Raw genomic sequence first — 244,353 nt, 5'->3', positions numbered from 1 at the left:
CAGAAGCCCTAAACTTGTGTGCTGGAGATTCAAGGGCTTAATGAATTACTAATTTTTGACTTAGTAATAGCTTTGGTGGAGAAGCCAGTCGGTAACTATCAGTGGGGAGAGCAGTTAACAATGTGTGTGGTCATCATTACTCACAGCTGTTGAGCCAGGTGGTCTACAAGGCACTGGACTGGGAGACTTGGAGACCCTAAGAATTTATAAAGGAACAGGTCCCAGCTTAGGAAGTGTGTCACCCTCTACCTGAAATGGTAACTTGTGCTTGTGTTAAATGCCAGGGTGTTAGAATAGTAGTAACTACATGTTAGTAGTAACTAACATGTTCTGAAGAGATGATGTCAGCCTGGCTTCAGTGGCAGGAAAAACCTTTCTAGAGGGTACACTAGACCTTAAAACCTAGGTAGGATTTTGTAGGGCCCGTGGGGAAAACATAGTTTCTCAGAGTGATTTTTGCAGTGACCTTACAGCACAGGTGGCCTAGTAGGAAACATGTAGCCTTGAGATATATTCCGCATGTGTGGAAATCAGTAATACGTAACCTTGATGTATAGTTCACATGCACAACATACTTGTGTAAAGTAGGCCTAAACTTGGCCCTATGCTGGCTTTGTCTATAAAGCATATAAAAGTTAACAGGGCTTCTGGGACCTGGGAAATGGGCTTTCAAGGCCTCTTATGGCTACGCACACTGGGCTTGGGGCTTCTGCTGCAGCCAAAGCCCACGGCATTTGCCACAGCTGGATGCTATTGCTGTTGCCACTGCTGCTGCTACCAGGGCTAAGAGGTCTGTGGGGAGCCCAGGGGACCAAGAGAACCTGAGGGGCCTAAGGAGTCAGCAACCACTGAGGCCATTACGGGGCTGCTGCTGCCCAAGCCACTGGCCAGGCTCCTCCAACCAGGCCAGAAGGACAGATCATGCTGTTGCTACATGTGCCTGCTTGTTGCTGTAATAAAGATTTGTTCCAGGTGTCACAAATGGGCTTTGTAGCCCTGTTTTTCTTGTCTGCTGCCATTGAGACCCAGGAAAGCTTGTAACTGAGGCCCTGCAGATTTATAAGAGTAAACAAAGGGGCTGAAGTGTTCCGGGGTGGATTTGGGGGAGGGGAGGAACAGCATAAGGAAGGGGACATAGGTGGGAGATGCTGTGTTACCTTAGGAGTCTAATTTATAGATTGTTAGCCAGAGTATTAATTTTCTTAGAGTGAGTTTTTTAAAGAAGTATTTTGGGGTCAAAATTTTGGAGCTTTTTGAATGTTGGGTAAAGGAGTTTGTATTTTACCTGTGAAACACTTTGACAAAGTTGTATGAGCAATCTGGCAGCAATGTGGCATGTGTATTATAGAGAAAGCGCCAGAGATGGCAGGTGCCATCTCTCCAGGTGCCATCAGCTGTTAAGAATAAAAGCCTGACATTTGTTGTTGCTTGTTTTTTTGATATGTGCCATTCTTACTGGTGTAAGGTGGTATCTCAATGTGGTTTTGATTTGCATTTCCCTGATTACAAGTGATGAACATTTTTTCATATGCCTGTTGGCCATTTGCTTTTCCTCTTTGGCGAAATGTCTTTTAAGTTCTTCTGCCCATTTCTTGACTGGATTGTTTACTTTGATTTTGTTGAGTCGTGAGTTCTTTGTATATCTTTGTTGGTGAGGATGTGGTGAAAAAGGGACTCTCCTACATTTCTGGTGGGAGTGCACACTGGTCCAACCATTGTGGAAAACTGTCTGGAGGTTTCCTCACGGTTCTGAAAATGGAGCTACCATATGACCCAGCAATTCCACTCCTGGGGATCTACCCAAAGGACACAAAAACATTGATTCAAAAGGCTACCTGTACCCCTATGTTTATTGCAGCACTATTTATAATAGGTAAAACCTGGAAACAACCCAAATGCCCAAAAATAGAGGACTGGATCAAGAAGATGTGATATATATACACAATGGAATACTATTCAGCAATCAAAAAAGGCGCTGGAAGGGATCATGCTCAGCGAAATAAGCCAAAAAGAAAAAGAAAAATACCGGATGGTCTCACTCATAGCAGGAATCTAGAAAACTTAAATAAGGGACCAGGAAAATGAATAACTATAAGAAAGTGAAAATCAAAATCAACAAAAAACTATGAACCAGAGACACTTTTAGGGGGGCGGGGGCGGGAGGGGAGGGATTGGGGTCAGAATGGGGGGGCTGCAATTGTATGGGGAATATAGCAATAAAATTTATAAAAAATAAATAAATAAATAAATTAAAAAAAAAAGATAAACTCATGACATTTGCAGCAATGTGGATGGAGCTAGAAGGAATTATGCTCAATGAAATCAGTCAGAAAGAAAAATAAAAATATGGGATGGTTTCACTTATAGCAGGAATATAGGGAAACCAAATAAGACAGTAGGGGGGAAATAATAATAATACAAAACAAAACAAAAACAAACAGACAATTATAAACCAGAGACATCCTGCAGGGGGGCAGGAAGGACTATACCTGAGGGGGTGGGGGAAAGCAGATATTGTTTAAAATGAACAATGGTGTGAAAAATAAAAAAATTAATTAAAAAAAAGATTTTATAAAAAAAAGAATAAAAGCCTGACATAGTCCTCTTTTTTCTACTCTACATAAAACAAAACAAAAAACGAATATTCTGTTCAAAAGCTCACACCTACTTAAAAATCTTTATACCTTTATGTCCTCAGGAAAAAGTTCTGATGCCTTAACCTATCCCCAAGCCACCCATCATTAATTTCTGTTACTGACCCATGATGGAACTCAGAGTTCTTATCCAGTTTATATTCCATGTAACATGCTAATTATTCTATAGTTTTGTGAGTGATATTTCCTATTCTCTACATCTTGAATGCCCACTCCTGTGATTCATTGATTCATATTATCCTTATCCTTCATTGACCCCTACTGGAAAGCATCACATTTCTTGCACTCAAAACCACTCTAGGAAGCAGCATCTTTTCCACTTGGATATCCATCATAATTTGAATAGTGACAATCTCATTGCAAAAGGGTTCTCCAGTTTCATAATATAAATCTAATGCAGAAAATACAGAGGAGTCATCTCTGCATATCACCTTTAAATTATACCTTTGGTAATCCAGAAGTTGAATAAATCTTGCATAAGTCAGGGCTTGCAAGAAATAGAATGACATATGCTTTGACCCCATATGTTAGGTTTTAGTACTCAACAGGAACTCCCAAACAGAGCAACCAGAATTATCTTATCATTTAAATCAGATTGTTTAAAATCCTTTTTTTAAAAAAAAGATTTATTTATTTATTTATACAAGCACTGGGTACAGTCAGAAGCGCAGGAGGGTGAGAGAATTCACCAGAGCCAGAGTGGGGAACAGAACAGGCAGACCGACGAAATACACTGCCTAGGGGAAGCAGCGGGCCCGGCAGGAGAGGTCTGTCATGCCATGTGGGACCCTCGCTGGTGGCCAGGGATCCAGCCAGCGCTGCAGAGGCTGCGGGCAGCTTCGCAGCCCAGCGCTCAACTGCTGCGCCACCAGGGGAGGCCCTCTTTCTTTTTTTTTTTTTTAATATTTATTTATTCATTAATACAAGAACTGGGATACAGGCCAGATGGGTGGGAGGGTGAGAGGATTCACCAGAGACAGAGCGGAGAACAGAACAGGCAGACTGAATGAAATACACTGCTGAGAGGGGTAGCGGGCAAGATAGGAGAGGTCTGGTGTGCCATATGGGACCCTCCCTGGGAGGCCAGAATCGAACCTGCACTGCAGAGACTGTGGACAGCTTCACAGGGCAGCGCTCAACTGCCTGCGCCACCAGGGGAGGCCGATGTTTAAAATCTTTATTTGGTATCCATTAATGACTTCTGATTCATTGTGACTAATTCTAAAAATAGTCCTTCAGGTATTAATGACTTGGCCTCTGCTTTCCTCTTTGAGTTTCATTTTGTACTTCTTATGTCCCAGATACACTGCCTTTTTTCAGTTTGTTGGGTAAGTCAAGCTCTTTCCAATACTAGCACTTTTGCCTGGACCTCTCTTTACTGCAATATTTTAAATAAAAAGCATTGTAAAATATCTTAGCCCCACAAAAATGAAGAAAGAATAAAATTAGATATGCCCATGTACCCTCTAACTAACCTAATTTTATCCGGATAAACTCAATTTATTAAGTCAGTTTGGCCATTTATTCACATGTTGGCAAAAATTCGTCCTTCCGTCTAGTCCATTTAGGACAACTTTTTCTTCTTCAAGGATAACCTGAAGAAATGTATTTAGTGAATATCTATTAGTGGCAAATGTCTTCAGATTTTACTAGGATGGAAATTTATTTTATCTCATATTAATTCTTCTAATTTTTTTCCCACCACCATCCCTTATGTCCCCTTGAACATTTCTCTTAGTCTTAGAACCCTCATTTCATTTGTTTGCATGCCTTAGTTTTTATAAGTACTTTGTTTTGTTGAATAGTCCACTATGTAAATGTTCAATTTTGACTTTGTCATTCTGACTTGTTTTTCTAATATACCTTATCTCCTTGATCCAGTCCTCTATCAGTGGGCACCTAGATTGCTTCCATGTCCTAGCTATTGTAAATAATGTAAACATTGTAGAGCATCTAGTTTTTTTAAGTTGGTTTCATGTTATTTGGTAGATGTCCATAAGTGGAATTGCTAGGTCATATGGTATTTTGATTTTTAGTTTTTTAAGGTAAATACACATCACTTTCCAAAATTAACATTCTTACCAACCTCTTTGCAATCTTTCCAGCACTTGTTATTGAGAGGCCTTTTAATGTGTGCCATTTTCATGATAGATCATTGTGGTTTTGAACTGCATCTACCTTACTAAAAAGCAATGATAAATACGTCTCCATATATCTATTGGCCCTATGAATATCCTCTTTGGTGAACTGTCTATTTATATCTGTTGTTGTTGTTAAATTAAACGTGTTTTAGTATATATGTTAGATATTAACTTCTTGTCAGTCATGTAATGTGTGAATATTTTCTCCTATTCAGTCTTTTATCTACTGGTATTTTCTTTTTCTGTATAAAAGCAAATAAAAATAAAATTAATTTGATATAATCCCAATAGTTTAGTTTTGCTTTTATTTACCTTGCCGTAGGGGTCAATCTCCAATCATTGATATCATATAGCATATTGCCATTGTTTTCTTCTATATATTTTATTGTTTCAGGTCTTACATCTAAGTCTTTAATCTATTTTGAATTTTTTCTGTGCATGGGGTTCATGATCCAAGTTCTTTTATACGTGAGCATTGATTTTTCCCAGCCCCATTTGTTAAAGATTTTCTTTGCTTTTCCCATGGAATGGTTGTGGCTCTTTTATCATAAATTAAATGTTGATAGATGCATGAATTTATTTTTTAATTCTGTTTTTAATTCTGTTCCATTGATCCATGTATCTCTTTTTATTCAATGCCAATTGTTTTAATTACTATTGCTTTATATTATAGTTTAAAGTCAAGTAACATCATACCTTTGTCAATATTTTTTCTCAGGGTTGCTTTAGCTTATTTGAGGCTTTCTATGGTTCCCTAAAATTTTAAATATTTTAAGTTTGATGTCATTAAAATAGCATTGGTATTTCAATGGAGATTGCATTAAATCCATATATTGTTTTTAATAGAATAGTCATTTCAATTTCTTTAATTCTTCTCATCCATGAGCATATACTGTCTTTCCATCTCCCTGTCTTATGATCCATTGATGATGACTTGTAGGAAGATTTGGTCAACAATGACAACAGAGAGAATAATCTCCCAGGAAAACAATCTGAAAATTATCCCATAGCAGCACTGTACCCAGAGGGTCCCATGGCTTAGGGTAAAGCTGGAATACCTATTGGATATTGGAAACCAGCACAGATTGCTTGAAGAGATTCATACTTCATTCAGCAAGAAGTGGGTGGAGATAAATGCCTATAAATTGTGGTCCAAAGTGGCAGGCTGTCTTGCAAACAATGGTTCTGCCACCTGGCCAGCAGCTCTGCGGAAGGGAGAACTCAATGCTGTGGAGACACACACTATTGACATAGGAACAATATGTGCAGAACAGCTGGGGTGCTCCCAGGTAGGCTGGGTCCCTGGAAAAGGAATAGGAACTACGTCTAGGCTCATTCCCCTCACCCATCCCTCAGGACTGCTATGACATGTGGAACTCAATGAAAGTGGACAGTCTGCAGAGACAAAGTCCCGAAACCCTAGAAAGGAGGGATATTGGCTTTGTCACAGGCATGAACCAATTTCCTGCTACTGTTCCCACAAGCATCTGGACCCTTCAGGCTCCTCCCCACCCTTGATATAGCAGCTGCAAAATCAGGTCTTACATGAAGCCAGTGAAGGTCAAACATCTAAAATCATTTAAAGCTGGGAAAAGCTTAAACACACACACACACACACACACACACAAACTACCGCTTCTGGAAAAGTAAAAGTACTGTAAATTTCTAAGCTACTGCTATAATAACTTATAAAAAAAGTGAGTCCAAAGTAGCTAACAAGTGGATAGAAAAATACAACACATGGCACTGTGGCACCACCAACCTTCCAGAATCTGACCACAAAGATATAGAATTCTTTATCAGATACAGAATTCAAAATTTCCATGGTAAAAACATTCAAAGAACTGGAAGTAAACTCAGAAAAGCAATAAATGACTTGAGAAATTAAATTAATGAATAGAAAATAGAAATTGAACCTTTAAATAGGAAAATAAAAGAGATGCAGGATGTATAAAGATCAATAGAGAAAACTAAAATTATGGCGAAAGCTATGAAAGCATAATAGACATAATGGAAAATTAAATCAGTGAACATGAATATAATAATGCACAAAGGGCATCAGAGGAAGCTGAAAGAGAAATAAAAAAATGAAGAAATACTTTAAGAATGACCCAACTTCTTTAGGAAAGACAACACAAGAATAATGGGTATCCATGAGCCTCCCCAGTGGTGCAGGGGTTGAGCGCTGGGCTGTGAAGCTGCCCACAGTCTCTGCAGCGCCAGTTCAATCCCCAGCCACCAGTGAGGGTCCCACATGGTGCGCAGACCTCTCGTGCCCCATCCGCTGCTCCCCTCAGCAGTGTACTTTGTCAGTCTACCTGTTCTGTTCCCCTCTCTGGCTCTGGTGGATTCTTTCACCCTCCCGCGCTTCTGACTGTACCCAGTGCTTGTATAAATAAATAAATAAATAAATATATAAAAAACTTAAAAAAAAAATAATGGGTATCCCATAAGGTGAAAAGAAAGAGAAGGGAAAAGAGATCTTATTCAAAGAATAAATAGAGGAGAACTTCCCTTACCTGGGGAAGGAACTAAATCTACAAGTCCACAAAGTTAAAAAAATACCCGGTTATCTAAATGTAAAGAGACCTACAGCAAGACACCTTGTCATCAACTTCCAAAATTTCAAGACAAAGAAAGAATATTGAAAGTGGCTAGAGGGAAGAAACAGATAATCTGTAAAGCTACTCCCATAAAAATTACATCGATTTCTGTGAGGCAACTCCTTATAAGCAAGGGGAGAATGGAATGACATATTCAAAACAAAGTACTATATCCTGCAAGACTCCCCTTGGGATACAAGGGGAAAATAAAGACTTTTCCACAAAAATAGTAGCTGAAGGAGTTTGCAAACACTAGACATTCCCTATAAGAAATGTTGAAAAGAAGCTCTTCTACGTTATTTGAAGAGGAGAACATCCACAAAAAACTGAGCAAGGAAATATATAGAACCAGAAAACTCAAGAAAAAAATGGAAGTAACACATCCTTGTATATCATAAGCACTGTAAACAAAAAATGGGCTATACTTCCCAATTAAAATGTACAGAGTGGCTGACCAATTCGATGAGAAAATAAAATCCAACTTTCTACAGATTACAGAAGACCCATCTGAACTCCAAAGATTGACATAGGCTTAAAGTAAAAAGTTGGAAAAAATTCTACGAACAAATGGGATACCCAAAAAGGCAGGGAAAACCACACTTAGATCAGATAAAATAGATTAAAATAGATTTACAACTAAAAAGGGTAACAAGATACACAGTGATCATTATATAGTGGTTAAGGGAACCATACATCAAGAAGACATACTGATCACCAAAATGCACCCAAGGAGTATCAAAATTTATAAGACAACTATTAACAAACTGAAAACAGACATTAGCAATAACACAATAGCAGGCAGGGGCTTCAACACTCCACTCTCATCAATGGAAAGATCAACAAGGCAGAAAATGTATAAGAAAACAATAGCCTTAAATGAGGAAATAGACTACATGGGTTTGATAGACTTTTATAGGACACTTCATGCCCAAAAAGCTGAGTACACATACTTCTAAAGTTTACATGGAGCATTGTCCAGAATATTGTTAGTCACAAGTGTCCATAAACTCATGATAATTGAATCATGTCAAGTATTTATCAGATCAAGATGATATCAAATTAAAAAGCAACAGAAAAAAAAGAAAGTAGAAAAAAATCCATTAATATGTGGAGATTCAACAACAGAGGGGAAGGAGATTTATCTCGTTTGGAACTTGTGGAGTGGGATGAAAAAGGATTACTCAGAGTCCATATGCAGAGCAATGAGAAGCCTAGAGGGACTACACCAAGAAGTTGCAGCCCAGTTCTAAGAGCAGTATCATTTTTATTTAGAACCAAGTAGAAGATTAAAAAAAAAAATTCAAAGAAGCAATCAGGCAAACAGGGAATGCAGAAGTATGGGGGAATGCCTAACCATTTGGCTCAGTCATGGCTGGGAAATCAGGGAGAAAGTCAGGGGTAACCTCAGTGTTTTTGCTATGATAAGCATAACATTTATTGCTGTTTTCAGCACATGCTGTGTTGAGCATGTATAGATCCTCATACCAGGACTTTTGCACTGAGAATTTCCTTATCTCAAACTTATCCTGTTCGTACTCCTGGTGTAAAGCACAGAAAAGTCAAGACACAGAATAATCAAGGCAAAGACACAGAATAGTTAAGGAACAGAATAATCTAAGCAGGGATTATATTATTAGATTATAATCTGTCCACAGAGACAGTGGACAGATAGGATCCTTGTAACATTGCTCTTCTCAGGAATACTGAGGATAAGCACCCAAAGGGAGCAGTCACACCTAGAATGGAGCTGTGGAAGTGAGAATCAATATCTCAGGAAGAACAGCCAGAAACAATTGGAAAGGAAAGAAAGACTGAGAAACAGCAAGTCAGAACCAGTGCTAGTTCACTGGAGAGACTTGTGGCCCTTTAACCTCAAATCTCCAAGGCTCTGCAACTGACCTAGAGAGGATAGAGCACAATTCAACAAGGTTTAGTGTCCTTGTTTTACAGTTCAACAAGTGACACCAGGTGATCAGGGACTGAGTTCAGCAGTGGAGAGAACCAAATTGTCATTGTCAATGTGGTATATAGGCCCCCAGGAGTGTTACTGCCCTGGGGAGCCCAAGAAGTCACTTACCCCTCCCCCTGACACACACAAGCTCCAATCTACACTGATAGGAAATGGTTATGGGAGGCCACAATGAACTTGGTTGGCTTAGTGCCTTGCTTAGGGACACCATGTTTGATGCATAGACTTTCCTTCAGTGGGCTTCTTGACAACTCACTTCCTAGAGACTGGGGTCATACCCACTATACCACCCGCCCTCGCCTGCTCAAACCCTGCCTGAACTCACAAAGAAATTGTTTGCATGGGAACTTATCCATTTTTGGAATTGTTGGCAAAAGCACAGCATTTCCAGGCTTTTTGTGTGCTTAGATTTTTCTGGAGGGGCTTCCAGACAACAGGCTTACCAGAGACTGGGGGCATGCTCACTGCTCCTCCTCCTGCCAACCATTAACTCTGCACTGTGCTCACAAAGAATTTGCAATCAGGGACCTGGTCTACCCCCAGGATAGGGGAAAGGGCAGCCTTATGGCCATCATAGAATTTTCAGCAGGGGGCTTCTGGACATAAGACTTCAGAAAGACTGAGGAAACACCCACTCTTCCCTCCTTCAGGAACCCTGGACTTTTGTCCAGAGTGCGTAGTGAAAAACTACAGATAATAACAGGGAACAGAACCTGCAAACAAAGGGTATCCTGGTTGCTGGTAGTCACAGTGGGGTGGTAGGTGTTGCGTCGGTCAACACCACACTGACAAAGACATGGGAGTCGTGGAGCAGGCTGCACAAGGCAGGATGCTGCTGAGAGCAAGATCCTGGCCATTTTTATTGATAGAATAATCATAGAGCATCAGCTACATGCGTTAGGAGGACAAGGAGAAAGGATGGGTGAAACTCAGGAATGTTATCTAGGGCTTGGGGGACACGAGTCTGCTGACCATGTTATCTGCTTGATGACCAAGTGTTGTAATCGAAACTGGACCCCAGACCCCTGGCCATGGTTCTAATCTTATCAACAAGTCATTCCATTGATCAGCTCTGGGGTTCCTTGTCATACATCGGTCCTTGGCCCCCCAGGCGTTCCCGGTCATACTTCATGATGTATGAGTTGGGAGTAAGTATACGCACTGGTCCTCAGCCCCCCGAGTGTTCCCGGTCATACCTCTTGATGCATACCCTTCCCAGGGTGATCAAGCTTTCTGCGCTTGATTGATATGAAAGACACCTTGTAAGGTTTGGCTCATATGACTGTGACCAGACAGTTCTGATCTTTGTATAGGAATGCAGAACTGCAGGTAACCATAATGGTGGCTGAACAGGCCGTTTAAGTCTAACAGACCCACAGTAGGATCCCAACACACTCTCTTGGGCTCCCCTGGGGCTTTCATTTTGTACTGCTGGAGAGAACAGAATTCCAGGGGAGAAGATCTAATGAAACAAAATGGGCAGACAAAAAACACAATACAAGGGAACTTGAGCCTCCAAGGGAACATGTCACTATAAGGAAGAATCAGCTCTCTAGAACCCAACTACAAAGATATGGAAGATCTTGTCCTCCTATTAGACATAGAACTCAAAATTGCTTTGATAAAGAAATTTAAAGAAATGGAAGAAAATGAAGAAACAAAGAGAATGACTTGAAAAATATAATTAATGAACAGAAAATAGAAAGGAGAAAATGGAGTGACATGTTGAAAACACTTAATCAGAAACACTTAATCAGAAAAATTGCCAGCCTAGAATACTCTATCCTGCAAGACTCTCTTTCAGATATGAAGAAGAACTCAAGGTCTTCAAGACAAATAGAAATGGAGGGAATTTACAAACTCCACACATCCCTTCCAAAAAATATTGAAAGAGGCTCTCCCATCTAAAATCAAAGAGGAAATTACACACACATACACACAGCCCCTCACTCTCACCATTGCTTTGTCAGTATAATACTGGAAGTCCTAGTCAGAGAAATAAGTCAAGAGGAAGACATAAAAGGAATCCAAATAGGGAAAGAAGTAAAACTATCTCTATTTGTAGATGATATGATAATATGCATAGAGAACCCTGAAAACTACAAAAAATTGATTACAATAATCAACCAGTTTAGTAAAGTAGCAGGATACAAAATCAACACACAAAAATTAGTAGCCTTTCTATAAACAATCAGTCTGAAGAAGAAATTAAAAAAAATTCCATTTAGAATTGTACTGAAAAAATATCAAATACCTGGGAATAAACCTAACAAAGGAGATGAAGGATCTATTCAAAGAAAATTATAAAACATTGTTAACAGAAATAGCCCCTGCTCATGGATAGGAAGAATTAACATTATCAAAATGGCCATTCTACCAAAAGCAATTTACAGATTCAACAAAATCCCAATAAAAATCTCAATGACATTCTTCAAAGAAATAGAACAAATATTGTTGAAATTCAAATGGAGCCACAATAAAAACATATACTTACCAAATGAAAGATAGTCAAAAACCAAAAAGCCAAGAATAGCCAAAACTCTCCTGACTAAAAAGAAGGAGAATGGCGGTATCACACCAAGACTTCAAACTATACTACAAAGCCACAATAATTAAAACAGTATGGCAATGGAACAAAAACAGAAATGTACACCAAAGGAATCAAATTGAAAACCCTCAAATAAAGCTACACATATGTGGACAACTAATCTATGACAAAGGAGCAATGGAATATTCACTATCGCAAGGATAATCTGTTCAATAAGTTGTGCTGGGGAAAATGGGCATGCAAAAGAATGAAACTAGACTACTACCTCATACCATGCACAAAAACCAACTCAAAATGGATAAAAGACTTGAACATAAGACCTAAAATCATAAAATATATAGAAGAAAACAGGTAAAACACTGCATGACATAAATCTCAGTAAAAGCTGTAAAGACTCATCCCCACAGCAAAGAAAGTGAAGTAAAAATAAACAGCTGGGATTACATCAAACTGAAAAGTTTCTATACAAGCAAAACACACAGTAACTAAAACAAAGAGTCACCCAACTGATTGAGGAAAGTATTTGTACTCCACACAACAGATAAGGGACTGATTTCAAAGATCTACAAAGAGCTTATACAATTCAACAAAACCAAAATAAACAATCCAGTCAAGAAATGGGCAGAAGAGCTAAAAATCACTTCTACAAAGAGGAAATGAAAATGGCCAAAAGGTTTATGAAAAAATGCTCAATATCATTTATAATCAGGGAAATGAAAATCAAAATCACAGTGAGATATAACTTCACACCAGTGAGAATGGCACATATTAAAAAACACATATTAAGCAGCAATGGTAACAATGTAACAACAAATGCTGGTGAGGATGTGAAGAAAAAGGAACTCTCTTACACTGCTGGTGGGAATAAAAACTCGTCCAACCACTATGGAAAACTCTGTGGAGGACCCTCAAATTACCAAAAATGCAGCTACCATATGACCCAGCAATTCCACTCCTAGGAATCTACCCAAAGGAAGGCCACGAAAATATTAATTTGAAAGGTAACCTGCACTCCTATGTTTATTGTAGTACTATTTATAAGAGGTAACATATGGAAACCTAAATGCCCCAAAACAGATGACTGGATCAGAAGATGTGGTATATATGCACAATGGAATACTATTAATCAATCAAAAAGATAAACTCATGCCATTTGCAGCAATATGCTTGGACTGGAGGGGATTAGATTTAATAAAATAGGCCAGAAGGAAAAAGAAAAATATTGGATGGTTTTACTTAATAGAGGAGTATTGGGGAACCAAATAAGAGATCTGGGGAAAAAAGGACAAAACTAGCAGGCAAGAATAAAGAAACATTCAGCATGGGAGGGGAGAAAGAGGGATTAAAATAGGGGCAGGAAGAGAGCACGAGTCTATGGTAATGACTCATGGGTGACTTGGTGGTAGAAATTTTATGGGTACTACACCTGAGAGAAGAAAGGAAACTACAAAAATGAATACTGATGTAATATATATATATATAATAGAAAAAGCAATAAAATCATAAAGTTAAGATGCAGTAAACTTTCATGTTACATAAAAAATAAAATAAAGGTGTTTCTGAGATGTCAAAAAATAAAGAAAGTAATGGAGAAATCTCAAATAATTGGATCAAAAATGAAAGAGAAGAAATTATAACAGATGCTGTAGAAATTTGGAGGATAATTAGTTATAACCAAAGAAATTATAACTTACAAATATGATAACCTAAAAGAGATTGTCATATTGTTACAATATGTGGGGAACTTGGATTATTCTGTGTCTTGACTATTCTGTGCTTTACACCCAGTGTATGAACAGGGAAAGTTTGAGATAAGGAAACTCTCAGTGCAAAAGTTTAGGTATGAGGATCTATACATGCTGAACACAACATGTGCTGAAAATAGCAATAGATGTTATGCTTAGGGTAGCAAAAACACTGAGACTTCCACTGAATCCCTGATTTCCCAGCCTTGGCTGGGACCAGATTGTTATGTGTCCCCCATACACTTAGGCATTCCCTGTTTGCCTGCTTGCTTCTTTGATTTATTTTTATTTCTTCTGCTTGGTTCTAAATAAAAATGAGACTGCCCTTGGAGCTGGGCTGCACCTTCTTGGTGTAGTCCCTCTAGGCTTCTCATTGCTTCGCATATGGACTCTGAGTAATCTTTTTCATCTTGTGCCACAAGTTGTAATGAGGCAAGAATATACTATCATCTGAGACTGAATAGGGGAGAAATAGAAATCCTAAACATATTAATCACAAGCAAGCTATTAAATCAATAATAAAAGCTCTTCCAAAAAAAGACTAAAGTTCAGGACCAGTAGCCTTCATAAGTGAATTCTAGCAAACCTTCAAAAATCATCTAGTAGCTATCCTGCTCAAACTCTTCCAGAAAATTGAGAGAGAAGGGATATTTCTAAACATATTTCATATGTCAAACATTGCTTTAATACCAAAAATAAGCAAAGACAACACACACAAAAAACTACAGACCAATTTCCCTAATGAATACAGAAGCAAAACTCCTCAAGAAAATCTCAGCAAACTGAATCTGAGAATGCATTAAAAGATCAAACACCATGACCAAGTGGAATTTAGATCAGGGACTCAAGTATGGTTGGACATAAAAAAAATCAATAGATGTAATTCATTACATCAAGAAAGAGAAAAACAAAACATTTATGATCGTAGCAATAGATGCTGCAGAAGCATTTGATAAGATCTAAATTCCATTTGTGAGGAGAGCTCTTGAAAAATTGGGGATAAATGGAACATACCTCAACATAATAAAAGACACTTACCCCAACACCCCCAGCTAATATCATCCTCAGTGGTAAAAATCTGAAAGTTTTCCGCTAAGATTTGGTACAAGGATGTTCACTCTCAACAGTATGTTGTATATTGAAAAATGCTATTCGACATAGAATTTGAATTCCTAGCTAGAGCAATTAGACAAGAGATATATAAAAAAGGAATTCAAACAGGGAAAGAAGAATTAATACAATCATTACTTGCAGGTGACATCATAATATATGCAGCCTTCAAGACTCCATGGAAAAACTACTGTAACAATTTGTTTAGCAAAGTGGCAGGTTATCAAATCAACACACACAAATCAGTTGCCTTCTTATATACAAACAATGAGATAGAAGTTAATAAATCCATCCCTTTATAATCACATAAAAATTAAATACCTAAGAATAAACTTAACAAAGTAAGTAAAGGTTCTATAAGAAGAAAAGTATAAGACATTGTTAAAAGAAATATAAGTAGACAAAGAAATGGAAAAATACTCCCTGCTCATGGATTGGAAGAATCAACATGAATCAACTTTGTCAAAGTGGCCATCCTACCCAAAGCAATATACAGATTCAACATATCCCCAATAAAAATATTAGTGGGCATTTTTCAAATAACTGGCACTGAAATCATATAAAAATCACACACAAAAAAAAACCCAAAGAGCCAAAGCAATCCTGACAAAAAGAAAGAGTGAAAGTATCACAATTCCAGACTTTGAACTGTATTATCAAGCCATAATAATTAAAACAGCCTGGTACTGGAACAAAATAGACATTCAGACCAGTGGAGTATAATTCAAAGTCCAGAAATAAACCTACATCTATATGGACAGTTAAATATGATAAAGGAAACAAGCATATACACTGGAACAAAGATAGCCTTTTCAATAAATGGTGAAATGGGGTTGAGAAAACTGGACAGTCATATCCAAAAGATGAAAGTAGACCACTATCTCACACCATACACAAAAAGACACAAAAATCAACTTGTATAAAAGACCTGAATCCTAAACATACATGGACGAAAGCATAGGCAAACACTTCATGAAAACCTCTAGTGTTGTCTTTAGGGATTCATTCTCAACACATGAAAGCAAAAGAGAAGATCAAAAACCGGGGATTTTATCAAACTAAAAAGCTTCTGCACATCAAAAACAACTGCAACTGAAGTGAAAACACATACTACTGAATGGGAGAAAATATTTGCACATCATACATCTGAAAGGGGCTGCTATTCAAGGTCTACAAAGAACTCATACAACTCATCAAAAAGAAAACAAATAACCCAATGAAAACAATGGGCAGAAAAAACTAAATAGGCACTTCTCCAAAGAAAACATGTAGACTGAAAAAGGCACATGAAAAATGTTCATGATCACTTATCATCAGGGAAATGAAAATCAAGACCACAATGAGATACAATCTGACATCTGTGAGAATGGCTTATATTGAAAAAAACAAAAACAAGTGCTGGGAAGATGTGAGGAAAGGGAATCATCCTGCATTGCTGGTAAAAATGCAGACTGGCCAAGTCCTTATGGAAAGCAATAGAGAGGTGTCTCAAAACATTAAAAATGGATCTACCATATGACCCAGTAACTCCACTCTTAGGCATCTACCCCCAAAATACAAAAACATTAATTCAGAAGGAAAATTGTGCTCCTATGTTTATTGCACTACAATTTACAATAGCCAAATTATGGAAGAAATCTAAGTGCCTCAAGAAGATGTGGTATATATATATATGCAATGGAATATTACTCAGCAATCAAAAAAGATAAACGCATGTTATTTGTGGCAACTTGGATGGAACTGGAAGGGACAATGCTAAGCAAAATAAGTCAGAAGGAGAAAGATAAATACCAGATAATGCCACTAATATGTAGAACATAGAAAAGCCAAAGTAAGGGTTAGATAAAGACAAACTTGAGAAGTAATTCTTGAAAGTTGACTATAGAACTGAAGCATCCAGAGTGGGCAGGGGATGTGGGCATGGTAAGAACAAAGAGGGAGGGAAGCACAGTGGATTGTGGAGTTGAACTTTGGTTGACTTGGTGGTGGGTGTACTAGAGAAGCAATACCTGATGTAAGTATCCTAATATTACCTCAATTAAAAAGGAAAATGAAACAAAAGATTCGGCTTTGTTGTTGATGGTGGTGGATGTTTGCCAGAGTGAGGGGAAGTAGAGTGCAATAGAAACATGAGAGCCCAGTAATTTGGATGTACAGGTTTATTAACCTTGGTTTACCTTTACATGTATGTCTTCACATGTACACTTGGTGTAGTGCCATTTTAGACTACAGATATATGAAGAGATAGATATTCCAGAATGCTATTTATTAGACAATGGATTTATTTTTTAAAAGGTTATTTTGACTTTGATAAAACACTGGATTAATATTTTTCTTCTAGACTCACTAAAATTATCAGGTTGTAGTTGATATGATTTATTATACAATGATCATAGTCTTGTACACAGTATGTGCTCATAGTAAATGTAGTAGTAAATGCTCAAGTTGGTGTCAGAACACAAGATGGCAGTAGGGAGAACATACCATTGGTCTCAAAATACAGTAGATGGCGCCAGGATCTTAACAAATAGTATTTGCAGTTAGGTACCTCCTTTAGTTTTCATAAGTAGTTTTCAACTTCCCCACTGTTTTGCCTCTGACTTCTAGATCCTGTCCTTCTGTCCTAGAAGAGGTGTGTGGGAAAAAGGTCTAAACTGTCTTCTGTAATGTATTCCAGAGGCAGCAGAAAAGCCAACACTTTTAGAAAATGACTCTAGTTTTTATCCTTAAAAATTATAAGCAGGAAAGATACTGAACCCCATTCCTCCTTTAAAATGGGGTAACAAAAGCCCAAAACTACTCTGACATTCTTGGGTAAGACTAGAGTCCCAGTTTTCTGATTCCCAGACCATGCTTCTGCAATTACTACACCGATCGACTTCCATGTCCACTTCCAAAAACTCCACTTGGGAATAATAAAAGAGACGGGCCATACAGCCATAAAACTTTAGATAAATAAGAGGATACAATTGTTGTTTCAGGTCTCTTGGGGGGCCTTTTGTAGAGATAAGCAAATTCAACCTTATTGGTATGAAGAATTAGGGGATAGAATGCAGGCTGCAATGTCCTTTCATGAGCAACAGCCTGAGGAAATGTGTCCCTAGGACCCAGGGTACACTGAGTCAGGGTGCTGGCATTTGCTGCGCTGTTTCCCATGCTCTCTTCAGGACTCACATGTGAATGGGGGGAATTCTCCAGCTGCATTTGTCACAGACAGAAAAGTGACAACCCTCCTGACTGATCTTATGGGGGCACTGGACACAACAACTTGGTACTTCTCGCCTGCTGACTTGGAGTTACGGCCTTTGTTGTTGTTAACTCTTGGAGAGGTTTTGGGGATGCAAAGGCCCAAGTGCCAGAGTTTCTGATTCAGGAGGTCAGAAAAGCACAGGCTGGTGCGCTTACCACTGGTGCCTCACACTGCCCATGTAGCTGGTGTGAGGCTCACACTGAGTATAGTCTTGCATGGCTGAAGCTGACAGATAGTCTCGCATGGCTGAAGCTTCTTATAACCGCCTCAGTGACTCACACACATTTCTGTAGTTCCTTCCATTCCTAGAGACACATTCACTGCTGTTTACATCAAATGTTCTTCTTTTGGAAGCATAATGCTACCGGTACCAAGAGAAAAACATCACCCATATTATCAGTGATTTTTGTTTGTTTGTACTTGAGGCAAACTACTCTGATTAGGAAATCTCCAGAAGGTAGCCAATCCAACCCTAGGCTCTGTGGTGAGACAGATGAAGGGAAGTGCAATTGGGGTTGACTTTTAATGGAAAAACATGGCTGTTGTTTCAGACTCCAATAGTCACTATTGTGCAAGCTGTGCTGTTGGATGTGAGAAATTCCTGCCCAAGGTGTTTCCTCAGGGCCCAGTACAGTCATCTGCCCAGGTGGTAGGCACACACCTGCAGCCACTGCTCCCCACCTTCCCAACTCTGAGTTGCCTTTATCCCATGTGCAAAAACGCTCCATCCCTTCTCTCCAGTATTGTAAAATAATAAAAACATTTCATGCAAAACTTAAGAAGTAGTCACTTTGGTCTTCTATTGCCTGGCGGTGCTATTTTATGACTACCTTTACATCTAACTTCCATCCTTACCTGCCCTGCTCTAGTCAGAGAGGCAAATAAATGCAGTCCATGGCCCCTGGTTATGCTTTTAATTGATATGGCATCAGTTTTGATGAAGCCCTGAAGGGCCAGATGAAGGAATAAGGGAAGGAGTGTTTGTGCTCGCTGTGCTGAAGGGGGATGTAAGAACTAAGGAGCCCACCGCTGAGGTCACCACGTGACGTGCTTACCACTTAGTTCTCATGGGGAAGGTGAAATCCCAACACCTCTTCTTTCTGGAGGTTTTCCTCTTCCCTCCTCCCACCCCTTCACCTTTCTTTTTAAAGGCCAACAAAAGTCAGATCTGAATTAATGGTTTTCTGAAAACCAACACACTCACTCCTAGAGTCACTGGTCTATCCCATTTGGTGAAGACAATATATTAAATGCCATATTTCACCATTGCTTTTATATGTGAAGCTTCTCACAAATCCCCAAAGATCCTTTAAAATTGCCCCACCAGGAATCAGATGGTGTATCCCACTGGCACCAACCACTTGCCTCAGTCCTTTGTCACTGTCCAGTTATGTTCTCCTTATTGGTCTTTGATTGTTTCACATGGGTGGGCCTCGTTTCTAGAAGTAGATTGCATTTTCCTAAAGAGGCATTCCATGTTACCCCTGCAGTGTGCTATTGATACTCTCCCTGTTGGTGGGTGAGGAAGATGGTGGTGACATGTGGAGTGGAGAGGTAGGCAGAGGTGTGTCATGTTCAAATATTGTCAGATTTGCTAACGCTGCATTTTATTCAGCAGGGAAAAGACATTATCCATCTGCTTTCTCTTATGTTGTGGGGATCATTTGGTAGTGATGGGAGAAGGGCTTCAGTTGTTATTCTTTTTTTTTTTTTTTTAAGATTTATTTATTTATTTTTACAAGCACTGGGTATAGTCAGAAGTGCGGGAGGGTGAGAGAATTCACCAGAGCCAGAGCAGGGAGTAGAGCAGGCAGAAGGACCAAAGTACACTGCTGAGGGGAGCAGCGGGCGGCAGGAGAGGTCTTCACGTCATGTGGGACCCTCCTCTGGTGGCCGGGGAGCAGCCGGGAATTGAACCAGTGCTGCAGAGGCTGCGGGCAGCTTCACAACCCAGCGCTCAACCGCAGCACCACTGGGGAGGCCCTGTTGTTATTCTTAATTCCAGAACAAGGAGTTCTTATACTCATAGACTAGGGATTCTCCTACCTAGGTTATTGCCAACTAAGGAGATGATGAGGGAAATTACCTGCACAGACAGAGGCAGGCAGAGCAGCAGGAAGGCACAAAGTGGGCAGACATGGCTCTATGGACTCTTGTTACCTGTGTGAACTTGGAGAAAAAGAAAAAAGACCCTGAGCCTTTTTCCCTCCTGTAAAATGGGCGTGACAGTAGTCTCTGTCTTATGTAGCTGTTCACAGGCTTCCTTGGCCAGAGATCTCCAGTGCTTGACACAAGAGGGATCTAACAAGCACATGACCAACAAGGGAAGCTCATTGACACCTGATTTGCTCAGTGCTATTGTTTAATAGCACAGCGAGCACAAACACTCTCCATCAATAAGGAATTTTGAATAGGAGTTCAGTGGGGTCATGGAAACACTCCATACCAGGAGGCATATAAACTCAGTTCTACCCCTGATTATCTGTGTGACTTTGGGCAAATCAGTATCTTTGAGATCAGTTCTTCTCATCTGTAAAATGCCCACATCATTTCTCGGGCTTTATTATGAAAGTCAAATATGAAAGAACCATGTAAACAGTCCCCTGTTAACAAAGGTGAGGTATTAGTGCTATTCCTAAGTGACATTGACCTCCCCTGTTCTGGGTGATGTTAATGAGTGGAAAGAATGTGGGGCTGTGGCCAGGGGCCATATGTGTGTAAGGTGAATAGTGTGATGGAAACTGTGCAGATTTCTCATTTGATTGTTTCCTAAGACCTCATGGCCAGACCACATCAGCATTCCCTCTACAGGAGTAAGATGTGGAAAATGAGTTATCCCTCATCCACAGTTTTACCAGCTCTGCACTTAAAAAAAGTTAACTGAATTATGTCTTGGAGGTGGGACCTGGTGAAGTCATGAGCATCCTGGAGAAGCCAGCTGCGGTGCCTTGTGACCCAGGCCTAACATCTTAGAGTCTTTGCTTCATTCCCACAAAATGGAGGATGGTGGTAATCCCATTTCCCCCATATAATTTACTCTAAGGCTATAAAACAAAATAGAATTTAAGAATTGTGTAAGGCCAAATACTGGAGGTTTTATTTTTTAAGTTAATATATAAAAAATTACTATGGAAAATATTCTTAGAGCATATGCTCTACTCAAGCACAAATGACAGAAATAAATTTTGTGTTTCATAGACATCAATCCCTGGTTTATGAGAGACAGAGTCACATAGAGGTAACGAGCACAGTTCTCGGAGTCAGATTGATTGGATCAGACTCCTGGCCCTGCCACTTGAAGCAAATGATGTGTGTGCCTGGGGATGAACTTAGCCTTTCTTGGTCTTGGTTTTCCTATCTGTAAAATGGGATCATATTAATATACCTCTTTCCTATGGTGGTTGTGAGGATTAAATAAGTTAACATATATGAAAGTGCTTAGACCCACGTCTGGCACTAAATAAAGCACCACAAGCAGTGTAATTCTTTGCACAATGTAGGGCCTTTTGAACTGTGTTCTGCTATGTGGCTTCCTTCTTTTCCTCTTCCTTTTCCTTTTCATCCTCCTCCTCATGCTACTCTCTTTTTCCTGTTCCTTTCTCATGTGGCTCTTCCTCTCCTGCTGCAGGGGCCTTTGCTGCCCCAGCCAGATAAGACACTGGCAAGCAGCTAAGAAAAAGGGCCTCACACCATGGGGCCGAAGCTCAAAGAGCCTCACACCATGGGGCTGAAGATTTAACATCCCTTCGTTTTTTGTTCTTGGTCATAAAAAGAGAAAAATTTCTCAGAAAGTACATTAAGCAATAAATTATATGTATCAGCATACTGTAGTAAATGGCACAGAAAATTATCTGTTTAGAAATTAGTTATTAAACAATTTGGCCCACTTGACAATGGGAGACAATTTATTGTACATATCTGACAAGCAATCCAGCACAACTATTATAGTAAGTCCTTCTTTTGCTTTTTTAGAAGTTACCTTTTTTTTTAAAGAAGTTTCTTAGGAAAGTTTTTAAATGAAGTTAACTGTGTTAAGAAGTTTCTAGGTAGAAAAAGTTCTGATAGCTGAGAAGCAGCTGGCCTCCGGCTGAAGGCCGTATGAATAAAAGAGTCTTTTGATGTTTAGGCTTTAGCTAATAGGGGTGTACTGGCAGCTATCAACTGTCTTAGGTAATTGTCTAGCTGAAATAATAAGTTTTAGTGTAAGGTTTGGTTTTTTTATCTATTAACCTTGAAGGCTACCCTCTAGCTGAGACCCGTAGGAGCCAGTAGTCCATGGGAATAAAATACACTAATTATTTCTGCTTTGCACATGATGATGTAATTTCTCTGCTTGCTAAAAATGAATAAATAAAGACCTGCTGAGTCCCTCAGTAGGAGATACCTGTACCAAAAAGAAGAGTGCGTGTCTGCCTCATTCCCTTCCTTTTAGCCCTTAGCGGTGTCGCCTAGGCTGTCTCATCCTTTCAGGAACCCCTGACGGGACATTTTTGCCAAGGCTGGCCCTCGGCACTCTCTCTCCTTCTTCCTCCTCCTCCTCTCCTTTTTCTTTTCTTCTCTTTCTTCTTTGAGTTGTTTTTCTTTTTAATTTTTGAGGTATTAATTTTTATTAGAATAGAGAGAAAAACAGAATTCCTACACACCCCTTGTTGTTATACATGCATACTCTATCTTCCCTGTTATCAACATCACTCACCAGAATGGTACTTTTATTTATTTTTTGAGCACTAATATAATCTACATTTACACAAAATTGTCATCTGGGTTGATAATTTGCTTAAGGATTCACTCTTGGTATTGGACAAATGTAGAGTGATACAGATCCATCGTTATGATTATCATTATCATTATTGCTCACTCAGGTCACTGTGTGACCTTGGATATGTTTTACTTCAGAAAAGTCATTTCTGAGTTTAACAGAAAGCTGTGATAATGATTATAATGAGAATGATGTTGATAATAAGAGTCACCAATTATTGAGTGGATACTGTGTGCCATGCTCTGTACTTAACTTTTTTATGTGTATTAACTCTTCCAGTCTTCACAGGAATCCTATTAGGTGAGATAATATTCATTACCATTTTTCAGATGAGCAAACTGAAGCACAGCGTCTTTTGCATGAAACTTCACAGCTTATAAATGAAAGCAACCCATTCCCCCTGAGTAATGAAGAAGATACCCCAGCATCTGGGAGCTTGGTCATAATATTCCCAATTATGCATGAATAGTTTTCATGGATTCTAAATAAGATACAAATATGTCCACTCTGTGGCCAAGGGGAACAGAATGGAAAGAACCTAGAAATGTCTGAACCTAGAAAAAGACAAGGATGTTGTGAAATTAGAAATAACTAAGTATCCCTTTCTCCAGTTACTGAGTTTTTTTTAAATCTACATTAGTTTTACACTTCCTTAATTTTTCAGCTTCCCAGATAAAAATTACCAAAACACTCCACTACCAATTTCCTCTTGCTTCCTGATGGCAACCAATGGAAAATTGGCTCTTGTTACTCTAGACCCTCCTATGGATGTCCCAGAACAAGCATCCTACGTAAACCCCTCTGAACTCCACCTTACCATGTCCCAAGGTTGTTTTTATGTGCTCTTCCCTCTGGAGAAACAAGTAACTGAACCTAGCTGTGTCTAGTCACAGGTGTGTTCCTGATGGGCTTTGGTAGGTAGGTTTTGACAAAGGCCCAAGTGGTCTGACCTAGTGGCCTGTTCCTATCAGTGTAACCAGAAGTCCAGAGTTCAGGCTACCTGTCACCACAAATGCCAATGAAGTAAAGACAGGAATTGAATCTTTAAGGTGTGCTTCAGTCAGACAGCTGTCAATCTGGAAGATGGGAGGTTAACACTAAATAAACTGCCTTAATGTTTCATTTCCAGCTGGTTTTTTATTGTGAGACAGTTCAGCAGTAAGCAGGTCTTCACTGCTGTCAGGAGCTTGTGATGGCCAGTCCCTAGAGCTACTCATCATCCTCCTGGACTATAGGTAACCTTATGCGTGTCCCATTGTCTTGAATCTGGTCTTCATATAGCACTGCTCCCCACGCTCCTCCAGATGTGTCCTCGGGCTAGAAAGTTAACTCAGAGTAGACACCCATAAACAATGTGTGTGTGCAGATTTCTTACTCTACCACGCATAGTGTCCTACTGGAACCCCCATTTCCTAGCCCTTATCATCAGCACTATGACAAAAGCCTTTCATGATGGTATTCTATGCCAATTCATCACAAGTGTGCAGTGGTATCACATAGACATGCCCCTTCCCCACCTCTAAGGGGGGACAGAGACAGGGAAATCAAGGAGAAGGGAGTTTCTGGAATATTCTTATCAGATGCTGCAAGAGACCAAGTGTGATGGGGACTGTGAGGGGATCAGAAAATCATGAGAACAGTCTCTGTGAAGCAAAAAGATCTCAAGGCATTCAGGACAAGGGAAGCAGAAGCAGTAAAGGAGACAGCTTTCTAAATGAAGTTTGAGACTGAAGAGAAGAGACATCACTTTTGTGTGCTCAATCTTCAAATTGTAATTGGCACTAGAGACAGCTAACTATTGCATGGGTCAAACGACTGACATACCTCCAGCCTGATCTCAGCACATTTGCGAATGTGTTACTTTTTTGATGAGCATTGAGAATTTACTATTTGTCTAAAACTAAACTAAATTTCATGAGGAATGTAAGGGATCTATAGGTCTTGATCCCTACTACTCTAGGAGATGAATAAATCTGTTTCTCACTCCTCTTAAAGGAAAGCATGTATAGTTGTTTTCCCTGGAATTGCCTATAGTAGAATTTTTTTTTAAAGATTTAATTTATTTATGCATATAAGAACTGGGGTACAGGCCAGAGATGTGAGGAGAGAGGAGGAGCTCACATGAAGCAGAAAGGGAGATTTGAGAAGAATCCAGAGGGATGAGGAAACCTTCCTCTCTGCCCCTACAAATCCTCTCCCCCTCAAGTAACTCTTCTTTTGTTTAGATATGGTACTAGGTAGTGGACTTGTGACTTTTTTTTAATTCTCAGGTATTCCAAATTTTTGAAAATGAGTCACAATTTTAGAATTAAAATAAAACAAGGGTTGTTTAAGAAAGCAAACTTTCTATAAATCCAGACTCATCTTTATCTCTGAGTTAGTTGGCTGCACAAATCAGATTTAATTTAACAGTTTTCTAAAACGTATATAGGTCTTTGTGGATCAATGAAGCAGTCCCTTCAAAAAATACCCTCTTATATGGGATATTTTTGCCTTCTTCAGTCTACAACTTAATAAAGCTACTTGATACATCTCATTTCTGCGATCCTTAGTTCCTTTTGTTACAGGGAAGGGAGGGGGTACCCCCAAATCCCCAAACCTGCCCGCTCTAAATAGGTTCTGCCATCTGTCACATCATGACAAAACATATAAGACCTTTAATGGAAAGAAACTCTAATATAATTAGTGTGCAACAAAGGAAAGGGGAAGAATATAGTTTCCAAATCAAGTATCTGAAGTTACCTACCCATCCCTTTGTGGGTAAATGGGCAGCCAAGCAGGGTTGGCCCAAAGCAGGGCCACTGAGGCCCAAAAGCCTGCCACAAGTCTAAGGCACCTTGTAGTGGGGGCCTATAGGAAAGGGGCAGAAAGGGGCAGAAAGGACCCAGCACTTCTCGGAAAAAAGGAGCAAAATCAAGATAAAAGTTGCCATTGTTAACCATCCCATGGGTCTCTCACTCACATCTGTTTCAACCAGTTCTGGACCAAGAATCAAGCGCAGTTTCTTCACAGCTCTCTCTGCTCCATGAGCCTTCTCCAGGTCTCCCTCTTACTCTCCATTCTTCTCACTTCCTTCTTCAGTCTCTTCTCCAGCTTCTCCTCCCTGCTCAGCTCCACCCTCCCTTGGGCGGGGAAGGAAACCTGGGACTCGCTCCCCCTTTCCTGGGGACCACTCTGTTATACTTTTACAAATATTTGAGTATTGAATTTTTTGAAGAGTAGGTATGTATGAATGCCAATGTTATTCCAGATAGGGTCCTGATGTGAAGACTTCTACTTCAATTTTTTCCCTTTCAAACTTAATCCAACCCCAAGTTAAATCTCTTACAGCATAGTGCTTTATTTATAGCCTCTCCCACTGACTCTGGCTGGACTAAAAGCTGCCAACTGTCATAGCCAAGAGTGTGGGGACATCTTGGCAGGAAATGGTGAGGATAAATGACTCTCAGTTGAAGTTTAGAAGGTGTTAGTCACCTTGCCGGAACTGGAGTGGGGAGGCTTTGACAATGCTGCTTGGAAAGGTTTCCAGTTCATTGAAACTGCTGTTGTGAGATCAGTTTAATTAATAAGCATATGAAAACCATACTGCAAAATAGAGGTTAACATCCTTGAAGAGAGCAACACATTATTGTAATGTAAATGTACACACACCACACAATGCACATCACAATCTGTTTACATGAAGTTACAGTGATTCCCCCAACTTTTCCATGCTTCTAAATGGGACCTCTGGGAAAATGACAGTGTATGTAGCCCTCAATCTCTCATTTCCATTTTAGAGATACTTATACAAGTGCAGAATGGAGGAGGGGGGAAGGGTAGGCCACTGAATGGAAAATATTTCACCAGATGTCATTTTCCTGTTGTTAATCAGTCTGCTCTAGGTGTGCAGCTGCTGAAAGATCATTCTTTCATAGAAATCCCAACTCCAATATGGGAGCAGAGACTCAAGGTGCAGAGCTGGTGAGGGAAAGTTCAGAAAGCAAATCCCACATTTTCAGACCTTTCATAGCAAAGTAAAATCACTGGAAGAAGATAAAGAATTGAAATGACATATCATTTTCTTATATCTTATGCTTGACATGCTATAAAGCCTTGGATTAATTAGACTACCACAATTAGACCTGATTGTATAAAATATATTTTATTTAAAAATAAGGTCTCTCTGGGGCTGTCAAGATGGTGGTGCCACACACAAGTCAACATATGTTAGAAGAATACTTTTCAATTGCTTGACAAAAAAAAATACCACTCTTTTAAACCATAGGGATTCTCTAGTGATGTTGAATCCAAATGGAAACCTATTTTGGGTTGGCTGGACATTTGCAGTTTGGATATGGACTGCAGCTCAGGATTGAAAGAGTTGCTGGTGGGAGTGGAAGACGATCTGGGAGGGAAAGAGAAGTTCAGATGGTAGGAGGGAGGAATTAAAGGAGGAGTCAGGGGGATAGAGGGTAGCCAGGTGGTGAGAATGTTAAGAAGGATGTTATGAGTCATAATCGAGGTCATCTGTGAAGCCATGGAGTAAAGCTGTCATCTCTTCCATATCTTGAAAGCCTTTAGCTGACTTAGCCTTTTTTTTTTTTTTTTGAGCAAGGTAAGTATGAAAATATCTTAAAAAATATTGGTTCTATGGGAATTCTCAAAATCTCAGTGAGGTCACTGGATTGTTACTAGGGTGTGGATAGCTAAGTGATTTTACATATAGCTTAAGGATCAGAGGGAAGCTAGCAGATGTCCAGATTACCCACACTATTTAACACGAATGAGCTCTATATACATATAAATACACGTCTTTCCTACACCATTATCTTGACATTCATATGTTTTGAAATATGGATATGGAGATGAAAATCATATAGAAACAGTCAAATTTCTGCTTTGAATATAAAACATCAGTAAGTATCTTTCAGACAATTTTCTTGCTTGTATTCTGGTGATGTCCCTACTGAAGCTGTCTCTGGGCTGGTGGCCAGAGGATCAAGAAACATCTCCAATGAGCAGCTGGGAGGCTGAGGAAGTCAGGTGGTCTTAAGTATACATGTTCTTGTCCCACCAGCCTGCAGAGGCAGGAAAAAAGGCATTAGAAATGGAGAGGCTGGGCCTCCCAGGTGGCGCAGCGGTTGAGCGCCGGGTTGCAAAGCTGCCCACAGCTTCTGCAGCGCTGGTTTGATCCCCGGCTGCTCCCCGGCTGCTCCCTGGCCACCGGAGGAGGGTCCCACATGGCGCGCAGACCTCTCCTGCCACCCACTGCCCCCCTCAGCAGTGTACTTCAGTCCTTCTGCCTGCTCTGCTCCCCGCTCTGGCTCTGGTGAATTCTCTCATCCTCCCGCGCTTCTGACTGTACCCAGTGCTTTTATAAATAAATAAATAAATAAATCTTTAAGAAAAAAAAGAAATGGAGAGGCTGTTGAAGTAGAGAATAGGGCTTCAAAATCACAATATTACTTACTCCCTGGGTACCGTCTGATGAAAAGTTTTCGCATCTCATCATACACCCAAATCAGGATGGCGTGTGGCACAGCCACAAACCAATACTGAGGCCTGGAACCAGAAAGGGGGACATGAGACTCAGTGCAGCCCCAGAGAGAGCCTGGTTGCTGCCACTGGGAAGGGGATTTCTCTTTCACTTTCCTTGCCTCGCTGGAGAGAACAGCAAATTCACTAGGTCACAAAATATAACACTGGAAAGCTTCTTATTGAATCTGGACTGTGAAGTCTAGAAGAGGCTTTGGATGAGGGTAGAGATGGGATGGTAAGGTTTTGAAAGCCTGTTTCCTCTCCTGGAAAACCTAGCAGCTCAAAGCCTTTAATTTACATTGGAAGGTATTTTGTTTTCTCTCTTGAAAGACTTGAGGGGAAAGAACTACCAGAACCCTAGTGTTTAATTTAGCTGGTACAGTTCAGAAAGGGGGTGGCTCTTTCCCTCCACTGTTGAAGTGTTGCTCACCGGATCATAGTGAAATTCAGGGCTGTGACGCTTCCCAGGCCATAGGAGATGATTAGCGCAATGATGATCTGTGAGGCAATTCCCACCCAGATGACTTTATTTCTACAAGACACAACAAAGCAAAGATATTCTAAGCTCCCAGGGCCCCAGGACCCTTGCTCAACAGAGTGAGCACCTCACTTGATGCCACCACTCTGGGTTGAGCCCTCAGGTCAGATGTGGATAGTACCTGAAGAGGCCCTGCTGTAAAACGGAATTCCTCCGGGTTTTCCTGATGATCAGATCTGCTATTTGCTGGACCATGATGGCAACAAAGAAAGCTGTGTAGCTAGTCCATTCCAAGTATCGCCTCTGGTACCTGGTCTGTCAACAAAGAAAGCAGGGGAGAGAATGGGAAACTTCAGGGAAATTCCCTTCTGTAAAGTTTCACTCTCTCCCCACCTTACACCTTACCAGGGTTGAGAACTGATCACCTTGTGTTTGGAAAGAAACATGTTTTTCCCTTTTAACCGGGTGGAGGTTGTAGGTGCTAATTTAATTGATTTGGCTGAGCAGTGGGCAACGTTGAACTGGGCATTCTTCCATGACTTCCATAGTGAGTGTGAAAAACAGTCTAAGTATCTAACTAGTGAAAGGAGCCTGCACCCTGGCAAGGGCCAAACCAATATAACCAGAGTCCCAGGGTCCTCTTCACTGAAACGAGGTTCCCCTTCCCTGTCTCATGAAGACCTCCAGAGCGAAGAGGGTTCAGCATCACCCTGGCAAGGCAGTGACAGGAAGGGAAAAGTTGGGATGTGATGGCAGCGCCCCCTTACCCATTCCTGCCCATAGCTGTCCTCCAAGTCATTCATGGCGTCGTCTTCCCACTTCACCCGCAGGTGTAGGAGAGTGCTGGGGCGGAAACCCTCCTGGGCGTACACAGTGAAATATACCACAAAGCCTCCCAGGGCCTGCATGAGACCTGAAAAATAAAAGAGACTAGGGTCCAGCTTCACAATGGGCCTGTCTTCATGCTCCCCTGGGTTCCTCCATCACCTGTACCCCGCAAGGAAACAGTGTTACGTGTGACAGGAATGGACTCTGGGAGGTTCCTTATGTGACATGTGGGAAATGCCCCCATCGTACCAATGTGCAGGTAGGCGTATGTGACAAGCTGCTGGTTCACCAGTCTGTCCTTCTTTTTGTGGCGAGGCTTCCTATTCATGATGTCGCTTTCTGCTTTCTCATAAGCCAAGGCAATGGAGGGAATCTGAGAGGGAGAGAGCCCGTAAAGTTCACCCTGCATACAACACTGTGGGCGGTGTGAAAGGAGCAAGTGGGCAGGCTGGGGATGGATTGGTGGTGGGCAGGGGGCATGGGCACTGGAGATGCACTGTCTGGACAGAACTAAAGAACATTTGGCTTTAAAAGTCAAGCTGTCTTGCATCATCACCATGCGCATGGTTCTAAACCAAGACATTTGTCCCCTATAGGGGATCTCGTCACCCTCGCCCCTCAGGCACACCACAGAACCACAGTGCTTCTCTCACAGGTTCCCCACCTGGAGAACACTAAGTCAACCTGCAGACATTCTGATCCCCAAGGTTTGGGGCTGAGGCCAAAGAACCTGCATTTCTAACTAGTGTTCAGAGAGTGCCTAATCACCATTGGGGTAAGAAAATGAGTACATCTAAAGGGCCTGGAAACAATGTAACTGTCAGCTATGGGGACATCAGATCTGCTCAGGGGTAAACCAGAGGTTCGAGTCTGCCTGAGATGTGGGGATCACTGCCTATTGCATTGAAAGGGAGCGGGGGGCAGCAATGCAGTTGAACTTCTCCCTATGAACCAAGTTTGCTCTCTGGTGCCTTCTCCTTTCGCTGGTACAACCCAAAGCCATGTGATGATGAGTGTTATGGAGGTTTCTTAAATGGACACACACAGGACAAGGGAGATTTAGGTGGCATTACTGTCGTTCTGTGTGAGGCCTTGGAGTGTTCATGAACTGCTACTTCAGACTGTTCAGGTGAGGGGATTCCAGATCACAGATTCTTTCACTCAACAAGGGAAGCTGTGGGTTATGATTTTAACCACTGGGCCCTCAGTACACAAGGACAATGTTGGTGAGAACATGGACCAATGGAGGTGCGGACCAACGACCTATATGTTTTTGGAAGGTGACTTCTGTTTTAAAAAGCTCTTCTACGGAAGGTCATGGTTTTATGAGCCAGACATTGGACATATCTTTTGTCCTCTGGTTTGAAGTGTGGATGGTAGCTGAGCAGAATTGGCAGCACCTAATTGCTGGGTAGAAGTGCAGAACTTTAGGCCCCTCCATCAAAGTCTGAGAGGCACTGATTAGGTCCATCTCTTGGCCCTGAAAGGGAATGACTCAGAAATCTACATTACTGAGGTGGTTAACGGATCCTATTCCCTTTAGTGCTACTTACTATGTCTGTGCCCAAGTCAATAAAAAGGGTGGTGATGGTGCCAATGGGCAGGGGCAGCCCGGCCATAATGTAGATCAGGAAGGGGCACAGTTCGGCGGTATTCTTGGTTAGGGTGTATGCGATGGTCTTCTTTAGGTTGTCAAAGATCAGACGACCTAAGCAAAGAGATTTTTCCTTACAAAGCTTGATCCAGGTGACTCTAGTCCTGGGTGAGACCACCTTTACCCTCACTCACCTTCCTCTACCCCTGTGACAATGGATGCAAAGTTGTCATCCAGCAAAACCATGTCGGCTGCATTTTTGGCTGCATCTGAGCCCGCTATGCCCATGGCGATCCCTATATCTGCCTTCTTCAGAGCTGGTGAGTCATTCACTCCATCCCCTGTCACAGCGACAACTGCATCCTATGGTGACACAGTGAGCAAAGGGGAGTAAGCAGGTTCCAGGGGAGCTAAAGATTTGGCTGGGGGATGACTGGGGCTGAACCAAGAGCCCATTATAGGGAAAAGAAAAAGACAAGATGTCCCAGAAGCAAAAACAAGTAACTTCAAACCAGACATGTTCCCATAACTAAAACCCACGAATGTAGCAAGTAAACATGGGTATTTTGTATCTTATGTTTTTACATTTTTGGTTTGGTATCTTAAATCTTTGAATCTTCCTGTCCCCACATCTCCTGCAGTAACAACTGCCTCACTGTCAGAAAACTCTCTGGGGAGTGTGCAGGCTTTCAGAGGAGGGCACAATCATCCCCTGAGATGGAGATGTGAAGGGGTGGGGATAGCAGAGAGCAGTCTCTGGAGAAGTTAAAAAAGTGCCCCACACCCAATACCAATGCAGCCTCTGCCCTGCCTTCTGCTGGGTACAGGTCACTCCCACCTGTCTCTGACAGCCCTCCACAATGATCAGCTTCTGCTGAGGTGATGTCCGGGCAAAGACGATCTCTGAGTAGTTGGTCAGGAGAGCATCTAGCTGCTCTGGGCTCATGTCCTTCAGCTCCATGCCTGTTACCACGGCGGCTTTGGCATCCCTACAAGGGCCAGAGTGACCTGGGTGAGGCCAAAGGCTCAGGGACTCAGGTCAGAATACTCTCTGGCCAGGATTGAGCCCAATGTTCTTGACACCCCAAACCCTAGAGGGTGGCAGGGTTAGGGAGACTAGGGATGCTCTGAGCTCCATCTCAGAATAAAGAGGGTAAAAGTTTCCTGCTATCATATAACAATAGGAATGATTCAAATAACCTTCTCCTTCCAAGTACTTCCTGGGTGTTGTTTTACTTCACAAGTAAAAGAAGGGTTAAAAAGAAAAAAATACCCTGTTTATGTTTTGGTTCTTAGAATAAAGCTTATGCCAAAACACACAGGTAATAATTCTTTGCTATTTTCAGACTTACAGAAAATTATGCTAGGAGTTATGAAACATTTATGGAGGTTTACTTTGAGGAAAACCGTTATCTGCTAACTCTAATAATAAGGCTCTCAAGGCTTTTGAGTACGCAGATATATTGTGCTGTGTCTGCTACAGCCATCCAAAAAGATTACACTATGCTCAAGGGCCCACAGCTTGCTCTGCAAGTGCAGCCAAGTTTTGCCTCCTTTGGTTCCCCTCTAGCCCACTGTAACCCTCTGCTCTGCACCCTCTGTAATGCCCCCTCCCAAGCCCTATACAGACCTGCCCTTTGCCAGGAATGAGCATCTCTGGCTTCCATATTTAAGCCTCAAATCTCAGTTTACACACCCTCAGTACCAAACACTATGTGCCTGTTTTCCTTTACACATTTTTTTTTTAATTTCAAGATTTTATTTTTAGGTCATTTTTCAAAAACTCCTGTATTAAATATTGTAATTCTAGCCTTTGACAAACTGCAGGTCTTCCTAATGTTCTGGTAAGAAAATATAGAAGTAAGATAAGATGGACAGGGTGTTTCCTGGCCCTCTCCTCCCAACTGCAGAAGTACAGTTATTACACAATCAAGAAGCTAGAACTGAAAAAGAAGGTAACCGAAAATATTCATAAAAGAACCCGGTTTAGTCCTAGTATTTTGAAATCAAGATAAGTAAACAAATGATCCAAACCCATCTGGACAGATGAATGTTATTTGTACAAAGGAATGCCGTAAGACTCTCAGGAGTCCAGTTATTTTTCTTTTTCCCAGAGGCAGTGACTGGGTGGTTGTTTTCCCTGGTAATTTGTTGCCTGGTTATAATTTATCATCTGATAGCTCTGTATCTCTGAAGGGGATATGCTGGGGGAACTGAGAAGATGTTCTTCTTCTTACCCCATATACATGAAAGTATAATAAACCCAATGACATTTATTTTCACACTGATACTGTGGCGTCTTGGACTCATTTAAAATAACAACAGTTAAGGTTCCGCTCCTCGGATCCAGGTCCCTTGTGCCATGTGCGTCACTTGATTGTACTTATCACATCACAATTCTTTACTTTTTGGCTGGTCTGGCTAGATGGAAAGCCCCCCAAGACTGGGAGATAGTATTCAGTCTGTTCCTACCACAGTTCTGCATCTCTCTCAGGGCCTGGGGCATAGTTGGCACTCAACAATTAATTGCTGAAAGAAGTAAGATATGAATAAGTGGACAGATAAATGGATTAAAGGATGAACATGATGAAAAGAACTAGGGGACACAGGAAATACCGAGTCTTCCCTTAGGAAGTTAATATTTTATTTATTACCACATAAAAAAGAAGAGTTTGTTTACTAGCTGGGTATCATGAAGTCCACTGAATAGACAATACTCAAAATTGGCAGTAAGGGTCTATACATGCAAAACCTAAAGGGTCTTAACATTTCTGATCACACAGCTGAATCAATGGAAGCAGTTTCATGCAAACTCTTTGTTTCAGCTTTTCTTACTCTAAGTTGGACATTTAAGTTTTCAGCTCTAATTCTGGGTTTTGAACTTCTATACAAGGAATACATGAAAGGTAGTTGTTCGTGTTGTTGACACAGTGTCTGACACAGTGTTTCTGAGTGAATGAATAGATAGATATATGAATTACAGAGTGAACCAGCATAGCATTACTCTGAGAGAGTGTCTAGCAAAAATAGGAATTTGCTCCAAATAGCATAGATTTTTAGGTCCATCAGGGGGCAATGGATAATAACTTGGGGACTTACTGTTTGTTAACTTGCTCCACAGCAATATTGAGGCGTTTTGCAATGTCTTCCACTGTCTCGCTGTTGGCTGAAATGATACCTACACTCTTGGCAATGGCTTTGGCTGTTATTGGATGATCACCTGTGACCATAATAACCTAGAGGACAAACAATGAGAAAGGGATGCAGACAACGAGGAAGCTGGCTGGCCAGGGCAGGGTCAGTTCAGTATTGCTTTCTCTGCCGTGACCTGTGAGAATGTGGTTAGTGATTGATCACCTTATGGGAAGTTCTTGATTCTTATATCAAAGATAAAATCATCTTTTGAACACTACTGGGATTTTTGTCTTTTATTGGTTTGCAAAATGTAGCCCATAGCAAATCTGAGCTGGCTTTCTCGTGAATTTGTTCTTTTTATTCCTACCTTGTTTTCCAGAACTGATCAAGTTGCAGCTGTTTTGCTCTCTAACTTCCCTCTTCAGTTTCAGCGAAAATAAACTACTTCCTGACTTCAAAAAAAAAAAAAAAAAAGATACAATAATCTTTGAAGGACACTGTAATCCCATTGGATCTCTCCTTGGTCCTAAGCTTCTGACATTGAAGGAGTCCTTTTCCCTTGCTGTTGCTATATTCATGAAAGGGCTGGTAGATATCTACTTGAGACAGCCTCCTGCTGCTTCAGCAGTCTTGACATTAAAATGTAATGGAAGTCAGGGCCTCCCTGGTGCTGTAAGGGTTTAAGCACTGCACTATGAAGCAATCTGCAGTCTCTTCAGCATGAATTTGATCCCCGGTTGGCCAGGGAGCAACCCACATGGTGCAGCAGACCTCTCCTGTCTCGCCCACTGCTGCTCCCCTCAGCAGTGTGTTTCAGTCAGTCTACCTGTTCTGTTCCCCACTCTGTCTCTGGTGAATCCTCTCACCCCCTGCATCTCTGGCCTATACCCCAGCTCTTGTGTGCATAAATAGATAAATCTTAAAAAAAAAACTTAAAAAATGTAATGGAAGTATATTTTGGCATTGTCAAAAAAACCAAATAGATTATGGATATTGTATCTCAAGATCAAGCACTAAATCCTTTTATTGTCTATCATAGTCTCGGGCAAGACACGGCCAGTTCATGGCACAAGGAAAGAACTCTCATAGTAATTTCACACAGACACAATCATGTTGTTTATATGGTACAGTTACTGAAATCTTACTATAGTGGAAATAGAGTTTAAAAAAAAAAAGGAATTATAGGGCCTCCCTTGGTGGCGCAGGAGGGTGAGCGTAGCACTGTGGAGTTGTCCACAGCCTCTGCAGCGCGGGTTGGATCCTGGCCGGCCGCGGAGATACGTGCATGGAGCAGCAGACCTTTCCTCTCTTAGCCACTGCTCCCCTCAGCAGTGTATTTCTGGCAGTCTGTATGTTCTGTTCCCCACTCTGTCTCTGGTGGGTCCTCTTACCCTCCTGCGCATCTGGCCTGTACCCTGGTTGTTGTATGCATGAATAAATAAATCTTAAAATAAAAAAGGAATTATGATATTTACTTGAAGAAACCTAAATATTTGTCATAGGAGATCTTCTGTGACAAACATCCTTAGGACACAACATAAATGGAGGATTTCTTAATTGAGAAAAGTAAGTCCCACCTTAATCCCTGCACTCCGGCACTTGGTGACTGCATCAGGTACTGTGGACCGAGGGGGGTCAATCATTGACATGAGTCCCACAAAACAGAGGTTGGATGTGGGAAAATTCATGTTATCAACATCAAATGAATAGGTTTCTGGAAACTCATCTGCTGGCAGGTAGAGATGGCAAAAACCTGGAATGGGGAGGAATTTGAGAGCCAATGAAAATAAGATAAGAGGGGACAGGAGACAGGAGGGTCATTTTCAAACATTCTCAGTACACTATTTTATCAATACTCTAGGGTATCCCAGAACTACCTAATTCTTTTAGTCCCATAATGTCTGTTATTGTTAGGAAAGACATTTCATCCAAAAACAATGTACTTTATGACCATTAAGTTCTCTATTACGTTCAAGGTATAGAAAGTCCAACAGTGCGCAGTCTTCACCTTCTGGAGATGTCCCAGCTTATTGGGGGACAGAGACATTAATAGCACAGTGAGGATTATGGGGAGAGATATGCTTCAGCACCTGGGACTCAGCAAAGACTTCCCCAAGCAGGTCACATGCAAGCTGATTCTTGAGAAAGGAGTTAGATGTTTTCCAGAGAAAGAAGGGAGGGTTGGAGGTGGGAAGGTTGTTTCAGGCAGAGGAAGTATCACATGTGCTACTAACACAAAATGAGGAAAGAACCTGGAAGATGTGGCACAGAGGTCAACTTCTAAATCAAGGGAAATATGAGAGAATGGTCACAGGAATGGAGAAGGACCTTCATCCCTCAGAAGGTACCTGCTCTCACAGGCTGAGGGAGATGGGATTGCAGTGTGGGGTGGGACTTCTGAGATCATGTGACTTTTTCATCAGTTTTTATACCAAATTATTGAGAGCCAAATTAGAGTCTAGATTCCTAGATGGCTCTAGTAGATGGGGAACAATCTTGCACCGAGTCCTGCAGGTTATGGGTCATTTAAAGCCTACTTAGAGCATTATCAAATAATTTATCTCTCTTATCTACTTTAGAAACTTGAATATCTTTTAGAAACACATACTTGACAGATTCCAGTTCTATTGGCAAGATCTTTTATAAGATTAAATGAGCCTTATCATAAACCATGACCTTCTGTTACCTGAATTCACCCTTCTGTGTTTCTGAGGTACAGTTTTGTCAATCCACAATTGTTACAACAGGACTTGTCCTGTGATACCTTTAAGTCACCACCACCAGATTTTTGGCATTGTTGGTGTATCTCTTAGGCTACTTCCACTTCTGCAATCCCCTGTCTCAGTTGCTGGCAGCATTTTCCCTTAATCATGAAGTGGATAGCTTCATTACTTTTTTTAAACTTACTTTCCTCCTCTAACTAGTTGGTCAGTCTTACCAATCCAGCCTCCATAGAGTACCTTTTATCTGATGCCTCTTTCATGTCCCCAGTGCCTTGGATCAAACTCTCACCCTCTTTCCTCTGAATGAGGCAGTCCCCTCTTGCTGAGACCCAGGTATCTACTCTCAGGCTGCTGCTGAGAATTATTACACTTCAGAAAACACTGCAATGGATCACTTCCTTCACTTTAGCAGCTTCTCAGTAACTGCAGAGTGAAACTGCAGCTCCTCACACTCGTAAGTGCTCCATGTCCTGATTTCCTGTCTGTTTTTCTAGCTCTGTTTCCACAACTGTCGCCTCATCCACCTGTTCCACTGCTCACAGACTGCCTTTCATACCAGGTACGTGAATGCCCACTTACTTCCACATCCGAGCTCGGCCTAGGTGGTTCCTGACACTGTGACTACTTCCCACCTTCCTTCAAATACTCTGCCATTCAAGGCCCTGTTCACAAGGAAGCTCATTCCCTGATAAAATCTTCCCCGATATTCCTTATCTGGAAGTGGCCTGGTCCCTGGTGCAGTCACATAGCATCTCTGATGTGCTTGCCACGGAGTCTACCTTATTTTTTATGATGCAGTGTATATCACAGCTACTCTACTAGAGATAAGCTGTCTAAGTTGTGCCCTGAGCCAGCACTGAACCTCCCTGATGGTGATGGCAAGGGTCTGCTGCAAGGACTCACCCAGCACACGCTCCCCAAGGCCCCCCAGCTCCATATAGGCCGTGTGGAAGGCCTCAGTGGTGTTCCTGTCCAGAGGCTGTTCCTGGCCATTGATCATGATGGTGCTGCACTTCTCTAAGATCCGCTCAGGGGCCCCTTTCATCACCAGGAGGAAGCGCTGGTCATTGGGATCGTCAGTCTCGTGGATGGAGAGCTGGAGGGAGGTGGTGAACACATCACTATAGCCTGCCACAAAGCGACAGCATCCTCACCACAAAGATTTGAGCTGGTCAGATCTTTCAATTAGCAGCATGACAAGAAGATGAAAATATCCCCTTCTCTCACTGGGTCATATGACCATGAAGTATGAAGAGGAGTGTTTTCTGCAGGTGAGATCTAGACTCTGTATTTTGTGGTCAAGTGGAGATTACCTTTCACACAGAAACTGGTTGCTGCAGGCAGGCGGATGTGCCTGTCAACCTCTGAAATCTCATGCCTTGATCATAATCTCTGGTACCTCTGGGGTCAGGGGCTGCAATTTGCATGTCATCTCCCCTCTGTCCCTCGCTATTTTGAGCAGTAGTCTCTCAGACCCAAGTGATTCTGAGCTCAGTCAGCATGAAGGCAATAGGACTCTCTGAGTCTCTTTACCTTCACCTTCATGGAGTCTGAACATTTGGGCAGGAAGAAGTGGAAGGGTGTGAGACAGTGGACAACTCACGCACAGGCTCAGAAGGGCAGCTAAGAAATAGGTATCATAATTTGAACATTAATACCCTTAACTTGGCAATTTCACCTTAATGAAAACTGGAAAAAATGTGAGTATATGAAAAATAATAAAATAATAAAATTGATAACTCTTATGAGGTTAGCTCTTATGTGGCCTCTATTATATATCAAATATTCTTCTAAGACCGATAAAAGAATATCAGAAGGTTGGATTGTGGGAGAGAATGAGTAATCTGCAAAGAAAAATTCTAGTATGTGGGGTCTATCAGTTGATTCTAAATCAGAGATGAATACAATAAACTAAAAAGTAAATAACACTTTACAGCCAAGTGAAGACATTAAAAACCAACTAACCAAACCACCAAAACTAAAATAAAACTAAACCAAAACAAAAACTTCCATTAATTATCACTAGAATTTTCTTAAAGATGGATGTATTAACATTTTAAAAGTAGAAATAATAATAAACATGTACATAGTGTGTTTCTAAGTACTTCCCACAGCGATTCATTTAATCTAATTTAGAGTTCCTTGCTAAGACTTTGAGTACTATTACTATAACCTTTTAAAGGGAAGGAAAAGTGGTGAAAGGGCTGTGTGGGTTGCACACTAATGTAGCTGATCTGGGCTGGAACTCAAGCCTGCAGGCTCCAGAGAGAGAGGCATGGGAACTGCTTATGCCTTAATCATGGAAGGCATAAAGGACAATCTTTTCAGTTAAATGCATTCCTCTTTATTTTTTTTAAACATTTATTTATTCATGCATACAAAGTTGAAGTGTAGGCCAGAGATGCGTGGGGTGAGAGGATTCACCAGAGACAGAGCAGAGAGCAGAACAGGCACATCTACTGAAATACACTGCTGAGGGGAGCAGCAGGTGAGACAGGAGAGGCCTGCTGCGCCATGTGGGTCAGCTACCTGGCCGGGGATCAAACTTGTGCTGCAGTGGCTGTGGATAGCTTCATAGTGCTGTGTATTAACCTCTTGCACCACCAGCGAGGCCCAAATGCATTTCTCTTTATATAAAATGTTAGAAAATATTGTGCTAATTTCCCAATTTGCTATGAACTATGAAAAAATTTTCCATGGACCAGTCTTGGAATTTTGGGGAATTGCTATTCTAAGGGAATTGCTATTCCTAAGATCAATAAGACTAAGACTTTCTGCTTTGTTTCCTGTGGTTGAGGGATACCCAGAGGCCTTCCAAGGTCATGATACCCTACATATCTCTTGTCTTTGGGGCTAAGTGTTGCTTATCTGGGATCTAAATGGTACTAACAGCCCCCCAAGGGTCTTCTGAGCTCTAGCAGGATATGCATAGCACCCTCTCTCCTTTCCATTCCCAACTCTATGTAGCCTACTTTCTCCCTCAACTTTGTACATGATGCTTTAGGGAACCTGCTTTTTCTTATACCTCAAATTCAGTAAAGGAAAGTCTCCACTGGAGTACATGGAGCCCCAACAGGACTCTGAGCCTGTCCTCGATGGGAAGTTCCTCACACCTCTTCTATGTGCATAGACTCCTTGGGTCTGTGTGGGCTCTGTTCTGGCCTCATTCACTGTGTGATGATGCCTGGACTTGTTTCCTCATTCTTTACCTACTTAGAATTGAGTGGTTTAATACATATGGAAATTAGTACAGAATAGGTATCATTATACTGTCATTTTAGAATTGTTACTCATCCTATTTCCACTTATGTAGAACAAGAGATCTGGTTTCCTGGCTTTCATATTTTATACCATATGTTTTTGTTAATTGTCTAACTAAGATTCTTTATTGGTCTTTTAGCCACATAGATGTTAGCAACAGAAACAATTCTTTTCTAATCACCAGGAACTTCCACACAATGTGTAATCCTGTTTATAGACTTGACTGTCATGCAAAGACTGAGTAGTGACGGCTCCCTCTCAGCCTGAGAGTTTTAGGGAAACCCTTCCTTGGGTTTCACTGTCATTAGTCTTATCGTGAGGAAAATGGAAATGGCTTATCATGGTCACTCCAGGAATGAGGTAAAATGAGAGATAGTCATCTCTTTCTGAGTGGAAAGGAGAGCCCTGCTATTGTACATGGCTGTTCATTGAGAGACTGCTGATTGTCTTCACAGGCAAAGCCTTCTTCACAGAGCTTTAAATGAACTGCTTGGCTTCTGTATTGTGGTAGAGAAAGTAAAGACTTGGGAGTCAAACAGATGTGTGAAAATCCTTGTACCACTTAGATTCCTGTGTAATTCTGGTCATGTCTATACCTTCTAAGGGCTTGTTTCCTCACCTATATATTGAGATGAATCTATCCTAAACTCATAGTCTCATTGTGAGTCCTAAACAAGATAATGGATGAAGAAAGTACCTGATAAGACTAACGGGGCAGAAAATGTCATTTCTCCTCTCTCCCCACCTGTCACTTACCCTTGTGGAGCACCTGTCCTCTCACTTGTGCAAATGTTACCAGTGAGGATTGGGAAGGCTGGGGTGGTGTGTGTGTGTGTGTGTGTGTGTGTGTGTATGTGTGTGAGAGAGAGAGAGAGATTGTGGCCCTGCCTACCTTTCTCTTTTTCTCTACCTTCTTCAGGTAAAGGAAAGACCCAGCAAAGGAAATCTATTCTGTGTTTGCCAGAATCCCAGACCCTGTGGCTGAGTTCTATTTTTGAGTTGAGTATAATTCAAAATACAAACTAACCAAGAGACGTGCAGGTAAGAAGTGTGTTTCTAGTGATAACAGGATTTACTTGTGAGAAAACACTCACCTGAAATTTGTTGGTTGAGTTAAAAGGGATCTCAGCTACTTTGCGATTTCTTTTTCGAATTTCCATCACATCTCCCAAAATGACCTCTGAGAATTTCAAGAGAGCAGTTTCTGAGGCATCTCCAACCACAACTTTCTACAAATCAAAGGAAACAAAAAAAAAAAAACATTTGTGAGGCATAATCTGTTTCTTTTGTGACTATTTTCAGGGGCCCAATACCTCTCTTGTCTAAGCTTAGCATGTATTCAGAGAGGGAAACTATACCACAACTGGGGAAGGGTTGTGACCATGGTAAAAGTGTTAAACTTAATGGTTCCACTAGCTTTAGGCAAGTTCATAAAAAAAATCGGACTAGGAGAGCTGAGGTTTCATAAAAAAGCAGCTATGAACCAAATCTGGAAAAACAGTGGATTATTGATACATGGCAAGCAGAAGAACACCTTCTAGAACCAGTGTGCTATGGAGGAAGCATGAAATAAAACAGTTCTGCTGAAAGTCCTAGAGGCACAGTGGATGTGGGGGCGAGAAACAAGGCCCTGTAAGATAGTCTGAAGAGGCTAGACTCAAGAAGCAGAAGACAGAGAAGTATGGAACAATTTTGAGCTAAGTTAGATAAAGTGCTTCATCTAATGCAGTATTTAAGAAAAAAAACATTAGCATACAAAAAATACTGGGGGAGGGTTAAACTGGAATTGTGGAGGCCAATTAAGAGGTTGGTAGTTATTTAGATGCAAGATGTTGGTGATAACAAAAATGTAAAATTACAGATTTCTTTTTAATTGAATGACAAGGAGGACACCAGTTTCCAGAATGTATGGGCTGCAGCAAAAGCAGTAATAAGTGGAAAATATATAGCAATGCAGGCTTACATCAAGAAACAAGAAAGAACTCAGAGAAACAACCTAATCTCACATCTCAAAGAGCTAGAAAAAGAACAACAACAACAAAAAAAAAAACAACAACCCTAAAGCCAGTAGAAGAAAGGAAAGAATAAAAATCAAAGCAGAAATAAACAAAATGGAAATTAAAAAAAACAACTCAAAAGATCAATGAAACCAAAAGTTGGTTCTTTGAAAAAGTAAGCAAAATAGACAAAACTCTAGCCACGCTCACAAAGGAAAAAATGGGAGAAAACACATATAAATAGGATTATAACTGAAAGAGGAGAAATCACAACAGACTCAGTAGAAATCAAAAGAATAATCAGAGATTACTATGAACACTTACATGCAAACAAATCCAATAAGCTTGAAGAGATTGACAAATTCCTAAAATGATATAATCACCCAAAGCTGGACAAAGAAGAAATAGAACACCTAAACAGACCAATTACAAGCAGCGAAATTGAGCACTCCCCCAAAACAAAAGCCCAGGTCCACTGATGGATTTACAAATGAATTCTACCAAACATTCAGAGATGAATTAGTGCCTATCCTTCACAAACTCTTCCAAAAAATTGAGAAGGAAGGGACAATACCAAACACATTCTATGAAGCCAACATCACACTAATACCAAAACCAAACAAGGACAACACAAAAAAGGAAAACTACAGGCCAATCTCCCTAATGAACACTGATGCAAAAATCCTCAACAAAATTTTAGCTATCAGAATCCAACAATGTATCCATAAGATAATTCACCACGACCAAGTAGGATTCATTCCAGGGACACAAGGATGGTTCAACATCCGAAAATCAATCAACGTTATCCAACACATCAACAAAAAGAAATATAAAAACCATATGATAATATCAATAGATGCTGAGAAAGCTTTCGACAAAGGCCAACACCCATTCATGATAAAAGCCCTTGAAATTCTTGGGATACAAGGAACATACCTCAACATCATAAAGGCCATATATGACAAGCCAACAGCCAGTATCATTCTCAATGGTGAAAAGCTGAAAGCACTTCCATTAAAATCTGGAACAAGACAAGGATGTCCACTCTCACCACTGCTTTGCAATATAATACTGGAAGTCCTAGCCAGAGCAATAAGACAAGAGAAAGACATACAAGGAATCCAAATAGGAAAAGAAGAAGTCAAACTATCACTATTTGCAGATGATATGATAATATACATAGAGAACCCCAAAAACTCCACAGAAAAACTAATTCAACTCATCAATCAGTTCAGCAAAGTGGCAGGATACAAAATCAACACGCAAAAGTCAGTAGCTTTCCTATACACAAACAATAAATCTGAAGAAGAAATTAAAAAAAAAATCCCTTTTATTATTGAAACCAAAAAAATCAAATATTTGGGAATAAATCTAACAAAAGAGGTAAAGGACCTATACAAAGAAAACTATAAAACACTGTTAAAAGAAATAGAAGAAGACACAAAGAAATGGAAAGACATCCCCTGCTCATGGATTGGAAGAATAAACATTATTAAAATGGCCATCCTACCAAAAGCAATATACAGATTCAATGCTATTCCAATCAAAATTTCAATGTCATTCTTCAAAGAAATAGAACAACTAGTGATGAAATTCATATGGAATCACAAAAAACCCCGAATAGCCAAAGCTCTCCTGAAAAAAAAAGGAGGGAATGGAGGCATCACACTCCCAGACTTCAAACTCTACTACAAAGCCATAATCATCAAAACTGCATGGTATTGGAACAAGAGCAGACATACAGACCAATGGAATCGAATAGAAAATCCAGAAATAAACCCACAGATTTATGGTCAACTAATCTTTGACAAAGGAGCAAAGACTATGCATTGGAGCAAAGAAAGTTTGTTCAATAAATGGTGCTGGGAAAACTGGGTTGCTACATGCAAAAGAATGAAGCTTGACCACTACCTCACACCATACACAAAAATCAACTCAAAATGGATTAAAGAACTAGACATAAGACCTGAAACCATAAAATATATAGAAGGAAATATAGGCGAAACACTACATGACATGCACATCAAAGACATCTTTACAGACACATCACCCAAAGCAGTGATAGTGAAGGCAAAGATAAACAGCTGGGACTACATCAAATTAAAGAGCTTCTGCACAGCAAAAGAGACAATAACAAAAACAAAGAGAAACCCCACCAACTGGGAGAACATTTTTGCACCCAACACTAATGATAAAGGACTGATCACAAAAATCTGCAAAGAGCTGATGAGCCTCAGCACCAACAAAGAAAATAATCCAGTCAAAAAATGGGCAGAAGAGCTAAAAAGAAACTTCTCTGAAGAGGAAATGCAAATGGCCAACAGGCATATGAAAAAATGTTCAACATCACTTGTCATCAGGGAAATGCAAATCAAAACTACCATGAGATACCATCTTGCACCAGTGAGAATGGCATATATTAAGAAAACTAGCAACTACAAATGTTGGCGAGTGTGTGGAAAAAAAGGAACTCTCCTGCACTGCTGGTGGGAGTGCAAACTGGTCCAACCACTATGGAGAGCTGTGTGGAGATTTCTGGACCTACTAAACATAGAGCTTCCATATGACCCAGCAATTCCACTCCTAGGTATTTACCCAAAGGACACAGAAACATCAATTCCAAAGAACACCTGCACCCCTATGTTTATAGCAACACTGTTTACAATAGCTAAGCTTTGGAAACAGCCCAAATGCCCAAAAATAGATGACTGGAGCAAGAAGATGTGGTACATATACACCATGGATTATTATTCAGCATTCAAAAAAGATAAACACATGCAATTTTCAGCAATATGGATGGCGCTGGAAGGGATCATGCTCAGCGAAATAAGCCAGAAAGAGAAAGAAAAATACCGGATGGTCTCACTCATAGCAGGAATCTAGAAAACTTAAATAAGGGACCAGGAAAATGAATAACTATAAGAAAGTGAAAATCAAAATCAACAAACAACTATGAACCAGAGACACTTTTTGGGGGGTGAGGTGTGGGAGGGGAGGGATTGGGGTCAAAATGGGGGGGTTGCAATTGTATGGGGAATATAAAAATAAAATTTATTATTTAAAAAAAAATCAATTAGCTCCTTCCATTTTCAGTAAATTTGAGTATATAGATAATTTGATTAAAGTGTATTAATCTCACTCTCAAAGCAGTCTCAATAATGCATTCAAAAATATATTTAAAAAGTAATAAAATTTCATAAAAAAAAAAAAAAGCCCAGGTCCAGATGGCCTCACAAATGAATTCTATCAAATGTTCAGCAGTGAATTAGTGCCTATCCTACACAAACTCTTTCAAAAAATTGAAGAAGGAATACCACCAAATACGTTCTACAAAGCCAACATTACACTAATACCAAAACCAAACAAAGACAGCACAGAAACAGAAAATTAGAGGCCAATCTCCCTAATGAACACGGATGCAAAAATCCTCAACAAAACCCTTGCCAACAGAATCCAACAATGCATCAATGGGATAATATACCACGACCAAAGTGGGATTCATCCCAGGGGCACAAGTGTGGTTCAACATACGAAACTCGATCAGTGTAATCCAACACATCAACAAAAAGAAAAATAAAAACCATATGATTATATCAACAGATGCTGAGAATGCATTTGACAAGTCCAACATCCATTTATGATGAAAGCCCTTGAAATTCTTGGGATAGAAGGAACATACCTTAACATGATAAAAGCTATATATGACAGGGCCTCCCCTGGTGGCGAAGCGGTTGAACACTGGACTGTGAAGCTGCCTACAGCCTCTGCAGTGCTGGTTCGATCCCTGGCCACCAGCAAGGGTCCCACATGGCGTGACAGACCTCTTCTGCTACATCCGCTACTCCCCTCAGCAGTGTATTTCGTCAGTCTGCCTGTTCTGTTCCCTGCTCTGGCTCTGGTGGATTCTCTCACCCTCCCGCACTTCTGACTGTACCCAGTGTTTGCATAAATAAATAAATAAATCTTTAAAAAAAAAAAAGCTATATATGACAAACCCACAGCCAATATTATTCTCAATGGCGAAAAGCTGAAGGCCTTTTCTTTAAGATCAGGGACAAGACAAGGGTGTCCTCTCTTACCACTGCTCTTCAATATAATACTGGAGTTCCTAACCAGGGCAATAAGAAAAGAGAAAGACATACAAGGAATCAAGATAGGGAAAGAAGAAGTACAACTATCACTATTTGCATATGATATGATAATATACATAGAGAACCCTAAAAACTCCACAGAAAAACTACTCAAAATAATCAACCAGTTTAGTAAAGTAGCAGGATACAAAATCAACATACAAAAGTCAGTAGCCTTCCTATACACAAACAATCTGAAGAAGAAGAAATCAAGAACCATCCCTTTTATAACTGAAACCAAAAAAATCAATTATTTGGGAATAATCCTAACAAAAGAGGTGAAAGACCTATACAAAGAAAATTATAAAACACTGTTCAAAGAAGAAGACACAAAGAAATGGAAAGACATCCACTGCTCATGGATTGGAAGAATTAACATTATCAAAATGGCTATGCTACCAAAAGCAATACAGATTCAACACTATTCCAATAAAAATCTCAATGACATTCTTCAAAGAAATACAACAAATATTGATGATATTCATATGGGACCACAAAAAACCAAGAATAGCCAAAGCCCTACTTATGAAAATAAAGGAGAAATAAAGGAGAAAGGACACTTCCAAACTTCAAGCTATACTACAAAGCCATAATAATTAAAACAGTTTGGTATCGGAACAAAAACAGACCCACAGACCAATGGAACTGAATAGACAGCCCAGAAATAAAACCACAGTTATATGGACAACTGATCTTTGACAAAGGGGCAAAGAATATGCTTGGACAAAGGAGCAAAGAATGGAACATGGACAGTGTGTTCGATAAATGATGCTGGGAAAACTGGACCACCACATGCAAAAAATGAAACTATACTACTACCTTTCACCGTGCACAAAAATCAACTCAAAATGGATAAAAAAAACTGGACATAAGACCTGAAACCAAAAAAAAATATAGATATTTTGAAGCAAGGATGACAGGACTTGGTGACTCACCAGATATAAGGAAAGGAGAAAGTTTTGGTCTGGGGTGACAAGTAAAATAGAAAAATAGAATATTTGGGACAAGATACTGATTTGAAGTCAGGTTGGGTACAGATGGAAGGAGACAAGTATAAGTTGTTGAGAGTCTAACATGGCAAAACTTCCAAGTAGAAACACAAACTGGCTAGAGGTCCATGGAGTGTGGTTAAAAATAAAATCTGGAAATAAGAATTTGAAGATACTGACAAAGAAGTACTTGGTCAACAAAAGAATGATGAGTCATCTTATAAAGAAAGAATAACAAACAACAAATATATAAAAGAAAAAGTGTCAATATCGGACATAGGACAGATAGACAAGTCCGTGGAACTGAGCCACTGACTAAGGGAGAAGAAGAGGGACAGAGATGGAAAGGAAGAGAAAAAGAGATGAATAAATAGAGGGAAGGTGAGAAAAAGAGGGAAGGTAAGGGAAATTATTTATTGCATATTCAAACATTTAGGATCTCTTAGAATTCCATTTGCTGCCAGGAGAATATGTCCTAAGATCAGCCCAATGTCCATTCAATTATATTTTAAACTTCAGTGAATAGTTTTTATGAAATAATGAAATTTTACTATATACACTTATCTGGTAAAGAAGTTAGGAAAGTCACTTATTATCTTCTGGAATGTGTTGGAATTTTCCAAAGACCTAAATGAATATTCTGAGAACATTTAGCTTCTCTGTGATCTGTTAAAGCTGGGGAGAGTGAAGAAAGTTTTCTGCCGGTCTTACTGTCAAACCTATTCTTATTCACTTTTATTTGGTTGTAGAGATTAAATCACTCACCAAATCAGAGCAGAGAATATGACCTCTGAGTGGCCATGATTGAGACCCAGGTTGCTGGATTATTACCTTCATGATGGGGACACTCTCCTGTCCTGGCTTGAATTCAGCTCGGTTACACAACGTTATGATCTTCGATAAGCAGTCCCAGGTTCCAGAACTTTGATCAAAGACTTGATCTGGAAAAAAGGAAGGCCAGTGGGTGCCCTGAGGACAGGGTCTGCTCTCAAGGAATCTGCCATCCATAGATACGAAAATGCAGACCCACGAGGCATGTTGAGTTTAGTCCCCTCTGCTCCTATCCCTGGCATTAGGTCAGCGGGCATATTCCAAAAGACTCACTTGAATGGTCCTCACTGGTGTCAGCCATGAAGATCTGATTATCAAACCACAGATGGGCCACGGTCATCCTGTTCTGGGTCAGAGTGCCAGTCTTGTCTGAGCAAATGATGGAGGTGGACCCCAGGGTCTCCACTGCCTCCAGGTTCTTTACTAGGCAGTTCTTCTTAGCCATCCTTTTTGCTGTCAGTGACAGAGTGACCTGGACAACAGAGAAAGAGAGTGAGAGAAGCTATGGGAAGAATAATCTCTGGGAACTCCAGTTAAATGACATAGAAATAGCTAAGGTCACCCATGATGGATTTTCTGGAGAGCTGCTCTGGGGTCAGGACAGAGCTGCAGTCACAAAAGTTTTGCTAAACTGATTCAGCAGATGAAACTACTATGAAGCCCAATGTATTACACACAGGACACCTTTTTTGTCCCTTTACCCCTTGATGAACCTGATTCTGAGAACCCCTGGGTGGCAAAGTCACCAGCTGTGAATGTGGTACTCAGAGGAAATTGTAAAGGGAGCTGTGGCTGCCAGCTCAAGTCACTCACAGCATGTGCTAAAGAACCTGTCCCAAATTCTGCTCTTGGGGGATCAAGAGGCATTTGTATTTCATTTTAGGAGCTCAGTATTTAAAGATTCTTAACTCTGTCTTTTAAAACCCCAGATCCCATAGCATTCTTTTGGCTTTAATTTCTTCAGATGACTGCCTACTGGAGTCAAAGACCTCTCTTCCCTTTGCACAGGACACAGCAGGCTGATGACTACATGGGCCCTTTATATGTAATGCAAACATAGCCCTCTTCTCCTACCCACAGGCCCCATAGGAGAGATGGGGGTGGGGCCTTCTGTTTCAGAATGATTCAGATAGGTCCTTACAAAGGGAAGCCAAAAAGGTTAATTTAGGGGTCAGGGCTGAGAAGGGTTAATTGTTTTGCAGAAAAGAGCAGGAGGAATTTGTGCAGGTGTGTCTGAGGGGGGGAGGGGAGGGAAGTGAACTATGTCCTAGGTTCTTCAATTGTAGAAAGTGCTGTGGAAGTTGGTTTTCTTTGTTTTTCATTTTCAGAAATGTGGAAATGTGGGAAAGGCATCAGGCTTCTAGAAAACCTGGAATTGAGGGTAGAGTCTACCTAAGGGTCACAGCCTCATACATGCCTTGCAAATGGAACTCCTGAAAACCAAAATGAAATTTTTCAAGGATAATACAGTCAAGTGTTAACAATGTCACAAATCCTTTTGTTCCCTTAGGGAACAGTCTATTTGGAATATCCCAGGGTTGTCTGAGATGGGGAGATGCTGTGGCTCTGCAGAAGGAGGGACATACTGTGGGGGAGCTCACTAGGTGGAGCAGGATGGACTGTGCTAACAGGGTCAGGGAACAGGCCACCTAGCAGCCTGACTCACAGTGACAGTGGCCAGAAGACCTTCGGGCACATTGGCTACGATGATGCCAACGAGAAAGATGATAGATTGCAGGACCCCATACTTCATGGACACCGCAATGATGAAAAAAATGACACCAATGGCGACAGCCACTCCTGCCACAATATGGACAAAGTGCTCGATCTCGATGGCAATGGGTGTCTTCTCGTTTCCAACACCAGAAGCCAGGGAGGCAATCTGACCGATGATGGTGTGGTCACCCGTGTTGATGACCATTCCGGTTGCAGTGCCTGCAGGAGAAGCAGACATGTTCCTCCAGGTCCTCAGCCAGAGGACCACAGCTACTTACGGGCCTTCCTTGGGTGGTGACAACACTGTCAGCATATTACATTAAAGTCCAAGCATTAGTTCCCTGCTTGCTCTGGGAGAAGCTCTGGGATAGCTCTGTGAGATGCAAAGAGTCAAATCCACAGGCCAGAGGAGGGGAAAGTGACCTGGATGGGCACAGGCCCTGGCAACAGCCAGACTCACCTTCCAGACAGGTTGTGGAATAGAAGCCAATGTTCTTGGTCTCCAAAGGATTATCGTGGGTGAACTCACAGCAGCGGGATTGGGGCTCAGATTCGCCGGTGAGAGAGGAGTTATCCACCTGGAAGGAATGTTGGGAACAGTTCAGGATCAGGTCCTGTGGTCTGTGCCCCAAAGCACTGAGATTGGGAGACGAGATTGGGAGACACACAGAAAGGCAGTGAGTATGAGCACATTGGGGGAACCCGAGACCTCACCTTACACCCCTGAGCAGACAGAAGCCTGATGTCAGCTGGGATTCGGTCCCCTCCTTTGATCTCTACTATGTCCCCCACCACCAGCTGTTCAGCTGGGATGGTCTTCTTCTCTGAATCTCGGATGACCAGAGCTTGCTGGGAAAGAAAATGTGAGCATGACTCAGTTCTGGGATGATGCCAAATGACAGGAATGGGGGCCCCACAGCCCACAGCTGCCATTTGGCAAAGAGTGGAACCAAAGATCCTCACCCGGGGCCCAAAGACCCTAATGACAGTTTTTTCTTGAGATGGAGCTCAGAGAGATGTTTTTGAAGTAGAAAATGCTGCCTGGGGCAGATGGAACAAATGAAAGCTCAAGTCTGACAGGAAGGAGCTGATGAAGGATGAGCAACCCTGGCTGGGGGTCCAATCCTCAGGGAGGGCTAGGCCAAAGGCAGAATCATCTTGCTCAGGTTGGAGGGGGAGAAAGCTCTCCTACATCTCAGCACACAAGGAGGCCTCCTTCACCCCTTCCAGCTGGAACTCAGTGGTAGGGACTATGTGCCTGATCTCCCTAGAGGACACCTAACACCCTGAGAAGAGGAGAGCAGGTCCCCTGCCCTGAGAACAGGCCACCTCAGGGAACCTCAGGGAAGCAAAAATTGTCACAGATAAGAATCAGAATTTGGGCTCTTCAGTGCAGTGAGCACCCTTAAACTTCTATTTTATTCCCAGGACCTCCTGACTCACTTCTGCCAAGTTCCCCATGAGATGTGTTCCTAGCACTTCTTCCCCTTTGCATGATTCTAAACTAAGCATTTCTCTGAATCTTCACTTGCTGATGAGAGAGATGAGGTCACTTGTCCCAGACTTCTTGGACAGCAAGGGCAGGAAGGGTAGAGAGCAGGACCTCTGCCCCAGTCTGCCCTCCTACGTGAATTCATACAGAGACTTCCTCACCTGAAGTCACAGAGAGACCAGAGGGAGTGGACTACTCACTTGTGGAATCATTTTGCTGAAGCTGGCCATAATGTTGGTGCTTTTTGCCTCTTGGTAGTAAGCAAAGATTCCTGTTAAAATAACAACCAGGACCAGCACAGCGCCCAAGTACACCTGGTAAGGAGAGCAGGATCAAAAAACAGGCATTAGGAGGAGCCAGATCAGGGATGAAGCTACAGGAATTGAAGAGAGAGAGCACTGTGTCCTGGTGGAATTTGCAAATTCCACATTCACTCATGGAAAGTAAAAAAGTCAATGATTTTTAGTTACACAGATGTATAGCAATCCCCCAAATGCAGTTTTAGGACAACTTCCTCATCCCAGCAGACCCATCTCCCATCATCACTCACCCCGCCCTGTGCCTGTCCCATCCCTGTGGTTCTATTGCTGGGTTGTGGTGTTCTGTTGAGCACAGCACATGGCCTCTGGCATTTGCCTTCTTCTCTTAATGTCATGTCAGCCAATTTGGTTCTCAGTGGGCAGAGATGCTCACCATGATAAAGCAACAGAAATAGGTTTGGGGAGAGCCCCAAAATGCTTCACATATGTCTATTTTGTTGTTTCTAGCTAGGAAACAACAGAGTGTTTCTCTCTCTCCAGCTCTCTCTTTAAAATGTATGTTCACACTGCTTGTGGCACATCACTGAGACACACTTCTTTTTTACAGCTGGGATGATTACTGCTCTTGCTGAGCTCCATAGTGATGTTCAGCAGCAGATTCCTACACTAAGCCCAGGCATTGCCTACTAAGGGCCATACTTTATGGTCTATTTTCTCCTACCACGATTTCAGCAAATCAGGAAGCAGGTCCTAGGGTCTTACATTGTCAAAGGATGTGGATGGGTCTTGGGAGTACTGAATCCCAAAGGCGCTCCAGCACAGGACGGCACCTATCCACAGGAGGATGGAGAAGCCCCCCATCATTTGCTTCAGGAACTTGACGATCTCTGAGGTTTTCTTGGGAGGTGTGAGAATGTTGGGCCCATTCTTAGCAAGGCGCTCAGCAGCTTGGGTGCTGGAGAGACCCTGAGAAAGAGTTCATTAATGCAAAGCCCTATCACTTATTTTACTGAAAAAGTCCCTTTCCTAACCTATAGCTGCTGCCCTATTTCAGTCTTGGATCCCCCATTCCTCCAGGTACTGCCATACACCAAAACTGCCTTTGGAAAACCAATTTTATCAAATCACTGTCAGAACTCATCACTTTCTCAGTGCATAGTTTACATCTCTTGTTCCCCACCTTAGTGCACAGGGAAGATGCTGTGACACTTGCTTACACATCACCACCCTTCAGAACTGTCACTTCTGAATAGCAGAGATGACTGCTCTTCCTTAACCCTCTCGTGACTAGCTCAGTATGTAGCACACAGTAGATAATTTTGTTGTCTTGAAAGATGTCTCTGCCTCTCTTCAGGTCAAGACACCAACACTTGTGAAATTTAGTTTGCATTTGAATTAACAGAAGTAACACTTCCCTGGTGGGGAAGTTTTGAGAACTGAGAGGGCACAGCCAGTCCTGAGCCCCTCCTGTCTGAGGAAGGTGATACACAGTGTCTTCATAGTCTCTCCACAACCCTGTGTTTTAGGCCTGTTTTTTTTTTTTTTTTTTTTGTATTCTTTGATGGTCCATTATACCTCTGGCCATGGCAGTGAGAAAAGATCTGAACACTTCTGGGGACATCAAAGCTTTCCTTGTGTCATGGGCAAAATAATTATTTACTACAGCAGTTGCTCAGCCCAGGGGCTTCTCTGGGGCCTTGGCTGAGACAAGCTAGCTCCCAGCCCGCTCTCCCAGGCTAGGCATATGGATGACAGTTGCTACAGGTCAATATTACTTCTAAGGTGCTGAACGCACAGCAACTTTTCCACACCTCTGAGCACACAGGCTGCTCCTCTGTGTAGATAAGGGCTTTTCTTCCCACACGCTAGTTCCCAGTCTCTTACCATAATGATGTTTGTACTGTATTTCTTTTCCAATTCCTTGTTGCTGAGTTTGTGGTCATCCTGAAATCCATAAAAGGAAGAATTGAGTGAATTTAGTCATCCCAACACTGGCCAGGCTGTGAAGGGGGGAGTGGCAGTGAGGAAGGGAGAATGGTTGGGAGAAGAGGAAGGAGTGGAGAAGAAAGACACCATTGGGCCTGGTGCTGTTGCGGGGAGGGAAGAGAGTCTTGTTGCAGGAGAGACTTGTTTCGATTCACAGACCAGGGGATTTCTGGCCATCCCTGAAGAGTTCAGATTTAACAATTCATTTACTGCACAGCTTTCCGTAGTTTTTATGGACAAAGCAATGCATTTTTCTTCAGTCTCACCTCTGCCTCATAAACCTGAGCACACCTGCTATCTAGGTAGTTGCTGCCAAGACACTTCCTGCTCAAAACTGAATTCTGGAATGCATGGAGGGTGAGAAGCAAAACCACACCAGAGCCATTTCTCATGTTTTGACAACTCTTCTGACATGTAGCTTTGTTGGATGGGTGGCCTCTGAGAGAGAAGCAGACCTGCCCTTATTCTAATTCTTGAGGCAAAGCAGCTTACTGGTTAGAGAAGCCCTGAAGGTTAAAAACCTGCCAAATGCACACCAGTGTAGCCACACTCACTAATTTTGCCACAGAATCATTAGACTTTAGCAGAGTGGCATTATTATTTTGGTCAATAACTCTTTGTTATGGGGGCTTCCACCCATTAGATGGGCCCATTAGCACCCTCCTTGGGGTGGAGGTAACTGGAAACATCTCTAGGCATTGTTAAATCATCATCTCCTCTCCCTTTGAGAGCTTCTGGAATAAAGGACAAGAAGCCTCTTCCTGTGGCAGAAAATCCAGACCAAGACTTATTTACCTCATTCCACTCAGGATTCTTTAAGCTCTAATTGTCAGAAATAGAGATGTGTTTATACTGTGCTTGGTACAAGAGCCATGTCTTTTCTTAACTATAGGTAAGAAAGCTGCATGTTGCATTAAGAGATTGGATTTTTCAAATTTTTTTTTGGCTCCCTTCTAGGCCAGTCTGTTTTGCGCATTTATGATTGCACCATTCCCAACTGACTGTGATATTGCTGGAGATTCAAATAGTTAGGACACAGTTATGTACACAGCAGTCTTAGTTCTGGGCAGCTACAAATCACAGATGGTTGCAGCCATCTTCGCATGAACTGATATCAGACTTTCAGGGCCGATACCGTGAAACAGAATCCGGTCCTGCCTTTATTCCTGGCTTTGGAGAGCATGGGGCAGGAGCAGAGGAGCCGGGGGCTCTGGAGCGCACTCTGCTGGCCCGCACTGGAATAACATAGGTAATCGTTATGCGGCATCATCCCCTTCTTTATTCAGAGATACTTTAATTCTCAACAAGGTTATAATTTGCTGGAGAGGTCAGGATGCAGGAGAACCCAAATGCACTGTCACAAATTGTGAGAAAGTTAGGGGAAAACAGGGAAAGAAAGATGTTCCTTTCTCAGCAGGGAAACTTTGGCTGATCCTTGGAAATTACTTAGAAGTATCCATCTTCAAATCTTATGATAATAAACAGGCATTGATAAATGGATATATAGTCATGTTGTAAGTAGCAATTCCAGAAGACTATATGTGTCTTTGATTCTCAATGCTAGAGCTACACAGGAGATAAGAATGGCTGTTGTGTGGAGTTGTGCTAAGTCTTTCTCTTACTTCACCTCATTTAACCCTCCTAACTCTAAGAGGTAGGCACCATTTTTCCTGTTTTTCAAAATAGGAAACACAACTTCAGTCAAACTGGGATTGATTCAGGTTACTCCAATTTCCAGGCTGTTGTAGAATGTGTATATCAGAACATACATGGGCAAAATGCTTAGAGGTGTTCTCTCAACTTGTACCTATCTCTCCAGAAAAAAAGAAAAGCTCTTATTGGCCGCATTTGTTGATTTAAAGCATTTGCTGTCTATGATAGCCAATGTTAAGCTACTAACAGGATGTCAATTAGCTTGTCAAATTCCTGAATATTTAACAATATACAAGTATGGTCTCTAGGTCAAATGAACTCACACTCCTATCCTCTGCTCAAATAATCACAGAGTTTTAAAGTCTGCATTGAACCACAGGAAAATTCAGCAAAATCTGCAGCTCAGTATGAAAGTTCCCCTTTTGCATTCCTGAGATCAACCTGTCACATTCAGATTGATGCCTTTCTGTCCCACAGGCAGCCTCTGCACCAAGGTTCTGCCTTAATAGTAATTACAATATGCTTCCATAAGGCACTGTCAGCTACAAAGTACTCTCTTTCTTGTCTCCTTCTTTTCCCTCACAGACCCATGCAAATTGCTTATTTTCCATTTTCCATGAAGAAAATGGCACTTCAGTGAAGACAGATCATTTGCCCCAGTGAGAGATCAATCCTTGGAGAAGAGCTTCAACTGAGCCTCTGGGTCCTGAGTCCCAGTCCAAAATTCTCACCATGAAACTATTAGTTCCCAGAGCACATCTACCCAGAAACCCAGCAATTTTTAGTGGTCGTGGTCCTCCTTTGTGGCAGCTCTGGCTCAAATGATTTACCAAGTCAGCTAAAAACTGACAAGTGGGCACTTCTATGTCTGAAGCACCAGGAAGGAGTGAGGTCTGGGCCATACCAGTTGGGGACTGGAACTGACTCTTCCCTGAGTTCTACCTGAAAGCGCCTACAACCAGAACCAGGCATCCAGCAGAGACCTGACCCCTGGGCAGATGTTATCACAATGAAAAAAAAAACAAAACATAACAAAAAACAAAACAAAAGATAAGGAATGAAATCCCCAGGGATGTTCAAATCATTGAGACTGATTTTCCTTTTGTAGGAGGTAGGTTAGAAGGGCAAACTCTCAGGGAAGGCAGTCTCTATCACTTAAGGACTAAATGGACTGACCAGATCGAGTTCTTTCTTGAGTTCTTCTTTTGGGTGATTCTTTCCGCGTTCCTGGCAGTTGTTCTTCAGGCCCTTGTACTTCTCCTTGCCACCCCCCTTGTCTGCATTCTCCATGGCATTATTTCCATTGACCTCCACAGAGTAAATTTCTAGTGTTTTCTGAAAGAGAAGTAGAGGTGCAATATTGGCCAAGATGGGTTTTCTGCAGAGAAGTGGAGAACTCTTTCTGCAGGCCAGACCTCCCTCCCCATGCCCTGCTTTAGAGACAGGAAGGCAAGGGGGCTGGAGTGAGGCTCCCTTCCACCTTCACTGAGCAACTCCAGCCCTTTCTTCCCTCCCCTGCCAAAGTAGGACTGGGTGGGCACAAGCCTGCAGGTGTCTCCTCAGGGTGACACCCACCGGGGAAGGTGGAAAATTATGTTACCTAATTTGAGACAAGATCCCGCCCAGGAGCCGAGGTATCCCACTGGTATCTTGTCCCCCACAGGGCACAGCAGTGGTGTGCCCCACTTCCTGGATAGGGGGTGCCCACTGAACTATGAACTCACTTTAGTGCAGGTGGGCTTTATGCATTAGAACACATTCTTGGAAGCCCCAGTCTGGCGCCAAACTCCAAATCCCAGCAGGTCTAGGACCCATGGATCCTTTCCCATGCATTTGAATTTGCGTCTACATGCCACCCTGCCACCCAGTCACCCAGGACCTAGCCAGCCAGGAGCTCCCACCACGGGCACCCTGCAGCCCACAAGGGAGAGGAGCCTAGCAGCGGCCGGGGCGCGCGGAATAAAAGTGGCTCCCTCTTTCGCCCCCCGTGGGACTGTCGGGGCGTGGGGCGCACGCACCTGACGCATGGCGAGGCTGTGGCGCCGCGGGGGTTGCTCGGGTCCGGGGCAGTGGCGCGGGCTGGTCCCGTCGGGCGGCGGCGGCGTTGGCCCGGCGGGAACCTCTGGCTGCAGAGCTGCAGCCGCTGCCCGAAGAGGCGCCGCCACTTTAAACACCGCGCCCCGCCCCCGCCCAGGCGGGGAGGCGGGAGGCGGCGGCGCGCACCCCAGAGAGGGCCCTGGGCGGGAGGTACAGTACCGGCGCGTCTAGCCCCCCACCCGAGGGAGGGCGAACACAGACCTGCTTTTTTATTTTTTAAGCTTAAAACAGGCTCTCCAATAAAGGCGCCTATGCAAATACATAAGCAGAGCAAATACAAGTTGCAGTCCCCAGCAACCTCTAAGTCGTCCTGACCAGAAACGGGGCTCTCTCCATTTCCAGAAACAGGGTCCAACGGTAAATATTGGGTCTCAAACTAGATTGAGGAGTAACCCAGCAAGCTTCCTAGGAGAGGTTTAAGGACTTCGCAGGGTCCAAAGAGGAATTCCTGGGAGGGAGATGGACAGGGGAGGCGGGAGGGTAGACAGGGTAGACAGCGCACACCCAGGGGGCTGTGAGGTCAGAGTCCGCTAGGAAGAGGCTGCGTGGAAGCTGCGGACTGAGCCCAAAAATTCCCCACTCCATCCCTGGTCGTCCTGGAGAGTCCCTTCTCCCAAGAATGCTGGCCTTGGTGCCCTCTCTCGCAGCCCCTCCTGGTGGCTTTACTTTTTGAAAGAGCATAATTGAAGTCCAAGGCACCGTCCCTTTGTAGAGCAAGGGCAACACCAGTGAATTGCTCCTAACTAAACTAAACCTCACAAGACAGGAAGACGCCATCTGGTTTACTAGTACTCATCACACGACCTCTAGAAGTGGAGGGGACAGCTCCGGCCCTGGTGCACTTCCAAGAAGGTCTCTGAGTATCCTTCCAAGGGGTCTCTGTGTCCTTCTCCCTGAGCATTGCTCTACAAGGGAAAGATTTGAAGATGGGGAAGAAGATACAAACTTTGCCTGAATATACCAGCCCCACTGTTTGCTGGACCCCCAGAGAAGGGTTTGCAGGCACAGGGGCTGCTGCACACCTTCACCTGGTCTGGCTCCTTCTCTCTTTGTGGACAGATACAGAGCAGAGAAGCAGGATGCCTCAAGAGATGCCCCTAAACTCATCTGTTTCAATCTTTAGAGCAAAGTCAGATCCACAGGACCTGATGGATGGACGGGAGTGGGAGGGAAGGAGCAAGGGGCTGGTGGAGGGTGAAGGCAGAGAGGGTCTGGTGTTCCTATTGTAACCGCTCCCCTCGGAGAAGAGTGCTATTGGTCCTTGCTGGTGTCAGGTTTGGAAAAGGGTCCGTTGCTACCAAATGGGAGAAAGATTTTCCATCGTCAAGTTCTACAGCACTTCTCTGTCCTGGGAGTTCCTGGCTTCTGCCATGTGCCAGTCTCTGCCATGGCTGCTGTGGCCCAAGTGGGAGTCTCTGATGCCATCAGGCATTTGGCGTGTGGCCTCTACCAGACAGAACAGTGTCAGCCTAACTCCAGAGTTCTTCCTATGCTGCACCTGACCTGTTCAGCATCCACTGGCTGGCATGACACAGATATCCCATCATCCTTGGGGAGAAGTCTTGTAGGTATCTGTGCCGTGGGTTGTACTGTCTGGTCAGCCAGACAGTTGGGTTTTCTCTGTAATGCGAATGCCAGGCAAGCTTTGATGGCAGGGGCCTCCATTCCCAAGAGGGCATCTGCTCAGAGAGGGCATTTCAACATGCTCATTAGTTGTACCATTAGTGTGTGCCAGGTCCTTGCCTCCCATTGAGACTCCTTTTTTTTTTTTTTTAGAGATCTCAGTTGAATCTCTATAAATGACCATAAGTACCACTGATTTTCAGCTTCCCATACTTTAGGTTCCCACTGATATTCACTATTAAAGAGTGAGCCCTGGAAACCCCCAGATCCCAATAAAAGTAGGACACCAAGCCTGAGAGCTTGCTGTCCTCAGGTATGCTGGGTAATTCCAGGGCTTGTCAATTATAAACTTTTATTTTCTTCAGAGTTTCTCAATGCTGTTGTTGAGGGTACCTTGCAATTATAAGAGCCCTGGTCATCAGTTGGCTGTGACCCGAATAGCACCAGTCCTCACCAAGCAGTTCTAGGGACTGGATTTCCCCTGAGAAGCATAGCCACAACTCTTTGGTACCAGGGCTGATGTGGGCAACTGACCTTGACCACCAGCTAATTCTGTGACCTTCTGGGCTGACCACAGGCCAGGGTACATCCTGGGACACCTGCTTAGCTTGCGGCTGGGTTTTCCTACCTTTCAGAAGAAGCCCATCCATGCCTGGAGTCTCTTCCAGGACAGTTCTGATTGATAAACGGTACATACTTGGGACAGTGGTCATGATACATAACATTCCTTGCTCATTTTAATCATTTAATACACTTAGTGTATTTGATTTGGACTACACAGATCAGGTACTTGGAGAAATGGTACTAAAATGTGTCATTCTTGGCCCACAAGGAAATCACACTTAGTTGCAGAGGCTACATTAATGAATACCTGACAGACAATGAGCAGAGGCAGGATGGAATCTAAGTCTAAATGGCACGGACAAAGAGCTTGAAATAGTTAAAGGAAAGATGGGGAAGAGGGTATGATTTTTATTACTTAGAACAGTTTTTTTGGGATTTTTCTATCCCTTTGCATCCTCCATGAGGGTTGGGAGAGAGATTGAAGGAGCTCTGATTTAGGGGTTGTGTTTGTCAGTCATTCTATAAGACTCCCTCCCAGTGAAGGGGTGTCTGCCAGCTGGCTGGTGAGTGTGAATGTGAGGATTCAAGAACAGGGAAGAGAAGCCAGGTGATGCTGGAAGAGGAAGGCTCACTTCCTGCCACAAGTCTGGATGAGCCAGTGTGGCTGCTCCCACTCCCCTCCTCTCCTGAATTCCTCTCCCACATGTGACCATCCCCACACCTGTACCCGCCCGGTGTGCCAGGCAGTGACTGACCGCGGGAAACGAGAATGAAACAACAAACAAAACCTCAGCCCAGCACACTTCATTGCTTCCTTGTTTCTTCATTAATAAGAAACCCCAAGACTGATGCATGAACATCCCACAGAAAGGAACACGCTCAGCAATCAGTCAGCATGGGTGCTACAGAAAGGCCCTTACTGGTGCAGGGACTGGGCTGGGAAAATGCCTGCAGAGGCCCAGGGGCCATGCCACAGGGCACATTTCCCCTCTTGTGCACAGAGGTCCCCCAAATGTCAGGTTGCTACCACATTCTCTCTGTGACTTATTTTGGGTAATAAGATCCTTTTCCAGAAAGCACTATTTTCCTTTTCACAGGCAATTGAAAAAATTTGACTGCATTGAAATTTTCTCATTTTTGTGTTTTAACCCTAGGGTAAAAATAGTTTTTGTCTCCATGCCAATCACCCTCACCTTTATTGTGGGTGTTATATGTACATATGTCACAAAGGCCATTTCTCACAGAAACATGTCCACGTAACTTGGCAGGAATGGGTTCCTTCTGATGACAGGCCACGTGATCCTGTCACCAGCTCCCTCCCACTCTCTGCAGAGTTAGGGAGCCAAAAGCAGACACTGCAATTGTTATTCATTCCTGAAATATTTTTTGGAGGCTGTGACATATGTGTAGCACTATCCATCCAGGCCCTTTCTCCAAAAGAGCTTCCAGCCTGGTTAAGGAGATAAGATCCATCACCCCAGGGTTGAATGTTAACATCAGACATGTCAAAGGTCCAACAAGGTCCAGCTCTGGGTGTGGGGAGTGGAGGTGGGGAGCAGGGTTCCTGAGGAGCTGAGAAAGAGGGAGCTCTGTGCAATGGCAAGATGGGCACATGTTGAAGTGGGTCAAGTGAAGAGCATTTTAAAGACTAAGTAACATGACCCAGTTGGGAGGAGGAGGGCAGCAGTGCTGTGGGAGAGGAGAGTCAGGCACTGGCTCATGCAAAGATGTGGCTCAGAGGTGGGACTAGAAGGGGGTGTTTCAGGGAGAGGAGAGAAAGGGTTCTCTCAGGGAGCAGCAGGAGGTCGGGCTGTGGAGAGATTGGACTTTAGCCTTATGCCTGGGAGAGTGTTGAGATGAGAGTAACATGGTGAGAGCCCTCCTGACTCCAGATATATACTCAACAGTGGAATAGCTGAGCCATATGGTATTTATTCTTAATTCTTTGAGGAATGTCCTTACTGTTTTTCATAATGACTGCACCAATTTACATTCCCACCAAAGGTGTGTAAGGGCTCCCTTCTCTCTCTTCACACTCTCGACAACACTTGCTTCTTGTCTTTGGACGACAGCTATTTCATAAGTATGAAGTTATATCTTGTTGCTTTTATTTGCATTTCTCTAACAAGTAGAGATAATGAACAGCTGACGTGCTTTAAATGATTGTATCTGATAAACAATCATTCAAGTCACGTGCGGTGAGTTAATCTAATTCTGAACATATCTGTCCTGGGATCAGTATTTTAAAATAACAAACATTGAAGCAAATGGGAAAAGAAGGAATGGCATGGCATGGTTACATCCACACCAGGGCGCCAGTTGATCCACAGAGGCACACAGGAAGGGGGTCATGCCCATCCAGTGAGAATTCAAAGCCTCGCTGGAGAATTCAGGTACTCTGTACACAAACCTGAGAAAATAAAACACAAGTAAAGGAAATGAGAAAATGTTTTCATGGAACAATTGGGAGAAAACTGGAAGCTGCTTGGCTGCAAATTGTTCTGGGATGTTCCACTAATAAATGAGTGGTAGTTGAGTTTCTGAAGTTCTGTCCTCTGTCAAGCAGCCAAGGATCATGCCAACTCCTAAAATGCACCTGGAGCCTGGGGAGGCAGAAGCTGAACTGTAGAACACCCTTGCCAGGTCCATGCAAGAAGGGGTGCTTGGTATATTTGTAGGTGATATTATTGAGACTGCCTAAGCATCCCCTTAGGAGATAAAGCCACTGGCTGCAGTGTCAATTAACACGTGACCAGTAGTAGGATCACAGCCTGGGAAACCGGCAAAGTCAGAAAACAAGTTGAGCTGCATTTAGTTAATCAGCACATGTGCAGAGTAGGTCTACCTCTGTCCAGTCAGAGGGAGAGGATAAATGAAAAGGGTTTCAGTGGGACTAGTTATCATCTCAGGCCTAATGTCTCAATGTCACTGACTGCAGCCACTTCCCCCCCCCCCCGGGGCCTTATTGTCTATGCGCCTTCATAGATTCTGTACCAATCTTACTCCTCCTCTCAGACTCTCTTCTCTTGTAGAGTTGCAAGAAAAAATGTTAGTTACATTTCAGATAAACAATTTTTAGTAGGTGTAGGGACAAGAAGACTATAGTGCAGGTTTTCTATGCTCCAGCAGAGCCGGTAAAGGAAGAGTCAGAGTCCTCAGTGGTTTTGCAGGTTTTTGCTCGGATTACCAGGTACACGGCAGGCAGGGGCGCTGGGGGGCCGGTAGGCTGGCAGACCTCCCAGCCCCCAGTAGGTCTTCACTCTGGGCTTTCTGGCCTTCTCTCAGCTTCCGCTTCTCTTGCTTCTCTCTTGGCTTCTGCTGCTTTTGCTTCTCTTTTGGCTTCTGCTGGTGTCCCCGTGATGCCACCCTTATAAGCACAGTCTTAGCCCAGGTGAATCCCATCTACCTATGCCCACACCCTATTCCAGGTGCCCGCCATCAGGCATGCATTCAGGACCGCAAGGATCCATCATCTATCCTGATGGCGGGAGGGCAGAAAAGCCTGACATTTTTCCTTACCCTACAGTAGGTCTCAAATATGGCATGGGATATACTCTTACTAAACAAAAAGATTTGTTGTTTAGCCAAAATACTAATTGAACTGGATGTTATTGTTTGTAACCCTGCATGCCTACTCCCACAGTGCCTTAGGGGTGGGTCCTGAGTGCTCATCCACAGATACACCTTCTGGTCTTTTCATTGCTGGGTCAAACAAAGTAAAAACACTTCCAAATTTCCTCTTTATGTCAGGCCAGTCCCCCCCAAGAGCCCAAGTGAGTGGAATTGTCTTAAGATAGCCAACTTGAATGATTGTAGGTGTAAGGTTTTTTGTTTTAAATCAATCTTTTGAGCAGGAAAGACTGAGGATACTTCCTCTAAGCTGAGGAGAGCACTGTGGGATTCAGTGCTCTCAAAACCAAGGTGCACTTTGAGAGCTGACCAGGCAGAGGCTGCACATCGGGGCCCAGAACCCAGGATGAGATAGCCACCCACCAGACCACCTGGAATTTACTAGACACCTGTATGCTTCACTGCTGCTTGCAGAACACTTCACTTCTAAATTGGCAAAGGGTGGCTTAGAGGGAAGAAGAAGAAAAAAAAAAGCAGAATAAGAAAGAGCAAGACAGATAAAAAAACAAAATGAACTACAGGTTCTGAGGAAAATCCAATTGTGAGTGTTTCGTTCCTGCGAGGATGGCGTGGGACAGGGAAACACTGGGTTCAGCCTTTTAGGGCTTGCTTCTCCCTGAAGCAAACTGAGCAGCACCCCCTTCACACTCAGCACCCCCAACACCCGATTATAGTAGTTCTGGCCTCACAGCCCCAGTTGCTGCTCTCCTTCCTTCCTTCTGAGAAGTATGCTCTTTGATGCCCTATCTTATACTTTCTCTAGGTTTCAAAGACATGGCTAGGCACTGTAGTAGTTATCTCCATTTCTCAGTACTCTGGAGAAAAGAAAGAATAGTTTTAAAATATTTTAAAAGGAGATCTCACACTCTCCCTTCATAACTCTTCATTTTAGTGATTGGCTCTTGCATTTAAGAAAGTCTTCCTTATAAACCACTGAAAAGACTAATTTTACAGCTGGAGTTTATTTCCAGATGTGAATGGTTCCAATGGAGCAGTTTTGTTTTTTTTTTAATCTAAAATATAAAGCAGAGGTATTTTTTTCCTGATTGACGCAGTTGATAATTTATTAAATAATGCTGTTGCATTGATGGTCTGTAGACCTGAAGTCAAGTCCAAGCTTTCTTGTTACTACTTGTATTTGCTGGGACATACACTGGACATTTCTGTGTCCTCAGAGAATCAGAGGATCCCAAAGCTGACTGGCCACAGAATCTCCAGGAGATTTAGAACTCCCCTGGATCTCATACTCTAATAGTTTTGGGATAGGCTCTGGCAGTTTATGTCTATATAGTTCCCTTGGATATAGTTCCACTGGTTCTTATGAACCAGTGAACTTGAAAACCATTGGATCAGGTCCTCACTGTGCACATCGAATTCACAGAGTCACTCAGGGTCAGATGTGGGCAGAATGTCTATGTGTAGCTGAGGTCAAGGGCCTAGACTAGATGCCATTTAATAGTCCTCTGATTTAGACCTTTACCAAGATTTACATGCCTTTATAAGTATTAATGTGGCAGTTTATTGCATTCAATGAAAACTTTGATCTTTTATCTGTGGACTAAATGACAAATGTCTCATAGCTACCCCCTGGCAAGGAACCACTCTTATTCATAGACAGTGGGGATGCAGGAGTGTGGGGGAATCAATACAAGCCAGCTATATCACCACAAAGACAAGAGAAAGTGCTTATTCACCAATGGCAAGTGGCATGGCTCAGCTGTGTGCTGGCTTTTGGTGAAGTATGGGTATCACCGACATTTGTATAGCTTTTCATAAACAGGGATGTAGATTCATTCTGCACACAAGCATATTCCACTGCAATGACCATGAGTAACCCACACTTCAAATTATTTATGTATTTTTTAAAGGCACCTGCTTGTCTTTTTACACAATTGCAGAGTGGTTTTACACATTGCAATTACAATTACAATTGCAGAGTGTTTTTACACATTGCAGCATGACAGGACTTCAGAGTGAGTCTACTGTGTCCACCACTAGAACACATGTAGTACATCTGAGTACCTGATGAGCTAGACAAAAGGAAGTAGCCAGGTGGGAGTACCTCCTTGCAGTGAAGAAGAAACAAGGTCTGCAAGGATTCAGAACAGAGGTCCAGAATAGAACCTCAGAATAGAACCTCACTGGTAGGATACATCAACATGTCCTCATTCCCCTTTGTCCCAAGGCCCTCCTTATGGACTCAACTCAGGCCAGAGAAAGAGAGAGGACTGACATGAATGTATGAAGTCTGTGTCACAGTCCTCTGTAAGTGCTGAGATTTTGTCCCCTGCAGGGCCTGTGCATGGACAGAGGTCACGCTTTGTGGAGATTGAGCTTCAGCAGGAGCTTGAGGGAAGTTGTGATGATTCTTGATGTCTCATAGGCGTGGAGAGAGTTTGCTGTGAAGGGTGAACAGAACTGGTGTGGAGGGTAGGATGGAGATGCTGTAGATGGCCCTTTCTGGGATCCCGGGTAGCTGGAGGACCTGCATAAACAGCTGGGGCAAGGGCCATCAGGACACAGCTCACATCCATGTTGTCAGTTTCCAATTCCTAGAGACCCCTTCAAGGATGTGAGCCCTCTGACTTCTTCAGATTTTCCAGTTCAGTTCAGTCGATGCTAGGCCTTGGTGATTGCTCTCTATACTCTGTGATGAGTTATTTGGTCTGCGTGTTATCATCAGAAGTATATAGGAGCTGGTGAGAATGGTACTGATCCAGTAGGGTGGACTGGACGTCTTATAGGTCTAGGTGATTATAGGCTGTTCAGATCTCCAAAACAACCACTGCCTCTCACCAGAGGACCGGCAAATCCGACATAGTGACTTACAAACCTTTCTCTTTCCCTTACTCTCCTCCTTTTATGGCAGGCAAGACTGGCTGGAGTTGAATTTGGACTGGAGGAGCAGACTCTGGGCTGTGCCTCTACCCATCCGAGACACTGGCCTGATGCTGTAACAGGAGTCTTGTCTGCTCCATGTCAGCAAATGATGGAAGCATATCACTTGGAAATGAAAATCTGGTCAGTTTTTTCTCTCCATCTTACTCCTGATGCATCCTTTCAGTTCCTAGACACTCTGCCTGATGCTGGGATGGTTAATTTTCTGTGTCACTTGGTTGAATCATGGTTTCTAGCTGTTGATCAAACACTAGCCTAGCATCTGCTAGATGGGGATTTTTGGATATTAATAACAGTTAAATTAATAGAATTTGAATAAAGCAGATCCTCTGCATGTGAGTGAGTCTCATTCAGTCAGTTGAAGGATTTAAGAGATAAGAGGCTGAGAAGGGAATTCTGCCTCCAGACTGTCTTGGGATTTGAGTGCCACCCCAGGTGTTCCCTAGGAACAGTCTGCTGGCCTGCACTGAAGATTGTGGACTTGCCAACCCCTGTCAGTTATATGAGCCAGTTTCTTAAAAATCAACCTTTAAACATCCTATTGTTTCTGTGTCACTGGAGAGTTCTGAACTAATCCAAGGTCCTTCATTTTATCAGCTAGCAAGCCACAGAGAGAATGTCCAGTCCACGGAAAAGAAGTTAAATGTCAAAGGCAGTTTTCAGTCATTTGTCTGCAGCCTCCTGAAACCCTGTATGGTCAACCACCTCTAGCTTAGGCTTATGTGAAAAAGCTTTTGGTGTTATCATAATCAGATGCTGTCATTAACTGCTGCATTCTCATAAACACATTTTTTAAAAAGATTTATTTATTTATGCATACAAGAGCTGTGGTACAGGCCAGAGGTGGGGTGGGGGGGTGGTAGGAGGATTCACCAGAGTCAGAGTGGGGAGCAGAACAGGCAGATTGACTGAAATACACTGCCAAGGGGAGCAGTGGGCAAGACAGGAGAGGTCTGCTGTGCCATGTGGGTTGCTCCCTGGCCGGGGATCGAACTTATGTTGCAGAGGCTGCGGATAGCTTCATGGGTTGTGTCTTAACCCCTTGTGCCACCAGGGAGGCCCTCATAAATACAATTTAAAAAAAATATTTATTTTCTTATATCATTGTTCATTTTTTAACAGTATTTTATTTTTCCCCTCAGGTGTCGTCCCCGTAGCTTCCCCACCACCATAGGAGCTATGTGCCATCTCCACAGTCCCTTTTTCCTTTCCCTCCCCCCTTTTGGCCCTTCTCCCTTCCTCCCGCACTGCTGTAGGCTTCAGATCTGCGGTCAACTTGCAAGTTTTGTCTTTTTCCTAAGCCCTTTGTTCAGTTTTTCTATATTCCACATATAAGTGAAACCATCTGATACTCATCTTTTTCCTTCTGACTTATTTAGCTGAACATAATCCCTTCCAGCTCCATCCATGTTGCTGCAAGTGACATGAATCTTTTTGGTTCCTGAGTAGTATTCTATTGTGTATGCTCACTCATGCACATAAACACAATTTTACAACTGCATTTCCTTGTAGTTTGTTCTGAAGTCAATGACTGACCCTGGGAGGTCTGAGCAGCAGTGGGTGAGGCAGACAGTTAAGAGTCAGCCCCGAGTAAGAGAAGCCAGGAACACAAACTTGATTCTGAATTGAGAGCCTGAAATGCAGTGATTTTAGTTTCCCCAGAAATTCAGAAAGGTCAATTTACTCCTGCTAAACTTCATTTTACTTATAAGCTCTCTTAATCTTGTCTTCATACAGCATGTAACCTGAAACACAAAGTAAAAGCCAATCGGGCCTTCAGCAACTATTGGGGGATTTGATCAATGTAGACACACGTCTGCAGCTCACAGTATCTCCTGATTAAGACCTTCAGGAACTGGAAAGAGCCTAGCAGTGGCCTTGCTTGTTTTCTTGGCCTCTTTGGTCTCAGCCACATACAATTATTATTGAATAACTATTGAACTTTGATTTTTAAAACTGAGGTGGTAAAACAGAAAGGTGATATCTTAAGGAACTTCTTTATCTTATTGGTTGTGCCTCAAATGTGTGGCATTGATCTTAGTCCTACAACATGGTCTTAAGAACAAATGCATCTACAGCAACATGGAGGGCGCTGGAAGGAATCATGCTCAGCGAAATAAGCCAAAAAGAAAAAGAAAAATACCGGATGGTCTCACTCATAGCAGGAATCTAGAAAACTTAAATAAGGGACCAGGAAAATGAATAACTATAAGAAAGTGAAAATCAAAATCAACAAAAAACTATGAACCAGAGACACTTTTAGGGGGGCGGGGGCGGGAGGGGAGGGATTGGGGTCAGAATGGGGGGGCTGCAATTGTATGGGGAATATAACAATAAAATTTATAAAAAAAAAAAAAAAAGCAAGGGCAGAATCCTACCTGGAAAAAAAAAAAAAAAAAAGAACAAATGCATCTAACACTATTTCAGACTCTGCCTTTCCTTTTGTTCTTGCCACACTACTCACACTCCAAAGGTGCTAAGACCCCATCATCCTCCCTCGAACGGGTAACTGGAACAGGAAACCTGCCCTAGAAGATCACTGATTTTATAAGGTCAGGTTAAATCAGAAGAAAGACGTTATTAGTTCAAGAACAGTAACCGAAGGTAGGTGAAACACCATCAGCATATGTTAGGAAAATGATTCCTTTCTTCCAAGCCGCCAAACCTCTCACACTTCCTGTATATTCCAGGTCTCTGGGAGACCTGGTGCTGCATGCAAGCAGGGAGGGAGAGGTGAGCCCTCATCTCCTCTGCTGGGTGCCAGGCAGGGGGTTTGAAGTGCAGAGTCTACAATGGGTTTGCTGTTTTGCAGGATACACGAAGTAGGAGGAATGGATCTTATTCTCATGCAGTTTTTGATCTAGCTGAAAATTTGATGCATAAATTTGAAGTGTTAAGAAAGCTTTACTTGGTGAATGGTGTCTATTACTCTGAGTAGTTTATGCAGGAGGAATAAAGGGTAGTGCCTTATTATGTGGGAAAAGATACTTTCTTTTTTTTAGGCCAATAATTATTTATAATATGCTACTGCATACTGATCCACAGTGTAATTCTTAATGCTTAAAGAAATTCTGTATTTGTAAATATATATGCCTATTATTATTTAAATATAAAACCTTTTTATTTTCTTATGTTGTTGGTAATTCTTGTATAGTAATTGGTTTCTTCTACCACCTTATCACCTGTGAACCATCACCATATTCCCCTGTGTTCTTTTGTCCCCTGTTTTGACTTCCTCCCCTCTCCTCTCTTGCTGCATGCCTCAGATCTATGGTTAGCTTGCTAGTTTTGTCTTGGGAAAGGATGCTTTCTGACAATTAAGGGGATGGGATGTGTTTTTAAGGTCAACACATATTTTAGAAAAAGACCCATTCCAATGGTGGCACAGCTTTAGGATAACAAATGTTATTTTGGGCCTCCCTGACCCACATGGCTCAGCAGACCTCTCCTGACTTGCCCACTGCTCCCCTCAGCAGTGCATTTCAGTCAATCCACCTGTTCTGTTCCCCACTCTGTCTCTGGTGAATCCTCTCACCCCCCACACTTCTGGCCTGTACCCCAGTTCTTGTATGCATAAATAAATAAATATTTAAAAAAATGTTATTTTGGTGCATTATGAACTGGCCCAGTTGGTCTGTAAAGCAATCCAATTGTACATAACAGTGATTCCAAGGTTGTTCAAATCTTTTGACCCAGAAATAACACAGCACAATGATTAAAAACTTAAAAAAATGCATAAATATCTTCACAGCAGTGCTTTTTAAATGGCAAACACCTGTAATTATTCAAATGTGACTTAAAATTATAGCAAATAACATGAATTAATGCATGAATTATTTAGAAAAATGACAAATACAAAGAAAATATCAAAAAAGGACATGCCTAAATTAAAAAAAAGTTAGGTGAAAGTACCATGAAATAAAACATGTGTATCCTGATTACACCTATGTGGAATTAGATGTGTGTACATTAGCAACTATGTGGTGCATTAGAATGAGGTTGGCCAATTAGAATTTAATGTTCATTGGGTTCTTTTCATATAACTGTTAATGTTTCTAAAAGATCAACTTTAAAATGTCACCTCTAAGTGTGAGAAGTGAGTGCTGGGGGGTTGGCAAGGACAGGCATTCAGGTGAGGACCAGGGCAATGGGTTCATTTGGTGAAGCTGAAGTCTCAGCTATTCCATCAGACACTCACCTGAGTCTTGTGAGGTGTTGAAATGTGACTAAGGTCCATACTTAGTTGGTGTTAGGCAGGGAGACTATCCAGAAAAGTCTGGGTATGCCCAATCCAGAAGGATGAATGTACTCCTCTGCAACCACTCCCTAAAGTTCAGATATCTAGCTTTCCCTCCTGACTGCTTCAGACTTGCCTCCCCAGTCCCACAATTCCATAAGCCAAATTATATTTTTAAACGTTTTGGAAAAAAAAAAATCTCTCCTCTTTTTCATTTGTTCCCTCCACCGAACAATCATGTCCATACTCTGTCTGCCTCTCTCTCCGATCCCATCCACCCTTCCCTTATTCACTCTGGTAAACATCTTCCTTTTTGCCAAGTTCAAATTTTATTGCTTCTGTTCTTTACATTCTGTATAAATGTTTTTTTGGTATTTATATTCCACAGATGAGTGAAACCATCTTATGTGGTTTTAAAAAAAATTAAATTTTGCTTTTAAAAAAAATTTAAAAGCTTTAAAAAAAAAGCTTTTAAAAATTTATTTGTGCATACAAGAAGTGGGGTGTAGGCCAGAGGTGTGGGGGGCGTTGTGTGTGTGTGAGAGACAATTTATGAGAAACAGTGGGGAGCAGAACAGGCAGATCTACTGAAATACACTGCTGAGGGGAGCAGCAGGCGAGGCAGGAGAGGTCTGCTATAAGATAGCTCCCTGACTGGGGATCCAACTCGTGCCACCTGTGATATCTTGATAGCCCTAAGACTTTAACCCCTGCATCACCAGGGAGGCCCTTATCTTTTGGTTTTTGATTAATTTCATTCAATTTAATCACAGCAAGTTCCATCCATTTTGCCACCATTTCATCTTTCTTCATAGCTGTGTATTACTCCATTGAATATATGTTCCATAATTTCTATATCCATTCATCTGTTGAAGGGCACTTAGGTCAGTTCCATGATTTCGGTGATATTTTGTAGGTATTGCACTTGATCTATAAAACGATTTGGGAAATATGGACAATTTAGTGATGTTGATGATTCTAATCCATGACAATGGGATATCTTTCCAGTTCTTGGTATCTTCTTTTATTTATTTTAAGAGAATTTTATAATTTTCATTGTACAGGTCCTCCACCTCCTTTGTTAAGTTTATTACCTGGTTTTCATTCCTTTGGAAATGTTTGTAAATGGAATTGTATTTCTTTTCCCTTTCTTCTGTTACACATAGAAATGCCACTGATTTTTGTGTATTGATCTTATATCCTATAAATTTACTGTATTCATTTATTATACCTAGAAGTTTTTTGGTAGAATCTTTTGGTTAATCTAACTATATTAGCAGGTCATCTGTAAATAGTGACAGTTTCACTTCTTTTCCAAGTTGAATTCCTTTAATTCGTTTTCTTGCCTAATTGATTCATCTCTACTCTGTTTTCTCTTCAAATCATATAAATCTTTTCTCCCTGTTTATTGCTTTGGCAAGGACTTTCAACACTATGTTGAATAACAGTGGTGATAGTGGACATCCCAGTCTTGTTCCGATTAGTTGGAATGCTTTGAACATTTTATCACTGAATGTGATGTTGTTCGTGGGTTTGCCATCTATGACTTTTACAATATATAAATAGGTTCTATTTATTTCCATTTTTGGGTGAGTGTTTATGATAAATGGATGTTGCATCTTGTTGAATGCCTTTTTGGCATCTATTGAGATGAGTGTGTGGTTTTTGTCTTTCTTTTTGTTGATGTGATGAAGACATTGATTTATTTGCATATGTTGAACAAGTCTTGCATCCCTGGGATGAAGTTTACTTGATCATGGTGGACAATCTGTTCATATATTGCTGTGTTAACTGTGTTCATATGGGTTTTATTCATAGGATTTTTGCATCAATTTTCATCAGAGATACCAGTCTATAATTTTCTCCTTTTTTTGGTACTATCTGGTTTTGGGATCATGGTAATGTAAGGTAAGTGTTGGAGAGTCTGCCTTCTCTTTGATATTTTTGAAGAGTTTGAGTAGGATACATATTAGATCTTCTTTATAGCCTTAGCAGAATTTACTGGAGAAGCCATCAGGTCCTGGGCTTTTGTTTTGGGGGAGACATTTTATTACTCTTTCAATTTCAGCACTTGTGATTGGACTTTTTAAGCTATTTTATCCTTTTTCAATCTTGAGGAATTGTTTGAGTTCTAAGAATTGTTCCATTTCCTCTAGGCTGTGTGATCTATTTGCGTAGGGTCTTTAAAATACGTGCTTATGATCGTATGATTTCTGCAGTACTTGTAATTTTGCCTCTTTCATTTATGATTCTATTGATTTGGGTTTTCTCCTTTTTATCATAAGCATAACTATGTCAATTTTGTTGACTTTTTTTTCTACATTCTTTTTTTTTTTGAAGATCACACTGAACCTTTTTATTATTTTTATTTTAATTTTTTTAAATAATAATTTTATTTTTATATTCCCCCATACAATTGCAAACCCCCCATTCTGACACCAATCCCTCCCCTCCCGCCCCCCCACCCCCCAAAAAGTGTCTCTGGTTCATAGTTTTTTGTTGATTTTGATTTTCACTTTCTTATAGTTATTCATTTTCCTGGTCTCTTATTTAATTTTTCTAGATTCCTGCTATGAGTGAGACCATCCGGTATCTTTCTTTTTCTTTCTGGCTTATTTCGCTGAGCATGATCCCTTCCAGCGCCATCCATGTTGCTGCAAATTGCATGTGTTTATCTTTTTTGAATGCTGAGTAATATTCCATGGTATATATGTACCACATCTTCTTGATCCAGTCATCTATTTTTGGGCATTTGGGCTGTTTCCAAAGCTTAGCTATTGTAAATAGTGCTGCTATAAACATAGGGGTGCAGGTGTTCTTTGGAATTGATGTTTCTGTGTCCTTTGGGTAAATACCTAGGAGTGGAATTGCTGGATCATATAGAAGCTCTATGTTTAGTAGGTCCAGAAATCTCCACACAGCTCTCCATAGTGGTTGGACCAGTTTGATGAAAAAGACATACAAGGAATCCAAATAGGAAAAGAAGAAGTCAAACTATCACTATTTGCAGATTATATGATAATATACACAGAGAACCCCAAAAACTCCACAGAAAAACTAATTCAACTCATCAATCAATTCAGTAAAGTGGCAGGATACAAAATCAACACGCAAAAGTCAGTAGCCTTCCTATACACAAACAATAAATCTGAAGAAGAAGAAATAAAAAAAAAATCCCTTTTATTATCGAAACAAAAAAAATCAAATATTTGGGAATAAATCTAATAAAAGAGGTAAAGGACCTATACAAAGAAAACTATAAAACACTGTTAAAAGAAATAGAAGAAGACACAAAGAAATGGAAAGACATCCCCTGCTCATGGATTGGAAGAATAAACATTATTAAAATGGCCATCCTACCAAAAGCAATATACAGATTCAATGCTATTCCAATCAAAATTTCAATGTCATTCTTCAAAGAAATAGAACAATTATTGATGAAATTCATATGGAATCACCAAAAACCCCGAATAGCCAAAGCTCTACTGAAAAAAAAAAGAAGGAAATGGAGGCATCACACTCCCAGACTTCAAACTCTACTACAAAGCCATAATCATCAAAACTGCATGGTATTGGAACAAGAGCAGACATACAGACCAATGGAATCGAATAGAAAATCCAGAAATAAACCCACAGATTTATGGTCAACTAATCTTTGACAAAGGAGCAAAGACTATGCATTGGAGCAAAGAAAGTTTGTTCAATAAATGGTGCTGGGAAAACTGGGTCGCTACATGCAAAAGAATGAAGCTTGACCACTACCTCACACCATACACAAAAATCAACTCAAAATGGATTAAAGAACTTGACATAAGACCTGAAACCATAAAATACATAGAAGGAAATATAGGCGAAACACTACATGACATGCACATCAAAGACATCTTTACAGACACATCACCCAAAGCAGTGATAGTGAAGGCAAAGATAAACAGCTGGGACTACATCAAATTAAAGAGCTTCTGCACAGCAAAAGAGACAATAACAAAAACAAAGAGAAACCCCACCAACTGGGAGAACATTTTTGCACACAACACTAATGATAAAGGACTGATCACAAAAATCTGCAAAGGGCTGCTGAGACTCAGCAACAACAAAGAAAATAATCCAGTCAAAAAATGGGCAGAAGAGCTAAAAAGAAACTTCTCTGAAGAGGAAATGCAAATGGCCAACAGACATATGAAAAAATGTTCAACATCACTTGTAATCAGGGAAATGCAAATCAAAACTACCATGAGATACCATCTTACACCAGTGAGAATGGCACATATTAAAAAAACTAGCAACAGCAAATGTTGGCGAGGTTGTGGAGAAAAAGGAACTCTTCTACACTGTTGGTGGGAATTTTGTTGACTTTTTTAAAGAACTAACTCTTGGTTTCACTGACCTTTTGGACTACCTGTTTGTTTTCTATTTCATTCTTAATTTTAAATTATTTCTTGCCTTCTTTTGGTTTTTGGGTGCTTCAACTGTAGAATTAGGTTGTTAAATTGAGATCTCTCTCTTTTTTTTTTATGTGAATCTGTATTGCCATAATCTTCCTGTACAGTACTGTTTTTAATGTAGCTTCCAAGATCTGGCAGCTTGTCTCTCCATTTTCATTAGTCTGTAGATATCTTTTGATGTCTTCTTTTATTTTTAAAGATTTATATATTTATGCATACCAGAACTGGGGTATAAGCCAGAAGTGTGGGGTGGTGAGAAGATTCACCAGAGTGGGCAGCAGAACATGCAGAATGACTGAAATACACTGCTGAGGGGAGCAGCTGGCCAAACAGGAGAGGTCTGCTGTGCTGGCCTGGGATGGAACTCACACTACAGCAGCTGCAGGTAGCTTCGTAGTTTGCGTCTTAACCCCTTGCACCACCAGGGAGGCCCCTTGATATCTTTTTTGATGATTCTTTGATCCAAGGGTTGTTCAGAAGATTTTCTTTAGCCTTCACATATTTTGGTTTGTTCCAGGATTCCTTTATGGTTAATTTCTAGCTTTATTGCTCTGTGGTCTGTGAAGATGCTTGATAAAATTTCTGTATTTGCATATTTTCTGAGGCTTCTTTTACATTCTAGTGTATGATATATTCTTGAAAATGTCCCTTGTGCACTAGAGAAGAGGTGGATTCATTACTTTTAGGATAGAAAGCTTTATAAATGCCCAGGAAATCCATCTGATCTAACACTTAAGATCTTTATTTTTTTGTTAATTTTCTGACTGGATGGTCTATTCCTTTGTGTCTGTGGTGTGTTGAAGTCTCCAATTGTGCTTATATGTTTGTTGATATGTTGTTTTAGGTCTGTTAATAGTTGCTTTATATAACTTGGTACTTCTATAGTTGGAGCATAAATATTAGTAATATTTATCTTCCTGGTGAATTGTTTCCTTAATCATTATATAGTGTCCATATTTGTCCCTAATTAAATTATTCTTTAGTTGAAAGTCTAGCTTATCAGATAGGAAAATAGTTATTCCTGCTTTACTCTTTGAGTTATTAGCTTGTGTGACATATTCCAGCCTATTATTTATCGGTTGTTTTTTTTTTGTGTGTGTGTGTGTGTTTTGATTTTAAATGGGTCTCTTATAAACAAAGTATTGATGACTGAAATTTTTTCATCTGCATTGTTAGCCTGTTTTTTTATTGGTCAATTCAGACCGTTCACTTTTAGGATGATTAGTGATATGAATTGTTTGTTACCAGTCATATTGTTTTTGATTTTTTATTTTTCTATTGCATTTCCCCCTTTGTTTCTATTCACTCTTTCTGGATGACTTTCCTTAGTATTTCTATCAAATTTTTTCATCTTTGTCTATAGGTATCTTATTCTGTATTTTTAGTAAGTGGGTGCCACGGGGACTTTATTTAAATTCCTATGTTTTAGGTTTTTTTATGAGCTTGTATCTCCTCTCTGACATTTAACTAAACAGGTTCTGTCCATTTCTTCCTCTCCCTTAGTGTTTTATAGTTAACTAATAGTATTCTTGCTCATGCTTTTGTTGTTGCGTTGCTATTATCATTTTGTTGAGCGGTTTTGTTTTAGTTTTCATTTTGTACAAGAAATCCGTTCAGTATTACTTGAAGATCAGGTCTTGTGGTGACAAACTATTAGTTTCTGTTTGTTTGAAAAAACTTTTATTACACCTTTATACTTAAATGTTAATTGTGCAGGTTAGAGAATTCTTGGCTCGTAGTTCTTGTCTTTTAGAATTTCAAATATTTCCTTTTGCTCTCTTCTTGCCTGGAACATGTAGACTAAAACCAATGGAAATTCTGATTTAGGAACCCTTGTAAATTATTACTTTTTTTCTCCTATTTTCCGGAAATTTTTTCCCTTTATCTTTGATTTTTTTTTTAATTTTTTTTTTTATAGAGGCATGCTTTATTTATTTATTTTACTTGTTTGTTTGTTTATACATGCACTGGGTACAGTCAGAAGCACGGGAGCGTGAGAGAATTCACCAGAGCCAGAGCGGGGAGCAGAGCAGGCAGAAGGACCGAAGTACACTGCTGAGGGGAGCAGCGGGCGGCAGGAGAGGTCTGCGCGCCATGTGGGACCCTCCTCCGGTGGCCGGGGAGCAGCCGGGGATCGAACCGGCGCTGCAGAGGTCACGGGCAGCTTCGCAACCCAGCGCTCAACCGCTGCGCCACCGGGGAGGCCCCTTTATCTTTGATTTTTGATATTTTGATGATGATATCTCTGGGTATAGGTCTTTTTGCATTTAAGAATTTAGGTGTTTTTTCTGCTTGCTGGACTGTCATATTTAATTCATTCTGTAAGTTTGGGAAGACCTCAATTGTTTATTTTTTTGTTTTGGAACAATGTTTCTGTTCTTATTTCTTTTTCTTCCCCTTCTAGTATCCCAGTCATTCCAGGTTTCCTCTTCTAATTGATACTGATATTTCTTAAGGAATTTCCTCCTTTTACATGTGTCTTGAATCTCTCCTTCTAAACTTATAATTTGTTCACATAAGTCTTCTAAAACTGAGATTCTTTTTTTGCCATTTAATTCTAATTAATGCTCTTTCTAAATGTGTCACATTTCATTCAGAATCTCTTTTTGTGACCTTTTTATATATTCAACATCTCTGGTAAAGTGCTCTCTTTGCTCCCAGATCTCCTTTCTGACATCCGAGGGCTCTGTCTCCCAGCTTTTGGCTGACCTTCCAGTATCTCATTTAACATTTTTAATATTTTTGTTCTGATGTCATTGTCAGTTATTTTATCTATTTTCCTCCTTTACATTTGTTTTATCTTTTGTCCTCCATCTTGCATAGAGGTGTTCCTTGCATCCTAGGCATGTATATTGCCTTATTTATATCTATTTATGTATGTGTATAGTTGGGGATTTAGCTTTGTTTGTTTCTCTTCTTAGTTTCTCTTAGCATGGATGGAGGTAGGAGGGGATTAATACTCAATCTCCTTTTGAGGAGTGACAGTTCATTAGTTACATCTACCTGTTTTTTTTGTTCCACAGAAAGCTGTATCTGTGCTCAGGTTATCTATGCTTCCCACTTGCCTTCCTGCTTTTCCTTTCTTCTGAAGGCCCTGATCTATGGAGATCATGTCTCCTAGTGGGAAGAGCAAAGTCTGGGCCACCAGGCTCACATTCTGTGATTAATTTCCACTTGGCCCACAGACATTGTTTGTGTGTGTAGTGGGCACATGTGCTAATTTAACACTATCTCTCCCTCCCCCCCCCACCCTTAACTGCAGCTACTGTAAGGGTGGGACTATAGGCACCCTCAGTTTACTTTTCTCTGTACTGTTGGGCTTTTAATGGAATCTGGCATGACTTTGTCTGGCTTCTCTTTGATCTTTCTATGGAGGTGAGAGTAGTGGGAGCTTTTGGTGACCAAGTGGTTCCAATTGTGGGCTTCCCAATTTCCTGGGTTGGGGTCTGCAGAATTCCCAATGCTTGTGTTGGTTCTGAACCCACTCTCATGTCAGCAAAATTACTCTAGCAATTTCATAATGCCTTGAATTACCCCCACGGGGCTTGGGAAGTTTACACCTAGCCTGTACATGTTCCTTTTCTCTTTCTCCTAGTCTTTCCCCTCAGCAGCCACCAACCTTAATTCTTGAACTCCTTGGGAAAGTCTTGGGGCTAAATAGCCAGGACAAAGTGTCTGTGTCTTCCTAAGCAAATATTCTTCTTTTTTTTCTAGTTGTTTTTAAGGGAGAGGGTGATTCCAGCCTCTCTATCTGCCATTAATAGATGGAGTCCTCCATAGGCCAATTCTTTGCAATTTCACTATTTCCTACTATTTGTGTTTCTCTGGTTTAGCTGAGACTGATATAGTGGCTGCAAGCACCTTATGGATGGGAATTTTCTATGGGATGAGTCCATGGGATGAGTGGTTTTCACAGCAAGTGAGTGATAATGCAGGGCCAGAATAAATCCTGGAGTGATCTTGACATGCAACGTTGGCTTCGTTTTTCTGACCCTGGGCAGAAGAGAAGGGAGGATTGGTTGAATGTTCTTTGTGAAGTTCCAGAGAAGAATTTGTGAGAACTGATAGAAGCCAGAAGCCTTCTTTTGAGATGCTGAAGATGATTTACCAGAACTCCCCCTTCTCCATATTCTCAGGAGAAGAGACTCTTTAGACTGGCACTTCACTGCCACTCACCTGTAGAGGCTGGGATATGGAAGCTGAAGACATGTGCAGGAGCCACACTGTCATGAGGGGCATGGGAGATTTCACTGGCAATGTCCCAAGAAGTGGTGGTAAAAGGGATTCCCAGGTGCTCTGGTAATTATAGCAGAATAACTTAAGTTCCATCTCATAGTCACAAGGAAGTTCAAACTCGTGGTCAAATCTTACACTGCATGGTAGTCCTTTCTGGTCCTTTTGATATGTGTCATTTTCATGGATGTGAGGTGGTTGTGATTAGTATCTCATTGTGGTTTTGATTTTCTCTTTCTGATGAGCATTATTTCATGTGTTTGTTGGCCATCTGCATCTCTACTTGGGGAAGTGTATATTTAGCACATCTGCCCATTTTTGGGTCAGGTTATAATTGCCAGCTGTTGAGTTGTATGAATTCTTGGTAGATTTTGCATATTAGTGTCTGGTCAGATTGTGAAGTGCAACCATTTTCTTCCTTTCTTAGGGTGTCTTTTCATTTTTTAAAAAGATTTATTTATTTATTTATATAAGCGCTGGGTACAGTCAGAAGCGTGGGAGGATGAGAGAATTCACCAGAGCTAGAGAGGGGAGCAGAGCAGGCAGAAGGTCTGAAGCACATTGCTGAGGGGAGCAGTGGGCGGCAGGAGAGGTCTGCATGCCATGTGGGACCCTCCTCTAGTGGCCGGGGAGCAGCCAGGAATTGAACCAGTGCTGCAGAGGCTGTGGGCAGCTTCGCAACCCAGCGCTCAACCGCAGCACCACCGGGGAGGGCCTGTCTTTTCATTTTAATTATAGTTTCTCTGTGCAGAAACTTTTTGTTCTTTTATTTTTGTTTTGCTCTTTTTCTTTTGTTATTTTTCTTTTATTTCCCTTGCTGTTGGAGTAGAGTCCCTAAAGCCATCCCTGAAGCTGGCTTTGTGGAGTGTTTTACCTATGTTTTCCTTTATGTAGTTTATATTTTCAGATCTTGTATCTAACTCTTAAATCCACTTTCCATTGATATTTTTGTTGCATGGTATGAAGTTGCAGTCTAGTTCCATTCTTTTGCATGCACCTCACCAGTTTGCCCAACATCTTTTGTTGAAGAGACTTTCCTTCCTTTCTCCATTGTATATACTTGGCTCCTTTGTCATAAATTACCTGTTATAAATTAACTTTCTCATAAATTAACCAATAGTAGTGTGGGTTTATTTCTGGGTTCTCTAATATGCCATTGTGTTTATTTTTATTCCAACACCATACTGCTTTTATTACTATGGGTTTATAGTATAGCTTGAAGCCTTGGAGTGTGATATTGTCATTTTTTTCTGTCAATGCTTTGACTACTTGAGTTTTCTTTTTGTGGTTCCAACAAATTTCACTAATGTTTGCTCTGTTTCCTTGAAAAAAATGCCATCAAAACTTTGATAGAGGTTATTGCCTTGAATATATATAATGCTTTGGGTAAGATGGCCGCTATTATAATGTTAGTTCTTCCAACTCATGAGCAGGGAATATCTTTCCATTTCTTTGTTTCTTCTATCACTTTCAATAATGCCTTACAGTGTTTGTTATGTTTGTCTTGCAGCTGCTCTTTAAAGTTTATTGCTAGTTATTTAATTCTTTTTGATGTGATAATTAAAGGGGTTGTTTCTTTCATTTCTTTCTCCTCTGTTTTTTTTTTCTTTTGCATAAGGAATGCAACTGATTTTTGTGTATTGATTTTGTAGATTAATTATATTGTCTTCAAATAATGGTAGTTCTGCTTTTCCAATTTGGATTCCTTTAACATCTTTCTCTTGTCAAAATGCTCTAGCAAGTTTTCCAGTACTATATTGAATAGTAGTAGTGAAAGAGCACATTTTGGTCTTGTACCCGATCTTAGAGGAAAGGGCTTTCAGTTATTTTTTTTTTTTTCACCATTGACTATAATGTTAGCTGTGGGTTTTTATTATGTTCAGGTATGTGTATTCTATCCCCATTTTATTGAGAGTTTCTGTTATAAATGGAGTTGACATATGTCAATATGATCATATTGTTTTTGTCTTTTTTGTTGTTTTTGTTGACTTGGTGAATTACATTGAATTTCATATGTTGAAACATCCTTGCATCCTGGAATAAATCCTACTTGGTCATGATGTATGATCCTTTTAAAGTATTGTTGAACTCGGTTTGAGGAATTTTGCATTTCTGTTCATCAGGGATATTGTTCTAGTTTTCTTTTTTTGTTATGTCTTTGTCAGCTTTTAGATCTAAGTAATGTTTACTGGGCCTCCCTGGTAGTGCAAGGGTTAAAGTCAGTGCTATCAAGCTATTGGCAGCTACTGCAGCAGGAATTCGATTCCCCAGCTAGAGAACTAACCCTCATGGTGCAGCAGACCTCTCCTGTTTCACCCTCTGCTTCCCTCAGCAGTGTATTTTAGTAGATCTGTGTGTTCTGCTCCCCACTCTGTCTCTGGTGAATCCTCTCATCCCCTGCACCTCTGGCCTACACCCCAGTTCTTGTATGCATAAATAAAAAAGTAATTTTTGCCTCATACAATATGTTTGGAAGCATTCCCTTTACTTCAAATTTTGGAGAGAGTTTTAGAAGCATAGGTATTAGTTGGTCTTTGAAGATTTTGTAGGGCTCATTATTGAGGTCTACCATTTCATTCTGGATGGCTACTTTATCCAGACTTGCACTGCTTCACTTTCACTCTTCTGATTTTCTAATTTTTCCTGTTTCAGTCTGGAAGGTTGTGTGCTTCTGAAAATTTGACTATATCTTCTTGGTTGTCTGGTGTATTGGCATAAATATGTTCATTGTAATTTCATATGATCCTCTGTATTTCTGAAATGTCTCTTACAAAATCTCTCTTTATTCTGATTCTGTTTATTAGAGTTTTCTCTTTATTTTTAGTGAGCCTATTTATAGATTTTTGTTTGGTTTATCTTTTCAAATAATCAGTTATTGGTTTCTCTGACCTTCTGTACCATCTTTTTGACTTCTGATTTATTTCCACTCTAATTTTAATTACCTATTTCCCTTTTCTGCCTCTTTGGTTTTATTTATTGTTCTTTATCCAGTTTCGTAAAGTAAACGGATAGTATTGTATTTTTTTTTATATCTTTCTTGTTTCTTGATATAGCCCTTTTTATAGGGCTATATATTATATATTAGGACTGCTTTGATATGTTCTCCTATGAATTCCTCATTAACCCATAGTAATATAGCATGCTGTTTAATTTCCACATATTTCATGTCTTTCTTGATTTCTTTTTATTGTTTATTTGTAGGTTGAACCATTGTGACAAGAAAACTACTTTAGGGCCTCCCTGGTGGCACAAGGGGTTAAGACACAACTGATGAAGCTATCTGCAGCCACTGCAGCATGAGATTGATTCCCGGCCAGGGAACAACCCACATGGCTTAGCAGACCTCTCCTGACTCACCCACTGCTCCCCTCAGCAGTGTATTTCACTCAATCTGCCTGTTCTGCTCCCCACTGTGTCTCTGGTGAATCCTCTCACCCCCCACGCCTCTGGCCTGTACCCTGGTTCTTGTATGAATAAATAAATAAATCTTTAAAAAAATAGAAAATTACTTTATACAATTTCAAGCATCTCTCATATATATATAGCTATTCATAGCTATTCTTTTTAAGGTTTTTTTTTTTTTTTAAATTGTAGGATTGCTTTCCAACCTTTCACTTTAAGCTTATATTTATCTTTGGAGCTCAAATGGATCTCCCAAAGACAGCAGAATCTTAGGTCTTGTTTTTTTTTCTAACCATCCACTTTGTGCCTTTTGATTGATGAATTCATCTCATTTGCATTAAAGGTCTTTGTTGACATATGAGGACTTTCTACTGCTTTTTGTCTTTAGTTTTCTGGTTCCATTTAAGTATTTCCTTGTTCAATATTTTGGTGAACTTTCTTTTCTTCAATTTTATTGGAGGGCTTCTTTCAACATTTCTTGTAGGGGAGTTCAAACAGATCTTGTTTTGGCAACATCTTTCAGGGTTTTTTTTTTCATTTTTAAAAAAAGATTTATTTATTTATGCATACAAGAGCTGGGATACAGGTCAGAGATGCGGGGGGTGAAGGATTCACCAGAGAAAGAGTGGGAAACAGAACAGGCAGACTGCTGAGGGGAGCAACGGGTGAGACAGGAGAGGTCTGCTGCAACATGTGGTTTGCTCCCTGGCTGGCCAGGGATAGAACTTGTGCTGCAGAGGCTGCAGATTGCTTCATAGTGCGGTGCTTTTCCCCTTGTGCCACCAGGGAGGCCCAGTTTTTATTTTTCTTGGAATGCTTTTATTTCTCACTTGTATCTGAAAGACACTTTTGCAGGATATAGTATTCTTTACTGACAGTTCTTTTTTATTGTTAAGACAAATACCTTTTAGTTATTTAATCCTCAGACTGACCTCAAGATGGACATTTTACCATCATTTAATAGTTGGGGGAAATATAGGGTTTAGGAAAAATAATAGACTCACCACAAAATTGAGCTTGTATTTTAACAAAGATCTACCTGGTTGAAAAATGTAATACCGTTGGGCCTCCCTGATGGCCTAGGGGTTAAGTCTCAGCACTATCACTGCTGCAGCCTGAGTTCAATCACTACCATTACTCACATATGGCACAGCATCCCTCTCCTGTCTCACCCGCTGCTCCCCTAAGCAGTGCATTTTAGTAACAGCTGCCTGTTTTGCTTCCCCCTTTGTCTCTAGTGAATCCTTTCACCCCTCCCCTCCACCCGCCCCACACCTCTGCCCTATGCCATAGGTATTCCACACAAGAAAAATAAACATTAAAAAAAATGTAACAACTACTTTACACTGATGTTCTTACCAGTAGTGTATAATTCAATAACCTGGAGATATTTTAAAAATGAAACTTATTTAAATACAATTAAAAAATTGTCTCAATTTTATAGAGGTGACATTGGTTTATAACACTGTATATGCTTTAGGGATATAGGTTCAAACTTCTTCAGATGGATGGTAAGGAATATGTATATGTAGGAATATGTACATATAGCTAAGAAAAATTCAATAATGCTGTTAGAAAATCAACAGTCCTTTCTTCCTTTTCTCTACCTATCCCTGATTTTCTTTATTTGGAGAAAACCGCTTTTAATACTTACCTGTTTCTTATCGCACATTTTTCTAAATAATATTTATACTGTTTTTGACTTTTGTGTATTAGAGCTTGACTGATTCTCCCCCATTAAACAGACAGCTCTCCAATCCACCCCAAAGTCACAAGATAATTGCTTGTCATATCTCTATTCAGATTTTATAGAATTATGACTGACTTTATATAACCTGTATTATTCAAAATTTAATTATGCAGTACAATTCTTGAAAATGATTCATTTTTCCTGGGGTTCACCATTGCCCCAGTTTTGTGTCCTTAATTAAAAAAGCTACATACCACTAATTAATCATTCATTTTCAGACTTTCTGAAACACCAAAAACCTCTTGACTTTACATCTAAGCACACCAGATACTGTATCAATTTTTCTTTTTTGAGATATTCCACCTTAACTCTCCATCTTTAGATATTTCTTGTTCATGCCATTCTCCCCCTATACTCTTTTCTCTTTAATATAGTTAAATTACAATTTTAGCATGGCTACTGATTAATAAAATGTCTCCCATCCATCAACAACAAACTGTATGTCTTATCTTCACTTTGTAAGGACACGACTGCCATTCCATTTACCTTCCCCTGCCTCCTTAACATCCTACTGGTAAAGTGTATTTTTATACTTTTTAGTAGTCTTCCTTATTTTTATAATACATTTTGCTTGTTTTGATACTGTTTTATAGATTGACATCTTCTTAAATATTGTCATGTACTTAATTGAAGATCTTCATTCTTGGAACCATGTATTTCCCCTTGCTATTCAGGGCAGGCTGTCCACAGCATTCAAGGAGCTAATTTAAGAACAGAGTGCAGCCATCAAGAGCACTCTTCTGAGACAGTGGAGCTCTTCACTCACAGATCCATTTAGCTACCAGGTATCCTGGAAGTCTGCCAGAGTACTGGCCCAGAATACTGTCAGTTTAATCACTGCTTTACAGGTATACCTGCAAGACTTTGAAGATCATATAACCCATGATGTAGAAGTCTAGGTATTTCATCTGCAGCTTCCAGGCCAACACCAAGAAAGTGAGCAGGCTGTGGGTCCCTTGTAGAAGATCCTGTATAGACTGGGGACCATATCTGGATTCCAGGCCCTGAAGACCAAGGAAGATAGAGCCAGTATGTTGGCAATGGACTCAGTAGTGCCCTTGCTGAGTGCTTAGAGCAGAGAATCACTGCAGAATCTGCGGAACATATAGTGATGATGGGGAGTGATAGGGCTAAATGGCAGTTGGGTTCAAACTTATGCCTTCTACTGCTGTGCTTTCTTTCCAGCAGCATTGAAACCTCATCAGCCCTTTGGCTGGAAGTTTTGATATTTGAGTATTTTAGATATGTCGTTCCATTCTCTCCTAGTCTGTGGAGTTTCTGCCAAAAGTCTTATGTAAACCTGATAGGTATTTTTTTGCATTCCCCCCAGCTACCTTCAATATTTTTTTCTGCGTTTCCCCCAGCTACCTTCAATATTCTTTCTTTGTCTTGAACCCTTGGAATTTTTGCTACTGTGTTTCTTGTTGTTTATCTCATTCCATGTAAATAACTACATGTTATTTTAGCTTCATGGATTTGTGTATATATATATTAATTAATATCTTTTTTATTTAAAGATTTATTTATTTACACAAGAACTGGGGTACAGGCCAGAGGTGCAGGAGGCTGAGAGAATTCACCAGAGACAGAGTGGGGAGCAGAACAGGCAGACAGACCAAAAATACTGCTGAGGGGAGCAGTAGGCAAGACAGGAGAGGTCTGCCACACCATGTGGGTATCTCCCTGGCCAGCCTGGAATTGAACCCACGCTGCAGAGACTGTGGACAGCTTCACAGCACTGCGCTCAACCCACTGTGCCACCGAGGAAGCTCTGGATTTTTGTATATTTAGTTCTTTTCCCAAGTCTGGGAAGTTTTCATCTATTATTTCTTTGAATAAATGTTCTCTTCCCACCTCAGTCTCATATCCTTCTGGGATACCCATTGTCTGTATTGCTTTTCTTAAAGGAATTGAGTATTTTTTGTAATGATTTTTTTATAGCTTATTTCTCTTATTTTACCTCTGTATTACTATCATTGAGGTAATTGATTTGTTCCTTCATTTGGTTTATTCTGCTTCTCTGATGTTACCTTGAGTTCTTGATCTCATTTACTGATCCATTAACATCTTGCATGTTTTCTTATTTGAAGTTTCAATTTCTACCTTCTATTCACAATTTTATTTTTGAGCTCATTCATTTGCTTTTCTGAATGTAGTTGCATTTTCTTTTGATTAGCTTTTCTGAGTTCTCTTGCATTATGACTTGGTCTTTGTTCTACATCTTCTATTCTTTGAGTTTATTATGAAAATTTAGAATTCTCTGTCTGATATGGCGATATAATCATCCTTGTCTTTGTGTTGGATCCCAGAGAGTTGTTATCTCCTTGTCAAATAACATTCCCTTAAGGTCTTGAGAGTTGCCATGCATTTTATTTTGTATGCCCATTTTGCTATGTTAAATGTCCCTATTCTCTTAAAAATATTTGTAGGAATAACTATAGAGAGATGAACTAACTTTATCTTTCCCAAAGATATATTTATATATATTTTTTGATTTTATATATTTTTTGCTTTTGCTGGCTTCCATAGGTACTGAGATCTCTTTTTTGCAGTGTGTGTCAACAGGTGGGGAAGGGGACACGTGAGGTTCTCCCACTTGTGCAAATGTGCTGGGGATGAGGAGGTACCTGGATCATGTTTGTGGTACTTCCAATATCCCTCTTCTGTGGAGTTCTAGATATAAAACTTGGCAGTCTATATTTTATTAGTGCTCTTCACAAGGTCAGTACCAGTCCCAAGTGGGAGAAGATGTGTAGTGTACAGTGATTTCTCTGTTCTTCTTGGATCTCTATCCTGTGTATAGCACCCCAACACCTCCATATGTGTCTTTCCTCTTTCAAGGCTGTGTGCCTTCATGCTGTTTATGCTCTCTTTTTATCCATGGTCCCTGCCTAAGTTGTCAGACCTGCTGTCTATATTCCCCCATCCAGCACCACAGCCTCCAGGGATTTCTCTACCCTCCTTCTCTTCAATGAAACATGACTCCCGAGCTTCCTAGTTTATGTTGGTCTCCGTGGTATTTCATCTGCAGCTTCCAGGCCAACACCAAGAAAGTGAGCAGGCTGTGGGTCTTTCATTTTTACCCAAGCCTTGGGACTCTTACTCTCTTGATAGCATGTCTCTCTAGCGAGCTGTCATGGGTTGCTCTTAGGAGAGAAGCAAGGAAACTCTTCTGTTACCATCTTGATAACTGTATCTCTAGTACATCTCTTTCTATCAACTCATTTTCAAATCCTGTGTGCAGTTTACCTCTTAAGATTTGTCTCTTGTGAGTAACATATGGGTGTTAGTTGCTGATGTTTAGATGAACTAAATCCATATATACTTATTTCATTTATTCTCATACCTTCTTATTTGGTTGCACTTCATCCTGTACCAGCTGAGGTTCTGACACTAAGAGCTGTGCTAGTAGAGACTCATCTTTCCCATAGTGAGAATGAAGAAAGAAACAGAAATGCAGCAGCTTCCCCACCAGCCTCTAGATAAGTGACCTTTTTTCCTGGATAGAGTTTGGGGATATAAGAATCTCTCTCTCAATAGTATGTTTGTACCTATTCAATCAGACACAATTGCCCAAGGGAAGTTTGATATAATGAAGAGCACTGGAGGGGAACCAGAAAACTTATACTCTTCTGTCAATCAGCAACTTTCATGACTTACACCCACTATGCCCAGTTCACAGCATTGTTGTGAGGATCACAAGACATCGTGAATGATGGACACACTCCTTGTCCCCACAGCTGACTGCCCAGCACAGTTATCACCCAGTCTTTGGTTTCCCTCCTGCTTTTCTCTTTTATGACAGAATCTCATACAGAATATTGAAGAGCCAGGAAGTTGAGGAGCAGCACATGTCTATTCACTCTGCTGTACAGAAGAATAATCCTGGGAATGGGCTGATGGGGGAGGTGGGTAGGGAAGCTTTTTATGAAAATCACTGAGAGTTTCCTAGAGTTCAATACCTTTATGCCCTAATTGAACTACTCTTTGCCAAGACCATACAGTAAATTTAGTAGTTTCTGTTTGTAGGGTCACTGCACAGCCATTACTGCCACCCCCAGACTGGCCATATATTCTGGAATAAGAAAAAGGTGTCAAATTTTGTAGATTCATGTGATTGGGCATGAATAGTCTAAAATGTTTCCTGAGCTGTTAGTACTCATGTGGTGTGGCTTGGGGAAAAGTGGCCAGGTCCCCCATATGTCTAACATCCATGAAGGGTATGAAATTTTTGACCATTATAGTTTCCTCCTTGTGGATCTCAAAGTATTTTTGTATGGGTGTGTGATGAATAGATTTCACAGAATTCATTAAAAATCTGAAGAAAACATGTAAAAGGCTTCACAAAACCATTTGAATGTTCACTTGAAATACAAATGGACAAGACCAGGCATGTATATAAACTCTGGAAAAAAAGTAATTATAAGGATCCAACCTCAAATATTCATTATGGAAATTAATGATAGATGGAATAGAAAAATACTTCTAGATTATAAACTGATGTTTGTAAAAAAATTAAACATAAAGACAAAATTTCGTATCACTGGATAAGGAAGCATAGTTTAACTATGTTGTGTAGGAGAAAATCAAAGAAACTTCCGCTTTCATTTCAAATACAAAATAAATTCCAAATGGATGAAAGGACTACATGTTTTGAAAAAATTGGAGAGAACTATTAAATTTAGTTGTTCTTAACCAGGGGTGATTTTGGTCTCCCAGGGTAAACTTGGCAGTTTCTGGACCCATTTTTTGTTGTTACAATTAAAAGAGGAGGTGCTATTGTCATCTAGTGGCTTGACATCTAACAAGGGGAAGCTGCTGAACATGACACTATGCACATGGAACCTGGCATAGACTTTCTGATTTCTAAGAGGTTAAATTAAAAATTACACATCCTATTAAAAAATAAAAAATAAATAAAAATTATACACTCTGTAGCCTTCCTCAGTGAGTCAAGTTAGAAGGATGTCAGTCAGCTGTAGGCAGAACAGGTCAGGGATGGTGAAGGTTGGTTGATGGGGCACAAAAGTGGGGAAAACAAGAAGATAAACTTTGGAGACTTTGCATTTTTTTGAAGGCTGCCTTATATCATCTCTTAGGTTACATCATGGAAAGTACTTCCCAGGCTGTCAACACAAAAGAGCACTGAGTTGGTGGGTGGCATGCAGGAGCAGACTGGTTGAATGTCCAGAGATTCTTGGAGCCTGGAAGGCATGGGAGGTTCCAAAGAAGCCTTGCCTTTATGTCTGCTTTTGTCAGAGCAAAATTTTGCTCTAACATTTTATATCACTGGCTAAGGAAGCATAGTTTAACAATCTATGTTGCATAGGAAAAAATCAAAGAAACTTCCGCTTTCATTTCAAATACAAAATAAATTCCAAATGGATGAAAGGACTACATGTTTTAAAAAAAAATTGGAGAGAACTATTAAACTTAGTTGTTCTTAACCAGGGGTGATTTTGGTCTCCCAGCTGCCCATGTAGATGCATGTATGAGCAGGTTCTTTTTCCACAGCAGAGAGCAAATGTCTTGGGAGATATACAAATGGTGGACATGATTCTAGACACTTCCCATAGTACCACAGGCATAACTGTCTCCTTAGATATGGATCTGTGTCCTTATGTTGTTCCAGGAAGATAGTGTCAAAGGTGAGCACAAAGACCAGCTCAGTTCCACCAAGCTTCTATTTTTCACTGACATTGTGACTGATTCCTTATGGTCCTACAGTGGCCCTTGTTAAGATCTGATGAGCAGTGTGGAGGGGTTTTTGGAAACAAATCCCCTGGGAAGATGCCCCTATGTCTGCTCAGTGGCTTAAGGTGTGGGATGAAAACCTGGCACCACTTCTAGTTCTCACTAATCTCAGCCTGCATCACCCTGGCTCAAGAAAGCTGTGGAACTGGTTTAAAGAGGCAATACCAGAATAGTGAGCATGATTCCACTTTCAGGTATGTGCATGGAGTAGAAGGTGGGTGAAAGGTCTAGGGACACCCATGAAATGCACAACTTCAGGAAGGTCCGTTCTGCTGATCTGAGTCCCAACAGTCCAGCTCATCTGGCCAGAAGCACCGAGAAAAGGGTTGTCTCAGGGCTTTTACCTCTATCTTTAGCTCTCCTCTCATTTTTCTTTAATGTATGTTTGCTTGTTTTTTTCAGTTTAAACAATTTTCTTGCCCTTCATTTTCAATCTTCTTGTTTCACTTTCTTGTTATTTTTCTTGAATGGTGGGAGCATTAACTCATTGTGTATATTCTAAAAGCTGCTTGTCTACATTCTGGAACCAACTTGTGCTTTAGGCAGGGAAATTTTATCTGGATTGATCCATCAGTGCATGCTCATTGAACTGAAACCCCTGCCAGAAGATACTGGTTAGAATTCAGATGTGATGATATATTTGCCTTTGCAAAATACATATTAAACTCTTTGTTGGACCTTATTGTGTTTTGATAAATTTATGGTCTATCCCAGTGGTGGACATAGGAAAATGGAAAATTCCATAGCCCACCAAAGGCTTCCAAGTGAGGCCAGCCATGGGTTTCTTGAATAGCAAGACCTAACGTCTAGAACTTAAAGTTTGCAGCTGTGGAGATGAAGGGATCCTGTGGGAAGAGCTTCATTGGAATATGTATTCATTCAACCAATTGACAGTTAGTTGAGTGTCTGATAAGGCTAGGGCTATGATAGATAATTTGTGGATCACTGGAGAACTCTAAACAATCCTTTACTATATTGATAGGGCAAGAAAGCAGTAGGTAAGGGTAGACCTGAAAATAAGAAGACCAATATAAGAGAAGATTGCTTTTTCTTTCTTAGTGCTTCTTGGGTGCATGCTCATTAACAAGGGCCCCTCCATTATCAGTTGTTGCCAGCCAGAGGTAGATTGGGATACTTCTATCTTAAATGTGGGTCTCAGGTTGTCTTGGAGATAATTCTAATTCTGTCCATTGGAAAGGAAGGTGTACTAAAATGCAGGTAAGGGAGTTTTCTATGGATCAGGCTTAGAGGTAGCACCTGTACCTTCCATTCATATTTGCTGGTAGAATTTTGTCACATGTTCATGTCTGAGAGCATTAGAGAAATGAGTTAAGCTGTGTGCAATGAATCAAAAACAATGAATTTTGCAATGAATTTTGACTGCTCACAGGGAGTGTGTGTTGCCTCAGTTTAAGAATGGGTTGTTTTCTATAGCAAAACAATGAATGATATAAATGAACTTCTTTACATTTTCCAATATTTTTCAAACTGTATTACTATATGTTTTATTTTTATAATCAGCAAAAAACCAGTAAATCTCCTTTCAAAAAATGTAATCTAGGTGTTTAGCACTTGAACCATTATTATTTTTTTTTTCCATATAAACATTTGAAATTGCTGTTTCTACCCCCAGGACAGGTTATAAAATCCTACATAAGCCACAGAGTAGTTGAAAACTTAATTATTAACTCTCCAGGTTTCTCAAAGGCATTTACATCTAACCATGAAGCCAGCCTTAATTGCACTCCAGGAGCAGGTGGGTAAGGTAGGAGCTAGAGAGTAAGTGATAGACACAGAAGGAGGAGGACCTGTCCCATTCCAGAGATGGCTGTGGTGATAGTGTGGAAATAGGACTTCCTGTTCCCTTTCTTTGGCTACTGCTCCCCCTGTGACTTGAGCTTCTTGTGGTAGCTACACACTTTCTTTTTTTCTTTTCTTTTCTTTTCTTTTTTTTTTGTGGGACCCTCGCCGGTGGCCAGGGATCGAACTGGTATGCCATCAGGGGAGGCCCGCTACACACTTTCTAACATAATCTCTGCTCCAATCTCTCTTCTGCTCTCTTTGTTATTGTTTAAGGGGTACTGGGAAAATGTTACTTGAATTAATCCAGAGACAGGCAGAGAGAGAAAGAGATAAAGAAGAGAGAGAGAGAGCCAGAGAGAGAGAGAGAGAGAAAGACAGAGAAACAACTACTTTAATTTCTCAGAGTATCCACACTTTTCAAGAAATTTATTAAAAGAAATGCCTCTATGTCAGTAGCACTATAGGCAGAGTAACCTATTTAGGATCTTCAGATAGTATTGGGGTGGATATTTGGTGAGACGTCCCATCCCAGACTCACATGGGAGTCTTTCTTCTAAACAATTTTTCAAGATTTGTTTCCTGCCTTTATAACATCATATTGCCTCTATTTCTTTTTTTTTACATTTTTTAATTAATTATTTTACTTTATATAATTCTTACATCATTTTTCATTTTTGCATAATGTATGCATTTTCATTTTGGTTATATTTGCCATATAATTCCCACCCCCCTTATTCTGACCCTAAACCCTCTTCTCCTACCTCCCCCCCCCACCATAGTATGTCTCTTGTCTATAGTTGCTTGTTGATTTTGATTTTTACTTTATTACAATTAGTGTTTTTCCTGGTCCCTTATTTAAGTTTTCTAAATTCCTGCTATTAGTGAGACCATTCAGTATTTTTCTTTTTCTTTCTGGCTTATTTCTTAAAGTTGCAAATTCATCATAGGGCTCGACGCTTCCTGGCCTTGTTTCCAGTTATGTTGGGGCCATGTGAGAAGTTGTGACTACTGGGTAGGAGTAGAAGAGTATGGGTCATTCTGGGCAATAGTGGGTAAAAGCAAGTATGAGCCTTTAGCACACATTCTTCCTTTCTTCTGGTGATGTAAGTGAAGACCTCGGAGGGCAAATTTGCCAAGGAGAAAATTCTGAATCAAGTGCAGTGTGAGAAATTCATTGATTGTTTTGCACCACTAAGGTTTTGGGATTCACTTGTTACTGCATAGCCTATCTTGTCCCAACTAATACAGGCTCACAGGTCATGGAAGTTGGCAGGAGGTGGGGAGCGTCTATTGGAGGTGGAGGAATGGAAAAGGAAAGGGTTTTGTAGACCTATATTCCAAAATCTCCTGACAAGACATCCTTATTGTGACTATTGAGTGAGGAAGACGTGTGATGTCACTCTAGAGAGAGCTCTTGAGGACGACATCACCATTGTTATCACAGGTGTGTGAGCAGATGAACAGTGTGGGCAGATTTCTTTAGATTTGAAGGAATGGATGCCTAAGAGGGAAGAAAATAGAGCAGGGAGATCAGTTAAAGGCATTTCTCTGACTTCAAGTGGTTAACTAATAGTCAGCATTGTTAACATTATTACTCTTACCATATATAATACAAGATAGTATACAAATATTAAATTTGTGATACAGGACACAATATACTTGGAAACAGATTATTATAGTCTGGGAGACAAGTAAAGAAGGAAATCTTCACAGAAGAATGGGAATATGAAAGGACCTTCTAAAGGAGGCCAAATTTAGAAATATAGGAAGAAGAGAAATGTGTCTTCTGGTGGGAGGACTGATATACATAAAGGTTTTGAGGCCAGAAAACCATGTTAGACTATTTGTCTGTAGTGTATTATTTAGGGAAAAATATATAACCAGGAGAAGAGACTTCAAAGACAGATGGAGGACACATTGTAGAGAACTCAAATGCCATTGAAAACCTTTCAACTCTATCTTGAAAGATTGCTGTTGCAACAGCCCAAATGTCCATCAATCAGGAAATAGTTAAATAAGTTGTGATGCCGTCACACTATGCATGATATTTAGCAGTTGCCAGGATTTAGTTGGCCCTACATGTTCTCATGGAAAAATGCTCAAGACTGTGTTGAGTAAAAACATTGAGGATAAGTAATATCATTGTGTGATGCAGGCACACATCCATACCTGCAGTGCTTCATGTTCTGAGGTGTGTGATGCCTCCTGCCTAGCTCTAGAAGGAACACATAAATCGACACAAGGGGTTATGCCTGGGCAAATGGCTTGGGACTGGCTTCAATCCTGCCTGCTCTGAGCCTTGTCCTTGGAGAATTTTTGAAGGGAGGGAACATAACCAGATTATTCTTGGTCACCTGAACCTGCTTCTTTCCCAGGCCTAGCTTGATCTGGATTCCAACCTTGGTTATCACTTAGGTGAACCAGACTGGACTTGCTTTCCTTCTCATCATTAAAATGCATCATTAAAATGCATCCTTCTATGAAGGTAGTAAATATCCTTGCTAAGGAGGGTTCCCTTTTACCTAAATTATTAGACTGACACTCTTTGAAAGTGATATTTTTAAATTTTCTTGTATGAGAAATTCTTTAATACTTTGATTGGAGTAAAACGCAAAAACATATTTTGCCTACTTTCAAGAAAGACCTGAAAAGACATTAATAGTAAGCCATTTACTAAAACCAACCATAAATAATTAAAATATGTAAAAAAGAAATATGCACATGACATATTCACCAAAGATAGAGTAAAATGTAACTATAGAATAAACCATATTTTGGTTCTCACCTTACACTATATACCCAAAGAAATTTCAGATGTATCAAAATCATCAAAATACCCAACAAAAAGGCAAGTGAAAGTAAATCCTTATTATATTTAAAAATATGAACAGGGTCTCCTTGGTGGCGCAGTGGTTGAGCGCTGGGTTGCGAAGCTGCCCGCAGCCTCTACAGAGCCGGTTGGATCCCTGGCCACCGGGCGAGGGTCCCACATGGCACACAGACCTCTCCTGCCACCTGCTGCTCCCCTCAGCAGTGCAGTTCGTCAGGCTGCCTGTTCTGCTCCCTGCTCTGGCTCTGGTGAATCCTCTCACCCTCCCGTGCTTCTGACTGTACCCAGTGCTTGAATAAATAAACAAATAAATCTTAAAAAAAAATAAAAATATGAACAATTGCTTTTCATCCCAGGATTGCAGAGATGATTCAATGTCTGAAGAGTGGGAGTATGAGAGGACCTTCAAAAGGGGGCCTGTTTAACTCATCACATTGGCAAGTTAAGGGAGAAAAATATTGTATTTTTCCATATTTATGTATTGTATTTCTACTTCCACATTGTTATTATCAATAGAGATATAAAATGTACTCAAATATCTAAATTTTGCTCATATAAGTGCTCTTTAATCTGTTTGTTAAAAGGTATTTCCTCAAAAATACAGCAAGTATCAAACTGAATGATGAAATCTTAGAAGAGTCTAATTAACCTATGACATTCCTGTTCTCTAGAACTGAACACTGCACTGGAGATTCTAGCCAGTGTAAAATTTGTACTATCAGCAAAATCATTGCATATAGAGAAAATCCAAGAGAAACCTGATTATGAACATAACTAGTAATAAGTAATTTCAAGCATTTGTTGAACAGATCATTTCTAAATTTAATAAAAGAAAGATATTTATCAAATCACAAAATATTTTGAAATCAAGTGATATGTTTCTAAATAACATCGCAAAGGAAATTAGGAAACATTTTGAACTAACAAGAAAAAAATATTAAAATATATCATCTGTGAGATGCAGCATAGTTAGAGGGAGATTTGTAACTTTAATGTTGTGATGCTTAATGTAAATGTTGGTGGTAGGAAAGAAAATCAATAAAAAATGAATAAATCTAGGGGCCTCCGTGGTGGCACAGGGGTTAAAGACACAGCATTATCAAGCTATCACCAGCCATGCAGCACAAGCTCAATCCCCAAATGGCAGGGAGCTAACTCACATGGCACAACAGACCTTTCCTATCTCACCTGCTGCTCCCCTCAGCAGTGTATTTTAGTAGATCTGCATGTTCTGCTTCCCACTCTCTCTCTGGTGAATCCTCTCACCATCCCACCCCTGCACCTCTGACCTACACCCCAGTTCTTTATGCATAAATAAATAAATCTTTAAAAAAATGAATACATCTAGTAAAATTGGTCAAGAAAATAAAAGATGATGAGCATGATCCTAGTGGTATTATTGGGCAATAAAAGATATTCAAATTAAATAATTTTGAAAACTTCAATACAGTTTTGAAGTATTTTGAAATTTACAGAGTAAATTTGAAAGTTTCAAATCACTGAAGATTCAACTTGCCAACTGTTAGTAAATATGTGGAGCAAGTAGATGCATCACAGATGGAAATATAAAATAGTATTGATTTGGAAAACAGTTTCACAGCTTTTTAATAAGTTAAGCATATACTTATTGCTAACCGAGCATCTCAACTTCTAGTTATTTTGTAAAGCGAAAGAAAATGTATGTTTTCATACATTTCATACATTTACTTAAAATAGCCCCAAACTGAAAACAACCCAAATGTCCCCAACTGGTAAATAGGCACATAATTTATGTTACAAACATACGATGGAAGTAGTACAAAAATATTAACTACTGGGTACACATGTCCTGGAAGTGTTTTAAATAAGTTGAGCAAAGGAGGTCAGACATAAGAGACTATGTGTTATGTTACTCCATTTGCATAAAACTCTAAGAAAGACAAATTTGAATTTACAGTGTTACAAAGCGGATCAGTGACTGTGGTGCTTGGATAGAGACTGGGAGCCATTTGGGGTGATGGAACATTCTTTATTGTGAATGATATATTGGCTACATGAATGTATATGTTTGTCAAACCTCAGCTAACCCTTCAATTATAATGTGTGTATTTTATTTTATGTGAATTATACTGAGTGAAGTGTCTTTAAAAACTGATAACATCTTAATGCCATCATCAACTAGAAAATGTGATAAAAAAGACAACAGCAACATATTACAAGACATTTCAAAATAAAAGGAATGAAAATGTGCAAGGACTTTATTGATAAACTATAAATATTGAAAATTATGGAAGGTCAAAATTAGTAGAGAAATATACCAGGCTTTGTGAGTGTAGAGATCAGTATCAAAGATATATAAACTCTGCATAAAATTATTTTTACATCCAATGCACTCCCAATAAAAATTCTAACAATATTTTTTTTGGTGACGTGTTAAATTTTTTTTTAAATTCTTATGTAAAAAATCCAAGAATTGCTAAAATATTTCTGAAAGAATTAGGAAGAACTTGCATTATTTGACATAACAAATTATCTTAAAGGTATTATATTTAAAACATGTAAACATTCTTTATGTGAAAAAAATAGACAAATTTTTTAGCAGAAATCAAAAATAGATCAATGGAAAAGAAAACAGTATGAGGACACGATGTAAGGTAGTAGACGTAGTATAAATTTGTGGAGAAGTAATATTATGTATAAAGTAATGAAATTAAATTCCTAATTCCTACCACATAAAAAGTAACAAGAAAAAGGGAAATGTATCTAATCCTGAGATAGGGAAGGATGGAAAAGCAAAGAAAGAAAACACAAATGTAAAGATCAATATATATTTGTTTATAAACATTAAAAAATTTCTAGTATATTTGAAAAAATCAATAAAATAGACAAACCCCTAGCCAGGCTCACAAAGGAAAAAAGGGAGAAAGCACAAATAAACAGGATCATCAATGAAAGAGGAGAAATCACAACGGACACAGCAGAAATCAAAAGAATAATCAGTAACTACTATGAACAGTTATATGGAAACAAGTTCAACAATCTAGAGGAGATGGACAAATTCCTACAACTCTACAATCACCCAAAGCTAGATAAAGAAGAAATAGAACACCTAAACAGACCAATTACAATTAGCGAAATTGAAATGGTAATAAAAAACCTCCCCAAAAACAAAAGCCCAGGACCTGATGGATTTACAAATGAATTCTACCAAACATTCAGAGACGAATTAGTGCCTATCCTTCACAAACTCTTCCAAAAAATTGAGAAGGAAGGGACAATACCAAACACGTTTTATGAAGCCAACATTACACTAATACCAAAACCGAACAAGGACAACACAAAAAAGGAAAACTACAGGCCAATCTCCCTAATGAACACTGATGCAAAAATCCTCAATAAAATTTTAGCTATCAGAATCCAACAATGTATCCATAAGATAATTCACCACGACCAAGTTGGATTCATTCCAGGGGCACAAGGATGGTTTAACATCCGAAAATCAATCAACGTTATACAACACATCAACAAAAAGAAATATAAAAACCATATGATAATATCAATAGATGCTGAAAAAGCTTTCGACAAAGTGCAACACCCATTCATGATAAAAGCCCTTGAAATTCTTGGGATACAAGGAACATACCTCAACATCATAAAGGCCATCTATGACAAGCCAACAGCCAGTATCATTCTCAATGGTGAAAAGCTGAAAGCAATTCCATTAAGATCTGGAACAAGACAAGGATGTCCACTCTCACCATTGCTTTTCAATATAATACTGGAAGTCCTAGCCAGGGCAATAAGACAAGAGAAAGACATCCAAGGAATCCAAATAGGAAAAGAAGAAGTCAAACTATCACTATTTGCAGACGATATGATATTATATATAGAGAACCCCAAAAACTCCACAGAAAAGCTAATTCAACTCATCAATCAGTTCAGTAAAGTGGCAGGATACAAAATCAACACGCAAAAGTCAGTAGCCTTCCTATACACAAACAATAAATCTGAAGAAGAAGAAATCAAAAAGACCATCCCTTTTGTTATTGAAACAAAAAAAATCAAATATTTGGGAATAAATCTAACAAAAGAGGTAAAGGACCTATACAAAGAAAACTATAAAACACTGTTAAAAGAAATAGAAGAAGACACAAAGAAATGGAGAGACATCCCCTGCTCATGGATTGGAAGAATAAACATTATTAAAATGGCCATCCTTCCAAAAGCAATATACAGATTCAATGCTATTCCAATCAAAATTTCAATGTCATTCTTCAAAGAAATAGAACAATTATTGATGAAATTCATATGGAATCACAAAAAACCCCGAATAGCCAAAGCTCTCCTGAAAAAAAAAGAAGGGAATGGAGGCATCAGACTCCCAGACTTCAAACTATACTACAAAGCCATAATCATCAAAACTGCATGGTATTGGAACAAGAACAGACATACAGACCAATGGAATCGAATAGAAAATCCAGAAATAAACCCACAGATTTATGGTCAACTAATCTTTGACAAAGGAGCAAAGAATATGCATTGGAGCAAAGAAAGTTTGTTCAATAAATGGTGCTGGGAAAACTGGGTCGCTACATGCAAAAGAATGAAGCTTGACCACCACCTCACACCATACACAAAAATCAACTCAAAATGGATTAAAGAACTAGACATAAGACCTGAAACCATAAAATATATAGAAGGAAATATAGGCGAAACACTACGTGATTTGCACATCAAAGACATCTTTACAGACACATCACCCAAAGCAGTGATAGTGAAGGCAAAGATAAACAGCTGGGACTACATCAAATTAAAGAGCTTTTGCACAGCAAAAGAGACAATAACAAAAACAAAGAGAAACCCCACCAACTGGGAGAACATTTTTGCACCCAACACTAATGATAAAGGACTGATCACAAAAATCTGCAAAGAGCTGATGAGACTCAACAACAACAAAGAAAATAATCCAGTCAAAAAATGGGCAGAAGAGCTTAAAAGAAACTTCTCTGAAGAGGAAATGCAAATGGCCAACAGGCATATGAAAAAATGTTCAACATCACTTGTCATCAGGGAAATGCAAATCAAAACTACCATGAGATACCATCTTACACCAGTGAGAATGGCACATATTAAAAAAACTAGCAACAACAAATGTTGGCGAGGGTGTGGAGAAAAAGGAACTCTTCTGCACTGTTGGTGGGAGTGCAAACTGGTCCAACCACTGTGGAAAGCTGTGTGGAGATTTCTGGACCTACTAAACATAGAGCTTCCATATGATCCAGCAATTCCACTCCTAGGTATTTACCCAAAGGACACAGAAACATCAATTCCAAAGAACACCTGCACCCCTATGTTTATAGCAGCACTGTTTACAATAGCTAAGCTTTGGAAACAACCCAAATGCCCAAAAATAGATGACTGGATCAAGAAGATGTGGTACATATATACCATGGAATATTACTCAGCATTCAAAAAAGATAAACACATGCAATTTGCAGCAACATGGATGGTGCTGGAAGGGATCATGCTCAGCGAAATAAGCCAAAAAGAAAAAGAAAAATACCGGATGGTCTCACTCATAGCAGGAATCTAGAAAACTTAAATAAGGGACCAGGAAAATGAATAACTATAAGATAGTGAAAATCAAAATCAACAAAAAACTATGAACCAGAGACACTTTTAGGGGGGCGGGAGGGGAGGGATTGGGGTCAGAATGGGGGGGCTGCAATTGTATGGGGAATATAACAATAAAATTTATTTAAAAAAAAAATAAAAAAAAAAAAATTTCTAGTATCAACCAAATGAAAATGCATAATATTGAAAAAGATGCAAAATGTTGAAAGAGAAAGGATTAAAATTATCAACAGCTAAAGAACTCTGAAGTCAATGAAATGAATTTAAACACTTCAACATAGGAAAAAGGCAATCATAATAGAAAAGATATAAATTGGAAATTAAAATGGAAAACTTGTTAAATTAATGTTTGAATTCATGCAAATTAAATTATTTATTTATTTATAATGCTATTGTTTATTTATTTGTTTATTTAAAGATTTATTTATTCATGCATACAAGAACCGGGGTAAAGACCAGATGCACTGGAGGATGAGAGGATTCACCAGAGACAGAGGGGGGAAAAGAACAGGCAGACTGACTGAAACACACTGCTGAGGGGAGGAGCAGGCGAGACAGGAGAAGTCTGCCACGCCAGGTGGGATTCTTCCCTACTGGCCGGGATCCAACTGGGGCTGCAGAGGCTGCGGACAGCTTCTTAGTACTGTGCTCCACTGCCTACGCCACCAGGGGAGGCCCTAGATGCTACATATTTTGAAGATTTATTTGTTTATGTTTACAAGAACTGGGGTACAGGCCAGAAGTGGGTGTGTGTGAAAGGATTCACCAGAGAAAGAGTGGGGGGCAGTACAGGTAGACTGACGAAATACACTGCTGAGTAGAGCAGCGGGCAATCAGTAAAGGTCTGCTGCCCCATGTGTGTGGCTCCATGGGTGGGGATCCAACTCTTGCTGCAGTGGCTGCAGGTAGCTTCATAGGTTGCATCTTAACCCCTTGTGCCACCAGGGAGGCCCATATACTATTTTTTAATTACCAAATTACTTAGTTAAAAATAGAAGAACCTACATTATTCAATGCTGGTGAGGGTATGTTGAGATAGAAATTCTTATCCAGTGCTGGTGAGAGTGTACCCTAGCAAATATTTCTGGAAAGCAATTATGTATCAAGATTTAGAAAATTTTACCTATTACATTGTGATTTATAATAGCTAAAATTGAAAAAATTAAATCTAACAATAATTAAATCAATGTAAATATATACTTATACACTACTATGCAACTAGTGGAAGTCAAGTTTAAAAGATATATTTAGTTGACATAGGAGAAATATTCAATATTAATATTTCTTGCAAAATTTTAGCCTACAAGTTTATATAAAATATAATTCTGATTTTTAAGGCAATCCCAATATAGGCATATTATAAGAACAAGATTGGAAATAAATATAACAAAATGCTAGTGGTTATCTTTGCTAAAATTATCATATATTTTCTTTTCTATGTTTTCTTAAAATTCCAACTTTTCTGCAATAAGCATACATTAATTTTGTAAGCAGAAAAAATATACATAAACAACAGAAAGAATAAAGAGACTATAGCAATCAAAACAATATGGTATGGGCTTCAAAACAGACACATAGTCAGTGGACAGAACAGAGAGCTCAGAAATAAGCCCATACATATACAGTCAATAAATTTATGATAAATGAACCAAGAACATAAAATGAGGGAACAGACAGTCTCTTCAATTAATAGTGATGGGGAAAGTAAACAACAAAAGTATGAAAGACATTATTTTATACCATACACAAAACTGAACTCAAAGTGAATTCAAGTTTTGAAAGTAAGATTTGAATCCATGTTGTTGGGGGAAGAATTCATCCTGAATGAACTCCACCCACTGATGTTTTATGAACTCCATCACCAACTCCATGCCAAAGAGATCCCAAGTTCTGAGGATTACAAATACCATTGTGCCATGAATCTACCATGACTTGATTTCCTAAAGGGGGAATCGCTGGGAACTGAGTTAAGTAGCTGGTGGAGTTCAGTAGCCATACTTGGTATATAATCAAAGACACGTGAACCCAACTCTTGGTTTGCCTGCCTTCAGCATGCTCTTGGGGTTCCCAGCTCAGGCAGTGTTAGCAGTAGGACACATTGACCAACTAATCTCTCTCTCCTTCTCTAGAGTCCCCTCTTTTTATTTCCTTTTGTAAATAAATCTTTTAATAACCTTTCTATGTGAGCCTGCACTTGGGTCTTGTTATAAGTTTTTTCAAACACATGGGTGAGGACTGACACCCAGGCAATCCCATTTCTTTTTGTGGTTGCCCTGTAACAAAATAACTCCTAGAAGAATGTATCATTGGTAAGCAGCTTGATACCAGTCTTGGCAATTTTTTTTTTTTTTTTTGGATCTGACTCCAAAAGCAAAGGCACATTAAAAAAATAAACAACCAAAAAACAAAAAAACTTTGCATAGTGAAAGAAACAATCAACAAAATGAAAATGTTAGTGGGCAGACTGATGGGACACCATTGGACCCCCAAACCTTGCATGCTCTAAATGGGTTCTGCCATCCACTGAGTAAAGACAAAACATACTCTTAGTGCATAAAACCTTCAATAGAAAATAACATTGATAAAAATTAGTGTGCAAAAGAGAAAGAGGGAGAGAGAGACAGAAAGAGAGGAAGAAAGGGTAACAGTTTCCCAGTTAAACACCCAAAGTTACATATTTCCTCATGAGTAAATATCCAGTCAAACAAGTTGGGCCCAAAACAGGGCCACTGAGGCCTGAAAGCTCTCTGCAATCTAAGGCACCTTCTGGTGGGGACTCATAGAAGGAGCAAAATCAAAGTACAAATCAAGGTAAAGCCTGCCATTGTCAGCCTCTCTTACCCACTTCTCTTCCAAGTGCCTCCTTCCATGTTCCAAGTCCCTAGTGCAAGTCCAAGGCCAAAAAGCAAGCAAGTCTTCTCTTCACATGTCTCTCTGTTACACAAATCTCTGCTAAGTCTTCTCTTTCCAAATTCCTTTCTAGCCCCCAACCCTCCTCCCACCTTTTTATACTGTCGAAAAAAGACTGACGAGAAGAAAATATTTGGAAATCATGTATTTGATTAGGGGGTTATATTTAAAACATATAAAGAACTGATACGACTCAAGAGCAATAATATAAACAATCTGATTAAAAAGTGGGCAGAATTATGTGTGACAGAATCACACACATCAACCATAAAATGGTTTCTTCCATAAAAATGAAAGAAATCTTGCCATCTCTTTTGTTAGGGGTGTCATTACTAAGGTTAAAAACTTAGCCCCCACTCATTGTCCAGTAGACAAGAACGGGAGACTTGAATAGATAAGGGAAATCAATAAAGTTGCCATGGGAACTGGGTCTAAGACCATCACCTTGACTACGACTTGCAGAACTCCAGGAATGTGGAAGCAGAGTCAGGATACATTCTGTATCAAAGTTCAACATGCAGGGCCAGACATCCCAGCAGATAAGTGGCACAAACTAGCAACCAAGAGAGTATGAAAGAGAACCTTAAGCCCTTCCTTGGACACAGATGATATCTCCCATCTTGCCCACTACTTCCTTTCAGGATACATTAATAAATCTGCCTTTTCTGTTCTCTACTCTGTCTCTGGTGAGTTCTTTCATTCTGGGGCCTCCCACCTACACCTCAATGTTCCTCAAAACATGTTTCAACGTGGATGGACTTTGAGGGCATCATAATAAGGGAAATAAGTCAGAGAAAGGCAAATACCATATAATTGCATTTATGTTTGGAATCTAAAAAAAAAAAAAAAGAAAAGAAAAAGCCCAAACCTAAATCACAGTTACAGAGAACAGATTGGTGGTTGTTAGAGATGGAGAGGTGGGGGTAGGTGAAATGGATGAAGGTAGTCAAAAGAAACTAACTTCCAGTTATAAGATAAACAAGTTATGGGATGTCTGTTTAGAATGGGGATTCTAGTTAATATAATATGGATTGTATATTTGAAAATTGATATGTTAAAAGTTCTCATCATGAGAAAAATTTGCAACTATGTGATAATCACCTCACAATGTATACAAATGTTGCACATCTGAAACAAATGTTATATGCCAATTAGATCTTCATAGAAAATAAAAACACCATGCTAATATTAAAAAAAAATAAAAAAAAACATGTACAGGACATCTCAAATAAATTACATATTGAGTAAAACTAACTATGGATCTGAAATTCAAAGCAAAAGTAAAACATATCAGGTTATATATAGTCTCTATTGTCATGGTTAAAAAACAATCAGCAATTTGGTGTGGAGCAACAAAGTTACGTGTTGCAAACTTTAGTGCTGTTAGTATTCATTACTCATTACATATTATTAGGAGGAATTACTTAATGATAGAAGGAAGAGTTCCCTGGCTAGTAAGTTGGGATAATAAAAGTAAAATAATTTCTTACTTTTTGGAAATCTTAGATTAGTTAAGTGTCTGAAATGCCATTATTCTCAGTTGTAAAGTAATAGCATGGTTTAGATTCTGAACTGTAGGCACTGGAATAAACATTATGATTTGTAAATCTAGGAGCCTAATGTTTGTTTTGATCTGAATATAAGCATTATCAGAGTGCTTATGTAGAGGGTCGAATTCCTCATTAAAAACTTAGAATGTTTGACCCAGACTCTAGAGTTCTGTACTGAGTCTGTAAATATTAGGATTAATGTTACCAATGTAACTCTTTATCCATAATCATATAAAAATCTAGCCCCTGAGACAGATCAGATTTTGTTCAGTATCTTGATGTGAGACAGGGCCACCCTAAGGGGAAATGGGTGATTTGGGTGTGAGTCCTCACACACACTTAAGAACTCAGGACAAACTCAAGGCACACAGGGAAAAGTTAATAAGAAGGTTTATTTACAAGGGAAATGAGAAAAGGGAGAACAGAGAGAGATTAATTGGTTCATACATCCTACAAGCAATGTCTGAGCTGGGACCCCAGGGGCACACTGAAGGCAGGCAAAGCCAAGGGAGCCCAAGGTCACATGTGTTCCGTTTTATACAAAACATGGCTTCCCAGCAAACCCCCGCCCCCACACCCTGCAGGAAGTCAAGAGTCATGATAGATTCATGGCAAGATAGGGGTTGTAGTCCTTGGTGCCTGGGATCTCTTTGGCATGGAGGTGAGGATGGAGTCAATAAACATCAGTGGGTGGAGTTCACTCAGGACAGACTTCCTCCAGCAAAATGTCAGGTCACATGATAATTTCCATTTTTAATAGTATGGACCTTTAAATAGACTTCTCATGGTCTGAATTTGTGCTCCACAAACATCTTTTGATATCACACTATTATCAGTAAAAATTTTGTACACAGATTGTCAATGTATTTACTAGCTAATGTGACAAGGCAACAATGCATGGATACAGTTCATTGTTAAGGATAGAAAGCCATGTTTGACATAATCGTAAGTAACTTACATTTTTTGTTTTCATTTCTTGATTAATCTCAATAGGATTATCATTGTTTTGACTTCATAGTTGGACTTGCTGAGAACTTACTCTGGAAGCTAGAAGTAGAATTACCAGCTTGACCATTTTTTAATCTTTATTTTTCTGCTTGCATTATTAGTATTATCTACAATTCAGGATTCTCATTGGAACTTTTAAAGCCACTTGTAACTACACCAATGTTACTTGTTTTTTTATTTTATTTTATTTTATGTTTTTTACATCATTTTTCATTTTTGCACAATGTATGCATTTTCATCTTGGTTATATTCCCCATACAATTTCATACAATGTTAGTCTTTTTAAAAAGCAAATGACTCTGGGAGAACACATTTCAATCCTTAATTCCAGCATGGATTTGTAAGAAATAGTAAGCTTAACACCTTCAAGGCCCAAGAAAATAGGTATTTGAAGGGTAGAATGCTTTGTATCCTTATCAGTGCTTAACAGAGCACCTATTTTAAACCCTTGAGTTTTTAATTGAATCAGTAGGCATGAAATCAGTAGGCATGAAACTTTGATAATGAAAAGTTTGGAACTGGGTTAGTCAGAGGGCAAAGGATTCAATTTAAATGAGGTAGGTATGCGTGCATGTGTGTGCATATGTGTGCATGCATGCACAGGTATACATGTGCAGAGGCAGGCACAGAGAGGCAGGAAGGCAGTGGGCTGCTGGTGGGGGAGGTAACTCCATGGGAAAGAAGGAAAAAGTAAACATTAAAAATTCAAAAGTGAGACAGTGCTAATTTCTAGGAAATGCTCCCTCCCTGAAAAAGTCTAGAATGTTATTAGAGCAATTCAAATTTTTGTTTTGTTTTGAGAATACAGAGACCAGGCACAAAGAGCAAGCACTGGTTATGTTAAGAAAGTTAAGTCAGAATAAGGCTACCTCTCTCTTTGGTTGAGTTGGAGGAGGTGTACCTTACATATGCACAGCATTCTTTAATCTCTGGTAGGAAAAGATGGCAAAATGTGCATAAGGATCATCTCCGTGGATTTGAAATTGTTACTGTTTGTGCCAAATGATGAGTGCCTAGAAGAAAATCTGCCCTGATGGTCAGTCTGAAGAATGGAAGTGCTGTGAAGACACAACCTTGAGGCCAGCCTTTGCCCTCCTGGCGAGGCAATGGCAAGCCTGTCAGTTGACTGTGGTGGGTGGGGGACCTCCCTCCCACCTATAGGGTGGATGGATTGTACTCAGGGTTGATATTAAAAATATGTAGCAGTATAGACAAGGTGCCAACCAACCACAGGGGTCGGGGAAACAGCAGCTATGCCAACAGCAAATCCCACTAAGTGACAGGCCAGGACTGGATGCTACTCTGGTGGCTAAAGACATGTGTTTGCAAAGGGACTATCTGTAGCATACTCTATCTTGTGTAGTTCCCAACTGCTGAGTGGTGGCCTTCAGAGTTAACTAGCCACTTTATAGGAATTCACTGGTTTAGGCACAGGAAGAGCCCACATCACAAACAGCCCACAGAGCTAGGAGCCACTTTTGGCACAACCAGACCGATTCCCAAACATACACCAGCTAATCCAAAGAGGCACCTATCAGATGTCCCGCCTCTTCTTCCCATTGCCAGGCCTTTACCTCTAGCTGACACTTGTACCTCGCTTCCCCGTACCACCTTTTGCAGGGCTCAGGAGAGAAAACATTTGCATAGTGTTCAAAAGTTCTTTTTTATTTTGAAGATTTATTTATTTATTTATTTATGCATACAAAAACTGGAATGTAGGCCAGAGGTGTGGGGGTGAGAGGACTCATCAAAGACAGAGTGGGGAGCAGAATAGGCGGATCTACTGAAATACACTGCTGAGGGGAGCAGCGGGCTAGACAGGGGAAGTCTGCTGTGCCATGTGGGGCAGCTCCCTGGGCTGGGATCTCTAACTCAGCTACCAGCTGGCTCTGGCTGGCGATAGATTGATAGTGCTGAGACTTAATCTCTACACCACCAGGGAAGGCCCATGTCCAAAAGTTCGTATTTTTGGGCATTTGGGTTGTTTCCAAAGCTTAGCTATTGTAAATAGTGCTGCTATAAACATAGGGGTGCGGGTGCTCTTTGGAATTAATGTTTCTGTGTCCTTTGGGTAAATACCTAGGAGTGGAATTACTGGGTCATATGGAAGCTCTATCTTTAGTAGGTTGAGGAATCTCCACACAGCTCTCCATAGTGGTTGGACCAGTTTGCACTCCCACCAGCAGTGCAGGAGAGTTCCTTTTTCTCCATATCCTCGCCAACATTTGTTGTTGCTAGTTTTTTTAATATGTGCCATTCTCACTGGTGTAAGATGGTATCTCATGGTAGTTTTGATTTGCATTTCCTGATTACAAGTGATGCTGAAAATTTTTTCATATGCCTGTTTATAGCAGCACTATTTACAATAACTAAGTTTTGGAAACAACCCAAATGCCCAAAAATAGATGACTGGATCAAGAAGATGTGGTATAGGGCCTCCCCGGTGGCGCAGCGGTTGAGCTCTGGGTTGTGAAGCTGCCCGCAGCCTCTGCAGCACCGGTTCAATCCCCGGCTGCTCCCCAGCCACCGGAGGAGGGTCCCACATAGCGCGCAGACCTCTCCTTCTGCCCGCTGCTCCCCTCAGCAGTGTACTTCAGTCCTTCTGTCTGCTCTGCTCCCTGCTCTGGCTCTGGTGAATTATCTCACCCACCCGCGCTTCTGACTGTACCCAGTGCTTGTACAAATAAATAAATAAATAAATAAATAAATAAATAAATAAATAAATCTTAAAAAAAAAAAAGAAGATGTGGTACATATACACAATGGAATATTACTCAGCAATCAAAAAGATAAATTCACGCAATTTGCAACAACATGGATGGGGCTGGAAGGGATCATGCTCAGCGAAATAAGCCAGAAAGAAAAAGAAAAATACTGGATGGTTTCACTCATAGCAGGAATCTAGAAAACCTAAATAAGGGACAAGGAAAAAGAACAACTGTAAGAAAGAAAAAATCAAAATCAACAAACAACTATGAGCCAGAGACACACTATGGGGGGGCACCAGGAAAGGAGAGATTGGGGTGAAAATAAGGGGGGTGCAATTGTATGAGAAATATAAAAATAAATAAAAAAATTATAAAAAAATAAATAAATAATAAATTAATAAAAAAAGGTTCTTATTCACCAACAATGTTTTTCCTCTCCAGCTTTTACCCACTTGATTCACAATAGAAAATAATTTTTTGTGAAGTGCACTACTTTCAATTTTTACAAAGATAGTTCAAAATCCAGAGTGGTCATTGAATAGAAAACTAATTTATGGTTCAGCATAGCCTGCTGACAGATTGACCCAGATTACTATGCAAAGCTCCCAGCAGGGGAGGGTCAGGCTGATGAGTCTTTTGTTCCATTTAATAAGTGTGTAATTATCTTTGTTAGGTGAACAGAATAGAACCAGTAGATTTTCCCAGAAGGGTTACAGGGCTCCCTGGCCCACCATTTTAGGTTTCACCTAAGCAGTAGTTATCTGTTTTGAATGTTTTCTTCTTGAGAGTTCTGAAACACAGTCCTGCCAGGCTGCACATGACCCCTTTCAGTTCCATCATCCTGAACTTGAAGGAAAAGTCCAAGAGTCATTTGCGTCGGGGGCTGACATTGTCTGTGAGACAGACGTGGAAAGATACCTCATGCAGATTATACTCACCTTGAAAAACTCTTCTGACTACAATGAGATGTAAAAGAGTCTCCAGTATGATTCTGGATTCTTTGTATTTTGCTATATATAAATTCTTTCTGACTCTGAGTGACTGAGATACAGAAGTCGGAATGATATTTCCGTGCTTTATGAACAGGCAGTATCGAGTGGGGGCCACCTTACAGGAGAACCTTTCACAACCTCAATTTCCTCACCTGTTGAATGGGGCCAACACACTCATTCACCTCCCAGGAATTTGTTGGCACCGCATCTGGTAGATAGTAAGCACTCACCAATGTAGCTATTGTTGTGTCTTATACAGAAGTTGCTATTAAATATACTTTAATATATGATGCAAAAGAGGCATCACTGATAAGATGTACATCTCAAAATATTTGTGTTTTAAAATATTAGTTATTTTGTTTAGGAAAGTGATCTTAGCCATTTGTGAATTAATTTCAGAAAGAAATACTTTCTTTTCTTGAAATCTTTGTTCTTATGATACAAACAGAAACACATTCGTGTGCAGTCATTTAAACATAATTCCAGACTATATAGAGACCACTTTGGGGACAAGGGCCATTACACATTGTTTTTACTTTACTTGTTTTTTTTTAACTTGTTTTTACTTTAACACAAAAGCTATATATGCTTGTCCCGACCCGCGGGATTCGGAGGCACGGAAAGAGAAGGGCTGAGGATTGAAATGAGGGGCTTGACAACTTGACGCTAGTGTTTGCTTCTTTATTTTTCCTTTTTCCTTTTCCTACTTTTACATGTTTTTTTCCTTTCCTTGTCCTACTACCTTCCCTGGCCTTCTCTATGCTCCTCTCTCAGTACGTTTCTCAGTATCCTCTCTCAAAGTCTCTACACAGTATCCTTTCCACAGTCTCCTTCTCGAGGTCTCCTCGCCTCATCCTCTACGCAGTCTCTCTCCTTCTCCTCTACGCAGTCTCTCTCCAGTCTCTCCCTTGGTTCCCTTCTTATCCTCTCTCGCTCCTCCCCTCGTACCTCTCAGTCCCACGTGATTTTCCGGAAACGCAGTGGTTTCTCCAAAGGCGAAACAGAAACCGAAACCTAACTTGCGAGCATGTGCAACACGGCGCATGCTCCATGCGGCTCCGGACATTTGCGAGCATGCGCAACACGGCGCATGCTCCATGCGGCTCCGGACATCTCCCCCTTTTTTCTTTTAAATGAGATACCTGGCCTGTCTTAGGTTGGCATATCCCGTAACCAGCCTTACCCATCTTTGCTAATCCGGCGCACTTGGTCTGGACCGCTGTCTTAGGTTGGTCTGGACAGGCTACGCTCTTACCCGTCTTTGGCTCACAACTTAGCTCTAGGGCTAAGTTGACCCATCCGGATGCCACTGGGGAGTCCTGGTCAAGTACCATGGCGCCAAGTACTTGCCTGACCACAATAGCACGTTTTTTGTTTCGCTTCCGTAGCCGACGGAGAAACTATATGCCGAATGCACAAACAGTAACTCTGGGAGGAGTCCTCTAAACCAGGCAATGCACCCTTACTCGAAACAGGGTAACCCGAGTGTTGTTAACAGTCATGAGCTGTCTCGCCAATTGAGAGGTCAGGTTCAGGAGCTGGTGGTTCTAAGGTCCTCTGATTACACTATTTAACCTATTTTCTTCCATAAACATATTTTTCACCATAATAGGAATTACACAAATAAAACTGTACAAAAAAAGTTACAATTCATGTGAGTGGTTAACAAAAGTGTGTCTATCTCTTCTTACATGAGCTAACTGCTGACTAAGCATAAAAAGTCCATTCTGCAAATGTCCATTCATATATTACTGTGTTGACAACGCAGAAGCAACACCGGCAGCTAAATTGTCCATAGTGTCTGTATTTACAGCAGCTTAAGTGACAGCAACGGCGGCAGCAGCCACAGCCGCGGCCTCTGCTATTGAAACGGCAACAATAGCTGCAGTGATGCTAAAATCACGTCTTCTCCTAGGTAGAACAGGGGAAAGGTGTGCAGAAACATCCACGGGCATGACTAAAATAGAAGGTAGACAACGATCATCGCTCTCTCTGCACTCCGGGCCCAGGAGGCAGAGAGGGGGCAAGTCTCCGCTGAACAGCTCAACCCAGTGGCATCTCCTGCATTATTGGGGAGGACAAAAAAGAAAGGAGGGGACAGACAGACAGCAGCAGACAAACTCTATAATCTATTATTCTGAATACTAACAAATTATTCAATGGTAGAACTAATGTTTACAGAATAAATGCCATTAAATAATTTCACCTCACCCTGGCCCAACGGGGCACTATCCAATGGCTTGGAAGCCAGACCAATAGTAAGATTAGTGGCAAATACTTGCGGAAAAGTCTGTCCCTTCCACGACCAGATAAGCATAATTAGGGGCCTGGGAAGCCAGAACTCTTTCCATCATAGAGCACAGTCTTTCCATTAATGGAAGATCAACCCTGTCGAGGGTTCTAGAAGGTGACTCCCCAGGTGTTTTCCATCTCCTTTTATGCTTCCCTGCCTTATAACAACCAAGGCCTTTCTCATCCTGTTCCTCGTCTCCTCCCGACTCATCAGTAGAATCATCTGGAGAAGGGGCTGTTGTTATTTTTTGAGTAGAGGAAGGGGGACTTACCGATGTAGAACTCTTAATGGAACTTCTATCTTCTTCCTCCGTTTGTCTCGCTGTCCTGATGGCCTCAGTGGCTAACTGAGTGGCAACAGTGCCACCGGCATTAAGAGCATCTCCCACCACTCTCCAGACCGTCAAAGTAGTGCCAGGAAGAGACTCAAGGCCATATAATTGCTGATGCAAGACAATATCTCCTTTCACCTTATTCCAAATGTCACTATCGACCTGATCCTGCTTCAGAAACCATTTACTAGTAACACTAAGGGTCTCTACAAATCCTTTAAGAATGTTTCTACTGAGAGGAACCCCAAACTCTTTTAGGAGAGCTTCCAGGGAAATAACTAACTGCCCCTTGGACATTGAATTGCCCATGATCCCAGCTACCTTACCTTACTTTACTTTACTTGCTGGCTCACCACAGCTGGTCCTTCAGCGGTTCCTTCATTCTTTTTCATGCCCCACGTTGGGCGCCACCTGTCCCGACCCGCGGGATTCGGAGGCACGGAAAGAGAAGGGCTGAGGATTGAAATGAGGGGCTTGACAACTTGACGCTAGCATTTGCTTCTTTATTTTTCCTTTTTCCTTTTCCTACTTTTACATGTTTTTTCCTTTCCTTGTCCTACTACCTTCCCTGGCCTTCTCTATGCTCCTCTCTCAGTACGTTTCTCAGTATCCTCTCTCAAAGTCTCTACACAGTATCCTTTCCACAGTCTCCTTCTCGAGGTCTCCTCGCCTCATCCTCTACGCAGTCTCTCTCCTTCTCCTCTACGCAGTCTCTCTCCAGTCTCTCCCTTGGTTCCCTTCTTATCCTCTCTCGCTCCTCCCCTCGTACCTCTCAGTCCCACGTGATTTTCCGGAAACGCAGTGGTTTCTCCAAAGGCGAAACAGAAACTGAAACCTAACTTGCGAGCATGTGCAACACGGCGCATGCTCCATGCGGCTACGGACATCTGCTGTGAAATATATGCTTATTATTTTGTTAAATGAGCAGAAGTCAATATTGGAATAGAACATATAAAATCAAAACCTTGAGTAAGATATTATTTCTTTGATTCATATTATTGAACTACTGGTTTTAAGCATGCTATTTCCACTGTCGTAAAATGGGGCATATTTGATATTTCGAAAGGTCAACAGGGCCATTGAAGCCCTGATGTATTGATATATTGATAGATCTATTTAAGGGGTCTTTAAAAGAGGATATATATTTTCTGTACTAATTGAATGATTGTATAATAATCACGTCTTATGTCCCATACAGCTCTAAAATGTATGTATGTATGTTCCTGTGATATAATAAAATAGGATCAATTTAAGGAATAATTTATTTCAGAAATATGACTTTATGTTACTTTTCAGTGCAAAACATTCTTCTTTTTTTTTTTAAATTTATTTCATTTAAACAAGAACCAAGGTATAGGCCAGATGCGTAGGAGGGTGAGAGGATTCACCAGAGAGAGAGAGCGGGGAGCAGAACAGGCAGACGACTGAAATATACTGCTGAGGGGAACAGCGGATGAGACAGGAGAGGTCTGCTCACCATGTGGGTTGCTCTGAGGCCGGCGGGGATCGAACCGGCACTGCAGAGGCTGTGGACAGCTTCACAGCACTGTGCTCAACCGCCTGCGCCACCATGGAGGCCCCAGTGCAAAACATTCTTAATCAAATAGTTATTATAACATTGGCAAACTTTTGGGAGGAAAATTTTGGAGAAGAGAATGGGTATACAATTTTGAATGTGAGACTTGTCCTTGTGTTTGTGACTTAACAATCACTCACAATTGTGGCCATATGCTCTCTCTGTAGGAAACTGCTTGAGTGAAAACCAGCACACTTTCTCTAAAGTGAAATGAGCCTGCAAAGTGAAATTGGAGCAAAATTTTCGAAACTGTCAGCTGTGAAGTTTCTCCCTGCTGATGGGAACAAGGACCACTAATAATCATAATAGTAACACAGTAATTATGGCAAAGAGGAAAAGCAACTTTCCCAGTAAAAAATATTTGGTAAACTCTAATGAAATGGCACCGATTGTTTTCATCAAGCCATACTACTTCCCCCTAACCTCTCCTCCCCTTTCCTTACACCTGCCTCAGAGGCTCTTTCAGAGAGTCCAACCTCACAATCCTTTTCTCCCCTGACACTGATTCTCTCAAGTAGGCTCATTTCTCCAGTTTTCTTTCCTCCCTCCTTCAATCCCAGTTACCTTCACGAGCTTTCTTTCATTCAAATGCTATACAGAGTATATCTCACTGATGACAAAAGAAAACTCATTGGATGCCAACAGTGCTACATCTGATGAGAAACCATTGACTGAAATTTTGAATGTGCTTCTTTTCTTCTCTTTTTAAGCATTAAAATCTGTTGAATTTCTATTAATTTATACTGCTAGGAACTATATATTTATACTATGGAATACTATTCAGCCATAAGGAAAGATGATGCTGCCCTTTACAGCAAAATGGGAGGCATTCAAGAGAATTCTGTGTAGTAAAGCAAGTCAGATGAATGCTGGACATTTACGTAATAGATGATTTGACAAATAAAATATAAAAACTGTGGACATTAATAAATGAAGTGATGGTCCTGAGGTTAAGAGGGGAGAAATATAAGGGATGGTGGTATTAGTGTGTGACTGAGGGACATCCAGAGACCCCAGGCTATTAAGGGGTGCACACCTTGAAAGGGATTCAGCTGTTGAATGCACAAAAACAAATGAAGATGATTCTTAGTGTGAAAGATTTTTATTTATTTATATATATATTTTTAAAATTATATATTTATGTATTTTTATATATTTTACTTATTTATACAAGAACCCGGATATAGGCCAGATGCAGGGGAGGGTGAGAGTATTTACCAGAGACGAGCGGGGAACAGAACAGGCAAACTGAAGAAATACACTGCTGAGGGGAGCAGTGCTTCGCCATGACCGAACCCACGCTGCAGAGGCTGCGGACAGCTTCACAGTGCGGCGCTTAACCGCCTGCGCCACCAGGGAGGCCCCAATGTGTGAAAGATTTTTAATAGAATTATTGTGCATAGAAAGAGAAAGAAGAATGAATATTCCTAACAAGCCCAAAATTATCTAACCCCTTAGGGGCAAGTGCCCAGACAAATATGTTTGGTACAAAGAAGGGCTGCTGAGACCCAAATGCTTGCCACAAGTGTAACGTACCTTCTGGGGGGAAACCACAAAAAAAGGGGTTAAGCATTCCCAGAGAGCTGGAGTAGAATCAGTTAAAACTCTAAATATACCACATCAAGGTAATGGCTGCCATCATCTCTGCCAAGGACCAGGAACAGACTCCCCTCATGTCTCTCACCACATGTCTCTTCCAAATATCTCTTTCAAGTGTTTATACATGTCTGTCCTTCAAGTAGACAAGTGTCTCCTTCAAGTCTCTGGGTGTGAGTTAAAGTCAGAAAAGCAAGGGAGAGATATGGGCCTTATACATTGCATGATTCCATTTTATAAAAATTTAAGTGTATGTATAGGGGAGGGATATCTTTGGAGGACTACACCTGAAAAAGGCATCTAGGATATTGGTAACATTCTCTTCTTTGATCTGGGTGCTGTTTCCATGAATTCAGTTTTTGAAAAGTCTTTGCACTATACTCTTATGCTATATGTAGCTATCTTTATGTATGTTATACCTCAATAGTGATTTAAAAATAAACATGAAGTTTAAGTTATATTCTGAAGTGTGTATACATATATGTGTATATACACCCACCCACCCACTCACCCACCCACTCACCCACCCACCCACCCACCCACACACACACATATCTGTTTAAATGTACAGAGAATTTTTTTCTCCTCAAATCTTTAAGTAAAATAGAGTCTTATGCCTCCCTGGTGGCACAAGGGGTTAGGTTTCAGCACTATGAAGCCATCTGCAGCCACTGCAATATGAGTTCAATTTCCTGCCAGGAAGCTAAACCACATGGCACAGCAGACCTCTCCTGTTGCGCCCGCTGCTCCCCTCAGCAGTGTATCTCAGTGGATCTGCCTGTTCTGCTCCCCACTCTTTCTCTGGTGAATCCTCTCACCCTCCTCACACCTCTGCCTTACACCCCAGTTCCTGGATGTATAAATAAAATAAATCTTTTAAAAAAAGTAAAAGAGAGTCTTAAAAAAAAACAAAAATAAAAACAAGATTAGTGTAATTCACTGTATTAACTGATGGAAAAAGAAAAACCACATTTATATCTCAGTAGGTGCAGAAAAGAGCATTGAACAAAACACAACATCTATCCATAAAAGAAGTTTCAGTTAGCAGAATGGGAGGAGAACTTTATCAATATGATTTAAAAACTTGTGGTAAGTGCTGTAGTTAATAGCTTTTCTCCTGAGATCAGGAACAAGACAAATGCTTGCTCTTACTACTTCTACTCAATGTCGTACTCGAGGTTTTAGCAAGAAAATCAATGAAAAGAATATAGATTTGTGACTGGCAAAGGAGAGGGTTGCTGTTCATTCTATCTGCTGACTTTAACTCACAGCGACTGTTTCCTCGTGTGTTTTATCATTTTTGATCATGAGCTTGAATGTGGTGGGATTTGTATCCTTCACGAGAATCTCGGTGGCTTCTTGTGATAGTCCTTCCAGACCAGTATTCCAACATATTTGATGATAATAATATGGCCTGGGGATGCTATCGTAATGCAAATTCAACCTCCTCCTCTGTTTGGAGGGACTGCCTAGAGTTCTGAATTCTTGGTGTCCATAGAGATAAACTTCCTTGCAGCAGCCTTCACTAGGGGTGAGTTTTTCCTAGGTCATCCTTCTAGTGGAACTAGGTGTGGTGCTTAGGCCATGTTCTTAATTTCAATATATTGCTTAACAATGGGGATATGTTCTGAGAAATGGGTAGTTAGGCAATTTTGTCATGTGAACATCAAGAGTGTGATACACGACCTTAGCCTACCGCACAGGCAGGCTGCCAGGCTATCTTGTGTAGTCTATTGAGACCACAGTCTTGTATGCAGTCTATCACTGATAGAGACATGGTTATGTGACACTTGACTGTCCACTCCTTGTGAGAATTCAAGTTTGTCTTCTGTGCTCAGGACTGCCTTCTTCTAAGGGCAGCAATAGTTTGACTCACACACTTACTCTGCCAGTTTTCAGCTCCTCCTACTTTATGGCACCCTTCCCTATGAGGCTCTACACTTCCTTCTATTTAGAGATCAGTCTCACATTGAAAGTTCTTCTAATTTAGCAATCCTAAGGATTTTAGGCCATTAAAATCCGTCATATATCCAGAAATAGAAACATAACCAGTAAAATTACATAAACTGTTAATATGTATGGTTGTGTTGGAACTGCCAGGGCAATTGAGATTTGCACCCCCAGATCCTCGGGTGGCCTGCATGATGAAGAGCCATCCCCTAACTTACATCTGCCCAAGCTGCAGGGGACAATACCTGTGCATGCCATGGTCTATCCCTAATGTCCTGAGCAAGGAGGCAGCTATGAAGGGGACACAGCTAAGTGACCATTTTCTGAGGAGCCTTTAAAAGGCAGCAAGACACATGGGCTCTTTTTCATCAACGCTGCTCAGGGATGAGGGGTTGGTAGTCCCCAGCCTCAGCAGTGACAGGCCTCTGCAACACCCTGCTACCTCCTGTGGCTTGCATCATCAGTTGGTAACTGGACTTGGTAACTGGACCATCTCCCTCTCCTTGTTAGTAAATAAATGTTTATTTTTCTTCTATTGCTGCACCAAAGGTCCTTTTTCTTGCATTTGGGCAGTGGGTTTTTTTTTTTTTTTTTGACCCTTTGCCTAGTTACAGTTGCTTCTGCTCATGAGTAATTGGATTGACAGGTCAGAACTGCTGGTGTTTTAAAATACAATGTACATCATCCTCTGCTCTAGATGCTGCATATTTATTTCCATGGAACCAGGTCTAGGTGACAATATATAAGCAAACTGTTCAGAAATGTGAGGATTTTTAAACAGTTTGCATGTGTATTGCCACTACATCCCCCGATCTTTCCAGCTCCAGAGAAGGTAGCAGGATGCTGCAGTTTTAGGGCATAAGCTTCTGTACTTGCTATGTGTGGGTTTCATTCAGCTCTAGCTCTGCTATTGTGCTTGTTGACTGGGGAACTGTGACAGTTTCTCCAAGACTCATTTTCCTTTGCTGTAAAATGGGGATACGAATATCTTACTCATGGGGTGACTGTGAGGGATGAATGGCACATGGTGGCCACCAGCTTTGCACTGGGTCCAAGTAAGAGGACAGTATCCTGGCACTCAGTACACAGTCAGCAAAAACCAAGGAGAGGAAATGAGACCCCATGAGGTCAGGGTAGAAAAATGTACCCATACCTGTAGGAACTCAGAACCTAAGTCTTTATGTTTTGGTGGCAGTAGTTTTGCTTTGCATGTGTATCTGAGATTGGGGCCAGCCTCTCCCATCTTTTTAATCTTTCCAGTTTGTAGAAAAGTCCTGCACCAGGGAACTTGTCAGTGAAGCTGAAGCCCAGATACAACGCTCACCACCGTGGTGAGTGGGAAGGCCCAGAGGAATGTTGAGTCACTCTTGGCTGATAATGGAAAAGCCTGGGCTCTGTTTCTGCCTGAGGAGTTGGCAAAGGGTGTGGAGACCTTGGTAGGATTTGATTCTTTCCCTACTTTGCATAAGAATCTTAGACTTGAATTTTCCATTTCAATAGGAGGAGAAAATTATGAGGGGCAAAAACAATTCCTCTTTCTCCAGTGGCTGAAATTCACTTGTAGTAGACAGAACCTTTCCAATAGAGCTAGGACAAAGATACTTGGACATTGATTTGGAGTTCTAGAAATAGTCAACTTTAATTGTTCTCTCAGTTTCCCCAACTTTGCATTGTCTGCATCCATCTATCACCTTTTCAATGTTTTCACATGCTAAGCCATCTTGAATTTCCATTCACATGCCTACATTTCAGCACTATATGTGTTAACATGCCCATTTTTGCAGATGGTAAGCAGAGGATCAGAGAAACTAAAGGATTTGCCTGACAGGAGACATCAACAGTGTAGAAATACTTGGCTCCAAAGATGCTTTATCCATTGTCTCAAGATACTTCCTGGTCACTGTTTTGCTCCCTGTGGCATGAGATCTGTGGTATGGACTCTCCCATGTCACCAAACCTTGTGGGCTCAGGAAATTGCTTCCTTCATTGGGGCTCATCTTCATCTATAAATTAAAACATTTAATTAGATGAACTCTGAAAGTATCTTCCAGCTCTAGCTTCTGGGTTCTCCTGAACCAAGTTCTAAAAGAACAAAGATTTCTGCTGACCATCACCTGTTTCTTTGCTTCACAACCCTCTACCCGTAGTCTCAGAAAACTGAGCAAGACAGAAAGATGACACAGAGGATGGCTTTTAGCACAGTTGTGTTGGGTGCTGTTAGTCCGAGTACCCAAATCCCATTAGGCTGGGCACTAATTTCCTTTAGACTAATTTGTATTTATAAGCTATTAACCATTCCTAATTGTGGTCTTTCTTGTTCTTCACGTCTAAAATGCTCCCCTCTTTCTCTGAAAGCTCAAACAAGAATAATTTACTTTGGATGGCACCCCTAAGAATGCTATGTTGATTTTTTGGTAAAGAGGTGGAAAGAAGGCTGGGTAGGAAGACTGGCTTAAACAGCACGGATGATATTCTCTGTGAAGGGTTGGAGTTGGTTTGCTCACTTCCTCTGTTTGGACAGTTTGGGGGAGCTCCAGGGCCACAAAACCTTGATTCTTTTTGTGGTAAAGCATAAAATATGTCTGTTCTGCTTCTCTTCATGACTTCCCAGGGAGCTTTGAGTTGCATGGCAGTGTCCTATTCAATAACAAATGCTTAAATCAGGGTTAGAATTTGTGAATGATTCATTCTATTTTGAAGAATACTGGGTAGAAAAATATCTAAAACTTTGCTGTTTGCCTGTAGAAGTGTCACGGTGCAATTGGCAATTCAAAACCTTGCCCCATATCATTTCTCTGACCAAAGTCTTCAAAAAAGTTTTAAAGACCAGATTATATGAAAATTATAACAGGCCAAACCTACCCAATAGATGTGGGCACCCCTCACGGTCATTGAGACCCTAGAGACCTCCAAATTTACATTTTATTGAAATGTTGAGGGAGCTCTCGGGAGAAATGGAGCTTTAGCCTCTTTTTCAGGCTGGACAGAAGAATACATGAAGAATTCAGCTAAAGTCACGTTAATTAAACCAATTCATCAAAATCTTTTTAAAGTATTTGATAAACTCTGAAGTTTCAATGCCTTAACACTACTGAAGTTTATTTCTTTTGTGAAGGTAGAAGGGGAGGGGAAGAAAGAGGTACGGTGAAAGGGAGGGGATTTCCTCAGGGTGGGTCCATAATCAAAGGAATCAACCAAGGGAGTTTCTGCCCTATGGCCTCACCTTGTGTGTCAACACCCATCCAAGGAAAGGAGGAAGCATGAGCAGGAAGATCTGGGAGGATGCCAGGATCCTGTCTTGTTTGCCCACTCATGTGGCTCCAACTGGCTACAAGAGGACTGGTAAAGGAAACTCTTGGCTGGATAGATGCTGTGTTTTGAAAAGGATCACTGGGCTTTGGTGGCTGCTGTAGCTATCTCTGCCAAAATACCTACTGTGTGCATGTGCATAGAGCACTGTGCTCCCAAGGACTGGCAGTGTAGGTAGTGAGTATATTGACTTTCCTCTCTTCATCCCCTCCCCATCCCCAATGAATCTGTAGTTTTCATCAGTTACTACTCAAGGATATTCCCTGCAGCTGTAAATCCTGCAACTATTTCTTGCTTATTAGCTTTGACCTCTTGTAAATATGGCCCTTAGTCCCCTGTCCAAACTCATCTCCCATGTCCCTTTGTTCCTCAAAGGGGAATAAATACTGCCCATTGAGGGTGTTTAATTCTATAATATTTGGTTTCTGTATTCAGATTTCTTGAAGGCCCAGCCAAGCTCCACCTGAAACCTTCCGGCAGCTCTTGCCCACACTTGAAGTTCTGCCTGCTTGGCCCATAATCTTTTTAAAGCAATTTAATACATTGTTTATTGCCTGTTTCAGTGTCCTTCATTAAATCATATGTGACTTAACAAGTCTGAAAGAGACAACTCCTGCTTCTCACTGCTCAGGGTTCCTCTAATTTAGTATGTCTGTATTTTACATAGTTGCATTTTACATTGCACGTATGCCAGTTTACTCACATGTAAATGCCAAATGTAAATCAGGGTGCACCTTCTTCATGCAGGAGCGCCATCTGGTGGTAGAGGTAGGTGCTGCAGCTTCAGAGCATGTTTCCTTATAATCAAGAGTCTGACTATGATCCATTTCCCCTCCTTAACTGTCTTTTCTGATGGAATGCCAATAATCTGTGTTGGCCCAGAGCTGGGGTCTCTTTTTCCTTTTTTGTGTCCCCACATGCCTAGCAGCTGATTCAGACTTGCTGGTTACTTACTTAAAGTTAAATTTTGAAAACTGTTGCTGCCAAACAGCTTATTTAATATCCATTATTGCCCAACAATTTCACTTACTGTATATTCACACAAGTTATCACAATTGAACTTTCAACAACTCAGTACCATATATTTTTATCATCCCAATTTTTCTAAGAAGACTGGGGTTTCTTAGAGATTAAGAGGTTAAGATCAGTGAGTAGAAGAACTATGGCTGAAAATTCAAGTCTTTTTAAAACTATCACTATTTGCAGACGATGTGATAATATACATAGAAAACCCTAAAAACTCCACAGAAAAACTATGTAAAATAATCAACCAGTTTAATAAAGTAGCAGGATAAAAAATCAACACAAAAAAATCAGTAGCCTTCCTATACACAATCAATCTGAAGAAGAAATCAAGAAAGCCATCCCTTTTATAATTGAAACCAAAAAAAAATCAAATACTTGGGAATAAACCTAAAAAAAGAGGTGAAAGACCTATACAAAGAAAATTATAAAACACTGTTAAAAGAAATAGAAGAAGACACAAAGAAATGGAAAGACTTCCCCTGCTCATAGATTGGAAGAATTAACATTATTAAAATGGTCATGCTGTCAAAAGCAATATACAGATTCAACACTATTCCAATAAAAATCTCAATGATATTCTTCAAAGAAATAGAACAAATACTGATGAAATTCATATGGAACCACAAAAACCACAAATAGCCAAAGCCCTGCTGATGAAAACAAAGGAGAAAGGAGGTATCACACTTCCAAACTTCAAGCTATACTACAAAGCCATAATAATTGAAACAGTTTGGTATTGGAACAAAAACAGACACACAGACCAATGGAACTATATAGAGAGCCCAGAAATAAAACCACACTTATATGGACAACTGATCTTTGACAAAGGAGCAAAGAATATCTAATGGAACATGGACAGATTGTTCAATAAATGGTGCTGGAACTACTGGACCCCCACATGCAAAAAAAATGAAACTAGGCCACTACCTTTCACCATGCATAAAAATCAGGTCAAAATGGATTAAAGAACTGGACCTAAGACCTGAAACCAGAAAATATAGAGAAGAAAATATAGGTAAAAAACTACAAGACATACATCGCAATAATGTCTTCAAAGGCTCATCACCCAAAGCAAAGAAAGTCAAGGAAAAGGTAAACACCTGGGATTACATCAAACTGAAAAGCTTCTTTACAACAAGAGACATTAACCAAAACAGAGAGACACCCCACTGATTGCAAAAAAAATCTTTGCACTCCATTCAACTGATAGGGGACTGATCACAACGATGTAAAAAGAACTCACATGAATTAACAAAAACAAAATAAACAATCCAGTCAAGAAATGGGGAGGACAACCTAAAAGACATTTCTCCAAAGAGGAAATGCAAATGGCCAAAAGGCATATGAAAAAATGTTCAACATCCCTTATAATCAGGGAAATACAAATTAAAACCACATTGAGATACCACGTTATACCAGTAAGAATGGCACATATTGAAAAAAACAAGCAACAACAAATGTTGGTGAGGATGTGGTGAAGAAGGAATTCTCCTACCTTGCTGGTGGGAGTGCAAACTGGTCCAACCACTATGGAAAGTTGTCTGGAGTTTCCTCAGTCTACTAAAAATGAAGCTACCATATGATGCAGCAATTTCACTACTAGGGATCTACCCAAAGGACACGAAAACAGTGATTCAGAAGAACACTTGCACACCTATGTTTACTGCAGCACTATTTACAATAGGTAATCTGGAAACAACACAAATGTCCAAAAATAGATGACTGGATCAAGAAGATGTGGCATATATACATAATGGAACATTACTCAGCAATCAAAAAAGATAAATTCATGCCATTTGCAGCAACATGGATGGAACAGAAGGAATTATGCTCAGTGAAATAAGCCAGAAGGGAAAAGAAAAATATCGGATGGTTTCACTTATAGCAGAAATATAGGAGAACCAAATAAGACATCAGGGTAAAAAAATAATAACAGTACAAAACACAACAAAGCAAAAACAGACAATTATAAATCAGAGACATACTTCAGGGGAGCAGGAGTGAGAGGGGTCAGAGGGGGGGAGGGAGGAGCACAGGGGACCCAGGTGATGGTGCACGGGTGCATTGTTGAAGGAAACTCTATGGGGACTACACCTGAGGGGTGGGGGAAAGCAAATATTGTTTAAAAATGAACAATGATGTAAAAATTTTTTAAAAATTAACATAAAAAATAAAATTAGACAAAGTGAAAGTAAAAAAAAAGATAAGACCACATAGTTTAAGAATTAAAAAAAAAGAAAATTTAAGTCTTCTGTCCAAATCATATGCATATTCCATTATTCTATTTTTTTAACTGATTTTCTATAAAAATCACCGATGTTTCAATACTAGAACCCTTGCAAATAGGGGCTAAGGTGTTGGGGAAGATAGACAGATCCAGGTTTTAATTTTGAATCTGTAATTGTCTTCATTGAAGCCATTAGACTCTTAGAGTGCCAGTCTTCACCCAGGCCCCACCTGTGCTAATCAAACCAAATATGCAGAAAGAAAAGTGTTTGCTCTTCTGAAGTAATATCTTTTTTTTTTTTTGTTTGAAGCTTTATTTTTTTTCTTTTTTTCTTTATAATTTTTTAAAAAGATTTATTTATTTATTTATTTATTTATTTATTTATTTATTTATTTATTTATTTATTTATTTATTTATACAAGCACTGGGTACAGTCAGAAGCGCGGGAGAGTGAGAGAATTCACCAGAGCCAGAGCGGGGAACAGAACAGGCAGACTGACGAAATACACTGCTGAGGGGAGCAGTGGGCGGGGCAGGAGAGGTCTGTCATGCCATGTGGGACCCTCCCAGGCGGCCAGGGATATCGGAGCTGCAGAGGCCGCGGGCAGCATCGCAGCCTAGCGCTCAACCCTTGCGCCACCAGGGGAGGCCTTTTAATTTTTTTCTTAAATAAGTTTGTTCCAAGGACAAGAAACCAAATTTGAAATCCATTGACTTAAGTTTCTTCCAGAGTCTTGTGTCTTCTGCAGAAGTCTTCACTGATCCTGAGAACTCTAAATCAGCCTGGAAATTCAGGTTACAAACATGGTGTGCACCCCCACAGTGGGTGGGGGTGAGAGCAGGTACTGAGTGCATCCTAGCAGCAGCAGGAAACACTCAGCCAGGCAGATCCCCCATGTTGCAATAGATACCCAGAAGGTCATCTGCACCTGACTTCCTTGGACTCCTGGGAGGATCCACAAAGGAGATACTGATATTCGCACTTTTTAAACACAACTGGCATAGATATAGTGACTAGAACATTCAGCAGATTGTGGTGCATGTTTTGCTTTTTGAGTATAAGGAAGAGCTGTGGAAACACAGGAGAGGAAGAGTAGACTAGAAAAAGAATTAGAAAAACTAGGTGAACAAGTTGAATTTGAAGCTGTCACTTCATCTTTGCAATAACCTGGTGAGGTGGGGGTATTATAACAACAATTTTACATCTGGGGAGTTGAAAGGGCAGCTATTAAATAGCTCACTGAAGGTATTCCAGTAAGTAGCAAAACCCATTCTCATGCCAACTCCTGGACTGCAGGTCCTGCCTTGCTCAGGACACTTCTATGTGTTCCATGGAATCTTTTCAGGGCTTGTATCCTGCACAGAACCATGATTCCTAGAATATGCTTCCTTTCCAGCCCCAAGGCCCTGGCTCATACCATCTATCTGCCTGGAAAATTCCATGTCCTTCCACCATATCCAACTACAGTATCCCATTTTAAGACCCAATTTCAATGTCAACTTGTCACTCAAACCCTTTGATCTAATAATGTCAACTAGAAAAACATAATACAATAAAATAATTGAATAATCTTTGTAAAGATATTCATCATAGCACAATTTACAACAGTAAAAATACTATAAAAATCAAATAGTGAATAAGAGAATGGCTCAACAAATTGCTCCAATATAAAATAGGTAAAAAATTAGATTGAAAACTAGCATTCTTCTGTTCAGATATAGGAAAAGATTATTATATATAAAATAAGTATAAAAACAGAGCATAAGGTACACAAATGCTGATCACAGTATTAAGCATCAATGTCAGTTCACTGGAGAGAAATAAAAGAATAAAATAAGATGTGGATGGTGAGCATTTTGAAATGTTATTCTTTGTGAAGGAGTTTAGATAGAGAATACATACATTACATTTTTTATAACAGTTTAAGAGTTAAAAACTTTAATTTTTTATTTTATTTCTTTTTCTTTATTGTCATTGTGGTAACATTGGTTTACAACACTAAAAATGATTAAGGAGTTTAGGTTGACACCTCTTCAGACGTCTATTACCACATGCACCACCAAAGCCCCAATAATCTTCCACCACAGTCCTCCTGGCCACTTCACCACTTGGCTCCACTCCCCAACCCTCTTCCCTCTGGTAGCCTCAATTTTGCAGTCAGATTTCTAGGTTTGTTTTGGTTTAGTTATATCTTTTCCTTTTTATTTATTTCCTCATATTCCACATATGAGATTTCTCTTCATGAGGTATTTGTCTTTCTCAATATAACTTTTTATAGCTGAGTAGTATTCCTCTCTGTATATTATATGCCACATCTTCTTTATCCACACATCTGTTTTTGGGCACTTAGGTGGTTTCCATGACTTGGTTATTATAAATAATGTTCCCATCAACACAGGAGTGCACATACCCCTTCAAATTAATGTTTTGTATTCTTTGGATGGATACCTAAAAGTGTGGTCCACAAAATGGATGTATTTTTAATATTTGGAGAAACCTCTATTCTGACAAAATTAACTTTTAATAGATAATGATAAAGTTGACAAACTGCATGTAGACAATGAAGGGTTGACAGTACTGATGGAGTCATGTGGCTGTGAACATGTTTGCATATGCTATTTATTCTAAATTGTGCAAATACATTGCTACTAATTAACCAAACACTTTTTCCCAAGCTTGTCTTTTCCTTTTTTGCTCCCAGCAGAATGAAGTTGACTTCATTCTAGTCCTTTCCTTCTATGGGAGGACTCAGTTGATGTGCACGCACAAAAGCAAAGACAGGCAGGTGTGAATAAACTCTAAGGGCACAGGGAGGGCAGCCCCAGAAGAGCCCACATCTTGATGCTGTCTTCTGTGAACTGGGGCTTTCTAGAACTTTCCCACATCTGCTCAGCCCTTGGCTCTTATGTTGGCTTGTGGTCTCCACACTCCCTTGTTGAACTGCAGAGGAGAGACAGACTGAGGTTGCTCTTCTCAATTTGGTGGAAACCTTTTCCCCCTCTTTTTGAGTTTATAGCTTGCTATAAAGGACTTCTGCAAGAAGTTACAAGTATCCTTAACTCCCTGACCTTTTGTAGGAGGGCTCAGAGCTCAGACAAGCAAATCAGATAAATGGAGACATGGCTATTTCCAGACTGATGAAAATCTATCTACACATGCATATTAGAAGGCAAGAACAGTTTTTTCAATTTGCTGATGGAAAGAAGTCTTAGGGTGATTGAGATATTGGCATAATCCAGTTTTAATGTAAAGAATATTTTCCCATTACAGGTGACCAAGGCACAAACACTTTTGGTTTAAGCACTTTTATGGTTTTCTTTGGGAATTAGACTTCATGTGCCCTTGGGCTTGGTCTGGGCTTTAAACTAGTTCTGATGCACACCAGGACTAACAATATGTGAGAGGGAGCTGTGGGGAGGGCAAAACATTGCACTCTTACTATACAGGGATATTTTCCAGGCTTTCATCCACTCATATCCCCTAATAGAATTTTGTAAAACCATGTACTCTTCTGCACATTTAAGTTGCAAGCAAACATTTTCAGTTTTAGGTTCAAGTAGTTACTCTATATCAATCATGCTATCATATCTCTTGGAGGAAAATGTGTGTGTGTGTGTATAAACTGAAATTATTTTTTTCCTATGACCTTAAGATTCTAAGGGCTAAGGAATTTATTCTGATGTATCATTAGGATAATTTATTATAAGACATACTTGACTAAAACAACATCCACTCCACTTATTGTGGAAATGCGTTTGTTGGCACTTAGGGACAAGGTGCAGGTGGCCCCAGTGACACCCTTCTGCCACCTCGTGCCCTGCTTCTGGCACATGGACTACAGAACAACACAGTGCTTGTGAAGCTTGAGGACCCCAGTATTGGCTCCTCAAAACACTCTGTGCCATGAGCCCCAAGATAGGTGTGCTGGACATGGAGATATGCCCCAGGCCCCCCGCTGGAGGGATGTGTCACATTTTCAGAATCGGTCAGTCCAGTCTAATGTCAGGTAGAGATGCCTCCCCGGGCAGCCTTGGTGGCTGAGTAAGGAGGGGAAGCAGGGCACTCTGCTGGGGACATTGGCTCAGGGCCCCCAGTAGTTAGATCCTTGTCCCAATTCTGTCCAATCTCAGACATTTCCATTGGGAACATCTTGCATCTCTGTCTCAGAGTCAGTTTCTATGAAATCCAGCCTTGGACAGTAAACGTTCCGTTGTGGAAATCCCCACACCATACCAGAAAGCAGCTGAGAGGTGGGCTTTAGGGAAGAGGAGAACCACACCTCCTTTGTAGCCTGCCCCCATGCCTCCAGACAAGGAATCTGGAAACCCTGATTTTCTGTAGCACATCATGCTTATGAAGATGTCAGTAACTTATAGCATGATTCAATAATTAAATAAAAAAAAACAAACATTACTTTTGTGTTGTTTGTTCGGTGTGGTGGGTATGATGAGGTCAGTTTTCAGGTAGAGGCTTTTCTGTCTCAAGGGAGCGTTAAGCATAACTGTCTTAAGTAAAGGAACAGGAAGTTTGTGTTCTAGGCTACTAATACCATCTCTGTTTGAAGTATATGACAAGTATAATGCATGATAATTATAATAAAAGTATATCTTAATAGCATACTCTTTTTTTAAAGTTATTACTTTTTTTAACAAAAATATTTATTTATTTATACAAGCACTGGGTACAGTCAGAAGCGCGGGAAGGTGAGAGAATTCACCAGAGCCAGAGCAGGGAGCAGAGTAGGCAGAGGGACCGAAGTACACTGCTGAGGGGAGCAGCGGGCGGCAGGAGAGGTCTGTGCGTCATGTGGGACCCTCGCCCGGTGGCCGGTGGCCGGTGGCCGGGGATGGAACCGCTGCAGAGGCTGCGGGCAGCTTCGCAACCCAGCGCTCAACCGCTGCGCCACTGGGGAGGCCCCATACTCTTTTTTTTTTTTAAAGATTTATTTATTGAACTGGGGTATAGAACAGACAGATCTACTGAAATACACTGCTAAGGGGAGCAGTGGGTGAGACAGGAGGGGTCTGCTGCGCATGTGGGTCAGCTCCCTGGCTGGGATGGTGCTGAGCCTTAACCCCTGTGCCACCAGGGAGGCCCCTTAATGGCACACTTTTGTGACGTACTTACTCTATGTCAAAGCTTTCTCAAGATTTTTATGTATGTTTACTTAATTTTCAAAAAAGCACCAAGGGCGGTAATACTATCCCCATTTGACAGAACAAGAAGCCAGTGAAGGAGTATCTTCTTACCAAATGCTTGCTATTCGCAGGTCAGGGTGCTAAAAAAATTAGCTTAATAAATCCTGATATGACCTCGTAATTTAGCTTCCTTTCCTCCCTCCCTCCCTCCCTCCTTCCCTCTCTCTCTCTCTTTCTTTCCTTCCTTTTTCCTTCCTTCTTTCTTTCCTTCTTTTTTTTTTTTTTTAAAAGATTTATTTATCTATTTATACAAGCACTGGGTACAGTCAGAAGTGCGGGAGGGTGAGAGAATTCACCAGAGCCAGAGCGGGGAGCAGAGCAGGCAGAAGGACCGAAGTACACTGCTGAGGGGAGCAGCGGGCGGCAGGAGAGGTCTGCGCGCCATGTGGGACCCTCCTCTCGTGGCCGGGGAGCAGCCAGGGATTGAACCGGTGCTGCAGAGGCCATGGGTAGCTTCGCAATCCAGCGCTCAACCGCTGCGCCACCGGGGAGGCCCTGGCAGTTTACACTATAGAGCCCTGGTAACACTTGGACCCTGCTGGGAGTTTTCATTGGGTCCCAGTCTTTTCTGTGTGTTATCATGTAACTGTCCAGAGCCCTGCTGGAGGTCGAAGAGTCCTTATAACCAACCCATGCACCTCAGGCCTCTGTCTGTAGCAGGACATCCTTTAGAGGAAGGTCATCCTTTAGAGGAAGGTCATGTGCAGGGAATATGATGGTGGAGGACCCTCTCTCCAGGTGAGGGCATTTTTACAGGGATTAAGTGGGTGAAAGAGGGCAGCTCTCCCGCTCACCTGTGACTGTGCAGTCCCTCTATTTTCTCTCTCCTTTCCTAATAAACCTGTCCTTTTGAAAAGCAAAAAATAAAATAAAATAAAATTAGGTGAAGAAGGTCTTTGCTTCAGCTGTTTGACCCTGATGAGGTAGCAGTGGCACAGAAACCAGAGAGCAGGTTGGGAGGCTGAACTGTACTTGGGTGTGTCAGTGCTAAGGTTTTGTTAACCACATTGGAAGGAAGGAATTCAGGGTGGGATGGGGCAAGGAAATGACCTGAGGCCTCTCTGAGTTCTGGGGACTGTCCCTCTTCTGTGGTAGAGATCACCCAGGGCTGAGTGCCTCTAACAGAGTGCTGAGATTTTTTTCCTCAGGGAAGTTGCCCATATGCAGGAAACAATGGGCCCCCTTTACAGAAGTGCCTGAGACCCAGACTTCACTCCACGGCAAGGAGATCACTGTAAGGTGATAAATCCCAGAGTTTGGGAAATCTATGACCCCAGGCTCAGGGAGATTCTTTTTAAGTAGAGAAAGTTTATGGTGCGGGTGAGAGGAGGGTAAACAGTGTATGAAGCAGAAAAAATGTATAAAGGGTGAGAGGATTCACCAGAGACAGCGGGGAATAAAAACAGGCAGACTGACAAAATACACTGCTGAGGGGAGCAGCAGGCGAGACAGGAGAGGTCTGCTCGCCATGTGGGTTGCTCCTAAATTGGCGGGGATTGAACTGGCATTGCAGAGGCTGTGGACAGCTTCACAGTGCTGCAATCAACCGCCTGCTCCACCAGGGGGGCCCGTATAAATTATTTTATAGGCTCAAATTCATTAAGTATTGCTGGCCCAAAGAAGTCAAAGATGCCCTTTACTTGGGACTGTGGGCACGTGCTGGTCATTCTTGACCATCTGAGACCTCAGAATGTGCACCACGGGCCCATCATTAGGCTTCAGCATAACTGGGGCATAAGAATATGGCTTTTGTCAGGTTTTTTTTTTTTAACTTTTTTTTTTTATTTATACAAGAACTGGGGTACAGGCCAGAGGCATCAGAGGGTGATAGGATTCACCAGAGACAGAGTGGGGAGCAGAACAGGCATATGAACTGAAGACACTGCTGAGGGTAGCAGTGGGTGGGGCAGGAGAGGTCTGCAGCGCCATGTGGGTTTCTCCCTGGTGGCCAGAAATCAGACCAGCACTGCAGAGGTTGTGGACAGCTTCACAGTGCTGCACTCAACCCACTGCGCCACCAGAGAGGCCCTTCAGTTGTTTATTTATTTGTTTTCTTTGCTGCTGGGGATGAATCTTTCAAGATATTTCTGAAGTTTATGTCATGGAATAGTTTCCCTATATTTTCTTCTATATATTTTATGGATTCAGGTCTTACATCCATTATTTTAAACATTTTGAATTGATTTTTATGTATCGTGTGAGTTGGTGGTCTAGTTCATTGTTTTTGCATGTTGCAATCCAATTTTCCCAACATTATCATTGAAGAGTATTTCCTTGTTCCAGTGTATATTCTCCTTTCCTTTGTTATAGACTAGTTGACCATAATTGTGTGGTTTTATTTCTGGGCTTTCATTTGGTTCCACTGGTCTGTCTGTTTTTGTTCTGGTGCCATGCTGTTTTAATGATTATGGCTTTATAGGAGAGGTTGAAGTCTGGAAGTATGATAGCACCATTTCCCCCCTTTTTAATCAGGAGAGCTTTGACTATTTGGTGTCTTTTGTGATTTCATATGGATTTAGTAATATTTGTCCCATTTCTTTAAAGAATGCCATTGAGGTTTTTATTGGAACTACATTAAATCTCTAAATTGCTTTGATTAGGATGGCCATTTTAACAATGTTGATACTTCCAATCCATGAACAGGAAATGGCTTTCCATTTGCTATGTCTTCTTCTATTTCTTTTAACAACGTCTTATAGTTTTCCTTCTATAGGTCCTTCACATCCTGTGTTAGTCTTTTCTCAGGTATTTAATTTTTTTGGTGAGATTATAAATGGAGTAGTTTTCTTAATTTCTTCTTCTTTGAATTCATTATTTCTATAGGAAAGCAGCTGATTTTTGTGTGTTGATTTTGTATCATTTTGTTTAGTTTTTCTGTGGTATCTTTAGGGTTCTCTCTCTATATATTTTCATATCATCTGCAAATAATGATAGCGTATCTTCTTTCCCAACTTGGATTCCTTTTATAGCTTTCTCTTGTCAATTGCTTTAGCTAAAGCTTCTAATACTGTGTGGAATAGTAGTGGTGAGAGTGACATCCTTGTCTTATGGATCAGATCTTAGTGGAAAGACTTTCAGTTTTCCACCATTGAGAATACTAGCTGTGGCTTTATCATATATGGCTTTTATTATGTTAAGTTATGTCTAGTTATCCCAAATTTTTCAAGAATTTTGAAAATAAATGGATGCTGAGTCTTATCAAATGCTTTCTCTCATCTATTGATAATGACCTTTACTTTCCTTTGTGTTGATGTGATGAATTACGTAGATTTATTTTCAGATGTTGAACATCCTTGTGCTCTTGGTATAAATACCCTTCTGTCATGATGCATAATCCCTTCAATTTTTTGTTGGATTTGGTTTGCTAAGATTTTTTTGAGAATTTTAGCATTTGTGTTCATTAGCGAGATTGGTCTATAGTTTTCTTTTTTGTGTTATCTTTGTTTGGTTTTGGCAGTAGTGTGATGTTGAACTCATAAAATGTGGGAGTATTACTTCTTTCTCAATCTTTTGAGATGCCATGTGGTCCTGGACTTTTGTTTCTTGGAGGGTTTTGATCACTATTTCATTTTTCTTGCTTGTAATTGGTTTCTTTAGGCTTTGTATTAAATCTCCTCTCTTCAGTCTTGACGATTGTATAGTTCTAAGAATCTGTCCATTTCCTTTTGGTTGTTTCATAAGAAATTATGATCTTCTGAATTTCTGCAATGACTGTTGTAACTTCTCCTGTTTGGTTTTCAATTCTATTTATTTGCATCTCCTCCCCTTTTTTCCCCTTTGTGAGCTTAGCTAGAGGTTTGTCAATTTTGTTTATTTCTTCAGAGAACCAGTTTTTTGTTTCATTGATACTTTGTACTTCATTTTTATTTCTATTTAGTTTAGTTCTGCTTTAATTTTTATTATTTCCTTCCTTCTACTAGCTATTGGATTTTTTTTTGTTCTTCTTTTTCTAGTTCCTCAAGACGGTAGGCAAGGTTGTTTGTTTCTTGTTTCTTGATCAAGTGGCTTATATCCCACTTACTTGCCTCATAACATGATTTTTGCTGTGTTCTCTATGTTCTGGAAGGCTGTGTCCTCATTGTCATTTGTCTGGTGATATATTTTTTTTTAATTTCTTCTTTGATTTCCTCATTAATCCAGTGGTCTTTCAGTAGTGTGTTGTTATTTTCCCCTTAATTATTATATCAAGTCCATTCCTATCTCTTGTTACTATTTTCAACTGATAATCTATTTTTATATGATATTAGTATGGCTATCTCGACCTTTTCTTGGGGTCCTATTCTCTTGTTGTTTTCCAGTCCTTATTTTGAGCTTATGTTTATCTTTCAAGCTCAGCAGACAGCAGAAAGTGGAATCTCCCTAATCCAACTAAATACTTTCTATCTGTAATTGGTGAGTTTACACTATGAACATTTGGATTGATTATTGACATGAAAATCTGTTACTGACATTTGTCTTTACTTTGGTGGGTTGTATCTATCTATCTTCTTTCACTTTCTCTGTTTGGCTTAGGTAGTAGAATTCCTTTCAATATTTCTTGGAGGGACGTTCACTTTTGGCGAACTCCTTTGGTTTTTCTTTGTCTGAGATGACCTTTATTTCTTCTTCATATCTAAAGGAGAGGCTTGCAGGATATTGTATTTTTAGTTGGCAGTTTTTATCTTTAAGTTTTTCAGTTATGTCCTTCCATTCTCTCCTTGCCCACAGTATTTCTTCTGAGAGATCCAATGTTAGCTTGATCTATGTTTCTTTGCAAATTATCTGTTATTTCATCTTGTCAACTTCCATATTCTTTTTCTTTCTCTGTCTTGAACTCTTGACAGTTTCACCACTAAAAGTTTTGGTGTTATTTCCTTTTGTCTAGGTAATCCCAGTATTCTTTTAGCTTCCTAGATTTGTATCTGAATTTCCTTTTCCAGTTTTGGGAAAGTTTTCTTCTATTCTTTCTTTCTTTTTTCTTTAACACTGCTGAGGGGAGCAGCGGGCACCACAGGAGAGGTCTGTTTTGCCATGTGAGACCCTCACCAGCCAGCCGGAATTGAACCCACACTGCAGAGGCTGCAGACAGTTTCACAGCATGGCGCTCAACAGCTTGCACAAACAGGGGAGGCCCTTTCTTCTATTTTTTCTTTAAATATGTTCTCTGTTCCTTTTTGTTTCCCTTCCCCTTCTGGGATACCCATTATTCTTATAATGCCTTTCCCTGTGGTATTGTTACAGGTAACCCTGATATAAAATGGGTTGCCTCACTGTGGGTCCTCACCTGCACGCTTAAAAGGGATTTATTAATACTGAACTGCAGGCACACACAAAGGTTAACAAAGGGTTTATTTACAAGGGAAGGGGAAAAGAGGAAATGTACAACTCAGGGTAAAAAGAGGGAGATAAGGTCTTAAATGTGCCCTACCTGTCTCCGCAGACCTGGAATCCCAGTGGCACGCTGAGAACTGGCAGGTAGCCAAGAGCCATGAAGCTAAGAGAGAGACCCCCAAGGCCCATGTGTCTGGTTTTATACTAAACCTGGATGCTTAACTCCACTCTCAGGTCCCAGCAACCCTCCCTTTTGTGATGATGGGATTTGTCTTCCCAATGTCTTGATGGCTTTGGTCTAGAGTGGGGGTGGAGTCCACAAAGCCTGTATGGACATCCTTTCTCCCTAACAGTATAGGATAGTGTTTCTTGATTTTTTTTTTTTGTAATTGTTTCTCTTTTTCTTCTTCTATTTTGCTTTTTTTTTTAAACTCCATATCTGCAAGTTTACTGATTTGTACCTCTATTTTGTTTATTCCAGTTGTGTTGCTTTCTATAGTGTTCTTCATCTTTTAAAATCTTTTTTCATCATTTAATCCTTCATTTTCATTTTTATGCTCATTGATTTTGTTTCTGAGGACATTTGATTGTTTTTCTGAATTTTCTTGTGTATTCTTTATCTACTTTTCTGCTTTCATTCTGTTCTCTTCTTTCAGTTTGATTATCTTTATGGTGGCAAGCTTGAATTCTGTATTTTATAGGAGGAACAGATTTTCCAGGTCCATGTGTTTGGGTTCTGGAGATATATTCTTTATATGTGGTGTTATATTACCCTTTGGATTTCTAAACCCCCCCCCTTTTTTTTCTGGTACCTCACTTCTGTGGGTTTTGACTCTGTTGGGTGTGTTTCTACCACTCTCCCACTTGGACACAGCACTGAACAGAAGGCAGCGGAGGTCACTGTTGTCCCACAGGGCCCTTCATGGCCTAGATTGGGGCTTGCATCTGCTCATGAGGTGAGGTGGTTTAACCCATGGTTGGGTGTTCTTACTGGAGGGTGGCTGGAGGCCACTGGCAAATGATGAGTCCCTGTGTGGCCAAGATTTGGGGCCTATGTCTACTCCTGAGGTGCTGCTGGCTTAACCCAAGTTTGGGGGATCTTACTCATGGGTACCTGGGGGCCACTGGCAAATGGCAGCTCCCTGTATAGCCTAGAAAATTCCATCCCCAGACTGAAGTGCCTAGTCCTTCTTTGCTGTACCATTTGGTTCTAGTACCAACTAAAGGACCATGAAATTTGGCCTATAAATTACACTCTCATCTATAGCACTGTAACAAAGTAATCCTCAGGGAAAGGGGAGGTTCCAGATTCCCTTTCCCACCTTAAAGAAGGGTGGAATGGTATTATTACTAAATTTAAAACCAAGATCCCATTCTTTGCCCAGTAGGCAAGTTTGGGAGACTTGAATGGACAAATGGAGTAGATGGGACCGCCTTGGGTAATGGAGCCTTTAAGCTGAAGATCCATTATGCTAATTCAGATCATCATTCAGGACACACACAGACTATTCACCCTAACCAATCAATTATGGCTGGAGTTATATAGAGCCTCAGGACCCTCACTCTGTACTGTAGACTTTTCCTGCCTTACCCACTACTCCTCTTAGCAGTGTATTTCAATAAATCCACCTTTTCTGTTCTTCACTCTACTTTCAAGTGAATTCTTTTACTCTCATGCCTCTGGCCTACACCCTGATTCTTCTCCATAACAGAACTGGACAGGGAGGAAAAGCTAGAAAAGACTGGGAAAAGGACTGAGGAGATGCAGAGGTGCAGTAGAGAGAGATAAAGAGAGGAAGGAGATGAAGAGAAGACTTGGAGGAGGCACACTGAGCAGAGAGACACATAAAGAAGAAGCCACACTTGATTTCCAGCCTTGTACTGTCACAGGGACTTGGGAGACATGGAAAAGCACCATGGAGAGGCTTGATACTGGCAATCTTTATCTTGACTTGGATTTTAATTTTGCTCTTTTCCTTCCAGATTTACCTTGTCCCTTCTACACCTTTCCTATGTGTTCCCATCAGAAGGTGCCTTAGATTTGTGGCAAGCTTTTGGGCGTCAGTGGCCCTGCTTTGGGCCAAGTTTTGTCTTTATGTGGTGGGTGGCAGAACCTTTTTAGAGCAGGCAGGCTTGGGGGTCCTGGGATGTCCCTCATTCTGTCCACTAATGTTAGGAAGGGATATCATGGCCAGACTCCAAATGAGTCCAATTAGTAAAATCTCCACAGACACTATTGATTTTCTTAGCTACTGCTGTAGGTGATAAATACTTAAAATACCTGACTACAATACCTCTAGACATCTGGGACACTACAGTTCTTGGCTAAGATATTTTTACCAGCCTTGTTAGGGGAAATTAAAGAATCCTTATATCTTCCTTGGGAAGCCACAATATCCTCTCAAGCCAGAGGCTAGAAAGCAACTCATACAAAAGTTCTTAACTATTGAGTCCCATGACTATGCAGATGCTGACAGCATTAAGCCAGATACTTCTCCCACTTAAGATTTCTCCAGGAGACAAGGACCTCCTTAAAATTTTGCCTCAGGACAAAAAGCTCCTCCAACTTTCTGTATAGGTACTCCTCATGTTCTCCACATAACACCTACAGTGGTCAAGCTCCAGGGACATGATCCTTAGACACATCTCTGGAGTCAAGCTGGCTCCTACTGAAATAGCCCCCCTCTAGTATACATCTGTGAGCCAACTAAAGAGCCTTTCTTTCTCTTCAGTCACCAACCAGATAAATAAAATACTCTCACACATCAGAAACTGTCTTAGTGAGACACAGGGCAAGCTAGGAATTAGGCAGTTTTAGGGACACTGCAGGAGAGGACCTTGGAGAATTGAGGAAGGCTTCAGAGATAAGGGCAGCAAGAGGAGTGTAACCAATTCTAGTAGGAAAAACAAACATCCCAGGACCAAGGACAACATTGTTAATGTTGGTCCTGGTGTCCTTCAGGTGGTAAAGGGAGGCAGAGATTGGAGAAATGGAGAGTGGTTTAATTTATGGACACATAAGAAGGGCAGCTGTTTAACATCAATGCAGGGATGCTCATCCAGAGGACTGGGCCATAAAGATAAAGATGCAACAAATGGGGAAAGACAGACCTGTTAGATAAGGAATGTGAAGATCCCCCACTCAGTAGCTAATTAAGTGAGACAGCCCAGAACTAACCAATCACAGAGAGACTGGTGGAGCTTTAGAATAATGAGGGAAAGAAGGTATATATTCCCTGAGACACGACTCCACTTTGGCTTCCTTGCCCCTCCCAGGCCTGGTTCCCTGGCCTGGGAGTCCCACTTTATTTCTGCTCTTTTTCTCCTCAATAAACTTTTCCTTTCTATAAACAAACCTGCCTCTTCTAGCTTGCTTGCCTGAGTGTCGGCGAAGTTCCTGCTGCGGCTTCGTGAAATACCAACCTGTGGGGGTCTAGTGGCTGGGACTCAGCGCTGCCCCTGCAGCCTGGGATCTGTTCCTGGCTGGGAGACTAGGCCTGACAATTCCGGTATCATTTGGAATAATAGCTAATGTCCTCCTTGTATCATATCTTTCTATGGCACTCTTTTCCTCTGCTTGTTCATCTTAACTTTGCTTGTGGCCAAAATTGTAATATTAGCACCACCAACATACAATATAAACTCAGCTCTCTAAAGAGTGGAGACTAACTACTGTCACACCATGAAGGTGTTGCACCATCTTGGCCTGGGTCTTGTAATATGCCCAAGAAAATTGAGGACACAGACCACTATAAGGAGTGAGCTTAGTAAGTTTATTTAAGTGGTAGAAAAGCTCCCTGCAGCAGGGAGGGGGCCCTAATGGGTTGCCACTGAAGTGCATGTGTGTAGGGTTTACATGCTGGGGAATTTTCCATGCTGACTTGTTATATCTACCCAGTAAGGCCCACAAGCTGCATTCACCCTGCTTGAAATTTATATCTTCTTGTTGTTTTTTTTTTTTAATTTTTAATTTTTTATATCATTGTTTGTTTTTAAATAATTTTTGTTTCTCCCCACCCCCTTCAGGTGTAGTCCCCATAGAATTACCTTCACTAATTAGGCCTCCCCTGGTGGCCCAGCGGTTGAGTGCTGGACTGTGAAGTTGTCCGCAGCCTCTGCAGCACCGGTTCGATCCCCAGCCACTGGCGAGGGTCCCACATGGCTCCACAGAACTCTCCTGTCTGGACCGCTGCTCCCCTCAGCAGTGTATTTCGTCAGTCTGCCTGTTCGGTTCCCCTCTCTGGCTCTCATGAATTCTCTCACCCTCCCTTGCTTCTGACTGCACCCAGTGCTTGTATAAATAAATAAATAAATAAATAAATCTTAAAAACAACAACAACAACAACAAAAAGAATTAACTTCACCAATGCACCCATGCACCATTACCAGAATGGCAGAATGTTGGTGAGGATGTGGTAAAAGAGGAACTCTCCTACATTGCTGGTGGGAGTGCAAACTGGTCCAACCACTATGGAAAGCTGTCTGGAGGTTCCTCAGTCTACTAAAAATGAAACTACCATATGACCTGGCAATTCCATTTCTAGGGATCTACCCAAAGGATACAAAAACATTGATTCAAAAGAACACCTGTACCCCTATGTTTATTGCGGCACTATTTACCATAGGTAAAACCTGTTGGTGTTTTTACTTGAATGCAGGCTCCTGCCTTGTCTGCCTATCCAAGTCTGTCTCACTGCCCCCTGCTGCTTATGCCCCCAGGACAAGAGTCATTGGAATACCAGTGGCTCTCTCAAAATGGGCCCATCTCTCTAGGGTTCATACACTACAATGTAGGAAACACAGGAAATTATGCCTACTTGGGAGACAAACAAAACTTTACAGCCACTAGGGGACCTATTGATCCCAAGCTATGCCTACAACTTCCAGCTCAACTTTGCATCAGATCTAACCTTAATCTCCCAAAATGACACTCCATGAATTCAAGGAATCCCCTAAATTGTAATCTCACTCTATACTTATCTACAGTCTGCATCCTAATATCCAATATGACTCAGGAAAATTCTTTATTGACCTATTTCAAAGCAAGTCCTTTTGGGAGTTCAGCTCCTCATCCTCCCTGTAATACAACCTCATGCGTTAATCCTGTCTATGCTTCATAGCCATCACATCCAATGCAAGTATAGATATAAAAACCCAGGGACAGCAACTGTATATTAACATACATATTAATATATTATACATATTACACAGCAGCTGTATATGTATATTAATACACCAGGTGCCTCATTTTCTTGTTGGGCATTCTCTGTGTTTGTGGTACACAGGGTTATGCCTGTCTCCCAATCGATTGGACTGGCACCTGCACCCTGGCCAACATTCTCCCAGAAATATCTTACTCCACTGAGTTGGGAGCTGTCCCACTCCCTGTCACTACCAGACTTCACAGGACTTGCAGAGTCCAGCTAGTTCCTATGATAGTAGGAAAATCGTAGGATTATGATAGGATAAGCTCCCACACTGGAGCTACTGCAGCTATTCAGTGCTATCTCTGGAGGGTGTGGGTCCTACACATCTTATCAGGTGTTTCCCAATCTCTCAGCCACATTGGGCCAATTGAAAAAACAAATAGCATCCTCCCTTGATGTCATGAAAAAACAGCTCAACTCACTAAACTAAATGTGTAGTTTTACAAAACCTACGAGCCATTGATTTTATCATCACTGCTCAAGGAGGCACTTACACTATGTTAAGAGAAAATTGTTGTTTTGGGTTAATGAGTCTGCAGAGGTTCAACAACCTATTCAGCAATTACTGGACCAAGCCCGCCAGTTACATGATCAGGCCAGTGTTGGCTGGAATTCCTGGAAGGACACGTGGTCTTGGTTATCCTGGTTACTTTGCTTCCTGGGTCCCCCTAATTTCCATTCAAACTACAGCTCTGGTCACAAAGTACTGAGCCCTAGAGGTACAAGTGGCTACAGAACACATGGACCTGTACTCTTGGGCAGCTCATTTTGGACAACTGGTGCCACTTGTGGTTTCTCAGAACAACACATAATACCTAAAATTGACCCTGACCTAAGAAGCCCAAACGCAACTGTCTCGCTCCCTTTTGCACCCATTTCCCACTTTCCTGAGCTGACAATAATTGAGGTAGGGCCATCTGTATGCCCCCAGATTCATCTAGAAGAAGTTACAGAAGTCAGATCTTTGCCCCCTTTCTGAAGATATGTCATTGTCCTTTTGGGAGAGGGGTACATTTTGGGTTATCTTTACTAATGTTATTAACTAAGCCTCCACTCCTTGCCCAGCAGGCATGCTTGGGAAGCTTGAATAAAGACAATCAATAAAGTTGCCATGGGAACTGGGAATAAGACCATCCCCTTCACTAGGGCCTGCAGAGCTCCAGGAAAGTGGAAGCAAAGTTAGGACACATTCTGTGTCGAAGGTCAACATACAAGGCCAAACATCCCAGCAGGTAAGTGGCGCAAACTAGTAACCAAGAGAGTATCAAAAAAAAGCCTCAAGGGCCTCCCCTGGTGGCGCAGTGATTGAGCACTGGGCAGCAAGGTTCTGCAGCGCTGGTTCGTTCCCTGGCCTCCAGCGAGGGTCCCACCAAAAAAAAAAAAAAAAAAAAAAAAAAAAAGCCTCAAGTCCTTCCCAGGGCACAGACAATAGCTCCAACTTCACCCCCTGCTCCTTTGCAGGGTACTTCAATAAATCTGCCCTTTCTGTTCTCCATTCTATCTCTGGTGAATTCTTTCACTCCCATGCCTCCAGCCTACACCCTGATTCCCTGATTTTCTCTGCAACAACATCTGCTTGGGACACCTGGTGCCCTGTATAGAACACAGCTCCGCAGAGTGTCCTACACACATTGGACCGAGAGTTCAGCTATGACTCAATCTAGCTGCAATGAGGACTGAACACCTCCACTCAACTTTGGCTGTCAGAAGCCGCCAGACATAGTTCTGTGGCCATGGCACAGCAGCCTAGTGGGGACTGGGACTAAGCCTAGGAGTCAGGGATTCCTGGAACTTTAGGGCACTGTTGCCACCCAATTTCTTCTGTGGGTCCCTCTTCCTGCACTGATTCTGTCCTGATTTCTTTCGGCTTATATTTTCCTATTGTTCGGTCTTACCCCTATCTCTTCCCAGCCCCTAACAAAGCCTCAATGCTCCCCTTTCCTCTGGTATTGTCCAGTCATCCACGTTCACATACTGGAAGGTTTGGCTCAAGTCACAGTCTCTTTGAAGTTATCCCAAGGGCTGCAGCCTAGGATTTCATCTCCCTCACCCTTGAATGTCTCTCTCTGTCTTAGTGCTATTTTCTTCTGCACAGTTTTCTGGGTGCTGGTGTGTCCCCAGTGTGACCAGTGATCTCAGTAATTGGCTGTGCCCGTATGCTCAGTTACATTCATGGAACATTTCAGGGTCACATGATATACCATATGCATGTGTGTACATATGTATGAGTGTGCTTTTAAGGAACTTTATTCTAGAAAGTAAGATAAAACATGGCATAAACTAATGGACTAATGGACTAATACAGGAGAAAGACAAACAGCAGAGATAAGATAGCACCAGAGTTCAAAGCACTAAGAGGTTAAGGAAGGGTTCAGGATGTGCTTTGTGGAGGCAGTGGCCACCTGAGGGGCCTCAGGTGGGTTCAGAGGTGGAAAGTCTCAGCTAGAGTGGGCAGGACAATGGGAGGAAGGGACCAGAGCTGTCGTAGCAAAGGCGTGGAGGCAGGAAGACACAGGGAGCATGAGGTCTGAACTACAAATATAAATATCCAATGACCAGCACCTGCATGAGAGGCTTGGGGGACAGAATCAGTAATGGAAACACAGACATGATTTTCTCAACCAGTGTGACTTTATTTTTCCTCACCCCAAGAATCGCAGGAAGAAATTATGACACACAGATGTCCAGGTTCTGAAAGAGACCATTTGTTCCCTGGTTGGAACAGGTCATAAAACCAAACACAGCCCAGCCCAGTCCCTTGGACTCCCACTCCTTCCTACCAGGACTAACATCAGCCTGGCCATGTCCTTCATGGAATGGCACTCCTACCTGTGGCTGCTGCAGTATACTGTGTGACTCAGTGTCCCCCCAGGCTGAGCAGGCACCCTCCTTGTGTCCAGCCCTCTGACACCTGGAGGAGCAGGGACAGCTCCCACTCCAGATCGCTGATCCTCTCAGCCAGGTGGGCTCTCCTCACCTCCAGCACCAGGGCCTGGTCACCCAGCATGACCCAGGCTCCTGGAGCCTTTCTGCTGGAGCCAGGCTCTTCTCTCTGCCACACACAAGGGAAGAAACTGGCAGCCATCCAAACAAAACAAGGAAAGTGGGGATGTGACCTCTGAGAATTCTGTACCTACCAGGTGGCCTGTGTGACCCTGTCACTCTGCAAGATCAATACCCAACCCAACACTTGGGAAGATGCCAGAAGTTACCTCCAGGGACTGACTTCACATTAACTAATAAAAACACAGTGTTCTTTGAGTTTATGGTGTCATGCTAATGCACAACAACAACTAATTATACCATTTCACAATTGTCATGGTTAACAATTTGGAACAATTATTGAATAATTAAATCTTGCAGCATTTTATAGTCCTTGAGCTCACTGTGTTTTTCCTTCCTTAATACCAGGGATATTTATATAATGTATCTTTAAGCAAACAGTTTCCCTGTTACATTATCTTCCCCAAATCATTATCATTTGAATCCTTCAATATAACTAATAGGAGGTACCTGCACTTGGTCCCTCCATACTGAAATTTATATCACAGCTGCTGGTCTCAGGCTGAGGGTGGCTGATTAGAGAGCATCCGACCCTCAGCACAGGTGACCTCTGGAAGGTGTCTAGCTGAAGTTCAGGGAAAGAGCAATAAACAGGCAGAGTGAGAACATGGAGGCTGACATTTGGTTTGATTTTCTCAGGGATACCTCACCTTGAGGGTTCAGGGGATCCTTGCAGGCCCAAGAGACAAGAGTTCCCACTGGGAGGGCAACCCCCCTGGGAAGGCATCCATGCATCTCATATCACACAGCTCCCCTCTCCCCCTGCTGCCTTGTTTGCACACAGATAGATTTCTCTCAGTGTGGTGGCACTGGACTCAAGGAAAGGTCACTGGCATGGCAAAAAACTTATGTCAAGAGAAATGGCACTAGAATGCCATGTTAAAAAATAAATTAAAAAAACCAAGGTCACAAGCTGGCTGACCACTTCAGTAAATAAAGTTTTATGGAGGTCTGTGGAGGTATAAGTGAATTATCATTTCTCTCTCTTGTCTATCCTCCCTTCAAACTTCCTTATGTCTATACCTCAAGAAACCTGACTTCAAATGGGGGAGCAATCTAGATGTATCTCCTGGAAACTCCCTGTTTCAGACCATGTGCTATCAAGTAGGCTGCGTCTGGAACAACTGTGTTTATTGCTCCCTTTTTATGCTCTCCCTTATTTTTTTCCAGGTCATCACTTACTTAGAGACAAGGCAAGACCAAGTTAACTGTATTTCTCTGTTTTTAGGGAAAGCAGTCTTCCAGTGTTGGCCTTCTGTATGCCTATCCAAACAGGAAAAACTAACTTTATCTGGTGGGCCTTCTTAGAACTAGCTGCTATGGTTCCAGCCTGTGGAATGGCTCTGTGGAATGGCTGTGACTCCATCAGCTCCTCACCATGACACCAGCTGACTATGGAACTTCAGGAGCTGAGATGATGGTCTACTGGGCTTACCAGTGGTGTATTGCCATCACTTTGGGTTGGATTGCCTGGTTTGTCTTCTTTCCGGAGCTCTAGTGCTTGAGCAGAGAGCTGGAAGAATTCCTCATTCAACTCATCTAAAGTATTTTCTGCCTGCCGTATCTTTCTCTAGAAACAAAAAACAAATGGTTGTTATCACTTTCACTTTTAGTAATTTCATTAAAAATCCATTGAGACATAGCAGGAATCTAGAAAACTAAAATAAGGGACCAGGAAAAAGAATAACTATAAGAAAGAAAATATCAATATCAACAAACAGCTATGAACCAGAGACACTCTATGGGGGTTGGGGGGCAGGGAAAGGAGGGATTGGGGTCAAAATAAGGGGGTCGTAATTGTATGGGGAATATAAAAATAAAATTTAAATAAAAAAAAATCCATTGAACTCCTCTCCATGACAGCAGTGGCATCAGCCTTGGACATACAGTTGAAGTCATGTCTGCTCTCAACAAGCTCTGTCTAAAGACTAGGTAACCCCAACTTACAATCCAGCCCAGTAAAGGCTGTTGTGGAGAGGAACATGTACCACAGGAGCAAAAATCAGGAAACTAACCTAGGCAGGTGTGGTCAGGGAGAACTTTCTGGAAGAGAAAAAAAATTCAGCTGAATCTTAATGGGTGAACAAGAATTAGCTAGGTGGAGATTTAGGTAAAGGAAATAGCATGCTGTTAAACCCAGTAGATATGAGAAAGCAGAGGAAACATTTTTTCATCTATCAGTTTATACATCTATCAATCCGTCTGACCGTCTGTTCATCCAACCACTAAAAGGTAAAAAAAGATTTGAATCTCCAATGCAGATGGTGGACTTTCTAACTAACACAGCTCAATTGGTTGGAAGTGTCAATGTGCCCTGGTGAAAAACTACTTATCTCCAATATCTCCAATTATCTTGTAGAGATTACTGTATTGACTAAATTTTGGCCAATTAGTACAAAAAAATTTCTTGAAGATATGGATCCTAGAAGATTTCTGTAAAAAGAGTGTTGCCTGGCACAAGCAGCTGTCTTGTGACCAATGTGACCATGATGTCACATGCTAGACATCATGTGGAAGGACTATAAAAGTATCCTGAAGTTTGTAGGATTGTGTACAGGCTGATGGATTAGTTTTTGCACATGTTAAATTTAAGGTCCCTGTGGTCCTTTGAGTTAATACAATGTCCAACTTTGTGGTGAACTCAGCTGTCATGGAACACACACCTGTTTCTCTTGAAATACAGCTTAATACAAATATGAATGTGGAGCCATGGTGGAATGAGAACTCTCCCAGTGCCAGAGAGAATTCAGGGGTAGGAGGCAGGGTGTATTCTTCCTTAGAAGCTGAGACATTACCTACTACCTCTGGGAGGCATTGAAGCTTCAAGGCCATTTATGTGGGAGAACTGGTCCAGGGATACTTGAGTAAGGTCTGGATCCAGGAAATGGCTGCCCCTTTTTTGAACTCAAACTAAAACCAGCCTGAGTACCAGCGAAATAAGTCAGAAAGAAAAAGAAAAATACCGGCTGGTCTCACTCATAGCAGGAATTTAGAAAACCTAAATAAGGGGCCAGGAAAAAGACTAATTAATACACAGTAAAAATCAAAATCAACAAGCAACTATAAACCAGAGAGACATACTGGAGTTGGGGGGCAGAGAGAGGAAGGACTAGGGTCAAAATAAGGGGAGGGGGTGCAATTCTATGGGGAATATAACCAAAATGTAAATGCAAACATTATGCAAAAATGAAAAATGATGTAAGAATTATATAAAATAAAATATTAAAAAAATTAAAAAGTCAAATGAAATAATAAAAATCCAACAAAATATTAAAAAAAAAAAAAACAGCCTGAGCACAAATCCCTGTAGTTGAGCAGGCTTCTTGCTCAGAACTGAACTGATGTGAGAAATTAAACCATGAAGCTGCACAGCAAACTTTGGGAGGCCAAAATGCTTCCCAGATGAAAAACATGAAAATACCCCACAGGTAACACTGCAAGCAGCAAACCCTTAGCATGGGAGTCAGGACCAACATGACCAACCACGGAAGATGACTCATTGGTAAAAACACAAAACACGGAAGGAAACCAGTGACCTGAGTGCACAGACGTGGTAAACATATTCCCAGGATAGTGAGCTAAGAGTGACATCTAAACACGATTGCCACAGAGGCCTGTTTAAAGTATGACTGAAGACAAAAGAAAAGAACAGAATCCATAAGGCAAAAATAGAATAGGAACATTATGGAGAAAAAGAGAAATCTAGAAATGAAAAATTCTCGAGGAACAATGTGAGTGATGGATGACATGTAGACTTTTTTGTAGTGAATTTGTAGAAATTTGTGTTGAATGTAGCACTGAAAGGCAAATAGCTAGGAAGTGAAGACATGAGGTCAAAATTTAAAAATTTATTATCTAGTATGGAATGACAATAAAACTGTCATTGGCTTCCACGTCAGGTAACACCACTGTGTCCCAGACTCTCACAGTATGTGGTAGTTTACCTCCATGTACAGGGAAAAGGAAAAATGTCCTCCCCATGGGAAGTTTCCCATGGAGCCTCCCTGGTGGGGCAAGGGGCTAAGACATAGCACTAGGAACCTATCTACAGCCACTGCAGCATGAGTTTAATCCCAGGCTGGGAGGTGACCCACATGGCGCAGCAGACCTCTCCTGTCTCACCCACTGCTCCCCTCAGCAGTGTTTTTCAGTCAATCCCCCTAATCTGCTCCCCACTCTGAGAGGTCACCCCCACCCCGCATCTCTGACCTACACTTCAGCTCTTGTATGCATAAATAAATAAATCAGAAAGAAGGAAGGAAGGAAGGAAGGAAGGAAGGAAGGAAGGAAGGAAGGAAGGAAGGAAGGAAGGAAGGAAGGAAGGAAGGAAGGAAGGAAGGAAGGAAGGAAGGAAGGAAGGAAAGAAAGAAAGAAAGAAAGAAAGAAAGAAAGAAAGAAAGAAAGAAAGAAAGAAAGAAAGAAAGAAAGAAAGAAAGAAAGAAAGAAGGAAAGAAAGAAAGAAAGGAGGAAAGAAAGGAGGAAAGAAAGAGTTTCCCAGTCTGTTTCTGCCCTGGGATGTACGAGGGAATTTGGAGGATCTGCTATGCCTCTAGCACTGGTGTCACTTATGTTGAGAGAGTGAGCAAAAACAGGGTTCTCTGAGGCTCTTCTATTGACAAAAAACTTGATCAGTTTTCTTCCCAGTTCTATTTCCTTTCACGTAAGATCTTGGGGTGACTTGTGCTAATTCAGATTACCAAGCAAAAGTTGGGAGATTTTTTTGTTCTGGCATATTCTCCCAACTTTTTTTTTTAAGATTTATTTATTTATACAAGAGCTGGGGTACAGTCAGAGGCACAGGAGGATGAGAGAATTCACCAGAGACAGAGCAGGAAGCAGAACAGGCAGACAGACTAAAAGCACTGCTGAGGGAAGCAGCAGGCCAGGCAAGAGAGGTCTGCTGCACCATGTGGGTTTCTCCCTGGCTGGCCTGGAATCGAACCTGAGCTGCAGAGGCTGCTGACAGCTTCACAGTGTGGCATCAACCCACTGTGCCACGGGGGAGGCCCCCAACTTTTTTTTTTTTATTGTTACTGTTATTACTATTATTTACTCAATATTTATTTTGATGATTGAACTATGTAAGTTTTAGTTTGTGTGAGTCCTTCAAGTTGACTCTTAACACATAAGGAAATGTCTTAGTCTTGTTTTTTAAAATAATGCCTATTTCCATATTTTTCCCCCTCCACCAAACCACCCATACCCATACCCCATCTGTCTTCCTGCCCCATCCTATCCAGTCTTTTCTCTGTTCCCTCTAGTAACCATTATCTTCTTTTTGCTGTGTTCAAGTTTTATTCCCTTTATTGTTTGCATATAATTGTTTTTTTCGGCATCTATATTGTGCAGGTGAGTGAAACCAACTGTTTTCACTTTTTGACTGATTTCACTCAGCATAATCACCTCAAGTTCCATTCATTTTGTTCCAGATGCCCCATTTCATCTTTATTCACTGCTGTGTAGTATTCTATTGAATATATGCCCCATAGTTTCTCTAGCCATTCATCTCTTGAAAGGCACTAGGGTTGGTTTCATGACTTGGCAATTGTGAACAGTGCTGCCATGTACACAGGCATAGATAATTTTTTTTTTGTATTGGAGTTTTCATGTTATTTGGATAAATACCCAAGAAAGGTATTGCTGGGTCATATGTAATTTCCATTTTTATTTTCTTGATATATCTTAATACCATATTCCACAGGGGCTACACCAGCTTACATTCCCACTAACAGTGGATGACAGCTCTTTTTTTCTTTTTAAATCACAATCTTACCAACATTAGTTAATTGCATTCTTTTTTTTCTTTCTTTTTTTTAAATAATAAATTTTATTTTTATATTCCCCATACAATTGCAGCCCCCCCATTCTGACCCCAATCCCTCCCCCTCCCGCCCCCGCCCCCCTAAAAGTGTCTCTGGTTCATAGTTTTTTGTTGATTTTGATTTTCACTTTCTTATAGTTATTCATTTTCCTGGTCCCTTATTTAAGTTTTCTAGATTCCTGCTATGAGTGAGACCATCTGGTATTTTTCTTTTTCTTTCTGGCTTATTTCGCTGAGCATGATCCCTTCCAGCGCCATCCATGTTGCTGCAAATTGCATGTGTTTATCTTTTTTGAATGCTGAGTAATATTCCATTGTGTATATGTACCACATCTTCTTGATCCAGTCATCTATTTTTGGGCATTTGGGTTGTTTCCAAAGCTTAGCTATTGTAAACAGTGCTGCTATAAACATAGGGGTGCAGGTGTTCTTTGGAATGGATGTTTCTGTGTCCTTTGGGTAAATACCTAGGAGTGGAATTGCTGGATCATATGGAAGCTCTATGTTTAGTAGGTCCAGAAATCTCCACACAGCTCTCCACAGTGGTTGGACCAGTTTGCAAAACTGCATGGTATTGTAACAAGAACAGACATACAGACCAATGGAATCGAATAGAAAATCCAGAAATAAACCCACAGATTTATGGTCAACTAATCTTTGACAAAGGAGCAAAGACTATGCATTGGAGCAAAGAAAGTTTGTTCAATAAATGGTGCTGGGAAAACTGGGTCGCTACATGCAAAAGAATGAAGCTTGACCATTACCTCACACCATACACAAAAGTCAACTCAAAATGGATTAAAGAACTAGACATAAGACCTGAAACCATAAAATACATAGAAGGAAAAAAAGGCGAAACACTACGTGATTTGCACATCAAAGACATCTTTACAGACACATCACCCAAAGCAGTGATAGTGAAGGCAAAGATAAACAGCTGGGACTACATCAAATTAAAGAGCTTCTGCACAGCAAAAGAGACAATAACAAAAACAAAGAGAAACCCCACCAACTGGGAGAACATTTTTGCACCCAACACTAATGATAAAGGACTGATCACAAAAATTGCGTTCTTTTTTTGTATGGGCCATTCTCACTGGGGTGAGCTGGCAACTCAGTGTAGCTTTAATTTGCATTTCTTTTATAATAAAGTGATGCTAAATATTTTTTCATAAGCCTGAAGGCCATCTGAATGTCTTCTTTAAGAAGTGTATGTTGAGATCCACTTTTTATTTGGGTTGTTTGTTTTTTTGTTGTTGGATTGCGTAAGCACTTTGTAAATTTTGGCAATTAACCCCATGTCAGATGTATGGTATGCAAATATTTTTCCCATTCTGCAGGTTGTCTTGTGTTTTTGTGATGGTTTCTTTTGGGTTACAAAGCTTCTAAGTTTGATTTAGTTTAACTTGTACATTTTTGTTTTTGTTTCCCTTGCTATTGGGGTTGTATTCACAAATACATCTTTGTGGTAGGTGTTGTGTAGTGTGTTCTCTATATTTCCTTTCAAGACTTTATGGTTTCAGTTCTATGTTCAAGTCTTTAATCTATTTTGAATTAATTTTTTGTATGGAATTACATATTTGTCTTATTTTATTTTTTAGCATGGGCTATTCATGTTTCCCAGCATCTTTTATTAAAAGGCTATCTTTTCTCTGCTGTATGGCTGTAACTGTCCATATTTACACAATTATATGAGCTTTCAATTCTATTCAATTGGTCTGAATTTCTGTTTTTGTTCCAGTACCATACTGTTTTGATTACTGTTGATGTATAATATTGTTTTAAGTCAAAAAGTATAATACTTCCATTTTCCTTCTTTTCTCTCAAGAATATTTTAGCTATTTGGGGCCTTTTGTGGTTCCACATAAATTTGACAATTGTTCTATTTCCTTAAAATGTTATTGATATTTTGATAGATAGTGCATTAGATCTGTAAATTGCTTTGAGAAAGAATGGCCATTTTAATGATGTTACTTCTTCCAATTCTTGAGCACAGGATATCTTTCTATATTTTGGTGTCTTATTTCTTTTAACAGAGTTTTATAGTTATTGTAGTACAGTCCTTCACCTCCTTTGTTAAGTCTGTTCCCAGGTATTTCATTTTTTTGCTGTGATTGCAAATGGAACTTTATCCCTTATCTCCTTTTCTCCTGATAGATTGTTTGCATATAGATATGTTGCTGACTTTTGTGTGCTGATTTTATATCCTGCCACCTACTGCATTCATTATTTCTAGAATGAATTTTTTTTCTTTTTTCTCTAGAATTATTTCTAGAATGAATTAATTTTCTCATTTTTTTTCTCTCTCTAAATGAACAGTGACAGTTTCACTTCTTTTCCAATTTCAATATCTTTTAGGTCTTTTCCTTGCCAAATTCCTTCAGCTAAGATTTCCAAAACTATGTTATATAACAGTTGTAGTGGACATCTCTGGCTTGCCCTGATCTTAGTGGGAATGCTTTCAACTTTTCAATATTGAGTATGATATTGGCAGTAGGATTGTCATATATGACTTTTATAATATTTAGATAAGGTTCCTTTTATTCCCATTTTTGGAAAGGTTTTTATCATAAATGGATGTTAGATCTTCTCTGATGCTTTTTTGGATCATGTTTTTGTCTTCTTTTTTATTGATCTGATGGATTACATACTTAATTTGCCTATGTTAAATCAGTCTAGCATCCCTGTGATAAAGCCTACTTGATTGTGGTAGAGGATTCTCTTGATATGTTGCTGTGTTTGCTTTGCCTAGATGTTGTTGAAGATTTTTGTATCTATAGTCATCAGAGATACTAGACTACTAGACGATACTTAAATCAGAAATGAAACAGGGAGGCCCCTGGTGGCGTAAGAATTAAGCACAGCACTATGAAGCTATCTGCAGCCTCTGAAGCACAAGTTTGATCCCCACGCACCAGGCAACAACACACATGGCTCAGCAGACCTGTCCTCTCTCGCCCGTTGCTTCCCTCAGCAGTGTATTTCAGTCCGTCTGCCTATTCTGTTCCCTACTCTGTCTCTGGTGAATCCTCTCATCGCCCTCCCCCCACCTCTGGCCTGTACCCCAGCTCTGGTATGCATAAATAAATAAATCTTTACGAAAATCGCAACAGATAATGCAGAAATATACAGGATCATACGAACCTACTATAAAAGTCTGTGCAAACAAGTTGGGCAACCTGGAAGAAACGGACTATACTTTTCTGCTTTTGTACTATGTTTGGGTTTGGATCAGGGTGATGTTGGTCTTGTAGAATGTGTTGGGGAGTTTTCCTCCCTCTTCAATTTTTTGAAGAGTTTGAGTAGGATATGTATAAGATTTTCTTTATAGTTTTGGTAGAATTCCAGGGAGAAGCTAGCTGGTCCTTGGATTTTGTTCTTTGGGAAGACTTTTCATAGCTCTTTCAATTTCAGCACTGTGATCCGGCTGTTTAAGCTGTGTGTTTTATCCTGGTTCAATCTCTACCACAAAGATGTATATATGAATACAACCCCAATAGCAAAGGAAACAAAAACAAAAATGTACAAGTTAAACTAAATCAAACTTAGAAGCTTTGTAACCCAAAAGAAACAATCACAAAAGCAGAAAGGCAATCTGCAGAATGGGAAAAATATTTGCATACCATACATCTGACATGGGGTTAATCTCCAAAATTTACAAAGTACTTACACAATCCAACAAAAACACTTTCAAATTTGCCTGCATTTCATTTGGAATCTCTTTTTGTGGCATTTTAAAAAAATATATTCAATCTCTTTTATGAAGAACTGTCTTTGTTCCCAGGTCTCCTTTCTGAGATTTTGTGCCTGCTTATCTACCCTTGACTGACTTTCCAGTATCTCATTTAATATTTTTAATATTGTTGGTTTGATATCGTCATGTATTTTATCTATTTGTGTCCTTTACATTTGTCTTATAGTTTGTCTTTCTCATTTTGTTTTCCCATCTTGTGCAGAGGTTCTCCTTACTTCCCAGGCATGTATATTGCCTTATTTATAAATATTTATATGCATGTGTACAGTTGGGCGTTTTGCTTTCTCTTCTTAGTTTGCCTTGTCATGAGGTGGAGGTGGAGGTGGGGGGGCGGTTTGCTGCAGGGGGCTTAGCTGCCCCTGCCAGGTAAGACACTGGCAAGCAGCTAAGAAAAGGGCCTCACACTGTGGGGCCAAAGTTTAAAGAGCCTCATACAGTGGGGCTGAAGATTTCTTTTCCCTCACACCATAGGGCTGAAGATTAAACATCCCTTTGTTTTTTGTTCTCGGTCATAATAGAAATAATTTCTCGGAATATATATTGGGCAAATAATTATAAGAACATGTTTATACAATATATATAAGTATAATTATAAGCGTAAGAATATTGTAAGTACATGGCATGGAAAATTACTTGCTTAAAAGTTAAACACTGAAAAAAGTTAAACACTGAATAATTTGGCCTACTTGACAGTGGGAAATAATTATTGTGCAAGGGCATGTCTGATAAGCAATCCAGAGCTGGTCATAATAATATTCCTCATATGGAAGTTCCGTAGAGAAGCCTTGTAACGAATCATGAAATTAATTACGATAGTAGCTTCTAAGTAATAGAAAAAAGTTCTAATAACCGATTACAGGGAAGCAACTCGTCTCTAGCTGTAAGTCATATAGATAGAAGAGTCTCCTGATATTGTAGCCTTGGCGACAGGGCGGTACCAAGGACTGTCAGCTAACCTAGGTAGTTGTTTAGGCTGAAATAATGCGTCTAAGTTTTAATTATCTATTAAGTTTTAATTATCTATTAACTTTTAAGATCATTTCTTTTCTTGAAAACACGTAGGCGACAAAATGTCTGTGGGAAAGGAATGTACCAATTGTTTTATTTTGCTTCTATACTTACGATGTTGTAATCCCATTGCTTGCCTTAAATGTACAAATAAAGACCTACTGAGACCCTCAGCAGGAGATCCTTGCACCAATATAAGAGTGTATTGTATCTGCCTCAACTTTCCCTTTCCCCTTCCCTTCAGCCCTTAAGAAAGTTTCGCCTAGGCCGTCTCATCCTTTCAGGGACACCTGACCCGACGTTTTGCCGAAAGCTGGTCTCCGGCAGGTTTTGGGATTTTAATACTCAATATTCTTTTGAGGACCACCAGTTCATTAGCCAACTCTACCTCTTATTTTGTTCCATGGCAACTTGTATCTGTGTTCAGGTTGTCTTTACTTCCCCTCACACCTCCTGTTCTTCAGGAATGGGGGAGGGAGGGAGCTTTCAGTGCCCATGCAGTCCCAGTTTTGGAGTTCCTATTTTCCTGGGTCAGATTCTGCAGAGTTCCCACTGCCTGGGTTGGGCAGTGTCTGACACTGGGCCAACTCCAGTGTCAGCAAAATTCCTCCAGAGAATTTCACGATGTTCTTGGTTTCTCCTGTTGTTGCTTGGGAAGTTGATTCTCAGTCCAAGCACACTTCCCTTCACTTGTTCCTATTCATCCCCATCATTGGCCACCAACCTTAATTCTTGAACTCCTTGGGAAACTCCTGGGGCTGTGGAGCCCGGAGGATTTTCTGGATTTTCCTACAAACATATATTAATCATTTTTAAAGCTGTTTTTAAGGGAGAGGGTGAGGCCAGTCTATCCCAAAATGTTGCAGATAGAATCCTGTTCTTTTAATCTTAAAAGTCCTTATTCAGCATAAAATATTCGTAAATACAACACCAAAATGTATAAACAGGTACATTAATAGCAACAGGACTGGGTAGATTGCTCCAAGGGCTCAGTTCTCCATCCCTTTCTGTATCCGTGCCCTTTGCCCTGTCTTTCTGCAGTATTCCTCCCTCTGACACTAGGAGGGGTTTTTCTCTCCCCAAATACCTGGTTCTAGGACAGGTAGAAGTCACCATTGCCACTCTGAACCTGTACCTTGAGAGGGACTTTGTGATTTTGTCTTTGCCACAAGACAGACCTGTCCAGTTGGCCCATGTTCTGGGGGTAGAAGGAGAACAAGGAGGCACAGTCACCCTTCACAGTGTCCAGGCCAACCCAGCCTACAGTTTCCCCTCCAGCGATGGAAAATACAGACATCCCGCTGAGACTCAGCACAGCCAAGGCCTTGGAACCACATCAACTTAACCCCAGACACTGAAGTGATCAATGTTTAGTGTTGTTTACTGCTGAGGTTTTGTGCTATTTGTCCTGTGGCAGAAGCTAACTGATACATTTAGTAACCACTCTCACATTTTAGGCCTTCTCATTTCAGGTTCTCTCTCTTCCTCCAAGATGGTCTGGTTTCTGCCTGCATGATTGCCCTTCTCTGTTGTCCTCTGCTCTTATTATGAAATACATATACTAACAGATGAAATCACACCCTATGTAAATTCTCTATCTTGACCTTTTACTTGAATGACTTAAAAGACTTCCTAGAGATTAGTTAGAGGTTTTATGATACTATAATTCAGGTAATCCCTATGTTATTGTACATTCAGTTCATCTTTATTTATTTTTATTATTTTTTTAAAGATTTTATTTATTTATACAAGAGCTGAGGTACAGGCCAGAGATGTGGGGGGTGGAGAGGACCCACCAGAGACAGAGCGGGGAACAGAACAGGCAGACTGACTGAAATACATTGCTGAGGGAGCAGCGGGCAAGACAGGAGAGGTCTGCCGCACCATGTGGGTATCTCTCTGGCCATCCAGGAATCGAACCCACAGTGCAGGAGCCGTGGACAGTTTCACAGAGCTGTGCTCAATCCGCTGTGCCACCAGGGAGGCCCATCTTCATTTATTTTAGATTGTAAAAGTTTGTAATAACCTGTTTTTTCGTGTTTGCTGTAGTTTTAAATTGTTTCCCGTAGGACGATTTTTTGAATTATAGATACTGGGTCAAAGGGAATGAATATTTTGATGCAAGTTCTCAGATTGCTTTTCAGAAAGGTTTTACTTTTTACTTTTCAACAAGCTGAATGTGAGTATACATATCTCTTAAATCCCCAAATCACATAATACAGCAGGCTCTGGAATAATATTCTTTCATTCAGTGCTGTTTTGTTATAATGTTGATGAGGAAAAAACATGGTCAGACAGGAAAAAACTGTCTATGGAGTTGCATGTTCTTCTCCTCCCACATCCTGAAGAAATACATGTTAGGTTCCTTGGTGGGTCTCAATAGTCCCAGTGTGAGTGGAAATGTGTGTGGGTGTGCCCTGTGATGGAAGGGCGCCCTGTCCAGGTCTGGGTCCTACCTTGAGTCTTGATCACCAACTACCCAGGACCCTGAACTGGAATAAGCAAATTGGAAAAGGAATGAATGACTGTTGATGATTGTATAAGAAATGTTGGGGGAACATTCGAAATTTGGTGATGTTTTTGTGGCCAGAAATATACAGTGGGAACTTAGCTCTTGTTTATATCAATTAAGCTATGGTGAAATTGGTTTCATTATACATCATTTTGCTTAAATCTCTCAATGTTGTTAAGAGAAGACTCACTTTATTTTAGTTAATTATTTTAGGTAGATAAAAGGGCAACAAATAAAATTATCAGTTTCATATAATTTTATGAGTTTGTATTTCCTTTCTTTCAGGACTATTTGCACTTCTTTATCCTGATAGAAAAAAAATATCTACTAATGGTAAATTTCTGACCTAGAGAACACTATTTTATATTTTTATGTGATCACAATAGCTATAAATGCTTTCCTTTGGAATTTTTCCTATTACTTTAAAGATTCTTTTAAACCTTCATAAAACTTCTACCCCTTGTCCATATGGATAGTGTAGTTGATCAGTGAGCATTTGCTGATTAAATGAATGATTTTTTTGACCAATATTCTCTGATCCTAGTTTCCTTCTCAGCAAAATATCCCTGTTGGTCACTTTTCTCCACTCTCTGATAGATTTGTCTCCAAAGCTGCAAACAGTGTGTGGGACACAAGCAGGGCTGGGAGGTAGGACAGCTTGTAACACTGAACCCCCAGGAGGAGATGGGGGCTGGGGAACATGGCAGCCCAAAGCTTCTGTGGTGAAGTGGGCTCTGGCCTAGAGGTCCCTCCTACCTGCAGCTCAGGGAAGGCTCTGTATCCAGGTGCTGCCCAGATGCTCCACTCCTGGGAACCAGAGCCCTCAGCATCTCCTTTGTTGTCACCTTGAGGGGGCTGGCCTGGTCCTTGGGCTTGCTGGGAGCTAGGAAGAAGAGGAGTGAGAAGTGTCCTTTCATCCCCTTCAGTCAGAATAAAAGAGAGACCTCTTTGACCTCTTCCCTGAGGTTAGAGAAGGATGTGTGATTAATGTGACAACACACTGACAAGTCCTGGATTCCCTGGATCTACACCCACACTGTCTTCCTGACTAGCAGGTAAACAGTTTTTCAGTAATAGGCAGCAGAATATACCACCCTAAAATATGCCACCTTGGCATATTGGAAAGAAGTAGAAGCAATAGAACTTATCTTTCCTCCTTCCTTTTTGTCTCAAAGCAGGACTTAAATTTTTAAGATATTCCCCTCCCCTCTCTACCAGGAGGGACAAATGTCAATGAGAAGAATATTCTAGACTATCAGCAGTCCAGAGATGGCACGAGAAGAACCTACCTTGAATAAACCAGCTCTCATCTACCTGTAATTTCTCCAGAGGTTTACTTTCTTACAATTTGACATCCTAGAAACTCAAAGTCCTTTACTTTTTTCTTGTCACTATTCCCAAAATGTGTTGTTCTTTTGTTAAGATGCTAGATGAGTCCAAGTTCTAACCACTCACAGAAAGTCACTCCTCACTGAGTGCTCCCGTGGGTGTGCCTGCATATGTGTATGAATTTCTGGTTTTCTTTTCCTTTCCTTGATCTTCTGTCAGGATGGAGTCCCAGTTGAGAATTAAGATGGGTAGAGGAAAAGGATTCCCTCCCCCACTTTTAAACCATGCTGGTTGTGCCCTTGCAGATGACAAGGCTCCTTCTATGGATCTCTGTCCTCACCTTTGAGGCCTGTAGGAGAGGAATGCCACCTCATCCTACCCACTGCATTGATCTATAGGGTTACATGTTCCTGCCACACCCTTATACCACACCCTGTACTACAGTCTTCACAAATCCTTCATCTAGAATGTACCAGGTGCTTCCGGCTGGGGTCCTGATTAATACATTGTTATACACTTCAGTGTCCCTTTAGGCAAATCAGTTCTAGATATCAGTTTCTTCACCTTGAAATGGGAAAGTGGGCTATCTCTAGGGCACCTTTTGGCCTCAGGACTCATTCGCGAGTCATACCTGAGCTTCCTCATCTTCATGTCTGGGTCAACTCGGTCCCTTTCCAGTAACACCTTCTTAACACCTCTGCTGGTTAAGACCCTCCCTTTATTTCAAAGCCTATCTCAAATGGTCATGAAACTTTTCCTGATACAGACATCTTTAAATCTCTAGAACCTTGTATTGTGCTTACTTGTTCTTCCAGACACCCCTATCCCCATGTCAAAGATAACAATAAATATCTGTCTAGTGAAATTACCCTCAGGTTGTAGTTCATGGTGCTGACTGGAAAGTATTTGCTCAAGAACCACAATATTGAGGGCAGAGTCCCATGTAGATCCTGGGACTCCAGCTTCCTCCTTTGCCTTTCCTTTGTGTGATTCCTCTTTCTAGAGTCCCTGATCCTCCAGGGCCTCAGGTGCTATGAAAATAGCAGGAGAGTAGATTCCTCTCCCTTTGCATGTAGGAGTCTTGAATGATCTGTATCAGCTGTCCAAACTCCTTAAAAGAGGGTTTTGGTAGGCGAGATCTTCTTGGAAGAAGGACTGCTATGGCTGGTGGAGGGACTGGAATGGAGGTAGGAGCAGGCAGACTCTGAGATTACATCCCCTAGGCAGAACCTCAGTTCTGCCATGTAACTAAAGCTCTCTGAACCCTACCATAATTCAGGTAACCCCACCTCATCTTTATTTTTTTCACATTTTATTTAAATTTTATTTTTTATATTCCCCATACAATTACAATCCCCTTATTTTGACCCCAAGCCCTCCTTTCCCCGCCCCCCACCCCCCATAGAGTGTCTCTGGTTCATAGTTGTTTGTTGATTTTGATATTTTCTTTCTTATAGTTATTCTTTTTCCTGGTCCCTTATTTAAGTTTTCTAGATTCCTGCCTCCTCATCTTTAAATGGAGCTAGTAAATAGTATCTTTTACATAAGGTTGTAGCGAGGATTAGATTTGAGAGCAGACAGTACCAGCAAATGCAAGCAGCACTTAGATTTGAGAGCTTATCGCAGTACCAGCCAATGCAAGCATCCAATAATTATTATGAAAAGAGGATGAAGAGAAGAACAGGCCATGTATTTAAACACATGGGTAGAAATTAAGTCAACATAGCAAACAAATCTATCTCAGTATATTGTCCAGCTTGGAGGAAGAGCAAAATACCAGGTGCTACATTCCATGGAGATGGTGTTTCAAAGGAAGGAGAGTTAGAAGGAGGTGGGGTGGGAATATGAAGTTTTGAGTCAGCCAGAATGTGGCCTCATTCCCAACGGTGGGAAAAACCCCGAATAGTGACACAAGTTCTGATGAGTTCCTCACATCAGTGAACAGGGTGCTACTAAGGGTAGGGAGCCATGTAATCTTGTAGCTGGGTTTGAGTTTTAAGCCATATTAAATCTAACTAAGAAAAAGAACATTCTCAGTGCCAGGGCACTAAGGGTCACATCCTAAGACTATGGCCATTGTGTGAAAACTTTGGGGCTGATGCCTGTCTCTACCTTGCACTTTGAGGCTCCTCATGTGAAAGTAGAGGCTTGGGCTTCAGAATCGTATCGCTCATCAGGTGAGGGTCATGTTGACAGGCAGACAGAAGCTGTTCATCAATCTGAACAGAGGCCTAGAAAGAACAGACCAGCCTGTAAATTTCCTCTAGGGTCCTGGGCCCGGGAGACTAGTGGGGGCTGAGGGCAGCGTCACTGTTAGTACAGGCACATGTACTTTGTAAACTTAGGCTGCCTCATTTCCATGTGGCCAGCCACTGCCTGCCCAGTACTCTGGGGGCCCAGGCACCCACCCCAGGACAGTGAAGACCCAATATGAGCCTATGCCTCCTGTTTCTGTGGCCTCAGTTCCCTCAGAGACATTTGCTGTCACTTGAATTCTGCCCTATTGAATTGGGGGAGCTCAGGAGGGGCTTCTGAACAGACACCTCCTTCTCTGTGACAATGTGATTCATAAGGCAGGATCTGTGACTTGTGCTGAGGGATCAGCCTGCAGACTGGGGACATTGTCTTGACAATATCTTGGAAGGGATAAAGGTTAACCTCTGGGCACAGACAGCGCAGCACACCCTGGGTTTCTGATGAGAATGCGGGGCCATCTGCTGGGCACAGGCCTGCGTGTGCATATGTGTTGTAACATACATATTTATGAGTGTGTCTGAATGCTGTGTGTAAGTGAGTATGTCGCAGTGTGTGATGTGTTCTTGCGTATGGTTGTATGTGGCATATATATGCATGAGAGTGTGTGCCTATGTGTGCATGTAGTGTGTATGTGAATATGTGCTAACCAAACTAACAATGAAGTGGGTGCCCCTCTTCCTGGTACCAACTAAGGGAAACAAGTCAGGATGCAGCTGGTCTGGCCCCATAAATAGAATGCACCTCAGAAAAATGGTGTCCTTGTGGAGAAGCAGTGTTTAGAAACTGCCGTCTCCAGACAAATCAGTGTTTTCAAAGACTGTTTACTACGAGATGCATGACATGGCTAAAACCCCCAGACCCCAAAGATATGGTTCTAGATATGGTAAATCTTTAACAACCCGCTGTGTTTTCCTCGATGTCTACATGCCATCAGGTAGATACATAAACTGGGCCTTTACCTGGGTTTTCTTGATCTCTGTAGAAATCATGGAAATGTTTCTTGTGACCCTTCTGAGCGCACTGACTACACACGGTCTCACTGAGAAACCCAGAATGTGGGCAGCTTTCCTAGAGCTGTTCCTGGAGTCTGTTCTCACTGTCGATTCTTTAATAGTCACTGAATTCTGCTTGCCTAAATTCATTTAAGTCAACATATATGCTTATTTGTGGTTGTGTATTGGTGTGTGATGTGGGCATGTGTGCGTGTAAGCGCACACGCATGCGAGTGCCAGATGAGCTTCCATAATCCCAGGGTGCCTGTGGAGTTGGTCTGACATGCAGTCACGCTCAGCTGCCTGAGACCCTTTACCTCTCTGCCCTCCCCAGCTGGGGGCTTGAGTGCATGAGACAGTGCAGATGCCAGGGCGTTGGTCACTCTGTCCAGCTCTGACTGAAAACCCGGGGGACACACAGTGGCACCTGGAAAAGGAACACATGGGACAAGGGCCTCAGACACATTCATCTCATCTGTCCTCAGGTGCCCACCCCACTGCCCAAGACTTCAACTTTGCCCCATTTTGAAGACTAGAGTGGTCATGTGTATGCACTCACCCTTTGATTTTATTTTCCCCTCCCACCCCAGAACCCACTTCTGCCACTCTCCCCCTCTTGGGCTGCCAGTCCAACATGCTGAATCCATCTGGATTGAACCTGAAGAACATGGTGGGGTTCATGAATGGTTTCATTTTTATAACTGCTGTTTTCATTTCCTATATATTTCATGATTTTTTATTTTTTTTTTTAAGAGCTAACCATCTTTTATTGATATGGCTCATCTGTGACCTGTGACTGTCTCAGCACTGTTAAGTGGTATGCTTTGTGTGTGCATTCCTCAGGCTGCCTATGACCTCAGGGCCTGCTGTGCAGGAGCTCATGCCTACCACTGTCTCCAGAAACAGCCAGTGAGACTCCCAGGGACGCCCACCCAGAGGATGGTTTTGACAAAGTGTTTTTGTTTTTTTGTTTTTTTTTTCTGGGTTATTGGTCATGGAAAAACCAGCACAGGTGCTGAACCTCAGACCTGAACACACTCTTCAAGTGACTGGCCCTGTCTGAGGAATAACTGATGGTGTGGAACAGCCCAGGCCCCCTGGCCTCTCTTTCCACAAGGGCCAGGGGACTCCCTGGGAAGGACTGTGGGCTGGGGTCTTGGAACTGAAGCCTAGTGACAGAGTGGTTGCCCCCCGGGTCTCATGAGGCACATTCCTATGCATGCCCTTTCAGCCAGAGATGGCAGATGTGTGCACAGATATACAGTAGAAGTCAGGTTCTGGCTTGGCTCCTCCCCTTTCTACAGGATGGGTGGGTTCTTAGCTTCTCAAAGGCATACTATAAAATGGGGGTGATGTCATCACCCAAGTTTCCTGTGACAGTCAGATGGATCAAACAAAGTAGTGCCTGCCTGCTGTGTACAGTAGCAGTTGGGGCTGTGGAGGACAAGCCTGGAGAAGTTAGGGCCCCAGAGTCCCTAGAACCAAGGAGCTATGCACAGGCTGGGCAGGTCACTTCCTCAAATGACCCTGGGTGTGGATGTCCTGGGGCATGCGGCACTCAGCCCCTGTTGATGAGAATAGGATGCTTCCCTGCTGGGAAGCTCCAGGGGCCATTTAAGGAAATTTCCATCAAATATTTTAAATGCTAGCTGAGTTAAAATATAGAGAGCAGCCTTATTTTTCAGATTACACTGAAGAGATGGATACAAGTGATCTGATAACAGTATGCACCACATTATGGGCTGTTTTGATATTTTTCCTGCCCAAATTAAAAGAGGCTATAAAAAGATTTTTTTCTCTATATAGCTCTTTATGAGATTCAAGGAAACTCAAGAAGTTCAAGGAAGTGTCACCTGGGCAAACAGTACCTCCTTTCCTTGAAAGTCACTTTTTCCTCTCTAAAATGGGTGAATGGGCTTTCAGGAGCAACCCTGGGGAAGGGTAACATGGAGGATTCCCTTTGGGGCTAAAGTTCTTGCTTGTATGTGTATATAAAACTGCATGAAGAAAACTACCTTTAATACTCATGTTACTCCTGATAGTGCCAGTTTCATTCCTTTTTAGTTTTTAATATTTAAAAAATTCTGATTGCAACCTACTAAGCTGATTTCTAATAAGCCACAATCTGTGATTTGGTGAGCTGTTCCAGGAGAGAGAAAGGCCCTGAGACCTGGATGCAGACATGGGTGACTCACACCAACAACCTTGGGTTTTCTAGCCTGGGCCTCGGGTCTTCACCGAGCATGCTTTGGGGCTGGGAAAGTCCTTGCTAAATCCACTGCCTGCAGAACTTGAGACTAGTCTTGCTGGTAAGAGATGCTGGGTCAGGAAACAGGTTGGATTCTGTTACCTGGACAAAGAGCCCTTGTTCCCGAAGGTCCCTTCTCAAGGGACTGTGGCAGCTGGGCAGGGGCAGCCTGGTCTCTGTGCGGCACTCACGGTGGGAGAGGGGCCAGAAGCAAAAGGACCCTGACACACAAAGGAAGGGGCACCCACCATGGCAGCCAGAGAGCTAATGTGCTTCGCTTGGTGCCCCAAACAGGGGCATCAGAGCTGCTTGGGAGCAGTTGGGAAACCACATACAGGGGTGCATGCTCAGGATCCATGCAGAGCTCCTCAATCTCCAAGCATAGCTGTTAGTCAGCGAGCATGTGTGGTGCCCAGGCACATGCCCTCAGACCCTACCTGTTTTCTGCCACAAGCTGTACCTGTAAACTCAAAACCCAGGTGGGCATAGACACATACTCCCTGCATGGAGGGCTGATGCCCAGGCCTAAAGGAAGAAGCTTTTGTAAACTGGAAGAGCTTTAAACTTGTCTGGGTGGCAGGAGCATTTCCAGATACTGGATATTGTAGGAGGGGCTTCCACAGTGTCCACAAAAGAGCAAACAAATATTAACTGCTGTCCTAGCTGTGGGGTCAAGTGGACTGTAGCTATCCACTTATATCTTCTGTGCTGATGGATCTTCTGTTAGGGGCACATATTACTTTTTCCACTTAGAAAAAATGCTGAAGGTATGAACTAGGGAGACTGTCAAGAGCCTCAGCAGCCTTGTCCCCCTGACCTCCTAGACACCAGGCCATCAGTCAGCAGAAGATCTGCAGAATATTTATTGAACCTCCCCTTGACCCAGGACTATCTCTATGCGCAGGTGGCTGCTGCCTAGTTACAGACAAGGATGCTGAGTGCCTTGTGAGGTGATAAACAGGAGATGCACATGTAGGCACTATGCAGAGTTAATGTTAGGACTCTCCACTTGCTGTCACGGCCACAATTAAGCCTGCTTCTCACCTTGAGGATGCAGCCAGAATTCCCATTGAGAAGTTGCAAAGTGGTTGCCCCACAATCCTTTGCTCTGCCCAGTGTTCGTCCTGGCAGCAGCTCTGGCCCTTGTCTCCATCTCCACATCTCCACTCCTGCACAGAACTTGCCGCTCAGTAGGGGCGAGGCCCTGAAGAAGCTCCTGGGAGAAGCAGGGAGGGTCACTATCTCAGCTATGAGTGCCCTTCTCGGTTTAGGCAATATTCAGAAGGGGAAGTGTGGTGGGCCCCAGGCCAGTAGGAGTGATGCCGGCGCAGTTGTCTGGGAATTGATCTGACCTTGAGCCCCTGGAGCTGCTGGCTGGCACCCCTGTAGAAGACCAGAGAGTCGCTCCTGTGCTGGCTCAGCTGGGCTGCCACATGCAGGCTCTGGTCCTCGAGCTTGTCATAGAGTGTTCGGACACTGAAGTCCTCCAGGGCCTTTGATGGAAATGGCTTCCCTGCAGGAAGAGGGCTTGGAGTGAGACAGCAGGATGAGCACAGGGTCCTAACAGGGGTGAGGGAGGGGAGGAGGGGTGAGGTTTAAGAGTGGGGAAGGGGGCTGGTTTAGCTGTTACCCTTCTCATCAGGGCATTGCAGACAGGCTGAGGCAGCAGAGGAGGGTGTTCCCTACAAGAGGCCTGCTGGAGGAGGAAGTGTGCTCAGGGAGAAAACGTGGTGCTGGGGAGGAAGGAGCAGAAGGCAGCAGTGTCTGCAGAGGGAAACTCCTCCCTGGGTGTGTCTGACAAGGGCCCTAAACCTTATCTGGGGTCTGGTGTCACCAGTACGAGGGGACAGTGTTGCCCTCTGCTGTGCTGAGACTGGGTGGGAGGAGATGGTTCTCTTCTTGCCACAAACCTGGCAGTCTTTGAGGAGGTTATTTGCTGACTCCCCTAGGCCATTTATGACTGGGTGGCCCTGCCTCTTCCCTCAGCTTAAGTCCATCCTGCTGTGCCCACATCCCCTAAGATCCTGTTTCCAGGGTAGCAGCTCTTGTCCCTTCTCTCCCACTGCTCTGGGGACTCCTGTTCACTTGGCCTGACTCTTCTCAGAGTCCCACAGCATTAGCACTGCCCTGGCGTATGGCAGGTGCTTTAGTACTTGTTTGGCTAAGATGCCTCCTTTACCCTCAGGCCAGGGCATAGGATCCAGGCTGACTTAAGGAGACAGTTGACTTCAAACAAGTTTACCTCCTTTGGGGCTGTTTCTTGCTGTCTCAGGGCCAAGGGGGACTCTCACATCCTGAAGGAACCCCCATCGCCTTTGGTTTTAATCTCCCTGACCTTCTTCTCTCTTGAAGCAGCCTGCTCTGCCAGGACAGGTGTGGACGAGAGCGCCTCTCTCCCCACCTCTCCCCTGGGAGGCAGGGTCCTGAAGAAGGCAGGCAGGTGGTCAAGGCAGTGTGCGGAGGCACTTGAGGGGGGTCTGATTGGTGTTCCCTACAAGATCACGCTGCCTTCTCTCAGGTTGGTGAGTGTGGAGGGAGTGTGGGAGCCCCATTCACCCTGGCAGTGACATGGGCGGTTCTTCCGAGCAACAAACAGCTGCCCCACTCCACGCAGACCCAACACTTCCTTCCCTTCCTCTCTCTGTGCCAGGTTTGTGGAGACAGGGGAACCATCTCCCCCCCCACCTCAGGGTAGGGTCTATGTCTGAGCCACCAGCAAATAGTGTGGGAAGGAGAGGGAGGTCAACTTTTTCAAAGGTGGAACTGAGGCCATCAAGATCTTTCTCTCCTCACAAGTCCCACAGTGAAGGGACACTTTAACCCTCCCTTCTAGGACCAGTGCTGCCACCAAAAGAACTCTGCCAACATCCAGGTGAGTCCCACCAGGCCTACTTCCTCCTGCGGGAACCCCCAAAGGGGGCTATATTTGAGGGCTACAGTGTCGAGGTCAACCTCCAGTCCTGATTCGTGTCCACCCTGTAAAGCTGGTCACCCATGTTGGTGGGGGGTAACATATGGGGTGGGAAGAGTATATTTCCCCAGGACTTAGTCTTTTCTGTCTTCACTGTCCAGAGCTATTATCTAGAAGGGGGTGACCAACATTTAATCCCCATGCAAAGACATAGTTAGGGATAGCCTATGCTAGAGGTAGCCTATGCAAGGCCTGTCTTAAACAGTGTGTGTGTGCGTGTATACATACAAATGTGAGTCCCTTAGTTTCTCTTAAGCCCAAGGCAATAATAGTTCTCCAGGTGCAAAGAAAAATGTTGTACTATCCAGGGGCAAGTATATGATCTTATAAAGAGATTTTGTAAATAATCCTCATTTTGGCCCCAGCAGTGAGTTGGAGAATTTTCTTGAGTCCCTGAGAACTCCTGACGACCACAGTAGGGGTGAAAGTGTGCTTGCCTCAAATTCAGCAGCACCCTCTTTCCAGCCCTCATCATCTGGGGACCTTGGGAGGATCACTAATATTTCCTTGTGCCCCAGTCTCTTTGTCTATAAAACAGGAAGAGTGCCACACCTGAAAACACCCATGTTTGGGAACCATTGTGAATACCATATGCAGAGCATGAAGTATCATAAACATTCAACATTCTAGAAATATGAAATGTTCCCCAGAGTGTGCACCTGTTATAGGCAGGATGGAGAGCAGAGGAGAGGAGAAGAAATGCCTACCACACCAGTGTGGTACCTGGACCTGGGCTGATGGCTTTTTCCCTGGAATCAACTCCTTCTCCAGAGCCCTGAGAACCATGGTCTTCATGGAGGGGAAAGCTGAAAAGAAGCAGCAGCCTCAGTGCATGGACACACAGGGTGATGCCTGCTCATGTGGACTCCAAGCTAGCTGTGAACATCATCGCTAAGTATAGGAAGGAGTTCTTCCCAAGTCCACCAATGCAAGGTTCATTAGTATGGGCAGGACCAGAGCGAATGGTAAGATCCTTAGGCTGGAGCAGGAATGAGGCAGGTATGAGGGGTGAAGGGAACTCACCTTTCCTTGAGGGACAAATATTCACTGGGCATGTGGGTTTCCCTGAGTTCCCTCCATTGAGATCTCCACTCCCTCATGGGATAGGCATGAGCCAGTGGGGGTCTCAACATGAGGCCCAGGCCTATCAGCAGCATGGTTGCCAAGCCAACAGTCAGTAGCACTCCTGGAAGATAGGAGAATGTTGGAAAACAGCACTTGGCATTTACCTCATGACTCTTGTCTTGGAACTAAGATTGACTAAATTGCTCCTAGAGCACAAGAGGAGCAAAAAACTTTACATGTAAATTCCCTTTGAGGCTTATTTTCATAGATTTAACTTATCTACTAATGATGTAACCCAGTCACGTGAAGAAGTGACACAGAGTAGGGGTGTTGGAGGAAGAGAGGACTACCCAAGATGCTTTTGAGGAACAATCAAAATGGAAGTTCCTGTTGTTTGAAAGAAAAATCTCCCCCTATTTGGAATTAGTCAAAAAACTTTAGTCATTCCTTTCCCCTTAACCTGCTTCTAGTGAATAAAATTTAACTCCTTTGTGCTCCACTCTATTTCCTAAAAATCAATATAAACCTCTTCCCTTTCATAGGTGGGAAGATTGATTTGAACTCCAGCCTCCTTGCCACTTGCCTTGCAATAAAACTCTTTCTTTGCCTGATGGCAAAGTAATTGGCTTTATGCACAATGAGTAGCAAGTCCAGTATTTGGTGAGTTTCTTGATCCTGTTGCTTTGGGGCTTTAATTTTTCATAATTCCCTGCAGAAAAGTGCTCAGCAAGTGGGAGAAGGGGCTGCATGGAAACAGGTGTCCAAGTGGGTATCCTCTCCCATCCTGCTGTGTGGTCCTTCCCTGGCTTATCCTGGATTCAGGCTGCACTCTGAGTGGGCTTGCTGTCCCCACCTCTTTCCTGAGGCGTTGTGCCTCAGCCAGTGCAAGGTCACATTCTCCCCATCTGGGCAGAAGATCATTATTTTTTTTTTTAAGATTTATTTATTTATTTATTTATACAAGCACTGGGTACAGTCAGAAGTGCGGGAGGGTGAGAGAATTCACCAGAGCCAGAGCGGGGAGCAGAGCAGGCAGAAGGACCGAAGTACACTGCTGAGGGGAGCAGCGGGCGGCAGGAGAGGTCTGGGCGCCATGTGGGACCCTTGCCTGGTGGCCGGGGATCGAACTGGTGCTGCGGAGGCTGCAGGCAGCTTCGTAACTCAGAGTTCAACCACTGCACCCGGGAGGCCCAGGGAGATCATTATTAACATATCTGGGGCTCAGTCTCAAGAACTAAATGCAGATTGCCAACAGTGAAGTAGAAGAAAGAAGATGGGAGGATCCATACAAGAGTTTGGAATAGGCATGTCTGCGATCTTGAGATTCTACTCAAATCCCATTTCTCATAAAGGGAACCGAGTACCTGGTAGCTCTCAGGACTGAGGTGTGTGGGAAGTGGAAGGGAGAGTGAGGGTGAAGAAAATTTTATCTGATTTTCTTTACCTAGCAAATAAAGTCCCAATTCCTGGACAAGGATTCATCCTGGACAAGGGTGACCTTGTCCAGAGTCACAGACATGGCTGCATATTTATCTGGCGATCTTGCTGTGCAAGCCTCCCCCCACCCAATCCCTTGGTATTGGCCCCTCTGGCCTTGGGTGAGTACCTGTGATGGCAACCCAGTTTGGTCCCAGGTTTGACAGCCTATGCCTGAGGATGCCATGCCTGGTAAGCTGGTACGGGGAAGAAGGCTGCATGGGAGATAAGCCAGGGTCGCAGGCCATCCCTTTCTTTACCAGCACCACAGCCATGCTCTCTGGCCGCCCATTGTCCTGAAACAGGTATGTGCCAGGATCTAGAAACTGGTGTGCAAACCTGGGGGGAAGGGAAAGGGGAAGGGTCAGAACATGGGGAAGATTGGCCTTGACGGACTGCCTCCACCATCCTGTCCCGGGCAACCTTGAACTGAAGCAGGCCCTTCTCCCACATGCTGGAGAAAGGTAGTCCAGGAAGTTGCTTGATTCCATTCCCCCCATTCCTCCCCATGCTCTCAGGAAGTCTTGCTGGCCTACGGTTTCATCTGACTTCACCATTTACAGCATCTCAGTCTCCCCTTCTCCCCTGCATCCTTTTGTTGGAGATGTGGAGAACTGCAGTTCCTACCAACCTTAGGCACCTTGTTCTGTTACCTTGAGAAGTTGAGGTGAGTCTCTCTCACCAGGTGGCTGAGTCTCCTGAAAGCCCCAAAATCCCAGTGGGGGTTGCTGTTGAACAGATGTTGCTTCTGGTATACAGGATAGTGACTGGCTGAGCGATCTGGGAAATGACCAGGCTGGGCTGAGTTCTAGAGGCCTCAGTCTTGGGACTTCTGCCCCCCAACCCTAACCCTGGAACAAAGCATCTTGTCTTCAGGAGAGTGAGCAGAAATGCAAAAATGTTTCCAATGAAATTACATCTTCCCTTACCTCATGTATGTAATGATGCATTTAACAACTTAGTATTAGGCCATGACCCTCCTCCCCTCAGCCCTGTAGAGAGCATGTACCAGCACATTTGCTGTGCTCTAGGCAGGCCTGGCCCCTGTACACAGCAGGCCTGGCCCCGGTACACAGCAGGCACTCAATATAGGCTGTGGGATAACTGAGTGAATGAGCAGCGTGGACAGGGCACCTAGCAGAAATGCATGTCACCCAACCTGTCCATTCTTTCTGCGCAGAGGTCTTTCCTGTGCATAGCGTTGGTTGTCTTCCCAAGCACGACCTCTCGCCCATCCCCCCACAAAGACGTGGCGCTGATCTCTCCTCCCACATAATGTGGATAAGATAGAACACAACTGTGTTCATTCACAGGCATAAACACAAGTCTTGGTGAGGGTGGGGTCCTAGTGGGATTTGGAGAACTGGGCCTGGAAACCAGGGCACAGAAGTCCAATTTGGAATTCATTTCCTGGGATTCACTTCCCTCTTTGATTCTCTCTGCCTGAGAACTTGGGCAGTTCCTCTTGCCTATGGTCCTCTATCTCCTGTGCCTGTAGAGCTACAGACTGTTGGATCTCTCCCCGTCTCAGCCCAGCAATCCAGGATCTTGGGGCACCCTAGATCTTGGGCCCATCCACTCATGGTGGTGCCCTGGAAAGGCCAGTGGGTGATGAGGAGGAACTATGATCTCCAAGGCTATCTATCACTCAGCTCATGGCAGGTGGATGCTACGCCTGCAGGCATAAGACTAGGAGGGATCTGTGCACCCACAGCCATCAGTGAAGGCTGCCTCTTGGAGGAGGACTCAGGCTTGTTCTGTGTCTTTTAAGTTGGAAGTCCAGGAAGCTGGGCTTCAGTTCAGTGTGAAGAAGACAATCCACATAAACCCAGGAGTCCTGAGGTGGAGGGAGTTGCAGGGAAAGGGCCTGGGAGGGCTTTTCACAGAGCAGAACTTCTGGAGGACCGGATTCCTGGCAGAAGTTGATTCAGTGAATCTCCACTTTCCCCTAAGACACAGAGGTCTGACCACCCCCATGCGTGACAGGGACGGGGACATCTGCTCCATGGAAAGGAGGCCCATGGTGCAGTGACCAATTAGGTCACTTCTGTCACAAGCAGGGGCCACGGCACAGGACTGTGACTGTTACTGCAGAGGTTTAGTCTGTATGTGAGGTCACGGGTCAGAGGGGAGAGGTGTGGGGTCTGACAGCTGGCACTCACTGTGAGGAAGAATATGAAGCTGGAAGAGAATCACATCCCCCACCAATAAACAGACCATAGGGTTTGGAATGTGGGAATGGATGTTGGGGTCTTGGTGGTCTTCTGGACCTGCAGTCTGATGGTGCCTTTGGAGAAGGGGGCCGGACACAGGTGTTCCTGGAAGAGTTTGGGGAAGGAAAGCTGAGAATCTGGGTTCATGCCGAAGGCACATTTGCTCCCCACTGCCCCATGCTATCTGTTGGGAGCAGTTCCAGGCCTTCCAGACCCTTTCCCTCCAAGGGCTGTTTTCCTATGTGGCCTCCTGTGATCCTTGCCACACACTAACCCCCAAACACCTGACACAGAGCTGAAGAGCTTCTGAGGGGCTATAGGTTTTCCCCATCCCCCTTCACCCTCCATTTTGTATTCTGGGGAAGAATGCAGTTATGCCCTTACCCCTGCCACCCTCTCTGGGAAAGCCTGGGCTAGTTTACCCTGAAGGAAGGAGTCAAGCATATCCACTCTGGAGATGACAAAGCCGAAGATACCGCTGGGGCCATACAGGACCAGATGAACCCTGGTACGTCCCTGGAACAATGGATCTGGGCCCAGAGTGCTGGCTAGCTCCTGACAACAGGAAGTACAGTGCTATAAGTCCCTGGTGGTGCTGGGGCCTAGAGATGCCCATTGTCTTCCTCCCTCAGGGGATGCAGTAGAACCCCCAGGAGGCTCCTTATCTTCAGATAAAGGCCTGGACTCAACTCAGGCCCTTTAACTGAGTCATCATTTGCCCGTTTTCTCTCTACTTGAAAACACTCCACTTATGGGACAACTTAGAGACATGTCCCTATCATCCCAGATTTTCTGTCAGGCCCCATGCCAGATGATCCCCCCTAGATTTTTAGGGGCCAGCAGATAGCCACCTAGAACCTCTGGCAGACAAACATTCAAGACAAGCTGTACCTGAGTCTGGGCCCTGCCCTCTACCCTCCCACCTCAACGAAGCCTCCAAGACAGCCATAGCCAGCACCACACTACCAGAAGACAGCCCTGCCCTAGGACCTTAGACACAGTCCTGGCAGGGCTCACACCATTTTTCGTGACTATGGTGAGTGGTTTCACATGCTTGGGCTTCACTTCATACTTCATAAAATGGAGCTGATGCTTTCTGTGGTCCCTTTGAATATTCAGTCTGAGGGTAAACATTGACATAAAAAAGTGTCACTTCCTTCCTTTTTGTCCTTCCCTGCAGCCCACAGAGTGGACATTTCTGAAGACAGCACCGACTAGGTAGTGAAGATGCTTGTCACCAGTTCCTATTCACCACCTGCTTTCTTTAGACTCAGCGTGTTTTTTTCTCTGTAAAAAGGGTGCCAGAGGCTGCCCTCCCACCCCTGTCCTTTCAGAGTTAGGCTTACCCTCTGGACACTGTCCCCAGACTTGTCCTTGATGCTGAGGATCAGTTCCCTGCTGGGGCCCCAGGCCAGAGTGATGTGGGGGGCCTTGGCCAGACACTGGGTATCACAGAGCTCTTCTGCTGAGACATACCCTTGGCACTGGCAGCTGTGGGAGACAAGAGGTGGAGGTCTGTTCCTCTGTAAAGCAGTGAGCTGTCTATGCTTCCTACGCATTTTTAATGGAGGGCCATGAATGACTGGTTGCAATGTGCTGCCTCCCCCTGTTTCTGGGCCAGTCTGGGCATCTCAGAATGAGAACAAAGCCTAGACAAACTGGGGTCCTGGTAGAGAGACTGGGGAGTTTTGCTTTAGATGTTCCACTAAAGGCAAGTGAGAGGAGAGTGTTCAGCCTGCAATACTCTTATAGATGCAAAGGGCCACCCAGCACAGGGGTCCCCTTTCTACTTCCTTCCCTGCCAGCAGGGGACAACTCTATCCAGTCCACAGGTTAACTGGAGGTCTAGAATTTGGACAGAATCAGGGCCCCTCTTGGATTAACATCTAATCAGGATCAATTCCTGGCAGTTGACTCAGGGGCCTGGGGCTGGACCTCACTTTTCTTTACTGCCAACACCTGTTTGGTGCTGGGCTGTTGCCCCTGGCTTGGATGGGCCTGGCTTCCCTCCATGGAAGGCAGAGATGGCACATTCTGGAAGGTGTTTATTCTGATCAATTTCCCATCAAGGCAAGTTCCTGCCAGCATCTCAAGATGGGCCCACAAGACAGCCACGACTTGTCTGGTGGGTTCATTTATTCTCAGTGGCTCTTTGTCACTCACATGCCAAGTTCAGCACTGAGCTCCCCGTCCTCTGGGTGACAGAAGGCAGAGCAGTTGTGCTGTCGGGGGGACACACACTGGCGGGTGGCAGCCAGACGGACGTCTCCAGGCCAGCAGCGCTCTGCCACCTGTGGGAAAGTGCAGGAGGAGAGCCTGGCTCTCTTGCAGGCCAGTGCAGGTCTTGGGGAAGGTGATCAGAGATTAACTGCTTGTTTACCCCTGAACTAGACCCATGCAACTGGGAGCCTCTCACCCCTTTCCCTGGACATGCATCCTCCACCTGCCTCCCCATTCCAAGAAGCTGCTCAAGGATGTATCCCCAGAGATAACTTTGCTGCAAGCATCTGGATGATGCATGTGACTAAACTCAGTTAAAGCCTCTATATGAATTTCTAACTGTATTTCTGCAGGTGGGTGTGGAAAACTATGTTGTTATTACCCAAGACAAAGTTATTAAAACTACCAACTAATCTGGAGTGATCTGCCTCTAAATTTGATCTCTCCCTGTCCGCTGGTACAGGGCCAGCCTCAGAGCTTCAGATTATGCCTGGGATGCTTAGCTCCTGGTGTTGCCACTCAACATTGGGGGTGCTGTCATCTTGAGGAAGCATTCTAGAAACAGACACAGGGCCTCTGAAGAACCAGGCTTTTCTGAGAGGTCATTTAATAAATGTTCTAAGACTAGTGTTAGGCTAAAGGGTAGGATGGAACCCACAAATGTAATAGAAGACAAGTCTACTGCTTTGGGGAAATTATTTGGGGCTTAGCTGGAAAGACCCAACTCAGTTTCACACACAACTGCTAACCTTTCTTCATAAGAAGGAAATAAGGATCAGCAGGTGTGAAGGTGGGGACTAGACAGGAAACACTTTGCAGTGGGTTGATGATGAGATGCTTTTGAAGTAGGATTGGGAGAGCAGGACACTGCAGAGTAAGGGCAGCTCAGAGGTAAGAACAACCAGCATGTATTGGAGAACAGGCACACGGGTTGGTCTGATGAAGAAGGAGCAACAGACAAGGCAGGTGAGCTGGTCAGGGATGCCTTCCCCTGCTACTGGGTCCGGTGCTGTCTAGCTGCCTCCTGAACATGTGGCTTGAGACAGAGGGGGGACTGAGGTGTCTTTCCTGGAGCTGTGCCACCTGACAACCCAATTATTTAGACCAAAGGTAGCCAGACCTTTGATTATTCTTCCCAAGAGTTATTATAAATAACTCTTCCCAAAAATTATTGCGAAATAATATGATAATAATATATACTATACTACATAAAATATGTACTATATACTAAAATACAAATACAAAACAAATGAGCAGGATGAATGAATACAAACAGCTTTGATATTTCCTTCCTGCACTCCAGTGACTTGCCTTGCCCTCACCCATTTTGAGTTGTGCTAGCTGAGGTTCAGAGTCTTCCTTGCTTTCTGAACAGGGAAGGAGAGTGACAGGTAAGGAAAATGTCTGTTAAAATCAGCGATGAGTTTTAGATAGATGAGTTTCAGATGATAAGCATGAAATAAATCACACTTATGACGGAGGATCTATTTTATCTGTGGTCTTGACCACAAGTCAAGAGTTGAGCCCTACCTCTAACCAGCTGCATTATGTTGGTGATCACATCACCTCTCTGTAATTCACCCCTTCAGGTGTTAAAGAGCAGTCTGACCTTTGGGGTCCAGGAGGAAGGACGAGGCAATGTGTGCCAATCTTGATACAACATGCCAAGAGTTTCCCTGAAGATCTGGAACTAGGAAGCAGCTTGGAGGCTATGTCAGTGTTTGGGGTAGTGGGAGGAGTTGTTTAGGAGATTATACCTGTTTCTCAGTCCTGAGGTAGAGAGAGCTTGTCCCCAGAGGGAAACTAGGGAGATGCAGTAGGTGGAGAGAATGTAGGAAGGAGGGATCTCATCTCTTAAAGGCATGGGGGACTTGTTCTTGGCCTGAGAAAGGAAGGATACAGGGAGTAAGAGCAGCTGGTGGCAGGAAGGACAGATGCCTATGCCCAGAGTGCTCTGGGGAGCAACTACTTGTCCAAATTGTGATCCCTCTACTAAGCTCAAGCTAGAGCAAGGCCTGGGAGATAGGTTGATGAGTGGCTTTCAATTTTAGGAAACATCAGGATCTTTGTGTGTGTGTGTGTGTGTGTGTGTGTGTGTGTGTGAAAATGCAGATTCCTGGAGTTTATGAATGGGTTTGTGGTAGGACTCAAGGATTTGTATTTCTAGCAAACTTCCAGGTGATGCTACTGTTGCTGGTGCCAAGACCAGCAACTTGGAAAAGCTAGGCTAGAATACTGTGGGTTGCAGAAGTGGTACAGACAGGCAGGGACTACTGGAAAGTGAGAGCCAGAGGACAGGGCTCATGGGCATGCTGGATGCCAGCTAGAGCTGGGCCACACCTGGTGCAGGGCACCTGCCCAACCCCATGACTCCTCCTACTATCTTCTCTCTTATCAAGGATCAGGGACTTCAAGGGGGAAGGTGGGCCACCAGCTGAGGGTGTAGATGAGTAGAGAGAGGGGTGGGAACAGTATCTTACTATTCTTTAGAGTTTTGGATTGAGCTCCTGTAGGACCAGGGGGACAGACTGACCAAAGAACCTAGTCTCTGTGTCTGAAATGTGGGATTCAGATCAATTGGTAATTGACACGGAGAGGAGGCTTCTGACAGGTTGGAGATGTGGAAGACAGCCTAGGGAGGACAGTAGGCTGTGGTTAGCACAGAGGAATTGCTATACATTATAGCTGCCTTTTCAAAAGAAATCTGATCCAGAGCTTCCAGAATTGGGCATGAAGGGAGGGTATCTGGATCTTGTTGCCACCAGGGCCACAATCCTAGGGAGGGAATCTTATGAAACACCTGACCTCCTGACCACCTAGTGAACTTGGGAGGTGGCCAGTCCTGAGTCTGCAGCTTACTGTTTCATCAGACTTCAGAGGGGGAAGAGAGGAATATCTCTCCTCCTACCCCCAGCAGTGACGCTATCTGATGCTCTCCTGTAGGTTTCAGAGAGACTCCGTAGCTACCAAATTTTTTTCCTCGATGCAAAGGAGAACATCATACTTAGCAAGGAGCAGATAGAACCATTAGATTACTCTAAGATGCTTTACATGGTTTTATGATAAAGAAAGACATATACCTGGCCACACCATGAGCTCTTTGGTCTCCTCCTTTGTATAGGGGATTAACATTAACCCAAAAGTCACAAAGTGCCTGGCATACAGAGGAGTAACACTTTTGCCAACACTCCTCACTGTCCTTGAATCTTTCTTTCCCTAGGCGGCATACCTTACCTGGGGCTGGCAGTCCTCATCACTGTTGCTCTCATCATCTTCCAAGCCGCTCTTGTCATAGGACTCATGTCCTGCCAGGCAGATGCAGGAGCTGTCTGACTTCTGGAAGACCCTGTTTAAGCCCCAACATGTACAGTGGGAGGCGCCTGGTGACAGAGAAATCCTGTAGCTAGTTACAAGCATGGAACAGTGAGCCAAAGATACAAGTAAGTGCTCTGTCTCTGTCCCCACAGGTAGATAGCGAGATCAGACACCTACCTTTCTCAAAGACCTGATGGGTGTGTTTGTTTTATAAACATCTCAGCAGGTGTTTATAAAATTGAATAAAATCTTCAAAATTGAATAAAATCTTCCAAATCAGTGATTTTCAACCCTTCCTTTATATTAGATTCACCTTAAAAAACACTGATATCAGGGCGGAGAAAACATGGCGGCAAGGAGACGCTGCGAGTAAGATCTCCCATTAAAAAAAGTTAATAGGGAGGAAAAGCGGCAGGTCCCAGTGAGAACTGGGACACGGAAGATAAATGGACGACTCCAGCAAACTACCCGAAGAAGAAAGTTGCCATAAAAGAGGACCAGAAGGGAGGAAAGCACAGAACACTGCTCCCCTCCCCCACCCACAGAGTCGGCACTCTCCGACCCGCAGAAAGGAGGGAAAAAACAAACTAAAACGACCAACAAGAACAAACTACGCAGCAAGCGGGACTGTGAGTGGAAAGGAACTATTGTGGCCACCACACCCCGTGAATGGGAGCTGTGGAGAACCCTGCAGGATTCGCCGCGGCGGTGAGCGAACGGCTCCGGGCGCCATTAGAGAAGAACAAAGACCCCGGGAGACGCGCACACAGCCCGGCGGAAAAGCGGCGCGCTGGAAAAGCAAACGCGGATCGGGATCGCGGCTGCCCAGGTCCCTGTGCCTGAGACCTAGGCTTGTGGGGAGACGCGCGCGGGGTCCCTCACTGAGGTGAAAGTCCCTCACTGAGTAAGCAGGAACCAGGCGCCCAGGCACGGGAGCGGGATGCAAAAGGCGCCATTGCTGCGGCCACTGAACTGGGCTACAGCCCGCGTCCTGGACCTGAGGGCTTTGGAACTGAGACCCAGGGCACGAAATTCAGGGCGTGGGCTCTCCACGACGGTGGGGCACAAGGCAGACACAGCACCCCAAAGCCGTTGAGGTTTTCCTTACCATTCCCACTCTGTTCCCTGCCACACGGGGTGAAAAACACAGCTCCCCAAGGGCTCTAGGTGAGCTCTCTGGCGCCACCTAGTGATCAGAAAAAGTCACTAACACCTTTCTTCAGAAAAGATCACTTGACAGGCAGAAGGCGGAGCCCGTGGCCAGCTGGGAAGTTAGCCCACCCCAGGCCCCTTCAGACCAGCAGTCTGAGCCCACAGGGGGAGCAGGCACCCACGGCCAGGGCAGACCAGGTGCGCAGAAGAGTGTGCCTGAGACCAGACACGCAGGGAGTGCATCCCGCATCGCCATTTTAGAACAGGGACATTTCTTCAGTAAAGACTGCCTGCAGAAGGCTCCCTCAGGAGCCAGAGGTGAGTGGGGAAGCTTGCCCACGCCAGGCCCCGTCTGGCCTGCAGTCCAAACCAAGAGGGGGAACGGGAACCCACCGCCGGGGCAGACCAAGCACACAGAGGAGTGTGTCCCCACATCGGCATTTTAGAACAGGGACCCTTCTTCAGTAAAGACTGCTTGAAACCGACAGATGGCTTGTGGAGAAGCGAGAGGGGAGCGGAGAAGCTCACCCAAGATGCCAGCCAGTCCCAGCAACACAGTATCCCAATGCATACGACAAATTAGAAAACAGACAGTAGGGAGTAGAAGAACCACACGCAACCACCCCTCAGGAAAAAAGCACACCACAAAAAGAAAACCACCTCCCAGATTGTAACGACAGTAACTTGGAAGAACTTCTGAGCCTTCCAGAAAGAGAATTTAAATTTGCCATGATTAAAAAAATGACAGAACTCATGAATGAAATTGAGTCCCTAAAGAGGGAAGCGAAAGAAACGCAGGGGATCAAAGAATTAATGGAGGAACTAAAGAACTCTGGGAAAAGCAATGAAAGCAGAATAGATGAAATGGAAGAACAAATAAGTACTCTTGAAGACACAGAAATAAAAAGAACCAAAACAGAAAAGGAAAGAGAAGTACAAAGGAAAAAGAATGAAGAAAGACTTCGGGAACTATCTGACTCCATGAGGAAAGGAAATATAAGAGTTATAGGAATATCAGAAGGAGAGGAGAGAGATGTAGGAATAGAGAAAATATTCCAGGAGATAATTGAAGAGAACTTCCCAAACGTGAAGAAGGAGCTGAAAATTGATATACAAGAAGCAAGAAGAACACCAAACTTCCATGACGAAAGGAAAAATACAGCAAGACACATAATAGTGAAGCTCCCAAGAATCCAGGACAAGGAAAAAATCATGAAGCTGACAAGAGGGAAGAAACAGATAACATTCAAAGGAAAACCAATCAGGCTGACATCAGACTTCTCTGAAGAAACACTACGGGCAAGAAGAGAGTGGAGGGACATAGTCAACAGACTCCAAGAAAACAGATGTCAACCAAGAATACTCTGTCCCGCAAAGCTCTCCTTCCTCTATGAAGAAAGAATAAGGACCTTCCCAGACAAACAGAAACTCCGGAATTTCATCACGACTAAAAAATACTACTCCAAATACTACCCCCACTCCAAAAAATACTACAGAGTCCTAAAGCCAGAACCTCAGAGGGACGAATAACAACGAAAGAAGGCAAGAAAAAAAAAGTTATTAAAAGAATAAATAAAATCAAAGGAAAGACAAACACAATGGCAAATACAGATGCTAACATATCAATATTAACCCTAAATGTAAATGGACTAAACTCTTCAATAAAAAGACACAGAGTTGCAGCCTGGATTAAGAAACAAAACCCAACCTTTTGCTGTCTCCAGGAAACACATTTAGCTACAAAAGATAAAAATAGACTCAAAGTTAAAGGATGGAAAACAATCCTACAAGCAAATGGACCAAAAAAGAAAACAGGAACAGCTATACTTATATCAGATAAAACAGATTTCAAACTCAAAAAAATAAAAAAAGACCCCAATGGTTACTAAATTATGATCGAGGGGACAATACTTCAAAAAGAAATAACACTCATTAACATATACTCACCAAACGAAGGAGCACCAAAATATATCAGACAACTGTTGTCATCTCTGAAAGCAGACATCAGAGAAAACAAATATGTAGTGGGAGACTTCAACACACCACTATCAACAATGGATAGATCAACAAGACAAAAAATAAGTAAAGAAACTAAAGCTCTAAATCAGGACCTAGAGCATTTGGGCTTAACAGACATCTATAGAACACTAAACCCCCAAAAAAGGGAGTACACATTTTTCTCAAGCGCACACGGATCATTCTCCAGGATCGATCACATACTGGGGCACAAGACAAACATCAACAGATACACCAAAATTGAAATCATACCAACCATCTTTTCTGACCATGAAGGCATCAAGCTAGAAATGAACCATAAAAAGAAGCAAGGAACTTTTGTACCTCATGGACACTAAAAACCACACTACTGGAAGACCACTGGACTAATGAGGAGATCAAAGAGGAAATTAAAAAATTCTTTGAATTGAATGACAAGGAGGACACCAATATCCTAAATGTATGGGATGCAGCAAAAGCAGTAATAAGAGGAAAATATATAGCAATAGAAGCTCACATCAAGAAACAAGAAAGAACTCAAAGAAACAACCTAATCTTGAAGCTCAAAGATCTAGAAAAAGAACAACAAAAAAACCCCAAAACCAGTAGAAGAAAAGAAATAATAAAAACCAAAGCAGAAATAAATGAAATTGAAACTAAAAAAACAATCCAAAAGATTAATGAAACCAAGAGCTGGTTCTTCGAAAAAATCAATAAAGTAGACAAACCCCTAGCCAGGCTCACAAAGGAAAAAAGGGAGAAAGCACAAATAAACAGGATCATAAATGAAAGAGGAGAAATCACAACGGACAAAGCAGATATCAAAAGAATAATCAGTAACTACTATGAACAGTTATATGGAAACAAGTTCAACAATCTAGAGGAGATGGACAAATTCCTACAACTCTACAATCACCCAAAGCTAGATAAGAAGAAATAGAACACCTAAACAGACCAATTACAAGCAGCGAAATTGAAATGGTAATCAAAAACCTCCCCAAAAACAAAAGCCCCGGACCTGATGGATTTACAAATGAATTCTACCAAACATTCAGAGACGAATTAGTGCCTATCTTTCACAAACTCTTCCAAAAAATTGAGAAGGAAGAGACAATACCAAACACATTCTATGAAGCCAAAACCGAATAAGGACAACACAAGAAAGGAAAACTACAGGCCAATCTCCCTAATGAACACTGATGCAAAAATCCTCAACAACATTTTAGCTATCAGAATCCAACAATGTATCCATAAGATAATTCACCACGACCAAGTAGGATTCATTCCAGGGACACAAGGATGGTTTAACATCCGAAAATCAATCAACGTTATCCAATACATCAACAAAAAGAAATATAAAAACCATATGATAATATCAATAGATGCTGAGAAAGCTTTTGACAAAGTGCAACACCCATTCATGATAAAAGCCCTTGAAATTCTTGGGATACAAGGAACATACCTCAACATCATAAAGGCCATCTATGACAAGCTAACAGCCAGTATCATTCTCAATGGTGAAAAGCTGAAAGCAATTCCATTAAGATCTGGAACAAGACAAGGATGTCCACTCTCACCACTGCTTTTCAATATAATACTGGAAGTCCTAGCCAGAGCAATAAGACAAGAGAAAGGCATACAATGAATCCAAATAGGAAAAGAAGAAGTCAAACTATCACTATTTGCAGATGATAAGATAATATACATAGAGAACCACAAAAACTCCATAGAAAAACTAATTCAACTCATCAATCAGTTCAGTAAAGTGGCAGGATACAAAATCAACACGCAAAACTCAGTAGCCTTCCTATACACAAACAATAAATCTGAAGAAGAAGAAATAAAAAAAAACATCCCTTTTATTATCGAAACAAAAAAAATCAAATATTTGGGAATAAATCTAACAAAAGAGGTAAAGGACCTATACAAAGAAAACTATAAAACACTGTTAAAAGAAGTAGAAGAAGACACAAATAAATGGAAAGACATCCCCTGCTCATGGATTGGAAGAATAAACATTATTAAAATGGCCATCCTACCAAAAGCAATATACAGATTCAATGCTATACCAATCAAAATTTCAATGTCATTCTTCAAAGAAATAGAACAATTATTGATGAAATTCATATGGAATCACAAAAATCCCCAAATAGCCAAAGCTCTCCTGAAACAAAAAGAAGGAAATGGAGGCATCACACTTCAGACTTAAAACTATACCACAAAGCCATAATCATCAATGGTATTGGAACAAGAACAGACATGCAGACCAATGGAATCGAATAGAAAATCCAGAAATAAACCCACAGATTTATGATCAACTAATCTTTGACAAAGGAGCAAAGACTATGCATTGGAGCAAAGAAAGTTTGTTCAATAAAAGGTGCTGGGAAAACTGGGTCGCTACATGCAAAAGAATGAAGCTTGACCACTACCTCACACCATACACAAAAATCAACTCAAAATGGATTAAAGAACTAGACATAAGACCTGAAACCATAAAATACATAGAAGGAAATATAGGCGAAACACTACGTGATTTGCACATCAAAGACATCTTTACAGACACATCACCCAAAGCAGTGATAGTGAAGGCAAAGATAAACAGCTGGGACTACATTAAATTAAAGAGCTTCTGCACAGCAAAAGAGACAATAACAAAAACAAAGAGAAACCCCACCAACTGGGAGAACATTTTTGCACCCAACACTAATGATAAAGGACTGATCACAAAAATCTGCAAAGAGCTGATGAGACTCAGCAACAACAAAGAAAATAATCCAGTCAAAAAATGGGCAGAAGAGCTAAAAAGAAACTTCTCTGAAGAGGAAATGCAAATGGCCAACAGGCATATGAAAAAATGTTCAACATCACTTGTAATCAGGGAAATGCAAATCAAAACTACCATGAGATACCATCTTACACCAGTGAGAATGGCACATATTAAAAAACTAGCAACAACAAATGCTGGCGAGGGTGTGGAGAAAAAGGAACTCTTCTGCACTGTTGGTGGGAGTGCAAACTGGTCCAACCACTATGGAGAGCTGTGTGGAGATTTCTGGACCTACTAAACATAGAGCTTCCATATGATCCAGCAATTCCACTCCTAGGTATTTACCCAAAGGACACAGAAACATCAATTCCAAAGAGCACCTGCACACCTATGTTTATAGCAGCACTATTTACAATAGCTAAGCTTTGGAAACAGCCTAGATGCCCAAAAATAGATGACTGGATCAAGAAGATGTGGTACATATATACCATGGAATATTACTCAGCATTCAAAAAAGATAAACACATGCAATTTGCAGCAACATGGATGGCACTGGAAGGGATCATGCTCAGCGAAATAAGCCAGAAAGAAAAAGAAAGATACCGGATGGTCTCACTCATAGCAGGAATCTAGAAAACTTAAATAAGGGACCAGGAAAATGAATAACTGTAAAAAAATCAAAATCAAAATCAACAAAAAACTATGAACCAGAGACACTTTTTGGGGGGTGGGGGCGGGAGCGGAGGGATTGGGGTCAGAATGGGGGGGTTGAAATTGTATGGGGAATATAAAAATAAAATTTATTATTAATTAAAAAAATAAATAAATAAAAAATAAAATACTCAAAAAAAACAAAAACAAAAGAGGCATGTATTTTTATTTATTTGTTTGCTTGTTTGTTTTTGTTTTTATTTTTTTATTTTTTTGCTTGTTTGTTTATTTATACATGCACTGCGTACAGTCAGGAGGGCAGGAGGGTGAGAGAATTCACCAGAGCCAGAGCGGGGAGCAGAGCGGGGAGCAGAGCAGGCAGAAGTACCGAAGTACACTGCTGAGGGGAGCAGCGGGCGGCAGGAGAGGTCTGCACGCCATGTGGGACCCTCCGCCAGTGGCCAGGGAGCAGCTGGTGTCGAACCGGCGCGGCAAAGGCCGCGGGCAGCTTCGCAACCCAGCGCTCAACCGCTGTGCCACCGGGGAGGCCCAGGGTATCTACCTTTTTATAAGTCCCTTGAGTGCTCTAATGTACAGCCTGGCTGAGAACCACCAATGTCACTGAAAGCACTTGATACCTTTGATCCTATTCATGATCACACAAAACTATGAGACTGAAGCCTTTTGAGACTGAAGCCTCTCAAGCAGCTTAAAGACTGGAGTGGGTAAACAGCCAGAGGACAGGTTGTGGGGCTGATAAGGGAGTAAAGATGTGCAACTTTTATTTGGGAGACAAGATGAGTCCATTAAATTTGTTCATCTGGAAAAGGCAGTTGAGGGGGAGGTAGATATCAGGACCTTGTAGTAGACTAAGGGTCACTGCTACTCTGGTCTGTACTCTATTGTGATTGGTGTCTGTTCAGAGAAAACGAAAAAACAAACAAACAACAACAAAAACCAACAACACTCATTTAAAGTTTTGTCCTCATCATTTTGAAAATTGAAACAGTAAACAAAACTGTCCCAAAAAACAAAAGTCCTGGACCAGATAATTTTACAAGTGAAGTCTACCAAAGTTTCAAAGAGGAATTAATATCTATATTACTCAAGTTCTTCCAAAAAATTGAAAAAGAAGGAATACTTCCAAATACCTTTTATAATCCATCATTACTCTGATACCAAAACCAAGACAAAAGACAACACACAAAAAAATTACAGACCAATCTCCTTAATGAACAGAGATGCAAAAATCTTGAATAAAATCCTAGCAACCCAAATCCAGCAATGCATTTAAAGGTTCATACAACATGACCAAGTGGTATTCATACAAGGAACATAAGGATGTTTCAAAATCCAAAAATCAATCAGTAAAATTCACCACATCAACAAAAAGAAAGATAAAAAACATTATGATCATATCAATAGGTGCTGAGAAAGTATTTGATAAGATCCAACATCTAGGCCCTGTGGAAAACACTATGGAGTTTTCCTAAAATATTAAAAATAGACCTACCATATGACCCAGCAATTCCACTCCTAGGTATCTAACTGAAGAATACATAAACACTAATTCAAAAGGAAACCTGCACTCCTGTGTTCATTGCAGCACTATTTGCAGTAGTCAAGCTATGGAAACAACCTAAGTGTCCAAAGAGAGATGAATGAATCAGGCAGATGTGGTATATACACACAATGGAATACTACTTAACCAATAAAAAAGTTAAACTCTTGCCATTTGCACAACATGGAGCTGGAAGGGATTATGCTAAGAGAAATAGGGCAAGAGAAAGACAAACACCAGATGGTATCACTTATATGTGGAATATAGAGAAAAAAAAGTAAAAGGTCAGTTAAAACCAAACTAATAAAAACTACTAGAAATCTGACTGTAGAACTGAGGATCCCGGCAGGGAAGGGTAGCACAAGAATAAAAAGGGGAGATCGTACAATGGACTATAATGGTGTACAATGGGTGCTTTAGTGGTGAGTATGGTGCGGTAACAACACTTGAGGGGGAGGTCCTATATCTATAAAACACAGTCATCTATTTTTTGGGCATTTGGGCAGACTATTGTCATAGAGAATGGGCTCCATGTCACAGAGAATGGCTACAGTAATTTTAGCTTGAAAAAAATTTAAGTAGTGTCAGCTAAAGGTAATCTTACCACAAAAATAATTATGTCTCTTTAGGAGGTATAATTCTAATTCACTGATGATCATTCCAAGATAAACCAGTTAAAAATATACTCCTCAATAACTGAAGCAAAGATTGTATTGGGTTGTTATATACAAGACAGTAAAATATAATGTATACAACACAACTACTGGAACTTGCTTTCTCCAGTCCCCTGTTGTTAGGGCATGGAAGGCAATGCCTGAAAGAAAATTAATGGCCAACATACCCAGGACTCCAGGAAACACTTGCCAGAGCTGACAAAGCACAGGGAGAAACAAAAAAAATGTCCAGAGGTGCACAGGCAGTCCCCCACCGGCAGTCCACAGGCAGCCCACTAAAGCCTGAGGAAAGCAAGAGGCACTGAAGTGGGCAAGACAGACCCCCACCTCAACTTGCTGCTGAAACCGATAAAACTACACCCCTGGAGCACAGTAGAAGGGGGAGTGATGTGGAACTTGGATTATTCTGTGCCTCAACTATTCTGTGTCTTTGCCTTGACTATTCTGTGCCTTTCACTCAGAATATGAAGAGGGAAAGTTTGAAATAAGGAACCTCTCAGAGCAAAAGTCCTGGTATGAAGAAATAAACATGCTGAAAACAACAATAGATGTTATGGTTAGAATAGCAAACACTGAGGCTTCCCCTGACTCACCACGATGTCCCTGACTTAGCTAGGGCCAGCTGGTCACGTATCCCCCACACACTTGTGCGTTCCCCATTTGCCTGCTTGCTTCTTTGATCTTTTATTATTATTATTATTATTTTCTGTTTGATTCAAAACAAAAATGAGACTGGGCTGCATCTCAGTGGTATAGTCCCCCTAGGCTTCTCATTGTTCTGCACATGGACTCTGAGTAATCTTTTTTCACCCAGTGCCACATGTTGTAAGGAGACAGTGACTTAGAAACTCCTGCTGGACTGATAAACTCACACTTTGGGAGTGCTGCCAGTAGACTCCCAGAAAGTGGGCAGCCTCTTGCACTCCATTTAAGCCAGGAATCCCCGGGCTTTCCTCACAGCTGCTCACCCAGGGACTCTGCCTGCCTGTACTTCTTCCCGGGGGGTACTGTCTCTAACTAAACTTTGCTAGTGGTTTTGAATTCTTTCATGGCCATAGTCAAGAAGCAAGGAAGCCTAAGGCCACATAACATATAAGAACCTCAAAACCAGGAAACATATCCAGGTAATTCAGGGAATTGGTCATCTAAGAGATAGCATGCTTTAACCTGAAGATTAGAAATGATGGTAGGTTTCTGACAATCTCAAATCAAACCACTTGAAAGAGCATGGAAGGTGGTGAAGAGTAGGAATTTCAAAGTCAGACTGGATTCAAAATCTGGTCCTGCCACTCCCTGGATGCAGGCAATGTATTTAAACCCTCTGTGGCTCAGTTTATAGAAAGTAAAATAAGAATGATAGTAATTGTGCCTGGGTCATAGAGTTGCTTTTTGGACAGCACCAAGAGAAGTGCTGGCATGTGGCCAGTGCTCCTGTTGAGATTCTAGAGAAAAGTCTGCCCACTGTTAATGGAGATCTGGGCCAGTCCTCATTAGGGGGCTAAACATGTATGATGTGTATGACTTTTAAATTTCCTATCATGGGATCATCTGGTTACTTCTGCTTGCATAGTAGACCCTCTGCAAATGGTTCCCACAACAAAAACCACGTGAAGACCACCTCTTTGAAGTGAGGAGAAATAAATGGAATCAGCAAGTAGCGGGGGAGAGGGGGTGGAGGTTGAGTTGATCTTGCAACTCAATACCTGATTCTGCTGCAGAAATTCTCACATTGGGGACAGGTGGGCAGGGAAACCTCAGTGAACCTGCTCTTGCTGTTAGGAGCCTACTGAAGCAGCATCCAGAATGTGCTGGACAGTCGGAGCTGAAGCCTGGCTCCCCCACTGGCCAGACTTCAAGAGCTAGTTGCTCTCTCAGCTGGATTAGTGTCTCGTCCTCTCTCCTCCTCTCCCCCTTCTAATCCCCTTCTCCTTCCCTCTTTTCACTTGTGGAAGTCATTGCACAGACTCATTCATTCACACTTGCCCCCAATCAGGGCGGTGAGAGTCTGGGGATGCCATTCATTCCTCGATTGCAGCATTCTTAGAACAATGACACTCAACTATCAAGTGGTTTTATGAAGCTTGACACTGGTGACCCTATTGCTGCAGGAGACAGGAGAGTTGGTATATTTGGGTCAATATCTGGAGGCCAGGACTCACCAGGTGGAGAAAAGGCAGAGCTGCCACAGGGGAGGCAACCTTCCTGGCCCGGTGGGGTGCTGAAGGTGTCAGCAGGGCAGGGCAGACACTCTCCAGCAGTCCCTGCCCCACTGCTGTTTCTGAAGGTGCCCGATGGGCAGGGCTTGGGGCTCCGAGTCCCAGCAGGACAGTAGTGCCCAGCAGGGCAGGGCTGGTGAAGGTAACTCTCTGTCCCTGGAGGGAAACGGAGGGGATATTCTGAGCCATGCACTCTGGTTGAAGCAGGGGCTGAGGAATAGCAGAGTCCAGGGTAAGAATGAGCTTAATGGGGAGAGCTGTTAGGAGCAAAGCAAATACAGGGACAAATTTAGATTGTAGGTAGGACTGTGGGCACTTGCCCTATAGTGCACCCACACCCTCACCCCTCCAGCGGCCTCCTTGGCCTGGCACCACAGAACATGCTTCCATCTTTCTTTGCAGAGTCAGGGTAGTTTGCTCAGCATTATTGGCACAGTGGGAAGCGGTTCTCTTATATTTGAGGATGCCTAGCTGCTGGCTACGTTGTGCCAGTTTATGTGATTTTGTGCACAGTCTACATACACTTCATAGGTTTTTTAAAAACTAAAGTCAGGACACATATGTTACTTACCAGCTCTGAGTCCTCCACCCCTGTGTCCTCCAAGTTCTGAGGGCCCTTCTCCTGCCTAGTCCCAAGGAGTCTCAGGTCCCTGCCATCTGCTGCCTCCACCCTTTTCACTATCCTCCCCCATCCCCCTTCTCTCCCCACCCCCACAGCCTCTGATATGAGAGCCATGCCCCTCTCTTGCTCTTGCTCAGCTTTCCCAACTCACCCTGGGGGCAGCTGAATCCGGGGGGGCAGGGCTGGCAGGGCCTGGCATCCAGGGTCTGGCTGCGGTAGGTTCCAGCCTCACAGAGGCGGCAGCAAGTTTCCTCGGAGACCCTGAGGCCACTTATGTTCAAGGCTTCAGAGCCCCCTGGGCACGCGTGTGGGTGGGCACTGCCCAGGGGGCAGTAATAAGGAAACACACAGCTGCAGAGGTAAACCCCCCAGACCCTGGTTTCGCATCATGGAGTCTGTGTACATTCTAGCTCCTCCCACTAGCAAGGCCCCTAACATTCCCCAGACAGGCCCTAATATGGCAGGGGAGGGGCATTATCACAGACAGGGGGCCTTGGGGCAACCTGTGTCTGATGGGACCTGAGCAGTACAAGGAGGCTTTCTGGAGGAGGCTGGGCCTTGTCGGTAGCCAGGTTGTTGGGCAGTGTCCAGATCCATGAGCATTGCCCCCTCACCCTCGACAATGGGACATGTGGAAAGATTGGCTGGGGTTGGGGGGAGGTGGGGAGAGTTCTGGGACTGTCAATCCTAGACACAGGATTGGGGGTGGCAGATGAAGTACATGATCCCCAGTCATATTTGAACTTCAGAAGAACAATGGGTAACTGACAATGAATAAACAATGAGTATGTGTACATGTTAAACATTGCTTGGGTCATATTTATACTGAAAATTTACATGAAATTTAAATGTAACTGATTTTCCTGTATTTTTATATGCTAAGTATACCCTGCCCACACAGGATAACCCTGAAAACCTATGAAGCAAGTCTCCTCAGTGCTATTTGCTGCTGCACCTCCCTTCCCTGGCAAGGTCTCAGAACTGGCAAGGGAATGTCAAGGCAAGGGAAGCCCAAGCAGAGGGTCATCGAGGGGCCCAAGCAAGCTGTTTGGTTGGAGTCCTTTGGGAAACTGAGGGGTGGACTGCTATCTGGAGAGCCCAGAGGCACCTCAGCCCACCCAGCATGGAGAGGGTACTCACAGCTGCCGTTGGCCAGCATAGCTGGAGGAGCCTGCGGGGCAGGTGTAGCCCCCTGGGCAAGGTGGGGGAATCCCCGTCTGAGGCCCACAGTAGGAGCCAGCCCTGCATACAACCTCAGCCACTGCACCTGAGGGAGGCAGGAGCAGATCCAGGTGGGGCTCCTTAGTCTTCCGGAGATCCAGTGGTACAGAGGCAACCAAATATCAGGTGAGCCTGGGGAACTGGACAGAGCCTGGCTGAGGTTGCAGGTGGCCATATGATGCCTGCATGTGTGTGCAAGGATGCCTGTATGTAGGCAAAGGCCATGAGTACTTGCTCTGAGCCTCAGGGGTGAGAGCATGCAGCACCCGAGGTAGTTGAGGACCTGGGCTGATGCTGGGAAAGAATGGGGAGCAAGAGTTCTCACCTGCAGGGCACTCAGATCCGGCTCTGCAGGGGACTGCAAACACATTTGCCTGGGTACCCAGCTCAGCTGAGGGGCAGTAGTATCCGGGGGAACAGAGCTCACAGTCTTTCAGTGATGATGCCCCTGGCTCTGTCCGAAAGGTGCCAGGTGGGCACAGAAAGGCCCCCCGAGCACCTGGACACCAGTGGCCTGGAGGACACAGGTGGCCTTCGAAGGAAGTGAGACCTGGGGGCAAAAGCATAAGAAAAGGAAGGATGTCTCAGGGACCTCCCAACGCCTCTCATCTCTCCTCCACCAAGGCCTCAGGATCTAGCCTGGCAATTGTCTCTTACCTGGGGATGGACAGTGGTACCCAGCGGGGCAGGGAAGGCACTCTGCCTGACTCTGGCCTCCTTCCACTGCCAGGTAGGTGTGCTTGGGGCAAGCCTTCGGAGCTCCTGGATGGGTCTTACTCCCTCCAGGGCAGTAGTGGCCAGCAGGGCAAGGACTGCTGGCTGGGTTCCCTGGGAACAAGAGCTGCACTCACTTCCCAGCCTTCCCTTTCTGTCCCATGGGCCTCCCCTGGAACAGACTCAGGACCAACACTGCCGGTCATGAAATGGGAGTCTCACCGGCTCTGCACCAGCGCCCAGGGGGGCATGGCTCACAGTCATCTCGCTGCTTGGCTCTAGGGACAACTGCTATGGTATGAGGTGGGCACGGGGTGGGCTCTTCACTTCCCTCTGGGCAGTAAAAACCTGAAACATGGCATCACACTGGGTCTGAGGGAAGCTGGGAAGGCTGTTTCAGCGAAGCAGGTGGGGATCAACATGCGTCTGGGGTGACCTAGGGGATTCTGCAGGCTCGGAGCTGAGGGGCCTGGAGGCTAGACCTGATTCCACTTGCATTTGTCAGATCAGAAACCATATGAATTGTGTTAAGTGCACACTCACAGTACATGTTATATATGCACATCGCATTACTATATATATGCATACACGTATGCATACTAGACACTCAGTGACTGGGGGTCAACTATTTTCATAGTCCATTTTGACTAAAAAGTTCATCTTTTGCCTGGCTGGGATCCTGTGTTGGCTGCTGGCCAGCCTTACCCTGGGCCTCTTTCACAGCTAAGGGTAGGAAGTGGGGGCTGTTACCTGGTGGGCACTGCATAGCACACAGTTGTCTTGAAGGACACGGGGTCATCAGTTCAGAGGTCCCAGGTGGGCAGAAATAGCCAGCAGGACATTTGCCCCATACCTGTCCACCTCTATCAGCCAGGAAGTGAAAAAGAGTGAGAAGCCCAATCCAAGGGGCCCCTCCGAGCCCAGTGCCCAGTGCCAGAGGTGAATTCGGCTCTGGCTTCATCGTGACCCACAGCGGGGACCTTTTGGCCTCTGTCCCAAGACACGTGGACTTATCATATACACAATAGAAATTAGATGAAATACTTCACCCAGCAATTAAAAGGGGTAGGAGGCTCTGCCCGAGGCAGAATCAGAAGCCCACCCTATACATCCTCCAGGAAAAGATGGATTCCCGGCTGTTTTTTCTCCTCTGAGTTTGTGCATAAAGAGAGCAGGACTCCAAGTTGCCAAGAGCAGAACAAGTCCTCTGGAGGAGGTGGTGACCCTGGTGCACTCAGCATGGAGAACCTGGGGTCTACTGGGCCCACAGGAGCTCTGAGAGGTGCAACATTACCCCCAACTCTAACAAGAGGAAAAAGGCTAGACCTCAGGAGCCCCATCTCCAGAAGGAGAAGCTGAGGAACCTCCTGCTCTTGCCTTTTAAGTAGAAAAGAATCTGCTTTGGGCCTCCCCTGGTGGTGCAGCGGTTGAGTGCTGGGCTGCGGAGATGCCCACAGCCTCTGCATTGCTGGTTCGATCCCCAGCTGCCGGCGAGGGTCCCACACGGCGTGCAGACCTCTGCTGCCGCCCGCTGCTCCCCTCAGCAGTGTATTTCATCACTCTGCCTGTTCTGTTCCCCGCTCTGGCTCAGGTGAATCCTCTCACCCTCCCATGCTTCTGACTGTACCCAGTGCTTGTACAAATAAATAAATAAATCTTAAAAAAAAAAAAGGAAAGAAAAGAATCTGCTTTGAAGCAGGTTCACCTGTGCAGGAAATGTGGCGCGGCTCTCCTCTTGGCAGCAGGTCTCAGGGAATGGCAGGGAGCTCAGCTCAGGTTGGGTGCTTTCCCTGTACCAGCAGCCCTCCGTGGGCTTTGTTTGGTCTGGCTACACTGGAGTAGTTGGGCTCAGGACCGCTGAGTGGCTGGGCGTGCCCCTGAGGTCTCCGGAAAGGTGGGAGGCTGGGGCCCCCCCACCCAGCTATGTACTTGAATGTATGAATTCCGAGTGCAGTCTGACTGTCCTGCTGCTCCCGGGGATGGTCCCCACTGCACAGGTGGGAAGATAGGCACAAAACCTGTGCCACACACACTGAGTGGGCATAAAACATTCAGGTGGGATGCGGGTGCCCTGAAGCCTGCTTCTGATCATTCTGTTTAAAGGGACAATTTATGGTATTTCCAGCCAATTGACCAAAATTGGTCATCTTTTTTCTGGAGTATGTTTGTGTGAACTCTTGTCACTGGGAGGCACAAAGAATTTTGCCTATAAGGAGTTTCCCAGGGTTTTAGGCAGGGACTGAGCAGACCTCTTTTCATATCATACGGGTCCTTTATCTGTTTGAAAGTGCTTATTTTATTTTTTTATTTTTGTAAAACTCTAGTTTTGTGCCAGTATTCCTGCTCTCTTTACCTCACTGCCAAGCTTTCCCCTCCTGTGTAGCTGCGAGGCTGTGGTCACAGCTTCCCCCCTTAGCTTCTCTACCCTCTGTGCTGGTGAGGGGAAACTCTGGGCTTCATAGCCCAGAGGGTGTGCTGGCTGGCTGAGGCTGGAGACGAATGACTGGCCATCACTGACCTGCAGTAGTTACCAGGGGGACAGATGGAGCAGTCGCCCTCTGCCTGGAGGCCCGAGGCATCCTGGGAAGTGAAGGTCCCTGGAGGACACCGAGGAGGGGACCACGTTCCTAGAGGGGGTAGGATCAACAGGCAAAGATGGCAGCTGAGTTCCAGTCACACCTGTGCCTGTGTCCCCAGCTCTGCCACTCATCAGCACCCCAAATGTTGCCGTCTTTCATGCTACTTTCTCAGAGCCAAGACCATGATGACTCCAGTCTTGTCCCCTAGGACTGTTGACCCTTTACAAAAGAGTGACTTACTAGTGGAAGATTTTTAGCAGCAACAAAGCTATTTTGGGCCCACGGACCCTGGACTAGCCAGTGGGTTCAAAGGGGCCTACCATGCAGCTGACACTGGCTCTCCGGAACTAAGCTGCAGCTGTTTTTCCTCACTCAGTGCTTCTCACCAGGGAGCTGCCTCCCCGAACCCAGCCCCTAGGCCCTTTTTCCCCGCCTAGTGGCTAGGGTGTGCTTGTGAGAGCTCCTCTTTTTCCTCCAATTTGACTCCCCAAGCCCGTCACAGCTGCACCCTGGTCCTGGTACAGCCCCTGGACCTCTGTTTCCTGTGCTCCTGGACCATAATGTCAGGAGCAGGGTGCACAGCACCACACATGCCATGAATGGAAAGTAGGAGGAGAATTCCCTTGGAGAGAGAAAGGTTTAAAGGGAGCAGAGGATCTACTGAAAAAAGATTTCTGTCCAGGAGAGGGAGTAAGAAGCTGATGTAATTAGGTCAGGTGGAGATCCTGCAGTGGACATGGGAAAGCAGAACAGGGCTTTCCAGAGAAAGCCTCCTCCCATGTATGACTGTGTGTGTTATTAATATGCCTTGTAATCACAGGGACAACAGGCCAGATTGTTTGAACATGGGCTGGGATAAGTGGGCACTCATTTCAAGGTACATTCATACCTTTCACACCATAGTCATTAGAGGATACGTGTATGCATCGCCTGTGGATCAAGCCCTTATGAAGGTAACATACTTGCAACACCTAAATTGGTGGGAGGATTTTCTCCCAAATTTCCTAAGATGTGACAAAGATTATGGACTCTTGTGGACACTTATTTGCTGGTCTGCCCCAGGACAGCATGTGTACATGTATATGCATGTGCACATGCAAGTGTATACACTTGGTGTACCTGTATACACTGTTTGCATGTTTGTGCATCTCTTCCTCTGTGTGAATGTACACATGTGCTTATGTGTGTGCACTTGCATATGTGAGTCTGTGCATATGTGTGTGTGAGTGTAAAACTGTGGTTGTCACAGTTGCACTGCTGTCTAGTCTGTGTTCCACTGAGTCCTTCTCCTTACAGGGCTCCCGAAGCCTAGTTCCCCAGATTGGCACCTGAGGCCTGCTATCCTCTCAGGTGCAGGTGCTCCTCCTGGGCTCCCAGGCTGAGTGCAGGGAAGAGGCAGGTCACTGATCATGGGTGAAGCAACTGATGAAGAAAAGCAATGAGTTGGGGGAGGGAGAGTGTGCACGTGGAGAGATACAAGAAGACAGAAGGCCCTGAGTGTACTCTTCACCATGGGCATTCCAGCATAGTGCCTGGCATTCAGTGGGCACTCCGTGGAGTAAGAGAATGGATGGATGAAAGGAAGGAAGTGAGGTTTTTGGGGAGAAAGAAGAAGTTTCAGAGGCTGGGGTATTGAAGACATCTGGGCATACCGGCTGGGCAATAGGCGTGTGCTGGGCAGAGTGTGGGCACCGGGGTGCCAGGATGCGGGCAGTGAAAGCCAGGTGGACATGGGAAGCAGGTGTCTGAGCCAAGGGAGGGCTGGTACTCCCCTCGTCGACATGGAGCAGGCCAAGCAGCACCTGGTTGGCAGAAGTGACCCTGGGCATTGGACACAAAACGAGCCCCTGAGAGACAGGCTGGTAGTGCTTGGCCCTCAGGGCTGTGTGTATGCATGCTTGTGGGGGTGTTGTTAGGGTGCTGACCTGTTTCTGGACTACTTTGGGCCCCACGATCAGAGTGCTAGGAGACAAGGAGGCCAGGTAGAGCACCTGGGGCCTGGGAAGTGGGGTGCTGAGGTCCTTCCTTCAGGGTACCCAGAGCAACCTGAGGCCCACAGCTCCAGGTGGAATCTCAAGCATGAGCCCCTGGCTCCCTCTCGTAGCTTGCAGGGAGGTACCTGTGGGCAGGGGTGAGCCATGGGGCTGGAGACCCTGGGTTCCGAGTGGCATCTAGGGTCGGCCACACAAGAGCTGGTAGGAATGTCAAGGCCCAGACGAGGGCAGTAGAAGCCAGCTGGGCAAGGCTTGCAGTCCCCTTCAGACATACCACCTGAATGGAGAGGGTCACAGTGTCACCGTACAAGAGTTCTGCATGTCTTCATGGGGAGTATCACCTCCTGAGGATGACGGCTCCTCCCCTGCTCAGTTCGCTGCCTTATTTCAGGCCTAGACGAGAGCTGGCACACTGTGTGTTGATGAAACAGTTACTAACCAGGCTACCCTCAGAGTATCTCAGCCTCAGTTTGGCTGACAGCACAGCATGGCATTGCTGGTAGAGCCCCTGCCTTGGAGCAGACTTCAGGTAAGGGATCTTCACATCACACCTAGGTACAAGCCTGTCACCGGAACTTGTGTCCACCCAGTGGGAACTAGGACCCTGCCTAACCAGTGGCATACTGTTGTGCTGTCTGTGTCCACTACGTGGGCTGGAGTTGGGGGTTTGAAGGAGGAGGGTCCCACAGTTTGGAGGGGGAAGCATAGGGCAGATTCTCAAATTCTCACCTGGGCTGCTTCTTACTGTCCCCATGGGACAAGACACGGGGTACAGAGTCCCCTGTGGGCAGTAGTGACCAAGAGGGCAAGGTCCGTTGAGAGGGAAGCCAGAATTTCTCTGGGGGATGGGACTGGAAGCACCACCTTCACAGTAGTAACCAGCCAAGCAGGGTCCTTAGATGTAGAAAAAACAGAATTTCAGGACAGCAGCAGAAACATTGCCAGCTTTCATTTGAACCCCTGCTGCACTGGGGAAGGCCTATATCTAGCCCCTTCCTGGTCCCTGCTTACTCTCCTTAATCTGGAAGAATCTGTAAATTAAAATAGTATAAGGGGAAAAGTCAGGGAAGCAGAGAATCAAGGAGCAGCTACAGTGGCCTTGGTTCTGGGCTACAAGGGTTAAGGGGTAACAGTAGAAGGTGGTCATGTAAATGCTGATTGTGTACCCCAGGGGAGGGGAGCCGTTATCTCCCCATTCCACAGGGAAGAAGAATGAAGCGTAGAGGGTGTGTGTGCAGGCCTCACCTGCACTAAGTGCATGGGGGTGGGGGGAGAAACACTGCTCCATCAGGAGAGGGAGGCCTCTTAGGGAGGAGGGAAGAGCCAGGTTTGAGCAAGGAAGCAGCAGGATGCTAGACCCAGGCTTGTGCCCCAGCCCTAAGGTGGGGAGCCCTGGGGGCCAGTACTTGGCTGTGCTGAGACCAGATACCTACCTTCAGGCTGTCTGTTACCCTCCCCAGGGCAATACCTCCCTACAGGGCAGGGCTGGCAGGTCCTGGGGGAGACAGCACCTTCCTGTGGGCTCATGGTCCCCTCTGGGCAGGGAAGCACAGAGGCTGAACCTACTGGGCAATAGTGGCCTGCAGGGAAGACAAATATGAGTGAGGACTGAGTGTCCACAGCTCCCTGCCCCCCACAACCTCCCATCATTTATGGCAGGGACATCAGGGCCATCCCTAGGGAGTGCTGAGAAGGGGTTCAGACACAGGTGGCAGGAGGAGGAGCGCATGCTCAGAATCTAAGCCAGTGGAGTGGGAGCTCTGGTGGAATGTGTGATGGTAGCTGTGAGCCTGCATGCATGTGTGTGTGAGTGTGTGCAAGTGTGAGGGCACATACATGTGACTGTGTGCAAGTTAGTATGCATGCACATGTATGCACGAACGTGCCTTGTGTATTTGCATATGTGCATGCATGTATCTGTTGCATACATGTGTGTAAGTGTGCGTGTGTGAACATGTGTGCATGGACGTGTGCATGAATATGAGTGCATTTGTATTTTCCTGTATGTGTATACACAGAGACTGTGGCACTGAGGATCTGAGCACTGAGGAGCAATGACAGGTGTGGTCTGACTTTGAGCGCTGAAAGGGAATTTCTTGTCCTGAGAGTGGGGTCATGTGTTCCTCCTGCCAGTCCCCAGTATCTCCTCTGGAGATGATGCCCTAGGAGCACCTTAACAGGCAGCCTGACTACTAGGTACCAAAAAGTCTCACAGCAGATTTGCTGTAGAGTCTTTTTGGGGTGTGGATGTTAGTGAGAGAGTTTCCCTGACCTGAAGCGGGTCTCCCACAGGTTCCATGATCTCACTTTCCGACGGGCTGTGGCTATTCAAGGGCAGCAGCACTTAACGTGAGGGTGGAGACTGACCCAATATCCTGTCTCTGTCTTTGTTCTTTCCTCTAGAACATGTGTCTGCTCACCTCCTGGCACTTGAAGTACTCACATTGGGAATTTGCAGTCAGCAGGGGCATGGACACACAGGCCTTGGGTCATTGTCTAGGTCCTCTTCCTTCCTTCACCCACTGGATATCCACATTCTGAGGATCAGCCAAGTACTGCCCGTCCCAGATTGTGTGAAGGAGGGGTATCTCTAGGGGTTGGCTCCTGGGAATGTTCTCTTTGTAGCACATGGAAGGTTGCAGGCTGCTAAGGAGGGCTTAGGCCTCAACATCAAGCATGGGGGGTTGGGGTCCCACCTGCATTGAACCCTGAGGTTCATATTTACTGCGGTCATACCAATATCCCTCTGCCCCCGAGAACAAGGGCAGAGGCCTGTCCAAGGGCCTTCATTACCTTTGGGGCAGGTGGCAGGCTCCACAGTGGCAGGTTTTGGGCAATAGGTTCCTCCTGGGCAGGGCAGGCAGGTATCAGCACCAGGCAGGGGGCTGAAAGAACCAGGCTCACAGGGCAGCTCCTGGGGGGCTCCTGGGGGACAGCGGAAGCCAGGAGGACATCTGTATCCATGGGTTCCATCAGAGGGTGCTGGGACAGGGCTGCCCCCCAGGCAGATGTACCTGAGGAAATGGGGAGCTGTGGCCCAACCTCCTGAGGCATGACCCTGGGTTCTGGCTAGGCAGCAGGCAAAGGGAAGTAGCTGCCTTTGGAGCCTGGGCCAGTTAGAGCTGTGCTGAAGGTAAAGCCAGCATGGCCACAATCAGGGCTATCCTTGGGGTAAGAGGAGTGACTCTGGCCTAACTCTAGGACTCATTTCTGGTTCCTATCACATGAAACTAGCAGGGCCAGGAAGACAGTTCTGGCGAGAGCCCAGCATGTTCTGAGAAGCATGGCTCCCTTCTCCATTCTGTCATCAGGGTCCCGGAGCAGAATTTCTTCCTTTGCACAGGACCTGGACAGAACTTCCTGGTTACTGTGGCCAGTTTCTAGTTCTATGGACAATGAGGGTATTGTCCTGTTAGGAGTCTCAGATACTCTTCATCAGTGGATGTTGGCTAATGGAGATAAAGACCAAGGCCTGGCAGGGCCCCAGAAGGTATGGATACTGTCTTGGGATGACTGGTTTCATGGGCTGGTAGGGCAATCAGTGTCCTCTGACCACAGAAGGTAAGTGCTGGGGGCCAGGAAGGGTCAGTTTTTCCCTATTCCTGAGGGATGACACATCTAAGGGCTTTGCCTGGGGCAGATCGTTGCTTTGGCCCAAGTTCCTCAGAGGGACTGGGGGGAGACCATGGAGTTTTAGAATTAGTGGTGATCTGAGGATCTTGGCAGACCTAAGTTAGGGACCCTCCTCCCTCCTCAGGCTCCCACTCCCCAGAAATTCAGGGGTGGGGGTCTCTCACCCTGCATTACAGAGCCCTGCCTCCAAAGTACGGGACAGCCCAGCATGACTGCAGTAGTGCCCTGGGGGACATGGCTGGCACTGGTCTTGGCTGGCCAGGCCTGGGACAGAGGAGTAAAATCCAGGCATGCATGGTACTGGGGAGCTTGTCCCCTGGGGACAGAAGAAGCCAGGGGGGCAGATGTCATTCCCAGAAAATCCCAAGGCCTCCACCTGTGCAGTCAGAGAGAAAGAAGAAAGGACGTAAAATTAGAACCATGGTCTCAGGTCTGTGGGCAGCGGAGGAGGAAGAGAGTGAGCAGCAGAGACCTGAAGGAGGCTGCACTGCAAACAAGAACATCACCCGCAAAATCCCCCAACACCATGTGCTGCTCACTGTGCCCATAAGGTCTGGGGAACACAGTAAGGAGAAACCTTGGGAGGGGTTCTTACTTCCTAAATCACAGTGTGGACCCAGGGCCCTCCCATCCTCCCTTATCTCCTGGCCTTCTCTTCTCTGTGGCATTGATGTGAAATCAGTGACTTCCAGAAGAAGTGGTGATCTCTATTGGAAAGAGAATGCTGAGTCCCAGTGAGGGCAAGAGGCAAGTACACCCAAAGGCCACACAGCAAGCCAGTAACAAAACAAGAATCAGAGCCAATCAACTGATAACACCACTGCCCACTGTTCCACCTCTCTGTCCACACTGGCCCATGCTCCTGTCCACCCAAGTGACTCTCCATTAAGCTGCTCTAGGGCACTGACTCATGACCTTGAGCAGGGCTGTCACCCAGGTGCTCCTCAGTCTCCTCAGGTGTTAAGGAGAGTAACCCTGGGCACCCCCCAGTCATGAGGGTTTCTGAGTCCATGCATACAGCATGCACAGATGTTTGGTATGGAGTCAAGTCGTCCTATGTGTTATCTGCCAGTAGAGACATACTGACACCCCATGCAAGATATTATTTCCTGAAGGATTAGGAAGAAATCATCGCTGTCATTATGATTGTCAGATGCCATGGGCTGTAAGATGCTACTTATTTAGAGACGTTAGATGTGCAGAAGATGCACATCTGGTCCTCACTGGAAACAAGCTACCACCAGACCCCGAGTCAGGCCCTGGACATGAAGGTGAGGGAGCTCTTGCCTTCGGGGAAGGCCCTGGCCAGCTACATGTCAGCATACAGTGTTGTAGGGTGGGTGCAGACACCTGCCCCATGTGCTCCCCAGAGTGACCTACCTTGTGTTTGATGGGGGTGGGAGACACTGCACCACCTGTACAGTAGTGGGCAGCATGGCACAGTCCTGATGGCTGGGCCAGCCCTTCTGATGAGCAGAACATCCCTAGAGGAAGCAGAATCAAGAGCAGCTGAGGGCACCCCCCAGGCTCCAGCACCACCTGCCTCTCTTGGGCTTCCCCCATACTTCCCATCCCAACGTTAGACTAGCATGGGTGGTGCTGCGTGGTCCAGGTAGGGCTGGGCCACAAGAGAAGAAAGAGCTAGAGAGGATGGAGCATTCTTGAGCAAGGCATCTGGTCTCTGATGGGAACACTGCCTGGGTTTGTCCTGAGCTTTAGAAGTGCACACATGTGTGTGAGGGTAGTGGGATACAGGGCATCAGGAGGCCTCTGATCTCAAAGGATGGTGGGGGATATGGGTTCACCAGGTGGCTGACAGGATCCTAGTCCATGTTTGGGGACTTGATTTTTCTGTCCTGAACCAGCTGTTGGATTTGTCAGGTTGCTGTAATGATACAGGCCCAGGGACTTCAGGCAATGCAAGTTCCCTTCTGGGCTTGAACACTTGGCCTCCTGCCGATCTTCATTCTCTCCCAGGCTTTTTGAAGAATCATGGTCCAGAGTCTACGAACCTGCTGGACACAGCTCGCAGTCCAGCTCTGCAGCAGCCCCTGTCCTGGGCCCGAATGTCCCCCGAGGGCAAGGGTAAGCAGTGGCAGAGAGGGACCCTGGGAACAGAAAAAAATCACTGGAGGCACAGGCTGGCACTACCAGTCATGGGGCTAGGAGGAAACAGCAGAGCCAGCTCCAGTGGCGATAGGAACACTAACCCCTGGGCATCTGGCACTACCTTCAGTCAAGGTGCTTTATTCTTTGTATAATTTCTGGTATGTTGGCTAGGAGGGAGCCCCCAATGGCTGACCTTCTGCCATTGCATCAGAAGGTGCATTGCCCAGGAAACCACTCTGGGCTCCTGAGATCTCAAGAGAGATCTCAAGCCTCCAAAGGCCCTGGCTACTGAGCATGAAGCTCCTTTTCTCCAGGACATGTACTCACCATGCTGGTCATGCCAGGGCTGCCAGCCTGTGGTTCCTCAGTGGTCAGCATGCCCTGCTGACAGGCCAGCAGCTTCCTCAGTTTAAAGGTAATGCGGTTTGCCCAGACTGGAGTGTCAACACGCACCGTGGGGACACTGAGCAGGGCCTAGGATACTAGATTTCGGACTGAATGCGCATGCCTCTTGCCCAGAGCTGAGCTAAGTGCTGGCTATGCTGATGCTTCTCTGTGCACCAATGCCCTTTCTTAGTTTAAGTTGCCCACCTAAGTTGCTTGTTTAAGTTGCTTCCCTGGTACCCTTGTCACGGTCTCCCCCGCCCTTTCCCCTGCCTTCCCCTTTGCTGCCTAGGGTTGCATGTGGATTCTGACACTGATCTGTCTGGAGATGGCACCTATGCTCTAACAAGAAGTCCCAAGACATATTCTAAAGCCAAGGTAAAAGTGAGGACACAAGGGTCTCAAAGAGGCACCTCAGATTAGTCCTCCCCTTCCTCTAATAAAGGAAGGGAGGCACCGCTTCTGCAGGGCTCGTGGAGCACTTGTGCTCCTGGTACTGGCACCTTGCTCTGAGACCCAGCATCCTGTGGGGACCTGTGCCCGGCCCGGGAACCCACCTGTGCTAGAGGCTGTGCAGTAGAATCCTGCAGGGCAGGGTTCACAGAAGCCCTGAGCCTCCTGGGGCTGAAATGTTCCGTTCTCGCAAGCTTTTGGCTGAGGAGACCCCAAGGGACAGTAGAAGCCATGGGGACACCTAAAAGGTGTAGGTGTGGCTGAGGTCTGCCCAGGGGGACAGTAGTAACCTACTGAGCATGGCCCATCTGGGAGGTGCTTTCCAGAACCTGTGTAGAGAGGATAGAGACAAAGTGAGTTGGAGACAGTGCACCTGGCTTCTAATGAGAAAGAAGAGAGTAAAGGGCCTGGGAAATGTCCTCCAGCTCTGCCTGAACGTGGAGGCAGAGTGCACCCTGCAGCTTGAGGCACAGGCTTTGGAGCCCAACTCTGTGTCCCCTCCAGTGTGCTGCCTACTGTCTATTTATCACAGATGCTGAGGGAAATGCTCTGACCCAGGCGTCTCTTCTATAAAATAGTGGCTTGTTTGAGGATAAATGAATTAAAAGACACATAGTTGCAACCCATAGGGTCATGCAGAGCCGAGGAGAGGGTGTTTGCTGACTTGTCCTTCTGTGTTGACTGGAGGTGAGAGGGCTCTGCCTCCCTGGCAGAGGTCATGGACCAATGCCTCACACCCCACTTATTCTGATGTGACGTACATGTGTACTCGTGGGGCTTCTGAGGGACCCTGGGACCATCTGGAGGAATTCACACCTCTCTCATGCTTCCCAGCATCACACACTGGTCCACTCGGCACCAAAATGTGTCTTGCTCTAAGTGATTTACATATAAATGGAGCAGACAACTAAAACTGACAAACATACATCAATCTTTCTTCTCTCTCAACATGGCTACTGCTATGTCCACCCTCTCATTCTTGGGCTCAACCTTGCCATGATTCTTCTGAGGTCTTGACCCTGGCCACTCTGGATAAGGCCTTGCTTCTTGAACCAGGCTACCGCTGCTCCCACATCTTGCCCCTTTCTCATTCCAGTCTGTTGAAGTACTAGGTGCCCTTCCTCCACCTCTGTGGGGTCCGTACACTGCGCCCCACTCACCCAGCTCACCATGTCTGTCAGAAAGCAGCCTGTGCCTGGCTTTGTTGTCTGTCTCTTTCCATCCCCTTCACCTCTATGAGCTCCTGGGAGTCAGGGCCAGATGACCTTGGCCTTCCCCCCGCTCCCATCTCCATGCCTAAGCTTCCAGCAGAGTCCCAGTGTGATACTTCAGATCCCACATGATGACAAGGGACCTAGAATGTCTGACTGCAGGCAGTTAAGTGCCCCTGGGACTGATGAACCTGCAAAGTTCCAGAGAGAAACTCTCATTACTTGAATCTGAGCAGAACTGTCCTGCGGGACAGGGCCTGCAGTCCTTGCTGCTGCGTGCACTGGGCCTCTCTCGGAAGGTGCCCCTGGGACACGGGTGCTGGGTGGGATTCTGGGTACCAAGAGGACAGTAGTAGCCGGCAGGACAGTCCACTGGCCAAATAGGGCTGGCTCCTGGCCCGTGGATGTTGATGGGACAGAACCTGTGGACACAGTGATGAACGGTCAAAAACGAAGGTGTCATTGGGGTCTAGATCTCCAGACTATGTAGGGAGTGAGGAGTGTCTGCCAAGGGAGGGAAGACACTCCTGGGACTTAGAGAATTTTGGCAGGGCTTTCCAAGATCAGAGGAAATGGACATCAAGAACCCCCTATTTCATCAAGGCTTTTGCATGAAGCAAGAGCTCTGAGGCCCCTGTATGAGCATGAAGTGTTTATTTCATTGGGCTTTGTGGGGCAGTGGGGCCTGAGGGGCTCATGGTCGCTGCTTCTTGCAGAGTGGCTGAGCCTCTGGCTTTTAGGAGGTTGGGTGAAGTCAGATATCCCCCAGATGGAGGAGGGACCCGATATAGCAAAGTTCCTCACTTTCCAGCAGGACATGTTTTGCAGTGACTCTGTCCAGGTTCATTCTGATACTGCCCTGGTGGGCAGAGCTGTGGTTCCAGGCTGCCAGGGGGACATGAGTGCCCAGGGGGGCAGAGAGTGCCTAGAAAGCCAAAAGAGACAGTTACTTCCAGTTGGGGAAGGAGTCCTGGTGCCTCTGACATGTGGCACTTCCAATAAAGACCTCAGTCCTGGCACCTGGGCATGGGGGTGGGGGCATGACGTCTCCAGCCAACAGCAGCCCTGTGTTGAAGGGCCACATGAAAACTGCTTAGGGCCTGGGTGGGGAGGAGGCAGGCTTGCACCAAGTGGGCTGAGGGTTAGGAGGGTGTTCTCACAAGCTGGGGGTCAGAGTCATCACCTCGCAGAGGATACTTAAGAATATCATTCACCAACATAAGGTGTCTTAATCTTATGAGATAGTCCTCCAACGGTGGCTTCTTTGAACATGTTAGTTTGGAAAAGGCTGTGTCAACTGAACCTGGGGGTTGTTGAAAGGAACATCACCGTATGGATGGGTTGCAAGGAGACCCATCTGGTGAACTTAGTTTCCCAGAGACCCTTAATGGATGAAGGCACGAGATGCTACTTGCAATGGAGCTACTTCAGGAGATTAACCATGGGAAAGGATGGGGCAAGATCAGAAAGTTGGGCTGTCTATATACTATAGAAAATGGAGAACAAATAGGAGATGATGTCATCAACACGTTGGTGAAGGGACACTAGGATTGAATTCTCCCATAAAAACAACGGATAGGGAGAAATAACAAGTTCCTGGCAGGACCCAGTTGTATTGGACAAAATGGGTGATCCAACAAAAGCAGAGGGAAATGAGAGCAACTGGGGAAGGGAGAGGAGGGAACCCTCCATCAGGAATCCTCCTCTCCCCCCGACACAAAGCTGGCCCACTTTGCCCAGGAAAAGAAAAGGAGAAAAAGTTTGGAGCCCACAGGAGAATCCTGAGACATCTGAAAAATACAGAAGGTGACAGGTGGGCAGATGGGGCCTGGGGGGAGACACAGAGCTGGATGTGAGCCTCTTTGTTGTAGCACTCCCCTCCCCCCTCATTTTCCTGGAGAGCTGCTGGAACAAGCACAGTTCTAAAAGTTTACTAGGAGACATCTCTGGTGCCACCTAGTGATCAGAATAAAATCACCAACCACCTACACCCAAAAACCCGGAAGCCGTAGCCCAGGTTATTCCAGGAAGGGCATACTATTTGTTTGTTTGTTTGTTTGTTTGTTTGTTTGTTTGTTTGTTTGTTTGTTTATTTGTTCTCTTTTTTAATATTTATTTTTTAAACAATATTTCCTTCCCCCCACCCCTTCAGATTGAGTCCCCATAGAATTTCCTTCCCCAAGGCACTCGTGCACCATAGCCACAGTCTCCTGTGCTCCTCCCTCCCTCCCTCTGATCCCTCTCCCTCCTCCTCCCCTGAAGGACATACCATTTAAATGGTTGCACAAACCAGTGGGAGGGGCATCAGGTGAAGCCTCATAGGGCTGGTCCCTACATTGCTGCTGGTCTCTAGAAATCCCAAGCCCTCAGGTGGCAGGAGGCCTCAGGAGACCCCACACCTGCCCAACTACCTCAGGGATCCAGAAAGAGAGCAGATCTTCCCACACCCTCATCTGCAGTGGAGACTATCAGAGACTGTTGAACACTCCACAGCTTACTCCTCGCCTCTCAGTTTGCATCCGGATAGCAGACCCTGGGAAGACCACCCTATACAGCCCCACTGCGTTCCCCAGCAGACCAGATTAAAACAGCAAGATTAAAACTAGCTCACTGGAAGCCATCAAATGTCTGAGAAGAAATTCTTCCCCAACCTGCATGTATGTTTGTTTGTTTATTGGTCATCTGGTTGTCTGTTGTCCCTTTCCTTCTTTACTACCTCTGCTTTCTGTTTCTTCTAGTTTTCTCCTTTCTCCCCTTTAACATTTTTACTATTATTTTCTCCTCTCTTTCTGTTACTTCCCCTCCTCCTCCTTTTTCTTCTTCCCCTTATCTTGCCCCTTTCTTTCTTCTTCCACCTTAGTTCCTTTTACATTTCCTTATCATCCTCTTCTTTCCTTTTATCTCTTCTTTCACTCCTTATTCTCTATCAATCTCTGTATCTTTCCAAAACATGCTTAGAGGGACCTAGCAGCACAACAGAGAAGTATGTCCCACCCAACCTGCAAGAACCTTCCAGTGGAATTAGACTCAGCATGTGTCTGGAGGTGCAGTGCTCCACAGGAGACTTGACTATCACAGGCTGACATGTTAGATCCCCTCCTACATAGTGGGGGCTGAAAAAGCAGGGGCTCCTGGAGCAAATAACAGCTCAAAACAACATCTACTAAAACAGAAGAGTGCCCATACATTCACCCAAGTGGGAACTGCAGGAATCCCCCAACTCCCAAGTCCAGTAGCCCCTAACGCCCTGGGAAGAGTGTTAGGAAGTACCACCTGTCTAGACCAGGGGTACAGCTGAAGACAATGGGAGGGGATACAAGAACCCCCATCTACACCTCTACTCACCAACCACAGTGGCTCAGACACCAGGCATATATATCCACTCCTCAGCAAGAGAAACCAGAAGTCATGTGCACCACCTCCAGTGGCAATGGGTTACAATGAACAGAGCAAAACCGAAGGCAAACAATAGGAAGAAAAAAAAAGCAAGCAATCAAAATGGTCCTTCTGGAAACAACACCCCACAGAAAAAAATTCAACCTCCAGAATCCCAATAATACAAACATAGAAAAATATCTCTTCCTGGCAGAAAATAATTCAGAATTTCCATAATGAAAACACTTAAAGAATTAAGAGAAAGTGTAGAAAGGGGAAAAAAATATAAACAATGAACTGAGGAATGAGAATGAATCACTAAAGAAGAAATTGAGGAAGTGGAGGATATTGAAAGATTAGTAGAGGAGCTCAAGAATTCTGGGAAAAGCCACAAAAATAGAATAGAAGAAATGGAAGAACGAAGCAGTACTCTGGAGGATACAGATATCTGTATCTGTATCCAAAAAAGAAAAGGAAAGAGAAGTACAAAGGAAAAATTATGAAGAAACATTTGGAGAACTATTTGACACCATGAGGAAAGGAAATATGAGAGTCATACAAATCCTAGGAGGTGAGGAAAGAGACCAAGGAATTGAGAAACTATACAAGGAGATAATCAAAGAGAACTTCCCAGACATGAAGAAGGAAATGAAAAAGGATATACAGGAAGTCAGAAGAACACCAAATTACCACAATGAAAGGAAAACTACATCAAGACACATAATAGTAAAGTTTCCAGGACACCAAGACATGGAAAAAATAAAGAAAATGAAGAGGGAGAAGAAAGAGATAACCTATAAAGGAAGACGGAGTGGGTTGACATCAGACTTCTCTGAAGAAACACTATAGGCAAGAAGAGAGGGGAGTGACATATTCAACAAACTCCAACTCAACAAATATCAATCAAGAATACTTTACCCCACAAAGCTCTCCTTCCTCTATGAAGGAAAAATAAGGACCTTCTCAAACAATTAGAATCTCCAGAAATTCATTAGTATTAAACCCATTACAAAAAATACTACAAGAAGCCCCAAAGCCAAAATCAGCAGAGGAATGAATAAAAACAATAGAACAAGGTAAGGAATAGAATCACAAAAAGGCAAACAAAATGACAAAAATGGATTCCAGTGTAACAATATTAACCCTAAATGTAAAACAACTAAACTCATCAATAAAAGGACACAGAGTCATAGGCTATATTAAAAAACAAAACCCAACCTCTGCTGTCTACAAGATATACATTTAATTACAAAAGATAACCATAGGTTGAAAATGAAAGGCTGGAAAACAATCCTACAAGCAAATGGGCCAAAAAAAGAAGGCAGGGACAACTATATTTGCATCAGATAAAAGAGACTTCAAAATAAAAAAAAAAAGGTAAAAAGAGACATAGATGGTCACTACATTATTATTAAAGGGACAATACACCAGGAAGACATAGCACTCATCAACATATACTCCGCAAATGAAGGAGCACCAAAATACATCAGACAATTATTATCAGCCTTGAAAACAGATATCAGAGAAAATACAGATGTAATAGGAGACTTCAGCAGCCCACTCTCACCAGTGGACAGATCAGAGAGACAAAAAATAAACAAGGACACTAGAGCTTTAAATAAGGACCTAGATCTCACAGGCTTAACAGACATCTGTAGGACACTGAACCCCCAAAAAATCTAAGTACACATTTTTCTCAAGTGCCCATGGGTCATTCTCCAGGACTGATCACATACTGAGTGACAAGATAAACATCAACAGATACATTAAGATCAAAATCATACCAACTATATTCTCCGATCAGAAAGGCATAAAACTAGAAATAAACCATGAAAAGAAAGCAAGGAACTCTCCTATTTCATGGAGATTGAAACCCATACTACTGAAAGACCACAGATTAATGAAGAGATCAAGGAAGAAATAAAAAAAAATACTTAGAGACAAATGACAACGAGAACATAACTTTCCAGAATGCATGGGACACAGCAAAAGCTGTAATAAGGGAAAAGTACATAGAAATACAGGCTAATATCAAGAAACAAGAAAGAATTGAAAGGAAAACCTAATCTCCCATCTCAAAGAACTAGAAAAAGAACAAGAAAACCCAAAAGCCAGTATAAGAAAGGAAATGATAAAAATCAAAGCAGAAATAAATGAAATAGAAATTTTTAAAAAATCCAAAAGATCACCAAAACCAAAAGTTGGTTCTTTGAAAAAATAAACAAAATAGACAAACCTCTAACCAGGCTCACAAAGAAAAAACGGGAGAAAACACAAATAAAGAGGATCATAAATCAAAGAGGAGAAATTAAAACAGACAGCAGAAATCAAAAGAATAATCAGAGATTATTATAAATAGTTATATGCAAACAAGTTCAATGATGTAGAAGAGATGGACAAATTCCTAGAACTGTACAATCATCCAAAGCTAGATAAAGAAGAGAAAGAAAACCTAAACAGACAAATTATAAGGAGTGAAATTGAAACAGTAATCAAAACCCTTCCCAAAAACAAAAGCCCAGGACCAGATGGTTTCACAGCTGAAATGTTCAGAAATTAATTAGTGCCTATCTTACACAAACTCTTTCAAAAAATTGAGAGGGAAGTAATACTACCAAATACATTTTATGAAGCCAATCTCTCTAATGAAAATTGATGTAAAAATCCTCAACAAAATCTTAGCCAATAGAATTCAACAATGCATCAAAAAGATAATATACTGTGACCAAGTGGGATTTATTTCAGGGACACAAGTATGGTTCAACATCCAAAAATCAATTAATGTAATCCAATACATAAACAAAAAGAAAAATAAAAACCATATGATCTTATCAACAGATGCTGAGAAAGCATTCAACAAATTTCAACATCCATTTATGATGAAGGCCCTCAAAAAATCTTTGGGATATGAGAAACATACCTTAACATAATAAAAGCCATATATTTGGCTAAACCCACAGCCAATAATATCCTCAATGGTGAAAAGATAAAAGCCATTCCTTTAAGATCTAGAACAATGCAAGGATGTCTACTCTCAGCACTGCTTTTCAATATAATATTGGAAGTCCTAGCCAGAGCAATAAGACAAGAGAAAGACACACAAGGAATCCAAATAGGAAAGAAGAAGTAAAACTATCACTATTTACAGATGATATAATATAGGCAGAGAATCCTAAAAACTCTACAGAAAAACAAATCAAAATTATAGGCCAGTTTAGTAAAATAGCAGGATACCAAATCAACACACAAAAATCAGTAACCCTCCTATAGGCAAAAAATCTGAAAAAGAAATTAAGAAAACCATCCTTTTTATAATTGAAGACAAAAAAATCAAATACTCAGGAATAAACCTAACAAAAGAGGTAAAGGACCTATACAAAGAAAACTATAAGACTCTGTTAAAGGAAATAGATGAAGACACAAAGAAATGGAAAGGCATCCCTTGCTCATGGATTGGAGGAATTAACTATCAAAATGGCCATCCTACCAAAAGCAATTTACAGATTCAATGCTATTCTGATAAAAATTTCAATGACATTTTTCAAAGAAATAGAACAAATATTGATGAAATTCATATAGAACCACAAAAACCTTGAATAGCTAAAGCTCTCCTGACTAAAAAAGAAGGAGTATGAAGGCATCACTCTACCTGATTTCAAACTATACTACAAAGCCATAATGATTAAAACAGTTGGTACTGGAACAAAAACAGACACAGAGACGAATGGAATCAAATAGAAAAGCCAGAAATAAACTCACATATTTATGGACAACTAATCTTTGACAAAGGAGCAAAGAATATGCAATGGTACAAGGACAGTTTATTCCATAAATGGTGCTGGGAAAACTGGATTGCTACTGGCAAAAGAACGAAGCTAAATTACTACCTCACACCATGCACAAAAACCAACTCAAAATGGAAAAAAAGACCTGAATGTTTAAGACCTGAAACCAGGGCCTCCCCAGGTGGCACAGCGGTTGAGTGCTGGGCTGCGAAGCTGCCCGCAGCCTCTGCAGCGCCAGTTCGATCCCCGGCCACCGAGGAATGTCCCACATGGTGCGACAGACCTCTCCTGCCATGCCCACTGCTCCCTCAGCAGTGTATTTCTTCGTCAGTCTGCCTGTTCTGCTCCCTGCTCTGGCTCTGGTGAATTCTCTCACCCTCCCGTGCTTCTGACTGTACCCAGTGCTTGTATAAATAAATAAATAAAATCTTTAAAAAAAAAAAAAGACCTGAAACCATGAAATATATAGAAGAAAATATAGGCAAAACACTACACAGCATACATCTCAGTAACATATGGGATTACATCAAGCTAAAAAGCTTCTGGATAGGAAAAAAGACACTAACTAAAACAAAACGACACCATACTGATAGGGAGAAAAATTTTGCACACAATGCAACTGATAAGGGAGTGATCACAAAAATCTACAAAGAGCTCACATGTATGAATAAAATCAAAGTAAACAATCAAATAAAAAAATGGACAGAAGAGTTAAAAAGAAATTTCTCCAAAGAGGAAATGCAAATGGCCAACAGGTATATGAAAAAATGTTCAACATCACTTATAATTAGGGAAATGAAAATAAAAACAACAATGAAATACCACCTCACAAAAGTCAGATCAGCACACATTAAAAAAAAAAAAAAACAGGCAACAACAAATGTTGGTGAGGATGTGGAGAAAAAGGAACTCTCCTACACTACTGGTGGGAATGTAGACTGATCCAACCAGTACGGTAAGCTGTGTGGAGTTGCCTCAAACCACTAAAACAGGAGCTACCATATGACTCAGAATTATACTCCTAGGAATCTACCCAAAAGACACAAAAATGTTAATTCAAAATGATACCTGCACCTCTATGTTTATTGAAGCACTATTTATAAAAGGTAAGATATGGAAACAACCCAAATGCCCCAAAATAGATGACTGGATCAAGAAGATGTGGTATATATACACAATGGAATGCTATTCAGCAATCAAAAAGATAAACTCATGCCATTTGCAGCAACATGGATGGAGCTAGAAGGATTCATGCTCAATGAAATAAGCAAGAAGGAAAAAGAAAAATATCAATGGTTTCACTTATAGGGGGAATAAAAAGGAACCAAATAAGGGATCAGGAAATAATAATAATAATAATAATAATAATAATAATAATGAAACAAAACAAGCATACAACCATAAGAGATATTCCGCGAGGGAGGGAAAGGAAAAGGCATCAAAACAGGGGAGAGAGAGGCACAAGGGACTATGGTAATGGTTCATGGGTGAACTGGTGGTGGGAATTTTACAGGGAATAAACAATAATGTAAAAGATGTAAATTTAAAAAAGAAATTATAAAAAAGAAATAAAGAGGAATAATAAAAAAGAAATGAAGGGGAATAATAAAAAAAGAGAATGGAACTGTTTCTATGCTATTATATGTCATTTCATTTATTGAAATAGTTAATGTATTTTGGGGAAGCTGATGTCCTAAATCAGTTGTTGCTTTAGGGTTGGGACTATGTCTATACTGAGCTCAGAGCTTCCAGGTGGGGATAGGCAGGGAATCCTCCTGAGGCTGCAATATTAGAGAAAGCCCCTGCCACCTCAGGTCTAGACCCTTTTTTATTTTATTTTAATTTAATTTAATTTAATTTAATTTAATTTTATTTTATTTTATTTTTATACAAGAACCAGGATACAGGCCAGATGCACGGGAGGGTGAGAGGATTCACCAGAGACAGAGCAGGGAACAGAACAGGCAGACTGAAGAAATACACTGCTGAGGGGAGCAGAGGGAGAGACAGGAGAGGACTGCTTCACCATATGAGATTCTCGCCGGCCGGCTGGGATCGAACCCATGCTGCAGAGGCTGTGGACGACAGCTTCACAGTGTGACGTTCAACCGCCTGCTCCACAAGGGAGGCCCAGGTCCAGACCTTTCCCACTCTGGCACTTTCAGGTTGTAAATGGGTGACAGTGAGGACCTATTCCCTCTGAAATGTGAGATGATGAGCTGGGAACCATGGCCATTATATGAGATAATGAAACACGGCATGCACACAATAGCAAGTAAGCCAAAAGGGATTATTTAAAGAAAAAGGCTGGCTCTTGCCAGGAGCAAGCAAGCCTGAGGAGATTTATGCAAGAACAGGTAAGAAGCAAATAGCTCCCACATGAAAAGGGTTGTTGCTGGGTGAATACATGCTTTGTGTCTAGAAGAACAGCAGCGGTGGTCATGCAGTTTCTTGATTGACTGGGACTTTTGTCCTAGTAATGGCAAACTGGCAATTTTTCAAACATGGTGTTTTGAGTTTTTTTTTTCTGCAGTTGAATTTTCCTTCCTGTTATGTTTCCCGGGGCCACAGTCCCTATATTCCTGCCGGCAGGTCCCAGATGGAAGTCCCTCCCCTCTCTATCCATTGATGGTGCCTACCACACAAGCTGTCTCAGCAACTGCGGGTTGAAGTCAAAGGACCCCCAACCTATCCTTCCTGACTGCCTACACCTTTGCATTCATAATTGGCTCTGTAGGTGGTGCTGGATGACCGCTCCCCAGAAGGATTTCCCTTATACCCTCCACATCTGTTGAATCGGTACTCTGGGTATCATCTGTGGGGGTCAAAGATTGTGTTCTCACCAGATCCAATTCTTCCTCCCAACAACTGACATTCCATTGCATATATTCCCTAATTAGATTGTGCATGATTCCCTGGAACCAGCTATGACTTCACTCTGTGTTCCTTGCAAGCACAAAATGTCAGAATGCAACTGAGCAAGTGACAAAGTAGCAAGGCCAGCTTTCTATTCACTCTGATAAGAAGTCCACTCTAAACCCTGATGTTGTGTTCTCACTCTTTACAATGTGCCCAAACCAATTGTAACCAACCTGTATGTGGTTGAGAAATGAACCCAGAAGATAGATTTTTACTGGTTCAATTAAGGGGAGCACAATTTCAGTCTTTTCCTCAGGGTCTGCCCCCTCACTAGAGGGTCTGATGTAGCCCAGGAGTACCTTTATTCTCTCCTCCCCAAATTAATAAGTCCCCATTTGATTTTTTTTTAAAGATTTATTTATTTATACAAGCACTGGGTACAGTCAGAAGCGTGGGAGGGTGAGAGAATTCACCAGAGCCAGAGCGGGGAGCAGAACAGGCAGAAGGACCGAAGTACACTGCTGAGGGGAGCAGCGGGCGGCAGGAGAGGTCTGCGCGCCATGTGGGACCCTCCTCCGGTGGCTGGGGAGCAGAGGCTGCGGGCAGAGGCTGCGGGCAGCTTCGCAACCCAGCACTCAACCGCTGCGCCACCAGAGAGGCCCTGATTTTTTTTTTTAAGATTTATTTATCTATTTATACGAGCACTGGGTACAGTCAGAAGCGTGGGAGGGTGAGAGAATTCACCAGAGCCAGAGAGGGGAACAGAACAGGCAGAATGACGAAGTACACTGCTGAGGGGAGCAGCGAGCGGCAGGAGAGGTCTGTGCACCATGTGGGACCGTCGCCCGGTGGCCGGGAATTGAACCGGCGCTGCAGAGGCTGCGGGCAGCTTCGCAACCCAGCGCTCAACCGCTGCGCCACTGGGGAGGCCCCCATTTGATTTTTTTAATGCTTCTTGTTTCCTTCCTTCCCACGCATCCCAGGTATCCCCCATCTTCCTTTTTGAACTCAGGGTAGCAGGAGCCTTGCTAACTAGTGCGAGCTCTGGTCACAAAGGCTGACTCACTGCTCTACAGTCCATAGGCTGGGACGCTCCCTTCCAAACCAGCCTGCTAGAGGCCCCAGAGTTCTCCTCCCTTCCCCAAATGGTGAGGAGGGTTAGTCCTTACCTGGGTCATGCCCAGAGACAGATGCCCTGGGGCAGAACCAGCCTCCTTCACATGGGGCCTCCGGGGAGCTCAGACCAGTCTGAGAGCAGAACCAGCCGGCTGGGCACGGCTGGCAGTCTTCTAGTGACATCGCCCCAGGGATGGGCTGGAAAGAGCCTGCAGGTCCCAGAGGGAAACCATGGGGTTCTTCTCATGCTGCAGAACTATGGTCCTACTCTGATCCCTCAGACTCAAAGGCAAGTGACTGCAAGGATCCCGCCTCCAGACCTACCTTGTTACCTGCTGGGTCAGAGCCTGGGCTCATCAAAGCTGAGGCACACTTCACATCCACCTCAACTGCCAGGCATCATCACTTCTCATCCTTGTGCAAACCTCCCGTGGAAAGCCTGGGCCTTATCTCTAAATCACACCATTCACCCCTCCACCCCCAAGTCCCATACTGTGGATATGGGATGCTGCTGCTGAGTGCAATCTGAGGTCTCTTCTGTGCTCTTCCTCAGTCGTGTCCCCCAGGGTGGGTCCCCACCCATGCATTGCTGGTGCTTACCCATCAGGGACTCACCGGAGGGGCACGGGATGGGCCTGGAACTACCCTGGGAACAGAAGTGTCCCGGAGGACAGAGGTCTCCTGTGATACCATCAGTGGGGTTTGGGACAGACGTTCCCTGCATGCAGTGGAATCCTGCACTGCATGGTCCAGACACGGCAGTCAACCCAGGCAGAAGACAGTAGGAGCCTGTAGAGAAGAGGACAAGACAGTTCCCTGGAGCTTGGGGGCATCAGCAGATTGGGGTGCTCCCTGGAAGCCAGCTGACCTATTGTGCACTGTGGGCTGTGACCAAATAGTGTTCCCCATCTGAAATAGGCCCAAGTCCAGCCTCACTGGCAAGGAATGATGTGCCCTATTGTGACTGAAGTGGGGTATGACCTTGTCCTCTCACCTGGCTCACAGGGGGTGCAGTCTGAGCTCTGGATGCCCCCTCTCTGGGGCCTGTAGGTGCCCCTGGGGCAGGGGAACTGAGAAGCAGAGTTGGTGGCTGCCGGGCAGTAGTGACCAGCTGGACATTCATTCCCCACCAAAGAGGAGGTGTTTGCTGGGCAGAAGAAACTACAGAGAGGACAAGAGGGAAGGAGGGGTTCAGAGAACTCTGTGGTCCCTGCAGTGGGAAATGCACGCAGGACTCACCCTTCATCATTCATTGCTCACCTGGAGACAAACCTCTGTTGCAGTTCAAGACAATACTATTTTTTTTAAAGGGTAAGTTTCAATGACTTAAATTGTAGCAAAAGAGGCCCAGTTTTGACATTAAAAATGACTCCGCAACCCAACAGAGAGATCAATAGACATAACGAAAGACATTGTAGAAGTTGTGGAAGTTCTGTGACTTCTTAAGTTGCAGAAATCTCTGGTTACAAGGGGGCCGAGTGAGCATCTGGCTTAGCCATCTGTCAGCAGGAAAGAGGTCCTGCGCCTGGCTGGACATGGGGCCCGAGGATGGCGTCTTTGCACTCACCCCTCAGGACAAGGCTCACAATGGCCCCGGGCAGCCAGGTCATTGTAGGTGCCGGCTGGACAGGGCCTGGGGATGACAGTGCCAGAGGGGCAAAAGTGTCCTGCAAGGAAAGCCGACCCCCAGGTGAGGACCATAGAACCCCCCATTCCTTGGTGCTCAGAGAAGCAAGCATCCCCCAAAACATGGCTCCTGAAAGGCCCAGCAAGCCTCTTTTTTGACCTCTGTCTTGGAGGCAACATTGGGTTTGCTTCTTTCCCACCACCCCAGGCTCCTCCCCAGGCAGCCTTTGGTGTACCTGTCGGGCATGGGCCCCCTGTCTGGTCTTCCAGGGAGATGTTGGGGAGCAAGGCCCCACCCAAGCAGAAGAAGCCTATGTTGCAGGGCCCAGAGGGCCTGGTGAGGCCAGCAGATCCGCAGTAGTAGCCGGGTGGGCACGGGGAGCAGGCAGCCTGCGGAAGACATCCCTGATAAAGTGCTGACCCCAGTCCCACCAGGACTGACGGTCAAGGGACACACTAGGAGGACTGAAAGGGGCCTCAGTTTGTAGGGCACCTCATCCTTGCTCACCTCCCTTGTCTGCAACATCCCGTCTCCCTCTCTCCACTCTGCATGTTCCCCCAGGGAGCATGCATACTCCTTCCAGGCAGGGCTTGCTCACTTGTAACTGGGATTTAACCAAACTACTCCAGGAGAACTTTGTGCTCCATCTCCTGACCCACTCCATCTCCTGATCAGTGCTCCCTAGTCCTTCAGAGCCAGGATTCCTGTGCAGTTCACAAACCAAGCCTTGGGGGATATGCCTCAAACAACAGTCTTCTCAGTGAGCACATGGCACTGCACCCTCACCCCAAACACTTCTGCCCCCTGCAAGCCAGCACCCTCCCTGCCCCCTCCACATGTACCAACCACAAGAGGGGTTTGCCACTTCCTCCAGGTTTGCCACTTCCTACAAACTCAGCATATACTCCCAATGTGTGCACCCAGTAAATGCTTGCTGGGAGCCTGCTATGTGCCAGGCACTATCTGACTATAGAGTGGTGAGCAAAAAGACAAAACTTCCTAGCTTTAAAAAGAAACTTCTCCAAAGAGGAAATGCAAATAGCCAATAGGCATATGAAACAATGTTCAGCATCACTTGTAATCAAGGAAATGCATATCAAAACTACCATGAGATACCATCTCACACCAGTGAGAATGGCATATATTAAAAAAACTAGCAACAACAAAAGTTGGCAAGGATGTGGGGGAAAAGGAACTCTCCTGCACTGCTGGTGGGAGTGCAAACTGGTCCAACCACTATGGAAAGCTGTGTGGAGATTCCTCAACCTGCTAAAGATGGAGCTTCCACATGATCCAGCAATTCCACTCCTAGGTATTTACCCAAAGGACACAGAAACACTAATTCAAAAGGGCACCTTCTCCCCTATGTTCATACATCCCTATTTACAGTAGCTTAGCTATGGAAACACTCCAAATGCCCAAAAATAGATGACTAGATCAAGAAGATGTGGTACATATACACAATGGAATATTACTCAGCAATCAAAAAAGATAAACTCATGTAATTTGCAGCAACATGGATGGAGCTGGAAGGGATCATGCTCAGCGAAATAAGCCAGAAAGAAAAAGAAAACTACCATATGTTCTCACTCATAGCAGGAATTTAGAAAACCAAAATAAGGGACCAGGAAAAAGACTAATTATAATAAGTAAAAATCAAAATCAATAAGTAACTATAGACCAGAGACACACTACAGGAGGGGAGGGGGAGAAGGGAAGAGGATCAAAACAAGGGGGGTGGGAATTGTATGGGGACTATAACCAAGATGAAAATGCATACATTGGGCCTCCCTGGTGGCGCAAAGGGTTAAACACCACACTATGAAGCAATTCGCAGCCTCTGCAGCACAAGTTCGATCCTCAGCTGGCCAGGGAGAAACACACATGGCACAGGAGATCTCTCCTCTCTCTGCCCACTGCTCCTCTCAGCAGTGTATTTCAGTCAGTCTGCCTGTTCTGTTCCTGGCACTGTCTCTGGTGGATCCTCTCACCCCCGCATCTCTGGCCTGTACCCCAGCTCTTGTATGCATAAATAAATAAATCTTTTAAAAAAAAGAAAATGCATACATTGTGCAAAAATGAAAAATGATGTTAAAAAATATATATATATAAAAATTCCTGGCTTTGTGGTGTTTATATTTTAATAAGGAATATAGAAAATAAGTAAGAAAAACAGTGTGTTAGATTAATATGTGCTAAGAAGGCTGGGGACTGTCCCTCTGGGAAAGAAACTTTTGAGTGAGGCCTGGAGGAAGGGAGGATTCTGGTCAGATGGCCCAGCTCTTCTATCCTTCACTGGTAGTGGCTTTAGCTAAACCCCAAGGGGCTTTCCCCACCCTTGTTCTCCCCTGAGGCTGGTCTCCCTACCTCTGAACTGAGCTTGATCTGTGCGTTGAAGGTGCCGGGTGGGCAGGGTTGGGGCATGGCCGAACCCCTGGGGCAGTAGTATCCCTGAGGACACGGGCCAGCCCCATCTGGAACCAAGAGACAAGTCAGCTGGCTGCTGTGAAGACCAGGGTGAGCACGGGGCACTCTGAACAGTTCCCAATGGGGGATCGGGGCTATCGTTTTGGAGGTACCTCTGAGGGATGCCCCCTGAACCAGATTATTCCGTGCAACCCATGAGGCTTTTCCTGACTTGGGGTGCTGAGGGAGTTGAGGCTCTCTTGGAGAGTTTGAATTCCTGGGGTTCTAGGTATAGATGGTATTTGAGGCAGGGTCTCAGTGAGATGACCACCCACTTTGGCTCCTGTTGCAGCAATCTTGGCAGATGTGCCCATGCAAGCTCATGATTTAAACCTCTTTCCTAATGTCTGAAGCTTCCTGGCTGTGTCTTCTCTCCCTTCTGCTCCAAGAGGCATATCTGCAGGGCCTCTTGGTGACTTAAGATGTAAGCCAGCTGCTTTGGGGCTGCTGCTGAACAGAGCATTATTAAAGTTGGTGGGTTGAAAACTGAGAGGGTAGTGTGGGAGTGCTGTATTAGACATTGTCCCCACAAGTGTCTAGGCCTCTCTGAAAGCCCAAGGCTGAGGGCAGAGTAGCAAAAAGCTGGACAGGTGTCAGTGGACCTGAGCATCCCATTGGCTCCTTACTGCATTTAGGCAGAACAGACCCTTTCCCAAGCCTCAGTTTCTTCTGCTAGAGATGGGGGTTGGACTGGACCATGAGGCTTTGTTCTTGGGTCCTGGATTTCAAAGGGGACTTGTTTCCCAAATATTCAAACAACTAAAAGGATCACTTGATTACACATGAGTACCACTCATGTGCGGTACTCATACTCACAGGAATATGCACACATTGCCGATACATGCCTGATGTTCTGGTTTGAAGGCCTTGCCATCCACCCTCCCCAGTAGCTATGTGTACTGGGGCTTTGCACACATGGCCTGACTGAGGAATTCTTCACTGTAATCTCTAAGATAAGCTTCCTCTGGCCTGCCCTGGTGTTTGCCCTTCGCCTTGCTTTTAGGGATCCTACCCAGGATGGATGGTAAGAAAAGGCAGATATCAGAGAACTTTAGTGTCAGGCCCCTTTGTGCTGCCTATCATGAATGAGAGCCCAGGAATGGGGGTAGCCCAGAACAGGTGCCCTAGATCTCTTAGGGAGAACAGACTCAGCTGTATTTCAGGGCTGACCAGTCAGTGGGCAGAGGACCATGAATCTGAGACCTGCTTCCCACTGCGGGGGGAGCCAGGAAATGGGGCAGGGATACAGTATCCAACAGGAAAGATCCAGTACCTTCAGTGCCAGCCTCTGGGTTGGGCCGGGTGGACCCTCTGGAGCAGAAAAATCCCTCCCAGCACTCTCCGCCCACCTCCGTGGCATTGGTCCTGGGACAAAATCTGCCCCCGTCACAGGTTCGACATCCTGAAAGGCTGCTCAGTCCAGGAACTGGGCCGTAAGTGCCAGGGGGACAGGGTTGCCAGTTGAACCCAGTCCCTTCAGGGCAGTAGAAACCTGGAAAAGGGGGCCAGGTGAAGATTGGATCCTGAGGGGCAGGGCTGAAGGAAGGGCTGTGAATGGAGGCCTCCCATCACGAAATGTAAACAGGGTCCCTACCTCATTATCAGAGTATATGGCCCAGATCTTTGAGCGAAGTCGGGGATCAGGGGAAAACAACAGGCCTGTTTATTGCCCTGAGGGTCTCTGTCCCCACCCCTCCCTTTTGCTTTGGACCCTTTACTTAGTCAGATGCGGCTGGTAGGACACTAACCTCTTGGACACAGCACTGGCCTCAGCCCTGGAACACAGTAGTGGCCACTGGGACAGATGTGACATTTTGTTGTATGTGTTCCTGAGATGTAGAAGCCAGGTGGGCATGAAGTGGAGTCAGTCATTCCCAGAGGACAGAAGTAGTCAAGGGGGCAGGATCTCCCAGAGAGTGCCTCCATGGGGATGGCAGAGACAGTTCCCTCTATGTAGGAAATGCTGGAAAAATATAAGCCAAGCAGAAGGGGCTCAACCAAGGAGAGTTTCTGAGGGGCACACGGCTCTTAAACATGGGCTTGGGACACTTCCTAGTCTGCTTGCCCCTGAATCTCCTATTTCCTGACCTCCAGCTTGGTCTATTTAGGGGTGGGATGGGAGGTGGCAGAGGTGGGGTATGCTGCCACAAGTTTGGACTCTAATGTCCTTCTAGTCTTGCTCCAGCAGGCTGCTGCCAGTGAGGCTTACCCTGCATGTCTGCAGGTGACCCATAGTGGGACCTCCCTTACCAGAAGGGGCTTCCTTCCCTAAACTTCTGGCTAGGTACAAACTCTGGAATGGAGCCAACTCTTCACTCTGAGGACACCATTTCCTGTCCCTTAGGGAAGACAAACTTGCCTACCCTGGGTAGCAGGGTGCTGGCCAGATAAGTGGGTGACCAGAGCAGAGTTGCCTTCCAGAGCAATCTTGACATCCTTCTGGGGTTCTGCTGCCTTCTTCAGACCAGGTACCAGGTGGGCATCGGGATGGAATGGGAGCTCCTGTAGAGTCAGAAGCAGAGGAGAAAGCCATTTTGCCTGTCCCTGAGTCTGGAACATGAGCCCATGCTAGTCCCGGTCAGTGCCCTGGGTCTCTCCCTGCAGGGTGGAAATGATTCCCACTTCACCTCTTCCAGTTTCCAGAGAGCAGGATAGTGCAGCTTGGAGTGAACTTTATTCACTTAAGGAAAGACACCATTTTCTAGGTGAGGACCTTGATGGGAGAGGGATAGCCTAGCCTCAAGAGCACCCTCTGTGTGGAGAACTGAGATTTGAGGGGCTGATGATCAAGGTCAGTGACTGAAGCAAGGTGTTCTGAGGTCCTCAGGGCAGGTATAGCAAAGCCTTCTGGGCAGAGTGGGGAGGGCATCCTGGGAAGAGGAGTCTGAGCTCATCCCTGCAGGGCTCAGCAGCAGCTTCATTTAGAGTGACTGGCCATGCCAGGAGAAGGGCTGCCAACTAGAGACCCACTTCAACCAGAGAAGAGCTGGAGGGAGTTGACCTTTCACACTCTATGTGTCATGTTGGAGTGTCTCTAGAGATGGTTAGGTACCTTCAAAACAGTAGTGTCCAGCAGGGCAGAGGAGGCCCTGTGCCCCATCAGTGGGGTCCCTGCTGGTGGCACCTCCTTTGCACCAGTGTCCTGCAGCACAGTTCCCTACAAGAGGACCGTAATGTCAGTGGTGCCCATTGGGCCCTTGCTAGAGAACAGGGCACGAGGCATAAGGTGCTTTATCCCACACTTATCTATCCCCCACCATAGCCACAGACCTGATCCAAAACCAGGGGCAGCAGTATCCTGAATGGCTCTTCCACTAGGATCAATCAGTACCAAGCTCCCGGGTTAAAGTGGGTATGGATTAGAGCCAGTGGGAGGTCTGCCCTTCTCAATGACTGTCAATTGTCAAGCTTGGATTTTCATTGAGCAGTAATCACCCAAACACCCCAACAAAGTGACACCTCTCTTCCCCACACAAATCAGGTAACTGAAGAGGGACAGAAACTGTAAAAATCCCTGGAGAGAACCCTGGAGCTTATCAGTGGGCGTGGTGGACTTCTGTGCTAAGAGGAAGCAGTGGGGATGGTTATACTCTGAGGCAGGTGCACTGTGCTGAGGGGCATCCAGTTCTGGGTGCTATCATAGTTCCCTGGAGGGCTTTCTAAAACTAACACTGAGGTCCAAACCCAGGCCTCCGGACTTTTTGGGGGGCATGTGAGGTTGGGCTTCTGATGAAAGGGATCTTTGGAAGTCCACGGAAATACTGATCGCCTTCCAGGCTAAAGCTTCCTGGGCCCCATGTTGGCTGGTGATCCAGATCCATGCAGTTTCTCCTTGCAGCTTCTCATCATTGATGGGTTTTGGGGCCCATCACAGCCTGAGGCTGTTTCTGACCTTTAGGATGCGGGTATGATCATACCTGTTGGTGCTGTGAGCCCTGGCAGGGCACAGAATTTCCCAGGAGGGCACAACTGGCATTCTGTGATACTCCTCAGTCCCTTTCGAGGGCTATAAGTGCCCATTGGGCAACTGTGGTGTGTAGCCATGGCTGTGCCCAGGGGGCAGTAATATCCTTGAGGGCAAGGGTACAGGCTGAAATCCTGGACAGGCCCCATGCTGGAGTCACAGTAGTAACCTGGCCAAGAGAGAGGCTTTTAGGACTAGCCTCTCCCTGAGAGTTAGTCCTCACAGGATCTCTTATATTGAAGGCTCCTGGGGGCTGATGATGGAGCCCAGTGCCCAGGGAGCTGCCCTTCCAGAGCTCTTACTCCTGGCCAGGTCCCCTCTGCCTGTACCTCTAGGTATTCAGCTCACCTGCTGGGCACTGCCCGCTGGGGGCCCAGAGGCCTGCCTCTTTGCAGTAGAAGCCTCGGGGGCAAGCCTGGCACGCAGATGACATGGTCTGCTCCGGGAGGCTGGAGAAGGTGCCGGCGGGACAGGGTATGGGCCTCTGTGATGCTGCAGCTGAGGGTGAGGGGAACAGTGTGGCCTGGGTGAGGGTCTGGGAGGAGCTCTTCATAGGGGGTGGGTGTGCACATGGCCTCAGAGATGTGGCACCACCTGCAGGACCCACCTCTGCCCAAATGGCCTGAGGCCCCACCCCCTATTGCCTAATCACACCGAGAGATCCCAGCTTCATCACCAGCTTCTGGGACTCTGAAAGCTAAGGAGGCTCCCTGTGCAGCACAGGAGCTCAGACTTTGACTCCGCTGTCCACACCAAGAGCCCAAACTATAGCAACTGTGGTGTTGCGGCCATGCCTTTTGCATCAGGGTGCAGATTTCCTTTCCCCCCCATGCCCCATGCCTCCACTCCTCCTTCTCATGCCCCCTCTTTGCTTCCTCTCAATTGTCCCGGATCTAGACACAGACAAAGGCATAGGGTCCATCAGTAGCCTCTGGATGGAGGGCAAGGAGGGCTGAGAGTGGGGCCTGAAGTGACACTCACGGCAGAAGGTTCCTGGGGGACAGGGGGCCCCTGTCAGCCCATCCTTTGGAGCTGGAGACACTGCTCCTTCTGCACAGAAGTATCCAGCCTGGCAGGGTCCACTGGGTGTGGAGAGGCCTGAAGGCGAGAGAGGGGCTGGGCTGGGGCAGAGGAGCCAGGAGGAGAGGGTGGTTCTGTGGAGCAGGTGAGAATTGGTGTTTAGCACTGGGCCGCAGAGGCCTCGGGGCCTTTGGACTGAGCCTGTACTGAGTGTCTGACTCTACCCAGGCCTGCAGTGTGGTGGGGAGGGGAGCACTGTCAGCTCACTGAATGTTGAGGCCACATCAGCCAGGCAAGAGCTGAGATCTCAGCCACACTTCTCTCCACTGGCTGATCATGGAGCCCAGTGCCCAGGAAGCTGCCCTTCCAGAGCTCTCACTCCTGGGGCTGTGACTGATAGTATCCAGCCACAGCAGATCCTGGGGAAGTGTGGTCCCTCAAATGGCACGGGGTGGGTGTTGGGGGAGAGTAGTAAGAGGGGTGAGCCCTTCCCTCCACAGAAACATGCCCTCTCCCCACACTATTCTCTGGGTACCCCCAGGTTTTCATCAACTCTATGGCAATGACAATTATTTCTGGAGCCCGGCTTTGCCGATAAGTACCCAGCACACTGCCCCTGAGGCCAGCACAGGTGTTGACTCCCACTGGACAGAGGAAAACAGTGGTTGCACACCTGCAGTCACTCAGCTAGGCCAGCTTCAGGGCCCGCCCCTACCCCTCACCACTGCTGAGCCTGGGCCATGCATGGTGGCTGGAAGTTCTCCTGGGTCCTTACCAGAGGTGGCACAGAAGGAACCAGACAAGCAGGGCAAGGGCTCTGGGCTGCCCTCAGGGCAGAAGGAGCCTGCAGGGCACTTGCCCCCCGTGACAGTAGCTGGGCACAGACAGTTGGTGCTGGTATAGTTGTCCAAGTCGAAGGGGCGTGCGGTCCATGCTGCCAACACGCAGAACCAGCCTGGGGCAGAAACCAGCAGGGGAGTGGTGGTGAGCCCTGGGTTTTGAAGCTGAGCTTACAAAGACCAGAAGCCCCCAACACCCCAGTAGTTGCTCCAGGAGCTTTTGAGGACACATCCCAGGTCCCAGTGCAGAACTGGGAAACCCAGCAGCAGCGTCTTAGGGTGATTTGGGAAACACACCTGCGTCACAGGGCCCAGAGGGCTGCGTGAGATTCTCCTGCCCGCAGTAGTGGCCGGGGGGACAGGGGAGGCAGCTGTCCAGGCTCTGTGTCAGCGGGTCTGGGTTGTAGTAGCCCCGGGGGCAGGGGAACTGGGTAGCATACTTGGTGCCTGAGAAGCAAAATTCAAAGGGAGCCCAGCTTGCTGGAGACCCGCTGGGCCCAACAGGGGAGTGGGCAGTGCACAGATCATATTCCCATGTCCTCCTGTTCTCAATGATGCCTGGTCTCAGCCACAGGGGCGAACATCTTGCCAATCACTTACTCACTGCCTGCCAGGCTTTGTTGCCTTGGACCTTGGGTCTACTAAAGCCACAAAATATGCAGGACTCATTTGTCCTTTGGTCAGTTTTACTGAAAGTCATCAGGCCCAAAATTTGCAAGCTACAGGTAATTTTAAATCTTTTTATTGAAAGCAGCATGGATCTGTTAGAAAGCAAAACTCTCATGAATTTTCAAGAGAAAGCAAAGGGTGAATGGAAGTAGGTGCTCAAGGCTGGCTGGTTTGGGTGGGTCCAGGGGGCTTTTGGGCAGCCGGTGGGAAAGTCCTGCAGGCGGAGCACACCTGCATGCTGGTCCCTGGTGGCTTGGTGCCCACTGAGCCCAGGGCACCTGTACCACCCTGCTGCCCAGGCACTCACCTCTGGGGCAGTAGAAGCCGGCAGGGCAGGGGTGTCTGCTGTAGCTGGTGCTGCTCTCAGGGCAGTAGTACCCAGCAGGGCAGGGGAAGCAGGAGGCCTGGCCAGTCAGGTTGCTATAAGTACCAGCAGGGCACAGCTGGGGTAGGCTGGTCCCCTGGGGGCAAAAGTGGCCTACGGGACAGGTACCCCCCTGCTCTGAGGGGCCTGAGGAGAGGAAAGAACTGAGTGAGGGGTCAGGCCCAGAGCAAAAGGAGCCTGGGGTGACTCAGGTAACGCCATGGGGACCAAATGTGGACTTGGGTTTTGGTCAGAGGTTCAAAAGCTTTAGAAAGAAATGATGCTGTATAGCACCTTCCAGATCAAAAAGCATATACCTTACACATGTGCGATATTATTGTACCTCAGGAAACTCCACTTTGGTAATTGGGCAGGAGGAGTGACCCTTATTTTACTGCAGCCGATATCCTGAGAAGGTGGCAGCATGCATGCCCAGCAGGTCCCCGTGCTCCATCCAGACCCAAAGCCCCTTTTCTGACAACCCCCTTAGTGTTCTGTAATTGTTTACTTTTTACCAAAAATGAAACAGATTTAGAGAGCATTGCTTTTGTGTGAGGTTACAATAAGCCAGGACAGCTGCTTCTGTCTTTGATGGGTTGTTCGGGCTGAATGGCCTCTTCTCCCCTGTGTCTCCCCACCCCTGTACTGGGGACATGGTTCTTGACTTCTCACTTCCTGACTCCCCAGAACTTGATCTCTCACCTAAGAGCTGTATCTTTTCACCTCAAATGTCGTCTGAACAAATGGAAATATCCTAAAAGAGGGGTTTTAAGGACCTGACCAGGTTCCTTTGCCCTCACCACGGCTGCAACCCAGCACAGCACCCTTAGAGGACAGGGTCAGTGGCCACTCCAGGGGACTGCCCATCCCAGATGCCCCCTGACTCACCTTTATCTTGTGGAGTACGTGGGTCTGTCCTGTGAGCCCCCGCCTCGCAGTGCATCCCGGCTCTCTTGGGAGAGGTTCACACTAGTCCCTCTCTGGTTAGCCAGTATCCAGGAGCCCTCTCCCTCCTTGTCCCCCATGCCCACCTCCCTGCAAATCTACACGGGCTGTCTTCAGGCCTGCAGGGCACTGACTCAGCGGTTGTGAGTGGAAGTCTGTGATGGGCTGGAGTTGTGGGTGCGACAAAGGCCAGATGGCTGCATTGCGGCAACAGGGAGAAGCTAGGCTGGAAGTGTGATGATGGGTGCCAGTGGGCCCAGGGGTAGCTGTCAGAGCTTGGAACACTGGCCAAGGGTCATCCCAGATCCCCTTGCTCACATGGACCCAAACCAGAGATCCCATCTTCAAACCGTCCCACACTCAGTCACCTCCCGCCATCAGAATGCCCTTCCACCCCAGACATTTGGCCAAGCAAGGCCCACGGGTGTCCTGAGAGGCCCTTACCTGTTGGAGTTGGAGAGGAAACTCCTGTCAGACAGAAGTAACCAGGGGAGCAGGGTCCAGAGGGGGCAGTAAGGCCAGATGACCCACAGAAATGGCCAGGAGAGCAGGACAGACACTCAGAGGCATTGGAGAGAAACATCCTGGGGGACAGAGACAAAGCTGGGTATCTGGGCCAGGGGTGGGTTCTTGGGAGATGTGAGCATGTAACAGCCCTTCACCCACTGGCTGGAACAACCTCTTTTGGGGCCTGGGAGGCCCCAAAACGTGGGGAGATGGGCTCTATGCTTATGAGACAGGAAGGTGCACAGGGTTCTTGATGGCTGTGTTTTGTGGGCATAGTGTTTCTCAGCTCCTAGCTGCGGGGTGACTTTGTGCAGCCCCCTCCCTCTCCCTCTCCTGCCTGCTTGGGCCTGAATGGAAATCCTGTAGAAAGGGGTATTGGTGATAGGGTCACCATGGGAAGAAGACACAGGGGAAAGACAGCTCTGCCTCACCTCCATGGCCTAGGGACACTGGCACTTACCCATCTGAGAAGGTGCCCACAGGGCAGCGTCGGGGTAGCCCTGTAGCCACTGGACAGTAGTGGCCTGGAGGACAGGGTCCCCCTACTGCAGCACAGATGTCTCCTTTGGGATGGGTGGCCTCATTACCTGCCCAAAGTTGCGAAGGGGTGAGACAGTTCAGCCTTCCCCGCCCCAAACCAGTCCCTCAGCAGCCCCTGGCTTACCTCCTCTCGGACACAGGACATCTCCAGGAGTCAGAGATTAAATGCTAGAGTGAGAGAGCCCTCTGCTACCAAGGCAGCTCTCAATGTGGGGTTCTGCCCAAATTCAACCCCTGCAGGCATGGAGAGTGGGGTCTCTAGTGCCAGAGCAGGGTCCTGAAATGTGTCTTTTGAATTAATTAAAACTTATCTGGTTGGGACTCAGCTTAAGACACCAATGGTGGTAAGAAAGAATGGGAGTGCCAGGCTTTTGCCCATCCTGGAGAAATGTGGGCACTGGACAGACAGGAGAGTGGGTTGGGGTGAGGCGCTTCAGGCCCAGTTGCGGAAGGAAAGTCAGGTGAACAAACTCAGGGTTACTATTTCACTCCCGTACAGTCTGCTCAAACAATTTTGGGATGAGATGGGACACAATTCTACTGACAATAAACTCTAAGAAGAAGGCCTTTGGACTGTAAGAAGAAGAGAAAACCAAGCAGTGTGGGATAGTTTCTGTGACTGTCCAACACTGGCAGGTGTGTGTGGGAGCTGTGTGTGTGCACAGTTGTGCGTGTGTCCGTGTAGAACTAGGGAACATTGTACAGACGTATGTCCTACTCCTCCATGCCGAAATTAGAGGGAGAAGTCAGAACACTTTTGAAAACATTTGTGATCTTAAGCTTGCTTTTAACTGATGTGACAGGGAGGACGAGAAGCCACCTCACATCCCGATTCCTCTGGGGTAGGGGAGGGCTGGGTTTGGGGGATGGTTCTATAGTCTCTGAGGCTCACAGCCCATCCCTGGAGTGCCTCTTGACCCGCCTATGAATGGACATGCAGCTTGTGGGGACCTTGGAACTTTTGTGCAGCCCACAACATGGTCTTGGTGGTCTTGGTGCCAGCCATGGCCACAGGGGACACACATGGTTGTATGGAGTTCACCTGGGCAAGAAGGATGTGGTTCCTTGAGCTCCTTAAGCTCCTCCATTCCAAAAGGTCTATCATTCATGACCCCATGACTCTCCTTGCTTACCTCTGCACCTAACAACTCACCCCTGGTGATCTGGGGATGAACCTGGCCAGGGTCATGTCTGCAAATGCCCCACTTTTGAAAAGGGTAGTTGATGGACCTGCTGCACTTCCCACCCTGCTGGAGGCCCTCCTTGTCTACCTTCTTATTTCTGACCACTGACTTGTCACTGAGGATCAGGCCTTGCTTACCCAGACCCACGCCAAGCCCTTGTTTCCTTCATTGAACCTGTCCTCCTGTATTATGGCCACTTCCAGCTTCTGACAGTGTCGATGTTTTCTTCCTGAAATTCCTGTGCTCTGTCTTATTTAATTTTATTCACTGTTACTAATTCCTACTGTCTTCTACTGGGCACATGAGTAAGAGTGGCACCACTGCCCACTGCCAAGGCCCTATCCTTCTGCACAGCTCACAGGACCTTTTGACCCCTGAGCCAGTAGGGAGAGGGCTTTCCAATGAGTGGTTGCTCCTCGGGCCCAAGACATAGCCTGGGCCAGTTTCCCCAAGAAAGATCCTTCTATTTCCTCACCTGTAGGACATGGCCAAAGGCTCTGGCCCTAGCTTTGGCCCCGCTGTGAATTGAAAGTGTCCAGGAAACAGGGCAGTGGGAGGCAGCTAGTGACAACGAGGGGATAGGCCCTCTCCCATCAGCTCTCCTGGGCTATGCTGCACCGCCCCCTCCCGCCCCCCCTGGCCACACACACACTGTGGAAGGTTCCCACAGGGCCTCTGCTTCACCTTCTAAGCCAGCCCAGGTACCTGTATTACCACTGTGCTGCCTGTCCTGACCGGGCATGTCCACAGAGGAACCTTCAGTACAGGGCTGGTTCTCAGGGCTGAGGTCTCCCCATGGCCTGCCAAGGGGTTCTGGGGTCTGTGCCCCTCCTGGGCAGTAAAATCCTGGAGGCAGTGAAAGCACCAAGGTAAGTATAGTTCCAGTCACTGGAACCCAACATCTCGCCGCCCCTTGCAGGCAGGTCTGGCACACCAAGAATGGCTTTGATGGGACAGGTTTTGTGGGATCTCTAGGTGTACCAATGGTTTCGGCCCCTTTAAATCCACATCTACAAATATACATGTGTCACTAAATCAAGAGGAGGTTGAGGTGGGAGCAGGGTGACAAAGGAGGACCTTCCTCATATCTCCTGTAGCTGGCTCTAAATGGCTCTTCCATGATCCACCGATTTCCTGCTGTGCCTGGGACCCACCTTTCCAGAGGCTCTGGAGGTGGAGTGTTGTCTCAATAACAAAGAAGTCCCTACTCTCTTGAGAAGATGGGTCTTCCTGAGCTGAGCAGGCAGGAGTTTCATCCTCAGCCTCTGGGGTACTATTGTCCTCCCAGTCCTCTGCCATTCTTCTCTTTTCTCTCTCTCTCTCTCTCTCTCTCTCTCTCTCTCTCTCTCTCTCTCTCTCTCTCTCTCTCTCTCTCTCTCTCTCTCTTTTTTTTGGTGGGACCCTCGCCAGAGGCCGGGGATCAAACAGTCGCTGCAGAGTCTGCGGGCAGCCTCCCAGCCCAGCGCTCAACCGCTGCGCCACCAGGGGAGGCCCTGCCCCCTGCCATTCTTTTCTTTTGCCTCGCTCCCCATTGTGATGCAGGATCTGGGATAATCCCAAAAGCCTCATACATTCCCACTGCGTTGAGAAGCCCTATCCGGTAGGCTCCATTTTATTTTGGCCAAGCCTGGACGCTCTCTAATTGCCACTACCTCAGGGGCTGGAGATCCCAGGCCACTGTCAGGGGACAAGGCTGGCAGCCTCTGCTTGGTTGCCTTCTAGTAAGGTGTTCAAAGAGACAAAGGCTCCCTCACCTGGTGCACATGGGCCCGTGGGGGCAGCCTGGCCTGCCACAGCACAGAAGAGCCCCGGTGGGCAGGGCAGACACCAGCTTGCATCAGGTGCCCCTTTCTCCGCATTCCAGGTGCCAACAGGACAGGGCCTCTGTCTCGGATTCTCGGTGCCAGCCAGGCAAAAATGTCCAGGGGGACAGATATCCCCAAAGGGGAGTCCTTCCTTGAAGAAGAGGGACTGGTTGAGGCTTACAAATTAATAGCGAGGGGTGCTTTGCCTCATCTCTGAGGTAACCTTCCTGTTTTGGCCCAACCACTCTGCAGCATCCACTCTGGCCTGCACTTCCACCTCCCTCTGAGAACTGTTCCAGGTTTTAACTTTCAGAAAAGTGCAAATAAATTTAATGTTAAAGAGCTTACATTTTCCCAAACTCTTTCTCTATTTGCAAATCTAAGATCATAGCGTCTCTCTCTTATCCATTTATCTATCTATCTATCTATCTATCTATCTATCTATCTATTAATCTATCTGTTTGTCAGAAAAATCATGAAGCATTTTTGCTTAAAAAACAGAAGACACATCATGACTTTTCCAGCAATAGCTATCTGCTAGCTATCTACTTATCCATCTGTCTATCATGTACCTATATCTCACAATCTGTCATCCATCAATTATCAATACATATAACGACTCCTCACGATTAGTAGTTATGTATTATTCCACTGGTTTGACGTGCAATATCTCTGCCTCCATATTTTCCTGTTAGGTATTAAAATTTGACTGTTTTCACATAGATAGCTCTTTTTTCCATTTCAGGTTCTTTTGTTACGGAACTACTGGACCTGAACACGTGCAGTGCCTTGAGGCTCCCACTACATACTACATCTCTGTCTCTGCTGCCCTGGGCCTGGGCAGAGGGGATGTAATGGATTCCATTTCAACCTTGCCTTTGTAGGGCTTCAGTGGTTGCTTGCTTTTGCTTTTCATGATTAGTAGATGCATATAGTTCAAAAATGACTGCTTTGTGTGGCCTCGTCATTCCACATGTATCTTTTCCTAACTATTTGCATTTGGTCCTTTTTCAGGTGAAAGCTGAAAACTGACATTAGCTCTGTTACCCGACCAGGCAGTTAGCTCCAGAGGATGGGTGCTGAGCTTTCATCAGCTGCTGTGGCCCCCCTCCCGAGCTCAGGCCTCTGTGCTTACACTAGCCTTGCCTCTGGAAGGCCCAGGGGACCTGACTCACCGGGGAGGAGGTGTTGGAACCAGACCCACAGTGATGCCCAGGACGGCATGGCCCCTGAGGCTTAGCCAGGCCAGTTATGCCACAGAAGGTCCCAGGGAGGCACAGCTGGCAGTCTTCCACATGCACGGCCCCCGGAGCCTCACGGAAAGTACCCTGGGCAGAGAGAAGGACTGGTCAGGTCCAGGTCTTAGAGGGAGCAAAGCAGGGCCACTCTACCCTGGACACTCAGGCAAGACAGTGAAAAGATGAAATGGCCTTCTTGGAGTACTGATCCTCCAAGACCTTTGAAAGAATGGGTAGGATTGACTTTTCAATAGACCGAAGGTATGTGATTGAAAAAAAACATCTACACCATAAGGAATGTTGCCCCTAGAACTCATTCACAGCAGATTTGATAGCAGGAAGAAAAGAACAGAGGTCAACACATAGAAGAGGTATGCGTATCTGGGGGAGGAAGCGTGGTTTGGGGTAGAGGGAAATGGAAAGAGGGAAGCTTCTGAAGGTTGAAGAACAAAGCTGATCCCCTTCATCACCTCACTCCCACCTTCCCACCCCTGCTGGGCTCTCCACCTGAGCTTGCTGCTGTTCCCAACCTCCTCCTCTTCTCTGTTTCCTCCTCCCCTGTCCCCACAGGCCCCTTGCTTTGTCCCTGGTCTGGCACCACCCCTGGAAACTACCCGCAGAGAAGTGAGTAGTACTCAGTCTTCAGCTGAGTGGGTGGAGATGGTGGATTGGGTGTGGCCTTGTCACAGTGAACACACACTGTCCATTCCAATCACCAGTACAGGGGAGCTTCTCACCGTGGGGCAGGGGATGGACTGCAGGCCTGGCTCTGGGCAGTAGTGCCCAGGGGGACAAGCAGTGGGGCTGGCCAGCTTTGTTTGATTGCAGAGATTTCCTCCTGGACACTCTTGGCACCAGAGATGGCCTGGACCCTGAAAATGGGGATTTGCATTAAGATGGGTTTCTTTCCATATGCCTAGCACTTAGGCCAGCTGTCCCATAACAGAGAGTCAGGAAATATGTTAACTGAACTGGGAGTATTACTTGCTGGGCCCAAACTCTGTGCCTCCCTTTCTGAGGAGGGTGGGTCATGGACGGGGCAGTGCATGACGCCATCAGGGCTGTGGCTTTCCCCAATACCATGTGTGGGGTGGCGGAGAGGAAAATCAGAGCATCATCTTGGCACAGCAGCTCCTCACCCTGATCCCCAGCGACACTTCCTCAAGGGAAGCCACCAGGAAAGGGGCAGGGAGCAAGGACTGCACCCACCGATGACCTGCCTTTAGGAGACCATACTTTGTCTGGGTTGAGAGGGACGACCAGGATCCTCAGGGGGTGATGCATCCAGACTTCCTCTCAGGAAAATATGTGCCCCATCCCTGACTTTAGGAGCCTCCTTGCTATTTATGGGCCTGCTGGGGCATGGACTCTTTCTGGGAACTCTCACCGAGAAACTGCCAGGGCCACATGGCTGCGGGGTGGCGGTGCCTGGCTCAGGGCAGTAGTGACCAGCAGGGCAGAGTGCACAGGCCACAGCCAGTCTTGCACCCGGACTCTGGCGGGATGTTCCCCTAGAAGAGAAGCAGGAGCTGAGGATCCAGGCTTCTTGGAGAGGTGTTGTACAGTGTATGGGTTTGGGGGAGATATCCACTGGCCCCAGTCTTATGTGGGAGCTCAAGCGCTAAGTCTCATCAAAGCAGCAGCCCCTTGGGTTAGGCTGAGGATGTGGCTGGTGTCCATGGCCTGGCATGAGAGATTTAAAATCAGGCTGATGGGTGAATCATTCTTGTGTTCAAAGCTGTGCTCTTCCACGTTGCTTGTTTTTCTGTTGATATAATTCCCTCTCTGCTTTTTTCCCCCCTGATTTGTAATGGTCACTTATGCACTAAGGAAGTAAATAGATGGACATTTAGCCTATCATTCATGTTGACATATTTCTGCCCTTTGTTGGGTGGGTTTATCTATAACTTTGAGACAGAAGCTTGAAATCTTGCCTTGAAATCCTGCGAATCAATTGTTCCTGCCTTTGTTGCCTAACTTAGATTTTCCATATTCTCTCAGATTTTATAAATATCCATTTATATTTTGTTTTGTAAGTTTATTATTTTGTTGTTTTTTAATTAAAAACTGTTATTTGATTTAAAATTTATTTTGGTTCATATTCTTTTGACATTTTACATGAAGAACATGTATTCTTTTTTTAAAAAAGAAAAACTCAAAGTTTTGCTTTTTTGATCAGGGGAATAAAAGGCACATCTTGATAAAAGTCAAATTAAAAGAGAATCCCAGAACTTGAACCACATAATCTCTGAGACCTTGGCGGGACTTAGCTTCCAGAGCTCCTGCCCTTTGGGGTGGCTGCTCTTGGGGCAGCCTGTCTACCAGGGTGTGAGTACCACCCCCGCCTCACCTACTCAAGCTTAGAGTGAGTTCTCCCTTATTTAACATTTGGGCACATGGAGCAGGGGGTTCTCATGCCAGTCCATGACCCCGTAGCCAAGCCTGGTTCTTCCTTATTCTTGGGGCTCATCATTTTATATAGCCCTTGGTCCCTAGAATAGTGCCGAGACCCAGCACATATTTGAAAAGCATGTGGTAACTTGACTTCAGGAATAATCATGCCCCTTGGGCTTCCTCACCGTGGGCAGAGCACTGGTTTGGGGGCCCCGCTGGGACAGAAGGCCCCGGGGGGGCAGGGCAGACAGTCTTCCACCTGGCCATTGCCTGCCTGAGAGCTGTAGGTGCCTGCTGGGCAGGGGAACTGAGTATCCCACTTTGTACCTGTTTCAGAGAGAAGAAGAGGGTCTGAGGGGGGAGGGGGGAGGAAAATCAGAACATCATCTTGGCACAGCAGTTCCTCACCCTGATCCCCAGTGACACTTCCTCAAGGGAAGCCATCAGGACAGGGGCAGGGAGCAAGGACTGCACCCACAGATGACCTGCCTGTAGGGGACCACACTTTGTTTGGGCTGAGAGGGATGACCAGGATGCTCAGGGGGTGATGCATCCAGACTTCCTCTCAGGAAAGACTTCCTAAAATTAATCGTAATCCAAGGCAGTGTATAGCTTGGCCCATACATTCCCTCCTGGCTCTTACCTGTGATCTTGCTGGGGCAGAACCTGCACCACTCACCTCGTGGGCAGTAATGCCCAGCTTTGCATGTCCCTGAGGGTACCTGGGACCCACTGATACAGAACCAGCCCTTGGGACAAGGTGTACACTCTTTGCCCCTGGTCAGTCCAAGCTGGTTACTCCAGGTGCCAGGAGGACACTGGAACTGGGTCAGCTGTTTGGTGCCAGGAGGGCAATAGTGGCCAGGTGAGCAGGGTGCCAGGGGCTGTTCTGTGTCTCCAGTTCCTGCAAAGAAAGTCTTGAGCCAGCCTGGCAAATCAGCAGCTCTTTCAGCCACAACCCCTGGCAAATGGCCGGGACATGGGCTGGGGTCCAGCACTCAGAAAGAGGGCATCCAGCAGTGACCCAAAGTCTACCCCACCCAAGGCACCCTAAAGTGAGGTGGCCCATTCTATATGTGGCGGGAGGGGCAGTGATCCAGGCTCTGGTTTCTCTGCCTTTAAGCAGAGTCAGTTTTTTACTCAAAGGCAGGTAAGCAGTAAGGCTGCTTTTCTACCTCTTCACTCACCTCTGGGGCAGACAAGTCTTGCTGGGCAGGTCTCACACTGTGACAGGTCAAAGACATCGCTGCAGTTGCTGAAGGTCCTGGGTGGGCAGGCATATGTGGGAATGTGGGGGCTGGAAAAACCCTTTGGGCATACATACCTATGGCAACCCAACCCAAAAGTCTGAACCTGGTACACAGTAGGCAGAGCCCAACATCCTGGGGAATCACAGTAAATCCCACTATGCCCACTGGGCTGCTGTGTGACTTTGGCATGGTCACCTTGCCTCTCTGAGTCTTCTTTACCCAGGAATAAAACAGGAGTTCCCCAGCTGCCCCCTGCACATGCTCAGCCCCCATGCTCCTGTGAGGTGGTCCTAGAGTCCCAGGCTGCTGTGACACTGACCTCTGACCTGTAAGCATGTGACCTTCCAGGTGACCAAGGGGGCATATATTTGTTGTAGCCTCTCTAAATGTGGTGGGGAAGGACCCTGAGCTGCTCTGCAGTCACCCCATCATTGAGAACTCAAAGGCACTTACCCTGGTGTGCATTCCTTATCTGGCCATCTCAGCCTGACCTGGGTGCAGGCCCAACCTGCTGGACAGGGAACACAGCCTGTGGCTCCATCTTGGCCTGGCAGAGGGCTGAATGTGCTTGGCTGGCATGGGATGGGCTCAGTGGCAACTTTGGGGCAGAAATGTCCTACTGGGCATTGCAGACACTGGCTGAGAACTGAGGAAAGAATAGGCTACCTCACCCTAAAGGACCTGGGCTGCTGATGTCATAAGCAGCGAGTACTTCCCACTCCTGGTCCATCTCACCCTGCATGGACCTGGGAGTGCAGGGGGCTGGACTGTCGGCCACATTTACCAGTAAGGGAAGCCCTCAGGACGCAGATTGGGGGTACTTGCTTCCTGCAGAGACTAGCTCCCACTGCTGTCATCATCCAGCTATAGCATGGGTGGCAAAGCCCACTGACTACCAAGTGGGGGCCTCCCAACTTCTCAAGCCCCTATTTTCCTTTCCATAAAATGGTGATCATAACAACATATCCTCCCAGGCTTGCTATGAGGATAAAGTAGGACACTGCCTAATGTGATAGTGTTAGGCACATGGCAAGCCTCATGGGTGCTGATCACCATCACAGTTGCCACAACTGTGGGAGAAGAGTAAATGGCTCTTAGCAGACCCAAGCTCACTGTCCCCAGAGGCCTGGCAGCTTCTGATATGCTTACTCTGGCCTGGTCTGGGAAACAGCTCTCACTACGCTGCTGGGCACTCTTGGCTGGGTGGGGTGGGGTGAGGTGTACAGAGTGGTGGAATGGTAGGGTGGTAGTTGGGTGAGGAGTATAGGGGTTGGGGCGGTAGGTGTCTGGTATCTGATAGCAGGTGGTGGTTCTTGGACCACAGGGCCCCCCAAACTGGGGGTAGAAATGACTTCTTCCAAACCAGAGCTTCCCCTGGAGTATTCTGCTTGGCCCTGACTTCCAAAGTTTGGTGTAGGTGGGAGCTGGTCAGGCCCTGGCCTGCAAAGGAGATTTTTGAGTGAGGAGCATGTACTCTGCATGACTCTGAGGAATGGCCCCAGGGGTGGAAGAACTTCATGGAAAAGTAGCTGGGAGACCCCATTATTGAAATATGTTTCCTGGAGCTCAAGGCTGGGCCCTGCCTGTTCTTGGGTCACAGCCTCAGAACCAGATGAAATGGAGAACTGAGGGTTTGTCTTTGGTGACTCTTTCTCTTCCTTCCAAAGTCTGTCCAACATCTGTCTGTTGCTCAGGTGGGACTTCAGGGTATTTTGGTTAGTGCAGACCAATGGGACAGACACAAGTTTGCACTCTTGCGACCCAAGTCACTTAGTGGACATTTGAAACTCAGAGAGCATTTTGAATCCCATTCCCTGGGGTGTTTGACAGTGTTACATGAGCTCACGTACAGGAGAACCTGTGATTTGGTGCCCTACACTCAGTGGGCCCTCCGGCCCTGCCCCACCAGTGCCTGGGAGCCTTCCTTCCCTACCTGGTCAGAACTCTATACATGAAGTCACAAACTCAGAATGCAGACCTGGGAAGGGCCTCAAAGGCCACCCAGCCTGGACAAGTAAACTGGAGTTGTTGCAAATGAAGAACAGGAAGGTGTTTATGGATCTTTTTATATTGAAATATAAAAGAATATGCTTTCTGAACACAATAGAGTTAAATTAGAAGTCAGTAAGACATCTGAAAAAGCCCCAAATATTTGGAAAACAAACAACAAAAAAAACTTTTAAATAACCGATTGGTCAACAGATGTCACAAAAGAAATTAGAAAACATTTTAACTTGAACAATAATGAAATTGCCACCATAAAACTTACAAGATGTAGTTAAAGCAGTGCATAGATTAATGTACAGGCTTAAATGCATATGGATATTTAAATACCTATAAATTAAAATCCTATGTTAGAAGACAAGAAAGGTATCAAATCAATGATGTTTCCACTATAGGAAGACTGAAAAAGAAAATAAAATTAAAATCAAAGCAAACAAAAGGGAATATATAATAATAGTATGAATCAAAGATACAGAACAATAAAGGAAAGTGAATAAAACCAAAAGCTAATTCCTTAGAAAGATATATAAAGAATCTCTATCCAGACTGATCAGGAAAAAATCATAAATTATCAATATCAGGAATGAAAAAGAAGTACTACTAAAGATGACACATTAAAAAAATAGTAAGGAAATAGTAAGGACAACATTTAAGTTTTACTACTTAAATGAAATGGATAATACCTTAAATAAAATAAATTACTGAACTGCCACAGAATTAAAAAGTCTGAGTAGCCTTAAATTTATTAAAGAAATTGAAATTGTAATGAAAAATTGTTCCACCAAGAAAACTCAAAGTTCTGTGGCCTTTACTGAGTGCTATACAACACTTGAAAAATAATTCATACTAAGTCTACAAAAACTCTATAACAAAGTAGAATAGTGAAGATGGCTTTGCAACTAATTTTATGAGACAAATATAATTTTGGTAACAAAATCAGACAAAGAAATAAAAAAGGAAAACTACATGAAAAAATTCTTACAAAATAATTAGAAAATTAGATTCAGTGATATGTAGAAAAGATTAACTATCACAGCCACATGAAGTTTATCTCAGGAATGCAAGATTGGTTTAACATTCAAAATGTTATGATGGGCCTCCCCTGGTGGTGCAGGCAGTTGAGCGCCGCGCTGTGAAGCTGTCTGCAGCCTCTGCAGCACCGTTTGATCCCAGCAAGCCAGCCAGTGAGGGTCCCACATTGTGCGTGAGGGTCCCACATGGCGCAGCAGACCTCTCCTGTCACGCCCGCTGCTCCCCTCAGCAGTGTATTTCATCAGTCTGCCTGTTCTGTTCCTTGTTCTGTCTCTGGTGAATCGTCTCACCCTCCCGCGAATCTGGCCTGTACCCTGGTCCTTATATAAATACATAAAATAAATCTTAAAAAAAAATGTTATGATCCTTATTATCTTATCAACAAAAAAGAACAAAGGAGAAAAGTCATATATTCTCCCAAATTGGTATCAAAAAAAAAAACACAGGACAAAATATCCATTCCTTGATACTAGTCCCCAACAAAGTAGAAATAGAACTTCTTCAATCTCATGAATGGCATTTTTAGAAAACTAAAGCTGCTATCATACACAAGCATAAAAGACTAGATGCTTTCCCTTAAGATTTAGAATAATGGGGGCCTCCCTGGTGGCACAAGGGGTTAAGAAGCAACCTATGTTTTACCTACTGTAAATAGTGCTGCAATAAACATAGGGGTACAGGTGTTCTTTTGAATCAATGTTTTTGTGTACTTTGGGTAGATCCCTAGTAGTGGAATTGCCAGTTGCTCCATTTTTAGTAGACTGAGGAACCTCCAGACAGCTTTCCATAGGAGTTGGGCCAGTTTGCACTCTCACCAGCAATGTAGGAGAGTTCCTTTTTCACCACATCCTTGCCAACATTTGTTGGTGGTATCTCAATGAAGTTTTAATTTGCATTTCCTAGATTATAAGGGAAAATAGATGACTGGATCAAGAAGATGTGGCATATATACACAATGGAATATTATTCAGCGATCAAAAAAGATAAACTCATGCCATTCACAGCAACATGGATGGAACTAGAAGGAATTATGTTCAGTGAAATAAGCCAGAAGGAAAAAGAAAAGTATCAGATGGTTTCACTTGTAGCAGGAATATAGGGGAAACAAATAAGACATCAGTGTAAAAAAATAGTAACACTACAAAACACAACAAAGCAAAAACAGACAATTATAAATCAGAGGAGGAGGGACAGGGATCAGAGGGAGGGAAGGAGGGAGGAGCACAGGGGACTAAGGTGATGGTGCACGGGTGAAGGAAATTCTATGAGGACCACACCTGAGGGGATGGGGGGAAGCAAATATTGTTTAAAAATGAACAATGATGTAAAAAATTTAAAAAATTAATTAAAAAAAAGCAACCATGAAGCTGTCCGCAGAATCTGCAGCACAAGTTCGATCCCCAGCCAGCCTGGGAGCAACCCACATGGTGCAGCATAATTCTTCTGTCTCACCTGCTGCTCCCCTCAGCAGTGTATTTCAGTCAATCTGCCTGTTCTGCTGCCCACTCTGTCTCTGGTGAATTCTCTCACCCTACACACCTCTGACCTGTACCCCAGCTCTTGTATGCATAAATAAATAAATCTTTAAAAGAAAGATTTAGAACAAGCAAGGATGTCTAAGTTTATTCAAAATAGTATTAACTAAAGTTCAGTGTCAGAAGGCATGAAAAAGTAATTAGAGACCATAGGAATTGAAAAGATAAGTTACAAGTCATTAGTAACAGATAAATGATGTGTGAAGAGAAAATACCAAGAAATCTACCAAAATCCACTATAACAAATAAATGATGCAGGAAAGACTAAAGGGTAAAAGAGGGGGCTCTGAGGCTTTGAATACCTACATCAGGGTCTGCCATCCTAATCCAGCCCTTGATGCTGGCCCCCAAGGGACTGGCAGATGGAGAAAGGAGAGTATACCTAACTGAATGACAGAACTAATGTTCCCAAAGGGGATAGGAGCAGTACCACAGAGGTCCCCGGGAGGATCCGGGGTGGGGGTGGGGTTTCACCTTGGGCACTGTCAGGGTCCCCAGGCCAGTTTGACCACTCAGGGTTTGTCCCAGAGCTTAGGAAGCCATGGATTCCTGAACTGAGGTTTGACCTTTGATAAGTGTGAGGAAACGGCCAGCCCACTTCCCCGCTGAGGACCTGCCAAGTAAGAGCAGGTGAGAAGCAGAGCTGGACCAGAGACTACATCTCCTGGCACTCACCCTCCACCTTGGATGTGCTTGAGATCAGAAGTCGTAGGGCCTGTGTCTGACCAGGTTCTGGGGGATTGAGCCACCAGGCTCCCCAGGTTCATCCCCTGATGGCTCATCACACATGGGCCTCATCCCCAGATCCTCATAGAAAAGACCTGGACAGGCTGTGCTCCATGAGATCCTTTTCCTTCCGAGAGAGGGCACCAACACCCTTGCCCTCCCTGCCCTTTCCCTCATCTCTTTCTGGGGCACAGGGGCATATTCCTTACTAAAAGCCCCTAGCGCACTGCAGGCAGCTTCCGGTCACAGGGTGCTGGCCCAGCCAGCAAACGATAAGGTACAGATGGTGACAGTGGACCCCACTGCAGGGAGACAGGTTTCCCTGAAGAGAGCAAAGGAGAAGAGGGTGAGGTTTGGTGGGAAAGGGCTGGTCCCCTTACATCTCTAGAGATCTCCTCTTTCCTGGGCCTTCTCCAAATATGATGTTACTTCCACAGAGTCCTGGAATCACTAAAAACTTATCACAATGGGTTTTTAGCATGAAGCAAGGTGGTGGGTACTGAAAAAGGTGGTAAGGAAGGCACAGAGATCACATAACAGGGGCCACAGATTGGCTGGGAGGCTCTCAAGCCCCTGGAAACATGACTCTGTGAGGAAGTCATGACTTTATCTTGGTCTTCTAGAATTTCAAGGGCCTTGGTGCCTGCACTCAATGTCATAGAATAGCATAGCTGATATTTCATCTCCTCAACCCTCTCATTTTACGTGTGGGCAGCTGGGATGCAGAGAGGTCACATGATAGACCAGAGCCCCCCTGAAGCCCATCTGTGCCCCTTCGCAACTCAGGAAGCTTTATTGTGTGCCCAACCCATGCCCCCAAGAAAATTGCTGGACTGAAGACTGAAGGAAGAAAATCCTTATGGGGGGACCCCAAGAGGTTTCAGGCCCTTGTGGGAAAGTCACAGGTTGAGGGCCAGACAGACTTGGATCAGATTCTAGTTCTTTCACATAGCACAGTTAGCAACATTTCTCCAGCTCAGTGTTAACATGTTTTATTGGGATATAATAATTACCTCAGAGATTTATGGATAATAAATGAAAAAGATTACATATATGTATATATATAATGTATTATATTAAATATATAAAGATTTATATTTATAAATGTTATATATAAGATTTATATTTTAAATAAATGTATGATCTAAGACTATATATTTCATCTGATGAAGCCTATTACCATACTTGCTTCACCTGAAGCTCAGAAAATTTATAGAGAAAAGTTGGAGGTACCATTAGGGTATGGGGATCCATTAGGGTAAGCACTGGGAGGCATGTGATTCACACTCAAGAGAAGGTTTGGCATAGAAAAATTAGGGATCAAAGAGCAATTCTCCTGAAGAACTCAGGGGCTGAGTTCATGTAGAAGGGGACTTTGCCTGAGTCAGGTAAACAGACATAAAGGGAGACAGTACCAGTTGGAGAAACCCAGCAGAGGAGGGCAATCATGCGCTCTCTCCTGTCTTCCTTCAGGGAACTGCCCCAGCAGTGAGGAAGTGGCAGCTTCATACCTGCACCTGACACTGAGTCATGCCTTTAGGCAAGAGAGTTACTATCTTTGAGCCCCAGTGTTCTCACCGCAGTGGGTTGTGTGTGCATGTGCAGAGTTGAGAAGAGGTCTAACGGAGCGTGTAATGAGAAGCTGTAGATCCCAGGACCCAGTACACACCCAGATATTAGGGATATTACTTCCAACTCACCTGCATGGAGGGCAGCCATCAGGTGAACAAGGGCCGTCCAGAGCCTGGACTGCAGCATTCTGGAGCAATGACTGCTGGATCAGTGACCGGAAAAGACTGGTCAGAGAATGTCCTGGATCCTCAGCCTGTTTAGGCAGGAGCATGTGACTCATACTGTTGTGTTACTTGACCCAGTATGCCCCCCTCCCATGAAGGTTCCCTGGGAAATGTGACCTCCTGAGAGTTTCCGAGGGAGACAGGCAGTCATGCTCATGTGCACCTCCACTCTTTCCAGGCAGCAGCTGAGGGAGGAAGCTGGACTGCCAGGGTGGGGACCCTCACCTGTGGGACTTGAGTACCCAAGCTATGAATGCTGGAAATAATTTGTTCATTTTATGCCCCAATTTCATGATCTGTAAAACAGAGGTAACAAGAGTACCTAGGCCCTAGGGTTGTGGGAGGGCTAAGTGAGACCCTGGCATCCTTGGAGGAAGGACTACATATGCTGATGTCCTGTTCTCACTAATTCAGGTTTCAATTCCTGGGGCATTCTCCGTTTCTCTTTTAATATGAAGGGACTGTTAAGAGACAGAGAAGGATCAGTCTGACTCATATCCCCAGACCTCAACCTAAAAGCTGGGAGATTGACCCACAAGAAGCCATTACAGATAATCATTGTAAACCAGTTAACATTATGTGGCCCTACTCTGGGCTAGGTTTCATTTGTTTTTCTCAGGATCCCTGCTAAGAAGTAAATCTTTTTTTTTCAAATTGTATTTCCTTATATAATCTTCATCACACAGTGGGAACAGTGACTTGCTTGAAGTGGCTCTATAAGGAGGTGGCAGCAGCTGGTTAGTGTGGTCATAGCCCATGCTTACACAGGACACTTCCCACCATCCGTGGTTTTTATGGCCCCTGGAGATGGCTTCAACATGCCCCTTTATTTACCCAAGTGGCCAGATGGGAAGGTTGGACTCTGCAGTTTGGATTTGTTTCACAGAGGATTCTCTTTAGGTCAGGTTTTAAAGTATTGTGAAGTAATGATGATGATTGCCCCTCAACAGCAACTTGGGGGTATTATGTGGTCTATAACTGCTGATCAGAAAAGGCATCAGCTTGAGAGCAGTGCAGGGTTAACTGGCCTGCAGAGACCCCCTTGTCCTGGCCATGCCCACCCATCCCAGTTGCATTGTATAACTTTCTTCAGCCTGTGCCTGACTAAAATGCCATCTTTCTGTTCCTCACACAGTTAAGGACCATTTCAGTTTCTGCTTAAATGTCTCTTCTTCCCAGTCTATCCAATTAGTCTCCCTGTACTGCCTATGCAGACTGTCTGACTTGCATTTAGGACCATTGGTATTTTCATTACTTGTTTGTTCACATATTGCCAGTCTCTTCTCAGTGGACTCCAGGCCCATGAGAACGAGGACCTGATTGCTCTGTAGTGCCTGGCACATAGCAGGTATACAATAAGTTCTCAGGGAGGGGGTAATAGAATGAGAAATTCTCCGGTCCAGCTTTTTCATTAGCTGCAGAAGTTGATTTTTCTGTCTTATCCATTTGCCCAGCAAACCAAGCAGGTCAGAGTAAAGCAACTCTGATTGATTAGCAGGGAAATAGGAACCAGGGTGCTTGCTCTCCCTGATTTTCCCCATAAGAAACCCCTGAAATTCTCTGATACAACTCCCACAACTCAAAGGATATAGATTAAGAACTATTGTTCTGGTCCAAATTCCTAATTATCTGATGAATAAACAAAGGAAGAGAGAGGTGGAATGATGTTTTCTAGGTCACATGGTAAGAGGAAAGCCTGGAGAAAAAACTGGGTTCCCCAATCAGGGCACAAAGCTCTTTCCATTGCTCTCAATCACAAACCCAGATGACAAGCTACCCATATTGGTCTTGATCAGCTGTCTGGTTCTGGGACATCTTTGGGTCAGATGGGTCCATACTTATTAGACAGAAGTAAATCTTGGATCTGACTTTTCCCCCATAATGAGCTCCACACAACATCCTGGGTGAAGAATGAAACAGTAAGAGTAATACTCTCTGTGCTGAGAGTGCAGTAAAAGCCCAGTCTCTGCCCAGGTGATCAATGTGGCACTTTCTGCTGCATTATGGCCATGTTGACTTTTCCAAAAAGACCCCAAGTACATCCATTTCTTTCTACTTGGCAAAAAAATTCCTAGGAACTTTCCAAACCTAGAGAGGGCAATAAATGTCTGAATACAGGAAGCTAACACTGACATAGTGAGCAAGACATATGATAGTGAAATAGCCAAAAAATCAGGACAAAGAACTGAGGTTGGCATGGTTGAGGAAGCAGGTACATATAAAGACACCTTAATCAGGCTAGTACATAAGACTCCTCTAAAGAAACACTGTGAGCAAGGAGAGAATAAATTGGTGGCTCCGAATACTTAAAGAGAAAAACTGCCAGTCAAGAATGTTCTATCCTGCAAGACTCTCCATCATATGTGATGCAAGAATAAAGGCCTTTTCAGACACAGAGAAGCTCAAAGTGTTTGCAAACAATAAGCCACCCCTCCAGAAATACTGAAAGGAGTTTACAAATTTTAACCATAAAGAGGAACACACACAAAGAAAAAATAATGAAATAGACCCACAAAAATTAAGAATAAAAGGGCAGCAACACACTATCACATATCAATAATCACCTTAAATGTAAATGGACTGAATTTGCCAGTTAAAAGATCCATCCATTCAGATGGATCAATAAACAAAATCCAACTTGATGTCTCATAGAGACAAACTTAAGTTCCAAAGACAAATGTAGGTTCGAAGTATAGGACTGGAAAACAATCCTACAAGCAAATGGGACCCCAAGGAAGAGAAGGACAACCATACTAATATCAGAAAAAATAGATTAGTAGTTTAAAAAGATAACAAAAGACAGGGAGAGACACTCTATAGCACATTTGTGGTAGGACACTTCAACACTTCACTCTCACCAATTGACAGATCACCCAGGCAGAAAAATTAACAGGGATACAATAGCCTTAAATACAGAATTAGACCTCTTGGACCTCTGCAGCCCTGGAAAGTGGAAAACACATTTTTTCTCAAGTGCACATGGGACATTCTCCAGAACAGACCACAATGGACACAATGGGCATACATCCACCCAAAACTTACAGGAGATGACACCAACATCATGGCAATATAGAGAGGCTGGGGTCAACCACTCTCAAAAAAACAACTAAATAAAAGACTTATAATGAGTTTTTAGCAAAACTCAGATGCTTCAAACTAGATATAAGATACCAGCAATTCTCTAGGAAGCAGAAGAATGAAAATTGGCCCACCAAGCCAGCCAACATCTTATAGTCTGGACTGTAACCTCCAGGTTCCCCACCCTACTACATCCGGAATCCCAGATAACCACAAGTGGGCAACCTAGGCCTCAGCACCAGCTGCCAGATCCACAGAAGTGGTCTTATTTTTACCTTTTTTTTTTTTTTTTTTTTGTCAGGATGCAAATCTGGAGTATATCCCTGTTGGGAGGTGCATCTCATTCACCCTTATGGTGCCACCTAGCGAATGGGAGAAAAACACCAGCCACCAGTGTCTATTGAGCACTGAGTCTAGCCAATCCAGTCAACCAACTCACACCTCCACCTTGAAGCTTGTGATTTTCTTGTGCTGCCCTGGGGAACCTCAACTGTCCCTAGCTATACTGGGAAGTGCATTCCATTCAGCCTGCTGCACCTACCAGCAGAGAGGACCACAGTCAGAGCCTCATAGTGCATCAGGGGCCTCTGGATACCCCAAGCCACCTGGT

At 43.6% G+C, this 244,353-nt stretch overlaps 1 protein-coding gene across 1 annotated transcript; it reads right to left on the bottom strand.

Moving 5' to 3' along the window:
- Nucleotides 1-27,810: 27,810 nt before the first annotated feature.
- On the bottom strand, nt 27,811-224,652 carry ATP12A (ATPase H+/K+ transporting non-gastric alpha2 subunit; the record flags this gene model as incomplete). Its single annotated transcript, XM_084234861.1, has 36 exons — nt 27,811-27,839; nt 28,232-28,323; nt 28,730-28,831; nt 28,959-29,092; nt 29,545-29,690; nt 29,855-29,978; nt 31,159-31,313; nt 31,394-31,562; nt 32,038-32,188; nt 34,299-34,435; nt 35,912-36,087; nt 37,961-38,153; nt 41,413-41,547; nt 48,266-48,375; nt 48,539-48,737; nt 49,932-50,200; nt 50,442-50,559; nt 50,696-50,830; nt 51,674-51,787; nt 52,496-52,699; nt 53,618-53,677; nt 56,549-56,707; nt 163,779-163,939; nt 166,105-166,203; nt 168,069-168,277; nt 170,156-170,256; nt 170,536-170,667; nt 171,498-171,642; nt 172,315-172,442; nt 175,606-175,676; nt 221,166-221,315; nt 221,799-221,915; nt 222,613-222,792; nt 222,974-223,123; nt 223,653-223,856; nt 224,598-224,652. The coding sequence occupies 36 exons, from the start codon at nt 224,650-224,652 to the stop codon at nt 27,811-27,813; spliced, it is 5,013 nt and encodes a 1,670-aa protein (XP_084090987.1).
- Nucleotides 224,653-244,353: the final 19,701 nt, after the last annotated feature.

Source organism: Talpa europaea, assembly GCF_964194135.1.
Source record: "Talpa europaea genome assembly, chromosome: 6".
Taxonomy (NCBI): Eukaryota; Metazoa; Chordata; class Mammalia; order Eulipotyphla; family Talpidae; genus Talpa; species Talpa europaea.
The sequence above is the reverse complement of the archived record's forward strand: the minus strand, read 5'-3'. Positions and strand labels throughout refer to the sequence as shown.